General features: G+C 40.4%; 3 protein-coding genes across 15 annotated transcripts; 2 read left to right on the top strand and 1 right to left on the bottom strand.

Annotated features, from left to right (window-relative positions):
* Positions 1–41,438: 41,438 nt before the first annotated feature.
* On the top strand, positions 41,439–130,665 carry AMMECR1 (AMMECR nuclear protein 1). 10 transcript variants are annotated; one of them, XR_013923871.1, is made up of 8 exons: positions 41,459–42,026; positions 77,502–77,612; positions 104,386–104,500; positions 112,811–112,901; positions 114,564–114,660; positions 119,781–119,854; positions 125,010–125,244; positions 126,178–130,665. XR_013923871.1 is itself a non-coding variant. In XM_080365919.1 (7 exons), exons 1-7 carry the CDS (start codon positions 41,566–41,568, stop codon positions 125,039–125,041), a joined length of 978 nt encoding a protein of 325 aa, XP_080222045.1. In that variant the 5' UTR covers positions 41,459–41,565; the 3' UTR covers positions 125,042–130,665. The 10 variants fall into 10 exon arrangements, 6 of the variants coding, with proteins under 6 accessions (XP_080222046.1, XP_080222045.1, XP_080222043.1 ...); XR_013923872.1 differs by having other exon boundaries at positions 125,010–126,062; XM_080365919.1 differs by having other exon boundaries at positions 125,013–130,665.
* TMEM164 (transmembrane protein 164) lies at positions 126,807–173,479 on the bottom strand. Of its 2 annotated transcripts, none has more exons than XM_080365924.1 (7): positions 172,830–173,479; positions 172,042–172,494; positions 155,906–155,955; positions 153,942–154,008; positions 143,449–143,527; positions 133,630–133,730; positions 126,807–133,237 (listed from the first exon to the last, which is right to left on the bottom strand). In XM_080365924.1, the coding sequence occupies exons 2-7, from the start codon at positions 172,408–172,410 to the stop codon at positions 133,031–133,033; spliced, it is 873 nt and encodes a 290-aa protein (XP_080222050.1). In that variant the 5' UTR covers positions 172,411–172,494; positions 172,830–173,479; the 3' UTR covers positions 126,807–133,030. The 2 variants fall into 2 exon arrangements, with proteins under 2 accessions (XP_080222050.1, XP_080222049.1); XM_080365923.1 differs by having other exon boundaries at positions 172,042–172,620; positions 172,830–173,478.
* Positions 173,480–196,479: 23,000 nt separating this feature from the next.
* Positions 196,480–237,272, top strand: ACSL4 (acyl-CoA synthetase long chain family member 4). 3 transcript variants are annotated; one of them, XM_080365906.1, is made up of 17 exons: positions 196,480–196,580; positions 197,810–197,891; positions 216,681–216,727; positions 220,224–220,742; positions 221,048–221,225; positions 222,994–223,103; positions 223,194–223,332; positions 224,753–224,903; positions 226,066–226,189; positions 226,973–227,044; positions 229,834–229,973; positions 230,425–230,597; positions 230,794–230,868; positions 231,096–231,287; positions 231,841–231,955; positions 232,650–232,807; positions 234,852–237,272. In XM_080365906.1, exons 4-17 carry the CDS (start codon positions 220,392–220,394, stop codon positions 235,007–235,009), a joined length of 2,136 nt encoding a protein of 711 aa, XP_080222032.1. In that variant the 5' UTR covers positions 196,480–196,580; positions 197,810–197,891; positions 216,681–216,727; positions 220,224–220,391; the 3' UTR covers positions 235,010–237,272. The 3 variants fall into 3 exon arrangements, with proteins under 3 accessions (XP_080222032.1, XP_080222034.1, XP_080222033.1); XM_080365908.1 differs by having other exon boundaries at positions 196,481–196,580; positions 220,506–220,742; XM_080365907.1 differs by having other exon boundaries at positions 196,481–196,580; positions 220,503–220,742.
* Positions 237,273–246,126: the final 8,854 nt, after the last annotated feature.

Raw genomic sequence — 246,126 nt, 5'->3', positions numbered from 1 at the left:
AAAGCTCATCACTTTTCCCCCATTGAAAAATCATGGTGGGAATTCAACATCGAAAGGACAAGATGCTAGCACAGCTGCAAAATCTTTGGTCTTCCACAGATTTCCATGGTTGAGTATATGAAAGTGCACAGGGTGAATGTACACAAGGACAATCAGTCAAAAAACAGATGCAGGGGGAAATTGTGTGGGATCTACACAATGTCTAGGTAAAACTGCGTTATTTCTAAATCCATATTGGAGTTCATCACTTGGGTAACCCTGGTATACATACACAGAGACAGCATGAGCTTCAGCTGAGAGATGAGAGTAGTCCAGAGTCATGGACCGTGTGAATGTGTGAATGTCACCAGCGACTCACTGCCCTGGTTCAGTGGGGAAGCCACTCTGGCACTGAAGCTGGTAACACAGACGCCAAAGCAACAACATGGGATATGAACTGGAGTGGCAAAAGGGAAAATAACTAGCAATAATGCTAATAGTAGCTTTTTTTTTTCATTTTTCAGCTCTAATCAAGTACCTATATTTACAGGTAGCCACGCTAATGAAGGGCCTGATTCCCAGAACCATTGGGTCTCCAGCAGTTTCTGTGGAAACTGCTATATAAAAATCCAGCCTCTTACAAGGGACCAAATATGCATTGAATAGCTAAAGCTAGGCCACTGTTTTTAACAATGACACCTTGCTATTTTGGTTTACATATCATAACCGCTGGGGATGGTGCAAGGCTGATAAGCAAACTGAAGTGGAATTATAACATAAAGCCAGTATTAACTGTGTAAGTGAAAGCCATGGTTGGTAACCCTTTATGTGGAGATTGTGTAGACTGAATATTGAAGGGGAAAAACTCCAGAAACCTGACAGGTTTTCTGTGCTGCAGTCAGTTGGGGAGGGGGAAGAAGAAAACAGACATTCAAAGACAGAAAAAAAGGGGGGAAGGAAAACAGGAGGTCAAACATTCATTTGATAGGCTGAAATAATTCAGGGGATGACAACATTTTTAATATCCTGACAAACACTTTGGGCCTGCTAGTTTAAGAATTTTGTCCCTTCCCCTTATAACTGACACAAGGTGAAGTGCCCGAGTTATGGGGGTTATTGCCCTAGAAGGCTCTAAGGTATAAACCCCAGGACTGGACACCAAATGGTTCCACTCTCTGACATCTAAAAAACATTTACAAAGATTCTTTACAATGCTTGGAGTGACAGTTTAGCAAAGGAAGATAATGAGACTCCTCCCCCTAATGTTTACATTACGCCATAGAAGCATTATGGATCTATTGTTTTATCACAGCATTCAAGGCAAATTCTATACACAATTATAACAGAGTAAATCTGGAGTATGAGTGTGGATTTCATGGATTTGGAATTCCCAATGATTATTGTTACTGAGATTAACACTGAACAGAAATCAACCTTCAGGCTGAGCAGAAACCAACCCATCGTGAAGGTAGATTAATATGGAAATCCTGATCACCTACAGAGTCCTTAACTGAACCTCTGCTTAATGAAGGTTATGATTCAGCTTTCATTTCATTTGTGAATATGTACCACATCTCCTTCATCCCCCAAATATCTCAGTGATGTCTGTTGGCATTTGTGTGCACAGAAAAGTAACTAGTAAAGCATTTGATATATTGCAGCTTCTTCCATTCAACCTAACAGCAGGAAATAACCATTTTCTGTGTTAGTGCTTCAGGGACCAAGTGCCTGCACCTGATACAGTGCTGGTAGACCTTAGAAGCAGTGCAGGAATTAATAGCATAGAGAGAATAATTTCTGAGAATTGCACTACCTCCAAATGAAATCCTTCTGCCCCAATTTTCAGCTATAAAATAATGTGCTGTGGCCATTTCCTAACATCCATACTATGCTGCAGCTACTTTTTCGTGTACCTTCTTTTGTACAAAGCACATTGAAGTGGGGAGTGATGGGAAGGTCAAATTTGTTTTGGAAAAGTCCGAAAGCTCTTTCTGCAGCACAGTTATTAGGAGCACTGTGAGAAGGCCCAGTGGCAATGATATATAGATAAACATCTGCATTCCTTACATACCAAAATCATTTTTGCTTCAAGTAGAACTTCACACTTTTCAATGCTAAGCAGATTGTGTATGTGTCAATTAGACACCCAAATTCTCTCTCCCCATTTGGTGTCAGGTATCCATTTGATAATTTGCTTTTGCATTATGAAGAGCCATGACTGACTCAGTGATCCTTTCTTTAGATTTGTCAAAGCTCTCCTGCACGCTGAGCAAACATTTAGTCCTTTTACAATACTGTATTAGCTGACTCTTTAGTCAAAAAGTATTCCACTACCTTAGAGCTGCATTGCAAAGATCCCCAACTATTTTATGCACTGCCTACTTAAAAAATAAATAAAGATTGAATTACATTCCTGAGCCCAGGATCCTCTTGCACTATACAAATGTAAGTATTTAATTTGGCTTTCCCTGTTTATGTTAGTTTGTTTTAGTTGCTCTGTGTCTTACTCAACCACAAGAATGCAGTATAATTGGACTTATTCAGTACTGTGTGTCTTTGGCTGCTTTTTGATTCCCAGAAGTAAAAAAAAAAAAAAAAAAAAAGTTTTTAAAGGAAGGTCTAAAAGTGTTTTTTGTTCTTTAGTTGTGAAACTAAAAACTAGACAAACAACCAAAAGAAATTTCATACCAAGAGTCTGCAAATAAAGGCACAGAGTTAAAAAATGAACTGATTGTAGCAGTGGTGAAAGGAAGCAGATTGCCAGCCTTAGAGACTGAAGTCTGCTCACTCCTGCAGAAACATGTTGGAGATTAGAACTGTGCAGTACCCCCTCCTGAACTACCTCGCCAGCATAAATTGGTTTATGGCAGGTACAGGGGAGAAGAGGAAGAAACCACACAATAGACAGCAATGGGGTGACCTTCCCTGGGAAAGTTTATTCTAGCCTGCAAGAACTGGGACGTACAAAAAACCTGTTTCAGCTCCCACTGTAGGAAATGGAAAGACTGCTGCTGGCTGTAGAAGGAGCCGCTGCAGGTCACAGGAGAGGCTCAGGTGACTGTCTCAGCACCAGAGCACCTCACGCCCAAGCAGCAGGACTGACAATACCAGTCCCCATGGCTCCTTCACTGAGACTGCCCACAGTCATTGTCAATAGATTCTAATTCTGGTGGGGTTTGTTAGCCGGTTGCAAAAGGCTAGCATGTGAAAGCCTGAGCTACCACTCCTCTTATTTCACACTGGTGTCCGGTAAGGTCTCATATGCTCAGTCACCTGGAACACCATCCTGAGAGACCAGAGCCTGGAACCTAGTCTGAAGAGTGGTGCCCTCTGGTTTTAGGGGTTTATCTACATGGAGCTTCTTGCAGAGTTAGACCCTAGTGATGTAGGCAGACTGTTCTCAGGGTACTGGGAAATGGTGACCATACGCAAAAGCAGGCCTTTCAACTTAGTAGGTCAAGCAAATACACCGTCAATGGTTCAACACCTACTGAACTACTTCTGATTTTCCATCCATCCTATCATTTCATTAAATACAGATTAATTCCTCAATTAGTATTTTTAAAACAAAGAGTTTTCAAATTGCAGGCTGTATTTTTATTAGCAGACATTACTGGCAAAACACAAGAGGCCAGCAGGAGCATATTTGTTGCCGGTGTAAGCCAGTTCACCCCACAGGTTTCAACAGTACTATGCTACCTCTTTAGAACTACAGCCTTGTTTTTGTAACTTAATTTAAAGTAGTTAAATATTTCTTTTTTATCTGAGTGAAAGAAATTTGCATCAGCATCGATATCTACTATGCCTAGGTAATGACATTCATTCAGTATCTACTATGCCTAAGCAATGATAGTTCCCACATTCAGAGAGGATCTTACGTCTCAGGTCTTCTCTGACAGATTTCTCCTTTCTGCACTCAGGAGTAAGAAGCAGGTTCGGGGGAGGATGAGAGCAACCAGGCAGGATGAGGGACCATCTTTGACTCTGCAGAAAAGAAGTGCTATTTGAATGCCAGGCTCTAATGGAAATGGGGAATCCTGCAGGCCACCAAGCAGCAGAGGAATTAAAAAAACCAACCAACCCTGGCCTCATGAATCTTGAAGAGCATCAGTAGAGCTTAAAAGTCACAGAGACAGCATCTGGAACAATATGGAAGAAACTTTATGAATTATGTTATTTTTGGTATCTTCCCTTAGATTCACTCTGGTTTACAAGTACATAAAGTTTCCCTAAAAAGACGTTGAGGATTCTCCTATGAAACATGTTTTCTCTAGCAAGATATACTCTACATAAACAATCACTCACAACCAGTTCCACACCGAGCATGCCGACAGCTTTTCAGTGCAAAGTGCACGGTCAGGGTCGGGGCTGGAATGTGAAGTGCAGCCCTTCCCAGACACAGGGAGCATGCCTGAGAGTGAGCCTAGCTGAGCAAGTTCAGGGCAGCCCTGTAGATACTTTTGCCTATTTCTACAAAATGTGTTAAAAGAACAACAACCAAAAAAAACTCCACAGGAGGCTGAAAGCAGCAGTACCCAGAGCAACTATAGTCAAATATTCAGAAGTAGCTCCAGTTTGGAGATGTTCTTAGTTTTTAGATACCTGATAAAGAAGTTCCACCCAGAATCCCCAAATCAGTTACCACATTTTAAAAGACTGATTTTCTTAGGCTGATTTCTATGCCACGATGCTCTATCTAGCCTTAAAAAGCTCAATAATTTTACTGAAAGTCCATGAATTTCAAATCTTTATATTTTACAATTGCTTATAATTGAAAATTATGTTGTACAAGTATTTGAATTGAAAATTTATTGTAAGTATTGTTCTAGTCATCAGTTGTTTAAAAGCACTGTGAACAAAACTGATTCTATACTCACTTTTAAAATACATGTACAGCAAGCATTGCATTAGCAAAATAAGGAGTAGCCAAAGAGGAGCAACATAAAGCAGAGGCACACCCTTCTAAGACAGAATGCAAAGCAACACCCATAAGTAAGAAATAAATAATCTGTCACAAATTTTATGCCTTACTGTTCTCTGTTGCAGGGGCCCACACATAGATATTTTGCAGATGCCATCTACTGGGGGAGCAGGAAAATTAATTAATGGTACACAATGTTCATGTAGTAAATAAAATAAATTGGGAAACTATTCCTAAAATCTCACAATTTCTTCACTTATGTTAGCTATTGCAAGAAGAAAAGTGACGAAGGCAACTGTCCCTTAAGCATTTATGATGGGCCAAAAAGAAAGAGGGGAAATGTAGATACACGAATGTTAACATCACCGAGACAGCAACCAAAGTAGAAATAGCTTTTTTAATTAATTAAACCCTGATCATAAAACTGAGACATCACTGGTATCCTCGAGAAGTACCACATTTAAACTAAGAGCGTTTAGATGCTTACAGACCGTAAGATGTCATATTCTCATTGTTTATACAATGCTGCCCTCTAGCACTGAAAAGTAGTGACAGGATTCGTGAAGGTTTTTCTCATGACACAGGTTCTTTGCCTTTCAAAAAGTGTCTGTTGTTTGCCATATCTGTGCTTCAAAGCTCTGCGTTTTAAAGCTCTTATTTGGTAAATTTTCTACACTAGCTGCATTTCTCCTGGCTAAAGAGAAACAGCAAAATTAGCTACTTATTTGCAATTGTGAAAGTTGAACATTTTTGGAGACAGCTCTGATTTATAGAGATAGACATACCTGGCTAATCTTTGCTTACTCAGTGGAAACTGCACTATAAGAAAACCACTCTGGTGCCAGTGAACTCAAGCAGCGGCTCTACGTGCTTCCAAAGACCTAGGTAATACCTTGTCGTTTTTTCTAGTGCTATACATAAAGGGTACATTGCAGTTCAAGGCTGGAACCATAAACCCCAACCACACTAGAACATACTGATGGGGTCTGATACATTCTAACCCATTTTGCATCTCCACACATTCCCCCCATAACCTGTGATCACTTTCTGCTGCTAACGCAATCCACCTGGGAATCAAGATGCCAATAAAATGCATATTAATTGAAATTAAAAACTAAATCAATAATTTTTAAGGGCAGCTATAAAAGAAATTCTTATTTCATTTCTTCTTTGGCCTGGTAAAACATGCTAAAATTCCCAAGCCCTGTGTTGATACTCAGGCCTAGGCTAGCAAAGCATCGACGAGCATGTTCATCTCTAAGATACCCTGACCAGTACCACCGAAGTCAGTATGAGTTAAAGACAGACTTTTTTTCTGAACGCCTGCCCTAAACGGAAGTTAAGATTCTGGTCTCTAATTGAGTTGAAAGCCACTGAAAAAGAGTTTCATTTAGAAAATCTTGTTTGAATTAAAACAAACCCAAACTGGCTCCAGACCAAAACTGGAGAGAAACATAATTAAATATTCTGATTAAATGGCTTCCATGATTACAAAAAATAAATGAACACAAGTTTTCTGTTAAAAAAAAGCCATCTCAGGGAAAGTACCAGAAATACTGACAAAACAACGAAGGTGGGCTGGCAGGCACTGAGCTAAGGGAGGCTCTTCAACTACCTACCTATAAGACCAAATTGTTTTTTGAAATTATGCAAAATTTGAAAGCCATAGCAACATAAAGGTCAGGCATCAATAGAAACGTACTTCAAAAGGCAAAGAAATTTGTATTTTACAGAGTATACTCCCTAAGGACCTAGCAAAAGATCACTGCTGTCATGTGAATTCAGTTGAACTGAGGAAGACATCAATCGCTGACATGCATCTGACTCCCTGTTTCTCTCCCTGCCACTACCCCAAGCTGAATTACACTGCCACAGGATATAGCACCCATAGGTTGGGCAACTCAAGATGTCCATACTGACCTGCATGTCCATCTTCCCCTCTATCTTTCAAAATCTTTTGTAGACAGCCCAAGTGGAGGGGGTATGACTACCAGGAATAGCACATTTGCACTAGAAGATCTCAGCTGGGTATTTGAGGAGGCTTTTGTACTGCCCAAATAGGACAGCAAACTTGGTCATTAAATAACAGACATTAGATAAACACATGAGGTGTGAAGGCATGGTAATGTATCTGCCTTAGGGACTCCAGAGTACTGAAACGTCATTTTACAGTAAACTGCTACTTTGCATCTGCTGAGAATTTCATATTAACTCAAAGCATTTCCACCAACCTTTTCCCCGTAAATTTAAACCTTGGGAGGAGTTTACAAGTGACACTACTGAAAAGCATGGTGCAGTACTGGAAAAATGTTTTACATGGAACAAAATAGTAGATTAAAGCCTCCACCTCTGTTTGTCCAAACAAATACTCTTTTCCGTTAACCATGACACAGGAAACCTGTACCACAGTCTTTGAGGCTGATGATGTGGAACTGCTTTTAAATATTACTTTGGGGTTTGTCTTTTTAACTAACCAATGGGACATTCTTAAAATACCATCAAACTATTTCCCTTGCTTAATATTGATAGCAACACTTTTTGAAATGTTCAGCTTCTTACCCGCAGCCAGTTTGCTGAAAGGTCAGGATTAGATCCACTAAAGAGTCACACTGGATAATTTTTCAGTGTGTTATAACCAATAATTGTCAAATGGTACACTTAAATCTCGGGTAGGATTCTACAGGCCTCAGGCAAAATTCCTACTGTAGTCATGAGAATTTTTCTTGAGAAAAGACCAAGGGATTAAACTGCTGAAGGAAAAGAGTAATTTTATGAAGCCCTGCTGGGCAGTTTACACATCAGATAAACTGGTGTTGAAACTGACAGGCAATAGAAGATAATAGAAGAACCATCATACCCAGTCAGACCTCTGATTCAACTACTACAAAATCTTGTCTCTGGAAATCAAAAGTTTGTATATGTATGGGGAGACGAGAAAGCCCTAGAACTGAAGATACCTCAGAATAGTACCGAAGTACCTCAAATAGGAAAATTACACTTAATCAAAAGAATGGTTAAATATTGTCCTAATATAGTCCTAAATATAGTCATACTGCAATGCAAACTTATCTTCAGGTACATGTTCAGTGCTTTTCTGATTCAAGATACTAATGACACAGTGTTTCCTATGGACAGGACGATCTAAACTGAGAAATACAAAACTTCAAGAGTGCGTGTAGCCACAAATGTCTGACATCTTCACTCACAGCCAAGCACCAGGAGCTGATAAAAAACCACTGCCATGCAGAAAACAGATGAGCAAGAGCTCTAAAGGACAGAAAAGGTTGTGACAAGTCTCTGAGGTGAAGGAAAATTATTGAATGATGGTACACACCATGATAATTTACTGACATTGCTTTTATTCCTCTTTGGTTGTGGTTGGGGTTTTTTTGTAGCTGGGTTTTGACACTTCCAAATTTCCCCAGTTTCAAAATGTACCACAAATCAGCTATAGACTAAAAAAAAGCACATTCTTGGGCTCCAGTCTGTATCCTGACATATTCTTCCTGTGCAGCTCTTGACAAGTCATTTAACTTCTCTACCCTGTTTCTCTTCTTTATTATAAAATCGCAACCCTACCTCAAAGGACTACTGATACTATTTTGCTATGCATACTTTCCCAGGGTATTTAGATAGTCTGACTGCAGGCAGCAGAGCTATAAAAAGTATGTTTAAACAAGAGGAACCTCTAAGCCATCTTAGAACAGAATCACTGCACTGGAGACAGATAGTGATGATAAGAGAAGGGAAAGGCAATGCAGCAACTGCAACAGCAAGTTTTCCCCACAGTCAACATATCAGACAGAATGACACTGATGGGCTTCAGGCTGCAGCTGACTTTTAATGGAACCTTTCCTCATTCGTACACTTCAGAGTAAAATCAAGTCCAACAATAAAGCCCTAACTCTTTTCTGAGAAGCCCGTGCATTTAGAAACTGGACTAATCACAATTATGAGATAAAGTATCTTTACTTTTTGTCACTGTGAAGTTCACCTCAAGAAAGGATAAACCAATTATCTAACTCAACCTCTCCATTGACCTGAAATGTTTAGTTTTGAAAGAATTATTTGGATTTACAGCTGTATGATGGAGCAGAACCAGGACCATTTTGCTCTATTTGCTCTAACTCAGAATAAAACCTTTGGTAACGGAGTTAGCATCCAGGAGTCAGCTGCTTTGGAGTATCCTGGTTTGTACTACTGTATACATGAAACTGAACGAATATAGTAAGGCCAAACTGAATGCTTCATGGCATGGGAATAATTGTGGGTTTGGTGGTTGTTAATAGAAATTTCTTACTGTATTCTCTAACTTTGCTAAAGCAAACCTGCAATGCTTGGGCCAAGCAGATGCAGAATGTATCAAATTAGTACCTTAGGGCAAGGAACACAATAAGATGTTTCATTATAAACTCACGGAAGTAAACTATATCCTTGACATACTCCTTTCCCAGACATTGTGAGGCTATCGGTAATACTTTATGTCTCATGTGAGGATCACCAGAGAAAATCTCTGGAACTAGTCATTAATCAAACAAAGCATAGCACAGAGTTAGAATTTTTGAAATGGTGCCAAAAGCAGTTGTGGAAATTTGCAGTGACAACTGATGAGAAACCAAATACCTAGAGGGAAGGTCGTGGTTTTCCTCTGGTTTTGTTCTATTTTCTTTTTCACTGATTGTTACAGAATCTTTGTAGGGATCTTGTAAAATCTTGCAGTCAGTCCTCTGCAGAGAGAAAATCAATTTTATAAACAGTTTCTATTATACTGGCATCTTTTCTGTAGTTTTACAGTGTGAGATTTACCCAGCCCAACAGTAGGTTTCCAACTAAAAAAAACAAAAATACAGGGCACAGTATGGGCCTAGAATAGAGTAGGGTGGGATGAGCCATGATCAGAATGCACTTGGCAAGGGAGATGAGGATTAAAACCGGGTTTTAAACACAAAGGAGAAAGTCCCAGACACTACTGCAGAAAGGTAAAAAATAGAGAGAACAGAAAAAATGAGTGAAGAGCTGCTGGTGGATAACAGCAAGTGTCTGTGCTTAATTAGCCTTAGCTAGAATGGGAGAGACATATTGCAGCAAGCCTGTGTGAATCAGTTGTCAGGTACAGGAAGGGGGCTTATGTTTCAGGTTCCTGTCATAAAATGAAATATTTTGCACATTTTTGCACACTGCCTAGAGAAACAGTGCTGCTAGCTATGGACCACCATACTGAAACCAGTAAAAAGCTGCAGTAATCAAGGCCATTAACCTCAGGTTGCCCTATCCTATCAAACTCGGACCCTTCCTGTTGAAAAATTCAGCTAGACACAGTGTTCAAGGCACTATCACTTACTTTTATGATATGCCCTGGGACACTAGCAATGCCTTTGAGGACATAACAGATAGCAAAAAATAACCATATCAAAAATAATGTACATGCAGAGAATTTCATCAAATCCTAGAACGGTTTGGGTTGGAAGGGACCTTAAAGACCATCTAGTTCTAACTCCTCGGCCATGGGCAGGGACACCTTCCACTTGACCAGGCTGCTCAAAGCTTCGTCCAACCTGGCCTTGAATGTTTCCAGGGATGGGGAACATCCCCATACAAAGAAGCTTCCCTTGGAAAATAATGTTGCAACTATTGCACCAGGCAGACTCACTGGCATTCCCACCAGAAGTCTATTTATCATATAATACTGAGCAACAGATTGTTCCAAGATCCAGTGGACCTTATGTTAAGGCTTTTAAATTGACATTTTCCAACCTACTGTGTTTGCATTGTCACTTAATATCAAACAAAGCATCTAGGAACATATTACATGAAAGGCATCACAGAAGAAGGTTGATTTGATGCCTGAAATGAAATGGGGAAAACCTTTTAAATGCCCAAACAAACTCAATTGTTTTGATTCAACAGATCCAGTTTAACCTCACATTGTTACACTATGGTAAAAATATTTTGGTGTCGATTCAGTGATAACATAGTAAAACCCATGACAATTGCTCTGAACACTGATATCTTTCAATTCTAAGTTAGGAAAAAGACTAAAATAAAATTTCACCCAATAAACCCTCAAGATTTATTCATTTTGCTTCTTTGTTCCTATCGTGCAACTTTCCACATTATTTCATAAGAAAAAGAAATACATCACATATTAGGCAGTTAAATCCACCTTGTTAGCAAAGAATTTGGATTACGCTTATAACTGTTTCAATAATTTCAGATAATTTATGGTTAAACTACTCACCACCTTAGCTGCTTTAACAAAGGATTTATGGAAACTCCATGTATTCAGCACAACAACTAAAATTTCACAAGGTAACAATCAACAGAAGACAGCTGCCTTTGTGGGTACTGCATACATGTTTGAGCTGAGAATTACATTTCTAGCATTTCGTGAAAGCATAATATATTATTTTATTCTCAAGGCCATTAACAATTTCATCATTAACAGAGAAGTTTACTACTTTAATTAGGACCTCATCTAGCACCCTGAATCAAGAGGAGTTTTCCTACTGATTTCAGTGGGACCAAGATTTGCTCAGTGTTCCCTCCTGTTATTAAAACAAGGATTTCCTCCAACCTACTAGTCAAGATAGTATGTTAATTTAATTATTAGCTTGTTTTGACTTCAGAGAGCTCTCATATGAGGGGTGGGTGTGTGTGTGTGTGTGTTTAACTCCAAGTTACTTCAGGTAGAGTTAATCCTTACAGTTTTTGTACTGTAGTGTAAGGTACTGTGCTTTTTTTCTTCCCATTGATCGTACCGGGGCTGGCATTTGAGGCCTTTTTTTCAAATCTTAGTCACAGTTCTGGACAATGCAAAATGTCCTTTTTATACCAACTCTAGCATTGTCATAAAATGATATCTATCAATTATCATAAAAAATACCTGCCAATTTCATAGAAAGATTATCTGTCAATCCACTGGAAATGTTCTTACTTCAGTGATTTACATGTGCCAGACATAATTTTGAAGTTCAAGCTCCAAAAAGCTTCCTGAACAAAAGGCTGTCTAATAGGAAAAATAATTGGTGACATCCTGCCCAGTGAAATGTTTAAAACATTCACTCGCATTTCCTGGTTTATTTTGCTCAACAAGTTTCTGTAATGGAGTTTTCATTTACAGCCACACTAGTCTGGTGACTTGATTGCACTGGTAGAAACAGGGCTTTGTTTCTCTAGATCGACAAACATCCACAGGTGAGGACTTTCTAACATTACTAGATGCTGAAATTCAAATCCTGAAGTGCATGCAGACACAATGGCAGGCGATTCGTTGATGGCACTAGATGATACAACAGGCTCACAGCTAAGTCAGTTCTGGCTGGATAGCAGTTTGAGGTAGTTCTTCCCTTCTTACCAGGGAAATAAAAAATGAAATCCAGTACTTAGCTTACACTGGATGCTCAGGCAAAACTCAAGTCATATGATATTAAAAAATTACTGAATTGAAGGGAAGAAGAAGAAGAACGGGAGCATTCAAACATTTAGCTTTCAAGAATGTGTTAGATAATTTAGAGGTGTCATGATATAAAGCATCTTGCTTAGTGGAAGAAGTACTTTCTCCATATATCTATTTGATAGTCACCATAACCATTAGTGTTTCACTATAAGAAGGATGAACGTACGCTAACATCTTTGTTTCCATGCCAAACCACCCATCTGTTCCCTGCTCAGAATTGTCGTACTTTTTTTTTCCACTTTTGTCCTATGTTATATTTAAAAAATACAAAAATATGCATTATCTCATATATATAATTTATGATCTAGACTCTCGGTACTAATGAAATTCAACAAAGAGAGAATGGAACAAAGAGAGAATGGTTCAGAATACTACGTTTCCAATTGTTTGAGATGAAGCACTGCTTTATTGTGTTGCATTAGCAACCTCTTCATAACAAGGAGAGACAAAAAGAGTATTTGAATTAATGACCTCACTCGTGGGGAAAAAAAATACTTCATTTTTTAATGCATAGTTCATCTGCTAACAGACACTAGCCTCTGATGATAGTCTTATGCTGATATATCACTAGCAGTGTACCATACATGATGAATTACCCGCTAGCCGTCATTTTTACTGGCTTTGGGTTTTATTAACTTGCAAAAAAGATGCCAACAAAGTCTTTTATACTCAGTTGCTGCTTCAAAGACAGGAGCAGAGGTTTGCTTTAGGAGTTTTTAGGAGATCAGTAATCAGACTTCTTGAGATCACCATTGAAGTTATGAGATAATATATACCAACACTAGATAGGCCTAAGTGCTTACTGCCTTTTGTCTGAGTGAATGTTGCAACATGAGTCATAATTATTTAGGCCATAATTACTAATATTCTATATTTCCTTTTGGTCAGCAAAAGTACTTCAGAAAGTGCCTGCTGGGGTCTAAATACAAATAAAACGACCAGCCTACTTCAGGGATGGTCTACACTTCTAGCTCCTAGAACACTTACCATCAGAACGGTCAGAAGTGTAGATAGACCAAAAGACCTGATAATGGGTCTTTTTTCCAAAGCACCTGCAAAAGGAAAGGTCATAGCTAGGCATTCTCAGCTGCCCTTGTACATGTGCCAGTTAAACACCTATTTTTTTCTGTAAGACTTATGTTTAACTACTTAGCCCCTAGAACATCACTGTGAGTGTGAAACTACAGCAAATAGTGTATATTAAATACATTCCCATACACACAGCATCTTCAAGATAAAATGCTCAGATACTCTCATTGCTTCATCACATAAAGTGTACAGTCCTATTCAACTATGGTTGAAGCACATAAAATATTTTGTTCTCCCTATGATGCCATTATTATTTGGCACATCTTTAAAAACTGCTGTTAAAACAAAAGCACATTCTGAAGTAAGGGCAATATTCAGCTCTTTTCTCAGATGCACAATTGCTTTCCAAAGCAGCAGCTTCTCATAATCCAGTCCCATGTGGCTTGAATCTAACCCAGTTCTAGTACTGAAGCTTTTTCCCTTTTCAGTGTCAGTATAAAGAAAACTGGGGACTAGCTCCTAGTCCCTGCTCTGGCTGCTTTAATACTGTCCTAAATAGGTTACTGAGGATTACTTTTGGCACTGCTTGGGAAACTTAACTGATGTCAAGCCAATGTACCCAGCTTTGTGCCAACTGCTTCTTGTTCTCTTCTAAATCAGGGAAGTAACATAAAAAACTGCCAGGGAGCAAGCTGAGGGCTGGGGCTAAAGTACACTGCGCTCTAGTCATCTGTGTAAGCACAAGGAATCCATAGGGGACACTTCGAGACCAGAACAGCCTGAAGCTTAAACCACTGGAATTTGTTCTGGGCACAGTATAGAGATACCAGTACCTGCCCCAAGGCTGTGCCAAATACTCTGGCAATTCTCGGTGTTTTGTCAATAAGACAATGTTTGCAGAAAATTTCCTAAAATGTTATGTTATCCTTCCACCCTTCTTTGAAACTTTACCTGAAATCCCTTTCACTCTGTGGGACCACAAATGGCTTAAAGGGGGTATTTAGCATATACCCTATACAAGACTGAGCTTTCCAGAAGTTAGAACTGTGCAGTTTCCAAGACCTCTGCAAAACATCAGCTTGCCTGACCGCTTTGAAATTTAGGAAATAGGGCACTGCTAGAAAATAGTCACTACATCACAGATACTACAGTTGCAAAGAACTTTTTATCATATTTCCTCTTCCCTCTGCTATTTCAGAACTTTCTTTCCTGCTGAACTCTTAAGGGTTAACTAGCTTTGGGTGGAGGAGGGGGAAATCAGAGGTCAGCTCTTGTTCTGATACCAGTGAACTCACAAGTTACTCCTTAAGCATGTGGTTTCATCCTAGGTTCTTCCTGCCAGCAATTTCTCACTTTAATCATACACCCACAGCAACCCAGATCTTTAAATTCAGCAATTCTTTCTCAGGTTTCAGCAAGTCATTGGCAGCCTGAGCTATTTTTGGGATATTTTCTCTACTGCAGATGCAGCTCAGGAAAACGCAGGGAGCATGCTAAAGACCTGCAGCTATTTGCCTTGTACAATTTGTTCATTTCTCTTTATTTCTCTGTTTTCCTGCACTGATCACTTAAAGGACAATCTCTCTTGCAAACAAAATCCCCGGAGCCTGATTAGAGGGACTGAAGGCTCCCAGACACGGATTGCCTGCCAGCCACAGCACGGTAAGGACATGGACACTTTTGGCTAGCCTTGCACTGCAGCTTTTTAAGCTTTGCTGAACGTTTATTTGTGTCCATCGCTTCCAAATCAACACTGCTGGCATGGCAGGCAGTCTCCAGCTCCTGGTCTCCATTTTCATTCCCTAAAATCCTCAGCACTTGTAAGTAACACATTTATACTCACCGTCTCTTTGTGTGTGCTAGAAATCAATGACTGACACTAATTTTGATCAGTTCCAGGGGTTGGGTTTTTTCCTTACATTTGAGCATCTTTTGGAGATCTGTAATTCGTAATCCTGATTGAAACTGTGAATATTTCTATTGCCTGATCCTCCCTATTTTAGGTATACTGTTAGTCTTATTATTTAGCTCAGCAAATTATTCAAGTCAGGGAATGGTTTTATGTACAGTAGATGGAAACATTATAAAAAAGATCTGCTACTGCTGATTTGCAGTTATATACATAGCTTTCTTGTCTTCTGTACCGGCTCTGCTATAATACCTTTAAGCTGCCACACAGCAGTGTGCTAACACTACAAAGACATATACAGCATAAAACCAATGCAGCAGACCAAGCTGTACTAAAAATGAGTAGGCTTTATCATGCAGTTCTTTTTATATATGCTCACAGAAATGCACCAAGTAAGCTTTGCAAGAATGGTGAGATTCCAATTTTATGGGACATACTATTTCATTGAAATACTTGTACAAATAGTTTTAACATCCTCAGGGATATTTTACTTACACATACTACTGCAGGAAGAGGAACACAGTTCATGTCTGATGAATGTACAAACCAAATTCTGGCAATCTCTGGTGACAGAAATTGGAAAAGGGGGTCTTTTGGTCCTTTTCTGTACTTCAGGCTTTTTTAAAAAACTGGAATTGCTTTATGCTTTATCCTTTCATGTTCAGTAACCCGATGATTGCAAAGAAGAGAATTCCCCTGAGGGCTTAATGTACATCATCCAAATATTTGACTGCAACTCAGTGTTTGTTGTCCTATTAGGAGAGGTTTTAGACCTTAGCCTGACTTTGCACTAGAGGTAGGGAGGCCTTCAGATAGAATAAGCAATCAAAAGCTGCCTGTGTTTGCTGCCAAAACAGACAAAATCATACTGTACAGTTGTAGCCCCATAATATTTCCTATCAAAATGCTTAGACACTACAGTCCGCAGCAGAAAAAAAAAAAAGTTACCACAGCCTCTGAAACAGTATTTTAGGAACTTACTCAGCCTTCACCCTTCACCTTTTCAATATGGGAGAATTTTTATTCATTTTCTAGCTTGCAAATGTTTCTGGAGTGATTTATAAAACTGATTGGAGGTATGGGAGAAATGCTGTATGCGCACATGAGCACCCTGAAGGTCTTTAAGGCATAACTGTCAGTATGGGAAAAGTTCTGATATTGATATGCAAAGAATTAAAAAAAAAAAAGGGGGGGGGGGCAGGGGGAGAAAAAAAAAAGCCATTCAGGATATAATGACTTACAAGTCAGAAGACCTAGAAGCAAAAAGTTAAAACTTCAACTGGAATCAACAGATTTAGGATCAGTCTCTGAAAGTGATATTTTTTTCTTCTGAAAGCCTCTCATCAATTTTGAGACACAATTTCTATGATACTATGTTGCTTGTGAACATAAGACGCACCTCTGAGCCTGGCTCTCCTCCCACAGGTGAAGCTCTGCCTCAATTTCACTGAAGTCACTGATACTAAATTAGATTAATGAGAAATATGAATCAGTCCTTTAGTCCATAGTTCCAATCCCAAATGTTAGCGCTCAGCTTGCTGGAAATCTTGAGATGCAACACATTTCCCAGAGACCGCAGTAGGAAAGAAATGATTATAGCTAGATGTGTTTTGCTAAGAGTTAGCAAAACATTTGTTTGTTCACTGTTAACAGCGGAACTGACATATCATTAGACAAATTGTGAGGCATGCATGTAAATCTAGACCTCGTGTTTCTCTCTCCCTCAAAAAAAAAGTTACTCTTGCACAAAGAGAAGTTGATTGAAGGAAGTCCTACTGGCAGGACAGGTCTGTGCAGAACTGTTTTGGAAATTCAATGAGATAAAACTCAATACAGAGATAGACCTGTACAGATAACCATTCAAGTGGTGCTTGTTTGGGCTCATTTTAGAAAATGTCACACTAAATTGTGCCATTGATAAAAATTTTATTAGAAAGACAATGCATGTTATTTCACAATATGTGCAGAAAGGAAATTATCTAAATAATGAAAAAGCAGATGCCATCTAGGCTATATTAACCTTTCTATTTTTAAAAAAACCTTGTTGCCTACAGGAACTCTCAGGAAGTTGAAAACCCCATCTTTGTTAGAGGAGAAATAAAGACCACGGGGATTAGCAACTCTCCAGATGTTCCCAACTGAGGGTACACACATGCTACATTAATATACTTTTTTTTTTCTGTGCACATACATTAAATCAGCCACACAAGAAACTAAAGATTAACTGACTCTATAAATGTACTAATTTATAATTCAGCAGCAGCTATGATGCCAGGCACTCCCATAACTCATACTTGATGACCCTTGCCTAGAGACAAGTATATATAAAGGACTAATGGGTATCACTAAGGGCAACAGCTAAAGTTGGAACCCATGCTGACTTACAGTAGAACTTGTTCTAGAGTTAGAACATGAGTCAAAACCACAATTATTCCTTCATTTGAACAATCACAGAAGTGGGTCTCTCCAATTTGAATGGCACCCTCAGATACACACTAAAGTTACAATAGATAAGTTACTGTGCATGAGCACAGCCATGGTAATTGGCCAGTTATATTGTCTTCACCTGACTTTTTAAAAAAGTTTACTCTTTCCAATTTTAGCTTAAAATTCAGTTTAAAAAAGATTTAATTGGTCCTGCACCACTAAGTAAATGACTAGACTAAAAAATGCCTATAGTCTCAATGGCTCCATTGACATGCAGTAACTTACCACAGAGCAACAACCCGATCAGATGGCTGAGCCCTTCATTAAAATTGAAGGAACAGTTTTATTTTTCCTGGCTGTCACTTTGCACCAGACTAATTATATTAAATCCAGTTGAGGGACTGGGTTGAAAGAGGGATCATCAACATGTGAATAGTACAATAATTCTTCAAGGATTGGATCTGAATTTTAATAGTCTCAAAGCAGGGCTCTGCAACAAAAAACTGACAAATTTTGCTGGTGATGTGTTGGGAGACAACATCAGTTTAGAGGAGGAATATCACAAAGTAACAGAAATGAGAGGAAATGTAGTAGAAATGTAAGGCTCATTTGAGGCAGGAATAAGCAAATGAGGGAGCAGCCTAGAGTGGCGAGCTGCAGGCTTGTGCATGAGGAGGTAGGCACTAGCTTGGCTCGTCCAAGTAGCTCAGCTTTGTCTTCTCTGTAGCTGCTGACTCCTGGCAGTGCCTGCAGTCCCAACCTTCTCTCAAGTGGCAGCAGAAGCATGAAGATGCTCTGCAGCCCATTTCTCTCAGATCCTCCCATCTCCATTTCTTCCCACATCATTCCATAGCAGGAGAAGGCCCTGGTCTGCTTCCAGCTCTCACCTCAATCTCAGCCTCTGCCTCTGATAAACAGAGCACAGGGAGGTAGTAAGGGCTACCTGGAAAAGATGAAAGAGGGGCTACAGTGCCTGGTCAGCAGGGTGGAAATGACACAGGAATGGAGATGGAACTGGATATCCTGGGAGGAGGAGTGTGGGAAGAGACAGGTAGACAAGCAAAGTGCAGCTGCTTCCACCCAACACTTCCCAATGTGATACAGCTGAGAATAAGACAAATCCATTCCATAGGACACCACTAAAGATAAAGGCATTTGAGACAGTATAGCTCTGACGGCATCCTATAGGTATGGGTGAGTCCCTATTTGGAATATTACACAGTTCTTGTCACTCACAAAACAGAAAAATCAATACGTATCATAACAATGAGGCAGGAGTATGATTGCTTTTGGTAAAGAAATCATCAGGGAAATTAATCATTTAAGATGTATGACAATGCAGAGCCAAGAACAAACATATAAATCAAACACAGCAAGCAGAATTAGGAGAACACACTGAAGCAGTGAGATGGGAGCAAGAATCCTATCTTTTTTTTTAAGATGGAGTGTGATCAATTACCAAAAGCACTGAATGTTTTTGAAATCTGCTGCAACACTATAATCACTCCAGGAATGTTTTCTATGTCACTGTCATACATGTTAATATAAGTGAGATAAGAACCAGTTCCTGCATATAATACATGGATGAATGGATAGGTGCTATAATTTGCTTTAGCAGATGTTGCTTCTTTTGACATCACCTGTATCTCTGTACAAAGACTAAGATAATATCAATGTGATAACATCAGCCCCTTTAATACACACAAATGAAACTAGACTGAGTTAGAGAAGAATGAATGGAGCAAACTTGGTTCTTGATATTCTGAAGAATCTAGGAAATCTGTTATGAGGCTGCACAGATTAGGGTACGCTGAATGTATTTTAAGTGTAAACAAGTACCAGAAAGTTATTTTCAGGTTAATGTTTTTCCTCTTTTGCTCAAAAATCATGTTGACCAGGAAGTCAACAGGCTGCCCTCACTGGAGAGGAAGGGGAAGACTGAGAGCATGAGACCATTACTTCCTTTTTACCAGAAAGAAAATGAAAGTAAATGCCACATAGGCAAGAGACGGAGACTATGCTGTATATCTGTACTGATTTGTCTGACACTAAAGCAACAGACCTCAAGCACCAAGGCTAAAATTTTTGCCAATAACATGTCAGAGTATCATAACTCCATTTCCATGTAGATTCTACAACTGCCATACAGATTATAGTATGTTTGACTTGTCTCTTTCAGACGTCTTTTCACAGGCTGCAGTATCAATAAAGGGAAGGCTCTAAGTAGCCTTCAACAGAAATCAGCATTTCTGTTGCAATTAATCTTTAGAAATAGATGGCTGTTCTTTTCAAATTAATTTTTGAAAGATATCCTTGCAAAATTTATGATTGAAATTCCATCCCTAAAACTGGAATCAGTCACTGCAAATCACATAATATTCAGGTATTTAGATTATCCTGAGATTGTAAGGCAGTGAGCTCTCACAGCAGCAACGGAGAGTATAATATATCAAAGAGATCAGTTTAAAGATGACATCTCTGAGGCTACATCAAACAGCAGCTACAAGAAACAGTTCAACAGCAGTCACTGGATAATTTTGCCCTAACTGAAAAGAAATAAATCCATTGGATGAAAAGACTAGATTTCTGGTATTTAAGATATCTAATTCATTGCCAAAAATACGTAAAGTTTTTGAGACAGGCAAGATGGATACTTTAAAATGTTACCTATATAAAGACTGACTGAGTTGAATTACTTTATAAATTTCCCAAAAACTGGTTGGGAAAAAACCCCATTGTCACTAATGTTTTATGAATTTTAGTGATAATGCTTTGTAGTCTGCAAGACAGATATAATCCCTGGTACCAACTTTTGACTTTCTAGACATTGGTTCCAGTTAAACGCAGCTGCAATAGACTCCTTAACCTTCCCCATCAAATCTGTTAACCTTTCTTTAGTGAGTATTTCTCTAATCTTGCTTATTCTTGCCTGACTTCAGTTTTACTACATATGATGATCAGGCCAGCAATAATAAGGAAAACCACTAGCAAAGGCATCTAAAAATGGTATTCATTCTTGAAAGTCCAAGCCCAAATCACTAAGGCAAGTCACACAGATAACAATGACATATAGCAGATCCTAACTCCAACTTCTCATTATGCAATATCATTTCCTCTGCCATGTCCTGTTACTAACTAAAGTCACTAACTTTATCTGAAGCTAGATAAAGTATACAAACTCAATGAATATAATATAACAATGCAGTAATGGTCTACTAAATGTAAAAACTACTTTTAACAAGGGTAAAAAATGCAAGCAAAACTCAGCTTTCATTAAGTCTGTCTCACACTTATCCCAAATCATTTATGCTGTGACTATGTCTTTCTTGATGCTAGACAGAGCATTCAGCTGTCAGTCCTCTAAATCTGAAGGTCTAAAAGGGTTGAAACAAATAATCTTTCTGTTTGCAAAGGAAAAACAAAATGCCACAGCTGGGAAAGAGAAAAGAGATTATTGCCACTAAGTATGAGAAGACCTCCAGATAAGACAGTGATCTAGTCATATTTATGTCTAAATTTCACCATTTCAGAGCTGGACAGAAAAAAAATATGTTTCAACCTTGCAGAGCACACTGACATCACACAGCCCCCAAATTTAGTTCTTTCCTGTAGTTTGTCTGTGCTGGTGTTATTAATAGGCACACTAAAATGGGAACTTCACCCTGGCTCAGCTTTGACTCACTGAATGGCCTTGGGCATCACATAACCTCTGTCTCCAGCTCTCTAGCTGCATAATGCATTTGTCTATCTAGTGACTTTACAGAGTCATGAGGCAAATAAACGAGCCACTTCACATAATTTTTAGATTGCAATACACTGGCTTCCCATATAATCCCTGTGCACTTTAATAACATACTTCCTGAATTTTAACATAAACTTACCTTTTTCATGAAGGCAACCAAACTGCTTAAACAGAACTATTAAAACTTCCAAACTAAGCCTCCTAGGATTAGTACCTTGAAGTAAAAGAACAGAACCATAGCCACATAACAAAGCTTGTAGTCTCACAGCCCAGGTGATGTTTTTAAAAAAGCTCTTCACTATCCAGGGGAAAGGGAAGAAAGAAAGAAGCTTCATTTCTCACGATGCAAAGAAATAACAGCTAACGTGATTAGTAAAATCTGCACTGCAAAGTATGGTCTGGGCATACGAGATGGAAGAATCTGTCAACTAATCTCCATTGTTAAACTGGCAGTGAAAAGAGCTATATTATTTTGCAATCTAAACGGGCTCAGTGCAAGACAGTCATATTAATTTGACTGCACCAGAGGACATTAATCTTCAGTGTAGCTGAGATGACTTGCCCAAAGGTAATCCAGTTAGTTACATGCTTAGTTAATTTTTTCCTGTTGTCCATTGAAACTATTCAGATTTGTTAGCCTTCTCTAGATGATAACTTCTGTGCTCCAAGTCTGACCCTTTCTGTCTTAAAGAGAGAAAGACCCCTACCATCAAGGAAGCCCCTGAAGGGACTTTTAATACGTTGACTTGCAATACTCAAATGTTCATTTATTTGTAATGGGAGCCTAAAGTAGATGCAAAAATAAATTATATAGCCATCTGACATCAGTTTAAAATGCAAAGATGGAAAAAGCAAGAGCATTAATTATCAAAAGTAGAGTAGTTCAACAGGGATCATTGCATCAGTGAATGCCAGGAGATAATCTCCATGTTGCAGCTTTATGAAGTATAGACATTAGGCTAACAACTGATGCCTCATGAGATACAAACGATTGAATCTTTCAAGGTGGTATCCTTGGATGCACACTCATCCATCATCTTATTTTTTCTATGACTTGATTTACTCTTTGCTGGAATTAGGGTCTAGATCAAAAATGAAGAGAGAGTAATGTAAAAGAATATTTATAAATATTGGATATGAGACATATGTTGAACGGTTTTGCCTTAACTAACTGAGCTGTTAGTCCCCAAGGTTAGGCCCCCTCAGCTATGCTAACCAGGAGCACAGATCTCCACAAAGTGTAACTCCCTGAGAATAGCAAATACCGTTCTATTTCTAATTATATCATCAGAACAGTGAGAAAAAAAGAATGTTTACCCAAATAAGGCTGCATTAGATATGCATGAATGCAGAACAGATGCCTGGTGTTAGAACTACCTTGTCCACTCCACAAAAAAAAAAAAAGAATCCAGAGCTCCAATCTAACCCACAGCTTATGTCCTCATGGAACTTGGCAAGAGGACAAGGAAAAAAAAAACCCTCTAAAGCTGATCTAATCACTAATAATGACAGAATTATTATGACAGAAATATAAATTTATGATATATCTAGTCTGACAGTGCTATTTTAGGACAATAATTCAAATGAGGATGCAAAAACCCCAAGGTCGAATTCATTCCCAATATAAACTGGCAGTATTCCTGTGGACTTCAATGAGAGATTTACTTGTTCACTCCAGTTCTAATTTTGAGTCAGCATCTTTTCAATACTTAGGATTGAGTTGCACCAGCCTAAAAACTACTCACTCTTAAATCCAAAGCAAGCATCTCCAAGGAGCTGGGGAAAAGGCATATTTTCATGTAAGTATCTGCATTTAGACAGAACATTTAGATTTACTGTTACTGGAGTAACTTACCCATATAAAGAGAAAAGTTCTTTATAAAAAATAAAACCTAAAAAGCCTTAGAGGCAGAGCAGCAAGAGCCAGTCTAAAATATCTGTGTGACTCTCATATCCAGATAACCATAAAGCAAGACTTGAAAGTTGCTTAATGGCTGAGCAAAATAAGGTCGAACATACAATTTCATGGCAATGGCTCTGCATGTCAGATGGGAAAAGGTGCAAATCCTCAGCAAAAAAAAGAATGGAAGATAAGGAAATTTGGATACATAGAGCCTCACCCCCATAATCCTGACTAGTAGACAGATTTACTGTGGAGGAAACCTGTGGTCATGATAAGCTGAGGAAATAATAGGAGTCCCTGAAATAGAGAATAACAAGGAAGAAAGAATAGGCAGAGCCTTAGTTACATGCAATCTGCTTGGGTTGTGTAAGCAACAATAATAAATTCAAACATTAAATCAGAATGACATGTTTCCACTTTTTTGTTTTGCGGGAAATGGGATTTTGTTTTCCTTGTGATGCAACCAAATGAGTTACAAAACAGCAAAATTTCCTGAGGAAGGGAAATTTTGAGTTGTGCTATGCAAACACTTTAGTCGTTTTACTGTGCGAATTGCAGTAAAACACAAAAACATACTCCACCCTACTGTAACCCAAACTGTAACAGCAATGAGGCTAGAGAATCAGTAGCAGCCCAAAGCCAAACCAGAAGTATTGCAACAGAAAGTTTGTGATTCTGGAGAAAACACTTTACCATAGGTTGGGCTATCTTTATAATTGCTGTGATGATAATAAAGCATATATTTAGATACTTTACTGTTTGATCTGAGGGATTTCGCCACAGAGTAGCTCTATGAAGGGAAAAATGAGAGAACTGAGGCAGCCAAGTGGTCCATTATGCCTTCTCAGAAGACAAAACACTCAATCATTTACGATTAGTTCGATAAGCAAGACCACTGGTTTTAGAGCTTAGCTATAAATACAATTTTTTTATGTGGTTATTGATTTACTATTTAAAGATGGTTGGTTAAAAGATGAGGTTGCCCAAGATCTGTATCCACTACCATTAAAGGATAAGTGCCTAGGACTTGTGGATAGGTGCTGTTTATTGACTTTGATATATTGCATAAATACTGTGGCTGTGTCAGTGACTCAGGTCAGGGTGTGTTGCTTGAAACCCTCCACAAATGTTGAACAAATTAAATCCCTGAATCAGTATTTTATATATTAAAACATAAAAAGAAATACAAGTTTTATAAAAGCACAGGACTTGAACCGTAGTTTCTGAACTGCTAGGTTACTTTCAATAACGATCACCTGAATTTTATCCACTCTTAAGTATTGCTTCGCATCGAAAAGAAAAATCGACTGGGCTCCCCTGCGTAAGCGGTACTACAGGTTTCTGCCACTAGAGTGTGTCAAGGCACGTGTGAGGAACAAACCTCTCCGTACTCCGGCTCCCATCCCTGAATTCGAACTACGGCCATAGCATTAGACAAAGACAAGCAGCCTGAATGTGCCATTTTCCTGATTTCCTGCTTGAAAACTAGAACATGTCCTAAAGGTTCTACTCCTGAGAAAAGGTCTCACCTCATTCAGCTTATGCTGGGCACAGGGATTTTCATATGAATACTGAACAACACAGGCATCCAGAAACAGTCCAGCCAATTTTAAGATCCATTACACTGTGACCATCAGTTCAATGTCAATGAAACATCCAGGCTAAGACTCTTACTTTGATGCAATACAATAACCCTGTTATTTTGTACTGAAAACTCAGCACATCCAGTCAATGTATGTAGATCTGTCCCTCCCTGCTTGTCTTTCTGCTGGATGTGTGCAGTTGAACAGTTGCAGTAAAATTTGGGGAAAAACCACACACACTTATACAAAACACGAAAATCTGCTGAGAATGGAGATGCTCTGCTGTGTTTAAGACATCAGTTTGAAGACAAACGATAAAAGCCCCTCTCTTTGATAGTAAAAAAAAATAAATCAGAACAGTTAAAATTAGAAATACGTAGGCATAAAGCATTGCCAGTATCAAACAGAATATGTTGAAATGTACACATTTGAAAATGCTAAAAATCAGGCTCTGCCTCCGGAATTTACTGAATAAAGGCTTGGCCCCTTCTCCATCTGTAAAACCGCACTGACAGCGCTCCCTTCCTCTTTTTGCCCATTTTTGTCTCCTCAGATTGCAAACTCTTATTAGCTGTTTTGATTACAGAGGTTAGCTTTTAGTAATAGTTTTCATAGTCCATAGTGTTACCACCCTCTTGCTGAAGATTTTAGCTACTAACTAGGCCAACCATATTAACTTTTATTTAAAATACAGTCAAAAAAATTCAAATTAAAAAAAAAAAAAAAAAAAAAAAAAAAACCAACACCCAAACAACTACCATATGAGAAATGGGAATCCTACACACAAATTTGTAGTCCCATACATGTTCAGGTGGTGTTCTGAATGGAGACATGTAGCACTTGATTTTATTATCTACTTACTTCCCTTAGGAAAGCTCTGCTAAGCCTTTCTTGGAAACTGGAAGAGCTTTCTGAGCTTCCAGAGGTCCACAGTGTTATAGTGACAATGATGACTGAGCAAAACACCTTCCGAAATCCTTAAGGATCCTTCCAAGTCAGCCACATAGGGTCAATACAAATAATGGGAGAAGAATCCCAGATGTGAAGATTTAGCCTTTGAGTTGCCCAGATCAGCCTGAAAAAAGGAGACAGCCTGACTGGACACCTGGAGTTCTCATCTCCTGTTCTGTAACTTTACATGAAAAATTTTCGATGTCCTATTTATCTGAAATGAACTGGTGGCTGACAAGAGAACAAGAACATGAAAGAGAAGAATAGGAACATGAAGTATAAGGGAAAGACCTGTGACTGGTAAGGTCTCTTTTACTGGGCTAATGATACGTTAGGTAGGTATCCCACAGTCACGTCAGAACTAAGAGATCCTTGTTTTCATGTGTAGCCTGCTGAAATCACAAATCCTTGCACAGCATGTTGTCATCCCAAAGACCAGGAGTACAGCACATGCAGAGCATGCAGCAAGGTCTAACAGTGGTACAGCACATGCGAGGAACTATATCCTTACACACTAACAGAAGTGTAAGCAAACATCTTTTCACAAGTCACCTGAAAACTGTCAGGACAGTGTCTCATGAAGATTTCATAAAAAAGACTAAGCAAGTAAAGTTTTCCCCAGTTCAATAATCAAGCCAAAATGTCAGAAGGAAGCAAGCAGAAGCTTCAGCTCACACAGAGTATTTTTTTTCTTACAAAATAAAAACCTAGTAATTTCAATTTGGGGTAAACCTGAAAGAGTGCATTTAATTAAAAAAAAAAAAGTTCCATGCCATTTAAAAAAAAAATTACTTTTTTAAATTCAGATCAATTTTGAAGTGGAAAATGGTACTTCAGTTTCAAAAGATGAAAAATTTCATTTTAAGCGTGTTAAAATATTGCCTTTAAAAACAGAGAAAAGGTCATATTTTTCCTATTATTTCACTTCAAACTATTTGTCTAGTTCAACTTAATCTCAAAAACAATCCCAGTCATTTCAAAACTCAATTATTCTAGGAATTTAGAAATAATTCAATTTTTTTGTCCAGCTCTATTCATAAATTCAAGCAACATTTTGGCCCTACAATCTTGGGAAAAGAAATATTCAAGAGCCTTTCTAAACTACCTTTCCATTTCCTGCCACTGTGTCCCTAGTTGATACCGCTTGTATCCTTGTGCAGCAGTGGCTCTACCCTCAACACGGCAGAGTCCCTCATTAAACATTTTCTAGAACTACAGTATGAAGGCTAGAAAGTGAACTTGCTGCTTTTATAAAGAAGGAAGAACACCCAGGAGAAGGTATTTAAATTATGTCCTGAGGCAGAATGAAGTTGATTTATGTCAGGGATTATTTTTATCTTCCCAGTCGACTCAAAGCTATGCAGCGAAGACTGCATAGGCACTGACACGTAGCACTGTTTTGTACCAGACTCTTGACAGTGTTTGAAAAGAAAGGAAAGTGAAGAGCAGGTGGAGAGCTGCCCTTCTGCAGCCCATCACGCAGGTCTCCGCAGGAAGGGCTTCCCCGGCCAGCCACCCGTAGGCACCAGATCGACTCGGTTTGCTCGGCTCGGGTAGCACAAGCAGATTGCCAGAGGATGGAGACTGTTGGGTTTGGCTCCTGCATCTACCACTCCACACTTGTCCTGGCATGACAATGGAAAAATGGGATGGTTAATGTAGAATCCCGTGCCCCGTTCTTCACTCACATACTGCCACTGAACATCTCTAATCCGTGCTGAGATCAGGATGGTTGAACCCCAGACACCTGAGATCCTTCTCCCTCCTTCTTGGGCTGGCCCCAGCACAGGAAAGAATATATTTTTCCACCCCTGAGACCTCAATCCAAAGCCCATGACCCTTCCATTGATTTCAGAAATCCTTGGACAAAACCCTAACCAATTACCTCTACAGAATAACAACCAGAAAACAAAACCAAAATGCTGCAACTGTGAAATTACCTCTGGAAAAGGAATGGCAATTTCCTTAGGAGCTTTTTTGCTGAAAAAGGGCAGTGTACATACTGAGTCTTTAATGTGCAGAGGCATGTATTCAGTTGCCTTAAAGAACATGATCTAAAACATTAAACTTCCACGTTTAATTTTCATGGATAGAGAAGGAAAATCAGTGAAGAGCTGCTAGAATAAAAAAAGTAAGAGCAAATGTCTCCAAGCAGCCTACTAAAATAAATAAATTACTTGGATTTAAAAATTTTCTTGCAGTGATCGAAATACAAACATTGCACCACATTTCCAGTGCTTGCAAGCAAGAACAAATTCATTATAAACTGACATGAAACTACATTTTCCTGTACCATTTATGAACAAGCAGTGATGTGCAAGCTCATAATTAAGAAATTTAAATGCATTTGTATGTTAATAAATGTAATGATATATGTAGCTGAATTCTTAATCATCTAGTGAATATAGTTCCTAAAATTACAGAGGGTAAGGAACTAACTGGATTCTCTTCATCTTGTCTGTTGGCTATGAGTAACATATTGTGTGTTCTCTAGAACTGAGAAAGGACAACACTCTGGAAAAGGAAGGAGTTACATCCAGAAGCAATCAAGTAGCTTGATATTTATGATTAGGAGCTTTTTATCTTTTTCTTCTTTTAAATTTTCTAAGTAAAAATACCACTTATTTTAAGAGACCCTCCCATCCCCTGAAAGAAATATAATTGAGAATCAGTGAGATATGTTATAAATAAAAAGATAATTAAGATAATTATTAAAATAGTAGCTAAAAGGAATAGTTCTTCAAGCAACTGCAGCTAGCACTATAACCTCTCTGAAGTTTCAGACAGCACATCTTCACAAGAGCTAAGATGTGATTTTACATTATTAAATACAAGTGTAGAGATGCAGTGGACATATATGTTTTCCTAATAAACCTATCTCTGAGTCCTTGATATTCTGAATCACAGCAGCAAAAAAGCACTGGAACATAAGATGGGGTGATGCAAAAATAAAAAATAATTAAAAGAAAAAAATTCTGTACATGTTTTCTGCTAAATGCATGGTATATACATACTATACTCAAGCTTTATTCCTTTCTTGGCATGGATTTTTATGGCAATATTACTTGGAAGTAGAACAGAAAGATTATAACATATATTACAGACTTAACACATACAAATAGTGTTCTGCTGAAATACAAAGGTTTTTTTGAGTGCTGCATTATATGGCATTATCTTTTTCCTGCTATGAGAGGAATCTCATGTCATTCCTATGAGATAATGACTTCTCATAAGAGCAGATGAAATTTGCACAGCAGTTTGCAAGAAAGAGAACTGGTTTTTAATCTCCATTTTACGTAAACAAAGCTGATAATAGCAAACCTTCCGGTGAATAAATTATTAGCAATTAGCCTTAATTTGGGCAGTGTATACTATTGGAGCATTTCAGTGGTAGACAAATGCGATTTGAGAGAGGTTTGTTCTCTAGCAGTAAAATAACAGGCTGAGGTCACTTTAAACAAATGTTTGAAATGCAGTGTATTATTAGTATTTCAATCACTGCCAATTGCCTTTACTTACTATAATTACTGTTTCATAAGATTTAGAACAAACATGTTTTGCTATCTACTGCAAGACAACATATCACAAATTGAGGTGATTCAGATTGAGACTTGTCTTATTTTAAGCACATTCTGAAGCCAAGACTTGAATCCTAATATAAATTATTCAAATCTCCTCACGACTGTACCTGTTTCCTCTAAAAAATAAAGTAAATATTGTATGCATTTTGCCTTTCCTTCTTAGAGATGGCTGCTCCTCTGGTTCTCTTAGTCAGGACCCACTCGTTTCAAGCACTAATTCCTTTCTTCTCCTTTTCCTTTCCTAATTTTCCAGAAGGAATCTTAGTGACCACAGTTGTCTGATTTTGTCAAGAGTAACTAATTTACAGCGTTCTACAGGCTTCATGGAGTGGGTTCTCTTTTTCCACAGAAGGGTGATGCAACAGGCCACCCTGTTTTACCTAGCAAATTAAAATCAAACATTAGAATAACTTGCTTGCAATCTAATGCATTGGTGATGAACAGAAAACTACCTGGTAATGTTTCTCGTGATAATTTTTTGCACACTGATGTTGGATGATGACTAGCAGGACCCTTGCTGAGGGAGCATATGGTTAGGACACTGATGATATGACATTGACCGTCGTGAATTACCCAACATTTTTAAAGCAGACTGTATTTTGATGTCCTAACTTCTAAGTGGTTATAGTAATATAAAGCCATCAGATTTTCTTAAGTGAAAAGTACATACATTTTCCATTGTCATCAGCTGGGGAGCTATCACAGCATTTCTCTTCTTGTGCACTTGCTTATAATAACAATTACCTCAAATATTGACAATCCTAAATACACTGTAATATGAAATGCCATATAAACAAGTAACTATCTTTACAACAGATGTTAAATGTTTTAAAACAGAAACAGTTAAAAGTTTCATGAGAAATGCATTCATAATATATAAGCTGCACCAAAAAAAAACCCAAACCTCTGAACTTTTAATTAGCTTTCCATGAGGAAAAAAAGGTGTTTGCAGCATAGTTAGCACAAATGACTATTATTATCTCCTTGGTCTTGAAATCTGTGAATCGACAAATACAATGGTTTATACCACTCACTTCATACATCGCAGATAGAACAGGTTTCCTGCATCGTCCTCATGGGGCCCATAAGATTTGAAACTCTGCATTACAGCAATAATTGTAATCAAACCACATACTTCTGCCAGAAATCCACAGGACTCAGGAAGGAGTTAGTTTCCCTCATGCACAATTAGTTTCCCTGATACACAATTAGTTTTTATCTATTGGATTTAGGTTTGGGCATTTTTCACCTCACTCTGAGGCATCAGCTCAGCCCTAATTGTCTGGACATAAATCCAAACTCTACCCACCCAGATCAAGTCAGAAGTTAAATCAGATAGTGGCAACAGACTTTTAAAATTAAAAACAATGTAATTCAGTGGTGTATAAATCATAGTCTTCCACAGGCAGCTATGCAGTTTCTACAGCTCATCTGGTAATTGTTGTTCCAAAGCAAAACCAAATAATTTTATCTTAATTTCACAGTTTCTCAAGTAATTACACAAACTTTGTACAGCACAAATAGGTTTTCTGGTATCTTGATTTACTTTTCCCTAGTAGTTGCAACTATCTAAGTAGGACTAGAAAAGTGTAATGTTACATTACAGAATTCTGTTTTGGTTAATGTATTTCTAGTCTTCATGACCCTTTTCATGACTGTACAGTGTGGCACTCACTCTATACAATCCTGAGACCCTTCCCTCTCTACTCCCTCTCTACGCAGCATTTTTTGCTTTTTACAGCCCTTTTACTCAAGCACACAGCTTAGGTCAGTCATGGAGTCCACCTCATGATGGACTGCAGCTTCAGACCTCTGAGTGAAGTACAAATATGATCACATTTCACACAGCTTCTTTTGCTTCTGATACCAGCATGACAACACAGATGATGGCAACACGGCTGTGTTAGAGCCTGGGCTGCTGCTAAGGTGAAGGGAACTTGGGAAAACATGGTAGCAATGTGACTTTAAAATATCTATGAACACAAGGTCTTTCACACATCTTCTTACCTCTATACTGTGAAGAGGAATACAAAAGTCACATATGGCATTATTTCTCTATTCCTTGGATAAACAAGGAGGGCTACCCATGGGGTCAGAATTCATACAGAAAATGCCAGTCTTCTTCATTCCACCTCCATAAAGGTTATCAAGATCACACGTAAGATTTGGGGAGACAAGAATTCTGCATCTCTAGGTGCCGACAGCACTTAGAACGATCTTAATTTGACCCAATCTTCTTCACTCTACCTCCATAAAGGTTATCAAGATCACATGTAAGATGTGGGGAGACGAGAATTCTGCATCTCTTTAGGTGCTGACAGCACTTAGAACGATCTTAATTTGATCTGCTTCTGATCCCTTTTCTGTTTATGTCCTTGGTGCAAGTAGTTCAAAGAACAGGATTCTCCTTAACTTCTGCTTCTCTGCAGAAGTTCTCTGAACTTTGTTCTCAGCATTTCTTACTTTCCCCTCTGTCTGGCAGACAAGGCAACCTTTGGGACCCTTGTGCTCTTGGTGTCATCACAGGGCAGAGGTTATGATTCATAGAAGAGCTGTCTCCTGCCAGGCTGCGAGCGGTATGCTAATGTGACAGCTTGGCAAGTATTTGAGAATGTCACTTCTAGCAAAATAGCTGTCCTGAATGGTATTTGTCATATATACAAGCAGATATCCATCAACAAGAAAGTCCTGCAAAATTCAGCTCTAATATATATCTCAAATGAGATGCCTACAGGCACTTTAACATGAGTACATGTCAGTAGCCATATGTGCTGTAACCCTCCTCTTTATACATACCCAACATAATTGGTTCATGCACCATAGATCTAATCTGCGTTCTCTGCTTTGGAAGCAAGATTAATCTAAACACTTCAGAATTAGTTCAAATGTATTAAATAGAGTATAAATCTTCATTACTTTGGCTACCAAGCAGTTAAAGAATGTGGCAAATGACCAAATCATCAGTTTGCCATTCAGTTTCAGCTATATGCTGCGCTACCACTTCATTTCAAGTTCTTCAAAGCCCTGCAGCTGAACTACAGCCGGGTATTTAATGCAGAATTGTATCTTTTGGGGAATGTGTTATTTTTAAATGCTTAATAATTATGAATTCATTTGCCATTCTTTTTATAAGCAGGGGATTGTAATGAACTCATCTGTTATTCATGTGAATGTCAAATGTGTTCCCACAGGAGTTTTATTCTAATTCACTATTAGTGGACTCATAAAATAAAATGCTATCCATTTTTTACTCTGAACATGTAATGCTTGATAATTGTTCATCAAAGGGCAAATGTACTATTTTTCTTTGGCAACTTTCAGTTCTGATTTAACCAGGTAAAGAACTAGGTTAAAAGTAAGGGTACCTTTAGAAACAGTTACAAGTCGATTTGATAAACTGTGAGTCTTTCATTTAAAATGCAATGAATGAGATTATAATGAGCTAGTACTAAAAAATACTATAAGCATACATGCTTGAACTACATGCATTTAACATAACAGGACAAAATGTACCCCAATATATAATGCCTAATGATAGTTCAATTAAAGACACATTTTCAGTATTCATGAGGTGATCACAACAGTTTTCATGCAGCTGTCCTATTGCAGTAGAAAATTTAGAGGTGATATACTTACAGGTCACTGCAGGATTTGAATGTGATGACACTGGACAGTGGAACTTTGACCTGTGAAAACAAACACAAACTAAGCAGTAGAAAAACAGAGAATTCAGACTTTGATTTGTTTTGTTTTGTTTTTCCAGAAAGTTAAATATACGAGGGTTTTTATGAAATTATTTCCAAATTTATTCTAAATCCCTAAACTACTGTAAGGACTTACCCTATGAAATGATAGCCCTGAAATATTTCAGCAACAATTCCTTAGATCTGACATGCTGTGCTACACTTCCTCTCAAGTATGTCAAAGTGACTGTTCCAGTCTTGAAATGCTCTTTAGAAATGCTAACCAAAACGAATTAATTATTATAAAGATGCATTTCCAAGGGAAATGGTAACAAATCCAGAATCCCACTTATAATTGGAACCACTAGATTAATATATGTATAGTTTTACTATAAAATACACAAGCAAAGGAATTCTTTTTTTCAGTTGAAGTAACAGAAGGGCATGCTTTTAGTGTTAAGGATTATCTCAGTTACTTTTTTCTGCATGGAAATGGTCATTTCCTCAAATCAAATGTACAGTGTTTAAATCAAAATATATTACCTCTGTGCAATCTCTGGCAGTCAGTAGATTATTAGAATATTAACTATGAATAAACCATTGAGAAAAGCATGCAAACCAAAGCTCAGATGTCAGTCTTGGTGATCACAGATACTTCAATATGTTAAAGATTGTAACTTCATGTTTTGTAACGGTTAGCAGAAAAACATAATAAGCAACAGTGCTTCTTGAACACTATGACTTCTTTTGTAGTTGAAGAAATACTATTTACTTTACATTTTAAAATACTTTTTACTTTATTTTAAGTAATGAGCATGTTAAAAACAAAACATCAGTCTTTAATTGCTGCAGTGTCAGATATGAGGGACGGAGTTACATAATGTGAAAATAGGAATATCAGAAACTGTGAATGAAAGGAAGAGTGCAGAAGAGGGCTAACACTACTATGCCATGAAATGGGTGAAACTTTGTTGAAGCCTGCATGTTTATCAGCTGTTTTTTATTCAAAATGAATGTAAGGTATTTATTTTATACATTACTGTGACAAAAATTATCACCTCCAGCAGGCAGCCTGAAGGCACTTCCCTAGAGTGAGAACACAAATGTGGGAGATAAGAATGAGAAGACATTCAGTTTTGTTTAATGGAATTTGTGTGTGCATGGATGCATATATATAAATACCACTTTCCTTGAAAGCAGAGGATAGCTCAGGAGACCTAGGAACAGACAAATAATTCGTCAATTTACAAGGGAACCTAATGGTTTAAAAGGCCTTGTTTTGAACTCATCATTCTGTAACGGTGAAATTCTATTTGACTTCATGGGACTAATTTGATTTATACATGTCTGAAAGCAGAATTGATGATTTGCAATAGAAAGTACATTAGAAAATATTATGCTGGAGAACATTAATTCTACAGAAGGGAAGCAACACAACTAATGAATAAGTAGCTATGAATAAGCGAGGTACTGAACGCTACCAGTTCCCACACATTCTACTTTATTCAGAAGCTTGCAGGACTTGGGGTTCAGGCTTGCTACTCTCCTCTAAAGCCACGAGGATACAGGAAAGAGTTATGGATGCAGTGTACATGAACTGTTTGGCATTTGCTACCACACTCAAAAGAAAAAAAAACAACAGAAGAATCTGCAGGACCGAATTCATGAAAACAGATGGGGTGAGGGTGAGAGGTGACTCTGAAGTGCCACAAGGATCAGCCGTAGTGAAGCTGCACTCACAAATTGCCAATGATGAAAGTAACAACTGCAATGAGAAAGGTTTTGCTGAAGCCCTGATGGCTTTTTGCCACAAAGGGTAACATCTGCTATTAATTAACATTCTATTTATACCTCTAGCCTCTTTTAAGACAATGTATTTAGTGCTTTTAGCAGTTAAAAGTTGATCGCACTGAAGCACCAGCACCTTTATGGCAAAACACTGGCGTTTGTCAGGGGTTTTTTTGGGCAGAAAAAGATAAGTGCACCAAAGTGACATAAATGGTGATTTTATAAACCTAGTCAGAGGAAGGAGGATCGACATGACATTCAAGGTGACATATACAGATCAGAAACACTAGAAGATACAAGGTTAAGTAATTTGGGCATTGAATATAAAGAATGCTAATACTTACAGGGAAAAAGGAAAAAAATACATGCAAAAATAATGTTACAATACTGAAGAAGCAGAAATACTTAAGACTGACATACATATTTTTATAAGCTGCAATAGTCTACTGGAGCTAATGAACATTGTTTCAAAACAATAGGCAAAATATTTCATGAGACGTGACTAGAGATATCCAATATAAAGTGATCTGATGTTTCCACGTAGAACACTGGAAGCAGTTCTTGGCCATTGTAAGATTAACAGGTTCTTTTGTAGAAGTGAGAATGGTAAAGGGCAAGCAGAAGGATTCACTGATTTTTTGCTGCTCACAAAGATTAAAGAAAAAAAGTTCTTCAGTCTTTGGAGAAAAAGAACAGTATATCTCATTTCTCTGAAAGGTATATAGAGATGACACCTTCAATGCTAAATACCAGAGCAAGGGAGCATGAACCTAAGCTAAGAACTGGCCATTAGAGGAATGGGGGTGGAATTCATTTACACTAAAAGTTAGATAACGGTGCAAAAAGATAGCAAAAGCAATAGCCAGAAGAAATTAAATCATTTCACAAGAAAACTAAATAATATCTAAAAAAGGAAGCTCAATAGAGCCTTACATCAAATGGAAGATCAAAATTTACGCTCATCACCTTCCTTACATGGGAGCATTTCTGTCATCCTAATCAATTAACATTGCTTACATTCCACTCTTTTCTGAAATTTCTGCTCCTTGCATTAACTAAATTTATATGAAAGTTTTGGTTTTGTGTTTTTGGATGAGATACAAAATCAAGTGCTGACCACTTGGGATGGTTAAAGATCTAGTGCAATTCTTAGAAATAAACAGGCATGTGATCTTGGTGTCCTGATCAGATTTTAATTCTCCACAGTTGCATTCTAATTTAATGTTAACTTACTAATAATTTAAAAATTAATGACTACATTTTCCTAATACACCTCAATTGTTGTGTCCTATTAGATTGTTGCTAGGTTTCATTAAGGGTGGCTGCATGATTGCACTGGATAAACCTGTCTACCTATATATTGGTATAAATTTATTAGCTTAAAACTTTTAAAGCTAGTACTTTAGACTCTTCAAGAATGAGAAATGCTGTTAATACATATGGTTGCTCTACACGAGTGGAAAACATTTTGTGAAGGAGACCAACTACAAGCAGCCATGTCAAAAAATATGTCCTAAGGCTTATTATTAATATATCAGCTAGCATAAATCACTGTAGCTCCACTGACCTCAATGAAACCATGGTGAATTTATATTGAGACTATAACTATGTAAGCCACATCTTTTATCACTGTACAATGGGAAAACACATTTTAAAAGGATAAGATATTGCATTAACATAATATTTGAGGAACATTCCAGCTCACAGAATTATGTTAAAAGAATTCCATTAAAAAGTTACTACTAGTCTCACCTTTCATTTATTGCAAATTCTTTGATCCTTAGGTTTTTAACAAAATACCTTTTCTGACTCTGTTGACACATTTAATGTTTTTATATCTAGTTAGAAAAATGTCCAGTCATAGATATTTAGCTTGACAAATGGTATTTTAGAATGCATGGCGGCTTTTTGGTTTTCTTGTTTGTTTGTTTTGAGGGGTTTGTTTGGTGGGGGCTTTTTTTGTTTGTTTTGGGTGTTTTGTTGTGTGTTGTGGGGTTTTTTTTTAACAACTCATTGCCCAGTTTTGCAGTGCAAGCTTCACGCACAGATGGTTTAACAGGACCAAACCCTAAATTTGTGTAAGAGTGAAAAATGTCTGTAAAACAATGTTAATTTTAAAATAACACAGATTGGATTCACAGTATGGTGAAACTATAACATAGCTGAAAATACGAAACAGGGACAGGATTCCAGTAAAACAACATGTGAGGACCTTTTGTCTGCTGGCTGGTATCACATCCTGAGATGACTTTTTCTACAAGATTTTTTAGAAGAGACTTCAATAGGGGCTTGATATATGGAACAATAGCAGGATATGGCCTCTAACTGGTAGGAACAATTACTGTTCTCAGACATGTGCAAGTTTACTTTCATTAACTTTATTGAATTTTGTGCACACTTTCTGGCCTAGATTCAGAGCTGCATCTAATTTCTCCTGGGGACAGCTAAGACAGGGAGCATACTGAAGAACAGTGACTATTCTTTCTAAGCAGAATATACTGAGGAAAATTCACATGAGCCTTAAGAATATGATAGACCAGTTTGGGAATAAAGTGAAAAAAGAATATAGGCAAACCCACTTTCTTCCCAGCTACACCCATAATGCCTTGTAGGCTTCAGGGCAGGGGAAGAGTTGTCTAGACTATCTCCACAATGGGTGGGAACTCCTCAGAGCAAAGGAATTTTCAGCATGTAAACCTTCCAGTTTTATGGCAGGCCCATCTGAAAAAGATCATTATGATGGGAAGATACAAAGACAGAATTTAACCTTTGAATTTTGGGAGATTTAAGTACATACTCTTCTCTAGAATAATAACTAACTAGAATAATAACTAACAACTTCATAGAGATGCTTGTTGTTTACACCACTCAATTTTTGGAGTTTGGTTTTTACAGAATTAACTGTGGTATAATGTTTCCTTTCGTTCTAAGAAAGTGGAAAATGATGTATTTTGAAAATAGGGCTCTCTGTTTCCCTTTCTTCCATTTCCTAGCTCTGACTTTTCTACAGTCTCAAGCATAAACTACTTCCCTTCACTTTCACAGCCCTTTATCTTTCATAACTTCCCTCAACTGGTTTTCTTCACCTATTATTTTAAATTCAAACACTTAGGGGATTTCTGACAGTTTCCCCATAAATGTGTGCAATGCCACTTCAGGCTGCATCTTCTCTTTTTTCACCAGTACTGTTTAAGCTACCCAAGGCTATTAATTCTCAAATTTTTATTACCACCCCAATAGGCCAACACAGCTTTTTGTGCAGCTCTTTGATACACCAGACTGCAGAACTGACTTGGCTGAAAAATAATCGAGGGAAAATAATAATTGTTTTTCAGCTTGATCTTCTGCCTCACATCTGCACAAACAGCTGCATGAACACAACAGAATGGGTGGGACAGGAAAGAGAACAATTAGCTGAGGTAGAGCTGCTTAAACCAACATTACCACTACTGCAGAAATGCACATGGAACCACAGCCTAAACATGCTATTTTAAGCACCCTTTTAAATCCCTCACCTGTCACAGTGCCTATTAAAAGAATTGATACTAATAAGGCAAGGATTATATCACTCCTGCTTACTGATGCAGCCCAGTTTTGGCTCAGTGTTTCCTTGTTCTGGTTGCTCTTGACTTGCAATTAGATTGTAAGATACTGAGAACACAGATCATCTTTTGGCCTACTTGAGACTAACCTGACTTCTACTACAGTCAGTGCAAATTTTACCTTGGATTCAAAAGGAATTGGATCATGCCTTAGGATACCATTTCCCCCAGATACTAGCCATTCTAACGTTTTTGTTTGAGAAGGGCGAGTCTTCAGAGCCGCTTTGGATCACTGAGAAATATCTTTCTGCAAATAATTCTATTTTTCTTATCATCATTTCACTAACAGCTCTTTTCAAGAATCACAGGTTATGATTTTTAATTAAAAAATTAATTTTAATCTCCCACTTGTAACAAGTGACAATTCTAAAATCACTGGGGCTTTGGAACATGAGGTGAGCAATAGTGGTAAACAGCTGGAGTCATAAAGGAGAGCTACATCACACCTAAATTAAAGTGATCTAATTGCACTACCATACTGACTCCATTCGTACTGTGCTAAAAGAGTTTTTTATACTGAGTTCACTCAGTCCATTTGACTGCATATGAGGCACAACATAATCATCAAGCAACAGAACATCTCCTAAAGTTAGCAAATTATAGAACTACTATATACATGAAGGAACTGTACATATTCAGGGTTCCTTGTAATAAGAAGCGTAAAGGTCCTTGAGACTTAACTGAACCAAAGGACCAATGGAACAGATGTTGCAGTTAACAGAAGCTGACTTATTCAAAGAATAAACTCTTCACATATAAATGGAAATTTGCCATTGAGCCATGAAAAATGTTTTGTGAGCCTGCAGTTCTCTCTGCTTTGAGATACTGACAAAAATACAATTGTGTCCTCATGAGTCCACTAAACAGTAATTTCCACAGTTCTGTTCATGTATTTGCTGTTGTCTCTACAAAAGAGAGATTTGGTATACGTTATATCGCACTGAGGTAAAATAGGAGCACAACTATAGGCAAATACAGCAAAGAACATCTGCAGAGGTGGAAAATGTAAGGTGTTTTTAATAAGTAATATATTTAATTTACCCTTTTATTCAGGGACCCTTGCAATACAATATTTAATCCAAAAGCAATCGCTGTGCACTACCGGTAGTCTCAGTACTGCACAAGGATGTCAGTCCTAGCTCTGAGACCTACACTGAACCTTACATTTACCTGTCGCAGTAAAGTGAATGATTCATATTTGTGTCTGTATCAAAAGCCTTTGTAATTACTTGATACTTTTGTAAATGTTGGTGTTAAATAACGTCGGATGGTAAAAAAAAAAATTAGAAAAAGCCAGAATCCAATACCTGGAGAAACTATTTCCCCAAAAGCAACAGAAGGTGTCACTGCTAACTGATTTTAAACAAATGAATCCCTTAAGTGGAAAACACTGTCTTTGTTCTGAAACAAAGTTGTTGGAGAAAGGGGAACTAAGTTCCTTTCTCAAGTATTCTCCAGCTCCAAACATAAACATTACATTTAAAAGTGGAAAAGACCACTTTACACCATCTAATTCTTCTCCTTTCTGTTTGCTGTTACTCCCTGTAGCTGTTTCACCTCAGGCTATGATTCAGTCAAAGCAAGAGAAGTTTAGGGTATCTGGACAGAAACCCTCAAAGGGCTTTTTAACCCATTAGTATTAGAGCTCTAATAACCGGAGATTTTCTCTTCAACTCCACAATAATTTAAGATTCAGACAAAATTAAGAGCATAAGGATACTGGAGAAACCATTTCCAACAACAAATTTAAAACTGCGTCTCTAAGTAGTTTGTGACTAAGTAGTTTTGTGAAAAACTTTCTGTGGACTGCATTTTAGCTTGGCTAATGACTGTCTCTCTCTCTCTAAACTTAAGATATTCTCTTAACTATGTGGCAGTCCTCGCTCCCTTGTCTTCCTTGATATTGTAGTGTTGCTATTCTATGTTAAACAGCTGTTACATCCAATGCCAGACATGGCTGCATAACACTGACAGGCAAGGTGTTATTTTCTATATATACATACACACAGCTTTTGAAGTACTTTACGGCCATTTGCAAGCCTCTCCATAAATTGAGATGTCTATCTATATGTGAGGCTAATATAAAACACATTTCCCCTCCCACCCTGGTAGTTTAGTAAGCTTAATTTTAGATGTCTGGAGCACTGCAGGAACTCACTTTTCCCTCAGGACTCGCCTTGCCAAGGGGTCTGGCCATGAGGAAGCCTGAGCAGCCAGCACTGAGGGCCGTGGTCCCACAGGGTGACAGTTGCTTGCCCTGTAGCTGAGGGCCTGTGATCTGAGCCGCTACTTAGTGGAGGTGAAGTCACTGCCAAAGCTGTAATTTAAAAAAAAACCAACAAAACAACTACTACTAATAAAAAAAAAATAGATGAAGCCCATGGATTTAGCCATCGCAACGGCATGTTTAATAGGTGCATCCAGGCACTCTGCAGGCTCCCAGCCTGCCGACTCCAACACAGCCCCTCGCTTCTCTCCCCCCCTTCTCTTCCCAAGAGAAAGGCATCTCAGGTCACTTGAATTATTTAGCGGGGTGTTTTTAACCATCTCAGGGGCTTTGCTTCTGCCGTGCAGCTCCTGCAGAGCTTGGTTTTGTGGGTTTATTTTTAATTTTTTTTTTTTTTTTTTTATATATATAGCACGCGGGGTGGAGTTGCTCCACTTCCCCGGCAGAAGGAGGAGAAAAGCACGGGGGGAAGGCGAGAGGGGCGGCTCGGCGTGTGGAGGGGAGGGGAAAGGCCGCCAGGCCCCGCCGCGGGCGCCACACCTGCGGGCCGCGCTGCCCCCTCGGCCCCGGCCCCGCCAGCCGGGGCCACTCACCGGGTCGCTCTAACGCAGCTCTCTCTGTGTCTCCCCCCCCTCCATCTTCCTCTCCCTCCTGCTCCTCATTCATTCTTCCCCCTTTCCCGCCGCCTCCCTCCCGCCCCCTCCCCGTTGCAGGCGGAGCGGGCCCGGCAGGAGGCGGAGCGGGCCGCCGCACGTCCCCCGGCCGGCCGGCCGGCCCCCCCGCCATGGGTCGGAAGCGCTGCGTGGGGGGAGACGGCTCCAAGATGGCGGCGGGTTGCTGCGGGGTGAAGAAGCAGAAACTCTCCAGTTCCCCTCCCTCGGGCTCGGCCGGCCCGGGAGGCGGCGGCAGCGGCTCCCACTGCGGCGGGGCGGCGGCGGCGGGGGGCGAGCCGGGGGCGCTGCCCCCGCCAGGGGGCCCCCGCCTCAACGGCCTCGGGGGGCTGGCGGGGGGCGCCGCCGGCTGCGCCCTCTCCCCGCCGCTGCCGCCCAGCTGCGGCGGGGGCCCCGCCGGCCTCTCCCCGCCGGCCGCCTCGCTGCTCTCCTCCCCCGGCGCCGGCTCCGGCGGGCCCGGCTGCAGGAAGATGGTGGTGTCGGCCGAGATGTGCTGCTTCTGCTTCGATGTGCTCTACTGTCACCTGTACGGCTACCAGCCCCCGCGGAGCCCCCGCTTCACCAACGACCCCTAGTGAGTATCGCCGCCCCCGTGCCCCGGCCCGCCGGCCCGGCCCGCCCTCGTGTGCGCCTCGTGTGCGCCCGTCCCGCCCGGCTTCCCCCGGCCGGCCGCCCCGCCGGCGCCCGCCTCCTCGCCCGGCACCTTCCCCGCCGCCCGGCCCCTGTCCTCGCCTGGCCCCGCGCGGCCCGCCTGTCCCGGGGCCTGGCCCGCGGGCGCCCCCGCGCTCCCCGGCGTGCCCCGTGGGCCGCGCAGCCCTCCCGCCCCGGCTCGCCGCGCCTCGCCCGGGCGCGCTGTTAGCCCCTGCCGGCCCCGCTCGGCCCGTCGGGCGCGGGACCGGCCGGTGGCCTCTCCCCGCCCCGCTCCCTCACGCCCCGCGGGACCCGCCTTTGTGCGAGCGCGGCGGGCCGGGCTCGGCTGCCCCGGCGGCGCGGCGGCGCCCGGCCGTCAGTGCCCGCTGCCCGCCGCTGGTTCGGGTTCAGCGGCGCCGGGGGAGACTGCTCCGTGCCCGTTTCGCCCGCAGCCCTTGCCGGGACCCTGCGCTAGGCAGCTGCTCCCTGACGGTGTGTTCTGCACGAGCACGGGCCTCCGCTTCCCCAGCGCGGGGTGGTGAGTTCCCGGTGTGGGACCTTCGTGCCAGCCCCGCATCTGTGAGCGGTGGGGCGCCCGCTCGGGCCCCGAGCCGGGCACTCGTAACGCCACTTGGGTCTCAGACTGCGCAGAGCCCTTGCTTTGTAACGACCGCGAAGATCACCCAGCGCTGGGCATCCCCGAGTAACCCACCACCATCAGACTCCCAGAGTTTCGAACAGGTCACGTCCAAACACCTGTTACTCCCATCCCCCTTTGCCTCCCAAGCCTCTTCGCAAGAGCTTCCACCAAGGGCCTGCTCCTCTCCCATCCCTGGCCACTCTTCAGCGTTTGTCTGGAGCCCCGTGCCCTTCCACCTGCAGCAGTGACCCGCTGTGACAGCACTGCCCGGTGTGCCGGCACCTGCAGCCTGCCTGCACCTTGGAGCGGGCTGCGCTGCTGCAGACGGAGCTCAGGCACTCCAGGGAGTAACTTCTCTCTGAGAGGAAATTCCTTCCTCAGCTGGGATGAGTTACCGAGTCCCTGTGTGCTCCCGGTCTGTTTGAATGCAAAGTGAACGTCAGGAGTTGTTGAAATTAAGTTTCCGCTGTTTTACTTTGCTTTTGAATGGGACGGAGCTCATGTGGTGAGTTTCCAAGCTTCAGCTGACAGTCGAATGTGTTGGTCCACCAAGAACGCATGTCACTTGTTTCCTGTTATGTATAGCATAACTATCAAATCCGTGAGAACCCATACTTTATTGGTACTTACTGAATACAGATATATTTTTTTTTTGGTGTATGTCCCAGTCCCTTGTGCACCCTCACCAATGCAAATGGTTATCATGCAGTCCATGTTTCGTTAATGAAATGTGATGGATGATTCTCAGTGTTTAATGTAATATATTAATGATCTGATCTGGAGTCCTTGCTATTTGAACGCCCAGGATCTATACATCTCTTACATACTTTCAGCTGCTGTCATGACAACCCAGCTCTGTGGATTCCTACTTAACCTGCCACCCCAGCAAGTCCTCCCTATATGCTCTTCATAACTCCTCTGTGATTACATCAGAGTGCCAATAATGAAAGGCGGGCAGGGAGACTCCGCTGTGAGTCTCTTTACCCAGGTCTTTTGCAAATCCACGTCTGTCCATTTGTAGATACCAACCGTTTAGGAGCTGCTGCTCTAAGTAGCCATTTTGCTTTGCATTGTCCTGTATCTGTTCTCCAGCCCTGACCACCATAGGTTACAGCATCAGCTTTGTGCCATTTCACTCTTTCATTGCTGTAAGAAAGCTGAATTCTGTCCGTGCCTCTCGAACAATATTACCTTATTATTATGCTTTTTGATTGTCTCGTAGACTGTTTCGTTGAACAGCTTAGTGCTACTGTCTCTGTTTTATTCGTGGAGGAAACTGAGGCAGGGGTGAAGATCTCACCACTGTAATGTTTTCCAGTAAGTGCTTAGATTCCTCTTAGTAACTGGTAGACGCTTCACCTTTTCTTCTCCCACTTCTTACTTTAACAAGAACACAATAGCAAATTAAGTAAAATGAATTATATTTTTCTAAAATTCATGTGTGCCTAAGTGTTCTTCAGATTTAGTTGCTAGACCTGGTAAAAAGTTGCTGTGTTCTGAAAATGGCACTGCCATTGCAATTAGTGGTATCATTTCTGCTTTTTCCTGTGCTTGGGCCAGCATGCACAGTTGTACAGATTGAGAAATGAGCTAATCATAATTTTATTTTTTTCCCTAGTTAGTTTTCACAGAGATTAGTTCCCTCTAGGTTGCGTGGCTTCACAAACACTTGTGCTGCACAAGTGTGAGGTAGGAATAAGCAGACAGATGGCAGAACTGCTGCTTGCAGCAGCCTTGTGAGATGATTATGTTTGTGCAGTTGGGGAAGCAACTTTGAAAAAGTTGTTCGGTATTACATGTAAAATTCTAGGTCGGTGAATACATTGCTCCTGCTAAGTGTTCAGAGGCAGCATGACTTCTAGCATGTAAAAGATTTGTAAGCAGTCTTATCGATAACTGGGTAGCTCACAAAGATATGATGTGATCTTTGAAGATGAGTTTTATCCTGTACAGCAAAAAAAACTGAATGAGAAGTGGCATTTTTCAGTGAATATACGTTGCAGCTTTCTGCGTGGAATCCTTTCAGAGGTTTTATCCATAGACAGAAATACGTGCACGAAGAGTAGTAGTCTAAAATAACAGTTTGTATGTGAATTCTAGAAATATTTTTTTTTAAATTACATTAATTATAGGGAGGATGAAAGACCTGTAAGCAGGTATCCTCACACAAGCATGACTCATTCCTTGCAGGTCTTTGAACAATGAAATTGGGCATGATCAAAGAAAAGCAGGTGGCTGAATCACTTGGACAAGCGGTTCTGGTGTGTTGTCTTTTGAACAAAACCTGCTTGTGACACCTCCAGATTTTTGTACCTCTTTGATGCCAAGATGAGTACCACGGCAGGACTCATAGGGAAGGAAATTTGAAGCAGTTAGTAAGAATGAGGCAAAATGCCTGTTTTGAAAGGGTGCAGGTTTTGGACTCTAGCACAGCCCATACATGGGTGAAACAGTTGGCATTTTCATCTCTCTGTGCGCAGCGCAGGGTGTGGGGTGTTGCTCAAGGATATTGCTAGGGAGCTGATGGGTTGGAGAGTGAATCGTGGAGTTGAAAGAAGATAGCTGGAAGATACTGAATCTGTCCAGCAGTGGCTTGGTGAGAATAGGCTCAGCAAATGCTTCCAGCCAGAGGCTTCCTCTTGTCTTGTAGGCTTCCATTGATCTGCCAACATTTTATTGTATAGCTTTCTTCTACCTATAATTTCACTTTGCTTTGAGTTGGTCTCTAAGCCACCCCTTCCCTTCTTCGTAGGGCATGTTCTGCAGGGCATGTGCTTTCCCCTTGCTTCTACCAGTGTGGTGGCACTCATGGGAGGAATGTAAAAATTATCCTGGAGCTGTGGAAGGTGATAAAAAGTTTGATAATTGCTGCCCCAGACAAAAATTGTCATTTGTACAAAGTGGCATTCAGACACTGTTCTTGAAACTCAGTTTGATGAGTGAAGTTATGGAAGGCTGCAATTGATTAAAAGCAGTTTTTTTTAGAAGTGGAAATAGAAATAAATAGTAAGGGAATGCAGGAAGAGTTGTAGAATCGTTTTACCCCACTCATTTAGGGAGAAGGAAAACTAAGTAGCCTTTTTTCCTGTGTTTCTTGCCTTTCTGACAAATGACTGTCATCCCTTTATTTCCTTTCTGGTTTGCTTCCGTGCCCCCGTGATTGGTGGAAACAGTATCATGTCCTGCCTTCCATTGTGGAAGTGGAAAAGGGCTGCCCACCAGTGCGAAGGGGCTCAAGGTTCTCGCTGCTCATTACTGTGTTTCTTCTAGTGGAAAAGTGTTTGAGTAGAAGTTACAAGCATGCGCAAGGACGTTGTGACAGGATGGGAAGGGTAAGCGTGCAAAAAGGAGTTCAGCTGAAACTGTTGTGGGAATGAGGACGACTTTTTTTAAGATACTCACGTCGTCTGCTCACTATAAAGATTTCCCTTGGTGCACAGAAATCACCCTTTTGAGTTTTTGATCCTGCACAGTGCCTTGAGCTCTTCAGCTTGCCTACTTGATTTTAATGTCGATGCCTTTGCGGAGAAGACATTGCATGGCAGTTCAGCAGGTTAACTCATTTGCCAGTTGTTTGCTTCTTATAGTCCCTTCCTGAAGGTCATCTGCTAGTGAACAGGATTATTTTAGTGGTGACCACTCACACTTGGCACAATTTGTAAGGGGAATAGTTTGTTCTGCCCCTGTCATCTGGTACGTGGTAACCAAGAACAAGATTTTTCAGCTGGAATCACTAATGTGGCCTGTGCCCTGCTTCCCATCTGGCTGAGGAGCTCTTGGGAAAGATGTTTACCACAAGCTCCTTGCATCAAATGCCTAGATGATGGCTTGCTCATATCCTCATCTGGCAGCAGGGGACGGTGCCAGAGGCATTAAATGGTGTGTGTAGCTGATCTGCATGCCTGTGGTAGATCTGGTGCTTTAGGGAAGTGTCAGACCCGCTGTGCCTGCGCAGGCTGCCAGCCCCGTGCACGCGCGGAGGCTCCAGCCGTCAGACAGAAGCGTTTCTGTCGACCACGTTCTTTGCCACAGGAATAATCTGTATGGCTTGGCCATCTTCTGTGATTGAAGGCCTCTGGATTAAAATATTTTCTAGGTTATATCCAGTCTTGACCTAAAGACTTAGCTTGGGAATGCATCAGTTCCTTTCTTCATTGCTGGCTTGTGGTACTTTGCAGCAACTGTTGCATTTGGCTACAGAACACAGGTACAGATAGGCTGCAGTGTTGATGTGCCTGACCTTTGGATTTCATTGTGGGTTTTTTCAGGTCTAAGATGTGTCAGTTTACATATTCTAGAAGGATGTGGAGTGACAGTACTACGCTACCTTAATTCTTCATTAGTGAAGTTTCGAGATATTTAAATTCTATACAGCTTAAAAATGCGGACCTAGCTGATCTGGTGCCCATTAGTTTTCACACTCTCAAGGGAAGTTGTGATTCTGCTCTGAGTGTAACTTGACCCTGTAGTAAAGAAATGGTTCTAGAGTTTGTTACTGGCCATCTCGTTTTTTGCCTTAGTTATTATCTTGATATTATGTTGGCAGCAGTGGTGATTTGCTAGTAATTTAGATTGAATTCATTTTAAATCTTCCTGTGCAATCACAAAGCTGTTTTTTTCCCCAAAAAAAATGTTAAATTGGTGCCTGATGCATTGAAGAAAGATTAGTTTTGTCAGTAGGTGTGTACATATGCTTACACATACATGTAAATAAAAGTGTTACGGCCTGCAAGTTCACAGGATTAGATGCTTTTCTCAATTTCTTGTTTCCTGGCTGCGGCCCAGCTTCCTGTTTTAGTCTTTACAACTTACTGTAAGGTTTAAAGTTGGAGCCTTGTGCTTGGCTCCTTGCTTGCCTTGGTATATGTTTCTTCACAAACATTTTTGTGAAACTTTGCCTGGAAGCTTACCAAACTATGACTTTTCATATTGTCTTAAAAACCAACATTCTTCCTCCACAATCCCTACTCAGAGTTCACCAGTAGCTGTTGACATTATTATTCTTGATGTCAGAAGTTTCAAATTTATTTTTTTTTCTCTGTGGAACTTAGTTGTATGGCAGTGGAGACTTACACTGTTGTGTGGCAGACTCTGTGCAATAATTTGGATTTATTGTCACGCTCAGTAACATTACACAACAGCTATAATGATTGCTTGGTCATGGCTAAAGATCAACACCAGTAACAAAACAAAAAAACACAGCAATGAAGCACACAGACAGGGAAGTGTCCTCTTATGCCTGTGTGTCTGTCTGACTTCATTCTGGGGTTTGTGTGTTGTGGTTTTGTAGAAGCTTCATCATTTTCTTCTGACCTAATATGGTCTTTAACTGTTGAATATTAAGTGTTGGCATATGAAGTGTGGTTCTTTCAGAGTGGCATTCTGCAGCAGACATTTTTAAAATACAGTGCAGTAGAAAGTGTGTATTTTGGCTGACAATGGCAGTGCTCAGCAGGGAATTCCCAGCATGTTTGAAAGCAGGACTGGTGAATGCATCTTGGTACAGCGGAGGAGGACAAGGGGTAAAGCTGCTTGGCTCCAGAAAGAACTTACCTTTGCCAGTAGGTTAATCTTCTGGTATGATAGTGAAAGCAGAAAACATCACTATGATGAGCTCCAAATTTGGTTAACTGTAATCTGAGGGATTTTTCCTTCACAAACTCATTTTGGTGAGCTGTTCATATGTCCAAGTAGTTTCTATTAGTACAGGAGATCGCGTCATAGACAGTCTTAAGGATGGACCCTGGTTTTGTTTCTTCAGCTAAAAGCAGTCACCAGAAAGTTACAATAAATGTTCTGATTCACCACAATATTAGTTTTGCACAAGTTAATTGTTCTCATACACCCTGTGGAGCGAGGAGGAGTCAGTAGCCACCTATCCCTGTGCCATCGGTCTGGTTATTTGTTTTTATTGCCTGCTTTGTTTTTACATTTGTATCTTCTGTTGTGCATTTTCTTTTACTTTATCTGGTACTGAAGATAACTTCCTGATAAAGATTTCCAGATTTTGACACTATTTTTGACATTATATATTCCTATTTAACCTGTCTGCCTGTGAGGAAAAATAGGGTTTGGGTCTGGATGTGAATTACTGCACCAGTACATCTAACTCTTAATACTCTTTGCTAGAAATTGTTGAGAAGTTAATGGTTTAAGAATGCAAATATTTTACTTGGAGTTACTAAAAGAGTGCAGAGCTCTGCCTCTTCTTCAGTTGAATTAAATGTGGTGTTCCTTGAGACACTTTTGTAACTGTAACGTTGTCTAGCAACGAATGCTAAAACAAGAGAACCTAACATTGGCATTTTTTGGTCATATCTGTTAAACAAGTGGATTGTCATCTAAGTGCATGGGTAGTTTTGTCAGCAAGCCCTAAACATCCTTTTAACTACTCATCTGCAGATAAATAGGGAGTAGTCACTACTAAAGACAACTAAGATAGAACCTGGAAATAAAAGCTTGGAAGACTGGGCTGGGTCAGTTCGCTTAGTGTACAGATCTAGGCTGTGACCAGTCAGTGAATGAAATATGTTTGTCTCGTCCATAGTTTTTGGTTTGCTCAAGACTCAGGCCATAATTAATAGAGCAAGCTCAGTGTGCTGGTCTGTCTATTTTTACATTAAGTACTTGTTTACAGTTAACTGCAGGTTTTCCATAGCATCAAATTATTGTCTTCAGAAGTGCTGGTATGCTAACACAGAAGTTGTTTGAGCCATGCGCTGGTGGTTTCTGTGGTAAGAGTCTCTATGGAAGGCAGGAAAGATGCAAATTCTTTTAAAATAATAGTAGACTGGTCAGAGTTTGGCCAATACAGAAACTGTTGCTAGGCTGGAGGCCAAAACAAGTCCAGTCAGGCCCTGACCCTCATTAGTAAAGCATTACGAAAATGCTTGACCTTTCTTATGATGTTTATACTCCTATGGAGTGGGGTATTATATTGGTACTCAGTCTAGCATTGCAAAATTTGCATTTGAATAACAAAATGGGGCATCTCTACTGCAGTTAGTTCACAAATTCTCAAAAACATCTTTAATAGCAAAGCATGTTAGGGGTAGCTATAAGATGAAATGTAGATATTAAGTTGGTCCTAGTGCTGTATTCAGATAGCATGTAGTTAGTAATTTGAACTTGGACTGATTAAATTAGATTTCCTTACTGTTCATTAGTGCTGTGATACATGCTGACCAACCAAAAGCTGTGGTGTTTTTCAGTCCAGCACTGTAAACAACAGCAGGTATCTTTCCTGGGCTACCTGTATGACCTTTTAAAAAACCCCTTCATTTTCATAACCAGAGTCTTGGCAAAGTGGATCGGTGTAAAGGGCTTCATTTTAATTGGGATGCCCCCCCTGCTCCATTTTCCATAAACATTTACTTGGTGAGTTACTCGTTGCATTTTTCACATCTCTTCACTCGTGTTGTCCCCCTAACAGACTAACATATGTGTTTCTATGCCTTATAGGATATGCCTTAAATTTTTGTGATCTAATTGGGCTTTGATAGCTTCCTGGAAGGCAGTGCTTGTTGTGAGGATGTGGATGTTGCTTTGCCAGACTGAATACTTGCAGCTAGGGTTATTAAAGTGCTAATTTCGTGAGAATGACATCTTATGGAATGCAGAACGGCTCTGCTGAGTTGTGGAAAGGTCGCTGGGGCAGCAGCCATATAGAGAGATGTATCTTCCGTGCCTTTCTGTGTTACAGGGAATGAGTTCTCACAGTACTTAATGCCATAGAAAATCTCATTTTATGCCCTTCTTCCCATTAGCTTGAACTCTGTGGCATTTTTGGGAAGGTCCTGCCTAGGGCTGTGATGTTTGTAATAGATGAGCCATAGACATACTCCTGTAATTTGCCCTTTGCCCCTGTGCCAGAAAAGATGTCTCCTCTCCAGGCTTCACTGGCACGTGGTGGGTTCCAGCATCTGTGACACTGCCTGCTTTACTGGGTGGTGCTTGGAGTCCATGCTTGAAACAGAAGAGAAAGGAGGGAAGGATCCTTGTCATAATCCTCTTCTAATCAGCATCAGAGTTACTTCTGCTTCATCCTTTCCAGAGAGTTAAATCACTTTCCTTGTTTTCCATGTGGCATTTTGCACAGAGATAAGAATTGTGTGGATGAAACTCTGGAGTTCATGAGTTTTAGGTAAATTAAGAAAGGTGGCAAAAAGCATGTTGTCCTCCACTGATGGGCAACAATATGGGTCAACTAAGTAAATCTGGTGGCTTCCAGCCCCTTTTCCAGGTGACACTAAGAATATAAGGATTGGGTGTCACACTATTTTCCTTGCCCGCTGAGTGAGCACAAGGGTAAGTTCAGCTGCCAGTAAATGACAGGTTGCAAGGCAGTTCTTTTCAGTATAAATAATGTGCTAAAAGATTGACTTTTAGGGAAGATGATGTGCTACGTAGAGGTCCCTTATAAGCTTTATAAGGAGAAAAAAATTTTTTTCCTACTCCTCAGCAGTTTGACTGCCACATTAAGCAGGCAATGAATGCCAGTCAGAAAAGCACTGCACTGGCCTTCTCCAAGTAGTCTTTCTGCAGAGAGAGTATTGGAGGCTGAGGAGGTGGTTCGAAAAAACCCAAAACAACAACAAAACAAACCAACCACAGAAAAGGTGTAGTTGTCCTGAGGAAAGAAGCCCTCTTCAAAGACTGGCGCAGTCCCTGAAGGGAGGTGAGTAATTGCAAGTGATGTGTCACTTAAGCATGAGGGGAGCAAAACTTCAGCAAGTCACTGGCCTGGATGAAAAACTGCAGCCAAGCCACAGAAGGCAAAAGTTCTTTTGGTACAGTGTTGTACAAGCAGTTACCCAAACTATGAAGAACCAAGTGAAAATGTAATATTTAAACTAATCCCTATTGACATGCTGATAGAATGTGAAATTCTAGTGATCAGACTCGCTCTTCCTTAAGAAATAAGAGTATAATTCTGCCTCTGGTTCAGTTCAACTGGAACTGAAAAGTAAACAGAGAAGAGGCAGGTGACAAAAATCTCATGTGGGTTACTTGCCACCATAATATCTGAATTCCTGTAAAATGCTGTGTGTAAAAGTTGAAAGAAGGTAAAGATTGGTGCTGTTCATTTGGAAGGAACACTGGATAAAACCAAGCATTAAAAATAAAGGGTTATAAAGATAAATAGATTACAAATTACCTTTCTTTTATTTCACAGAGAAAAGATTCAAGTGAGACAAGTACTCCTGTGTATGCTTACCATTGTGGTCTGTTTTCACCTCAAGGATGAGTTATTGCGGTTTGCTCTGCTTGAACAGCTTGGGCTTTTAATGTAGAAATCTAAACCACTGCAAAAAGTAGCTCCCAGTAGTGCCTCTTTTTTGGGAGAACACGAAATCTGTGCTCCAGGTTATCTGATGCCAGCTGCTTTTTTCTCTTCCCCCCCCTTTTTTTCCTTTCGGAGGATTTCAAGGTGTTGTTTTTTTAACATATGTAAGTGACTTGGAATAACCTACTCAAAGCCTGCCTACTACCCTGTACTGTTCTGCTAACTTAAGTGTGTTTTCTTCCCCTTTCAATGTGTCGGTGGTGCTCAGCAGCAGATGAGTCTTACTTGTCATAAGCTGAAAGTAGTTACACTAGACAGGATAGATGAAGATAGAAGAAGGTGATGAGCATTCTGCTGCTACAGTATGTTTTATGCGAAGTGGTTGGAAATAAACTTTTGTCCCTGCTAAGTAAGTGGGCTGTGCCTGAATGCTTCGTGGTATGGTTTCTGTAAATCTTTGCAGCCTGTTTGAGACTGTCAGAATTCATAGATTGATTTATAAAGTCTATAGGTCTGACTGTTTCTTAAGTTTTCACTGAAATTTTGTCTTAGTTTAAAAAAATTATCGTTCTTTTTATCCCCAAGAAGTGCTAAGCCATTGAGACATGATACGGTTTCATCTTAAAGGCCCATATGCTACGAACTGGAGATGTGAGATATTTACTCTTCCTCTGAGCAGTAGTCATCTAAACGTATGAATCACAGGCATACAACCAAAAGTTAGGCAACATAAGCATAATACACTTTCTTGGTTGTCATTTTATGTAGAATATTTAATGGAAATTGTTCTGGAGGAGAGAATGAGCAATCAAAAGTGATCTCTCACATTTTGACTCTACAGTTTCGGGTTTTGGAGATGCCAGAAATTTCTTGAGGAGGACATTGCAGAGAGATCAATAACCTTCAGATGGTTCCACAGATAAGCCCTGTATTTTTTTAAGTGATTGGATTAGTCTAAAAAGAAAAAAGATAATCTTACGTAAAAACATTGATTGGCCATTGGACCTCTGTGTGTTTCTAGGGTTTTGTGGGTTCTGTCCAACTTGTCTGTACGCAAGTTTATTAGAGGAGGCAAGTGTGGCTGGAAGGATAAACCACTGCAGTGAGTTGGAAGACTTCTGTTTTGTTCCTGGGCATGTGACTGTGGTGGACAAACCTGGATGAGACCCTCAACCTCTCTACTTTGTGGTGTTACTGAAAAAAAAAAGAGGTACCTCAACTGCTTTCCTTTAGGTTAGTAGCAAGAGAAGTTGGCTACTGTTGCAATTGTTCCTTCCCTTGACTGGGTTGCCCTGCCAGGAAGCTCTCCAGACTTGGCTCAGGATGTTTTTGCCTAAATTGGCAACTTGGAGGCATATACTTCTCTTTTTTTTCTTTTTTTTTTCCCTTGTTTTGGTTTTTTTTTAACTATTATTCATTATATCTGAAATGAATCATGGTTGTATTCATATTAGCTTGAATCCTTCAAAGGCTATTGTTGCCTCTCAATTAAGTCTCAGAATTTTCAGTGATTTTTTTTTTTTTTCAGGATTTTTTTTCTCCATTTAGGTACTCTTAGTCACAGTGCCCTTCTTCATATTTTTAGGCTGATCAGTGAATCCTTTCACCGAGAGTAGTGTAAACAGTTTAAAGTCTGCTACCATAAGTTGAAGATAAGACCTTCCAAAAATCATACTGCATAATTGTTTCTGCTCTAGGCATCCTGTTTGTCCCAGTCACATGAACACCATTCTTTTGTGGACATTTTAGAACTGAGAGGGGGGCATGGCTACCCATTTACTGCCCTGTTAGAACCAGTAAACTGTGGTTCTGTAATGAAACAAGATTCCTTGATTTGTTGAATGTTGGAAAATGGAGATAAGCAGAAAGAGAAGTTAGGGTGGCAAGGAAGGTGCAAGCAGTGACCATATAATGATACTTGCCCAAATATTTTTCTGGTCTTCAGCGACTTACAGTTTGGGATGCCTTGAGCTAGAAGTGATGTCTTTTATCAGTAATTCTCTCCGACTGACCCCCCACCAACAGGTAGATTATAATGAAATTTTGATGAGGCAAAGTTGGGAGATAGATCAGAATGCTATACAGAAATGATTGAAATACTTTCAGGGGCTATAATGTTAGGAATGGAATGAAAATCAGTATTTTGTAGAGCAGCTGTATGTCCTTCAGGAGCAAACAAAAACTGATTCTGTAAGTCAGGAGTTTTGTTTCTCTCCTTAGTGGTTTCAGGGTGCTAACAGTTGACTGCTGGTTGTTTCAGCTTTCATTATGCTATAGGTACGTAAAGGGAAAGTGGCTGTTTTAAAGTGAAATTACTATTAAAAATAGAAAAGTATGAAATGCAGTTGTACAAGAGTGTGGCTGAGATCTTGTAAAACTTTATGGTTCTGCTACTCTCAGGAGAAAGAAGTTTTCTGTTTGCATAGCAGGGCAGCCAGGGTGCCTGGAAGGAACATGAGATCAGCTTGCAAGGGAAGATGCGAAGAGTTGGGCTGCTTTAGAGGGTCAGAACAGTAGCTGAGAGGTACAGAATTCAGTTGGGGGGCAGTGTGTATGTATATGTGTGTATACATATTGGTGTATGCATATATATGTTTGTGTGTGCATATGTACATGTATATAGAAAGAGAAAGCCAAATGGACACAAATTAACAGTTTAAACTAGTTGCTAGTACTGCCAGAAGAACAAAGGGATATAAAATGACTGTGAATAAGTTTTAGATTTAAAGTGTAAGATTTCCACTTACTGGAGCAGTATGGCTTTGTAGTAAACTTTAATAGGATCAGTGGGGGCAAGGAATCCAAATAGTTTAGATAGATCTTGATTGCTTTATGATAAGAAATATATGATGCATTGCCTTTGGTAGTGAGTTTAACAGATTTGGTAGTTTAAAAGGTCCCTCATTCTCTCTGAGTTCATAGGAGTGGATTTGGGCTTTAGGCATCAGTGTGGCGTTTTATTTCCTTCTCATGGTCCCCCTGTGGAAGGGGACTGATGGCTGGCAATAATCCTGGTCCCTTAGTGGTTTCTGCTTTGATAATATGTTCTAGATGGAGAAATCTTCTGGTAATTAAGTTTTTCAGGAATGAAAATATTAGTTCTGCCAATGAAAGTCTCCAGTTACCAGGCTGTTGTGACAAAGGATATATTTTTCATATCATATTATTGTCAGCTTAAAAATGCCTCTTTTTCTTTTTCTTTTTTTTTAATAAAAATGACACTTGCAGACATTGGTAAATTGTTCATGTCCTTTTGTACAGCCATAGTAGTAATGATTCATAGTTACTTCTGACACAGAGGTTCAGTGCTGTCACTAATAGCTTCTGTGTCTGAATATGGGGATAGGTGTTTTAACCTGCGACACTGGTGCTTTTTTTCCCCTTTAAAGGAAAGGTTATTATTGGAGAGCAGTGATGATAGATGAAGTTCAGTATCTTATCTCTAAGGACTGTTAGGTGAACTCTCTATAGGCAGCTTCTGACAGAAAGTGGAATAACTTATTTTTGAGCAGATGATTTATTTCAGTGTAAGTTCAGAGATACCCAAGTTGGCACTCTGTGACCTGTTCAGGTCTAGCAGGATTACTAAGTTAGTAAGTGGGGTTTGTTTTCTAATAAATGGTTTTGCTTTGGCAGGTAAGCTTTACTGTTCTCTCTACCCTGCTTTGGGCTTGAGTAAGACTTATGTCTTTTTCGAGGTGGAGATGAATAGAGGCACACATTGGTCAATAACAGAGCTCTGTGGAAGTAATGAATTTGGAGAATGTTATGTATATAATTTTTTTTTCACTGAATTGAAACTGAACCATAACTCAGTAATGGTTCATGTTGAACAGGGAATGGGAATACTGCTTTTCTGAACACAGTGTCTGTACTGTTAATAAGAAGGGTTGCCAAAACTGAAGGAAATGACAGTTCAAATGGCAAACAAAGCATTTGTTAAGCAGTCTTTTTTTTTAACTAGTGATACTGGAGACTTTACTACTTGACTTCAGCCAAGTAGCAGAATAGATCTTGATTTGCACAGCAGTTTATGACAGCTAAGAAACAGAGCAGTTTAGGAGCACAGGTTCTATGAAAGGGAGTAATGAGGAGCTGAAATGACAGGCTCAGCCTGAGGTGTCTGGGAAAGTCAAGGCTTTCATGTTTACTTTGAGACGTCAGAAGACTTCGCATGGATAGGTTTTTAAGTTGTGGTATGTGAACAACTTTTTAAGCAAAGCTGAGTTATGGTGGCTTGTGTATTTTTTTTTTAATTTAAAAAAAAAAAAAAAACAAACCCCAAACAACCACCAACCAAACAAAAAACCCCCAGCACGACCCAAATCAGCGAAGTGAGTTAGTAGGTGATTATTGATTCCAAGCTGATATGTTTATTGTTTATCAGTATTTTTACATGGCTGTTGTTCTGTTTCCCCTGATCTCAGCTGAGGTTCCCCCATCAGCTGAAGGATGGCCACTGCTACCTGTGTTTTGGCCTTGGATGCAGTTTGAGCGAGTGGTGGCCTCTAAGGAGATAAAACTGGAAATGATGTTCAAAGGAAGAGTTTGGGCTTACACCATTAGGTAAACTACTGAGGTGGAACTTGCCACCTCCTGTTCACATGTATGGTCTGATGCAGAGCTGAGTGCTATTGATGTGGTGGATGCTGTACCACTGGCTGTACCTGAGCGAAGTCAGGTATGTAAATCCATGCTTTAGTTTTCAGCAGAACTTGTTGATCACAATGTAGACCCACCTGTCACAGGTTCCTGAAAGAAAAATAGGTACCAACCTCCAGCTGTCACATCTGGTGAATAAGAAATGCAGCCTGGAGTCTGGTCAATGAGTGAGATGCTAGTTGAATACTTCCCTTGGAAGAGGTAAAAATGGGAGGCCTTTGAGGCATTACACTGAGAAATCCAAAAAAGAACAATTTGGACCTCTTTTGTTTTCAAGGAATTGATAGCCTTTTTCATAGTCCTTTAAAATCCATCTACTGCTATAATGTGTTGATTTTAAAAATAAATAGGTAGTAGGATAGTTGAATCTTTAGTCTTTTGGAATAAAGATATATATTCAGTGGTTTGGCCTTTAGAAATTTCATTGACTAACTAATATACAGATTTAATAAGAAAATAATATTGCCCTTTAGGTCAGTGATTTGGTCCACAGCTGTTTTATTTCAGTTAATTCCCAGAACAATGATCGATATATGGTTGTGTGGGATCTTCTCATGGACAGTGAGTTGGGGGCTTGTTGGTAGTATGCCAAATAACTAACTTCAACAATCTAGCAATTCTTTAGTATATATTTTTGTGATAGAGTTGTAGCATACAGTATTTTCAGAGAACTCCTGGTACTGCTTTTGAAGGTACATATGTATATGTTTTGCTGGTGTACAATGTAGTTGTAATTTTGTGTTAGCCTCAGAAATGTTGCGTAATTTTCAAAGCTAATTTGAAGATGGAGTTAGCTTTTTGGTTTCATAAAATGGTATCTAGTGAAGAAAAACGAAATGTGAACACACAGATTTTAATGCATCAAAATGAAAATCCACTGGTTATTTTCCAGTGTTTCCAGGCTGATGAGATGTTTTTTGAAATTCCATTTTGACATTTGAAGGGATCTTACAGAAGGTGTTCTGTACAGTTATGAGAGATTGTATCTCACGTGGTATTTGAGGGAATATTTAATTTTGCAAAGAAACGTTTAAGCTTTGTTGTGGAAATATTGTAGTCTCTGCTTGAGGTGAATTCTAGGTCTTCCAGAATTTTGTTTTCCTTTGGTATTGTTAGTGTTGAATAGCTGACTGTCTTACACAGTGTGTTTGTATCCTGTGAGCCAGCTGAATGACATGACAGAACTGGACTGTGGTTTCAGACTGACTTCACTGACATGCAGAATCTGTTGCAGGCTTAGGTAGTGGTGTGACTACAGTCTGCTGGTTTGGGGAACTAATGCGAGTTAAATGCAACTTTCGGATGAGACTGCACATCCATGGCAAACAAAACGTCCTCCTACGTGCCCCACACCCTCGCTTACATTACTTGCATTGATCAGTGCGTGCTTGCTGTGCTGTTTCTGCTTGATAAGTCAGCAGCAGATACTCTGCTGCTTTTTGTTAGGTTATTTTTTTTGCTGAGTCTTAACATGCTAAATGCCAGAGCTGGCTTAAGGGATTGGGTCTTCTCATGCAGTCTGGGAATAGATGGGACCCTTGCAACCAGCCATTATTAATTTTAGGCTGCCAAGACCTGCAGCTTAAGTTGCTTTAACCTGGATTTGTTTTCTGATCAGAATGTAACTGCTCTCCTGGTTGAAACCATTAGCTTGCTATTGTCTCCAGCAGTGCTCATGATAACAGTGGAGGTAAATACATGAGTTTCAACATGATGATTTTTCATTATTTTTTTTTTTTTTTTGTGGACTCACCTTGGTGACTTTTTCCAGTTTTTGGCACCATCAGCAGATTGATGGGTGCCTGTGAGTACATCCAGAAGCTACAGAAGAAAAAGCAATCATGTATGACAAACTTCCTTTTGTATATGTTAGCAGCATTGCCAGTTGTTTGCCCTACATCCAGTTCCTCAGTCATCAGAACAAAGCATACAGGCTGCAATATAAGGCTAAACAAGGTTATGGGATTTTTTTTTTCCCCTGAACTGCTGAGTTCATCTGGGTGCATCATAGTGCTTGTAAGCACGTAGTTGCGAACATTGCAAACTTTTCCCTGGTGGTTTTAAGATGGTGAAGTTTGCCAGGAGCCTGCAGTATGTAGCAGAGGAATGTGAAGGTTCTCACTGGGTGGCTGAAGATTGAACTTTACAAGCTTTTTCTGAAATAATCCTGATTGATCCTTTCTGTAAGACTATCCCGCGTTCAACCCAGATATTCAGTGGATCCACCAGCTCAGTATCTACAGCTCACTACCCAAATTCAGAGGGATGTGTAAGCTGGCACCAGCTGGCAGAAGAGAGTTCTGTAGTTTTGGTAGGATTGTTTACAGAAGTTGTGCATACTTGTTTCCAACAGGCTAGAGCTGGGCTAGTGATCTGGTCAGCTCTTTTCAGGGGTGGAAATTGCATTTGCTTTTCCATAGTGCCAGTCCCTTTAGGGTCCTGCAGTTCTTCAGTGTCGGGTTTGGAACTGTCCTGTAAATACCTGGTCTAGGTGAACTCTGTCTAACTTCGCTTTTCAGCCTAATGCCTCCTCTGTACCCAGCTCAAATTGATGCAGTCCCTCTGACCTATATACTATGAAGGTAGGTGTGGGAGTTTTCCCAATTGCTTCACCAGTAAAGACTGGGAACAGAGTGTTCAGTGAGCTGCTCTGCATTGGTGCTGACATACCTGTATCCCTTTTTCACCTTGGTCTCCAGGAGATCCCACTGAAACCCAGATCCCTAGTGGTTTGTCTGATTGGTTTCCTGCTTTTGATGTAAAGTGACTTTGCAAGGTGCTACCCAAACATTTTTAGTTCTTTATTTACTGTTTACTTTTGACCTGCCATGTGTTTTATAATCTCTTTGGTTCTCATTAGGTAAGCTTTCTGTTTTTAAAAGCTGACCTCCCTCTGATGCCCTCCTTAACTTTCTTATTCAGTCATGCAGGGTGTAGGCTTTTGTTGCAGGGGCTGAGGTTCTTCAGACTGCTTTTGTTTCCTGTGGGGAGTGGTTTACCTGGTGTTTTAATACAGAATTTCGTCTGCTTTTGGGGTTTCTTTGGAGTGGTGCTGGTTTTGCTTTTATTGGCCTCCTAGCTGTTGCAGTCTTTTTGCTGTTTGGATTGCTCCTTTTAGGATTGTGTGTGTTTATGTTGGTTTGTTTGGGGGTTTGAGAGGGGGAATGGGTTGGGAGGATTACGAATTACTTCAATTTTTTACACTGCTCCCTTATTTGAAATTCATTATCCATGTGCCAAATATTTTTATGGCCTGCTGTATTCAACTACAGTGCTGAAATATGATTGCATCGCAGGCACAGTTACAGAGCGGCTTGCCTATCAGTGTCCTTTAACTAGGTCTTGTGTACCACTCAAAACCAAACCAAAAAATGGCATCTTTACATGTAGGTTCTAGCACTAATTTCCAAGAAAGCAGTCATTACTTGAAGGGGGGGGAACCCAAACGTCATTCCAATGAGGCAGAAGGTCCACTTTATTTCAAGGGATTTCAGTTGCCTGCTGTTACTATAATCTCCCTGAACTGGTAGTGCAGTTGATGATATGTCTTTATTACTTGATTATGTGACGTATAGCGTAAGAAGTTCGTTTGGTTTCTCTTCTGTAATACTTTTATGCCATTGAATGTTGTGGTGCGCATACTGTGCTATTTTAAGACTATAACATACTGTGCTATTCCCCACCTGCCTGTTGTCATTCCTGTTGGAACTGCTGAGTAAGCTGGTAGCCTCTTAGCGTTGTACTGTATTGATCTGTCTGTCCTCCTTCTACCAAGTCCTGGAGATACTTGTTACTTCAAGTGTGTTAGGTGGGGCCAAGCATTTGGGCTTCCCATTTTTATTTTTTCTTTAAGTTCCTAAACTCTTTATTAGCGTACCAGTCTGGCTGGCTCTGGCATGACTAATATGTGTGCCTAACGAGTTCTTCCTGTTTCCATCATGCCTAAATCCTTTCCCTCTGTATCACTGACTTCCTATCTCAGCCTGCCTCGCAGACCTTACATGTGGAACTGGCAGCATTTGAGCACCACGAAAATCCTGAATGCACGTCTTCTGCCCAGTGACCTGAACGTACTCTCCAGACCATCCATCCTGTTGTTTCCACTCGTGTAGCTAGGATGGATCCTGTGCACTACTGTTTTCTTTGCTGAACCACCAAGCAGTCAATGTAGATGCTCTGTGAGGTTGTGCCTTTGCATCTGATGGGCGGTGTTCCAACTGATTGTCAGATGCCACAAATACAGCTAGCTGTGTGTCTGGTGAAGTCCTCTGATACCCCCGCCTGTGTCTCCATAGCCTTGAAGCCTGTCAGCTACAAGGAGGATCCCTAGTTCAACAGAATGCAGTAATAACAACTGGAGGGTGGATTGTTTCTAAGATACTAGCTCTGACCCAACTTAATGATCACGTGAATGCTTGAAATGGCAAAAGACATGATGAAGCGTGGAACAGAAAACAAGTAGACAACATGAGGATGCCTTTTTTAGTGGCGTTGCTAGTTATCAATTATAAAACTGCAGTTTCATAAGGTTCTTGTGAGGCAGTGCTTTGTGGTTTGTTTGGTTTTGGTTGTTTTGGTTTTTTTTTAAAAAAAATAGATTTGTTTCCTTGTAATGAAAGCATAACCCTGAATTTGTCAGGCTGCAAATATAAAAAGTGCATTTTTTGGAAGCAAAATTACTGTACTGTAAGCAGCATGTCTATATCTGTGTAAAGTTGTGTTTCATAAGAGATAGTGAAAGAACTGATGTCCCAAATGAGGATCCGCTCAGCCCTGTATGTTGTCTCCCAGGATGGCCCATGGCAGATACCACTGGAAGAATATAAGGATAGAGGAAACCTGTAAAGCTGCTGCTGTATCCTCCTGTAATTTCGTATACTAGAGCTACTGTCTGTCTTCATTGGTTGTCTAATTGTGTGGCTAGTCACAGCATGTGGTAACCAGTGTACTTGCTCAGAAAATTGTGCTTTGTCTGTTATCTTGATGACTGAGAATAACCAAGGCATGTCTGCTGCGTACTAAAAATTGGGGCCTCAATTAGATACACCGGCTCTATGTATTACTGCACCATTCTGTCACTACCTGCAGCTTACCCCTCTTCCAAAGGGACCAGTGACTGGTTGTCTGGCCTGTTGCTAACACACTTCTCTGTTGCCTAAATGCTAAGAGCTTTTCTTGGGCAAGGTTAGCGTGGTTACATTTACATTATGAGCAGTTTTGTTCTTGGGCTTTGCCTAATCTGTTAAAGCAGCAATGTGTCTGAAAGCTCCTCTGTTTTTTCCAGTGATATAGGCTGGTCTACTAAAAGTAATTATCTTTAAAAATCTTACTGCTGGTCTTTGTTTTAAGCTGTACTGCATGCATTTCTTCTTGTGGGTTGCAGATGTAAGCCATCATCATCCTTGCCCCTTTTTCACTGCCCCTTTTGCCTCTTCCTCTCTTTTTGAGCTGATGTCCCTGCATGTGCTCCATAGTGAAACAGAGCAGAGAAACAAGCTTGGTCTAAGTTAAACTGGCAAAAAGGAGAGATATTTTTAACCAGATAAGTTCCCCAATCACACATGTTTGTTCCAGAACAAGAAAGGAGGCTATCTGTCAGGGGGGGATGGGAAGGTTGGGTGAGGCTGTTTTTATTTAAGCAACAGCTCTGAACTTCACTGTTACTCAACTGTCTACACAGTCATTTGTGATTTAAGGAGTGGAAAGACATTGAGAGATCATCTAGTTCATCTGAAGGCATGGTATCCCTGTATTTCGTACCTATGCTGGCTGACAGATACCTGTCTTAAAAACATCCAGTCTCTATAGCAGACATCGCTTTGAAACCACTGAGAATGCTGTGGGTTTGAATCATCTTTGTCAGTCTTAAAAATGCTGTCTTCACTGTGTCTTTTCTGTGACAAAAATACAAATTCCATTTGGCTCTAATTCCAGTGCTGTATTTAGTCTGCCTTTGAACCATTGTCTCATTGGTTAAATTACATGGCTAAGTTCTATACAAATAGTGCAATCTAGAGTGCATTGATTTAATAGTAATTCTTGTGATCCAAAAAATTAATTTATTCCAGCTGTAGTTAGTGAAGTCTGAATTAGAAGGCAAATTCAGATTCTGCCGAGGCTTCGTTTTTAGCTTGTCTTGCAACATTAGCATGAGCTTCTTTAACCTAGTACCAAAATAATCAAATGTTTATTAAATTTTCAAGCTTACGCATCTTGAAAATACTCAAGTATACGCTAATGTGTGTTGTATTGCATAGTCAAGTCTCTTGCGAGCTACTGCTATGCAGTGGAGCTTTAGAATATGTAGTTTAATGAGAAGAAGGACCAATGATTTTTAAAGGAATGTTTTTGAATTTTTGGCTGAATTGCAGTCTCTCCTGTCAGCTGACATCTTGGCATATAAGTTTTGTAAAATATTACTGCTATAAAAAACCTCCTATGTATTTCCAGTTTTTTCTCAGGTTTCTTCAAATATTCCTCCTTCCTTTGAACTAAATTCCACTTATGTATAAAACTCTCGTGTCTTAATTTCTCCCAGGCTTGGCAAATTCTCAGTTATTGGCATGCATTTTTTGTTCAGCTGTTTTATGTTGTGCCCCTAGGTGCTTATGTCTCAGCATGCATTGTGCATTTGGCAGCTAATTTAAAGGTCCAAATGGGTACCTTTATGACATGTCTAGTGTCTTATATGTATAAAGTGTGTGAATTTAATTAACAAAGTTATTTTTCAGAACAAATTGCATACATTTCTGCCTGCTTCTACTCATTCATCTAATACTTTGAAAGAACAATGTGTCTCACAGTTAGCTGAAATTCATTAAAACCTAAGTTATGATTTGTCTGTAGCAGGAGAATCCCAGTTAGATCTTTAATAAAATTTTGTGTGACTTTTTAATAACTACAACTCTTGGTTTTCACTGATGTCTTGACTAACTGCTTCAGGTAATATTTCAGCAGAAAAAAAAAAGAATTTATGAAAACACAGCATCCCCATTATTAATGATCACAGGCAGTTTGGGTAAAACTGCCAATAATCGGAAGGAAAAATTCAGTATCTTCGTTGGCAATGAGAACAGACTTTCTTTTAAAGTAGTACGTGTAGACTCTAAAGGTATGAGTTGTGTGTTAAGCTGCTGTCTGAAATCTATGCAAAACAATATTCTCTGGCTCTTGGTTTGTAGTTAATATGCAGCAACTACTTGTGAGCACGGAATTGCTTGCTCTCTTTAGAAGAGTGGAAATGGTGCTGTGGTGCTAAACTTACAGACTTTCAGTGCCTGGGGAATGCTTTTTCTCTTTCAACTTTCAAAACTAATTTAATGTCTGAATCATCCTGCTAGTGGTAAAAGGGGGAACATTATACTAACACCTCAAAACTAATGTTTGCTGCATTCTTACTAGTAACTTACTTCTAAGGAAAGAAGAAATCTAGAAGCTGGAGCTATTCTTGTCTGATCTCTTTAGTGTTGACTTCACTATTCTTTTAAGCAGTAGAAGTTCTGGGGACCTTATGCAGCTTTCTAAAACATTTTGGATGTGGCATTCTTAAAACATGGGTTTGGATATATTTTACTTCATTAATCCTTTCAGAGCATTAATTGAAAAAAAAATTACTATTCAAAGGAAAATGCTTTAACTGGAAATACTTTATCTCAATTCCAGTTTGTAAGTAGAACAATCATAAACTGTACATGAGATCTGTGGTGGTACTGAGATTGTTTGACTTGCAAAGCTTCCAATTATATGTTTTTAGGGTGACTGTTTTGCATCCTTTAAAATGTTGACAGTAGTATCTCTGATTGAGGACTACTGATACAGGAGACTGTATGGTGTTGCTGGGGGGAGGGTAAGTAGTGCCAGTCCTTTTAAGTGCTTGTTAATTTGAGCAGTTGTTAATTTGTTACCATGTTTGTTAATCTGACTGCACTTGAGTGTGGGGTGCATGGAGTTTGAGCTCGTTTTTAGATACGGGAGCAGTAGGTGGGTTTAAGTTGCTCACTTTCTTTGAAAATTTGTTGGGGAGGTGACCTTGGCTGGGACCTACCCATTTCAAAACGCTAAAAATGTAGCCAAAGTTACTTGATGCAAACCGTTGGTTGGATTAAGTGCAACATTTTCCTGCTTTTTCTGTCTGCTGCGATGAAAAAGGAACATAAAATCACTTAATGTCTTCTGGGGTATAAGAAAGATATGAATAGCCAGGGAGAAAATACCAGCTTTGCTTCAATAGTTTTTATGAATCATTTTTGTTAACAAACTGATAGTTTCAGTGTATAATCTGAAGTTAGAGTTGATTAAAGGAAGTATGATGTATGACTAATAATAAAAGTATCAGAAAACAAAATCATATTCCTTAGAAACATTTAAATATACCCCATAGAAAGTCATAATCAGGTGACTGCAGACTCTGAAGTAATAACATTAATAATTTGTGTGACACTGAATTGATTTATTAACTTCATAAAGTCTTGATTTTTCTGCTCTGGTTCATAATTGTGCAATTGGGGAAAACCAATTTGCTTAAGTAGGTCAGAGCATAAATGTGAACACTTTTATAATGTAAATATACATATTGTTACGTAACTTTATTAAATGTTACAAATTATGGTGTCTTAATAACCTAGAATACGTTGACACTTGTTCTTGGTTGCTTTTGACATTAGAGCAAAAGTTTATCTGGAGGTACAGGCCTTACTCTGGGTGTGTTTAGTAAGCATGTGTGCCTCTCGAAAGATTAAGCATTATTTTGATAAGAGGAGTTAAGTCTTCATGCTTGTATTCCGAAATTCAAAATCCACTTTCTCAGAACTTTTTACTGAATTTTTGGGAACATGCTGAATTCTCCAGAGGTTTTGATCAAAATGAGGGTTCCAAAATTTCTGAAAGTGAATAGGAACCCGTTAGGGAGAAAGGCCTCAGCCCTCACGGAGTTGCAATGGGCATGTGGAATGCAATAACTTTAGTATTAGTTTATTTCTTCTCCCCCTTACTCAAAAGCTGGTCACAAAGGGAGATAGGAAATGTATGAAAAAGACGGAGGGAGGACAAAGATGGAAGGGGAGGAGGATGGGAAACAAAGGATAGAAATACATGAAATACAGAAATGAGCACAGCGGGCAGAAGAATGAAGTTTGAAGAGTAATGAGTTCAGAGTCTGATGGAGGCAGCACTTAAGCTGTCAGTTTCCAAATAAACAATTGTGTTTCAAATTTGTATATACTAATGATGTTTGGCATTGAGAATAGGTCAGCACCCTACTACTTTGTGTAAGGAGCTGTGTAGAGGTGGGCTTCTGTGGCTTCTCCATCCCTGCCACTTTGATGCTGGGCTGCTGAGGCTGGAATCCCATGGGCAGAGGGGCTCACTGGCTTGGTGAGAGATGGGAGCTAGTGACTCCAAGGTCACACCTGCTTTTCATCACCTTCACCTTGAGGAGTATCAACAGCACCTGTTACTGGTCTATTTCTGCAGTGTTCACTGAATGAATTGTGTTTCTGTAGTGTTTGTTGAATAAATTATGATGATTTTTTTTTTCATTTATTCCCATTCCGTAATACCTTATCACATCTCAAATTGCATGAAGCTGGCAATCAGAAGGCTGTTAGGTGGTTCTGGCACAGTTCAGCAATTCCTGATCTAGTGCTTAATGAGAGCCCGAGTCACCGAGGCTAAGTGCAGAGCCATCCTATCTGCTTTCAGGCGGACGGCGCTGTGCTGCTCAGATAAGGATGCTCGCCTGGAAGTGGCTGAGGGATGTCTGTCTTTGAGCTGCACTGCTCCCTCTGGCCCTGTGCTGAGACTTGTGGGCACCTTTACTGGAAAGAATATATGTTAAACAATAAGCTTTTTAAAAGAAGTAAGGCTGATCGTTTATTGTCTTTAGTGATTTTTGGTGTTGAAATAAAGAGATCTGGTTGGTTTTGAAGAGCATGTTGGTATGTTTACCTTGCAGGTTGGGACGTTGGTATGTTTACCTTGCTGGATAGGATGAGCAGAGGTTTATAAGATAGAAGGCTAAACCCACTACAGGCACATATGGAAGAGCAGGTGATCATGATGTGCATGGTTGCAGAAGGTATTGTGGATAACACCCTGGCGAGGAGCCTTGGCATCACAATTCCTGGTTTTAGGAGGATGGTGACTCCTTGTTGCATTCTGGTAGTTCCTTTTTACATCATTATTTAAGACTAACAGACTTGATCTACTTGGCATTCAGAGGAGATTGAAAGGAACTCTTCTTTCCCCATTCTTCCTTCACTTCCACAGTCTTCTGGAGGAGCTATGAATTGTACTTCTTGCGCTTTTTCCCCTCGTGTCTACTCTCAAATCATGTCCTCCCCTCCCTCTTTTGTGTGGGTGATGGCTTCATGCCACTGTTCTTCATCACTTCAAATTTAAAATACTCTTTGCAGTGACTAATGGTTTCCCTGTTGCATGCATGGTTCTGACAAGAAATAGTAAACACTAAGGCTGTGTTAACACCGCTGTTGCTAAGATCAACAGCCAAGGTGCTGAAAGAACCTTGTGATATTGCATTGACTGATACTTGGGTCATACTTGGAAAGCTGTCTCCACAGCTATATAGGCTAGAAAGATTTTTAAGATTTGATTTCTTTTTCTTAAAAATACTAAAAAAATCTTAATTAAAAAATATCGCTGTGCCTATACCCTTTCTGGCCTAACTGCATAGGATCTGTGTTGGAGCCTTACTTAAACTTGATCTTGGAAACACAAATGGCCTTAGTGGCTAAAGGACAGCCCTAGGGACTGATGATCTCAAGATACTCAATTCCAGATTGACTTCACTTAACTTAATGATTTAGCAGCTATCTAGGTGAATAACCTGATTGAGATACCAAACAGCTTGATGATCTTGGAGTTTATGGTAGGCAAGAGCTGCAGTTGGAGCATTGTTGAAGTGCTGTAATTTGGAGCCGTATGAGCTGATGAACCGCTGTGTCCTCTTGGTTAGTGTGTGCATGCTCGGCTTTGTGTCTGTGCAGGCAGCATGACAAGTCAGGCCCTCATACAAACTCAATTTTTACCCAGTTGAGGTTGTCATTATGGGAATTTGGGGAAGAAACATGCCACGCTGAGGAGTTTCCAGGTGCCCTGTGACCCGTGGTGCTGCAGACCGAATGCTCTAGCGTTGCCACCTGTGCTGCCCTGAGGAGTATCTCTGTGGAGGATGTTACGGTGCTGAAGGTTGATTCTTGAAAGTGCAGCTATGTCATGCTGCAGGTCCTTCTGTTTGGTTTCAAACACGCCTGTGGGCTGGCAACATTTAAAACTGTCATGAGGATAGAGGTGGGTACAACCGGTTTTGTCCTGAGCTGTCATTCTCCGCTTGTGTAGAACATAACAAAAATGTGTCAATTTTGTGTCTCTGAGGAACCGTAAATATTCAGATCTTTTTTTAGCAATGCTAAATAAGCCTACATAACCAACGTGTGTAATTTCAGAGTAGTTCTGGATTTTGTTACATGTAAATATTTATTATAGCAAAGTGAACAGCGAATTTAGGAACATATGTCATAGAAACTCAATTTGTTCCGTGAAGTTGATGGGTTGTCTTGTGAGAGTCAGAGAGAAAAGGTGCAAAAGAACAGCTCTGTAAGTACGAGTAGTGTGTGACACAGTGTCCAATCTGGGCATACCTAAAAGTCATCCTCGTCCCTTTATAAATAGTTACTTTTACCTTTTCTTTTCTGGAATGCTGCCCATATTGCCTCGGCTCATCTAATACAGGATGCAGGAACAGCAGCACTGGTCTTGCAGCTGAATGAACAGCCACATCACCTGGCTGTATTTGTCTTTTTTTTTTTTTTTTTTTTTTAATCTATTTTTAAAATGAATTCTAATATATTGAATGCAACCTTAATTGAGGTGTTGCAGGTTCACTTTAGAAAATGACCTGCCGGTAAGCAGTCCTCTTATTTTTAACCCTGATTATGCTGTTGTTTAAACTAGATTTTCTTAAAATAGTACCTGCTTTCTGACCTTCCTTAAGATTAGCTGCTTAGATAAGCAGAACTTCCTAACAAATTCACACCTAGCAGCTCGGGTTTTGATTGTGAGGCTGATCTTTCTAGGGCATGTAATGATTTCAGGAAAAACCAACAAGTATACTGTCTGTTATATGGGTAAAGAAAGAAATGTCTGAACTCCGTTTCTGGAGTTGGAAGAGCTGTTCATTTGATCGTTAGTCCTGAGAATGACTGAAAGAATATGCTGTGCCCTCAGAAGCATTTAATAACTTCTTCAGTAATTATATAGTATTTAAAAATTGCAGATTCCCCTTCCAGCTTCTGAAGGCAGTAGATTGTGGTGATTGTCTTTGGATCATTGTGTATTGGCAGTAATGAACCTTCTTCATTGACTAAAGCTGTTGAAGGAGTAATGCAATATAGACTGGTTTCAAGACTCTCAACATATTTCCCACAAGGAAGAAGAATGTTACCGCAGAATAAATTTCCTCCTGTGTGGGGAAATCTCTGGGGTTTTTTTGATGTGCTCCAGTCTTTATGAATTTGATAGAGGAGTCATTACCCTAGTGAGTCGGGGTGGGGGTGTGTGTGTAATTGGACGCAGGCAGGGGAATGGATTTCAGACTCCTTACTTGGTAGCTAATTCTTTTTCTGATTGTGTAAAAGTAATCAAGCAAGCAGTGCTTTTTTAACTCATGTCAAAATATGTGTTAAGTGGCACTGTAGTGGAAAAAATAGCTTTTTGTTTGCATCTAGCCCCAAAGGCTCTGTATTGGCTTTTAGAATAGGAAAAATATCATCTGTGGACTTCTCTAAGTTTTCACTTCAGAGCCCACTTTGAACTTTAGGTAAGCTGCTGGAGAAACTGGGTTCTATTCTTGATTCAGAAAGCGCTTTATGCACTCAAGTAAATGTTGAATAGCACCTTGAACCTCACTGAAGCTAGTGTCTTACGTTCTTTGAAGCAATAAATAATGTTTTCTGATCTTTAGAATATGGTTAATGTTACATCTCTTTCTCTCTCCCCTCAGTTCCATAATACTGCTACACAGAACGTAATGTACAGGAGTGTAAGATGGATGTATTTTTTCTCAGATGTTTTTTTCCTCCGTCCTGGAGGTTTGTAATGACAATTGTCTCTGCCACAATTTAACATAGTTTCATGTGTGAATTGTCTCTTTGTTCTCTTACATTGCATCATACAAAATCAGAAAAGGAGTCTGCAGTAAACATCAGGAGGCCATTTGGTCTCCTCTGTTGTTTAGGGGTGGAATCAAATATATTTACAGTATTCCTGATAGTGGCCTGGTTTTGGAGGCCTTTGAGAACACACTGATGATGGCAGCTGTACGTCCTCCCAGGCAGTCAGTCGTAGCATTCATGTTTCTTACCATTAGGATTTTTTAATCTGATCATTTTACAGTTTGAGTTTCTTAACATCTTGTGTTACCAGGTATTCCCCTAAGTCTTTGAGTTAAGTAGCTGGCCAACAATTTCTTTCTCTTTATAAATGATAGTTGTTTTTCCTTAATACTCATTAATATTCATATGTTATGTTGTAAATTGAGTGTCTTCATTGTGCCTCTTTTTTGTGTGCTTTGCTGTTTTTCTGTCAGTCTTTAATAATCTGATTTATCTCCAGTTTCTCCAAATGGACTGTAATTGTTGGGGGTTTTTGCACTTGTGCCCATTTCCTTTCCTGTGAAGAACTAGAAACTTTTTCTTCATTTTCTTGCTTGTCTTGTCTTCCAGAAAATCTTATGTATTAATTGTTTACATTTATCAAATTCTGTCTTTACAAATTTGGGGTTGAGGGGGTGCCATTCTTCCTTACTCACCTTTGGAGGTTTGTGAACCCTTGTCTTGACTTTCTTGTGGTTTATCAGATTTTTCCCAGAATATATCTGGTAAGCTAAAATGACCTCACACCATGTTGTGTGCTTGCATGACTGTGGCAGAAAGGCACTCGGCAGATTTTTATTGTCGTTGACCAGCTCCGTAATTATCATCCATCAAGTTTTCCCCTTTCATTACAGACTAGATACGTTCAACATATGTGCCCCCCTTTTGTGCCTTGGAGCGTTTGTAAAGATGCTCTGGCTAAAGCTATCAGCACAGGGTCCCGCCTCCTGCATTACTAAGCTGTATTCTCTTATATTGAGTAATGTGAATTAGCTCACTGAATTGTGACATCTGGAAATGCCACAGCCTGGAGTATAACAAAGTGTAGAGTGCATCAGTTAGCAGAGAGGCTGCTCTCTGTGATTCTGAATATGGCTGGCATTGCTTCTGCAAGGGATCGCAGGGGACTGTTTTAATGACAAACCTTCATTTCTCTTTCTCCAAATGCTTCTGGTTTGAAACAGTATTACGTGAGGGCTTAACGTTATTTGAAGGTGTAGTAGCATGATCCCAAATAAGGTAGAGTAAGCTTTATGTTAAAAAAATATAAATGTTAAAATTTCTAGAATTTAGGAACAATAGCTTGTTCACTTGTGTAAAACAAAAAGGAAAACACTGCCATTGCAACTTTTGCCAGTTTAGAGTACTTTCTGGGTGTGTCGTCGCTTGGAAATCCTCAGAGCTGAAGTGGAAGCACTCTGGTCTTACAAAGGGATGAGTGTGCTGATTTTTCAGTGTGTGATCCTGCTGCCCTGGGTGTCAAGTAACATGAGGGCTGTAGAGACTTTCTTCCCTTCTCTAGTTATAAAAGATGGTAGGTTAAATAACTATAATTACAATGTCTGTCTAAATACCATTTTACCTCTCAGTTCGTCAAGTTTAATCCTTTTCACTTCAAAGTCCTACAGGTTTTTATTATTACTTGGAAGTCTTCAAGTAAAATAAAAAGAGTTCTCATTCATGTCTTATAAAAAGTAGAGAAATATTCTTGATCTGTTACCCTTCCTTTCCCCTGTTCTTCCCACCTTCCTTCCCTTTCTTTTCTTCCCTGTCGGTAACAAGGAAGAGAAACTTTCCACACTGCTTCTTATGGTGCCAGGAAAAGACCAATGTATTTACGCTTCTTGCCTTTTCCCCCACCCCACAACTTAAAGGATCCCTTCCCTTTTTTATTATATGTATTGGTAAATAAAAGACATCTTGTATCCAGTGCTGCTTTATATTAAAAGAGGATATTTTTAACAGTACTTTCTGCGTGATGTCAGTGTAAGTTATTGGCACACTGATTCTTACTGTGATAGCTAACCGATCACTAAAATAGCTTGCACACTTGTTTTTAGTCTAACTATTTTCAGTAACATATAGCAAGCAGGCCAATAATTAGTTTAGGTGATTTTGATTGAAAAAAACATTAATAAAAAAATCTGCCGAGGGCACTGGTGAGCATGTTGTAGAAGAGGCTATTTTGATACTTTACTTTGGTATTTATATAGGTTTATACCTTGTGACCTTCATTTGAAGTGTTCCAATTCTCCAGAAGGTGTAAGAGATTAATGCTGAAGTAAAGTACAGGGCTGTCCTAGTTTCTCCATTAATGAAAATAGTGTAATAGTAGCTGAAGTGACACATGGGGCAGCACTCTGATCGGGTGACCCATGCTCCTGTGCTTCAGCCACATGTTTTCTGGCTAGCCTTTAAGGTCAGTGTTTAGGATGTCAGGTACATGCATATATTTTGTAGTCTGTCAAGGAGACAGACTATGTATGTGTGCCCCTTTTGATGACAGCACTCATATGTAAAGAAGCAATATTAAATTTCTTACTGTGTTGCAACTGTCTCTTTAATTCAGTTTTGCAACTGAAAGGTAGGGAAAAAACGATATATATGATCAGCTGGTTTTCATGGAGTAGTGCCTGACAACCTCCGTAACAAATAACTAAAAGAGTTGCCTGCTATTTAGATTAGGGCTTGGCAAGACTTTTTAATAAATGGTAAATTAGGCAACAGGTGGATGGAAGGTTTATAGTCTTTAGGTTGCTTGTGAATTTGCTGTGTCACTTGTAAATAGTTTTAAATGGAAATATTTCTTCATTGTCTGGCTCACAAACAAAAAAAAATCACAAACTACCAACCCTTATGAAAGAAAAATGGGTAAGATATTTACAGATGCTTCTAAGGGTCTGGACTTGGTCCCTTCTGCTTCTGTACAGTTTGAAACATCGTACACCAAGTTTCAGCTACTGAATATTTGGGGTGCTCTGCACCCGTTAACACTGCTGTTAACACTGTCAGCAGCGTTTGGCAGAAGTTCCTGGCATCACAGTGAGAAGCTGGATAAACCCATCAGACAAGTAAATTTCTGAGTCCCTTGGTTCCAGAGGACTCACTCCCAAGCTTGGAGCTGTTTTGCTTTTTAATAAGATGCATCACCATGAATTAAGTAAGAGGACTACTTGAAGCTGATTGTTAGAGCCCTCCCAGGGATGCACCACATCTGTTTTGGTGAATGTGTTTGGTTTTGGTTTTGTTTTTTTGAAAAACAACCAACCAACCACAAACCAACCCCCAGCTCTCATACTAGATCAAGAGGGAGCCACAGTCAGAAAGGTGAGTGCAGCCCACCCCAATATGCTCTCCCACTCTTGTGGGTTCAAACTTCTTCAGCCAGAAAGAGGACTTGGATCTCTAGCATGCAATGCATACCCTTGGTGTATGTCATTGGATAAAAGGGAATCCCAGCATCACATCTGCCAATCCTTCTGCTTTTTGCTGAAGATTGTTGTCTTCTGTTGTTCTCCTGTTTTCTTTCAAGTGCCTGGAGGTGCAAGTTCTCATTTTAGATCCAGCGATATGTTGGTCAAAAAAATGCTTCCATTTTAATCTAAAAAACAAATAATAGATGAAAATAAGGAATTCTTTTCAAGTTGAAAATGCATGTACTTACTTGGCTGTTCTTGACATAGATACATATGGAGTTCAGCACTTAACTGCAAACCTGAGATCTGAGGCTGTGTTAGATGACCAGTTTATTTGTGGGTTATTGGCTTTAAAACACAAGAAAAGCATTGTAGGCTTGTAGAGAATAGTCAAGCAGCTGAAACCAAGGATGCCAATAAAACGCAAAAGAACAGCATTAACTAGAAAGAAACAAAATCTTTTATCTGTATAGCTTGTCTAGGTTCTACGAACAGGTTTTTTATTGTCTTTGTTTAGTGTAAGACTAGAAATACTCTACAAAGTTTTGAATGGTAGACCTGGACTTTATATTAGGCTGTAAGAATTAATAAAAAAAATAATGTAGCAGTTCACAGATGGAAGCATTAATGCAGGTGCCAAGACCCTCCTCTGTAATTTTGCCTTCAGTTCTGGACACTGATATTCAAGAAGGCAAATTTAAACTGGAGAAAGGTGTAGAGGAGAGCTGTGATCGTCAGAATGGAAAGATCCCCTTTAAGAGGAAACTGAATGAACACAACCCATTTAGCTTAGCAAAGTGAAGTCTGAAGAGGCATGTGAATTCTTTCTATAAATACTTTGGGGAATAATAACCGGGAAGGGAAAAGAACTATTTAAACTGAAGGACAATGTTGGCACAAGAATAGCTAGGTACGAGCTGACTGGGAAAACATTTTGGCAGGAAATCAGAATGTTTCCAGAGGTTCTGAACTTCAGTGAGGTTTAGAGGCAACCTTGTAATTTTTCATTTGGGGGGTTTTATCCATTAATTTTAGTAATTTTTAAGATGGAGAATGTGTATCATTTATGAACAGAATTATGTAATATCCCTTATAGTAGCAGGAGCCCTGAAGGTCCCTTTCAATCTTATTTCTTGAATCCTAAGAATTAGAATCCTCTTGGGTCACTGACTGCTCTGAACCTTTGGTCTATATTACACTTTGAAGACATCTGCGATGGTAATTAAGAAAAGTAATTCTGTTCAGTAGACTTATATCTTCTGTGTAGACATGCTCATACCTTTAGTGGCTCTTGGGGAACAAGGAGGCAGGTGTAGGGGAATAAAGAAGTTGAAAGGTTGGAAACACATATTTAGTCAGATTTTGTGATGTATAGCATGTATGGCTACCAGTGGTGTTTAATTTATCCAATTGTCGGAGGTTTAAATTTAGTCAAATCGTATGTTTATGCTATTACTACCACTATGTGTATAACCTTTACTTTTTCTGTTGGTGCTCAACAGAAAAAGTAAAGGTTATATACATATATATATATGTATAGTAAAGTACCTTCAAAGCATATGCAAATGTTTCAGTAATGTTTGACCTTCAGAGATGGTCCCTGGATGCTTTCTTCTATTGTCCTTTTAAATCAGCAGTAACAATGCCTCCTGGAAGGAATTCCATTTTGAAAAGAAAGTAAATGCGTGTATGTTTCCCTGAATTACAGCCCTCCACTAAGTGTATTACAGCTAATAAATCTCGTAATCCAAAGATAAAGGTCAAGAGAATAATCCTAAAGTCCAATTTGACTCTTATTGAGGCTTGTTTCTGTGCAAGGGGCGAGAGTGTCTTCAGTGCCATTGTGATCTAATAATCGTGTTGATAGTATTTAGGGGAACTGGGATACCCTTCTTGAAAATGCTAGTAAAATGCCAGTTGTGGATGTGAATAGACATTGTGTAATAACCTCCGTTCTGCTAAGCGTTAGGTAATAGTCCCTTCTGGCTGTATGCTCTTCAGTTTTTATCAAACAACAAAAATGAAAGGGGGTGGGGTGGGGTGGAATAAAAGGAAATCCAAAAGAAAGATATGACTTCAGCTTCCTCTTTTATTCACCATCACTGAAAGAAGGGAACTTGTCCAGTTTAATCAAATAAGGAGGAAGTTGTGCTACCAGCGGGTGGTAACAACAGGCTTTGGGAAGTTATGAGAGGGCTGGATGCTGCTGCGTTGGTGCTGTGGAGACGGAAAGGCGTTATCCTTTTCCGCCATCACATGAAGAGTGTCTTGTGCCACACAGACAGAGCAAATGGGATGGAAGGAGAAAGGGAATATGGGCTATTCCCAGTCCAAAACCGCACACCTACCTATGTATGTACATACAGTTACATCCACCTCTGTGCGGTGGTGATTGATGTGGTTGTGCGGTGGCTGATCTGCTCATACAATAAAGCTCTTAGCCTTTGTATATTCTAAGATCTCAGCATAGATGGAAGGGGAGGTTCTGTTTCACCAAATACAGAGAAACTTGCAGATTATATTTTTACTGATCCTTCAGATGAGGAATCAGACAAGACACAGTTATCAAAGGTTGTCTTGCAGCACAGCGTTGTTAATCTTGCAGCGCATTGTTGTAAATCTGCTCGTTATTTGCAGCTAATAGTAGTAACACAAGAATAATCTTATTTTTTGGCGCAGGCGATTTGACTTTTTGTGAATTTTTTACTGTATCTGTGCTGCTGGATCTGCTCCCCTCCTTAAAGGCACTATTGGTAATTATGTTGCTTTGTGATCTCCTTCTCAGATGCTAGCCTGGGGTAGGTTAACTCATGTTAGGCACTGCTGTGAAGATCAAGAAGTCTATGGACTATATAGTAAGGACACTGCGTAGGAAACAGCTATAAAGAAAAACCAAATGAATTCAGCATGATGGCTTGTACATATGTATCATGCTGAAGAGCAGTGCCTGATCAAATAGCTTTGGAGAGAAACGAGTTGCTCACCCTTAAGCGTGTATGTGGTGGCCACAGGTGCTCTCAATGTCAGAGGCGTGCCTTGCTTTGTCAGCTTTAGTGCAGTGTGGCTGCAGTCATTGTATCGAGAATGATATAAACTTATGCCTGAATGTCCTATGACTTCACACAAAAATTATCCCCAGATTTATGATTTAACTGGGAGGTGCTCCGCAGCTGGGGGGCTGGGATTGCTTGTTCTGCAGAAATGTGAACCTGTTTGCGTTCAAGAATAGTCTGTGTCAAGTTAACTGAAATAATGATTTTTTTTAAAAAAAAAAAAGGTTATTTGTTAAGCCTAGCAGTAAGGGAGAGTTCACTCTTGTTTGTGTAATCCACTTTGATTTATCTCCTTTTTGGAAGAAAAGTAAATTTTATATGCTTTTTTTCTCTGTATGTGCCTGTTCGTCACAGGTGTAGACAACTTTGTTACAGCTGAGAGGACTGGGTATCCAGGAACCATGTGCACTGGATTGAGAAATTCAAGTTTGGGTAGTCTTCTGTTGCTTGCATATTGATGCGATGCTCTAGAGCTGCAAGGAAGGCTTTGGTCGCAAAACATTGTGTGGTTTGTCTGTTTCTTGTCAACTTAGTGTATAGATTGGTACAGAGCTGTTTGATAGTAGTATTTCTTTGTAACCGTCACACTAGTGTAATTGAGATATGTTCAACTTACTAGAGATTTTGCTCAACTCCTGGTAATTTTTGAGATTCTTAAATACTAACTTGGGATTTATGGAGAAAGTATCCTTGCCTCAGGCAGTTTAAGTTTCAGAGTGTTCCTAAATTTTTTCGTGTTCCAAGGATTTCTGGTGGTTTCTTGCCACCAGTGTTAAGGACCAAACTATTTGTGTTCAGGTGAAGGGCTGGTTACCATGACAGGGGTGTTTTTCCCTTCTATGAAGGGTTTCTTATGTAGAGGTGTCTAAGGCAAGGCTTTCTGCATTCACAGGAGAAGGCTAATAGGTAACCGTGAGGGATGCTGAGCATATCAGTTCTGTTACCAAGCAGTATCATTCTGTCCATTAACCATTCCAGTAATCTTATTTTCTATTCTATCACATGAGCAATGTTTCTAGAACAAGCAAAAGAATTGCAAAGGACATTTCTAAATACTAGCACCTACTCAGATACGCTTGTTTTAAGAGATCTGCCCCCCCCCCTTGCCCGAAATGGAAGGGCACTTGCTGAAATTTCACACCGACTGTCAATATTGCTTCTGTGATCATGTCTTTTTTTCTTCCCTAAAACAGCCCACTGTTTGTAACGTGGAAGATCGGTCGAGATAAACGATTGCGTGGATGCATAGGTACTTTTTCTGCCATGAACCTGCATTCAGGACTCAGGGAGTACACACTTACTAGGTAAGATTTTGTTTTCTCTAGCCTTATGTTTTTAGGTAGTCTACTGAGGAGATGATAGGTCTGCTTTGGTTTGTTTTGGGTTTTTTGGCTGTGTCACTGTACTGATCAAAGAAAACTTGTATCTCCTTTTGATGCTAAGTGTATTGCCTGGTTATTTGATTACTGGTGTCATGAGGCAGTGGTTTCAGTTAAAAACCATAACTTGAGCCTTTTTTCTTTTTATTGGTCTGGAAAACTATTCTCCAATAGCTTATTGTAACTGACTATTGTAGTATTTTTTCCAGTGTTCAGACAAGTTTTAATCTTAATAGTTAATGTCAGGGCAGAAGACCAGAAAGTCAGATTTGGGGATTATCCTATTCACGCTTCTAAAACAGCAGGTATTCTCACCTCTTCTCCATCAGGTGCTTCCAATCAGCTGCAGTTAATTTAATGCTACAAATTTCCATTACATGTTACTCTTCAGATACATCCCAGCCCCTGAGTGGGAAGCTTCTGGATGAGGGAGGTAAGTGATGATAATCCTTCACTCCCTGGCAGCATAATCCTTCATTTTTTGATCTACACCTAAATTCATTCACCTTAATATTGTTCCATTTCCTTTGCATAGAGTGAAAACTAATAAGTTTATCACTAGAGCTAGTAGCAAGCTTTCTACTTGTTTTTTCTAAGAGTTTCCCTAAGTTTATTTTCTAAAGAATCAATGGAATTTTGTTACGCTCAGTTACAATAGACTGTTTATAGTGCTTTAAAATAGAAACTACATTCTGGCATGTGTAGACCTCTAAAATTGTCATCACTTAAAATAATTGGTGCCTTCAGATCACTTTAGATTTGAGGCTTTCCTCCATTACAGGATCTTCCTCTTTGCTGTTAAAATGCCTCGTCAATCCCAGTATTAAGTAATATTAAAATGGGACGTGATCTTTCTTACATCTCCCTAGTTTGTTGCAAGCTGAAGTTCATTTCATGCTTCTCTGCTCAGCTTGAAGAAATCAACTGCTCATCTCCTGGAGTACTTACAAACTTCTGAAAGATCTAGTTATCTTTGTTATGTTGGTTTTATTTATTATATGGTCTGGAATGTTTCTGGATGGGCCTTTTTAAAACCTCAGCAATGAAAATGGTCAGTGAGAAGAAGCTTACAATAATTCAAAGAAATTTCTCTGTTGAAGGTTAAAAGCCTTAAAATCTTAACCATTAGTGATCCTGACTAAAAGAAAACCAACTTGCCCCCTGCACTCGAAAGCGTTTCGTTTAAGTGTATGCTTTACAATGCCCAATAGAGAACAATGAGCTTGTACAGAAAATTACCCCTTTAAGACTAGGAAGAAGTTGATATCCAAAAAATAGTCTTTGTTACTCACAGGATTTTCCATTCTCACAAATCAAATAGGGCTGTACTCTTGGATACCTTAAAAAATGCTTATAAGATTCCTGTCACTGTGTTCTAACTCTGAAAGCTGTAGCCAAAATACTTGAAAAGTTGTACAAATTAAAGGGAACTGAAATACTTTCAGTGCAGTATTTAAACGATGTCCACATGCTGTGGAAGTTTATACTAGGCTATTCGGAGGATAGATAATTCAGTAATTTTCAAAATGAGAGAAATGAAACTATACACCAACCTAATTCTCAGAAATTTTTGTGAGATCATCCATTATTTTAAAATAAAATATTATATCTGGTGACATATTGGATTTTGTTACCTTTTATGGGGAACCCTTTTCATGTCTATGGCACCAAAAATGTTTCCTGGTTGTTTTTTTTTAAAAAAAAAACAAACCCAAAACCAAACAAAAAACCCACAAAAAAACCCAAACAACCAAAAAAACCCCAAACTTCAGATATGACCACTGAAAGGTAAAGTTCATATCTGAATGTATGAAGAAGTTGTCCCCTTCTATCAATCATTATTTAAAAAAAGAAAGGGATGGTTACCAGTGATCATTTTCCTTCATGGTGTTAGTCTTTTCAACCCCAGAGCTTCCAGAGGAGGGCATTTGAAGAATAACAGAAGCACCTTTGAAATGTCTCTGAACTTTCAGAGTTTGGAGGTCCACAGGCCTCCCTAAGAGGGATCAGAAACAAGGACATGATAGCTTGATCCAGCACTATGTGGGCAATAGGCTCCTCCAGAAGATATGACGATTCCTGAAAGAGGAAAAAAAAAACAACAACCAAACCAAAACAACTTCTTCAGGGAGGGCAAAAATTAATCAACAGAGCAGCTGGAATGTGAATGGACTCTCCACTTCAGAAAGTGGAACTTGACCAAAATTTTCGGTTGAGGATACAGACAGATATTCTTCTGGATTTATTTTATTTGGCACTGGGAGGCACTTTTCTTCAGTTATTCTGAAGATACGGTGTGGGTAAACAGAACTAGGTTGTTTGTTTAGTTAATTCTTACCTTTTCAGCACCTTCTGTGGAATTGTAGCCCAACTTTCAGTGAGTAAAATGGTATAGAACAGCTGTTCCTAAATGCCCTTGGTGCTTAGTGATCAAAATATCCTCGGTTTCTTTCACACGTGATTTTATTACAAATATGCTGAGTAGTCCTTAGGATCATGATAAATGAAATCTTCCGTAATTCTAGTAGTGATCTCTAGTTGTATATTATATACAATGTGTAGCATATACATATCTACCTGCATACAGTAGTGTAGTTTCTTCATAATGCTCGTTCCTCTAGGAAGCTGAAGATTCCTTCTTTCTTGGGACACCCACATGCCCCCACTTAAAAAACACCTTTTTTTGGATCTATAAAAAAACCAACTGTGATGGTGTGTGACCAAGTGAGTTTCTCTTCCTGATTTTGAACTCTGTAGGTTGCTATGCTGGTATTGCCAGTATGTTCTAAACAGGAAATTTATGTAGAATGATTCATCATTAATTGGATGCATCTGCCTAAGTTGCGAGGAGGGATGAGAATACCCGTAGTTAAAAATGCTAGTACTGTATTCCTAATAAAATCTCCATGTTAGAATTCAGTTTTCTCTGCAGTTATATCAGTGAAACACAGGGAAAGAAAGTGTGTTAGTGAGATCTTCTGCAGAACTTTATGAAAACATAGATTCAGATGTAGTGATTTTTATATAATTTTACTAGGAGGTTAGTTGGAAAAAATCTAACCTTGTCCAAAATGTTTTACAGGATTGGATATTGTGTATTAGGGTGTAAGAAGTTTATCATCGGCAAAATAGTCCTTTAGACTGAATGTATTAACTGAATATCCCACCTGAATGTATAAAAATAAACCCATCCAGATTATGAAACATACCTTGTGTTTTACAGCTCCTTCAAGAAAATACACTGAACTTGGAAGCAGGTTACCACAGAATTTCATAACAGGTTGATAAATTACTTTTTCATGTATTCTGTTCTGCAGTAAGACTTAGGTTGTGGTATTGAAGTTTTAAACTCCTGCCCTCTTACACTTTAGATACTGAATGAAATGGTTTCATTTACTCATTTTAGTTTAGTTTTTCTACCCATTTCATATAATCTGAAGTCATATCTTACGCCTAGTGGATGTAACAAGTATAGATGTATAAATAAAGTTTTAACTCTGCATTGGTTTATCTTGTAAAGGCTGGAATATGTACCTGGGGAAGGAAACAGTAAAGAGGCAGATAAAGGGAGACATTGTATGACAGAGCCATCAGTCATAGAAAAAAGCAGTGAAGAAAAATTGGAGGACTCTTAAGGCTTAAGTGGGTTAGTATAATGGCTGAAAACTGGATTTAAATTTTAAAATAATATGTAACCCACCCTCTTAACTAGCATAGGCCTGTCTCTGCTGACTTTATGATGTCCTCGGTTTCTTTGTTGCGTGTTTTACTCACCACTCCACCTGAGAGAAACATGACTGCAGTGACATTCAGCCTAGGTGTGGTTGATCAAGAAAAGAAAACAGAGGGAAGCTTGGGATGAGATGCAAAAGGCTGAAGGACATGAAACCTGCAATCCAACTTTCTTGTAACTGAATTTGGCTGTAAGTTCCACGTGAGGATCTGGGTACCAGTGGCATCAACTACTGCTCTGTATTTGTCAGCTGTTTCAAGAGTTGGCCCCTGTTGCTGCCATATCACCTGCCTGTCCTCTGTAGAAATACATCGGCCCTTTCCTCCTGTTCCACACAGTAAAGTTAACTGTCCAACTGCAAGACTACAGTATTAACTACTTATTTAAGGGGTAAAACTGAAAAAATATTGAATGACTGATCACATAGATATTGATGTTGGCCTTGTTTACTAAAGACTAGAGGCAAGTGTTTGTGCAGATGGGGCAGCTTCCCTCTTGCATTTCGGTGAGGTTACTACTCTGCTGAACTCCTGTTTCTTTTTACTAATGATAGACTTGTTCAACCTTCTCTGTAATCAGCCCCTACAACTCAGTGCTGACTTCCCAAAGCTGTTACCATCAGACAGTGTTGCTATGGATGTGGATAGTCATTGCCATTGATCCAGGGCAAAGCATACCCATGTACCTGACTGCAATTTGTGAACTGCAGAGTTGGGGGAATTGTATATGGTTTTGACATTTATTGTAACCTTGACCTTCACTGTTTGCAGAAGTCAGTCTGAATTAATTCCTGCAAATAGCATTTCACGTAATGCTTCAGAGTACATTGTTGCTTCTGGGTTGCCCACTGATAATACTTTGCAGACTGTCTTATTTTGTGGCTTTGATTTATGGTAGACCACTGTTGAAAGTCAGCTTTTTTTATTCTGTTACTGCTCTGCATCTGGTGACCACCAATGAAAAATGCCTGACAACTTTGAGGTGAAGCTTACATTATCACTTTCAAAATTAAACTCCAGAGAGCAGTGTAGACTCTTGACAGCCTGAACTCACCAGTGTTAGCTATTCGTGTATGTTTAGCATATCTATAAAGGCAGGAGGTACGATGTTACTTCCTTTTCGTTTGTACATTTCTGTGAAAAGCAGGCGTCTGCTGGTTGCCTCTGAGTTTCCAATCTTTCATCTTATGGAAGCCGAGGGCAGATTTTGCCCCTACTAAAGGATGACCAGTGACAGAGGGAGGATCTCAAGGGCAAGAACAGGTGCTTAGGGAGATCTGTGGCAGCGTGGTTCTGTGTTTAGTTGAGTGGACAGACAGCAGTGTGTCCCACTGAGCATGTGAGAAGCCAGTGGCAGTAGCCATCTGGAATGTGTAACTCCTAACTCCCACTTACCCCTTAATGACCCTGGTTAGTTAAGTTTTTAGTGGGGGTTCAACTTATAAAATCCACTAAGCTTTAATAACAAAAGTGCCATACATGCTGTCAAAGCTTTTTGAGCCAGTAAGACAGCAGGCAGCTGGGACTCCTCAGGCACTCACAGCATGTGCCTTTCACTTACAATCATAAAATCATTTAGGTTGGGAGGGACCCTTAAGATCATCAAGTCCGACCATTAACCCTGCACTGCCAAGGCCATCACTAAACCGTGTCTCTAAGCACCACATCCACACATCTTTTAAGAACCTGCAGGGAACATGACTCCGCCACTTCCCTGGGCAGCCTGTTCCAGCGCTGGACAACCCTTTCAGTGAAGAGATTTTTTTCCCAGTACCCATTCTACACCTCTCCTGGCGCAATTTGAGGCTGTTTCCTCTTGTTCTGTCGCTTGTTCCTTGGGAGAAGAGATCACCCTCCACCTTGCTGCACCCCCCTTTCAGGTCGTTGTAAAGACTGAGGAGGTCTCCCCTGAGCCTCCTTTTCTCCAGGCTAAATACCCCCAGACTGAACAACCCCCACTTAGACCATTGTATCCCTTTGTGGAGTGACAAAGTTCTCCTAGAGAGTCTACAGTTAGGATCAATCTCAGAGCATCCTATGCTCCCGGGGAGGTAGGTAGTGGGGTACCAAACTGACAAAGTGGTGTACTGAGTGTTTTTCCCTCAGCCCAGTGTGAGATCTCTCTGGCCCTAAGGAAGGTTCAAGGATGCTGAAAAAGCTGCAGGACTGCTTCTCTGCCGATTGTACCGTGGGCCCCATTGAAAGAGTCATAGTTGAGAATGTTGCTGTGACATAGACATCTTCCAGCGACCAGTAAAAGGCAGATCCTGCCTGTCATGTAGTCAGCAGCAGAGAGAACGGTTTAAGTGATGCTCATCATTTTGTAGCCATCTCCGGTTGCTAAAAACCCTTAGCAAAAGAAAGAGGCATCTGAGCCAAAGCTGTGTTTGAAAGAGATTTGGAAATACATAAGTGCAGTAAGCGTGCGGTGTCACTGCTCCGCAGGGAGGCGGGAGAGCTGTGTCAGAGGTGGGAATGGACCCAAGGGAACAACAGGCCATATCCAGGCAATAGATGAATTTAAACTAATTCTTATGAGACTTATTTTTAAAACTTATTCTGTCATGACTTGGAGTTAAAGTGCAAGAGCTAAACTAATGACGTCTTTAAGGGGTTTTGTTTTGTGGCCACAGGATTTGTAAGCTGCCTTAGCTACCAAAATGCAGAACAGTCGAGATGCCCCTATTCCATTAAGTACTTTTGCTCTTCTGTAAATTCTAGATCTGCTCGTCCTGTCTGCTAGCCTGTGCTGCACTTGATTTACCTTTGTGTATAAATCATTTGCATAGGTAGCTGTGGTTTTTGCTTCTGCTAATAGGCTTAAATGAGTTCTGTTTTTTAGTCCTCAGCAGTTGTCATATCTGTGCCGTGTGCTGTTTCTCTTGCCCCGAACAAAGTGCTGTGCAGGAAAGGGGTGTGTGTGTGTGAATTCTATTGCAAATGAGTGCATTTCAATTAAAATCAGTAATGGGGGCAGTAGTATTGAAAGCAATTTCTGGCAAGCACAGTTAGACCTCATGTCTGTAAGAAAATGCATCCTTTAAGTTTCTCCAGTTGGTGAATAAAAGCTATTTAATCAGGTTGTTCTAGTTTATAAATGAGGTGGTATATGTAGAGAGATGTAATCTCTTTTGTTGGGCTGCTGCAGTTGCATAAAATGAGATAAGCTTTTAGTGTACAAGCCTCTCTGTAAGTTGTTAGGAAAACCTGTTTTAAGAAGGCAAGTTAATCTTAAGTGCAATAGAAACTTGTTTAAGTTTTGATTTTTCTCCAAATTATTTTTATTTTGGTTTGTTCTTTAATTTACATTTCTGATCCCTTCTCCTCATTGTCTTTTGAAGTTACAACTTTGCATGTGAGATGTACAGAGTTTCCATTGATGTTCTGGACATTTAATTTAGTAAAGGTACACTGTGTTAATGTTTTACTATAATCTTTATAGGGATTGCAGCAGACTTGATAGAATTGTCTCAAACTCTTAAGACTTCTGACTGTGCCAAAGTATATTAAGACAGTTCAGCAGGAAACTTTGCTTTACAATTTAGAAGATATATATAGATCTATAGATACGTATATATTTATGGTTGTGTTTGATCTTCAGAGGTATTTATTAATAATCTTAGAACCCCCTTTTTGTTTTCCAAAACGCTTCTGGTAAAATATAAAATTAAGGTACTAGCACCTTAATTTTTAAATGTTGACTGATTACCTTGAAGGAAACTGAGGCAATATTATTTTAATGTATAGTTACTTTGTACAGGCTGATGTGTTTTGCCTGCTGTGTTATCTGTATAGAGATGAAACTTAACTGAAACTTGGAGCAGTTCATATTTCTAAATTTCATCCAAGCCAAAAAGAAGCTTGTTGCTGAACTATTGTAGACATTAATTTTAGAAATAACACCACTTTAATTTGGATTGAGCCTCAAATCTGTTATAGTGGAATATGGTTGTTCAGTGGTAAAATGGATTGTGATGTAAACTCGCAATACCAGGAACTCTAAATGAAGTATACAAATTTGGATTTATTGAGCCAGGCTTAGTTACCCCGTGTGAGTCAATTCAGTAAGTAGGTCTGTAATGATTTTGTGCACACAGTGGCAGGTTGTTATTCCAGGGAACTGTTGCTTAACAGAGTTGTCTCCTGCCTTTTCTCAAAGAGTAAAGCTAAATACCACACTGGCTCTAGAAGTGGAAAAAAGCCAAACTTTTGCTTTAATGATGGGTTAAAAGCTTCTCCTAAATTCATTATGAAATTAATGTTGTTTAGGAGGGAGAAGGAGCATGCACCAGTGAATGTATGTTTCTTGCATGTTATGTGTGTTGGGGATGTAGTAATTCTGTCTTAAAGTTGTTTTTTTTCTTTATTAAAAAAAACCCAAAACAAACAGACAAACAACCAACAAGCTGGTTTTGTAATTGTTGGTCTATTTTTTCCTGAGAAAAACCTTGCTAGACCCTTGGACCTAATGGTAGGTGATAGTCTGTTTCCTTAGCAACACTTCCTGAAAGAAAGCGAAGGAAGACACCACAAATGGAAGGACAGTCCTCAAGTTATCATCCTCATGAAAGGAGGAGCGCATAACGATGGCTGCCAAAGCTTTTTAAATAGATCCGGGGTTATCAAATATTGATACCTGTTTTACTGTTTATTGATACCCATTTTACATGTTCACTGCTGGGAAGACTGCATTAGAGAATATGAAATCTTTGGTGCAGGGGAACGCGTTACTGTGTGTGGTATAATAAACTTACTCTGTGAATTGACTCTTTGTGGAAGGTAACTGGAAATCTAGGAAAAACAGGATCTTAGAATTGAAAATGATTACAAAATTGCTAGATCTGTATAAAGTGGCTCAGTGACATTTGGAGGGGGTTTTGCTGAGATTGTCGGAAGTCTGAGGTCTCAGCAGTAGAATTTGGTATAACTGAGGAAACTGTCCAGAATTAAAATACTTATTTCATCATCTTATTTTTAAAAAACATGCATTAAAAATTGGAAATTTCAAAAATACCCTTCTCCATGAAATGCATGCTTTGAAAAAGCCATCATCGAGCAAAATAACTTGCATTAGCTGATGTAATTTGTGGTATCCTGAATAAATCAGATATTCTTGAAATTTGAATATGAATGAGTAACTGGGGACATCGGGCAGTTACTTGGACTTCCCAGATGCGTTTCAGGGAGGAACAATGTCATTTGTGACTCTGGTCTTTCCCACGATGCTTTTGCATTTCATGTTCTTCCCACACAGTCTCCCTCTGTTATGCTGAGAAAATGGTGCACACCCTGTAGGTTCAAAGACGGAGCTGTAGCAGAGTTGAAACACTAGTCTGGTTGAAAGTCAGATTTGTATTTGTCTTTGAATATTACTTGACATAAGTATTTGGGAGGGAGAGTGGAGTCAAGGGAACTGGCTGCCCTGGTTTTCTGAGCAAAGCTCTACATCGCCCTAACTCTTACTTTTCTGTTACAAGTGGGGGTAGTTGTTGGTACTCCATGACTTGTGGTCAACTTTTTCGGTTTTTTGGTGTGATACTCTTAAAGGGAACGTCTTCAAAACATTTCCTAGAATTCTTTTAGAATGAAGTCTGCTTTCATTTGAGACTTTTGGTGACTTGTTGGCACCTGAAGCACTACAAAGATAACACGGGGTTGTGGGCCAATGCTGGAGAATCCCAGGCAGGACTGTGTGGTGGCACAGCAGAGAGGTGTGGATGACGTGTGTCTTGGAGCACTGGTGTTTTAAAGAAGGTTTGCCTATTTGGAAACTCTTAGCTAGGACAGGATGGAAGAAGTTGGCATAGAAGTTACCTGCTTCTGGGGAAGTTTCTCTCTCTGGCTGTTCCCAGTGTAGCAGTAGTAGATGTTTGGTTTTAATATGGAATAAGGGAAGTTTCCCACAACTTTATTGCTGAGGTGGGGCAGATGGAGAAAACTTCCCAGTGCACATACTGGCCAGTGCTGACATGTGCTGAATGCGAGAAGGGTGTTAACATTGTTTGCCCCTCACTTCCTAAGGCACTGGAAATTGAGGTGCAGCAGGATTATACTAGATGCATTGCCCAGTAGAAGTTAAAACTTAAAGGCTTTAGGTGGCTCAAGGAGCTAATTTTTGGTGAGATCTACTGTTTTAATACAAGTTATCAGGGATTAAACGAGGTCAAAGGAAAAAGAATTGCCTCTTATGCTTATAAGCTGTTAAAATCTTTAAACTCTGCAGCTTTGTGTGGGAGGCACTGTGGGAAAGGAGTCTCAATTAAAGTTTTCAGTCTGTCAGCACCTCCTCCATTTAGGTGTTTTCAGATGCTTCCTTTTAAGATTGTATAAAGAAGAAATAGCACGAACTGGGTGTGGGGGACCAGGCTCCAAAAGCCCTTGTTATCTCTGTTCACTTTAACACAAAGATGTTGAAGCTTTTGAAATCGAACGTGCCATTTTCCACAGACCAGAGTAATGAGAATTAAAATGCTTTTGTAAACTGTAGCAGAATTTTCTGGTATTTTTAAATAGTACCCAAAGATACCTGGTTCTAAAAATCATCCCTGTTGACACCAGGAAGAGAGAAGTTGTGTCCTTTACAGAGCTGTACAGTCGAGAAAAGCTCTTGGAAGAAGAAGCAGTGTAGTCACCCCTGGTGGGACATAAGCAACCATCTGACGTGCTGACGAATGTCTGAAGACATCTAAGCCTAAACATACTTCAGCTTCTGAGGTAGCCTGAAAGTCTTACAAGCCCCAGCACTGTGCTGTTTCAGCTCACATCGTAGATGTATTTGTGGGCATGTGATCTTGCAGGGGGGATGTGGAGACAGGGGAAAGTTGACCTGTTTTGCATTTCATCATTTAAAAACAACCAGTTTTACTGTTCATTTGATGCATTGTAGGATTGAATGTATACTTACCTGAAAATAACCATATTTTTTTTCTAACATGATCTAAAAATTAGTATTTGGGACAAAAGCACTCCAGATTTGTTTCTTCCCTTTGAATTGTTGATGTATTTTGCAAATTCTACCATTTTTAGCTGTACTCCGTAAAAGTGTAGGAAATGATATATACACACCATACAAGTGTATATTGGTGATAGCCTTTATTTTTGAAACAGAAGTTGGACATCCTTTGATTTCTTAGCTCTGCAAATGACAATGCAGTGATAGTTTACATAGCATCTAGTGCTGTGAAAGTATGCAAATAAACAGCGCCTTAGAAATACTTGATGTAGATCCAAAAAAAATTTCTAACCTCACAAATTCCTACTTTATGTGAATTTTCAGAACTTTAATGAAAACTTCTCTAAATATAGTTGTAATTAACACACAGAGAATAGCTTTTTGACCATGGTGGAGAATAGCTTTTTTTGACCATCAATACCAATTTCAATAGGACTGGTAACACTTGATTCTTAAAGCAAGAATATTGGGGTGGTGGGGGTGGGAAATGGTGACATGTGCCTGTGTTTAAAACATATTAAACATGGTTAGCACACATGCTTACATTTAGGTTTGCTTTTCCAATGCAATAGTAGAATTTTTGGGGGTTGGTTGTTTTTTTTTAGTGCAGATTAATAAAGGGTTAATAGGCAAGCAGTCTCTCAGGCTGGAGAACTCCAGTATATAACTAGCTCCAGTATATAACTAACTCCCACCAGAACTTGGGGGACTTGTACAGATGTTAAGGAGCGCTCTGATCAGCCTGAGCACAGCTCTTGGGAACTTCCCCATCTGGCAGAAGCTGCAACCCCCAGCTTCATTCAAAAGGGCCCTTGTGACAGTGGCGAGTGCTAATGGTTGGGTAAGGCAGTACAAGAAATCAGGTATATCAGGGTTTTACCAGCAAGGAAATGTAACTTTAATTGAATAATGTTACGCCTTTTTATATTTTTTTTACTGAAATTTTCAGTTGAGTAAATTTTACTTTGTTTTCGTTTGGTTTGATTTGACAGGGGAAAAGACAAGCTCGTGGTTATTTGAACAGTACAACTTTTTGATACTTCCAGTTCAAGTAATTCTAATGACTTATACTTCTATAATACCACAAACTGAAATAGGTCCCAAGCTACCTGTAACATAAAATTAAGTTGGCACTTTAGATACCAGCCTAATTGCCAGTAATGTTTTCAGTGTTTTATTCATAAACAAATGCCAGATTAGAAATACATTTCACACTGGTACATTCAAACAGTATTTCTCAATTTAGAAGACTACTCATTTTTCCTCTATGAGTAAAGTTGCTAAAGCAAATGATGTAGAATATAAATATATTATGTAATAAAATGTTGCAAGTAATTATTTTTCTTCAAACATTGGCTTATATCCCATTCAACTGACATGTCAACGTAAAGCCAGAAATGTTTAAAGCCAAAATATAATTTGACTCAACTGTATGAAAGCTGAGATTTGAATGTCCTGCAGTTAGAAATAGTTCTGTGCATAAGTACATTTTCAACAGCTTCAATTCTTATGAAGGACATTTAAAAGAGCTTCTTCAGATAACTCCGGGCCAGTTACTTTCAGGTGCTGTTGTTAAAGCTCCACAGATAGCCTGTTGGTTTTGCCATGAAGAAAAAGTGCTTGTTATATATATAAACACAAAGAAGGGAAAGGGGAAATGTAATTTTAAAATAACTGAAAGGTCATTGCAACCTCAGTCCTCCAACAGGGCATCGCTGCTTTTCACCAGAAATATTTTTACATGTTCTGTCAAGAAATTGAGGCTGGTTTTGTTTCTGTTCCCAGAAGCTTCTACACAATTTGCAAGCTGGTTAGATGGCCCTTTCTCATCTGTGCTGAGGATGCATTCTGCAGTTTGCTCGCTTAGCTACAGAGAGGCTTTTTTTCCTTTGACCTAGACTGCTAATCCCTCATTGCAAAGAGCAGCAGCTGTGCTTTGTCTGTGGAGGTCTCTGCACCCTATGCAGCCTTGTTGGTTAGAGCAACCCCGGCTCTGTGTGTTCTGCTTTTTCAATTACTGAAAGGATGACTTTTCTGTTTTCTTGATCAGACAGCCCTCTTCAGGTTTGTGGAAGTCTACAGCGCATGAAATTCTGCTCCCCACTCCCTGCTTCCCCCTCTCAAAAAAAAAAAAAAAAAAACAAAACAGCAAGGGGAGGGAGGGGGGAGAGTAGGTTTCCAAGAATATGTACAATTTCGTAAAACTGTTCGACTAAAGCGTTCCTGACATTCAGGAGGTGAGACGTTTCTGAGTTGCTTTTTAGAAAAGTGATGAAACCTATTTCTGTTTACATATTAAACACTTTAGAAACGTATATTGAAGTGTAGGTCTAATGGTTATAGTTACGATTTTTTGTGTGTCCATGTTATGTCCTCATTTAACACTGAATAATCAGGCTTGGGTTGCTCTTGGTGTCCTTTCCTCAGTTAAGCATACGTAGCAGTGCAAGATGCTGGTGGCAGTGAAAAGCACAGTTAACGCAAGGACGGAACAGTCGTTGCTGGTTTGGGCTGCAGTGCGGTGAATGGCAGAACTGCCGCCTTCAGAGGGGGAAGGAGTCGAGCTATAGTTTCCCTAAGAGGAGGTGATGTACAGTCTCTAATTAGTAAGCACAAATTTCACATTTCAGTTCATCTCCTAGCCAAATATTCATGTTTATACTTTCATGTTTTGTAATAATTGTTGTTCTGTAGCTGAGCGGGATTTTCAAATACATGTAGTACTGTTGAGGTAAATGCGTTCCATGAATACTTGAGCTGTAGGTTTTGAGGCTATAGACAGATGTAGCCTAACCAGAACCTTTTGCCTCTTCTTAATTTCACAGTTTCATTTTCATTCTACTTCGGCTGGGTTTATTTGCTACTTAAAACCTGGTTTAGAGTGGAAAACGTACAGAACGACAGCTGGCAGACTTGGAACTGAGGGTGCTGTTTAGCTGAGCCTGCGAAGGTTCTGCTGCTCGGGCACGGTGACCTTGGGCACGGTGACTTGGGAGTGCCGCATCCAGTCACTCCTGCAAGCTGAGGAAGTTGCAGGTGGCACTGAATGTGCCACCTCAAGTAGACAGAATTGTGATGGAAAACTAGAAGGAATAAAGGGCTGAAATGGTGACCTGCTCTCATGAGAGAAAGTAGCAGTGTTACTAAAAGGAGAATAAGAAGGTGGCTTACAGGCAACTTTTTTGTGTGTGGAAGAAGATCAAGGGAAGGAAATGCAGGAAGCAAAGCTCCCGGTGGTATAGAATGTGTTTATATATCTAAAACACTCAATTTTTTTTAATGAGTGATTTGTAGAGGTATTGAACAATCACAGCTTAATCTGTTAATGAGATTCATGTATGAAATAAAAACCTACACATGCACAAAATTAATGGGAAAAAAATGTTGAGAAGCCTTATTTGTTGCTGTAAGTAAGGAATTAAGTTTTGTCCTGATGCAGCAATTCTCATGTCTGCATGCTGGGATGGCTTCATGATAGCAGGATTGTCTGGAAACTGAAATTGTCATGAAATAAGGAGTGGCTATTTCTTTCCCTGAGGTCTTGTTATCTACACACAAGGGCATTCATCTTGTGCCTGTCTTTTTTAATATATTTAGAAAAACACGGAGAATTAGTAAGATGCCATGAGCTCATACACCAGCCTTTACACTCAGCACTCAGATTTGCATCTCTTTGCAGATATACTCGCAGTATGTGTAAGAGATTGCACTTAGATAAAAACCAGCTGGTTTAAGCATAATCCAAGTTGAGTTGCAATATTGATGAAACGCGTATCTTGGGAAACAAGCCAGGATGTTATTCAGTGCCCTGTATCATGAGTGGTCATATTCCAGTCTGTAAGGCAGCATGGACCTTGGGTTATTCTCAGCTTAGGCACTTGCTCAAGAATTTTAAGACTGCATTCCGTCCCGTTTCATTTCATTTATCAGGCTACATTCATCAATACCTTCATATTTCAGAATATTTTATTGTCTTAATCTCGTTCTATGAAACATTTAATGTAACGCCTCAAGTAAGTGAATATGTTCTTTTTCCTTCTCAATGCAGTTATTGCATATTCTACCATGCCTTTTGCTTTCCTTATTGTGGTTTCAAATGATCATAAGCCGATCATAAAACAGCTTCTGTATTTGTGACAAACAATGTCAAAACTGAGCTTAATTGTAAAATGCCATCCCCAGTATTCACTGTCTTGGTTGTTTTTAAAGTGAATCATATTGGTAACTAATAAAAATTCAACGAAGTTGTATTTTTATCTAAAAATACAGTTTATAGTATTTCTGCTGACAAAAGAAGTATTGAGAAAATGCAGTACTTTTTTTTATATTTTTTTTCCCCTCCAGACTTCCAACAGTATAATAAAACTAAACCCTTTTTACAAGCTGCAGGAAATCGAACATATAAATGTTCAAATTCTGTTCATGTATTTATATATTACTGCATTGCTGAGACGTTTAGGCACATATGTTTCCATATGTGTTTAAAATGAGGCTTTTAAAAGTTCGTAAAGAATTAAAAATATTTCATGTTAACTTGTTTATTTTAAAATTATGGCTTGAATGCACCTTTAGAGGGGAGTAACACTTTGTGAATTGATTAAATGAGGGTTGAGAATTCAGCAATGAAGTTACCTTTAAGATTTTTGTCTCGACTTCACTATCTGTTTTGGGGCCAAACAGTGATCTTGGGTCAATACTGAGAAACTTGCTGGAGATCTAAAGAATTCTAGAGACTTCTTTTTATGCTCGTAGGGATTTGAGTGGTTAGCCTTGCTCAAGCTGTACAGTTCTAAATGTAATTGAGCAGTTCATTTTTGTTAATTATCTAAACTTTGCCATCTGCTGGAGAGCCTTTTAGTGACATTATAATTTAGTCCAGTTGGAGCTCAGTTAGAGTTTTCTGACTAGTCTGTTATCATGTGTTCACCAAACAAAAACCTACACACCAAACCCTGGTCAGTTTTGTCATTCAGTTTTTAAATAAGCATCTGGCATGACTTGACTGTGACAAACTTACTGTGTTATGTTGGGAGATTGTTTTAAGCTCAGTGGGTTTGCTTTTTATGTATCAAACCAGGATATTTCCATGGCAATTGACACCTTTCAGCTCCCTGAATGTTTGCATGAGTATGACACAAAAATTGTCACGCCTTTTTGAATTCCATTGTCCTCATTTATCCCAGCATGATGATAGATGCGGGGAGGGGTGGGGGACAATACCAGGAGAAGACAGAAAAGAAGCTGCCACCTACAAAGAAACTAGTGCATGCAGCAGGCAGCTGCTTTACCTTATGTTCCCCTGGAGTCAGAAAATACCGTTGGAGGTCTGTGCTGAGCAAGGCACGGTGCAGGCAACTGTTGTGCATGGGTATTCCAGGCTGACTTTGTTCAGTTCTGGAAGTACGAAGTGTATGGAAGGTGGTGGTTATTAGCTCTTCTGCTACACCTGGGAAATGCGCAGGGATTGCACGCTTTGTGTTGTGATTTGCTATAAGCCATACCCCTCGCTGGCCCGTGATGTGAACACTTTGGATTCAGCACACCTTTGGGAAGGCATACCTCTGAACTGTTACTGAAGCTCTACTACATCTTAAAGTTAGATTAATTTGACATTTATTTCCCCCACCCCCCACCCCCCAGTGCCATAGGGCATATTGGATAGTAATGCAAAATGATCCCCCCCCACCCTGCAGGATTAAACCATATGACAAAAATGCAGTCTTTAACTTGTTTGCTCTTTCTTCACATGCAAGGAGAAAAGCAAGCCCTTTAGAACCACAAAAGCAATATAGTGTGAGATTTCTGGCTTCAGGAAACAGTAAGGAAGTTGAAGCCATAGAAACTTGACTCTTATTAATGTAATCAGGAACCTACAGTATTACTGTGTGGATGTTTTTAGTTCTGACTGCGCTATATTTTCTGGTGGGAGCAGATTGCAGGAGATGCAACTTCTGTAATCATACTTTTCCATTTGAAGGCCGTAACAGCACATACACAAATTCTCCTAAACTTTAAGGACCTCTCCATACAAGCCTTAGTTATTTCCTTGATACGTTATAGCAGTAAGGAAGAGAAATGAATGTCAGGCATTATAGCCACACACCGAAACACTGTGGTGGTATAATGATCAACTGGGTTTAGTTGGAAGAATGCAGAGTGTGATGGAATATTTCTCTGGGTAATTGTCAGAGCAGTATAAAACCCATCTTTTTTCTGCTAAAAAGCTCTGTTTAAATTTATGGAAGCCTTAGCTTTTACAGCTTCCATGGTTATGAGTTTTGGTTTTTTTCCCTCACGAGAAATTTCATAATGGTAAGTGAGGAGTTTGATCATTTTTATCTGGTGTGTGCATAAGACTGACGGACCCGGCTGAAGAACTAGCAGAAGTTTCAGACAGTGGTCATGCAGGTCACATCAGCTCTGTGTCTTAACGGATCCTCAACATTGACGGCAGCAGGTTCCCCGAGAAGCATCCCAGACCGTGTCAGTCATTCCATGAGTGCTGTGGAGTTGAACTCTGTGTGTACCTGAGTCAGGATAGCCAGAGTAAGAAGTCAAGGTTAAAATACGGATTTGTCTGGAAATGTTAAGTATCCCAAGAAATATTCTCTAAATACTTCTTTTGTTGATTTAAACAACTGGTGAACTTGTTTGCGGAAAAACAACAAGGTCCCAGAACCTTATCAGCAGTACCAGTACGGTTTGCTGTTTAATTGTGTGTATGGGTGGCACAGTCCATGCACGCACGCACACAAAATCACTATTAAGAATATAACTGAAGCCATTAAATAATTTTCCACTTATGACTGCAGTCAGTATCAATCTTGATATGTATTAAAGATATTTTTTTTAACATTTCCATAACCTTTTGCCTTTGCACTGTGCTTGTGCTGCCCTAACTGGCAGTGATCAGGAAGCAGTTGAATCAGTATATCCTAATTGTCTCTGTTCAGGTTTCAGGAGTACTCCAAACAAAATACCCAAGTTATGGTTTTTCCCCTCATGTATTTGTCTAATATTTAAGTTAAATTTTTTTTAAATACATCTTTCAAGAATTTGCAGATCGACAATGAAGTGTTGACAAAAATCTAATTCACAACCATAAACATGTACCAGTTTTAGCACAGTTTTTGTGAACTTTAAAATGACTTTTTTTTTTTTTTCCCCACCCCCCCCAGCATTCTTCTTGACAGTAGTCCCATTAATCAGGACTGTTAAGGTTTTGCTGGGTTCTGTCATCACCAGCAACAGCCACTTTGTTTCGTTCCAGACCATGAACCATCCTGGCGTGATTTGCGCAGCACCAGTATTAGCGCACAGCACAGCTGGGCATCTGCCGTGGGATACAGAGGTGGTGGCATCCCGAGCTGGGAGCTGGGAATTACCCTGCATTGTCCTGCAGGAGGCTGCAGCGCTGGTTCGGAGCCTTGCTATTTTATTTTTTTATACTTTTTTAGTATTTCTAAGACATAGATGAATAATTTTAACAATGAAGAAGTTTAGGTGTCTTGGCTGTAGCAAACTCCCTCAAGATGAAGGTTTTAGATCTTTTGACACCTGAATCAAAAAAAAGAAAGGCTTGGAAATGTCCTTGTCCCTGTTGCCACTGTTACTGACTGGGAGAGGAGCTCAGGAACGTTGAAGTGAGCGAACAATGGTTTCTCTCTCCTTCGTAGATAGTTTGCCTTTTGCCCAGAGGTGGTTTTTTCTTGTTACTCAGCAATTTGAAAATGGTAATAAAAACTCGGTGTATTGGTTTGTCCTTCAGGGTATTGTAACAACCTGAAGTGTTCTCTCAGGAAAATGTTTGAAATGGAACACTGTAAACTTTTTGTTATCTTTCCGTTTCTTCCTTTGCTCTGAATAGATGCTATGTATTTTTTTAATCAATGCATTATATTGTTACACCATCTGCAAGAAGTCTGACAATATCCACTACTGCAGTGTTGTTTAAATTTGTTGGTGGTTTTTTTTTTGCTTAAAAGCTGAATGATTCTTGGTAAATTCAAACCAGCCAGATATGTTTGCTGGCTTAGTGTATTGTGTCCTGTAACTGCAGCCTTGCCAATATTAACCAGTTAACAATTTCCATACTGCTAGCGGTTTCCACACTTGCTAGAGAGTTAAGGCATTATGGAGGACATATAGACAGCTTATTTTAGGCACCTCTGCCTTGAAAGAGAGACCTAATTGTCTTACGTAGTCAATGAATGGAGGTGGCCTTTTCTGATGAGCCTTTCTAAACAATTTATGTACGTGTTCAGAGTTGTCTTCTAGAGGCATGGCAGTCAGCATCAGAATATTCCTTCTTCGTATTAAAGGTCTGAATCCAGACAGAGATTGGGAGAGAGGGTTTCTGGCATACTTCAGTTTTGTGGTGTTAAAAAAAAATTGATTGAAGAGCCAAAATGCCAGATCAAGACTTTTATTTCTCCCACATGAAATGCTGTTGCCGTTACCTGCTGCACTGCGCTAGCAGAATAGGCTAAGAACTTCAGAGAAGTATTTCTGTGCCAAATGTCAACAAGTCTGTCTTTTTTTACCCTGTGACTGCCACTTAGCAACATAATGTGCAGGAAGCATAAATGTTGTTCTTTCCCTTTCTGTCTCCCAAATGTAAGGGAGGGTTCAGGAAAAACACGTCATTCACAGTTGTTTTGTTTCCTGGAAATTTTTCCAGTCTGACCAAAATGAAAAGAAAAAGACAATATAAATACATTCTTTTTCCTTGCATTCAAGTGATTTGATGATGCATGTAAATCATGCCTTGAAATCGCCATTTCAGTTGGCAAAACTGCTGGTCGTAAATAAAAGTTGTTAGAAGGCTGTCATGTGGGTTGTGTTAGGCTGGCTGATCTCCTATGCTGAAAGCTAGGAGAGGTTTTTTCATCGTAATTTCACTTTCTGAAGAAGAGCATACTCTGCCCTGTTACTCTGGCTTAAAAATTAATTGCATATCGTGACTTGGAAGCTCCTAGTTCTTTCTGGTCTCTGCCAAACCGAGCTATGATAGCTGATTTTCATTCGGAAAATACTGGTGATCTGCTGAAGTGTTCCTTAATTTCTTCCTATTGAAATTACTGAATGAAAAAGTAAAACTCTTTAACTAACTTCACTGATCAGTAACCCGGCAATGGAAATATTGACTTTTTTTTTTTTTTTTTTTTTCTGAAACCCTGGCACAAAGTATCTCCTGTTGCTCTCACCCCTCTTTGCTGTTATCTAAAATCCAGTGAGTTTGCCTCTCACTAACTTCAGGATGTTTTTAATTAATTGAAGAAGACTAGCGAGGCCCTTTGGGCTCAGTTTATTGACACAGAGCCACTTCGTTGAGCACATTTGCTGGGGTAATGCTGCTAAAGCAGATTTCACTCCATGAAAGAATCAATCTCGGAGTTACCTTTAGTGAGCTAACTGGAGAAGGCTGTTCAGAGCAGACAGGGTTTAGGTAACAGTAGTGCCGAGGTACTGTTTATCAGAAGAGGGTAATAGTTTGCAAAACGAGCTCTTTAGCCTATTTTTTCATAATTGTACTGATGATATCTGAAGAATTGTTTAGGTGCCAGAAAATTCTGGTTTGGTTTTGCTGTGTTCAGTATCGGAAAATGGTTATGAGAAAATTGCCTATAGCAGAGCAAACTGGAAAAGTAATGGGAATTTTATTTTTTTCCAATTTGATTAATTTGCTTAAGTTTATCAGTTCTATTTTGATTAATCCTCTGGGAGCTGTGTTTCTACATGGTAGGCTGAGCAGATTGTGAAAGAGGCTGTCACAAAAAGTAGATTTCAGGAGTCGGGGATCTTGGATTCTATTCTTGATTCTGTCACTGACTCACTGTGCAAGCCTCCTAAATGGCGTGAGTCATTTAATGTCTCTGCCTCATTTACACTTCCTATAAAAGTGAGTATTACTGATACCATGCCCCGTGTTTGACAGCATCCTTTGCATCTCCTTCCCCTGTGTTTAAGCCCCCGAAGTAATTTACAGTAATGTAAAAAATGGTATCCAAATTTGCCTAAACTCTTAATCTAGTTTGGGGATCTGTAGATGTGACTGTCCCCAAAAAAGAGGCTTAGTGAGAAATTTCATTATTAATAATTTGTTACTAAATAGCAAACAACAAAATTTTAAGAACACAATTTGTTTAGTACCTTCATTCATCTATACCTAAATCCTTCTTTACTATTTTTGATGCTTATATGCTCTCAGACTTTTTTAAAGGATCCTTTAAACTCAATCACAAAGATTTTCAGTCACTTCTAAAGTGAGTAATGTAGCTCGGTTACTACTTCTTTATTTCCCCAATTTGTGTCCTACTGTTTGCTACCCATCTGCTGCATTGCATATAAGAGCCACAGGTTTTTAAAGACTGAAGCTGACTTTTTTTTGGTTTTTAAAACATTTTTATAGCCTACAGAAATTACAAATGAACAACCCAATGATGTATTGCATTTTGGTTCACCTGCTAATATTATTATTTCAGATGATTCAGAGAGCTTCTCTGGTGGTATTTTCCAAAACCAAGATGTAGTCGTAAGGAATATAAATTTTAATTTTATTTTTTTGCTAAACTTCATGCTGTTTGTTATGATAACTCAAAATACTTCAAACAATTTCCTTTTCTTTAAATATTTTCAGTGTCTTTAAAGTGTTTGCAAGCTTCTCTATATCCCAACTACAAGGAGGAATAGTACGTGGAAAATTTAATTATAGAAAACCATTTCTGGAGAGCTTATGGCCAAATAAACTTCATTTGAGGAGAAGCTGAGATTTGTATAGCATGGCTTAGCTGAAGAAAAACTGATAATTGAGTAACACTTTGTTTTGTTTTTTTGTTGACTGGCAATTACTTGATCTTAGTAGGACACCCAAGACTGCATAAATATTTAACTAGAAAGGCTGTGCGTGTGTGTGCATGCATTTTGTGTCTAAAAATAGCTTTCTTTGAACAGGATTCAATTTTGACTTTGCCTGCTTCGCTTGTAACATGGAGCAGAACTCCATGTGGAAAAACTAATGTCCTTTTATTGGCCAGCTAGAATTCCCCTTGCTTGGCACTGCTTCTTTTCAACTCCTTACTACCATGTACTTCCATTTAGTCAGCAGCGATATATGTAAATTAGTTCTGGGCATTAAGGAATGAAGAACAGATGGCTTAGAAAATGCTTTTAAAATTAGTATTTTTTTCTTTAAAAGATAGTTTTGAGCTCTGTCTAATTTTTCCAGCTTATTTTACTAATCATTTCCAGTTACCCTTCTGTAATTCTAAGTTTTAACAGAAAAATTGTGGAATTAGTATTTTTTTAAACCTGGTATCTAATATGCTATGTTTTGTTCCGTAAGAACCCTGTTGTCTTTCTAATGGAAGAACTAACAGAAGAATCTGTCATTGAGTAAGACTGTAAAATCACATTCTAATACTACAAAAAGTAATACTTCTATCAGATAAACAGAACAGTCTCCTCTCTTAATCAGAAATGCCGACACTTAGTTACACAGTGAATTTTCATTCTGAACAGCTCAGACCAGTAGCAAGCTTTTGAGGAAAACCAGCGTGTTACCTTGTCAGTATTTTATGATTGCTTTGAATTGGTCACCACGAGGCACATCAACATGACAAGTGAGGCAAAAGTCGGAGTTTCCATCCCTACGTCCTTGTAGAGCGTATGGAGCGTGTGATCGGTGCCAGGCTGCTGCCTCTAGAAACTCTTCTTTCTTCCCAGAACAGGGACAACAAAAGTAAAAGCTCCTGCAAGCTTTTGTGCCCTCGGTAAGTGTTGGTATCTGCTGACGCTTCTGAGGGTGATGCCAGTCCGTTAACCATGGAGAGCTTAGGGTTTGTACAATGTGGACAACTGCCAGTGAGGAATCTGCTGGATTCCATCCGCGTGTGCTACTGACAGCATCAGAACAGCCAGTGCATGGTGACCTACTCACTACCCACGGAGAGAAAGTTTAGGCTCGAAGATAACGGCAGAATTGTGAAGAGAAGCATCTAATGACACAGGTCTCCTGCTAACTGAGCATTAAAAACTGCAAAAATGGAAACATTAACCTGTGAAGAGCTGATAGGGAGCTGGGCTGCTCTTAGGTCTGCCAGCGGTATCTGGAACTCACTTTAGAGTTTCAGCCGCGGTAGCAATAAGAGAATGTTTGAGGTGACCGATACTCTGAAGTGTCGCATACAGCACTTAAAAGGTGGATGTTTCCCAATTTTATAGTAGTATGTGATGCACTGAGATCAAACTTGTTAGGGCTGGGTTATGCAGTTTTAAGCTAGTTCTTCTAAAACTGGCATCAGGTATAATTGCTGGACTATGCATTAGCAGACAGAATGTTTCACATGCAGCTCACCAGCACAAACAGATGCTTTCTTGTTGGCATCTCCCTTCAGTGTGGCTTCTTCCAACTGCTGATTGATTGTCAACTCGGATTTTCTCCAGGTAAATTTTTGGTTTACGTCTGTAACAACAGAGGCAAAGCTGTTTTAAAAGATGAAAACCAAATTGTAATACAGGGGTCTGGAGACGGGGAAGGGAGGAATAGAATGGCAGCAATGTTCCGTACTGACCGCTAACGGTGGTGTCAGAGACTGATCCTCGATCTCTGATCTTGTTCTGCCCGATGCCCCTCACCGTCAGCAGCAGGAGCCTTAACGCAGGATACACACACACGCAGTGTGCACAGTCACGGAGGTGCTGAGGGACAGTTTTGCAGCAGACTGGGAAGGTAACACAGCACCTAACAGTTCTGAAGGGACTAGGTATAGCTGAAATGGCACTGTCAGTGGATAAACAATATTTTAGTTATCATGAGGTGGTTATGTAAAAGAAGCTATTTGTGCCAGTGTCATGTTATTGAATAATGGAATTAGCCAGCTAAGCTTGCTAATAAGTGTGCGGTGTTGACTGCATTGCTCTGCTTTCCCTAAAACTGAAGTACTTTGCTGTATCTGCCTGAGGCTGTTGTGCCCTTGCGTGCCTTTCTGCTTCCACTCTGTTCATGTGGAGGTTTCGTATCTCACCTTTTTATTGATATTCAAATTTGCCATGATTCACCCACCCTGTTTCACATTGTTATCTCAGCATTTGGGCAGGCCAGCTGAGATAGGGCTTACGCATGCATTGGACGAGGTTTGTTTCTGAACAACTTAAAGTATGTTAAACTAAGGATGGTTTCTCATTTAGCAGCGCCGGTGCAGGAGATCTGAAGTGAGTGGGAATTTCCCTGAGACTTTTGCTGCTAACGTTACTGGGGTCAGGCTTAAACCCATAGTAGACAACCTTGGCCTCAAACAATTGAAATTCCCAACTGCATTTTGGCAGCTTCAGGGAGGGGAACTGAAAGTTAGATAAAAAACTAGTATCAGGTTGTCCAAAAAGAAATAATCTTTTTTTTGAAAGCTGTAAGTTCTTAAAATATGGGAAATGTTTTGCGTGGTAAGATTGTTGCAGAAATTATGAAAAAATGGGTTTAAACAAATATTGGCAATATCCATGCATACAGTTGTTTCCTGAGGTAACTGAATTTGTTGTTTGTTAATGAAATAGTGCTTGTCTCTCTGGGTGCTTTTCCGTAGTGTATTCAAATAGATCGGTTATATGATAGAAGTACAGCATACCTCAGGGAAATGAGAAATTTGCATATACACAAACTTGTAGTAGTAATGGATTCTAAGAGGATTGGGGTTTCTGAACATAATTTTTTATTTTTTACTAAAAGATGGGGTGAAACGTCAAAAGTGCATATGCATGCACTTATTAAATAAACCCATGAAGAGGTTTTAAGTGCAGAGATACCATCTCTGGCTCAAAATACCTAAGCTATAAACAATTGGATGCCTGGAGAGTGTTCCAGGGAAGTACCCCTGGATGTTTACAATGTTCTTATACCCATTTGTTCTGCTAGCTGCTCTTGGTTATTACTTAATACTAGGCTAGATGGACTTTGGTTTGAGCTGTCCCTGTCTTCAGAGTATCCTCCCATTACAGATATATCTATCTAACGATACATTATTTTTTTCCTGCCATGTGGAGGGGTATGAGGGCTAATTAGCTGTCTGTATTTTTCTGTGTTGATGCTGTTCTGTGGCTGTGTGAGTTGATCCCTGACGTTGCTCTGAAATGCTCGGCAGTAGAGGATGGTAACTTTGCCTGGTCCCCAGCAGTTCCAAAGCTAGCTTTGCAAATCCCATCCACAAAACCTTGGAGAATACCATCTTTTGATACATCTTCAGCAAAAGTCATTAGTTAAATATCACAGGCATTATGCTTTAAATCTCAGTAGTGTTCCTAGTTCTTCACTAGTCTACACAGGCCTGTCTATACTACATAAATGATAAAAAGATTTATCTTGGCTAGTTACTGTCCCACATCCTTTGTCACATCTATGGCAACTTTACCTGGGGTTGCCTAGAATTACTCCTCAAAAATGGGAAGCATAGGCCTGCTAATTGTTACTTTATTATATAATGAATTTGTCTTCATAAATCTAAATTTCTGACCTATTTTGTAATATAAAAATACCAGAGCTTGGAGAAGGGCTTCTAGTCTATAAATTCCAATACTATGTTCTTTTTTGCAATTGTAGCATATCTGGGAAAACTCCTGCCTTCCCCCCCACCCCAGAAAAATAAAGGTTCTATTTCAGCTCTTCAGTGTGTGGTATTAATTCATGATGGGAAGCTATTTCTGGTTATACATACGATGATTTCCTTAAGATAAACTTTACATTTTTTTGCTTATGCATCTTTATTTGGTCTGCTTTATTGAAGTTACACGACTTGATATATAAAACGGTGGTATTCGATGCAGAGACTTCAGCCATATTGTAAGCACATGGCCACGGCTGTAATTTTGTCAGCTAATGGCAACCACTGGCCGAATGCCAAGTAAAATGAGTAAGAATGATCTAATTGTTAGATGAAACAAGGAGCCACATGAAGAACTTGGTAGTACTTTAGTAAGTTTCTTAATCTTAAATTCTCTTTACTCATCAAAAGGCTCGGTTAGCAGATCACTGATTTTTTTGGTTGTTGTTGTTGGAGATGAGCATGTTTGTATTCATACATGTCATATTTCAAACCTTAAGAGAATAAAAAACTATGAGATACCATACTCACTTTAACCTTCCCTTTTCCAATTTAACTGGTTCTTAACCACACTTGTGCAAGTAGGATCAATTTAAAGATGTTTTCACTCGTGGTACTGCTTGCTGTCTGTTAACTGCTTCGTTTTTCAAAGCGTGCTGGAATGTGCACAGATAGCTCCTCGCTGTATTGAATTTTACCCCATTAGGTGTATGTTTGTCTATAGAATGACGCGTTAGCCTGAGGATTAGCTTAGCTGTTTGCAAGCTTCCCTGTTACTAATCATTCCATCTGCTTTGCAGAACATCTTCAAGTCCTGTAGGTTTGCAGGTCTGTAGAGCCCTTGGTTTTTACCTTTTTATATTCACCTATGCTAGTAAGCATGTATGTTACTCTTTTTTGGAGAATGTTCTGATTGTTTGCATTTTTTTTTCACTGAACAATTAAGTTCTACAGTTTGATTACTGTATTACGTGTTTGATTATTGCAGGCTATAGAATTTCCCTCTCTACTTCATGTTGTATAGTTTAATCCTTTTTGAAAGGGATTTACTAAATTGTAAGTGAAAGAGCTAGAGCTTTTGTAACTTTTTCCAAAAAAAATTCTGCCGCTTCATTAGTAAGATTGTCACAGTAGCAAAGTCAGCTCAGGAAGGAATGACCCTCAGAACACCTCCTGACTGGCCAGCCAAGAACTGAAACAAATGTCTAAGGAAAAAAGTTGGGAATGTTGGTCAGTGTGTTGCACTGGCAGCTGGGTTATCAAACTGGTCATCATTTCATCAGGATTTTTTTTGTCCTTTATACTTTTTAGTTGATTCATTAGATCCTTGAACTTAAAAAACAACAACCACAAACCAAAAAAACACCACCACGCAGACAAAAAAATCCTTTGAAATTCTTGTTTTGTCTTCTGTCTTCAACAGTGCCCTTAAAGATAGTCGTTTCCCCCCAATGACGAGGGATGAGCTGCCACGGCTTTTCTGCTCAGTGTCTCTACTCACTAACTTTGAAGATGTATGTGACTACATGGACTGGGAGGTAAGGATGTCAGATGTCTTTTAAGGAAATTACTTCGATATCATGAACATCTATGGCAGAAGCCACACCGTTTAAATTGTCTGCATAAATGTTGTGTAGTTGACACTGTTCTGCACTCTACACACCTTGTTTTGTGCATAGAATCAAAAGCCTCTTTGTGATAGAACTGTCATCTCCTTAAAAATCTGAGCCATGAAAATGGAATAAAGTTGTGTTCTTGCCCACTTTGGCACTCTGTGTGGTCTGCACAGCTGTGTTTATGCCTAAGACTCCATCAAGCAAGGTATTGTCTGAGTGACGGTGTCCTGAGACCTCTTTTGCAGCACAGCCAACTACAGAAACACAGTAGATCAATCCATCGATTCTGGAAAAGAGGGTGCTCTGGTGTGAAAGTCTGGTGTGTGCTTCTGGAAGCACTGCAAAAAATGGCAACCCCAAACCAAGCTGCCTAATTTAGCAGGAGTGAGCTATTTATTGTTCCCAGCACCTTCTCTGCTTTCAGAGCAAGTGGCCTGCACAGACCCCACAAAGCCCTTCTATAATGAGGCCAAGTAAATCATCGCCCTTGGTTTTCTTTGCCACTTACACATGGAGCTGAATCTAAATTGTTAGGTTCTAGGAAACCTGCATGCGTTCTCTTGGAACAGCAGCGTAAAAGAAATTAGGAAGCAAATGCTGCTTTTAGAATTATTTCTGGGAAGCTCTACTGAAGGAAGTGTTATTCTGTATTCTGCTTTTTCCCAATTATTTGGTATTAGGCGCTTGCAAAAAAACAAGTTACTGGACTGGAGATGAACTTCTTATCTCGGTCAGTGTGACTGTTGTGTTGCTTTTTGAGTCTGTATCTGAGTGGACATAAAAATTTGAAATGGTCAGATATATGACGACAGGCATATTATAATGCCAGAGACACCACACAAGTTACAGTATTTCCCTTTAATAATGACTTAGCCCTACTAAATATTTATGATTTCTTAAGAGAAAAAGAGGCTTTCTATTGTATTCACACATAACAAATGTATATTGAACAGAAATTTCAGTTGTTGTTACAATGGTATGAGGCCCCACTGTGTCAGAACGGTGGTATCCAGCAGTAACCTCGGCATTATGAGTTTTTTCAGTAGCTGAAAATCTAATAAAAATGCATTTCCACTTCAACTCGTAATGACAAGGGCTTCTTACCTTCTGATATGCAATTCTGAATGGGATGAATGAAAGTTTCCTTGGGAGTTTATCAGCATTTTCACCATAATCGGAATTATTCGGTTTTTTAATGTAATGTCAGACCAGAAATAAATCTCAGCTGAAACTCTGCATGCATTCTCGATTAGAGCCATTTTTCAGAGAAGTAGTTTGTCTTGTCACTGAGCCATTAGAGTACTTTAAACAATGTTCTCAAGTAATCAAAACTACAGTGACTTTTAACACTAAACCAAGCTAAGGAGTCAAAATTAAAACTGGTAGAATTGTTTTGCTTTACTAGGTTGACTTCTGGTCATAATCAATGTGATGTTTTCAGTTTAATTTCATTTCTTACAGTTTATTAAAAATCAGACTACGAAGACATTCAGAAAATGTATCTTGAAAAGTGTGATGTGCATAATGAAATAGCATTTAGCGCTCTTCATGTGGTAGTCTATATATATTAGAAGCTGTTTTAATCTCTCAATAATAAACTTCTAAGATTTTTACATCTTAAAGAAAAGCTGAAACTAAAGCCTGAGTTCAAAAAAGCACTCTCCCTTGGAAAGGCTGGCTTTACTTTTGTTCCTTGGGAGGCTTCGGATTCATAACTCTAATTCTTGTTTGACACAAAGGAGGCTTTTACTTTCTGTGTCCTTTCTCTGTCTTGTGGCAGCATCCTTGAGGCTTTCACAGCAGTGTAAGCAAGCTGAATGCAGAACTGTAGTCCTGCTCGGTTCTGATTGATTTTATGGATTCTCATGATCCCTATTGGAAAGCCCTGACTTACGAGGGAAGAATGGAGCAGTCAAAAATACAATAACCTTTATGATATCCATTTGCTTAGTTGCTCTCCCCAGTTACATTTAAGGTGTTTTTAATGATAGGTTTTTAAAAACTTTAGAAAATTCCTAGGATTTCTAAGGAACGGTCACACAATAGGTTCCATGATTTGTTTGGGTTCTTTTCTTCTTTTTTTCCTGTAAGCTAAATGTGCTTCTCAAGTGATTGAATCATACATAGTCGTGGATGATCCACAAGCTTTCCATGCAGAAAGAGGAGGGGTGTATAAATATGAGAAAGATAAAATTTGTATTTGTTAGTCCTTAAAAGAATGATTCATCACTGATTGTGCCCCTGTGAGTGAGATGCTTATGTCATCCACATTTCTTTTAAGGGAGCTGTAGTTATGGGTATTAATGGCAAAAGGATGTTTCAGGTTGTCTAGAGAATGATGTAAAGAGAGATTCTGCGTCTTTCATCTCGTGTGATGCTAGAGTCACCCTGAAAAATACCAGCCTGGTTAGGAGACCTTACTTCTGTAGGTACGCTACTGATGATCCCGTGGGAGCCAAATCAGCAGTTCGCTGCCACGGTATTTCAAAATTGCCGATTTAGACAGCTCGCAGTGCTCTGGTGGCTTAGAGAGAAAGAAGATCTCTGAAGGCATGGCTCAGGAGCGGCTCCTGTGTCCTGAAGCAGAGTGATAGATCTTCTTTTCTCTGATTAATGAATTAACTTCCCAAACTAAATAAATCAATTTTTCAGTTGTAAAAAGCAACTCCTTGTTGTAAAAAGAAATCCTTTTGCAGCACAATCCTCAGCCAGGTAAAGAGGAGACAGGAGTGAATTGACTGCTATTAGCTCCCATGTGTTTTCAAATTGCTGCCATTTTTACCTTTTATAAAAGTAACTAGGAGAAATTACACACCTTAAAAGGACAACTTCAATGCCATGGTTCATGAGAATGCTTCCCAAAACACAATTTAGCATCCTTGGTGTATGTGACTTTATATGAATTGCAGTTCACTTTAGTAGCTGAACAGATGCAGAGCTCTGAAGTGAACACTGAGGTGTATGAACGGTTTCTTTGTTTCTGCTAGACAGAACCCACCAAATATTGCAGTGGTCCAGGTGCTGCTGGGGTGGTTTCACAGCCTTTCTGTCTCAAAGAACCGGGCAACGTGAGAAACTCTTTAAGATATGTTTCGGGGTTTTTTTTAATAGTACTGCTCTGTTATTAAAGATCAGGTACCAAAGAACTACCTGGGAGACAAGTCATAAAGACCAATTGCTTTTAAACACATTAGATATTATTAGCAGTCATGCCTTTCCTGCATAAACTCAGCTTTATCTATGCTTCCATTCTCTTGAGCTTATCTTTTTGATATGTCCTTCTACCAGGTCCTTTTTTTTCCTGCCTCAGAATGCCTCCAGTTTTGCTGTTGATTCTTAATGCAGATATTTTTGCATCTCATGTTGCACTGAGAACTGTGTTTGTCGTTGGCAGCACCCTGAAAGAAGGAACGTAGGAGAGTTTGAATAGATCTCTGTGAAGTATTGTGGCTTTCGGTCCTTTAGAGGCAACTTCTGTTTGGTTTGTGAAGCTTGTAAGTCTGTGATTTGGGCAACTAAGCCTGTGCTCAGCAGGTGCTGCGAGTGGATTCAGATCCCAGAACGGCATATCTAAGGGGTGATCATGTCGTAGGTCTTGCAGTTCCAGCTTTGGTGCTACAGGCTCTGCCTGCTTGACAGGCTGTGGCTGCCAGGTACATTAATAATTTGCCATTTTAAGTGTATCCCCTGCTTGCTTTTTTTCCTAGAAATACAGAAGAGTGAAGTGCCTCTACTCATTTACACTGTATTTCACGTTACAGCAAATGAGCAGTTTTAATTTATCTTCTCGTTAATTAAGAGTCTGTGGGGTTTTTTTCTAGAAGGTAAAGCCTGTCGTGCTAATTCAGACCCTCTCCTCATTTTTTTTATTAAACATCGTAGGACGTTACGATTGTAATTATAGTAAGAAACTTTTTGGAAGACATTATTGTAATTCCAGCAGGGTAATAAATAACTGGGATTGACCAGCAGCTTTTCCTTGAAATACTTTGAAAGAGACCTTTGTCCTGGAGTTGCTGTTCTTCAGTAAAGTAAAACCTGCAGAATTGTACATGCTTGATATGTTGATACAAAAGGCCTTCAGCCTGTGTGCACTGGTTTAAATATTAGCTTAAATAGTTGTAGCCAATAATGTTGACTGAAAGGTGGCTTTTCATTGTTGACAAAGTTAGTACATTTAAGAGGCGTGGGAATTCTTTCCTTCCTGCAAGTGCAGCAGCACCAGCAGCTCTTGCAACTTATGTTCCTTAGAATGGGGAAGAAAGAGTCTTGAGCTCAAGATTTTATTCTCTTTGGACAATATTCAGTGATTCCGTGTATATAAATAAATGATTCATTAAAAAAAGAATGCTTGTCATGGAGAGAAGACCTCCTGAGTAGTCTTTTGCCGCCGTTGTTAAATCAAAATGTAATATTTAAGCTCTGCTAAAGATGATCAGAAACAAGCCAACATATTTGTGGCTAAAAGGCTGTAGAATTCAGCTAGGAAAAAGTGGGGTCAGCATCCATGTGACACGTTCTCCATTTCCAGACAAGGTTACACAGCTCTTGCCATAGCTCTGCTTAGGTAAATAAAGGGGAAGGTCACTGCACTGCGTGGTGTCAAAAAGCTGTACAAGTTACAGACCGGCTTTTCTGTCTGAAAATGTTTATCACTCGCTGCTGTTCAAAGATGAAGCAGCCAAACCGTAAGGCAGCAGCAGGAGAAGCCATAACCAGAACAGCCCGTGTGGTTCACCAGGTGGTTGTGTGCCCGCTTGTACTGGGAGAACTGGGAGGCAGCCGGCGGGGTTTGCCACGGTTGGACCAGCTGTACTGGTGGCAAGGGGTGCTCAGCAAGGGGTGCTCAGCGATCGAGCTGCTCTGGAGGAGAACAGCAAGCAGGGAGCATAAGGAGTGGGCAGGTGCGTGGAGGTGTGCTGCTCCAGCTCGGTGGATTCTTCCTCACAGATCCTTTGTTGTCTGCTTTAATGTGTTTCTGAAAAAAAATGTTTACAATGATTTTATCTTAAATTAATTAGTGATAATTGCATGCAAACCTCTTACAGATTGCAGTGCTGTAGATAAACCTGAACAGAATGATTATTTGCTGATAATTTACTCCACAGTGGACTAGAAGCTTAAATTTTAGCAAGGCTTGATGTTGCGGATGCTTCTCTGAATTCCATGTGGATAGTCCTATAGCCTGACGTTGTTGCACTGTGGTTGGAGAGTCAGGACCAGAGGACCAGGTTTGTGAACTGTGTTTGGAACTTTGAATCAGAACAGTTGGACGTGAGGTTGCTTGAATGTTGGTTTTGGAACAATTTTTTCTTAGCCCAACTGAGATAGATATAGAGAGGTATTACGAGTAATAATCTAGCAAGTGCCAGAAGCACTTGGCAAAACAATAAATGTGGCATGTGCGTGTTTTGCCCCATACTGAGGTGTTCATAAATAAATGATTCATTAATGATTCATTAAAAGATGCACGTTTAAATGAATGTGAATGTGTATAAATACCCAACAAAGTTTGCAGTTCTGTCAAGGGGACTTCAGAAGTAAAACAAAAACGTAGTTTAATGTAGCCCTTAGATTTAGTGAAAGGTCTGTGGTTTTTCATTAATACTGTCACTGGACCTAGTTTTAGGTAGCCTCTGGCCAGTTATACAGTGGGCCAAAAGGCTGATATCCACAAGTATTGGACATACGGTATACAGTATTTCATGCTCTAAAGCCTTATGGAAATATTTCTGTTGGAGGAGGTTGGTTTGTTGCCTTGTGAAGTCTCCTTATCTCGCTTTCCTCTCCCAACAGCAACAGTTTAAATAGATTCCTATCCGTTGGGAGGCCGATACAGCAGTTGCGCTGCCTTTTTGCAGCCGAGTGCCGTACCTGTGTAATCATTTCCCCAAGAAATGGTGACGGGCGAGACAGAAACTCCGTCTGCAGAAGAAGATGGTTTGTTTTGTTTCTCTGAACTGCACAGGCAGATGTTGTTGTTCTCCCAAACCATGCCTGTAGCGTGTCAAGTGTGTTTAGTTTGAGCAGCATGCCGTAAGCTTTGGGTGAAGTGCTGTGCTGGTAGGGGAGCCAGCTCCAGCCCAGGTGATGCCTTCCAAATGTGCCCCCATCCCTTACCTCTGCTCCGTGAGAGGAATACTTGGGGACATTTCACAGGTTTCCCTCAATGCAGGCACGTTGATCTCCTGAGGAAGTCAAAACAAATTCCTAACTACGCCCGTGCCGGTTTTAGCATGGTTCGTTCTTACTTTGCTGGGCCGGGTGGCTTGGGTTGGGTTGAGGGAGCTGCAGTCCAGGCCATCTGCGCGGGGCTGCGGTGCTGCTCAGCGACGCAGCTGAAATTCACGCTGCGCAGAATGCTAGGGAATGTTCCCAGCCAGAGGAATCATGGGTGCAGTCGCGTTGCCTTATTAATTTTGCCGTACATCTTTTTCTTCTGCAGACGTGGGCCTAAAAGTCCATTAAAAAGGTTAATGGGAAACATCCAGTGCAGTGCAGTTACCTACAGCCCGAATGTTGCGTCACACTTAATACATCACTCGTGCTTCTGGTTAGTGTCTCAGGAATACTACAGGATCGCTATTATGCAAACCAGCTGTGTGGAATTTGAAATCTAATATTCTGCAGGATTTGAAGGTGTGCAAAACCTGGAAATACTTGATCTGAGTGCTTAGGCAATTAAATATAGACAGTTACAAAATCACCAGCTGCAAAAACTTACTCTGTTCTTGGAATGAACTTGGTGGGCTCATTTCAGCTTCTGTCACTGGTTTGTTTTACTGTCAGGCCTTTTGGGTTCCTGATTACATCATCTGAGTATACAGATCTCTCTGGTGATTATATATCGATGTTATGAATGTGAGGTTTAGAAGTGTTTGGTAATGAAATACCATATTAGAAATTGCAGTCAATTAAATTAATTAGTCTCAAAACAATTTTTCCTATGTACTTTTTTCTAATTAAGAGTATTAGGTTCATGGGGAAAAATTCTTGAGGCCACAGTCAGCCACAAGAGACTTCCTCCTGTTTCCCCATGCTTATATCATATATATAAAATACTATAAAGATTAAAAAATGAAGTCTTTATATAAGCAAATATGTTAATTGAACAAGTGGTAGAGCTTTGTAATTATTCCTTATTTGGTTTTTGACTGTCATGCAGTTACAGTACAGTGGGCTGTCAGTGGAAAAACTATTACAGCAATTTTGATGAATTTTGTGTCAAAAAAGAAATGCCATACGAAACACCACGATACCCTTTTACACGTAAATTATTCATTTCCACATACAAAATTGGGAACTTTGGATTTAAATGGAAGTAACATCCTAGTTATGTGGCCGTGACAATAAAAATGGCCATCTACTAATGCTTTGTGTTTATGCACAGAACTCAAAAGCAACTGAAAACTTACTGGCAATGGAGTATCTCCTGCAGCACGGCTGATCCGAGTGCAGGTACTCTCGGGATTACTGCTCCTGAAACAGGGGCGCTGAAACGGTGCCCTGGAAGGGTGTCCAGCCTCTCTTTCTTTTTTTTCTTTTTCTTTTTTTTTCTTTTTTTTTTTTTTTTTCTTTTTTTTCTTTTTTTTCTTTTTCTTTTTTGGCGGTGCAACTTTATCTGTGTCTAACTCCTTGGTGTTAGTAATTCTGGTTTCCATGCTGGCATTTTGTCAGAGGACTGGTAGTATGGAAGTAGGAGTTTGCAGGTGAATACTTTGGGATATCTCTCTTTCCTTGGCATACGCTAGCAGAAATTTTGAAGGCTCCGGGCTCCAGTTCATAGTGCGACAAGTCTTTCATTGTCTCAGTTGTTCCTTTCAACAAAATTAATGCTCTTAATGGATGCGTCATTAGATTTGCCAGCTGTTTGGTTGTCTGGCAGATTGTATCTGGTGACCAGGTGATTTTATCAGCAGCATCACTGCTGACAGTGTCACAGGGAGACGGCGGACTCAGAGTGATGCTTGCATCTCAGCTGGCTTTCCCTCAGCCCAGAAATGAAGCTCTGCTGTCGGCAGCCGAGCAGCACATTTGTGCTGCTACTGACCTTACAAGGCTTAGAAGGCGAACACCTTTCAGAAAGATTTCATTCGCTTCAGTACCGCCTCTTGAAACTTTGCAACATGGTATTAACCGCTACGAGGGTCACGTTTTGGGTTTGATCATGTGAGAAATCTCTTGTGTCTTTTTCTCTTTTAATGTACTAATAAAGCTGCCGATTTCTTGCAGGTGGGTGTACATGGCATTAGAATAGAATTCATCAATGAAAAAGGATCAAAACGCACCGCCACCTACTTACCGGAGGTTGCAAAGGAGCAAGGTCATTGTTGCACTTTATTTCATATGATCTGGTGAAGAATTTAAACGTACATATAAATCTAAAATGCAATATTTGACCTTGCACTGATGTCAGATGATGGAGCAATATTTAATTGTAAGAAGACTCTTATATAAAATGCCAATTACATGCCTGTATCAGTCCCCTTATACAAGTCATAAATGCAGTGTGGCTGTAGGAAAACAAAATCTGGAGGGTGGTACAGTGCTGTCACCCAGCTTTACAGTTGTTAAAAGCTGCCAATTTTCATGTAGTTGTTACACTGTGATATTAGTGACATGCAAAAACAGTTAAGTGGTGGGATGTCTGGTCAATTATCTTAACAGCAGATTTACTCCTAAATTTGCAATGTTTGAGGTTTTTTTCAATTTAGTACTTTCTGCTAGTACTTAATTCCTTTTACAAACACTGGCTTCCTGGGGTTTTTTTGATGGATGGAAGGCAATTACTTTTAATATGAAAATCCAAAATAGTGTTGTTAAAGTCCCTTTTAGTAGAGGCACACACTTAAATTTGTGAATTAAAACAACTACAGTAGCTTTTGTTGAATACTAATCTTTTGGACTAAGCAGCTGACTATGACTACTTGCTATGTTTTGGGTTTTTCCTTCCAAGCTTGACAGTGTGTCTCAATCTTTTTACATTTTGCATTGCTGCTTTTATTTTTTTGCCCTTTTTTTTCCGTTTTGTATTTGAGTTGGGCTTCTGAGGAACAGGGTAAGCCTTTACTGAAGATCATCTTTAATTGATAATTCTGTTTTCAAATAGCCACTTACAAGTTTAGAGGTTTCCCAAGCTTTTTTTTAAATTTAGGAGTTGGGGGAGTAGAGGGTGTGTTTAAATTTCTAAATAGTTTTAATAGACCATGCCTTGCAATCTGGCTCTTTAAATTACCCAAAACTACCCATTTGTATTTTTTTTATGTAGTCAAAACTGCCTCTTTTTTTTAATTTTATTTATTTAATGTAACAATGTGATTGATATAATTGCATTTTTCGGACATAATGTGTCTAACAGCTAGTTAAAATATTAGGGTTTTTTAAATCAATAAACAGGAGTTTTGAAGTATGAAGATTTTATTGAGAACAGTGAAGAATCTGTATTTTTAATCCATCACTTTTTATTACACAGACATCTGTAATATAATGTAGTTGTTCTGAAATTAGACATATTACTGTAAAGTTGTGATATTTATGAAGAAGTAATCTCTGAAGCTCTCTGCACATGTTCAAGTAAAAGTTCTTTTAAATGTTATGCGATACAGAAATTTAATTTTTGATACTGTCATAGCCATTTATCATTTATAAAGTGATTGTGATACAGGATCATAGCTGAATGTTTCAGAAAAAATTAATTTTGTATCTCGCCCCCAGTCTACGACACCTGGATATAGTGGGTCCACTTTTAAAATATTTCAACTACGAGAAAAATATGATGTCTGTAGAGCAAACTGTGTGTGTGAAGAAATCCTATACATTGTATTTCCTTCACTTGTTCTTAAGTAGGGAGGAATGTTCTATGTTTTACAGAACTTGAGCAGAGCACTTTCATTATCACTAACACTAGATACTGTACCGTATTTTTGCAACATCTCTGCTTATTGCTGTATTTCTCACTAATTTTTACTACTGTACAATTCCACAGGATGGGACCACATTCAAACCATAGATTCCTTATTGAGGAAAGGAGGCTACAAAGCTCCGATTACAAATGAATTCAGGAAAACAATAAAGCTAACCAGGTATGCATCGTGGGCTGTTACAGATAAATCCTGTTTTTGTAATACTGTGATGCGTTTGTTCCTGGTAAGTGCTGATTTCAGCTGTTAATAGTAAGCTTTCCTGTAGATACTATTAATGATTTTTTTTTCTTTTCACAATAGCAGTACGGACTTCTGAGAATATCTGTGCCTTGCATAGGGGTTAGTGGTGCTCAGCAAGAAAGAAAAGGCTGTTAAATATCAGGCTACTTATATAGCAGGGCACCTGCACGTTTTGTTTGCTAACTGAAAATTCTTAGTGTATTGGTCCCTTACTGCGAGGGATGCTGGGGGCTGCAGTTAACGAGGGTTTCTTGCCATTATCAACTTGGATTTGAGCAGATGGGGCAATATGGGGCTGCTGCTGGGTACCAATAACCTGCTCAGTCCTCAGAAAGCATTTGGGTCCTGCGGAGTAGAGGTTTCCCTTGCCTTACCAGCCGTTAGCTGTGCAAATGAGGTAGCTGCTTTGGCAGTCAGCGTACTGGTTGAACTGTGTGAGGGTATTCTCAGGAGTGAAGACATGAATTTAGTAGTTTATTTCATACTCTTGTCACTCTTGCACACTTAGTGTATTTTGATTTTGCTAATTTAAGAAAATGTGTTCTGGAGGGCTTCTGAGTGGGTGGGAGTCAAAATATTTTTGAATCTGCAGCACATATTCTGCCCATAATATTGTAGTTATATGGTGAAGGGTGGAGGAGTAAATGCCTGTAAGAACGCCTCTAAAACTGTATTTTTATAAGCTTGCAGTGTAACATGACTGCTAAATTCTAGTTATCTATTCCATGCTTAGAGAAATAAGAATTTTTTAAATCTTAGGTCATAAGAAAATATTGACTGCTCATACTTTTCAGGGTGACCGCACTTGAAATTATTAATAATGCAAACAACAAAGTTAGAATCCTTTGTCCAAAACTGGTATCCTTCCTATCTTCTATCAACTTTTAGGGTCTCACAGGGTCACGAGATTAGTTCTAAAAATGTTGTATTCTAAAAATGCTCTTGTTTCTGTGTCCTGATCTCTTTGGAAATTCTTTCCTTAGTACAGCTAGGTGTAAACCAGACTTGACTTCCTTGTCCATAAGTAAAACTCAATCCTTTCATTACAGAAAATAATTGGATTCTCCTGATTTGTTTATGATGCACTGTTATAGGACAGAGACCTGAGATTTTGGTTCTTTTCAGCTTCCACATCTGTCATTTTCATCTACCAATCTTGCTATTACTCAGCAGAGGTTTACGTTTAGACCAGATAAAGGGGAGGCATTTCTTAGAAAAATGGATCTGTTCGTATTAGAGGAATTATTTGTTAGTGATCTTGTGGATGAAGAATAAAGACTTTGCGTCTCAGTGACTGTTCAGAATTCTGGATTCTCGCGGGAACCTGATTACTGTGGAGTAGCTGTGACCAAGGAAAGCATGCTGTTCTGAAAGTTAAATTGGGGAGAAAGGATCTACAGAATCCAGCTAAATTTTCAAATGCAGAACTCCAATCTTCTTTTAATTTATTTCAGATGTACACCTTGTTACCTTCTGTTCAAAAAGAGATAGAGTAACGGTGCTATAGTTCTGAAATGACCATTTCTGTATACTGCGGTAAATAAGGAATATTTTTCCAAGAAACAAAAATTCTACGTAGCGCATGTTTTCTTCCAGCTACCTGGTTTTGTTGGGAGCAATGGCATATGACCAAATAAGAACAAAATAAACCCCCAAAACCTACCCAGGCCCCAAAAAAACATCACCAACCCTCCCCCCTGTGTTTAGTGCATTTGAAGTTCATAACATCCAAACTGCTAGCAAAATCACTGGCCTGATAAGTGGAATAAACAAAGCATGATTTTTAATGTTGAGAAGAATTTTTTTTTCTTTGGCGGTCTGTTTTGTTTGCTTAAAAACTCAGTTTCTGCTGACATAAACAGTAGTATTAAAATAGTAACCATTTCCCAGCATCAGACAACCTTTTTTAGAGCCTCATTTTAATAACTTCTTGTCACACAGTAAAACATACATTGGAAAAGTAGAATAAGCGCTTTTAACTTCTTTTTCAAGTCTCTAATTCAAAGTAAATGTCCTGTGTGTGAATAAAGCTTTAAGCTGATCAAAACTAGTCCGTTGCTAACTATCTTCGCTGCAAGTTAATACCCAGTAGTTCTGGCCGTGTTTTCAAGAGAACTAAAATACAGTGGAGCTGAAAGAAGTGTACCAGTTCTAGGGGTCTAGAATGCGGTAACTGCATTTTCACTTCCATCTGCTTAAATGAGCAGATGCGATTCCCATCAGGCTGCCTTTGGCCTGCTTTGACCCACTTACAACCAACTTCATTAACTGACAGGCTTATGGTTTAGTTTCATATTGGCAGGGGATTTCATTCACAGACCAGCTTACTCGTCAAGGGCAGCGTGCCGCATGCCATTCACATCAATTCAAGAAGAGCTGCAACTAATCTCGCGGCCAGGACCAGCGGCCCTTTGTTAAATTAGTACATCATTAACAAGCACTCTTGTATCAAGTCAGTGTGGGCAGCTTTGGTGCTCTGAAACGCGTCCACTGAAGCAAAAAGCTGCAAGTGTAAGGTGGTGTGCTCGGTCCCTCTGGCAAAGAGGCACCAGAAGCAAATGTGTTCGCCCCCGTAATTGCTGCAGTTGGGAACTCCACAGTAGTTTAAACTTTTGTGTCGGGTTGTGAGTGCAAGTGGTTGAGCCATCTGTTGTGTTTTTTTCAGACCTAAAAGAGGAGAGAACAACCAGAGCAACTCCAGAAGAAAAATATGATAGAAAGGAGAGGTGGCAGTATTTTAAATCGCTGTAGCTGGATTCACCAAACCTCATCTGTCAGATCTCTTATGCAAGGTCTTTCTAAGTGAAATTTGTGGAAATGTGGAATAGTGTTGGTTTTGTGTAGATTTTACACTTCTACAGATAAGTGTAAATGTGGCAATATGTTCCCTGTTGTCAAACAGTACTGATGCAAGTATATCCAAAGTATTTGTTGTCGGGGCCTGGATTCTGCTTTGAATTATATATAGCTGGCTGTTGGTGTTGGGGGGCCTCTCTTCGTCATTTTTGAATGGTCTTGGAAGTCTGGAGAGGTCCCAGTCAACTGGAAGCTGGCAAATGTCCCATTTGTCAAGAAGGATAAGAAGGAAGACCCTGGTAATCACAGGCCTGTCCGTCTGGCTTCAGTGCCTGGTAAAATTATGGAGAAGGTTGTTCTGGCAGTTACTGAAAACCATTTGAGAGCCAGCACCGTCACGGGGCATAGCTAGCGTGGGTTCACGAGGGAAAGGTCCTGCTTAGCCAACATGATTGCCATGGCAAGGTCACCCGTCTAAGTAACCAAGGGAAGGCAGCAGATGTGGGGGTTTTTATTTTAGTGAAGCTGCCGATACTGGCTCTGGCAGTGTCCTTCTAGACCAAATGTCCAGCACAGAGCTAGGCAAGTCCGTGGTACGCTGTGTGAGCAGCTGGCTGATGGGTCAGGCTGAAAGAGTTTTAATAAATGGGGTTACATCAGGCTGGCGGCCAGTCACCAGTGGGGTTCCCTAGGGCTCAGGGCCGGTGCTCTTTAATGTTTTTTATAAGTGAGCTGTATGCAGGAGTCAAATGTACATTAAGTTTGCCAGTGGTAGTAAACTAGGAGGAGCTGCGGACCCCCTCGAGGGTAGAGGGGCCTTACGGGGAGATCTGGATAGACCAGAGAGCTGTGCAATCACCAACCGTATGGAATTTAACAAGAGCAAGTGCCGGATTCTCCACCTGGGATGGGCTGATCCTGGGTATATGGACAAACTGGGGGACGAGAGGCTGGAGAACAGCCCCGCAGAAAGAGGCCTGGGGGTCTGGGCTGGCGGCAAGCTGGCCCGGGGTCAGGCGTGCCCTGGCAGCCCAAAGGGCTGCGGTGCCCTGGGCTGCGCCAGGTGCCGCACAGTAGCCGGCCGGGGGGCGACTGTCCCGCTGCTCCGTGCTGGCGCGGCCCCGCGGCTCTGTGGGCAGCTTTGGGCGCCTCGGTGCGGGGGAGCATCCAGCTCCGGGAGTGTGTCCGGAGGGGGCGGCCAGGAGGGTGGACGGTCCTGGGGGCGAGGGGCAGCTGGCTTGTGCAGCTTGGAGAAAAGGCCCAGGGGCACCCCCATGGCCCAGCTTCCCCCTCACGGCCCAGGGGCTCCCTCACGGCCCAGGCCCCCCACCATGGCCCAGGGGCTCCCTCATGGCCCAAGGGTGCCCTTATGGCCCAGGGCCCCCCCAAATGGCCCGGGGATGCCCTCACGGCCCAGAGGCTCCCTCACGGCCCAGGGGCACCCGCATCACAGCCTACACCTTCCTCACAGGAGGCAGCGGGGCGGGAGGTGCTGCTGTCTGGTGACCAGCGATAGGACACGAGGAAATGGAGTGAAGCTGCGCCAGGGAAGTTCAGAGTGGCCATTAGGAAAAGGTTCTTCACTGAGAGGGCAGTTGGTCACTGGAACAGGCTTCCCAGGGAAGTGGTCACAGCACCAAACCTGTCAGAGTTCAAGGAGCATCTGGACGATGCTTAGTCATGTGGTTTAGTTTTAGGTAGTCCTGCGAGGAGCAGGGAGTTGGATTCGATGGTCCTTACGGGTCCTTTCCAACGAGGTATGCTATGATTCTAGTCTGAAAAGAATGCAGTTCCCTTTAATGTAGTTGGGATTATTTTAAAAGCAGAATTTGGCAGACAATTGATATTGATTGTTTAAAAACAGCCCAAAAAATCTGTAGTGCTTGTTTACATTTTTCTCCTAGGTTTGACGTAGAGCGCTGGCTGAGGATACAGGCATTCTCAATAAATGAGTTTTTATTCCCTCTACTTCGAGCAACATTATAGGCAACAATTTTTGACAGTTCTGTTTGCTTAAAGTATTTATCGTAAGCACTTATGGTGTGATTTGTCACGTGATTCAAGAATGCCCCTGACAGCCATGATGGTTCTCTCCCTGCCTTTGTGCAACCGAAGTTAGTTTTACTCCTAACATCAGAAGTACAGAGCTGTAATCATCAAACATACCACTAGTGCAGTATTTTTAGAGCTACTTGGAGCTTTCTGGTAACAGTTCTTGAGTTTGCTGCTTTGCTTTTTTCTAGGTACCGTAGTGAGAAGATGACGATGAGCTACACAGAGTACCTTGCCCATCGTCAGCATCATCACTTCCAAAATGGTATTGGGCACCCCCTTCCACCATACAACCATTATTCCTGACACTGAGCCGCATGACCAGTCACTGGACCTCTCTGCAGACCTCTTCCCAGGAGACCCTGCCCCTTCTTGGTCTAGCTATCTCTATTACTGTACCATTTTATGATGATAGTTTCCGTTGCCATGTTGAGGCTGCTTAGTTGGTTAAGCTCATCATGGCAACGGGAGGGAAAACTACATTATTACAAAGATCCCATACTTTTTTTATTATTGAGTCACTGCAGATTTTTTTGCAGCATATATAGCCCTTGGGTTTTTTATGAAATTTTAAATTTCTACTTCATTAACATTGAATTATATCAATCAAGGCTTTCTGTGACTGTGGATGGAAGGAAGAGTTTAAGGATTACAGTTAGGGATGCTTTGCTTAGTAAAAAGGCATTCATGGCTTTTGCATTAATAGGTGTGACAGGGAATGAAACATATCAGATTCAGGTATTCTACTAGACAATGAATTGCATTTTCATAACGTTCTTGATAACGTTGTGTGTACAATATCTCAACCCCACCGTCAAGGTTTCATGTAGCTATTGTACATGATCTCCAGATCCAGCACATACAGCCACCATGTCAAGGCTGACAGACAAAATGCTTTTTTGGATGAAGAGAAGCGATTAACGTGTACAGTGAGAGGTGATGTTAACATAGCAGCATGTTCAGAATCAAGTGGCCTAATTGATAGGGCATGACATAATCCAGTAGGCTACCAGGTGCCTCTGCCTCCGGTTCCATGCTGGGAATCAAGGGCAATCCAGCCCTGTCGAGAGTACTCATAGTAATGCATTTGTAATGAGACGATGCCTTTCTGATGATCTCAAATTAGGAGTGACATTTGTTTTTAAGAACAGGTTGGTGCGTAGCAGATGTCATATTAGGAAGAAAATGGATTTAGATTTAGTGCCTTTTGACTATGACATAACTATATACTTCTATATAAAATTCACAGGAAAAATATAGCAAATACACTGGACATTCTAGCAAACTATTGAGTCTGCTCTGGTGTCAGGTTTTGGGGGATTTTTTTTTTTAAGTGAGAAATTTTTTTTTTTATATATATCAATCCTGTTTTGGGAAAGAAAAATCCCTGTTTTGTTTTCTTCTGCTTTTGAACTTATTGAGTTTTATCAAGTCGTGAATAGGTAGATATTTCACTATTGTTTAAAAAAAGACTGTTGTGAAAGAGCACAGGACAAGTATGCCGTAATTTTACATGTTTTCATCTATTACAGGAATAATACTTGAGAGCTGTAAAGTACTGTGTAATAATTCTGATGCCCCTCCACATGGTAGAAGAAAGAGAACTGATTGGAACTTTTTCCTGCTGTAAAAATAGGATTTAGCAAAAGGTATGCGTGGTATATTTGCAAGCCCGGTATGTGGTAGGAGCAAGCTCCTTGCTCGTGTGCCTGCAGAACTCCCACTAATACCAGTTGTAGTTCAGTGCATCTTCTAGGGGACGATATACGCCATCTATTACAGAAAAGACCTTCCTAATATGCGTGAGTAAACCACAGTAAGCATAAATTCCAGTTATTTTGAATAATGAATGTTTGTAAATATATAGATACGTAAAATTAAAATAGTTAATTAAAATTCAGTTTTAAAAAAACAGATTAATTATAAAAATGTTTCAGTAGGGCTCCAAAAACAGATATGGATAAATTATGCTCATCCCTTATGTGAGGTTAGCTTTGCCACTTCTTGTAGAAGGTCTTTGGTTTTCCTTCATCCACAGCATTTGATGTCCAAATATTAACATTTTCAGTTGTGATGCCTTAATTTATAAGCAGAGGGCCTGAAATTTCAGGAGCCAAGAGATGCCAGCCAGAAGCTGCAAAAATTAATAGATGTTTATACAGAGGCTATTTTGGATGATACTGTTGTCTTGTTTCTACTTGGGGAACACTTTTAAATGGATTAGTCTTCAAGTGGAAATTGTGAACAAGTGGCTACCTGATAGAGTTGTGTTGCGATTTTTTTTTTTTCTTGCCCTTATAGGGAAACTGAGCACAAACTGAATTGTTCTGCAAAAAAAAAAAAAAAAAAAAGTCATCCAACCCCATCTTTATCTGTCATCTCGTTACAGCATGCTCATGCTTCTGTATGAGCTCATTGTTATAAGTTTTTTAAAAAGATCTATTATAGATAAAAATATATATGTATTGAAAGGTGCTAATCAACCTCAAGCAGGTCACGTGACTGGTCATGCGGATCTAAAATCATATCAGATTTTTTAAAAAATCTTCGATATATGCAGATGTTATACAGAATTTCTTACCAGTGTAATAATGATATACTGATGAATAAACAATCCTGCAGGTTTTTAAGGACAAGGTCAGCAATACTTCCCACCATGGCTTGGGGGAGAAAAGGATAGTTTTGTCTCCTTTTTGTATACAGCATAATGCACACTGCATTTTTGTCTATCTCTTAGTAGCTGTTGCTTAAAAATATAGTTAAAAGGGTGTTATACAAACTGTAAAGGTGTGCTTTTGAAATGAGTTAATGCCAGACCCTTCTGGACCAGAGTTTTGTATCACTAATTAAAAAAAACTGTTACAGAGTCTGTGGTCAATCAGATTGTATGATATTTTTTTAAAAAAGATTGGAATACTCAATCTACAGTGTTTCTAGGGCACCTACCTCCTCAGCATGCAAGTGCTGAAATTGCTATGGATTGTTTCTGTGTAATTGTGGGTTTGTTTGTACAAAACGTGCAGTTCACTGTGGCATGCACTGGGACAGAATAGGTCTGTTTGCGTAAAGCTGATCAACAATTGCTCTCGCAAATGTCATTCCCTCATAGTTATGTTTAGTACCCTTTTAGATATATTGCTGGGTTTAGATACAGATTTTTCAATCTGTTTCTTTTTGTAATTTGGGGTACTCTATAAGAAGTTAAGGTACAACCAAGCAGCGTATTTCTGTTTTTTAAGTTGGAATGCTGATTTTTTACGAGCATTACTCAGTTTGCCTTATTCCATTAAAGAGATTGTTGGGGTTTTTTTGAATTCTTTTGCTTAATGTTCCTAAAAACCCTCTTCTGTAAACTGAGTTAGACAACGAAACCGTAGACTTGACATGAAACTATTACTCAGTCGTGCTTCAAGTGGCCTTCCTTCTGCCCAGCCTGCTGTAGCACGGACTCCTCACCATCTCAACCCCAGCGCTGATCGTAGCAGGGGGAGGGCACACTAGAGTTCTGACCTCAGATACACTATGAAATCAAGGCCGTCAAATCCATTTGCACACCCTGGCGTTTGTATACGGACCTCTTTACTTGTCTTCAAACGTGCGGGTTTTTAAAATTGTTGTCTGGAGTAGGTTACATCTCTTATGTGTGTTAGATCGAACCAAAGAAGCCTCCAGCCATGCCCAAATGCTGCTCCTAAAGCCTGCCTTCCAGTCCTTACAAAATCCCTGCAGGATTAAATGTGTTAACTTTTTTATTTTTGTACAGTTTCTAACTGATTTTTGCTAGTGATGTTAATTGAATTAAGTTTATTTGGGGAGTCTGAATATCTCCTCCATTTAAATAAACTGGTGACTTTCCTTTTATGTTAAAAAAAAAAAAAGGTTTAAAAAAAAAAAAAAAAAAAAAAAAGAGAAACCCAAAGTGTGCCTCTCAGATTTAAGGGTTTCTGGTTACATTTATTCTTAAGACCAGCAATGATTCTTTATAGACAAAGATATGTTTTCCTCGTTTTTTATTACTGTTAAAGAAAAAATAAAAAAGAAAAACCTCTTTCTTTGCTCTGGACCCAGTAATTGTGCTGGTACATAAACGCACTGAGAAAACAAACTTTTGTTTGGAACTTTTGTAACAACTTATGACTGTTTTTGTATATCAAAGTTGATTCTTTTCAAGATATTTGGATCTAGTTTCTAAGTTATTTTAGTGTTTTATATGTTACAAAAAAAAAAAAAAATTCTTTAAATTGTTCACCAGCATCTTGAGTTATCTTTAATGCAATGGTGACACACGATGGGCTCAGAGCTACCTGGAGTAGCTTGGAAGGCCTCCGTCTTTTCCTTCCTTCCTTAGTAACTTGATTGATTACAATAATATCACAGATTACCTGAACCCCCTTCCTTTATAACTAGATCCTCCTTCCTTCCACATTTAATTGCTATTAGTGTGAAGAAACTGTTGAAATGGGTATTTTAATATAAGTACGGCTTAAAAAAAGAAAAATGAGGAAAAAGAAAAAAAAAAAGATTATAGAAGGTTATCTGTGGGTCTGTGAGATATGGCTGTGGAAAGATATTGTAGTAGTTTTAACACTATTGTTATTACCTTTTAAATCATTTACCCAATAAAATAAGGAAGAAGAATCACCATTTCTTTTTATGTTTCTCTGCTGAATTGTGCGGCTTGGTCAGTTTTTTTCTTTAAGCGTTTGCACTTAGTGTTACTGGTAAAGGTTAATGATGTGTTAGAAATATTTTCCTGTGATTAACTGTCTTTCCATTTTGCCTGCTGTAGGAACAGATTGTGGACAGGTGCATGCAGCTTTCGGTGTAATTTGTGAGTCAGTACACACTCCAAGTTAAATCAGCATTTATAGCAGTTGTATCACTTGTATCAGTATTTATATCAGTATTTGGAATCAGTTCAGTTTTGTACTTTTTATATCTTAACGTTAAACAGGGAATTTTGTCCAGGCTTGGGCTCCTTGCCCTCTGAGAGGGGGAAATGCTTTCAGCCTTTTGAAGCAAGACGTTGCTGCAGAACCAGTTATACTGGTGTAACCAACACATCACCTACGCTACTTGTAGCAACGTTATGATGTGTTACAAGAATGTGGCAAGGTGTGTACTGAAGAATATCTTGAAATATCACCTAAAATAATTTCAATGCACTTTCTTCCTATTACTGTTACAGTAGTAGGTGTGACTTTTAAAGAGTATCTAGGCTTGCTGTGCCACGAGGGATTTTTTTATACCTAAGGTGTCGACTGTGCAGTTGACCAAATTTTATGGAAATGAGTGTAGAGCTTGTGCCGACTTAGGGCAATCCTGCAAAGTACGGTGGGCCAGGGAAGAAGTCTTTCCCCCTTCCTCAGAAGCTTTTAGCCTTAACACAGTGGTGCTATTTTTAAATTGTTTTACTTCAGCAGATCACGAGAACGGCACACCAGAACCGTGAGTTCATTAACAGCTTTAACTGTCCACAGCAGCTTTCAGCGTCCCTGCGGTAGCTCTGCCTTGGGAGCAGCGCTGCCCCTCCGTGCTGGCACGGGTGGTTGTGCTGATACCCAAGAGATGTTTTATTTGAGAAGGGAAGGCGTGTGGTCCTGCGAAGCAACGAAGCCACAGTCCAGCTGATGACAGAGCAAAGTACCCAGACAGGTAAAACTGACTCGGAGAACTTCATTCCCTGAGCCAAATTCTAGTGATCGGAGAGATGTTTTCTACTGAGTCTGAGTTAAAGATATGTCCTTTTTAGGATAATTTCTGTGACAAAACAAGAAACTTCTAACATCTCCCTGGAATTCAGATCTGAGTTTAGAAGTGGTTTTGTTTGTCTTTGACTAACTCCTGTCTGTAGTTGCAAAGTCTTTGAAAACAAACCAATGTAACCTTTGGATGTTGGTGCAGCCATTACTCCACTTGCTTTGAAGCCTTGGTTTAGAAGATTTAAAAGAAAAAAAACTCTGAAAGGAAAACTTGCTTAAGTAAATAGTTTCCATTGTTGTTTTAGTATCTCACAGATGGGGTATCATTAGTCTGAATTAGGTAAAACCTTCCTAAAACTGACCTCCACTGAGATGTGTAGCTAGTTAAAACTTCCTGCCCGAAGTTTCCCACTCTTCTTGCTACTTTAGCCAGCTGTCTAGTTATCACACTATAAAAACCAAACTACCAAAACAGTGCTGGGTATTAAGGATGTTTCAGAGGTGGAAACTTGCTTATTCTTACACAGATGTTGGTACTAAACAATGAAAGCCTGACTTACAATCAGAGTTGTAGAGAGATAAAGGGGATAATTAGCAGTGCCTAAAAAAGGAAATGGCTGGTTTAGTTCACCTTGGGTTTCCATAAGGCACTTCATACTCAATTTCTACTTTAGCTGTTGTATTAGTCTTTCTGTTATTCAAAAGAAATTACGGTGGAGAATTGGTTCTGTTCCTCAGCTCTGTGAAAACTTCTACAACGCAATAATACAGGTGAGCATGTCCAGTATGTTGTTTTTCATTGTGTACAGATCCTGGAAGTACCTGCTTGTCTGAGATGTCCTGGGTAACATCATTGCAGTCTGTCTAAATGTATTTTTAATTACAGCCAGGAACACTTCTGAAGCACATCAAAACTACCTTGCCTTCCCCTGTGGTGTGAGACCGAGTAAGTTACAGTAGCTTTCTGAACAAAGTTTTAAGCTGAAAACCGTACGTGTTCTTCCATCTCCTACTAAAGAGACATAGATGAGGAAGTAACAGACACTGCCACAATCGGGGCAGGAACAGTGGAAGCACAGAGAAAGCATCATAATACTGTAATACCGTTTCCTGAGCTCTTCACCTGAAAGACATGGACAGGGACTATTTAAACAGTGATTAAAGGATTTATGTCCTACAGCAAGATCTGCCGGTAATCAGGCTTGGCTTGTGTCAATTGACAGGTAACAGGCACAGGTCATAGCTAAATGCTTAAAACATCCAGAAATCCCAGTAAGTGTCGTTGTCGCTTACAGAAACTGCTACGTGCGAGGCAGGCTACCCCTAGCAGGGCGGGCTGCTTAAGACAGGACAATCCATATTCTTACCAGATTTGATGATGGGCAATCTGATACTGAAGTCCCTCTCTTTAATATTACAAATTGAACTGGAAAGTCAATCTGGGTTCTCTTACTAGTTCTAAAAAGTTAAGCAAGACAGACAGTGCCTGGCACTACTAGAATGATAACAAAACTGTACAGTAGCCATTAAAATGAATTTATTTGTTTTAATTCAAAGGTTTAACAACTATTAGCCCAGTGGTCTGGACTCAGGGCACAACCACAAAGAAGAAACATCAGACCAAAATACAAAAAACAAGTACACAAATTACCCCTTATTTGTAAATGTAACCTCATAACCAAGTTTTAGCACATTAAAAAGTTTACAAAGTTTGTAACACTCTTAAAAATTATTCAGAACTGACAGCATATGTGGCAGTTGAGCCTCTCCACTCCATCCTTGCCCATACCGTTCTGTGCCTGGATAATGCCACACTTGAACTGGCAGGTTGGGTCACTGGAACTGCAGGTTTCCAAAGACACTTTGGTGCTTCTGACCAGTGCCCGAGCAACTCCAGCTCCCTACCCCCGTTGGGTTAGCAGGAGGCGTGCGGGTGCGCTCGCTGTTCTGCCTGCTGTGTCCTCTGCAGCATTGAGATAATGACTCAGTAAATGCAGAAATAATTTAAAAAAAGTACAAAATTGACCCTGAAGAAAAATAAAATCATTTAAAAAACAGCCTGGCTTTAACCAAGTTACACTAAAAGCTGCAAGACAGATTTACAGCAATATCACTTTGAGTACGAGATCACAAAAGATAAGTCTTGTCACTGTAAAAATGAAAACATCAAAGTTGACCTGTCTGCCTGTAGAAACCTCAAGCTTCCTAACAGGGCTGGCATATGCCCTCTTCCTGGTTTCTGGCCTTTTCAGAGCTTTGTTAACTATTAGGACTAATTTAATTCCTAAGAATCTGCCTGTAGTGAAACAACTGCAACACTGAGAAAAAACAGCACGTCTCTATTTCCATTAGCTATAGCTACTTAGAAAATTAATGTCTCTGGTTTAGATGCAAGACTTAGGACATTAAAGTACAGTAATTTAACAGTTGCAAATAGCCATTTCTGAAAGAAAAATACAGTTGGGCTTTACAAAATGATATCAAATATACAGAAATATCAAAACCCTGATTGTGGCCAGAAACAGATGGATAAAACTACACTGAGGTACTCTATAATCTTAAGGTATGCAAATGGGGTGACTTCCCATGGCTCCCAACTTCAGCACCTGATTAAGCACAAGTAGGCGTTGCTTATAAGCAGCATTTGTCGATCCCCAACAAGCTGAACCGAAACCAAGTACAAGAGCTGTCAGGTTTCATCCTTCCAAAGAAACAAGATGCAAATTCTTCTTTGGTGCTTAAATAGAAGGAAGTTAGAACAAACAGATACAGCTCAAACACCGCATCCTTGAAAAATAGCACTGCACGTATCCTGGACAGCTAAATCCTTGGCACAATAATCTCAATACACACAGGCTGTGTTGCCAGATGTTACGGTGGGTGCAGGAATTTTACTAGCTCACTTTTCTGCTTTGGAGGGCTACTTACTCTAAAGCTGCATAAACAAACTGATGAGGAAACAAGTTTATTGTGGTTACTAATGCTTCATTTATGCGTACATTTGCAGGCAAATTTAGACAGTCATTCACTGGCAGAAAGAGTAATCAATGTCATTCTCCTTGGTTCTTTTGTTTGAAACACCTACAATATTAAAAATTAGGAGAGCGGAGTGCTCTGCTCAGACCCCTTACTACATACCAGTGTCTGTGAAGTCTGGGCATTGGCGCTGCACAAGAATTTTTTTTGGTATTGTGCCTGACTCGCTGGTGGGCAGCACATCACTCCCCATCAGGGCGAGAGTTTACAGTCAGCTTAAGCCACTGCTGAAAGGAACAGCCTGTCCGCTCTCTGGCCCACCCCCTGCTCTGCCCCGTAGCTGCTGCTCCCATTACTGTTAGCACTGTGACAAAAGATGTAGGACCATTTGCCCAGGGGAGGCCAGGACTACCCTTTCAATGGTGCACTGCACTGCTGCAATGTCAAATCTCATCACCAGGTGCTGGGCAACAGATTCAAGCTCTCTTGACCTAGATTGTGTGCATAATACCACAGGGGAGAATGCCTGTTAGGATTCAAGAATAGCAGTATAGTTTTGCTCTTTAATTTCCAGCATAAATAAGCATAAAAGCAACCAAAGAAGTCATCTGGATAGCATAACTGCCTATAAAATAAACCATTCAGGGAAAAGAAAATCAGCCTCTGCCAGGGAAGAGAATAAATAACCCCAATGGAGATTAAGTATTCTGCTTTCCCATTCAAACCAATATCCTGCATGCTGAACAAAGTCGGTGTATCTGATGCACATTCTGAACAGATACCAGAGACAGCTGAGGAATAAAAGATGCAAAGTTCCATGACACCACCTTCAGAAGTTCGTTCCCTTTCTGCTCCCATCCTGACCTTCACCTCCTGTGAAGCCTGTCTCTCAGCTATGCTCTTAGTTTCTTGTGGCGCCACACCATAAACCAAAATGAAATACTAAGTTTAAAGAGTCTTCAAAAACAGGCAAGGGGAGAGGGAATAATTTAACTTTTGGGCCCCTCACTACAGGAAAGACACCAAGGTGGCCAGAGTGCATCCAGAGAACAGCGGAGCTGGGGCAGGGGCTGGAGCACAAGGCTTATGAGGAGTGACTGAGCGAATTGGGGGTGTTCAGCCTGGAGAAAAGGATGCTCAGGGGAGACCCTCTTGCTCTCTACAACTACCTGAAAGGGGGGTGGGGTATAGGGTGGGGGGTGGTCTCTTCTCCCAAGGAACAACCAACAGGACAAGAAGAAACAACCTCAAGTTGCACCAGGGGAGGTTTAGGTTGGGTATTAGGAAAAAATTCTTCACCAAAAGGGTTTTCCAGCACTGGAACAGAATGCCTAGGGAAGTGGTGGAGTCACGTTCCCTGGAGGTGTTTAAAAGCCATGTAGGTGTGGCACTTAGTGACAGGGTTTAGTGGTGGCCTTGGCAGTGCTGGGCTAATGGTTGGACTTGATCTTAAGGGTCTTTTCCAACCTAAATGATTCTGTTCTAATTCAGCCAGCTTCACTGATACTGTACAACAAGCAAAGAAGCAACAGCTTACTGTCAAAAAAAGAGGCGAAGGTCCTACTGCCTTCCCTCCCACCTGACCCCAGTTGTACCAGTCGACTCTTTACAGCAGCTCCAATACTTCCAAAATCCTTATTGAGTGTGGTAGTTGGTTTACCTCTCTCCTGCTTTGCTGAATTACCTTGTTCAGTTAGCCATTTTAGTGACTTAAATTGGTACAGAGGAGTTCAACAACCTCCAGAACCCGCCCAGGTGAGGTCTGGAAGGGAACCGTGCGTGTCCTGTTGGCTTTCGTGAGCAGTTCTGTCAGCATGTTCCACGTTGGGAAATTATGCCTGAATTCATGGCATGACTTAAAACAACTGGACCAGCATAACAGAGAAAAGCACGAGTCACAGCACCATGACAGAAACAGACATCTATGATTCAGGGTGGGAGGGGAGGCAAGAGCAATCACTTACAGCGGCTCTGCTACCGAAGTCAATGGTACAAGTGGTGCAGCTCCACCAAGAATCCTTTCATCCAAACTGCCCCAGGGATTTCCCTCCTGTTAGCTATATTTAACATCACCATTCCTGCTACTGAGTTTGAAGTCAGGTCAGAAGAGCTCACAAATTTTGCATTCCAAGCAAAGAGCCTGCACTGAGTGAGACACCTGGGCTTATTTAAATGCTTCTGCAGTCTTAATTGACCGGAGACAGTCAATGGTGGTAGACAGCAGCTGTTTTATACTCATTTAGAATGCCCCAAAGCAGGTGACTATAGATAGGAAATGCTGTAGTTAAACAAAAAAACCCAAAAAACCTGCTAATTTCATGTAACACAGAAATTCTTCCAGTAGCTACGATATTCTGAAGGAAAAATAAACAGGAAAGATTCTTAAAAACATAAAAAACCCACAACCAAAACCCCCATAAGTAAAGTTAAGCACATAACAATGCTAAATAACACTTGCCAAATTTGGCTAAAGTTATTCTATTGCAATAGCAAACATTCCACCTAAACAGGACTGAATCCACCATAAGGCATTTTGCCAAATTCTCAAGTAAATAAACCATGATACACTTGACAGTAACTATGGGGAAGGAAGAATCACCGTATATTTGATTCAGCTATTTATAGGAGGTGAAGTCTATTAACAGGGGGCACGCTCTAACATCCAGCACCATGCATCTTAGCATCTCCCAGCAACATCCTCCCTTTCATCATGAAATACTGAATCTGCTGAAATGAATCGCAAGAACTTTGATCACTTCAGCAGCTAATTAAGTGATATTTCACAGACTGATTCAGGCCTTCAATACCAAAAGACTCTTTCTTTAGGCCCCACTCCATAAATACTGAAGTAACATACGCCTGGCTTTACTGAGGCAGCAGTGAAACTACTCAATGAAATTCATTATATACTTAGACATTTGCAGGATCAACAATTGACAATTAACTCTGTATGCTGGTAGTACTTATTATCAGGTGCTTAGCTTCCTCAAGTTGAACTTGATTAAAAAACAAATGGAGACATCTAGTCTGTCTAACTAAGACTAGCTATATGCATTTGATGGATAGTTTAGGTATATGTTGCATGTTAACGAGTTGCAAGAGTACAGTGTATTTATTATGTATATATATATATACACAGCAAGGAATGGTAGAAAGCCAGAAACCAGTTTGTAAATTAAAGATTGGGACAATATATTTCCTACTGAGTTGTACTTTTTTTTTTTTAATCTTACGGAGTAAAAGTATTTGAAGTAGCCATTTATTCCCTCTCGAATGAAAATTTTTCTTTTTTAAGGAGAAACCACTTCTCACTCTTACTTTTCCTTCTTGAGGTATAAATGACTGTACCTTAACTTCAGGATGTATCTTCAGGTGATCCAGCTGGAGGAGGTATGATCGTTTTTGGTTTATCTTACAAGTCACAGCTTTGACAACACAATGAATCTATAAATTGCAACAAACTTCTGTACAACAAAATTCCTGCAGCCCTGAAACACAACAGTCTGCGTAACAGATTCACAATTAACTATCTGGAGCAACATACTCAAGGTTTCCCATCTTTCTGTCCAACAGCTGCTCCTCTAGCCTTGGAAAATTTGAAGAGGTACACACAGTTTACTCTTTATCATTCTGCCTACCTACATCCTGTTTTCCAAAAGATATGTTGACAGGAAGATTTAGTCATACTAGTAAACTGGAACACTTGCTTTTCAGTAGAGGCCTGCACTGATTTCATGTTCCTTTTTATATCTGTATTTTAAAATCAGTATCCAGAATGTATTAACAGCTGCAGCGAGAGAACATAGTTTCATGGTGGTTTTCTTCACTAACCACTCTAGTGAGTGAGGATCAGTGTAGAACACAGAGAAGGAATGTTTCAAAAGCTAGGAAGTCAAAATAAGAAAACTCATGTTTACTTTGGACTTTGTATTTCCACTCCCTCTCCAACCTAAGCTAAAGGAAAAAAAGTTTTGTTCAAAGTCTGGTCAGAACAGCGGATGAAATATAGCTTACACATAATATGGTTTTTTGAAATTATTTCAACATGGTGTTTTTCCACTCACTCAAATAAAAGCATCTCCAAAGCATCAAGATCTGATGAGACTTAGCCAGATAGATAATTCATCCACAGCAGCTTAGAAATTAAGTAGTCGATGGAAGAAAAAACAAACAAAAAATTTTTTTGAATGAGAGATTGTTCCCCAACATTTTCAACCAGCTTAAAGAAAATACAGTAGAACCTCACTGTTTTGCACTTAGAACTGGGAGATGAAGCGTACATCGTTTCACTGTGACCATTTTGCAACATTCCAGTGCTAAGAGTTAAGCCAGGATGATGCACTTCAACACGTGTTCCGCTCACATCAATGGAGAGTTGTAATTCAGCTTTATTTCCTGTCCTATGATGTAAGTGCCCTTATATCTAATGAAAAATCAGTCAAAACGAGGTAGCACTGCCACTCTCTTTGCTGGAATGTGGACAGATCCTGGCCTAATTTTAAACGGTGGCTTAGCAAGATTCTACTGTAATCTACACAAAATGTATAAAACACGAACCTTTTCCAGAATAAGGCCACTAATTTTGCCATTGGCAATAGGCAGTGAGAAACAGCAGTTAAAAAAACCCTCGCTTCATTACAGAGGTGTTTTTGAGGCAATAAACCATGGGGAGAAGTATAAACACAACTGTCCTCTCATCCCTCCTCTTTGTTTTCCAGTATAAGTATCTGCTCCCTGTATGCACTGCTCCATGGGGAGAGATTTCAGTCTATTTTCTTAGTTGGGAGCCTAAGAAAGTCCACGCTACATTTAAAGATGGGGACAGCACTGTAAAACAGCAGGATTACAAGCTTCCCGTGAGTCATGGTCATGACAGTCTGATGTCCAGATGCCCAGATTCGATACCAGGGCCCATAAAAAGGATCTGAGACGGCTGGGCACAACATGTTGTTCAAATTCACTTCTGTAACCTGAGAAAGTGACAACATTTATAAATTAACAGTATTTTTGTGCTGCACTGATTCAGTCACCTAAAATGGTAATTTTGAAATTACCATAATAATCAAAAATGTTTAGGTGACACTCCTTTGTTCAACACAAGTAGGGCAGCTTTCAGATGAAAAGGAGATTCAAATTCAGTTGTACATTTAATAGATAGACTTATGCAGGTACATAGCCAATTTATGAAATATTTTACCGATACTTATGAGATCTGAGATAAAAATGTTCTTTAGAACATTAATTAAAAGTTTGCATGCAAGGAGTCTTACCCACATATATTTGGACACTTTGTAAAACTAGTCAGGGTTTTTACTCTGAATGTACTTGCAAACTATCCATTTATTAACCTGTATTTACTTACCAATCCGAGAATCTGCAAGATGCTAAAATGATACACAAACATAAACCCTGTGGATAAAAGAGCCCACCAGAAATTGCAGAGTGGTTCTGGGGTGTAGATACCTTGAAAAGAAAGGAATACATTAGGATTCAGCTGAATTGCGGTGTCCATCACACACTCACGAATAATCCTCTCTGCTCTGCTCTGTGGATGTTAGGGCATCTGGCTTTAGCTGATAACCTACTCATTACCATTATAGTAATTAATATTTGAGAGCCTTATTTCTTACCTGGAGCATCCTGATCAGTTTCTTCCCTCCTTCTAGTCCAGCAGTAAAACATACAATATGTTACCCTCATTAAGCTTGCCTGTTTTTCACCAACATCAATGATTTTTACCTCATTCTTCCTTCTACTGCAGAAGTACTAAATGATTTTAAAATACACTAACGGTATACAGTGAGTCTTCAAAAATCAGGTTATTTATACTTAAACACCTGCTTCTTACGAGTGCTATGGGCTTCAGCATAGCCCAATTGACATTGCCTAACTTTATGGTTGTTTAACAGTTAAAAAGTAACTTGCACCAATAATGCCTAGGAACAGGAAAGCTGTATAAAGTAGTCAATCTGTTAATGACAGACTGTGCTTTTAAATGAAAACTGCTGTGGAGATATCTTCAGATACACACTACCAACAATTTTATAATAAGTAGGTATTACAGATACTGTAAAATATTTTTCCCCCTTCAAAGGAAGGGGCAGATGCCACATTCCTGTGTTCACCTTTCTCTCTCCGCCTGAAACTAGGTTTTGTCAATTTACTGACAAAACACAATGCCACATAATGTAGAATGTACCAAGGAAATCAGATCTAATGAAAGTACCCTTAGATACAAGACTATTTTTGGAATTAAATATTCAAGCGTCATATGGCGAGAACAAAACCAGTTTACAGAGTTTTCAAGACCTACTAGCAGATGTGAAAATCTCAGTGGAGGATACAAGGAATACTATTATTTTCCTTACGACTTCAATAACTTAACCTAGGGGTGCAAAAGAAAAAGATGCACAATGTCATGCTGCTCAGCTGCTATAAGAAGTTGTAGAATTTCAGATGATTATAAAAATACACTGGCATTTTTTTTATCTGCCTTTGTCTGTTCTCTGATCCCTTAGATATTATTACATATTGGAACGTGTATCCAGTACTCAAAGGACCTTACAGCACGGCGTACAATATTCCTATCAGCCTTTGCTAGCTAGCACATTCAGTAATTACCATGAAGTAATTACAGACTTCAGCATATAATGTACAAGGCTACTTGGAACTCAAATAACGACACACGCCTAGCTAGCTCTGACAGAACTCACCGGGCTGCAGCTGGTGTGAGTGTGCCCATGGATGTTATCGTATGTAGCGGCAAGTAACTGCTGTTACTGGCTTCACCACATCACCATATAACGGTGCGTCCTGTCTCAGGTTGAAAACCCCTACAGGACTGCTTTCCCAACCCCTGTTGCCCTTTAAAAAAAGTCTTTTCTGCAGTTTTCTCCTGTAGTTTGTACCCATTGTGCCAGTTCAGATTGATTCTGCAGTAGCTCCCTGAAATAACCTAATTAAAATACCATTTTGTGACTGTTACAAATTCAAAATTACCTGCACTTCAATTGTCTGAAACTGTACATCTATTCACTGTCCACTCGAAATAACAGCTTCTCTGTTGCTAGCCAGCAGAGTAAGGAGCTGACTGTATGCCTGAATGACAGCAGCATACATGTGCCCCATGTATCACTCACTGACTTCTAACGAGCAACAACAGCAGTGTAATTACCAAAGATACAACCACACACCATGTTTTAGTAAGCAAGCTGTGACCTGGTGCAACCACCATAAGTAACGAGCAGAGACGCTACTTTGAAAGCTTAAAGCAGCTTGTAAGATTTCTTACCCAGCGGGTAGGTGAAGGTCAGAAGAAGAGTCCGAACTATAAGCAGAGCCCAACGGTAGCAGTGAACTCTGCCTGAATTAAGTTGGGTGCTCTACAGGTAAAGGGGAAAAATTCACAGCAGCCTAATGCCTCAAACCTACCCAGCAAGCATGATCTAAGAGCTGGCACCCTGTTTAGAAAACAGCACAGGAGACTTGATTTAAATAGCAATGATATTCATTAAACTCCACTGCCAAAAAACATCAGATACACGATACCACCTTGAATATGGTTTTTGATTAGAAAGAGCAAGAGAAGAAGCGACCAGCCTTGGTGTCGGAGTTCAGGAGACCATGACTATTTTTGGCTGCACAAACTTTAGGCGACCTGGTCAAGCTACACAAAACCTCTTAGTGCTCCCTCATTAGCTGTAAAGAAAACATAGTTTGACTTGCAAAGTTTTTTTGTATTATCTTTGCAGTTTCAGGTGCATGTTTAACCTGGATGCAAAACACAAAATAACATTTAAATAAGGTGTCTAAAACAGCTCCCAGGAGCAGGCAGAGTAACGCTATACCAAACTGGTTTCATGTGAACTCGCCTGGTTGGCAGTTGCCTGTGTTATTTCAAAAATATCTGATAAAGCCTGAGAATAGATGGTAGTATTCTAAAGAGGAAAACACGCAGAAAAGCTAGAATCCAAAGACCTTGATATTTGGGGGACCTACAATGCAGGTAGTATAGAAACACTAAAACAGACAAGTGAACCCAGCTACAAAACAAGACTGGAGAGGGAAAACAGTCATTAAAAGGCTACAGAAATTGGCCAACGTGACAGAACTGATCAGTGGCACAATTTGGCTTTGAACCCAGGCTTCAACCCAGTCAGGGAATTGTGTTTTAGAAGTCACTTAGGAGAGCTGTTCAGGTGCCTCCAGCGAAGCATTTCACAGTGCTACATCCTCTGTCTGTTGCAAAACTTAAAAAAATACATTAGCAGCTCTCGCCCTCTACAGAATTTTGACCTCGCTTTATAATAGAAACCCCCCCCCCCTTACTAGACTTTACCATCCTGAAAATAATAGTGTGATTTTCACCAGTATTGTTATGTGGACATCAAGGGACAAAAAGGAAACGATGACCTCCCACATGAACATTTCAGAGCGCTCTGGATTCCCAAGCATGCTTTGGGAAACTAACCTTAAACTCATACCTGGGATCCTTTCTGTGCATTTCTCATTAGGTAAATAGTCACTACAGATATTATTTCTCTATGGTCCCGCTATTCAACAGATGAGTGTTTAACAGAGCAGACTATTTTCTGTAGTACACAGCCTGTTAACAGAAACATACGACCAGGAAAAGCAAGCCCCAGCTGAGTGGCTGGTTGAACGGCCTGCGTTGGCTCTGGCAAAAGCTACTTGCTGCTTACAGAGGAAATCCATTTCAACAGGTAGCAGCGAGTTTCACGCTATTCACTGAGGATCACAGGCAATTCTTACATGTTAAGTGCTTTCAGAATTTTCATCTAACTGCCAGTCTGGCACTAATCTCATTCTCAGAAACGCTCACACCCCAGATAGTTGAGACCATTCCAAATCGGGGTCATCCAGCTAGGCTATGTATTTGCTCTCGTGTTGAAATAGCATGGTGGTGGGTATTTCAGTTTAGTGTAAACTTCATTATTTCAATAGCATTGATAGGAAGGATTTCATATAGACTGAAGAGTCTGGTGTTCATCATCTGCTTCGGCAACAAGAATTTCTTGACCTTAAACATGCCAACTTGTTAATTTTGGGGTCTAGAAAATGGAAACATGGCTTTAAAAATCTCAAGATCAACAAAGAGACTGAGTTTCTTTCATACTGTCGTCCCCCATCGTCCGTCCGTCCTGTTCCCCCCCCCAAATCTTGTGCTAGGTTCTAGTGTTCTTATGAACTATTATTTTTATTTAAAGTTCTCAGAACGTAGGCTTGTAAAAATTCAAACGCAACATAATAGCAAGCAATGTTCCTTTTGTATTTCTGTGAAAACACAATGTAGGAGAAAATTACTCCTCTGTTTGAATTAGAACCTAAATATAGTATGATTTTTTAATTTAGTAGGGTATTAAAATAATCTCTTTCTTAATTAGGTCTTGCTTTCATTCCCACTACATCTGGTAAGAGCTTTACCAGATATCCAGCCCAGCGCACTCTCCCTCATTAGTCTCACAATTACAGGTAGACCTGCTTAATCCAAGACTCAGAGCAACTATTACAATTCCTTCATTTTCAAGCTTATAAAAACATGAGGGCAAATTTATTTCCATTTTATTTCCCTTGATCAAAGGGTTAATTCTAGTAGTGTGGCCTATTGAGCTAGCCTAAAGACCAAACTTCCTTTCCAGGGGAAAACAGGAAAAACGTTCTCAAGAGGATGAGCCTGAAATCCAGTTTCCCCCTACAGCGGTTCTGAATCTGTGTACATTTCAAAATACTACCTTATGCCACGAGAGTTCTGCTTCCCTCAGTTCCAGCTGCTCATCAGAATCAGCTCAGACGGGTTTTATGTTACCTGCTTCTCTCAGGAACAGTTTTTTATATTCCACACAGAAGCAGCAACAGTTCTTCCTCTTCCTTCAGAGAGTAGGATTTCTTCCATATACTGGTGCACACCTGGCTAAACTTCCCCGTCTCCTAGGGAGAAACAGACCTTGGCCCCACTCCAAGATGCCACATCAACCTCCTTACGTAGCTTTGTTTTCGTAATAGGCCACCACAGTTTCAAAGGAACTGTAACTGCCCGTTGCATAAAGCTCAGAGGGCCACACGACAGAGACATCTCCTCTCCTCTTCCTCACCAGCTCTCTTAAATCAAATTATCCTGAAACGATCAAGCTACAAGAGCGCCACAGCCCCCACCCCCAGCTGCTGCACGGTGCCCTGGCTACCCTGCTGCTCAAGGTGCCATGGTACGGGCACAGCGCGACAGTGAACCAGGCATCTGCATCTCATACACGGGATCCAAGAGGCAGGAGAAAAGCCGGAATAGGAACATGGAAGTTGCCAGCAGGAGAGTAGGAGAATAATACACAGGAGTTGACAGGTCTCCAAGTAATTAAGAGTTTCAGTGAAAGAGCTGTACCGCTTGTTATCAAGGATTTCAATGAGGATGGAGATAAACTAGGTTTATGACTGCCTAACTATATTCAAACATAAGAGTGATATTTTTCTGGATTACTACTAAGGTATATAATAAAGTCTGCTTTATAACTCCATTTAAAAGCTAAGGAAAGAGACAGCTAAATACAGGTAAGTGTCACAAAGTGGGGAAGTGGCCAAGAAAGGGTACAACAGCTAAAAACGTCTTAAAATACTCTTGCAGAAAGTCCTAACAGCCAATGGAAAGCGCAAGTTTAGATCCCTAGTTGCTTTAATTGCACTTTCCTAGTTTAGAGCCGCAGGAAAAATGATCCTTTCCTCTGTACTTGTATCTGTGTTCTACATCTTACAACCCAGCCCAGCTTCTCATTAGGTAAGAAACACTGCACTGACCTCGAGAAAGCTGACTGTACAGAGCTGCTGCTGGCCACCTGCTGAAGTGCAGCAGAGGCATTCTCCAGGAGGGGGGCAAGAATTAAAAATAAAATATCAAGTTCTACTGGCTTTCTGACAATGCCATAGAACTTCATCTCTTCTGATGCCACTTTTGAAGACATTTGGATCAAAAAAGAACGGGGCTTTGACTTGAGTCAGAGAGACAGTTTCTTTATTGCTTATAAAGATACAGCACTTGCCTTACAAGCTGAAAATTCTGACTCGACTCCCAGCCAGCAAATCACCTACTTAATTATGTAGGGTGTGTATGTCTGTCCACTCCGGCACAGCTGTACAACAGTGAATCAGCTCTTAAAATACATGGGGGCCAGACCACAGGACTGTCCAGTATTTGCAGGGCTGTTACTGCCAGTTTGAGCTCCAAAAGAAGATTATTCCCTGCCCACCCCTCCCCAAAACCAACCAAATCAATTTACTCTCTCCACAGCGTGGACAAGCTGCATTTGAGTTGTGAATTTTGAGAATTTGCAGAGCCATTCTGACAGCCTGGATGCTGGCAAGTATCCCCCCCTGCAGGCTAGAGTGCCAGAACCACGCAACCAGTGACACCAATGCAAAGGCCTCTGATTAAGCATACTCGATACCCTAGAAACAGGTACAGCCGTTCATACATCAGATTGCTCCTTAAAGGGACAAAATCCTAAAAACCCCTCAACACTAACATCCTTTTCTACTTCATTATGTTATTAAATCAACTAAATAATGCTGGAGATCTCAAACCACAAGGCAGACAAGTCTCCAGAACTCCACTGCTAGGGAGCTGCTATAAATTAACCCTTATTTCAAACTGTTGCATAATGATATCATTTGCTCACAGCACTCAGGAAATAAAAAAATCACTTTGATTAAATTTCAGTATGATTTGAAGCTCTAAAATGTGCACGCACATCTAATCCCATCAACTCCATCCAAAAATCTGACCAAACTAGCTTAAGGACCAAGACAGTCAGGAACTGTGAATCAATTAAGGCTGATGCAGTGCAAACTAGGGTTTTTTCATTATGTTAAGAGTTAGAAAAACTAAGTTGTCCTGAACACCACTGAAGGTATCTAATACCTTGATCTTAAAAGGTCAGGTTAATGCACTGTTGCAATATTTGTGGCAGTTTGAGACTATGTGTCCTCAACTGAAATCTCACTAAGCCTTGTACCAGCAATCTGTACCCCAGTAGCATAACGTACAATTATCTGAGCACTCACACGCTTCAGAAGGCCAGCTTAGTTGTAGATGAAAGTGGCTTGAGGAGTTTTTAAGTGGTTGGTTCCACAGTCTAAATCTGTACTGCTGTGGTTCCTGTCTTCTTCCTCCCACCTTGACAACTCCTTCCTTGCACCTCCCTTTTGCTGATCCTAGCACTCATCTGATGCAATAGTAGATCAATCCAGAAGCTACAAAAGCATTCATACTTTTTTGACAGGGAAGCAAAGGTCTCACCTCCTAAGGACAAAATAAAACGGGGACCTACAGCTCTGGTTCAGCCTACCTAGCTATTTCAGGAAAGCTGTAATTTTTGACAGGGTTCACAGGTGATACAAGGTGAGATTCATTCAGAAAAAAAGTTGCCAGCTGCAGATAAACTGCATGTAAGAATAGTCTTCAGTTAGAAATCTTCTGTGCTGGCCTGTTTTATCTGCACTACGTCTATTTTGCATGAGAGCTTCTTTACTGCAGCCAAGAAAGGTCAGAGCCACAGTGCATAAGCATTTATTTTGTCTAGCCTGGCACACATGTACATATACATGCATATATGCACTTGGGGGAAAAAAAAAAACAAACCACACGTTAGAAAAGGAAGTATGGAAATTTATATTCAACTCAGTACAGAGGGGAGAGAGAGGGAAGAGACAGAGGTCTTAATCCCCAAAAGGGAATACATCCTTGAGCTTCAGTGAGTTCACTGTGCAACACTGAAGCCTGAGCCCTGAACATCTTGCATCAAGTTAATCCTAAGCATGGTAAAGCCCCCACACTTACATGGGGGGAGACATGAAGGGGATGCTGCCAGCGCAACACGACCTGTCTTCACCACTGTAATGAACAGCAGGGAGAGAAAGAAAATAATTACAGCCCTTGCTTACTATCACCCTATTTCCTTTCCAAAAGGAAACACTTCAACAGGTAATTGAATATGTGTGCATGACTGGTATGATACCTGCTTAGCACATGTTAACAAACTTGGATGTGCCATTCTATATAAAATGAGCCTCAAATCAGCTCTGTTTCAGGTGTTCTGCTCAACCTTCCTTTGAGAAATGTTTTGAGATCCTATAAGGCTATCGGTAATACTGGCGGATTCCCAATAAGACTGAAGTAGTGTATTTTTCCATATATAATCCATTCCTTTGCATTTTTCCATTTTGCTGCCCTGATTCATTTACTTCTCCCAATCACAATCCATAGATTCACTGATGGAAACTTCTATTTAAAACAGAGAAATAAAGCTGTCAGCTAATCAACATCAGTGACAAAAAAGCAATTTTCACAAGATATAGTTAGGATAAAGGGTGTGATCTACTCAAAGTACTTTAAGCAAAGGTGCTAGTGAAATGACAAAATATTAACAAATGTTTTTAAGCTGAGCAATTTTTCCACCAAAACTCATACATTTAGTCCCCCGTGAAAGTAGCCACAACTACTAGAGAAGTCCAGGGACGTTTTACCAACGAGGTATGTCAGCCAGTCAGGTGCTCAGGAGCCAATGCGTAAGAAATTGAACAGTTACTATTCACACAGCCCAGGGCAATCTCGATGGATATAGCCAACCAAGTTCTATAGAAATGTCACTGCCATCACATCAACATTAGGTGGCAGCAAATACCTGCAAATTAATAAAGGGCAAAAATTTAGAAAACTGCACTAGGATGACAACTGTAGACACAAAGCCCTTTGAACTGCAGGTGATGTCCCATCAGTCCCAGAAAACAGATGCTAAAGAACCCAGACAACCTTTAGTTCAAAACAAACAAACCTCAAACGAACAAACAAACGAAAAAAAATAAAATCAAAAGAACACATCAAGTGACATCCAAGGCCAAACCTTAAAGCGAAAGAAATACATGTCTTAAAATGATGTCATATGGGAACTTCAAGGCCATCAAAGGAAGTGATTTATTGACATCACAAGAGGTTGGTCTGTCATTGCCTACAGTGTACTACAGGGCTGTTTACACCTCCTCCCTCCCGCTCCCCATCCCCTTCTGCAATGATCAGGAGTGTGCGTGACTTCTGCAACTATACTGCACCTTACCATTATTTGCCAGAATTTTAAGATATTAAAGATGAATTAAAATTAAATGTGGCTGGCATAGAAGAGAAAGAAATAGAATGATCTTTTGAAGTATGATACTTCACTTTTTCCTTTAGTGGTTTTTTTTTTTATTTAGTTTCTCTCAGCGGTGGGAAAAAAAAAAAAAAAAGGTTACAAACCACCAGTGAAACAAGAGTGAAGGATTTTAAGTGACTGCTGATATAAAATACAAAAGATCCACCAGAATGGAAAAGGGTGACTCTGCTTGTTCTAAGCATTTCCGAAATAGTATCCCATTGCTGACATCACATCCTAGGGGTTTTCATTAAAGGCTACTGAGCGTCAATTATCATCTTTTATTTCCTGGATGAAACAGTTTAGCTCTGCCAGAAAATGCAGCAGGAAGCATGTCAACGCTAGAGGGGGGCAGAGCATCACGCCAGATGAATACAGCCTGCATTTCCTCCTCAGGAGCACCAATTAGAAAAATCACTGGCCAGTGGAACAATTTGGGATTCCCAGATTTAATGAACTATTATGGTATAAGTGAATGCAAGATAGTAATCTTGTTAGAAGAGATAACAAGCAAGCTACTCCACTGATCTGTGTCACTACATTTCATTAGAGCTTCAGAATGTCAGGAATTTATCTAACTAAATATTTCCGTGAGGATATAATACTAATTATTTTTCCAGCTCATTTTAAGTTGTATTACTTCTCAAGAGACATCCAAGAAGGCAAAAATCTTTAAAATACATCCCAACCACAACTAAGAATGTTGCAAGATGGCAGAGATAGTACTCAAGAAGACAGCGCACATTATGCCAAAACATTCTTGATACCCCTTTGGGCAAAAGACCATTTTCTTATTACCATTTCAGTGCCTGACACAAGCCTTTGTTATCCAGGTTACAATGCCAACATAACATCAGAAACTATTAAGTAAAAACACAGAGAAAAATGGTAATAAAAGAGCAAGAGTAAAGCTCATGGTAACCACCAAGCACAACTTTTCCATTGCATGGGAGCAATACAATACTCAAGAGAGTAAACTGCCAACCTACCTCCTTTCCGCAGCAGATAGATGGGCACAACGTAAAGCATCACATGCTGGATGTAATAAATTTCCATTTCAAATGGAAGCTGTGGAATAAGAAAAATATTTGTAAATGTTTTTCATCACCAAGAACTGAGTTACAAGGAACCGTTCTCCTCCTGACCCATGACAATCCTTTCAGTTATTGTATCACCTATGCCTAGTAACAGACTTGGCATTGTCAATGCTTTTAAAGTGCAGCTAGCTGTACCCGTTCCATTCCATTGCCACAAATGCAATGCAGCACTCCAAGCAGACAATTCTCAAAATTAAACAGAAGCACAACAAAGGAGGAATAAAGATGACTCTTTTCCCTTCATATATTTTCCCTTCATATAAATTACCAATAACAATACAAAACCCTCAAGTAATCAAACCAGAAACTATACACACCCTGTATGACAGTAGCCTATTTAGAAAGAAATTATAATTGCCACATTGCGAGTGATAGAACTCTACAAATGAGGTCTTTTTTATATATAAAAGTAATTACTGAGGAGGCCTGTGCAAAAATCAAAAGACATGACTTATAGCAGTCTGCGTGCATGTGTAAAACTGCTAAGTTTCACCAAATATAAAATAAAATATAAAATAACCAATATTTGAAAGAGAAGCTGCAGAAGAATATATGTAAACAGGTTACCAGTTAGTATTAAATCAGGTATTTCTCACCTGCTGGCAACTTTCAGGAAATTACAATTAGTCATTTGTGTGTTTGGTTGAATTCATGTTTCTAGTTACTACTTAGAGAAGGCAGACAGACTGCTAAAATAACACTGTGCTAAGAATATCTTGAACCATAACTCTTGAGTTTAATTTGAGCCCCTCAATCCAGATGTAACTAATTCTAGCTCTTCATCAGTTAGAAAAGGTAATGCACTTTATTTGAAAGTTATTCCCATCCGTAAATGCCTTTCACTGTAGCTATTTGTTAAACTGAAGCAACACGTTTAAAACCAAACAAGAGGAGAAAAGATTCCAACTGAAAATTCAGAATTCAACTTCTTGCTGCAGCTCACTTGCAAAGCTGAAGACATACTTTTCCATTATTTTTCCAAAATGCAGACTGGACAATACCATACACGGGTACAAAGTCTCACAGGAACGACACAAAGCCATTAGCTTTGGTTTAAATGCAGCCTCATTCTATCATTCTACAGGCTGAAGTGAATCCAGACCTAAGTCCTACCATCGTGGCTTGCCTGTTAGGAGTTGGGGGGAGGGGGAAGCAAGCATCTTCCTTTTCTGCTACTATTCCAAAACACTGAAGTCATAGCATTGAAACAGAAACATTACAAAAATTTCTACATCAACACAAGTAAAGAGAGGTTGGAACAATTTGGTTTTCCTCCTAAACAGCAGTCAGTACACAGCTGGTAATTAATACAGTGATCTTTTAAATTCAACAACAACTCTTACATCCTATTCTGAATGCAAAAGATGCTAAACCCAACAGCTGGATTCTGCTAGTCCTGGCATCCCCTAGCTGAACACGATGAGTGTCCTGATTGCAACCTCCAAGATGTTCAGCCAACTCTTGGGAGACTAAGCTAAAAAAATCTTCCATACAATCTGTCGGGTTATTTTATTCCAAGTATTCTGTATCAAAACACAAAACCAAGCAAGATAATAGTATGCAAAAGCAAGAACTTCATGGAGGTTGTGAGGATTCCTGAATCTGAATCTTTTCGCCTCCTGTCCCTTGTTGAAAGACAGAGAGGGCAAAATGAGGAAATCAAAATTATTTGGAAAGAGGCTAAAGCAGTTTTCCTTACTGGAGAAAAAGCTGTACCTCTCCCAGCTGGAACAGGCACACTTCAGAAACAATCGCTCCTGATACAAACACCACAACATGAGGCACTCATGCCTGCCAAGGAGCATTCTCTATTTAGTATCTGTGATTTCATAAGGGCTTCTACACTCGCCGAGTTGTGAGGGTAAGTTACACAAACACTACACTCAGGACACTTCTGAGAACAGAGTAACAGTTGTTCTGCTGCAGTAGCGTTGTTTTCCGTGTAAAATAAAACATCTTTTTTTCCACTATAAAAGATTTCTTGTTCTGAAGCCTGGCTAATTATGCAAGTGCATTTCCTGATATAGAGCTGCAAGAGCACAATTTCTGTACAACCGAGCACTCAAGTTGTACAGCCAGGGTACAACAAACAGAAAATGAGCAAACACAAAACCATAAAGTTGAACTGAGCAAAAAACTGACTCACCTAGCTCTAAAAGTCTTGTCTAGAAATTGTTTTAGCAATAAAAGACACACAGATAGCAGGTACCTTTTCTATGCAAAGAGAAACTGCAAGTGAAGACAAGGTAGGAGAGATCACCCATCAGTCTAGGATGTAAAGCATGTCTTAGGGAAAACAAGCACTTCAGCAAGTGGTAAAGTTTGAGATACTGAAAAAAGCAAAGCAACACTTACAGAACAAAGTAAGTCAAAGTACTGAGTCGGTCCCTCTAATAATATCTGACCATAGGCACCCACGAAGGCCACGTGTATTTGAACTCAGACTCCAATCATCTCTGAAGTGGACCCTCTTCACAGGCTCCATGAGACTTGTCCTCTCCTGTCAGATGCCACTGTGGAAACCCAGCAGCCACTCTAGAGCAGGATCTCCCTAGTAAGGAACCAGTGATGTCCATGGTAACGTTCCTCAACCACAACTGTCCCCTGAGAGATTCAGAATGTCTGGGTAGTTGCTACCAAGACCAGCTGAACTCTGTGTTGTTAATTTATTTGCTGGGGGTTTTTGTACTACACTGCTGTCTCCCTTACCAGCTGCCAGCATCACTCTTCCTGCATTTCATCACTTCCCTTACTCAATCTTAAAACAACTGATGGTATAAGACAAAAGGACAAATTACCTATTTCTTCTACAAACGTATGTTCTAGGCACCTGTAACAGTGTAAAAGAATACAGAGGACAGATACTCTGCTACTCAAGAAAATCCATCAGTTTTTTCTCCTTTAAAGGTTCTTACTTGTGGCAAAGCAAATCTGCTTCATCCATTCATAGGTTTAACACTGGTGTAATATCATGTATGTTCCAAAATACACCGAACTAATACTGACATACAAAATACCTCTAACATACAAGATCAAAATGTGATAACAAAGTACTCTGGAAATAAATATTCAATTTTACATTTTGTAATTAAGTTTCTGTTAGAAAATAAATGGTGTTTTGCTTCTCCAGGAAGAGTTTGGTTCAAAGCAGCCACGTGTGCTGCCAGCCTCCGCATCAGCCTGGCACGATGCAGATTCAGAAGGGCCACGTTTCCTGGACACATGCTAAAGGCCCTCTAGAAAGTACCCAGAACAGCAAGCAGGCAGTGGACCTCCACCCCAGGAACATACATACCTAAGTTACATACAGTTCTACTAGTCTAGCTGAACTCCTAGCAGCTGACCACATTGCTTGCAAGACTGTGGAAAGGAGAAACTGTATCGTGAAAAATGAGAGCTCACCCCTGCGTCTCTGAGAACAGAGTCACAGCCGCCAACACCAGTTCTCTGAGCATGTACTTGATGGCCTAACTCAAGCCAGCTACTGCTCTAAGGAAGGAACTAGGATTTTCCATTGACTGCACTAAGCTTTAGAAAAATCTCTTGGAGACAGCAGTAGAGTTGAGCCCAAGAGTCAGATATTCAGGTAAGAGTTCCCCCCCAAAGAGTACAGCACACAATACTAGTTCAAACCCACTTTGACACAGCAGTGGTTTTCAGTGGGCTAAGAGGTTACCACCTTGCTCTGTTTTCTGAAAGTAGTACTCCTTCCACTGTTAATTATTTATACCTTGGCCTCATATTTGCAACAACAGCTCAAGCACTGTACTGTGCAAGAGCTACAAAGGCTGCAGAGTATGGCAGAAGAAGGAATAGCAGGAATTCAACTCCCAGTCTTGGCTTTTCTGTAGCACATCTAGCATGAAGTCTAGTAAATATCAAATGTCATTATGTACCAGCCACCTTCTTACACATAATCAGTAACTCAGACTTAACCTATAATCAGTAACTAGTTTCCTTTCCTCAACTGATCAGTAATCAAATACATCAACCAGAAACATAAGGTTTTCTTTTTATTTGCAAAGCAGGTCACAGAAGAGATTAAAAAGCAAAGAGAAGTAACCTATATAGAGCTATGCAATACAACAATCATGGGGCAAAGAGCTACTAGGCCCATGTAATACACTGGTTACCTCTCAGCATATTTGTGATTTTGATAGCAAATTACTTCTTCAGCAGAGAAGAAACAGCTGCCAGAGAAGCTTAGAAGAATGGTCTAAAAACAGACATGAAAACTTAAGAAAACAATGCAAGTCAAAATCCAAACACAAGTGGCATTTGGAAAACTGTCTACTTCCAGTCTTACCAGGACTCATTTTTCCAGCACACATCCATGCTGGCACACAGACAAGCAGCGGACCCATGCCCAGGTTACTGTTAAACTATTCAGGCAGTCCTACAGCTCGGGAACCAGCTTATGCATCTGGCATAGGGCTGAAAAGACATTCCCATATATTTGAATAATGGGAACGAATAGACTGAGAAAAAATATTTACATTAATATTGGCATTAATGCCAACAGCAAAGCCCCATGAAATGAAGGAGTAGCAGGGCTGTCACCCATCTGGATGACGGTCTAAAGCAGCATCACAGATTTTATTTGCAGCAATTCCTTTTCATTGTATTTTAGGGGCAGTGTTTCATTCAGATTTCCTGCCATACACCTGCTGCTTGTCTGTAGTTGGTAAGAATGCATGTTGATGAGTCCCAATAAACCATGTGTTTCAAGTAGGTATCTCAGCCAGTATCCCCCCTCTTAGCTGTCCTACACAATCCAGTTAGTGCAGGGAATTAATTCCCTTGAAGTATCATTAATTCATCAGTTTTATTGATGAATTTTATCTAGTTCTCATTCGCAACTAATCCTGTTAGGGTGAGGCATATACACAGAGGGAAAGAATCAGAATCTGCACCTACTACCAAGGCAGCGCCAGCGTGCATGATACACAACTCCAGAGCGTTTATAAAGCAGCACCTCTGTACGGACAGTCCGTAGCGTGAAGGCTTAGAACATGGGACTAGAAATAATATCCTGCTACAAGGGTTGAGGGGACCAGAAACATAACAAAACAAGAAACTTGACTGTATTTTCACTAGTATATGAATTCGACAAAATCCAGCTAGGGCAAGACCCCAGGATTCCAACTCATGACATACCCAAATTTTGATAAATTTTAAGAGAATTTTTTACTTGGCAATTTGGTTTTGGCTGGGATAGAATTAATTTCCTTCACAGCAGCTGGTGCGGGGCTGCGGGTTGGATCGGTGCTGGGAACAGCACTGCTCACCCAGGGATGTCTCCTTATGGCTGAGCAGGGCTTGCGGGCACCACGGCCTCTGCTGCTCCTCACCCCTCCACCCGCGAGTGGGCTGGGGGGGCACGAGGAGCTGGGAGGGGGCACAGCCGGGACAGCCGAGCCCACTGGCCCAGGGGATGTCCCACACCATATGGACCCTGCTCAGCAATAAACCTGGGGGAAGGAGGAGGAAGGGGGATGTTCAGAGCGATGGCGTTTGTCTTCCCAAGTAACTGACACGTGCGATGGAGCCCCGCTGTCCTGGGGATGGGCGAACACCTGCCTGCCCCTGGGAAGCAGGGAATGAACGCCTTGCTTGGCTTTGCTTGTGAACTGTCCTTATCTCAACCCGTGAGTTTTCTCACTTTTACCCTTCTGTTCTGTCCCTCACCCCACCAGCGGGGAGAAGGGAGCGAGCAGTTGCGTGGGGCTGTTACCAGCTGGGGTTAAACTACAACGCTTGGCCTGTCACTACAGGATGATGCTCTCCGAGAAAAATCAGGAAAAGGCATTGCTCTCGACTGAATGCATTTGTTTTGACTTTTACGAGTGTTCTGACTATCTGACTAGTATTATATTTGATATTTACTGTGTCTCATAAAAAAAAGGCACCACTGTCTTCTGGTCACTCAATTTGATTACACAAACCAGCTCACATTAATGACACAATGGACACAACCCGGCATTTGTAAAGTCAAGTCAAAGACAAGAATTATATGAAGTAAATAACACCAATTTCAGAAATGGTATTTTTCCAGTTGCTCTAGAGATAATATTAGGACCATGTACCACCAGCAGCAGAAAACAGCTTTACATTACCAAATAAAAGTGTGATTGTAGACTCCACTCACTCACCCATACCATTTTAATGCACATAGCATTGCTAATTGTCAGAAGATGCAGAAACCTCAGCCTTAGCATCTACCAGCAACCAAAGCACAATCTCTCAACAGCCTGTGGTGTGCAACTGCTCTGTTATTTTTCCTTGTACCAGTTAGATTAAGCCAGTTTAGAAGTGAGATAATGTGCTAGCATAACCTATTCCATTTTGCTGTGTAGGCACACGCATTTCAGGCAAATTATTTAATATAGTGAATTACTACCTTAACAGTCAACAGAAATACAGTAAGCAATGATCAGAGGCGCTACACAGAATGGTGCACTGTAAGCACTGCTCAGAGTATGATTCTGTTCCTAAAACAGATTTAGAATGCGTACCTCTCAAGCCAAATAGTTCTAATAATAGAATACAGCAGCTTCTGGAAATGTTAAAACTACACAATCTCAGCTGTGTGAGCAGGGACAGCAAGCCCAACACCTCTGGGACGTGTCCTGTTTTTTTTTTTACTTTATCTATATCAACATTTTCAGGACATCAGCTTGCAAAAAAAAATAGTTTAAAGCAGTGGAAAGAGTTTCCTTCAAAAATTTATTAATACAATAGAAAAGTTCAAACAAAACCAGTTAGTCTGCAAACACTTAGAGTCTTTGTGCCAGTTAAATGAGTCGACTTACATAGGCAGGTTTTGGGGACCTACACTGCATCCCATATAATATAAATAGAGAGTAAAAAAAAAAGAAAAAAATCTTTCTACTCAATTTATATCCTCTTACACACTTCCAAGCTCCCACATGTGTACCTAACAACCCAGTTCACTTAGCATCTTCTTCTCTATTTACTTAAGGGTCATAAAAGATTACCCTATTTTCCATGTGAATTGTTAATGCTGATCAAGAATTATTTCCATCATAAGAAGGGAACGAGATTATGAGAGAAAACTAAAATACTCTTTCTAAAATGGTAATAAGAACTCACAAAAACATTAACTGAATAAGAAACAACCTTTTTTGTCTTTATACAATGACTATTCAAATACATGAAATTTAACTTCATCAGCACGTCATAAATAATGTAGCAAAATAACCAGAATATTTAGTTGCCAGATAAATACAAGTGGGTGCATTTGTTGCACAAGACTGTTAATTGTTGGCACCTCAACATTACGCCAAGGCAGGAAAATATTTTCTGAAACTCTGAACAGAATAGACTGACCTAATCTTTCAGGCTTTTTTTTAACATTATCCCAGGTGCCCATTACAGTCCAACAAGATTTTTAATGAGTATAGTGTCACTGAAAGGTTAAAACAATGGAAGGTAGAAACTTTCTCCTGTAGTTTCAACGACCATCTTAACTCTCCATTTCCACTGGCAACAGACTAACATTTAAGAATAGTTTTGAAATGACTGAGGTTCTAAAAATAATTAACAGATACATTACAAGAAAATGGAAAGTCAAATTACACTGGAAGCTTCCAAAAAATACTTTTTCAGGTCAATTATCTTTGAATCATATATACAAAAGAATGCTTACAATGAATTAAGTAACATAACTGGCTGCAGAAATACGTGACCCTAACAGACTGTGCCACAAAACGTTCTAAGAGGTGTTCTGGAAATTACTTTGAACAGGTTAACACTTAGAACCAAAATCGTGACACCCAGTAGCTCCTAAACAAACATTCATCAGCTGGCGAAGTTATGATTATCTTTCATTCTGTATCTTTTGCCTCTTGCCCCTTTCAGATTATTGATATATACAAATAAAACTGCACATCTAATGTTTTCTCCTGCATCTTACTGCTTCCATCTCTGTAATACACAATTTTCTAGCTAGCACGTACGTGCCTAGTGCTGAACTTGCTAAATTAGCAGGCTTCTCCAAAAAGAGACTACAGCTCAACAGTGATCGTCTGCTGCCTGTAAGACAACAGGCAATCCACCTGGAAGAGAGAGGTTTAGGAGAATGTCAGCTGAAGACAATTTAAAGTGCCTACAACAAGACAACAACCAGCTGTTTAACAAATAACTTATAAGGATAAAACACATTTTACACTAGAAAAGGTGACCACAAGGGATTTAGGTGCTTACAGCAGCACATCAATTGGGTACAATCTCACAAAGTGATAGGAGGCAACAGCCTCCTGCTTTCCAGTTCCCACTGAACTCAGAACTCACTCTGCCCTGGAAAACACCTTCTGGCTCACTTCTAAATTAACATAGATGCCCAATTTTTCACACTCTTTGTGCTGCACACTACGTATGACAACTGTTTACAGATATAAATAAGTATACAATTTTTTTGTATTAAACATGCACACACTAAAATGTCTTAAAATATCATAAAACTGAAATTTAAAAGTTGAGGCATAGAGACTCAACAGTTCCTTACTGAATCAAAAGGTTTTCACTTAGATACTACAAACTAGAGCAGACAGCATGAGCAAAATTATTGCAATTTTTTTAACTTCCTACAAAATTTTAAGACATTCATTGCTTTCAGGACAATGCCAGTGTAACAACTACAACAACAGTTGCAGGGCAGAATGTGTGTCTACCATGAGAGAATCTGGGTCAAAGCAGCAGTGCTATAAAACATCACCCATATTATCTTGTGCCAGGAGAAACACCAAAAAAAGAACAGCCTAGCAAGCAGCTGTTAGGCCAAAAATATCTTAAGTTGTATTTATTCCAAAAATACTTGCTCTTGGACGTTATCCTTTGGCTCTTCTATCCCTAATTAAGGACAGAATTTTATAAGTAGCCTGTGTTTTTTCTGTTTAATCACTGCTGCCCTAATATGAATGAGATCTATGACAGTGGCAGAGAAAATACAAGTTAATGATTTATTAAATATTTCAACATTTTATCCTCAAGAGCTTACCCAGAAAAACCATTTCATTCGCCAAAGTTTATTTACTTAAAAACCAGATCATTTGAAATACAGAAATAAAAAGACTTATTATCCAGAAAAACACTTGTTTTACTCGTTTGATGCCCCTTCAGCAGTATCAAGTTTAATCAAAACATAATTACAAACTGCACATAAACTGTTACAGTATAGAAAAGAATACATGTAGTTACCAGATTAGGAAGGGCAACATAAATCTTGGAAGAACTCTAGGATTATTACAGCACTAAATCCACTGACATTTGAAAAACATGATCCAACCTCCCATGCATGTATGTGTCATGCATTATGGAAAAATCTTTTTAACATGTAAAAGCCTACAGATGTATTTGCCTAGGAACTAAACTGTATCTTGATGCAAAATGTTATGGTCTTAAAGACGACAAGAAAGGAAACCATTTATAAACCGACAACAAAATTGTCAGTTTTCAGGTCTCCTAGCTACCAGCGTGGCCAATCAACGGAGCATATTATCCACACAATTCAATACAGATGCAGATTTTTATACTTAATCTTATTAAGACAGTCAAGATTTGCAAACCAGCAGCCACTACTGCTATTTGTAATGGAGTCTGAAGTCCACAACAATTTTGTTAATAATACCATTAATCCACATGGTATACGGAAATAGATAGAGGTACTTCATTTAGACACCATAAACACATAGGCAGATAAATTTAAGTGAACCCTATCACAAACAGACGTTTAAATAACTGCAACAACAGATTGCTGCAAATGAGTCAAGTGACAAAAAATGAACAAGCACGTAGGCATATATGCATATGCACACCCTACATATGCATGCGTAACAGCTCTTAAAAATAATCCTTGGAAATATTTCATATGGCTCAGATTCAGGGTGACTTTTCTTACCATTAACTCTAAATAGGTTTCAGAATCTTACTAGGGACACTAACAGGCTAATTTTTCATCCAGGGGACAGGAGTTCCATAGCAGATTTGAAAACTTGGATAGCAAAAAGAAACTCTGCTGTGCCTAATCTTGGGGAGAGGGGCTGACAGCCACCAACATTTGGCCTCTGTCAAAGCCATTGAGTTTTTCCTCCATTTAAAGGCTAGAATGGAATTGACACCAAGAATACAGCAGTGCTAGCTTTCCACATGGATTTATAAACACACACACCCCAAAACAAACAAAACAAAAAAAACAAAAGAAAGAAAAAAATATCCAAGATTGGTATTTTGGTTCCATTGCAATGATCTGTACTAAGAATCACAGCCTGGTAAAATGAACCTTAAAAGGCCAAACAAAGCAAAGGTCTATTTTCAAATACAATCTTTTAGAAATAAATAAAAAAGGAGAAGTACCATACACTCACCAGGCGTGTGTTAACAACAGGAAATAGCAATGCCAAGAGGGCCCCATTCAGCATATGCATCTGCAACCTTAGAAAAGAGATGTGACATTATTTTCACAGAAGGAAACAAAATGCAATATTTTCACATATTTTATGTAATATCTCTTTAATAAAGGATAGCAAGAGATTTAAGAAAACTCTTTTGGCTTGAATTTGAATAAAGCCACTGTTAAATGCAATAACCAGATACTCTTAAATGCAATAACCAGGACAAAAACCTCCCATTAAATACACACTTAAATGATTTCCTAAAGTAGGACTGCTTTCTATAACGAGCTTTGGATTCCTAGAAAGCCTGGACTGCCTGTTTGTGTTAATCCTGTTCATGATGCAAGCAGCTTAATAGTTAGAATTTTGCTGTTCATTTGCCTTTCTGAGCTTAAAATAGTGTATTTGATAAAGGTTTTTACCCCTGTCTAACTCTATAAATGCACAGCTTTGAAGTAAAGCTTCAGGAATTTGGAGAAATTCCCTTAAATACAGCAGTGTTACCTTTCCACATTGATTTATAAACACAAAAAAATCCAAGATTGGTATTTTGACTCCACTGCAGTGACCTGTACCAGGAATCTATAGCCTGGTAAAATGATCTTTAAAAGGCCAAGCACTGCAAAGTCTAACATCTTTCCAAAGAAAAACTTGTAGAAATAAACAAACAATAAAATAAATGAATAAAAAGAAGAATTACATTTGCCAAAATGCAACAGCAAGTCCTAAGCAAAGAATAAGGCAGGAAAGTAGCATTGTAATATTGCGTTTTGTATAGCTTTCAGCCACCTTTTTCTAAACCACTGTTGCATCCCAAGAACACAAAAATAGTATCAAGTACTGTTTCAGTCTACTTTCCATAAGACACAAAGTAAGGAATAAACTGTCTACAACGACTGCCTGTCATAAACAGTTAGGAATTTAAAAGTAACTCGAGGGGGAAAAAGGTACTACAATTTGAAAAGTTTTTCAAACATAATTTATATGCTGTCAGGGTGTTAGAAAACGGGAAGGCTCATTAACACCAAATATTGTGGCCTCCATGCTGCAACCAGTCTTTTGCAAATGCATAGTAAATTCAGGATTTCCTGGACATCAGACACATTTCTCACTCTCCGAGATGGAGACCCTAACACAGTATCTGCGTTCAGCCTAATCCCTGCCCAAATGAGAACAGCAGGAAAAAGCTGCAAACAGCCAGACAGTAGCAGTTCCAAAATAATTCACGAGGCATGCCCCCGGCATAATTTTTCCAGTCACTGCCTAGACTAAGACAAGAAAAAGCTGGAGTGAACTCTCGTGGTGGCAACTACAGCCATTCCCAATTCTCCTGGGAAGCCCCATCTCTCTTCCCACAACACGAGTAGTTACTAGTAGCTGCTTACTGGACTCTACCACAGCAGTCCATTACAGTTTCCTGCACATGAGAGACTCCTGTGGTTCCTGAAGTTAGTAACAATACACAGTATTTCAGAAAAGGTTGCATAGATCTGAGAAATACCCAAGTCAGCAAAAATCCACTTTCACTATTTCATTTATATCCACCGCTTTAAAACTAGACCCATATTGTATGCATGGCCTTCAGTAAAGCCCGGTTACTAATATTCAGCGAGGAAAATAAAAAGGTACAAGGCCCATGACATAAACAACACAAGCCCATAAATTAATCTGTAGAAAGATGCCTGCCTGCACGCTCATCCCTTACAGAGCTAATTCACGTTCCTAAGCAAGGCCAACACCACCAGTAACAGAATCATGGACAAGTGGCTCCACACCCACAATTTAAGCCCTAACCCTTTCCAAGGTGTCATTTTCCAATCCAACCAATATGCCTTTCCAACTGGATATATATCTTAATATTTTACGACTTAAGCTGTGATTAACTTCTCAAATACCATATTTCTGTCTTCTTGCATAATACAAGGAAAAGGCATTACCTGAAGAGAATCATTGCAATCCGACATGGAGGACAAGCGAGAAGAAAAATCTGAAACATTAGAAACAAAATTAAATTAATGCTATGATCTCTTTTAGACTCCATTTTCTATATTTTTTCCCATTTCTGTATGTCATAAATTTCTAACCAGAAGAACTGTTTTAAAGAGTTAGAAAAGACTAAAAATCTTGAACAAATTAGAAGTCTCACATCACCTATATATAAAAGGATTTAAGCTGTATGAGCAGCATCTAGGGTACGGCTCCTGCTAGTGCCTAAGAAACATGTCAAATTCTAGCCTGTTTGATATCGTCATTATAAAAGGTTTCTCATAAAGCAGATGACTGTATTTACTACGGCAGCTCCCTTAACCCTCAGCCATGACAATGTCCCTGCTGTGCTAAAGACCAAGCATTTACAGTGACAATACCTCACTTCAGCAGTGAAGGTCCCAGCTCTTGCAGAGCTCATGCGTGATGGGTATCTATAAAAGCCTCTTCATACTTCCCAAAATAAGGCTAACACAGTATTTGCTCTATGCATAAGCTTAGTAGTCATCTTTAAATATGTCCATTGCCACACTCAAAGTATTTTTACAGTACTGTAAAAGTGTCACTAATAATTAGCTAGAAGTTTCACAAGACCGAAGGTAACTGAATACAATTGCAGCAGCATGTTTGTTTTTCTTTACAGGCTACCTTTACTCCTACCATAAATTGGACCCAATTGAAAATTTTATGTAATACAGTATTGTTTATCTGCAACAGTGCCCCATTTAAATCTAGAGGATAACCATCATCTTTTGATACTGCTGTCCAAAACCTCTCACCACAACTTAAAAAACTTCCTATCAGCAAGTCTTAATCTCTAGATATGAAGAGATCACTACATAAGTGTTCAGGGATAAAACCCTGTATTTTATATTGCCTGCTGCTGCAAAGAAGAGACTTTGGCTCACTGTCCAATAAGTATTAAAAAAAAAAAAAAAACACACAAAACGGATCACACTTCTTACTGCTGTTGCTAAAATAAATTCACAATAGATTATATCACTGCCAACCTACAACACAAATTATCAATAAATCACTTCAAGTGAGAACTTTTAGAGAAGGTGTTTGCTTTGTGGACAAGTCAGACTGGACAATCCACCAAACACGTTTCTTTGAAATGTTGTAGGGCTAGGAAGAAGCCTCCGATGTATTTTCAGATTAATTACTACTAGATCATGTACTTGCTGCAGCAACAGTAGAAATGTTGAAGCCTGGATTACACTACCGAGCCCTTGTGTATGAAGGGGGCTGGCTGTCATTACCATACAGATAAATGTACAGATACCAAATATTTTATTTCCAGTGCAAACTCTTAATATACAGCCATTTATTTCTCTAATTCACTCACTTGTACATTTAATTCAAGTCAGTCTCAATAACAGTTTAGAACATGCACACACAAATTGTTTTTCCTAAGTCATGCAGAACTCTAATGCACAGCAAGAAAAAGGCTACAATTAAATTTAACTGAATGTACCTCAAGACATTTTCTTAGTAAATACTGTCAAAATCCAGAGTTTCTCTTACGTCTTGTATTTAAAAAGCTAGTAATTTCAACTCATCAAGGCAGGTTAAAGCGAAAGAGACTATAACAAATGCATGGTGACAATCCACTAATGGATGCTTTTTTGTGCTAAGAAAAAAAAAACCTGAAAATTGTACCAGAAAAATCTTATGAGAAGTCTATATATCACCTTGCACATAAGACCCATATGGCTTCTACGAAAAGTGTTTAACACTTATTACGCTTCACTAGTCCATCAGCACATAGTAAGCAAAGTTTATTGCAAAAATAACTAAACTAAAGTTCCTTGAATTGTGGACTACATTCTCCCCCCCTTTGGAGACCATAACTATCTTCTACAGGTCTCTTACAATAACTGTTTTTTCCCATTCTACTTGCATGCATTAGTGAAACTTTTTAAGCACTCTATGTTGCATGTTAGCAAAAGGAGACATGATATTTAGAGTCTCACTAGTTCATCTAGAATTTTAAATTCAAATCATTTTATGATTTCCTTAAATTCAGAAATCTCACGGAAGAGACATGTTACTTTTGAAGCATAGTTCACACCTTCATGGAAGAAACTCAATTCAAAATTCAAATATAGAAATGTTTTTCATTTCCTACATCTTAAAGAAAACAAAACCAGATTGACTTTTTTCCTCTACACACAAAATAATCAAACCAGAAAGATGTCTTAATCACACCCATCATTTCTTTTTCTGACAGGCCACAGAGTGCTCCAACTACCACACCGTAGCACAAAAACTACAATGCTAGTCTGTATCTTGTTTGAATCTCACCACTAAGGATAAAAAAAAAGCTAGTATTAAAAAAGGATGGCATTGTTACAAAGATCGCAATGGACATACCAATTTAAAATACTTCATTACCATGGAGACAGGCAAAGAAAAGAACAAGAGTCACAGCTGCTTATTTTTATACCAACTCTACTGCAAGAAATGCAGTTTCAGGAACTGACAAGGGAAAAATAAATATTTAACATTTTTAAGCATGCAAATCCCTCTGTTACAAGGCACCTTTCAGAAGACAAGCCTGACTTCCATTTTTTATGACAGGAGAGTAACTGTTAAGTAGAATGTTTATGTTAAAACTTCAGGATAATGGCAGAGATTGTCAAATGTTTCAGCTTTAGCAGTTTAGCATCGAGCACCTTCCCTCTAAATATGTACGTACTTTCCATGATAAACCTCAGCTTCTTAAAATGGATGTTTTGTACCCTTGTATCTGATTTTCAAAGAACTGTATCACTGAGTAGATTCAAACATTATAAAAAGCATCATCATTCAGCTCAGAGTAATTGGCAGTCTTAAAATACCTAGTTCACAGCAGACAAGCTCACAAGCTCCAACACAAGTGTTCACACATTCACCCATAACCATACTACATTACTGTCATACTGGAAATAAAATCCTTTGCCTTGCAGGAGGAAACCGCTAGGTTTTATAAAGCGAGCAATGTCATATTAAATTAGCAGCATGGCTGTGAAGTTCCCACCCCTTTGCTGGCACACTGCAGAGTTCCACTGTAAACAAGCAGCATATATTTTAAAGCATGCTGAGACAGGCAGAATAACTAAACTTCCAATTTAAAAGAACACTAAGAAACAATTTCAATGGCCCTTCTTATTGTCAGATCTGTTACCTGTTATATTTTCACATTACAAATGAAAAGGAGGACAAAAGAATTAATCAGAACTCCAAAACATACAGAAGTAACTACTTCAGGAGGGAAAAATAAGCTATAAAATAGACATTGCCTGATAGGCTGAATCTTGGGCACAGCTCTAGTCATTCCCTTTCCCTTTAACCTCTCTCTCTCTCTCTCAAAAAAAAAAAAAAAAAAAAAAAAAAAAAAAAAAAGGCAGATTTAGAAAAGAGTCACAGAGGTCAACAAGAACAGTCAAAAAGTATAGAACATCTTCCATACGTGGATTGATTTAACACATTAAGACTCTTCAGCTTGTAAAAGACCATAAGAGCGAGAGAAAGTGAGCATAAAACCACCATGAGTGGCTTTGAGGAAATGTATAAATGCATAACAAGTCCTAGGTGGGGACAACATTGTGAGTCAGGACATCCCAGTCTTTTTCACCAGCACAGAACCAGAAGCTTCTACAGTTGTTCTCAGGCAATAAATTGCAAAGAAACCCGTAACATTGGTCAATCCACAAACTGAAGTTCACTTCAACCTTGAGGACCCAAGATGAAAACATAAGTCAGAAATTCTGTCAATATACTTCCTAACTGCTCTGCAAGACCATAAATATCATTGTCCACTCCCCTGGGAAGTATTTCTGGCATGAAGAACTGCATGGCCACCACTCCCCCGCATAAGCTCAAATACAAAGGTCACACCACAACATATAATGGATCAGCAGGGCTGTTGTTACTTGGAGGCTGCAATGTACAGGATTGCATCGCTTAACTATTCCTTCACTGAGACAAGATCAAAGAGGCTGAACTCATGGTTGCTCTGACTAAACCAGGACTAGGCTGCAAATCACTCTCTTCCACACTCCCCTCCCTTCTTCTAACCATGCACTGAGAAAGTTCCAAGTGGTATCTCCAGGTCTGGGACAGACTGGAAAGCAGAAAGCAAAGTGTGGTATTTTTCCACCAGCAGCAATATGTTTTGAAAAATTTTCTAAAAGAAACGTGTGTAATCCTGTCTCATTCAGTATTTGGAGTTCCCAAGAAACACCTTTTGAGTTCAGTAAACTTTAGAGATCATTATTTCCTTAAATCTGATTGTACTACTCATTTATAACAGTGTAGAAGGTAGAAGAGCCTGTATGTAAAAGGACTATTCTGAAGACAATAAGGAGGTAACATTGCATTAGTTTATGCAGAAAACTTCTTTGATAGATAGTAATCGGTAGATATTGAAGTATTACATTGGCCCTCCACAAATCCCTGCTAAGTTGCCTCCCCTTTTTAATCACTAAGAGAAATCATAGCCAAACAAGGGAAATGTTACTGTTAAAATGGAACAGGGTAACTGAGAAAAAACAGCTCATTTTTCGTAAATTGGTTTTTAGAAGCCAAAAATTACCCCCAAAAATTACTTCTTGACACTGCAATATTGTCTGTAGGTAAAAGTCAAGCTCACACGCATGGGGAAAAAAAAGGCTAAGTATCAACAAAAATAAGATGGTATTCTGCAGCAAGTTAGGGGTTTTTTTTTATTGATTATATCTGGTTTTCTAGTGCCAAAATGTGACAGGGATACAGGTACCCAAATTTCAGAAGTGTGGAAAAAATCCAATACTGAAACAACACGCCCCCAAATCCACAAAAGACTACAAGATCACCAAACCAAAAAGAACTACATTAACTTTAATCTGACCTCCCTCTAATACAAACCCATTTCCTAATCTCTATGCACTGTGTTAACCACTAATAATAACATTTTCACTTCTTGCACTTCAAGCATTACACGTGCTACAATTCTCACATTAATTTGGAGATATCTGAGGTTTCTTTTATTTGATTTTTTAAGTTCATATGGAATTTTATTCAAACAACCTCTTTTGCAGTTTGCACATCTAGACTTCAGCAATGGGCAAGAGGTGGAAAAAATAAAGAACACAAACCATCAGACGTATCTGGTTTCCTATTTTTCATTTAACTGTATTACTAGATTAAAGAAAAGAAAAGGTTCTGTTGTTGTATAATTGTGGGGGTTTTCATCCAGCAGAGCCTCTATAGTACACTTGTTATGGATTACTTTTTTGGAGGTGGAAAAAAACCATAGAGGTCATGAGGTGAGCAGATCTTATTAAATCTGCCTTAATACAACCCCAACATGCCCAGATACTGAGAAACTCCAACCTCAACATACAGTTCCAAATATATTAGTGAGCTACTACTTACAGTAGCTAAAAATCCATTACACTAGAGTGCCTGCAAGCATTTTACCCAGCCTGTCATTATGAGCCATGACTTGCCTAAAACAGAGATCTTAGAAACAGTTGATTAAAACCTTAAAATGAGCAGCTGTGGTACACGCTAGAGTTATGTCTAGGAAAATTCTCAGATACTGGCAAGGTTGTATATATATTTATGTTATGTTGCAGGTTCCACAAGCTTTGAGACCACTGCCAGAAAATAATTCAATGTCAGCTGCAATTTTTTTTCATTTGTCCAGCATTTCCTAGTTTCTTTGACATCTAAGCATGCCACATTCCACCACTAGTTGTAGTAGTCAACATTTCAAAAATCAAGACTAGTAAAAACCTCCAGAGCTATTTTCAAGAGATATGCACAATATTTTATTCAAAAAGGATGCAACTGAAGAGTGTAACAGCAATACCATCTCTGAACTTAAGTAAACTATCTCTTCAAATATCTAAGCCTGGATACCATTCTATTCGGTGAATGTTTTGCCTCACTCCATGAGCACTCTAAATAGGGACAGTTCACTGAATTTTTTATTCTTTTTTTCCTATGACAGATCTCCAGGTTTTTCTAATTCCACAACATTCCAAACCTCTACAAAATATTACACCTAAGAGCTCCCTTCAGAAGTATTTTAATGACGATATTTTCTGTTAGTACACCAAGGCAGAGTGTGCAGTCAAAGTTTGTCTTCAAAGGCTCTTGAAAGGCTTTTCTTCTACCAGCCCTGTCCTGCTGAGACAGAAACATGCATAACACAAAGGTCATCTTGTCTGATCAGAAACAAACTAAAAAGACAAAAGAAGACAATTCAAAAGGAAGCAGGAAGAACAAATCACACAACTCTAGCCATTCCAGATTAAACACCACACAAAGCCGCCCTTAAAATATCAAGGGGAACGCACACAGATGTCTGAGTCGAGTTGTTTCTGGCAGAAGACAGCTAAGCACGCTGCAAGTTAAAACCACTATCTCACATTTGCGGCACAGATTACATTTATGTTTCAAAAGAGCAGCTTGTGTGTCCCTGAGCTGGCTGTTTGATTTAGTACCCCGCTGCAGCAGGCTGGAAACATACCTTTCTTTTCACACCAGGCACAATTACTGAACCAGATCAGAAATTGATTGGTTTCGTATGTCATTCCAAAATGGAAACTCAAAAATTAGATTTTAATTCTATTCAGAGCAATGTGAAAAATTCATGAAAACTGGATTCATCCAAAACTGGAATGAATTAAACAAAACAAACAAAAAAAAAAGGGGGGAGGGGGGGGATAAAGAGATAGACACAGGCTTTGGTCAATCTGCACCGAAATAACAATTTTCAGCCTTTCTGAGATCTATCAACAGGCTTTCCAGAGGAGAACAGACTAAGTGGTATGTTTAAAAGACTAAGATACAGGAGGAAGGTTAAGTGTATTTTACTGTACAGGTGAAAACCATCCCCTTTTCCCTCACAATTGTAAAATGTAAGGCAAGGCACATTCCAGCAGCTGGATAATTTAAAAGATGTAGGTTTTATTAATTAACTCTAACATTAATTTAAGTAAATTCAAAACAACCACCTTATTTATCAGAAAGCAATGGTTAAACTCCATCATAAAGCTTTGATAGAGCATCTGGTTTTGTATAAACTCAATTCAGCACAGAACAGCCATATAACTTAAAAGCCATCTGCTTGCCTTCTAAAAGGTAACTTTTTTTGGTTTTAAATAAAAACATGGTAACTATGGTTCGACAAGTCCAGACTGCCAAATCTGAAAAGAGAACAGAGTCAAAAGATACTATATTCTCATTGCTAAATAGCAGCAAGTTGAGTATATTTAATATTTTAGCATGAAAATCACAGCTGCCTTACTACAGCTGTCAGACAGGTTCAGGGATTAATTAACATGTCCTGTGGAATTGTTAGTCTAGGTTACGAATACTCATGATTCAAAGCAACACTGCTGGCAGAGCATTGAGTAATACTACAGCAAAAGTACTTTCTGTGTCATATAAACCAGACTCTGGGAACCTAAGAAGCTGCCTGTCTCTCCTCCCAGCCTCCCTGTTTCCCACTTTTACCCAGGGATGCAAGAACTATAGCAAATCGAACAATTTCCATCCTCTACAATTTAATGTCTTTTAAATTATATATATGTTCATTGGGACATTCTAGGTTAGTCTCCCCTTCCAAAGGCTTAGTTTGTTTACTTGACAAATCAGTACTCACCTTCTCATCTTTTATGCTCTTAGGTGAAAGCTTTCTAGACTTCTCATAGTTTAGGATTAATAATTAAATAAAGACTCAGGTCTTTCCGTGTATGCAGTGGCATTAGTTATCACACCTAAGGAATTAGTATTTCAGAGAAAAAGTGTCACTGACATTTTTCTTCCTCTTTCTCTACCCACTATCTGCACCAGCCCTTCACTAGTAGTGGGTTACTTCATTCCCCATTCCTACCTTGACGCTTCAGCAAAACCTGACAATCAAAAATTTACCTGGGGTTAAAAGAACAAAAGTCTGATTTTAAAAAAAAAAAAAATTCAAAGGCCAATTTCTTAAGGAAATTCAGTTTGCAATGAATTCAGATTAATTTGCATTTACATCTGTCAGCAACACTGGGGAAGCTTGCATGAGTTCACAATAAAATTCTCATGCGCATATTCATCTACATTCACTTTTGTGACTTCTTTCCCCAAGCATGATGTTTCGCATCAGTTTCTATGGAAGCAAAACCATCATGAAAAAGTCCTGCTCTACTCTGCTTCGAGTCACCTATACCTTGTGATTCTCAGTTCAAAATTCCTCAAATTGTAGGATTTTACAACAGAAATTTGTCATCTTTAAAAACAGCAGGATAATAAATATCTAACAGCTTTATTATTACAGGTAACTTGCTGAAGAAACAGTAACACAAGCCATAAAAGGTAAGGCACATAACATCATATTCCAGATAATTTCAGTGGGCATTTCACTAACTACCAAAGCATTAAAATATAAACAATTAAATTCACTCGGCACCAATTACTTGACAATCTGAATACATGTAAACCTTTAACACATCTATCTAAAGCCCTGAGGAAGTGTCACAAGAAACACGAGCCGCATGACACTCTTCACAGGTTTCAAATCCATGCTGCAGCACTTGTTCGGGTGAACAACACAGTTTAAATTGCTGCAGTGACGGTGGCTGATGTACAACCACCGCAGCAAAACTCACCGTTTGTGCCCAGGAGTGTAAACACCAACAGCAGTGCAAGGCAGGCAGCAAAGGAGGGGGGTTTAGGATGGCAGTCATCAGCTGAAAGTCATCCCAATGATCCCCGATTCCTAAGGAGCCCAGTGCTGTTACTGGTGCTATTTGATTCACTCTGCCACTCCACTGAAGTTCCTAAAGGCCTCCAGCAGTTATTCCTCAAACATCAGTTTAAGCTGGTAGCAAACCACCTATGTGGAAAAGTGTGTGAAACTGCTACATGGGTTAAAACATCCATGCTAAAAATATATTACAGCCAACAGTGATATATTAACAACACTGGACAGTACATTGAAACTGTTAATAGCTCCATTCTCAAAAAAAAAAGAGGGGGGAGGGAAGAAATTAAATAGGAGAGGAAAAAAGAAACAAAAAAAAGGCCTTTCTTGGCCTGTCTGTCCATAATGTGTTGCTCAAACTACAGACATTACACTTTGATTGATATTTGACTTAAATCTACGATGATCTCATCAAAACAAACCAATATCCGATTACCTGATTATTCATCTAATGGCCTTTGGATAATTACCTTCAGTGTAAATATTTGGGGTAAGAGAAAGTTAAACATTTCCATCTAGAATTTCCAGTCCTGTAATTCCTACTCCTTTTTAGAGAGTAAGCTTACTTCTTGTCAGTTCCTCATTTTTTTATATTCTTTTCTCCTAAGAATATACAGAATAAAGGGGAGAATTACCAAAGTATGCATTCTATCCTCAAGCACAGCGGTTATTCCAAAATTCTAGCAACTTCAAAACAAAGGCTTAACCTTGAGCTTTAAACTCCAATTCCTCAACTAGGACATTCGTCAGTAGCATGACGTTCTTACCATGCTCCCTAGCCTCCTGCCTGAAGCACACACATTTTTCAGCTCAAAATAAAGCATGTACTGGCCCAATCTTGTCTAAATTGAAACGGCTGAGCTGTAATCTCTTCAAAGAAAACTGTGAATCAGAGCGTTAAGACACATCTGCTATTCTTTTTATACTAAATTAGAAATTACTATTATTTCAGAGTAAGAATCTTTGCTTTGCCTCACACCAATACTTCTCAATTTCCCTACTATACGCTGGGATTTACTAAAATAAGCACAATGGTGAAACAAGCTCTATACAGTGTTAAAATTTTCACAGAAAAGCTTTTCCTCAACTCAATAAATAATCCTTACATGAATTATGGTATCAGTTAAACCCTCTAAGCTTCAGTTGACAGTGTTTTTTTAAACAGAACCATATAACTGCTTAAAAATAAATGGTAACAATTAAGAAAAAATTGACAGTTATTGGAACCAAGAGCAGATTAAACTATACAAGCAAGCCATAGTGTGGGATTTTTTTGGAAGCCAAACTAATAGTTCTGGAGCATCCCAGACGCAGTATAAAGGAACTGGTGATCTGTCTCATGACCTGTCGCTACCCACCTATGCCCCTTGAACCGCTATCACCTTTCTAGCAGTAAAATGCACCCTTCTGCAAGAAATAAGGCTTGCCACCAAGAAATACTGGTGCTTTCAGTGCTTTAGTTGTTCAGTTGTTCATCTGCCCTTTTTTACCACACACTACATCAATTTCCTCTCTAGCAATCAGCTTTAAGAGGAAGTTTCACAAATTAATTTGCAGTTGTAAAAAGAAAGACTTGTGTATTACACAGATCTAAAAATCAAGCTGCATACTTCATAATACTTCATATTTGTGAGCTGAGATTAGGCACATCTTCCACTTAAGTGAATTTTATGCCTACCAGATAGCATTTCAGAGCGCTGAAAGGATTGTTGGCCTTGCTACAATAGTCTCACACACCTCCTAAATGGACTGATTTCGGAATAAATGATACTATACTCCAAATATATAGCCTTGCTTTTCTCAATTTTTTTTTTACCATCCTTAACATATCAAGTTCTACTAAATTTCAGTTTTATCACATTTCCTGAAACTGAGTCCTGTCTTCCGAGTTGCTTTAAAAATTACAAGTTCTGCAGGTTTTGGAATGCAGGAGATATACACAAAAAATAATGCAGACAAGGGAAATATGCACACGTACAAAAAGGGAGATTTAGAAACTTACAGTTAGAGACTTACATTTTGAATAATGTGTATATATTCATAGGAAACTGCCTTCGCTGCTCTACATCTTGCCCACCAATCTTAATACATCAAGCAGTGAATGGAACGCTTGAAACATCTTCAATTTTGAATACTGCTACCCTTTAAAAATTGAATAACTCTAAACTTTTACTTGCAGGCTGTTGCTTGTGTAATCCAATAACATTATTCAGTGTAATTTCTAAAAAAAGATTAAGGAATTTCTGTAATCAAAGGTTCTTCATACTCACTCCCAAATAACAGGATATGAATGTCCCTTTAATTTCAATTCAAGGTTTTGAAGAGACAGGATGTAGAAAACCATACACAATTTAATGGGATCCTTCCAAATATTTCCAAACATCCTAAATTTGAAAGCATTTAGGAGCAGCGTACACAAATTAAATCCAGATTCACACTTGAAAAATCACATCTGACCACATAACCAGTTTTTTTTCTATGGTTTAAAAACCAAAAAAGGAGGAGGAAGGAGGAGAGAGAGAGGGAAATAACCAATCAGTTATACTCCCAAATGATGCCGAATTCAGTCAAACCATGTTTATTATCTAAGTTCTGAAAACAGCCCATTGTTTCCAAAAACACAGTGGCCTCTTTTGCAGAGGACTGAAAGTATCCAGGTCTCTAAAGAAGCTAAAACTGGAAATAATGAACAGAGGATTTGGTATTTACTGAACTGCACAGGCACTTAGCACTGTTTTTAGTTACGCAAACATCACATTGAGATCACTGAACAAAACCGGGACTCGCCTACACTTCTTTCCCCTACCTTTTTTTCCACCTATCCCTTCCCCTTTAGTTTACTTCTCTTTGCCTAAGAAGATCACTGAAGTAATCATCCAGCAACACATGTGTTTTCTACAAAAACATTTTCTTTATTCCAGACAAATGTCAGCCCCTAACTGTTTTAAGTGCAATAATTCAGTGTAGAATTGGAAGAGAATTATGACAATTTACAGAAACATTTCTCACTGGTAAATCCTCAGCTGGCAGAAAGAACACTTGCAAACCTCTTCCCAAAACAGCAAACAAATAAAACCCTTAAATTTTTCATTTTACAGGTTTGGTACTGAGGCACCGTTCCGGAAGAAAGCATTGGCATATTAAAATCAAGGATGCTGAAAATGTACAACAGTTTAAGAGAAGGACTAGCTGTATGTATCATTTTAAGATTAGATTGCAGTTTCTGCCACTTCCCTAAACAAGGTTTCAAGACACTTACACACAAGCTTTTAACTTCTACAACCTGGTCAGTCATAGCCTTCAATGTTCAGAGCTAAAGTCTTAGCAAAGCTTCAAGAAACAAAATTAAAACTACCAGCTGCAAGATCCAACACACAAACCTCAAATTCAAAAAAAAAAAAAGACAAAAAAACCCAACCGCGTAATCATTAAGGCTGGACAGGACCTTTCATGACCATTTCACCGTACCACTGTCAGCCACAAACTCTTACCTTGATGGCTTCATGTAAAAGCTTTTCTTACATTTTGTTTTCCAAATTTCTCTTTTGCAATGCAGACTAGTTTTATCTCTGGGTCCTGGTTTGTATTTGTCTACAGTTGATATTAGTTGCCTGTTAACTGTAGCGTGATGTCTTACAGGACATCAAGAGACACCTGTGTTTATGCATTTTCACTAAGTTACAAGTGATTGTGAGTAACACCTTGCAAAATACATGTGTCAGAAATTGCAAAATACATGTGTCAGAATTTACAAACTGGGGGTACAAGAACAAATTACAAAGAACACTGGGGGTTTGATGGAAATTCTAACTAACTTCACTGAAACTGAAGAACTGCTATGCAAACACAAGTGTTTTGATTGAAAGGTTTAAAAATGTGTACATTTTGGAGGTAGAACAGATAAACAAATTGGGTTTGGCTAACTTGGTTTTGACACTGCAAGGCATGAAATTTTCCTTCCAGCTCACTAAAGCAATTACTCCAAGTGTCTTGATGCTCATACAGAGGGAGACACCACCTATGTATACACTTCTCAACAATGATGCCCTGGATGCTGCTAAAAGTCTCCTTTGCCAAACTTTTAAAGAAATCAACAGTGTTTAATTGGCTGTTGGCTGAATCCTCCCTCTTACACTGCTGAATCAGACACCTGAAAGATTTCCTTCACATCTTCAATTTCAATACCAGAATTATGGATCCTAAAATACTCAAAAAGACTAATGTCTTGAAAATGTAACACTTGGTCCCCTAAACATATGCTGATTTTTTTCCTGCTGTGCAAATAGGTTTGCAACATCCTAGTGGACTTGATGTTCCTCTTTTAGGATACTTTTTTATGCCAGGTTTACAGCAGGATCATTGGTCCAAACATATCCTCAGTCCTAAAAAGACAGTGGTTTGGTGTTTTGGTTGTGCTTTTTTTTTCTTTAATAAGAGGTATCCAAGTAATTCTCAATAAGACCACTCTTACAAAGAGCTTAGTGTGAATTCCTTCACAGACTTCCCCCCACCACACCACACACTAACCAAATACTATACTGCACAAAACCACCCCCATCCCCATCAGAAAGCTGTCAAAGAAACCACCAAAGTTTCCATTCACCTCTGGTTTCAAATTATGTATCAATTTTAAAAATTTTAAGTATTTCTCTCTCAGTGCTGCTGCACTTACATCCCTGGTGCAGTTACATCCCTTCTTCCTCCAAAAGCTCTGCAAGAAGCCAAAACCAAGACTAGGACTGGAAACCAGCAGTAATGTTCCTAGATAATTCAACTAGGTGTCAGGACAGCAACAAATTCTCTGAATCTGATTAACCACGAGAACTGTTTAGGCAGTTAAAATAGGTTCACTTGATTGACACTTCATCCTCGCAATGACACATCTAAACTACTTGTTCCCACTTATGAAAAAGATTTGATTTGAACACAGGTTGGCGTGAAAGTCAGAAATTAAGACATCTGATCAAAACAGATTCATCTGTAGAACTCAGTATCCATAATGTTATGCAGCTTTGTCTGCCCAAGTGCACCACGGATGTAATTCCCATTTTATTCTGTGATTTCATGTCAGTCTTAGGTCTTTTAAAAGCAGGACTTTTGCTTTTACTTTTATGCAGAGAAAATTTGAAGGATAATTTCTTTCCAGTTCCAAATATTTTTGGCTCACAGCCCAGAGCATTTGTGGCTCTGAGGTAAAACAGTCTCAGCTGAAGAAAAGGAAAACAGAAATTGAGTGAAAGAAGAGACCTTTACCAACAGCTACTGTTGGCTTCCCTTTGAAGTGATCTTGATTGTTGTAGCATGTTTCATCTCTTCACCGCCTACTTTGTTCATCCTAATGTTTAGGCGCAGCAGCAGGTTTATGTGCAAACTACCGTAAGAACAGAAGTGAAGGATAAACTATATTTTCCTATCTTCCATCTTGCCAACCTGTTGCCCTCAGCAAATTCTGGCCAGAAAAAAAATGCTGGCAAGATTCCAACTTCTATGTATGACTTTTTTGCTGATGGGGGTCATTAACTACCTTCGTATCTAACCTGCTTCCTCTGCTGAAAGGTGCTGATTTTGCAGCTGCTTTCATTCTGTACGTTAAGCCCAGGCCTATCTCTAATACATCTGTTTGAGGATGAAGAGGCATGACTTCGGAATTTTGCTGACATACCCACCTTCTCAATTTCACAAATCCTGGAACACCATTTCTAATGAGTAATTAGCATAAGATTATTTTAAAAAGCTTCAGAATTGGTCAAAACGAGATTAAGAACTGCCCATGCCGGACTACAGAGGTTAAGTCTCTTTCTTCCTGGGGAAAAGCACTAGTGAATGAGGCAAACAATACTAGCTCCCCCATTTATTTACACACACTAGCTTTTGCTGAATACTTATCGTAAGATTATAATACCATATCAAGACAACTAAACTTTCAAGTCATAATGGTAACATATCCTCACCTTCTTCCCAGAGAATTAAAAGGCAAGTTTTCCTGTAAACATTGAGTATTGCCAAGAAATGGAAGGTAGCTATATTATTTTGTTTCTACAGCTCTTGCATACCTTCTGCTTTTCCCTTCATTACCAATACTGACTAGTTGATTGCACAACAATTGCTAGCACTTCACGGGAAGCAAGTGTCCTATGGTGTAAAACTCTGAGCTAACACTGAATCACTGCTTAGGAATTTACATAACCCACTAATTAAGTTTTGGAACTGTAAGTTAATTGCTGTAGAGGTCTTGAATATTGCTCTAAGAGCTTGTTTCTCCCCCTCTTGAAATATTACCTATCTCCCTCAAACCTCTGGCACAACCAGAAAAGATGTTTCCATGCCTGTTTGAAAATCCTCTCCAGGAGTGAAACTAATGACTGGCTTGATCTGATACAGCCCAGATCACTCGGCATTCTGCAAAGGGAGACCAAGAACGGTCGGATTTTCATCTGGTTACTGATCTTAGACAGATGTTCTTACCACAGCAGCTTTTATGAAAGCCTTTTTGATGTTCTTCTATTCATCCACAAGCTTAAATTGTGCAAATTGTCCAGTGTTGAGGGTACATATCAGCAAAATTAAACAAAATAATAGTAATTTTTGACAGCTCCCACACTCCTTACCAAGCTCACTGAAACTTAACAGTTAAGTATTTGCACAGGACTATTGACAAATACAGCTTGTGAGCTTTAATATCGCAGTTTAGTAAATGCTTCCATTGTTTTGGAAGCTATACAAATCACACATGATCATGCATCAACAACCAAGCCACAAGTCATTAAAGCACGTAGTTTATCCACAGGTATTAAGGCAGATCCATTTGTTCACTCCATGTGAGAGACTTGTATGTAACACTTGTTCTCTTACTATTTGGCTTCTAAAATTAGAAAGCTAAACCAACATTATCTGCACAAAATAAGGAGTAATTTGTTTCTTCCATACCTTCACAAACCACATTCACACCCTGAGAAGTCGCTTGCTTGAAGCTGCATGTAAATTACATAGCTGCTTTAGCGATATTCTTGTTTTCATTAAATTTGGTGTGAATTTTACCACTGTCAGTGGAAGCAGTATTTTCTACTCTTGAAACAAGGATCAGCTGAAAGTAAGTGGTGAGACAGCCTTAATTTTTTAGCATTCACAACTGGAGATTTGGACATTAGTCACAGCTGCACTTTCACCTTTTCATTTGATTTGGTTTATTTACACATTTTTCAATCCAGCTGATCAAAAACTAAGTTTTAAAACGTTTATGCTAATGCTTGGCATTTGTGCTGTTGCTACATGCTTCTAGTCCACAAACCAACTGTATGACAAACCCTGCTTTGCAAGTGTGATGCTCCAGCAAACATCACGGCAAGCAAACGCAAACCTTACCTGCATCATGGTGACCACGTGGCAAGGATTCAGGAGGTAAATGACCGTCCTGGTGGCGAACTTGAAGCCCACCTCCAGCCCAAAGATGAGGCAGAGCACTACCAGCAGCACGTTCTTGCCCCAGCTCTCCTCCTTGGCCTGGCACTGCTGCAGCAGGTGGCCCTCCAGCTCCCTGGAATGCAGCTGCCGCAGCTTCCACAGGGACAGCAGGATCTCCGCGACGCCCAGGCTGAGGAAGACCAAACTCTCCACAAAGCGTTGCTGCCCGGAGAGGAAGGCCGCGCACTCCGGCCCCCCGTTGCCAGCAAAACTGGGGTCCACCCCCCCGTACATCCAGTCCAGGAGGTTATGGAGGCTGTAGCGAGACATGGTGGGACGGTGCCTCCCCTCCTCCCCGCCGCCGTCCAGGAACAGGTAGGAGCAAGACGGAATCAACGCCAAAATGCCGTCGGGCTGAGGAAACATGAAACGCAAGGCCGGCCCCTGCGCGCCCCTTCCTCCCCGGCGAAGCGGCACCTCAGCACGGGGCGCGGCCGGGCCCGCGCTTCCTTCCGAGGCCGGGCCGAGACCCCCGGGCAGCTGCGGGGAGGGAGGGGCGGCAGATGAACAGAGCCCGCCCGCGGCGCCCACCGCCCCGGCCCGCTCCCCTTCCCGCCCGGCACCCGCCGCCGGCACCCCGCGCCCTGCCCTCCCGCCCGCCCCCTCAGGGCAACCCGGCGCCTTCCCGCCCCCCGCGCCCCCTCAGAGCAACCCGGCGCCTTCCCGCCCGCCCGCCCTGGGCCCGCTACCTCGGCCGGCGGGGGCGGGCTCCGCGCCGTCCGTCAGGGAGCGCGGCGCGGCGGGGCGTAGGCAGGCCCGGCGCCCCCAGCCATGGCGCCGGCCTCGGCCGCGCAGGGAAGGAGGAAGCAGCGCTGCGCTCAGCGGCGGCGCGGCCGAGGCTGCGAGCACCAGCCCCCGCGGGCGGGCGGCGTCGCGCCGCCTCCCGCCGCTCCGCCGGCCCCTGGGCCGCGCCGCAGCATCACCCCACCGACGTGCCTGACTCACGCCGAAACACGGACGAGCCCCCCCGAACTGGCCGCGCCCGGCCGCCCGCTCCTCCCTCAGCCCCGGCTGCGCCCGCCTCCCGGGCTTCTCGTACCCCACCGCCTCCCTGCGCCTCCGCCCGCCGCCTCCTGCCTGTTGCCTGCGCTCTTGCCCGGCCGCCCCCCTTCCTCCCCCTCCGTGCGCCGGGAGGGAGCCAAGGGCCCGGTGCAGCGAGCGCCGCCCCCTCCGTGGTGGAGCGTCCCCGGCGCGGCTGCAGCGGCCGGGCCCGAGCGGGGCTTCGGCTGGGCCCCAGCGCGGGCGGGGGGTCGGTGTGTGCCGCCAGCTGTGCCCGCCGCACGTGTGCGCAACCCCCAGCCCTGCGCGGCGGAGGCCGCCGGTGGCTTCCCGGTCCGCGGGGCGGCCGCGCTGCCGGCCGGTGCCAGGGAAAGGCGGGGGGCGGCGGGGGGCCCGGCGGGGATCGCGGTGGGGAGCCCGTCGAGTCCGGCAGCGCCACCGACGCGCGTACCCGAGCGCCGGCTGGCACCGCGGGTTTGATTCGGTGTCGCTGTCCCCGGCCGTCGCAGGGCTGCCTGGCTCCGCGGGACGAGCGCTGTTGCCGGCCAAAACGTTGAGCCCGCTTAATGGAAAATAAAGGCTTAATTCTCCAAATAAGTTTGGAAAGACCAGGCAGTTACCTCTGCTGGCTGAGGCCCACGTGATGGCGGTGCAGAGAGGCAGCAGCCCCTGGTCCGTGAGGGTGGAGGCACTATGTGCGTGGATTCCAGTAAGAAAGAAATACTCCTTTTTGGGGAAAGAAGGGGGACCCACCAGCCTTTTCCAAGGGCTCCTTTCTACAACTGGAGCTCAGTAAGAATCCTTCTACGAAATGCTGTTGTCTCAGTTGTTGCTGATTCATCAGAACACCTGTTGTTAATCTAATGCTGCAGAAAGTGAACGTGCAGAAACCAGAGGTGCCACCTGAACAGGCACAAACCTCCAGTGCTGCCCTGCTAACCGGCCATGCACACCTGCAACACAAACCTGCTGCACGGGCCATCAAAACCAGCAGCTCAGCACTAATGCCAATATGTTGGCAGTTCTTTTCTTCCTGTATCTCTAAAATACAGAAATACTGCTGTATTGTATATCTATAAAGAACCGAGCATTTTCTCTCAAGGGGTCTATACCAACGGCCATGCACAACATGGAACAGACCTGTCCCTTCCCACTCCCTCAGTCATGCACAAGAGGACAGCTGCTGCTGCTAAAAGCGATCTTGGTACCTTGCCTCTGCATTCCATTCAGTCTCACCTTTTGCAGTGGCTGTGGGCTGCTGCTTGCGCTTCTCCTTTCCTAAGCTTTTCTCTGGTGAAGTGAGAAAGAGCTGTAATAAGAACGGCAACACATTGTCGCGTGGTGGTATCTCGGATGTAATGATTTCTTTAGAATACAGACTAGCCACAGGAATATGAGAGCTTGGTTGGGTGGTTGGTGGTGGTTTGTTTGGGGGTTTGGCGTTTTTTTTGAGGATGCCAGTGAAGAATAACTGGCTGAGAATGGGCAGTATTTTGCCCACAAAAATAAGCATTTGCAAAATGATGGTTTGTTGTCTATAGAAGAGGAAGGAAAGAGAACAGCTAAATAAAAACAGACATCATGAAAGCTAAAGACTTAAGCAATGTCATTAAGACTTCATAGGAAGGAAGTCTAAAAAAAGGAGCTAAAGAAAAGAATGGTGCTTTAGAAAAATAATTCAAAGGGCACATTTATGCCAATTATGAGCAGAATAGAAGGAATAATGTTAGCTCAACCACATCATGAAGTCTCAGCTGGCCTTAAGCACATGAAGAAAATATAAAGGCAGACAGGTCAGATTACTAAGAATGTGAAAGACAGACTTTTTAAAAACGGTATGCTGTGACACAATTGCACTACCAAGAGCTATCAGATAAAACTGCTCTGTAAGTATATACATACTAAGAGGAAGACAGAGAAAAAGATGAATTCCCCACTCAACAGTGAAGAAAATCTGTCAACAAATGATAAAGCCAGCTAAAGTGATTGGTGCCTTTGTTGTGTCACACTTCCAAAGAAGATCACCTGCAAGCAGATGATTAGGGCTGGTGATGCCAAGACCAAAATCATCTCAGCCCAGAGTAGGTAAAGAACAGATCAGGAGCACTCAGATAAACCAAGTGTTTTCAGCTTGTTTGAGTGTAGTGAACATGGCTGAGAGACAGTTAAAGAACTGACTGAATTAAGAAGGCAAATGAGATGCTGAAAAAACAGAAGAGGCAACTGTACGTTGCTGTTATCAAAAGGGGATGGAGCCAGAGAAATACAGCTTGATCAGTGTAATTAACTTAAATCCCTGGAAAAATCCTGGGACAAATAATCTCACAAACTATTATTAGCACCTAGATGATAACCAGGGAATGATAGCAGTCAACATGGATCTGTCAAGAAGAAATCATGCCAGATAACTTGATTTTCTCCTCCAGTAAGCAACAGGCCTTGTGGGTAGGACGGAGCCTGTTGTCAGTTTGATTAGGGTTTTGACACTTAGATGGCATTTTCATTAAAAAGTTAGAGAAATAGGGTGTAGATAAATGTGTTATAAGGTCTTTACAAAACAGACTGGGTAGCAAGCAGTAGTTCACTGTCAAAAGGAAAGGTTCCTAGAGCCTGTCTTCAGTCTGGATCTTTTTGTTACAGAACAGAAAATGTACTAATTTTGCAGGTGATGCAAAGCTGCATAGCCTTGACCATTCCGAAACATGCTTTTTTAAAAAAATAAAGCAGCTATTCAGTAAGATCAAGTTGCATCATAGTTCAGCACATTATACCAGTATAAGCCACCAGATAGAAATCATCGCTGCCTTTCTTCTTCCCCTTGCTACGCATTTTTTCTCACACAGTCTTACGCCAGCATAAGCTTTTCTGGGGCTATGTGGTTGACTGTGTGGGGAACCTGATTAACATTACAATGATAATTCCAGAGGCAGCTGTAACCTGGAGCACTATGTGATCCTACTTTGGGTCATGGTGATAGATGAGGTGACCTGCTGATTTCTTGATTTGCTGTGATTTTCCACTCATTAGAAAGAATGAACATGGTTGGTACAGAACTGGACATTCTGGCACAACTGATATTTCTTTGCAACAGCACAATATCATTAATTCATGTTCAGATTGTGATCCACTATAGATCCAAAAGATCAGGTTCTCTGATCTTGATCTGTGGGATGGCTTAGGTACAATTCCTTCATTCTCTCTGCTTCAGCTTCTTTGAAAAGCACTTTGCAATCTGTGAGGAAGAATTTAGTATTATTGACCGAACGCTAAGCCGTTGCTCTTTTCTGTTTGTTAACCATTTCTTCTCATCCTTTCACTAAGTAAATTAGGCTCTGCTAAGATCCATCATAAACATATGTATCTTCTATGTCAACAGAAGTGGTTCTCTAAAAGCAGTAAATTTCTGTAACTAAAATATTTGCACAAGAGCTTTTTTTTTTATCTAACATGAAATTTATTTTTCTGTCTGTGGCTCCTTGAAATACAAGAATGGTGAAATCTAATGTTAATCCATGAAGACGTGCCAGGGCCCTGCGTGTACCAGTAGCCCTTAACCACCCAGAGCAGCTTTGCGTGGGGCTCCTGCTTACTGGTGACCTGCCTCGGGGCTCCATGTCAGCTCTGGCCCAGGCTCCAGTCCTTGCCCAAGCCATGCAGTAGGGCAGACCTCTGTCACGGAGTCATTTAGGTTGGAAAATACCTTTAAATCACCGAGTCCAGCCGTTAACCTAGCACTCCCAAGTCCACTGTCTGTCCTTTGCTGTTCCCAACTTGGCTGGGCTTCCTGGACTGGCCTTGGACCTGACTTGTCACCCCTCATTTCCCTAACGATTGATGGACTCTCAATAGAACCTGTCACCGTCCCCAGCCCCGCTCTGCTGGCCTGTCTCGGTGCTGTGGGGTTGTGCCCCTGTTGGCACGGTGGCAGCCCCTACCCCTGTGCAGTCGCCCCCCACTCCTGGATTGCCTGCCTTGCTGGAGCAGCCCCGCTCCCCTGCTCCCTGGCAATGCATGCAGTTCAACATCAGCTCAGGTACCCTTGCTCCCTCTCTGTAAAGCAAAACTCTACACCTCCCCAACGTATCATTTGCAAATTCCATCTTAAGTAAGCCTGGAAGTAAACTTTTATGTGGTAGATCTTATCAGTAAGCATCAGAAATCGATCTTCAAAGCAGAGGGACTAAAATACCTTAATTCTTATTCAAAAAAGCATTTCAGCACATGCTTAGCTTAAGCCTGTCCTAAAATACTTTGAACTTAAGTATATAAATTGAGACCTTTCCTCAACATCAAGCTATATTGCTGTACTTTAGAAATGTGATTTTACACATCAGTATGTATAGAAATGTGATTTTACACATCAGTATGTAGTTACACCTGTAGATTTCCTAGAAACTGTGTCCTTGTTGTACAGGAGTTGTTTAGAAAGAAAAAAAAAGAAAAAGAAAATAAAACCCCCACAAACAAAACAAGTAACCAAGAAAAATAATATTTGAAGTCTTGAAATTTTTCTGGTGAATAACAGTATTCACAGGTATAGCTGAAGACATCAGCAGAATTACTTTAATGGTGAAGCTGTGATTTATGCACTTTTATGCACAAAGTAATAAAACATTCTAATCATTAGGAGTTTATTAGAGTTTCTAGCTGATGGAAAACAAGCTGATAGATTGTTTGAAGTGTCAGGATGAATGAGTAATCCTTGATTTATAACTCATAAGGTATTGTGCAAAAACAGATGACCACCGCTTTAAGAAAAAAATCACTATGTATAAGATGGATCTTGTATGTGTATGGTTAATGCTGCTGTGCCAGGAATAAATCTGAACAACAGTGACTTAATCTGTAATACAACAACAGAGGTTTCCTACTACTCTGCTGATACCTATCTTCCAAAACTATGGTTTCTACTACGTGGGCTCCAGGCCGGTAATTATGTTCCCCAATGTAGATCTGCACACACTTGGCAGACTCGCAGACTCACAGTCTCTCTGCTAAAAAGAAAAACCTCACCCAAACACAGCGCAAAAAGAAGCAGAAGGAGCCGATCTCAGGCCCTACAGCAAATTGTGACTCAAAATCTGCCAAGCGAGAGGGGGGCAGCAGCATTAAGCACCTCATCGGTGGTGGTCCCTTAGCACTAGGTGCCAACCTCCAGTGGTGGGAAAAACTCCAAATGCCACCTCCGCTTCGATTCCCTTTGCTACAGGGGCACACCATGCAAACAGGGGAGCAATCTCAGAAAAGGGAGCAGCTATACATTACCTGCGGCTTAGGGCCGACCCCGAGCGTGAAGGTTTCGAAGGACACCGCTGTTTAAATCTCACAGATAACAATAAACCAGTAGAAGTCCAACTGAAAAACTTCAAAACTTTAGTACAAAACGTTAAGACAGGATCTGGAAGGAATAGCATGGTAGAACTGGTTGCCACGTCTGTTTCCTGTTGTTAGCGCAATACTGAAACAATTTATCAGTTTGGTATTAACAACATGAGGAGTTTTACTTGTTTTAGGGATCACATTCCGCTGTTTTCCTCAGCTGTGCTCAGCTTGTCTTGCTGAAGTCTGTGGGTACAAATACTGCTCTGCACCACTCTGAAGTGTGCAAGTATGCACCAAACCAGAGGAAGGGATGTTTCCCAAGAAGCAGCTGCGACATAAAGATGGCTTTGATCCCATGAGCAAGATGACTTGACCAACAGTGACCTTGCCTGTACATGAGGGGCTGCTCTTAGGGCAAACTAGACCAAGCTGGCTGAAAGCAACAAAATTGTAACAAACTGGTGCAAACTCGGCTAATAAATATGCATTAAGCGTGCTGACACAGGAGGTTTGCATGAACAAATACTCAAAAGTGAATGGTAACAAGTGATGTGGTGGCCAAAGCCAATAGGTTACGTAAATTGTAAAAACAGGTATGTGGGTAGTCTTACAGTTGTATATAAAGCAGCGGGCTCCCCGCCGAGAGGCAGGCACCCTGTCGTCGGCAATACAAGGAGCTTCAGCTCAGGGGCACTTTGCACCCTTCTGCCCAGCAGCCGTGCACGAGCTAGAAGAAAAGAAGAAAATACGAGTCATCAAAAAATGCCTGATGACAGCCCACTGCGTGAGTGCAGATTGTTGTCCTTTACTGATCATTAACACGGGGAACAGACCCATCGGTTTTGATTTCCCTTTTTAAACAATTTTGTTGTACTTCAGTGATAGGGCAAGGAGATGCTTACAGATATACTTTTTCATGTTGAATTACCTACAGTTCACGTTTTGAAAACTACATTTGCAACCAGAAGTGCCTATAGGACAACCACCTAAAAGTTCAGCCTGGTCAGCCACTCAGTATAGGGTGGCTTTTTTTGTTGTTATTTTGCTGTTTGTTTGGGTTTTAACTTGCAACAAATCTAGGTGCATAGAGATTCTTCCATCAGTTACTCTCACTCCTTTCCATTTAGTCAGTTGCTCCCATGTATTTTTAATGAATTTAAGGAAAGGCTTGTAGTGTAAGTGCTGATTTCCTCTCAAGGAATTCGCTTGAGAAAAAGATGAAAGACGGTTGCATTTATCATATCTCTCCCTGGCAGCTAATTTAGCTAGAACATATGCTAGACAATACCAAAAAAAAGTAAATGTCAACTTGAAACATTCAAAACAGAAGCTTAAAAAGCATAACTCATTTTCCTGTTTTTTAATCTGATGGACTGAAACTAATTATATAAAGCACCACAGAAACTTGTTAGATGACAAGTGTGTGAACCAGCTTCTCCTTGAATCACATTTCTGTCATATTTTCAGTATTTGGCTTATTTTTTCCCTCACATAAAAAGCTGCAATATTAATAGACACAAAAACAGTTGGATGTAAAAGCAGGGAGAGAGAAAGAAATATCATTAATGTGTGAGGTTTGCTTTGAGATAAAGAAAATAGTAGTTAACGGTTCATCTGCATATTAATTACCAGTGTTAAAAGTCAAACGGTACTGTCAGTAACTGTAGTACATGTTGAGGATGCATCTGAGAAATGGTGATACGTTCCTTTGTAGGTTCATATGTGAAATGAGTAAAGGTGTTCTCTGAAGTTGTTTGGAGCTTGGGGAAGAATATTTTTGTTAAGATGACTGTGAAAAAAAATGGATCTGCTATAAAACATATAAAATGTGTTCTTAAGAAAATTAAAGTTTCCATCCAGATGTTCTTTATTGTATCTTGTATTGTTATTTAAAGTATCTTGAGAACTAACAGAAAGATGACTGCTCTTTTCACACATCAGTAAGTAAACACTTTATGCCTTAAAGTGCTCAATGACATTCACTCACTTTTGTGTCTGTATCCTATATTGTGTAGCCATGTTTCAGTTTCCAAGGCAATTGCTATGTTTCATGTCCATAATATTGCTAAGTATAATCCAAGACGTTTCACAAAGACCACCCAAACCCTTGGAAGCTCTGCCTTAACAGCATTTTTCTCACTGTTGCCTTCCAAGTCAAAATATTATATTAATATGATGCACACTTATAGATGCTTATATCCACAGTTCAATAGATTGCCTAACAATGTTTAGCTAATCTTTCCGTGACCCACACCCAAATGGAAGGTGGTCTTTGAAACATCTCTAGGTAGGCTGCAAGATACTTTTCATGCTGATGTCTCAGAAGTGAAGTCAGTGAATGAAATCATGGATGAATTTGATTGTCTTACCATTTTTACAATAATGGTTAGTCTGTTTCATGTTTGTTAGAGCTGATTTTAGCCATGACTGGTATACATAGGAGGGATGTGATTCTATAAATCTGCATAGATATGCAGGGAGAAGAATCTGTGCTTTCTACTTTTGTTCTATTTTGCTATAGTTTACCGGGCGCATTGACACCCAGGAAGACTTACTCAAACCCCTTTTAGTTAAGACTGTATTCAGTCTTAAAAACTGAAATCTAACTTCTGAGGCAATCTGTCACTACTTACGAATCTCAGCCTGACAGATTCTGAACACTTGTATCTTCTCTAAACTTCTGTGTATAATTTGCCGTTATTAGTAGTACCGCAGTGAAATTTGGTATTCAAAATCAGGGAACTGCTATATTTAACATAATGTAAACCAAATGTTATTATAGTCTCAGAAACAAAACAAGAGGTAGAAAGGAGAACTATTACATGATGTAATCTCTGGTTAATTTAGTTGTACAAGATTTGTACCATTTCATTCTGTGGTGGAATAGTATGTGATGAGGTCTGTTACAGCATATTGTTGTGTTACCACTGTGTGGGTTTATGTCTTGTGATATTTCGGGAAGGAGGTGTCCAGTACCTCAGCCTTTACAGTGGTGTGGCAGTCAGTGCAGATTTTTCACAAAGATTTCTGAGCCAGACGTGGGTTCTGTTAGATCCTTCTACCATCCGTTAGCACATGCAGAGAGCACTCACACGGTTTAACATCACCGTGGAATATAACCCATGAAAATAGATGCTGTAAAATAAAAAAATTCTTATGTTATTATACCTTTGTATTGGGTTTGCGTAGCAAGGTTTTGGTAGTGGGGGGGCTACAGGGGGGCTTCTGTGAGAAGGTGCTTCCCCCATGTCGGACAGAGCCAGTGCCAGCCGGCTCTGAGAGGGACCCACCGCTGGCCGAGGCTGAGCCAAACAGTGGCAGTAGGAGCACATCTGGGATAATGTATTAAAGAAGTGGGGAAAGACTGCGCAACACCAGCAGCAGTCAGAAAAGAGGAGTGACAATACCTGAGAGAAACAACTCTGCAGACACCAGGGTCAGTGGAGAAGGAAGGGAGATGCTCCAGAGGTGGAGCGGAGATGCTCCGGCAGCCCGTGGTGAAGACCATGGTGAAACGTGTCTTTAGAGTTTGTTTTAATAAGTTATTGAGGAAAAATGGCATGCTCACATGTTTTCTCTGCAAGTTTATGCATTTCGTAAAGCGTAGGAGCCTCACACAAGACAGAGGTCAGGTTTAAGTTCTTTTGTTATTGAAAGGTTTATTTAACCATTTTGTTAAAAAGACTATATGGAATAACGAGCCCTCTAGTGGTTGTGCCCCCTCTTAAATTCTCATTTTAATGCTCTATTAATTAATACACTAAAAAGCTCCCACCCTTTCTTTTTCAGTAGCAGCACAATTTTTGTTGTTTTATCTCCCGAGGATGTTGTTGTCACTACTTTTCTACACAGAGAAATGAAGTAGAAAGAGTTGGACCAGTTCTGCTCTAATGACATATGACACACGTGCTGATTGTCCTTGTTCCAGCTGGGACAGAGTTAATTTGCTCCCTAGTAGCTGGTGCAGTGCCGAGGCTGGGGCTGATTCCTGCGTTGAGATCTTAGTGCCTTCCCAAAATTCCTTCATGTCTTTTGCTAGCTGGCACGTCTGCTCTGGCTCCCATTAAAAGAGGAAGCAAAAATGCCACTGTGACTTGCATCAGTCACCTGAAACACATAGCCCTGTTTGAGCTTTTAAAACCTTCACTGGAAGAAGACTCCGAAAACAGGCTCTGGGTTAGGCGATGCTATACGCACGTTATCTCAGGAGCTAAGTGGGAAAAAGTTTTAAGGGGGGTATATATACCCTGCATTTCATGGCACTGTATCTGTAAATGCAACGTGTACAATTAATATAGAGCTTATTAAGAACAATGCTCAACATTACGGTTCTAAATTTTCTCATAATGTGCACTCTTGCACAAATGTTTGTTTTCCTGTAAAAGAGTTCTACACAAGCCTAGAGAAGTCATCTGGAACTAGAAAACTCCCTTTGTGAGAAGATCTAGGACAAGCGTGACCATTTTGCAAGACAGAGGACTTGAAAAGGCATCTAGGTAGAGCTACAATCGTGGCCCTGAGGTATAAAACAAATATCAAAGTTTGGACTCACTAGGATGCTCATGCAGAAACTATGGGGTTCAGAACTCTGGAAGAAAAGAATGGAAGAAGAATTGAGATATGACACTCAGCAGTAGTGTTAAGCATGAAAAAGCTTTTCTTTTAGACTTGCTTTTTCTGCTTTGAAATACTGTGAGCAAGTGGGTTCACTCCAAGGATCTAGCTAAACCTGTCCTGGGTAGGGAGGTGAGTTCTGAAAAGGGCTTCACGCCTTTCAGTGACATTATTGGCTAAACAGCAAAGCAGAGGCATTGTCACCAACAAAATATCTTCTGCAAAAGTCTACTATTATAAAAATGGTGGTATTTTTTTTCTGTTTGAAAGATATTGCAAATATTATCCAAGTACTCACTCTGTATGTTTAGTTAGCATTTGTCAATATTTTAGTCTCACCATCTTTTCTGCAAGTTTTCATAATAACTGTAGAGAGCACAGGGGCAGTAGTGATCCAGTTGAGAGAATTGCTCCATCTATGTAATGATGCAATGTGGGGTTGTTTTACTAGTCAGCTTTATTTCCAGCAGTTTCTGCCTGCCTCCACTCCAAGATGGGATTTAACTTTAATATATTGCACCTATCCGGAATAATTCTCATGAGGAATTAAAAAAGCTTTTCAAAGTGATGCAGAGCTAATCTAGGACTCCTCTTGTTCATTAGATATCTTTGTATTTCAGTAACGGATGGGAGGAAAAGTTCTGAGCGAGGCAAATGTTCTTTTTCTTAGTGGGCTACTCATCTCGTAGCTGAGAACAGCCTAGTGGGAAGCTGTACGCAGCTGATGGGAAAATCTCTCCGAGGCAACTCTTCTGTTCTGTGAATAAGGAAAACCCACAAATCCGCTGTTCTTTCAAAACAAAACCAAACCCTCTGTCACGCAGGTGAGTGCAATTTAGTACAATGAAAAGCCAAAAGTTTGCATTATCTATAGGGTTAAAGATAGTTCTTACACGTTCACTCACGTTGCAAAACAGTATAAATGTCACCAGTAGTTGCTATTTTGAGACTCTTTTGTAGAGACTGAAGTATAGCGGGTTGTAAACACTCAGACAGTACACATGCAAACTAACGTCACAGAGCAGATGTGTGTGACCGTCCCAGCACGCTAGCACGCTAAGCGCACAGCAGCACACCCCCCCTATGCTTCAGGATATGCTTTTCTGCATTCCCACATGTGTCTAACTCCTCCCCTCCAGAGGCTTTTTTGGGAGAGAAATTAGGCTAGACATCTGCATGCTGCAGTAGAATCTGTCGTTGCAAAAATTGCTGGTGTTTTAATCGGGAAGAAATGGAACAGCACAGGAGGTGGCAGCACGGGTCCTGCTTGAGTTCAGCCTGCTTTGTCCCTCCCAGGAAAACAGGCTTCCAGGCTGGCAGCGGGCACTGCCATGGAACACGTGTCCCTTCCTTTCTTCGAAGCAGGTGAATTTTAGCAGAGAAATGGAACTTGCTGGTGCCGCTGGTCACTGCCGTGCTGCCAAGGCAGTGCTTCTGGGGCAGATCCTTTGAAAAAAATACTCAGTAAAGGATGCAAGCGAGCAATGTGGGGTAGAGCTTGCTGCGGAGTTACCAGTTGGGTCAATAGAATGTTGGAATAAATCGAACTCTTGCTAATCCTGCCAGAGCACCGCTCCGCAGACACCTAGGCACACCTCCCGTCAGCAGAGGAGAGGCTTCCACAGTGTACTCCTCACCTTGGATGGCCGGAATAATCTGAAATATTTTGGCTAAACTGAGGAGCAGAGCGTAGTAGCCTAAACCTTGTAGAAGCGAGGATTTTAAAATGCTCAGTCAGATTCTGGAATTTAATTCCCAGGTGCTTCTTCCCTCTCCTGTCTCCTCCGATCCTTAAGGGGAGGGGGGGGGGCTGTTAGGAAAGCGGGGAGGAAAGGGCTCATATCTTCTTTGCAAATGGAGTAGTTTGCTTTGAAATGACCTTGAGTGAGAATTCTCAGGAAGTTCACCCTTGGCTCCAGCACTGGCACCCATGCTGAATCCAGACATGCCTAAAAACCCTGATGTTATCATTGAGCATTGCACAGAGCTGTTCCAGCCCTCACCTAGCCTGCGGGGACAAAAGCAGGAATCCTTCTGGGAATACGCTGATCATTAGATAAAAGCTTGACAGCATTTATTTCTGATTATTTTGGGTTAATGGCAGGCATTTTAATCTTGCTCTGATAAAACTATTTATTTTTTTATTTGCCTGAATCGTGCATTTCCGTATTTGGCTAAAGTATCACCAAACACCCAGGGGAATGTCTTACAGCTATAGACTTATGAGATTATTAGGCTTAATTGGGGTATTATTACTGTAGAGCTCCCATGGTATTGAATATGGCTTGCTTATTTTAAACTTTTTAATCCGGTATTAAGAGGAATTGCCTTTAAGTTACACCACAGAAAAATAATTAGTCTGAAGTTAAATCTTGGGTGGTTGGTTTAAAACTGTTTAAGCCTCCTGTTCATCACAAATCCTCTACCATTCTTGCTGAACTGCCTCACATTCGTGCCCGCGCTTCCTATAGCCAAATTCCTATTCCTATGGGCCAAACTTGTGCCCAGTGTAGCACCAGAGAAGTCAGTGGGGTCATACTGGAGATTAATTTGGCAATATTTGATACTATTTCAGCCATGGAAGCTGCTAGCCTCTTGGGAAGGACGGAGCCCTGTGCTGCTAAGTCAATGGAAGCTCATTAAGTGCCTGACCCAGTTCTTACAGCATCTTTTTTATTTTGTGGAAGTATTTGTCCTTGTTCCTTTGCTTTGTGTGATAACTTCCCCAGGTTTAATGACATGTATTTATAAGACGAATTCTGAAAGGTCCTGAATTTTGTGCATGGGGTGTAAAGTAATAGGAATTGCACCGAGGTAGCATTTGCTGGGTTTACTGCATAACAAAGAGAAAATTGGATAGAAGTCTCAGAAATTAATCAGTTGGTATATTTACCATTACATGAGTAGCAGAAATAAAAGGAGATGTTTGGAAATTAGACTGCCATTTCTGTTTGTAGTGCTTCGCCTATACTGCAAGTACTCTGTGCATTTCAAGTCTGTTGTAGCATGTTGGAGAGGACTGTAAAAGTATTTAACATTTGAAATTATTAATACAGGGAAAAGGAGGAAACAGCAGCATTGATTATAAACCAAATTTTGTGAGCAAATTTCAACAAGGAGACTGGTGCTGGAGTGTTTTCTCATTTGAAGTCCCTGCCTGAGGTTTTGGACAGGGCTTCCTTCACGAGATAACTGGGACTGACCCCAGACTTCACTAGAAAAGCTCTGTGCGGAGAAGGTGTCCCACCTTGGAAGGGTGTTAGTGTCTGTGACCCTCTGCCTGGGCTGAACGTCACCAGATAAGTTCTGTACAACCATCTGAACTACATACGGCGTAGCTAGTTCAAGGCCCGAAAGCATTTTTAAACTTGAAATCAATTTGGTTTTTTTGAAAAGAATTTGATGTTGGGTCAAAATGGCAGATATACAGGATTTTTCACGCGCAGAGTCACGCGGCAGCCTCATTTATCACGGAAATACTGAATAACGCTGAATGATCTTTCATATTAACAGCACAAGTTGTGCAATCAGAGGTCAGCCCTTATTCAACAAGGAATCCAGGGAAGAAAAAGAGCTAGGGATTTAAATCAAAAAGAAACAGGTAGGCTTCATTAGGTTTGCTGTTCGTAGGATTTTTTTTTTGTTCGTTCTTCACAGCAGTATTTCAGTCCGTAGGCTTTCTGTCCTGTGGTCAGCCATTTCAGGGAAAGGAAGCAACCGTCGGTGTAACACTGAATAAGGATGTGGCTCTTCATTCTCCGCTCCTCAGCAGCGTTGTGGCAGATGCTCAAGCTGGACTTTCAGACTTGCTAAACCCAGAGATGTTTCAATATTTCTACGTTCTCCGTACTTCATGGGCTAATACTAAGAAGCATTTCAATAAAAGGCGGTACCCGGAATTGCAAGCTGTTGCAGGCACCGTTGTGAAAACATATCGTTAAATGTTTGGCTACCATCGTTTGGGTAGACTGAAGGAAGACGTTAAGAGAAGGGCAAAACTCAGTAGCATAGTATCATGTGGACTGGCACTGGAATGGCACTTAACTACCCTCAAATGAGATAAAAACAAACAGAGAACAGAATTGATAGCTGCTGCAGTTTTGCAGTGTTCAGCCCTGTCAGCAACGTCACGCCTTTCCGGGCATCAAACATATTTCACATTTACCCTTCAAAGTATTAGAAGTGAAGTACAATGGGAGGATTCTGACAACCCAAGTTATCTTGTTGCTTTTGTTGGTTTGTATTTACATCACACTCAGCACGATGGTATCTGCATACTTGCCTTTCCCAGTGTCGAAGGAGGAGGGCTGCCTGGCCAGCGGTGGAAGCAATTCACAACGGGGGGTCTCCTCCCCCCTCCGCGTTGTAGTCACCACTTTATGCATCTTTAACTTGTATTGTCAACACGAGCGACTTGAGTTTCACAGCATCTTTGATCTACCCCTGAATTGAAAGGACAAGCAGGTTATTTCAGTGGCAGAACGTAGGAGGTTACTGATGCAAATCCCTGCACTCTGAGTTCATCGAAGCGCAGTGGTGTTGCTGGCCGCATTCCTTCTCTCCCCCTTGATGGGGAGCAGCACGGGGATCAGAATCTGAAAGCCATTGATATTCGTCCTCTGTGACAAGAGGAAGCTGAACTCAGGATGATCCCTGCTCTTCCATTTCTTTCATACTTCTTCCCAAGGGAATATGAATTACGTGATGTAATTTTCGGGAATAACCCCCCGCCTTGGCTAGATGAGCAGGTAACTTTGAAAGCAAGCCAGCCCATCCAACACCATGTGCTGTGTCCCAAAGAATGAATCACTGAGTCAAAGTTTCTTAGGAGTCAAACGTGATGCCGAATTTCCAGATGAACAGAGATTGGTTTATACTATGGAAAGATAAATGTACGTTGCAAGGCTTACCCAACATATGTACGTACTTCCTAAAACCTATGTCTGTATCTTACAGATACTCCAGGTACTCTGGGTACTTTTGTAACATTTAAAATCAACTGTTGGCTTTCCAGCTAAATAAAAAATAGTCGTAGTGCTGTTTGTAGCCTGGATAGCCAGGAGACAAGCAAGGTGAAGTTTGTGAAGAGTAACATCTCTTCTTAGGCCCGGTAATAGAGTCAGAAGGAGTCATGAAAATAATATTCTACAACTTGGTAAGAGATCAAATTGCTCAGGCTGTTTGTCTGGTGAATATAATGTACCCTTTGTTGCCCTGCCTGTTTTTGCACTACCTTCTGATTTTCTCAAGCTGCTACAAGTCTTTTATTTGAAGATGCTTCTATTGTATATTAATGAAGAAGTTACATTCTCTAGGCAACATAGGCTGAAGCTGAAACTCCCCAGCATCATCTTTCATAACTATCATTGTCCAGTAGGAAATGAGGTCTGTAAGCGATACTATTCAGCTGAGCAAAAAGAAAGTGTTATCATGGTACTTGTCAGCTGCGTGTAACGCTAATACCGGAGCTGCCCTTTGGAGCCAGATACCGTTGCAGATAATGTGCCGGTGTCTCCTTCCAGGCAGTTCTGAATTCTGAGTACAAGCCCAGCAGGAGCAGAGAACACCTCGGGGTGCAGCCACCCCCCCACCCCAACCGCAGGCTCTGCGAACCTTCGGGACTGGGTTTCATGCATAAGCATTTGCCTCTGTTGTAAATACTACAACAATAACAATTAATTGGGCAAGCATTTTGCATCTATAGTGTCATGTGAATAAAATAAATAATTGATTCCAGAAATCAACTTGTCATAGAACTACTGGCAGAAATGAAAGCACAGTCATGAGAAGTAGTGTGTAAATGAAGCATATTCTATTAGTATTTCTTGCACCTATGACGTTGATTGTAAACCGGAGGAACAACACGTGCAAGTAGGTAGCAGCTACTTTGATATGACAAACTGATGTAGTCGGTAAAATTCTCTTCTGGTTTAACGGCAAAAGGGAAGTCAATGTCACAGTGCAAGCATTTAAAACACAGTGGTGTTAACTTTACCCCAGCTTTAAAGACTGAAATTCACCTGGAGTCTTGATTAAAAGTGTTTTTACTTTACAGATCTGAGTGCTGAGCCAAACCCTTGATATCATGGGAAGTACTTCTTCAGGTAAGAATTCAAGTATCTTTTCAAAAGACACTGCTTTAGGGTGTACTTCTCATCTTTGTACGCTGTTTCTAATTTCTTAGGGACAGACATTTTGTGTCCCACAAATTTATGAATGGAAACAGGTCAATTTAGACCCGAAGATTTTGACAATGAAGTTACTATGCAAAGGAAATTTGACTTGACTGAAAAATGTTGCATCAATGTAGGAACTTGTTACTCTGGCATCTTTGTCTACGTATGCAAGAGCCTGTACAGACACATATGTGGATAGGAGAGAGAAACGTGTATATGGGGAATGTTTTGTGAGTGACTTCTAAAGGGTCCGGAAAAGGTGACCAAGAAAAAGAGTCATACATATTTATTACACTGTTCAGTGTAATAGTGAAATTGCTGAGAGGGTCTGTACCGCTACTGCAAACTGTCCATAAACAGCATTTTAAAGGGTTCTTCTGCAATTCGTGTTCTTTTTTCAGTGGCCTGCAGTGCTATGGGGGCAGTTCTGTTGGACTGGTGGGAAACAATGCAGTGACCAGTCCATCAGCCTCAGAAGAAAGAGGCTGTGCTAGAAAAAACAAGATACAACTGAAAGTTTTTGCTGCAAAGACAGAATTAAAATAATCTAATTTGAATTCCAGCAAAATCCTGACCCTGTGACAAGCTGGGTAAATGAGGTTTGTATAGGTAGTCCACCTTGTAAATCATGACAGAAAGGATGGAAGTGGCAGGACTGCCTTGCAGGGACTCCCTTGCAAGCTCAGGAACAAGCCGAAGCAGAGCTGCCGGAGCATGTCACGGCAGATGGGCAGCTTGCTGTAATTTAGTCAGCGTGTGCAGAATATTTTAAGACTGGAAGGCTTCCGACTTGCTTTAAAGCATATATAATACATCTCTCCTTGGGCTAGAGTTTTGCGTTGCCGCTCCATAATTTTACCTTCTGGGCACAGCGATCTCTGAAACACAAAGAATGTCTATCTGATGAAAGCAGGATCAGTTTGTACTGATTCTTAAGAGGATATATAATTATAGAAACAGATGTTCCAAGGCTCATTTACAGTTTGTTTAAAAAAAAAAAGTCACGCAAGGGAATTAACGATAACAAGAAGACTTGTAAGACTTGCATTAAGTAGATTGCCAATTTATCACCAAATAATTTTCAGAAATTTCTCTTAGATGTGATTTTACATTAACAAGTATAGAAAAGAGCTCGAAGTCTGTTGGTGTTAAGAACTATGGGCTGATTCATGTTTTTTGCTTTAAGAAATGAAACATCAAACCACAAACATACCATTTAATCTTTGTGTAATAGTTAAATTACGAAGCCAGTTATTCTGAAATGAGTAAGCATTCCTCCACGCACCAAAACATATTTTGGACACAAGATTATGTCTGTCCTTCATGCAAATCTACTGACGTGTATTTGCCCCCAAAACTTACAGGAATGACTACAAATAGATAAGCAGTAAGTTGCGGCATTCTAATTACCAACACTAATTTTCACATTACAAATTCGGAGGAATACACATGCACATGCAGCTGCTCCCTGTGAGAATGATTTGTACAGGAGTACAGCAGAGGGTATTGTTTGTACTTGCCGATTACGTACTCCCCATAAAGGTACCTGAAGTGGCAGCCAGTCCACAGACATACATGGTTAGGACTTGCGTTATTTTTTTAATTGAGTATCATATTTTTCAAAAAATTGAGGTCAGATGACAAACTGGAACAAAGTTAAGGTGAACAAGTGAATTTTTTGCTATCTAGATTCTAAAAAATAAATAAATTAATTAACTGTGAATAAAATTATCGACTAGGAGGCTGACCTTGCTGTTTCTGCCAAGACAAACCTCTGTTGTGGCATGCGTAAATAGCGAACTACAGAGGTCAAGGTCCTCACTGAATTTTAGTCTTTGCTCTAATGAATTCCCCAAATGGTTTCATAGTAAATTAGGGCACCATAGTGTTTAAAATGTTGTGATTGCCATAAAGGAAACTGTAAGGCTCGTAAAGGAAACTGTAAGGCTCAAGAGATCCCGATGAGAAGAGTGTGGCATAGGAGATGACAATTATTTAGCCATATTTTTAGGCATAATCTATCCTAATCTAATGGGCTCTTTATAGTAAGCCTGGCCTGTTATGGCTATTGCAAACTATGGTTGTGCACTTTAGATGGGATCTTGTGAAAAATTAAGAAAGCATTTAATTTTTATAGCATTTCTTTTTCTTTATTTTGAACACCTCTAGGCAGCACTAGAACATACCCCACTATGTGAGAACTACTCAAGGTCTTCCTTCTAACGACTGTTCAAAGTTCCCTCCATACAAAAAGGTATTTTGTTTTCTACAGCAATCTAATGATTGTACAGTTGCATATGTTGTGCTAGTAAGCATGTAACTGTTTGCACCAAGAGAATTAATTTCAGAGTGCCAAGCCTTTCCCTAGATTTATTGTGGTACAGATCAGAAATGTCTCTGTCAATACTGCTTTTCTTTCTCCAAATGTATATTCTTCAGGCCGGAATTCCATGTCCATACAGCATCCTATTTAGCATCTAATACGCTAAAGCTCTGCTCCTGATGGGGCTTTTCAGTTTTTTCATAAACTGTACAGTAAGACATCACTGGAAGTGCATTCTCCTTTGGCTCTATGTAGTGTGCAAACCCACCAGTCTGCGTGGAACTGTCAGTGAAGTGCTGATTTGACCCAAGATCAGTGAATAACTCGGTGCCCACTTGGATGAAAGAACCAAAATCCAAGCACACAAACGTGAATATGCGTGCTCTCATCGCTATGGTATGTTGAAGCCTACTGGGCTCTACATATCTATATGTAGTGCGGCCCCTATATCTGATGGGCTAATTGAGTCTATCACAGTCTCTGAAATGCTGCAGGTATTTCATTGTTGTGGGGCATAATAGGTATCTGGGTAATATTGCAATAAATTGTCTCTCTCACTGCCTAAGTGTCAGGCATTACCTGTGGAAAAGAGAGTAGCTCTAAACTCCGCACAGATCTGTGCAGGTAAGGAATGTGACGTTTTCACAGAATACAAATGTTATGCCTGCAAGCAGGTATATGTTTCTGTTTGGTGCACGGAATATGTCTTAAAGATTTAATTAGGTAATCAGGCATATGTTTAATGCCTGCAAGTTGCTGTACATCTTTCTACATGCAAAGTCATATTTGTGCAGATCCAGGTAACAAAATTGATTAAAGGATTTTAGTTCGGAAGACCTATCGAACTTTGTCTCTACTTTCCTTCTGCTCCTTCCCCAAAAAGCCCAGCGTGTTGGCTGTAGGTGCTAGATGTGATGAAGTTTTTTTTTTATATTTTTTATGTACAATACAGAAATTCGTTATTTCATGACAACCATTACAAACAGATTTGCAGATAATTTTCCAACCTGGTTTCATACATGAGTAAGAAGGGAATGGAACTAGCTTGAAAAAGCATCAGACAAAACAATTCAGACATTTGGCAGGAGGCCCCTTCTCATGAAACACTGCCCCTCATTCAATAGGCCACCCCTCAATTCCCCCTGCTCGAAATGCCTCCTTGAAATGCACTTCTTTGGAGAGATCAATAATCCTTTGTGTCGCCAAACTGCTGTCTGTGTTGTTGTGTTTTCTTTTAAAACCCCAGACTCAGTTTAAAAAGATTGAGAATGAACAAAAGCATGTTACTCCTGATGAGCAGTTATTGTGGAAGTCTAAGGTGCTTCAGCTTTTTTTTTATCACAATGTGCTCTGAGTTTATTGAGAAGTAGCAGAAATACAATTTTAAAAAATAAACAAACAAACAAAAAACAAACCAAAAGGAAAAAGGATTACATTAAATCTTCACCAGCCTGAAATGAAACGGAGACCTTGTTTTTGGAGAGTGCTTGCTACAAGGTGGCAAAGTTTGTGTAAAAACTTTGGTTTCTGTTGTTTTGATTCTAACAGTACACCCGGTAAAGGAACAGGATGGCATCAAAGAAAAAGCTGATTTCACCAGTGTTTGCTCCTAATATAAACAACCCACAAGGCTCCAAATATCGATTTACTACTCAGATTAAAAGCACAACCATTATGCAATCCCTTTACTGTTATCAGCAATGAGGTGAGAAGCTGTTGACCATTTCCAGGCTTGCCCTGAATGATGGGTGAAAAACAGAGGCCTGGGTTGGCTTCAGCCTGTCCTCAGCACGCCTTCCCTTTACTTCTTTGTGACCTCTCTGGTAAGGATGAAACCAGTGCTAGAAGAGAGCGACTGCACTGTCCGGGAAGTTCTCTTACACCCACCACATTCCACAGAGATCATTTCTTACTGTCAAGATACAAAGCAGCTGCAATCTGGGAGAAAACAGAAATCCTTTCAGCCTGATGCGGTTTTAAAGACAGTGTGACCTACTGTTAAATAAACACAGTTTTGAGTTTTGTTTGGGGACGCCCGAAATGTTTCCAAAGGCGTTTCAGACAGCTTGTAGCAAATGTAAGCTTCCTGACAATAGGCTTGCTTTTCTTAGCTACCTGTTCTGAAGCCTTTGGAAGTATTCCACTTATCCTCAGGGTATTGCTAGTTGGCTTGTAGTGAGCAAATAGATCTGTTTCTCCTTTGCTTTCAAAACAGGTTTGAAAGCTTTCAAAGATCTAGTTTAAGCATAACTATTTCTCTAGATGACTACATGACAACGAAAAAAGCAACTGCTACATCAGTAAATCCTGCGTAATTCTGTAGGCGGTTGCATACCTGTACCTGCAAGAAAGGTTTCCCATAGTGCTGTTTCTAAAACCTCCACAGAACAAGGTATATTTGATTCTTCACTTGGATACCCTGTCTGTAGTTAAATTTAATTTTAAGACTCATTATTCTAACTATAACCTGACAGGTTATATTTTTTCCTTAGACTCTAATTAGCCAAAATTTGATTCCAACTTTGCTGAAATCATTACTTTGACTTAGATGTTCATCCTTCTGAAACAAACAAAGCATTTCACTGAGCACCCCTGACAATGCCACTGAGCCTGGATGTCATTCAGTGGTGCCTGGTGTGGGGACATGAATGGACCCAAGTGCAGGGTCCTGCACGTGGGTTGGGGCAATCCCAAGCACAGGTACAGGCTGGGCAATGGATCGAGTGGATTGAGAGCTGTCCTGAGGAGAAGGACTTGGGGGTATTAGTGGGTGAAAAACTGACTATGAGCTGTCGATGTGCGCTCTCAGCCCAGCCAGCCAACGGTATCCTGGGCTGCACCAAAAGCAGCGTGGCCAGCAGGTGAGGCAGGTGATTGTGCCTCTCTGCTCTCCTGAGCCCCCCCCGCAGTGCTGCGTGCAGCTCTGGGCCCAGCACACGAAGGACACAGACCTGTCGGAGGGAGGCCGGAGGGGCCATGAAGATGCTCAGAGGCTGGAGCAGCTCTGCTGTGAAGACAGGCTGGGAGAGTCGGGGTGGTTCAGCCTGGAGAGGAGAAGGCTCCAGGGAGACCCTGCGCAGCCTGCCAGTGCCTGACGGGGGCTGCAGGAAAGCTGGAGGGAGCTTTCACAAGGGCATGTAGTGATAGGACAAGGGGCAACGGCTTTAAACTGAAAGAGGGGAGATTTAGATGAGATAGAAGAAAGAAATTCCTCAGGCACTGGCCCAGGCTGCCCAGAGCAGCTGTGGGTGCCCCATCCCTGGCAGTGCCCAAGGCCAGGCTGGACGGGGCTCTGGGCAACCTGGTCTGGTGGAAGGTGTCCCTGCCTGTGGCAGGGACTGGAACCAGATTGTCTTTAAGGTCCCTTCCAACCCAAACCAGTCTGTGATTCTGCGATTCTAAGCCCCACAGGCACCAGGATTCTCCATTGAACTTCTTGCTATGGCATGCAAGGGCAGCTTGTCCATTGCAAGGGCCAAGAAGAGGTTGATGAGGTGGTCCCACAGCTTGGTGAGGTCTCCAGCAGGGGGGGCATAAAGGAATGAGGGAAGAGCTGCACTCAGCAGAAGTGCACAGCCTGGAGCACTGGAAATCCATGTGGGAGCAAGAACATGCAGTTTGAGGTAGAGAGATGGAAGCTCCAACTTAAATTTGTTGGCGGTGCTATGAAACTGCACCTGCAAAACATGAGACCTGTCAGCCTAGAAGAGAGATGAATGAAGCAGTAGTGCAAGGAACCTGTGATAACAGGCTGCATATAGCTGCTGGATTCGTTACCTTCCCAGGAGATGAGCAGCCACCGTTGGGAACGGCATCGTCCTGCACCAATGCAGCCACTGTCCTGACCCATGGTGGCTACTGCCGCGCCGGGCACACTTCCTTGGCCGCTGGTAGGTGCATCGCCGTAAACCCAAGCTAATGGACAACTCAAGCCTATAGGAAGTCTTAAACAGCTGGAACAAATTACAAATGTATTTTCTTACCCGTTTATTGTTTATGAGAAAGATTTAGAAAATAGGCTAATGGATTAGTGGTTTAGTTGGGGAAAAAAATTGTAGAAGTTTGCCTCACCTTTCCTACATGCAGGGAGGTTTGATCAAAAAAATACTTAAGTCTGCACAGAACAGATCTGCCTTTGGGCACCTTGCACAATCCGGGCCCTCTCATTAGCTATGATGTGACGTTAAGCAACGGGGTTTGAAACAAATTAGAACAGAGCGGTAACTGGCTGCCCCGAGCATCCCATGGCCCCCGCACCGCCGTGCCCCAGCCCGGCCTCCCCGCGGCCCCGATCCGCGCTTGGCATCTCCAGGAACCAGAACCATTACATGCAGCACGCGCACGGCGCAGGCCGCTGTTGCCAGAATGTTCCATCCCCCCTGTTGCCAGAATGTTCCATCCCCCCGCGCGGCGCCGGCCTTTGCCGAGCTCCTGCCGTGCCTGGGCCCGTGGCGGTGCTGCCCCACCGGCTGCGGGCGGGGGCCGGGCCGCAGCGGCAGGGATGCCCCCCCGCCCTGCCCCGCCGCCAGGCGCTGGGCCCGAAGCCCCCGTGCGGTGCCAGCCGCCTTCCCGAGCAGCCCCCCAGCTCCACACCGGGAGCCGCGCCCGCACGGATGACAGCGGGATGGCGGCTCCGGGTCCGCGCACCGCGCCGCCGCCCGCCCCCCGCGCCAGGGCCTGCGGCCGTGCTGCGGGCTGAGCCGCCTGCCGCCCCCGCGCCGCCCGGCCCGGCCCGCCGGTCCCCCTGCGCTGGCACCGCGCTCGGCCGCCCGGCCCGGCCCGGCCCCGGCGCTGCCCGCCGCCCCCCGGCCGCCGCCTCGCTGCGGGCCCGCGCCCCTGCCCGCCCCTTCCCCGCGGCGGCGCGGCGGGATTGGGCGGCGGGGCCGGCAGATCGGGGGCTCGCCCCGCCCCCGCCCCTCCCTCCCCCCTTCCTCCCCGCCGCCCTCAGCCATTTTAGCAGCCGGTGCGGGCCCGCCGGCAGCACCGGGACGAGGTGGTCAGGCGAGGTGAGTGCGCGGTGGCTGGGCCGGGGTCGGTCCCGGTCCCTTCGCTGCCTCCCGGCGCGGCAGCGGGGCCGGCTGCTCCCCTCCGCCCCCGCCGGGGATGGGCCGGCGGCTGCCGCCCGCCCGGGCGGAGGCAGCGGGGTCAGCTGAGGGAAGGAGCGGGGTCGGCCCCGCGGGGCCGGGGCGCTGTGCCGCGGGCGGGAGCTGCCGGCGGGCACGGGGGGAAGGGGGCGCCGGGAAGCGCGGAGCGGGGCCGGCTGCCAGCGCATCGCCCCGCCGCGTTAGGCGCACCCCTGGGGCAGCCCCCCCCCCCCCCCCCCAGCCCTTCGGCCCGGCCCTGGTCCCCGGGGGCTGCGGGGCCCTGGCGGGCGGGGGCTGGGCGCGGGGCACGGCTGCAGCGGGAGCAGAGCCCGCGCGGCCCGGCAGCCGGGTGAGGGCCGGAGCCGGCCGGGTGGCCTGTCCCTGTCCGCCCCCGAGCCCCGACACGGCCCTGCCGGCGGGGATGTGCGGGCCGGGCCGCGGGGGACGCCGCTCGCCGCCCCCACCACCACCCGCAGCGGGCTGTGAGCTCACCGCGCCCCTGTCCCTGACGCGGCTGTACCGTCACCGTGCGTTCGGCGGGGATGCTCGGGGGCGCGGCGGGGGGAGGGGGAGGCACCGCCGCAGCCCTGGCGGCTGTGGGAGGTGGCTGTCAGGGAAGGGCAATACCTGCCCCGGCGGGCCGGCTCTGTCCTGCTCGGGCTGCTGGAGTGTGAAAATACAGATCCAACGTGCTTTGCTACAGGCAAGGTTGTATTTATAGCCTTACCAATTTGACGTGCAAAAATCAGTAAGTAAAGCTATAAATAGGAATCGGATACATAGGATCTTTCTTTTCTTAATTGAGCTCTACTTTTTGAATATTTGGGATTTGTCATCTCTGGCTAACTGCAGTGATTAAAGACATCTTTTTTCTCTAAGATGTGAAAATATTATAGTTAAAAAAATTAATCCCCAATCCAAGCATTTCTCCCAAACAAGAGACAGAATTGAGTCTCTTGTCTGTAATGCTCCAACAGCTTCAGGAAGATTGGTTTCTTGTTTTTTTTCTGCTCTTCATGCATGAATACAAAGTTTGTTTTAATACAGTTGTACAAAAGCCTTAAATGTTTCCACATAAAAGTTTTCAACATAAAAACATGCTTCCACACAGAAAAATTTTAACTTGCCTTTCACTTCTTTGTATTTGCCAGCTCCCCTTCATTGTTGTCCTAAGCTACAGAACTGTATAAACTGGAAAGGGAGAGCTTCCCCCCCACCGAGAACCCTGCTGTGGTAAGGTTTTCATGTGTTAATTACCTGAGTATTTGCATCTCATGCAAACTTTACTCGTGTGTGTGCGTGTATTGCCTTTAATGCTATCTGTAACGGAGGCTGTGCAAGCAAATGACAGTGTTGACCATTGTCTGCTGATGGAATAATCTAATGTTTATCAGCTGCTATAAATTTTCTGTATAATAAATTACCAGGATGACACCTCCTTCTAACGTGAGGCTTATGCTTTTTATAAAACTGAGAAACCATGAACAGATCACAAAGGCAAGGTGTTAGACAAATATATTCCAAGTGCTGTTAAGATACGTATCTAGGAAAATAGATGCAGCCTATTACACTGTTTTAAATGAAGGTAATACCCAAATGAAATGTTAAGCAGTAGCCTGGGCCAAATATACATGCAAAATCTATTGAAGTTAATGATTACATACAGTTAGGTAGTTAACATGACAAATGAATGAGCGCTTGTTTATAAGAAAACTTGAATAAGGAATCACTTATGCTAAAGAAGAATTGGAGTTAATTATTAAGGGAAATCCTTAATGTATATGCAACCAAGCATGTGGTCACTGTGCTTTAGGACATTTATTTTCTCAGGACAGAAGGAAGCTTCATAGGAGGGAAGCAATTTCCTGAGAAACAAAACTTAAATTTTTGTTCCATTTGTCCATATTTCGGATCATTATTTAGATGGTACAGTGTCCTCCACCATTTTTGTGGAAGGCATGTCTGAAAAGTTGGTCATGCTGTTTAATTTTCCTGCATTCTACAGCAATTAGTGACTACTTTGGTGCTCATCTTCATTTCAAAGTTACCTCCTCCCTGTGACTGGGATTGACCCTCTGTCACTCCTCCATCTAGAAGGTGCTTAGTGGAATGGGCTGGCTGTACAGAAGGGCCCAAGGGAAAGCTTAAAGTATTTCTCCTCTGCTAGTAGAGCTGTGCTTTACAGTGGAGAGGAATTATTAATACTTTGCTATTGCTTTTATTTCCTTGGGGTGGTTTTTTTTTTTGGCTGGGGTAAGGGAGGGAAATTAAGACTGCCCATAAGTCTGCTGACACTCTTAGTAACTGTGTGTTTCCTCAGAACGTTGAACTCTGGATGGGCATGTAAAAAATGAAAGCTGAATGCAGCACTGGTTATTTCTTCTGTGGCTACTCGCTCAGAGTAATTTGTATCACACCAGAAGTAAAACACACACTGGAAGTGGTGTGACAGGTTTCTGTAATGACCTGTGGTGGACACAAAGCTTGCCAGCGCCAAGGCCCTTTCTCACAAATTGCTGTTTGTGGTCCGACCGGTGGACAGGGAGGGCTCTGCTTTAATCCTGGATGCTGGAGCTGTAGTAAGTCTTCACTTGTTTTATTCAGACATGAACTAAAAAACACTGTACGGAATAAGACTTGTGCTTGCCAAGAGGAAGACTTCTGACCAGTTGCCAGAACTGCCTGGGACATGTGGTTTCAGTTTTCTTTTCTGCAGTAGGTATCTAGTGTGATCTGCATTGAGCTGCTCTGCAGAGATCAACAAAAATAATTGGACAGAGCTTAAATAAGCAACAACAGATCTGCTTTCCCTGCCCCACTTCTTAGGGCTATCAGTTCCTACCTAATACTTCATATGAAGTGTACATGTAATCGAGATACGGCTTTAATCATGTGCCAGATAGGCATAACAATATTTACCTGACCGAGTGCATGATACAGAGGTTAGGAATGAGTGGTGGGGGTGGAAATTCTTTGCGGTGTTGCTGTTGCCCTAGATAGGAAGCCTTTCTACTATTTAGGCTGCTGTGCTGCTTGTGACCTGTGCTGCCATAGCTCATAGTAGCTTTTGAGTCGGGACTAAACTTGGTGCTGGCTTAAACCTGATCTTCTGCAGAGGTTAGATACAAGGAGTGTGTGTGAGTGAGGAGTGTTGGTACAATTGGCTGGAGAGTTATATTACATTTTAAGATGACCCCAAATATAGCAGAAAACTCAGAAGGCACATTGAACCATTTTTCAGTAGGAAATAAATAGCACCGGCAGTCTGGGGAAATGGAGGAGCAGAACAAGTAAGGAAAGGTGATTGTGGGCATGGGACTGGGAGGGGTGAGAAATGCTTTCCTTTAGCCAGCGTGTTGTTAGAATGTCAATTTATATAATGGATGATTTTTAAAGTCCGTGTATATGAGCTGCTTACAATGGAAGTGAGGTTGGAGCTAATGCTACCACATCAAAAAGCCAGTGCGCATTTTACTCGCTGTGCTTTTGGATTAATAGCTGTGTAATGTGAAGGATGTAAAGAATTGTTTTCCTGTTTCTTTGCTTCAGATAGAGCTAAGCACTTGGACTTTGCATTGAAATCAAAGAGTACTTTTCAGCTCGGTAAAGTGTTTTGTAAGGAATCCTAGATATTGAGAAAATACATTCCCCTCCCCATTTAAATTTTGTGTGGTTTTGGTGGTATGATTAATGCCAAATCAATGGATATTGTGCAGCTGAGAGTTCACAAGCTTCAAGGTGAGGTATCTTTGTCTTCAAGGTAGAGATAAAGCGATCCATCAATTATCACAGATTTAAGAGTCTCTATTTAAAGTGATCCAAGGTGCATTCTTGGTTATCACTTTAAATCCGAGACTCTTAAATCTGTGATACTTGAACACCACTGTTGTTCAGTGAGGACAAAACAAAGGAACTAGGATTTCTTTCAATGTATAATGATGTGACTGTGGATTCCCCAGAGTATGTTACTGCTCCATCAGTTCAGAATCTTTTTCTAAAAGCATGCTTGTGACTTGCCTATTAGGCAATAGATTCATATTTCTTTTTTTAATTTTTTGGTCTGTCAATAGCAGCTGTTATGTGTCAAAACAGAGCAGAATACCACCTGTATGCACATCTGTGTTACTGTGTGATGGTGCTGCAGCTTCTCTCGTGACTTTTGTTAGTGCACAGGGAAAATGCTTGTATTCCCACACACTGGTAATCGGGAATGTTTTATAGCATAGGTGTATAACGGCAGTTAGAATATTAATGTATAGATATATTAAAAAAATAATCTAGGTATGCTTGAAAGCCTGTGAAATTAGAAGCCAGTTGATACGACAAGGTCAGACTTAAAATAGCACATCACATCCCAGTACTTGTACTAACTTTGTACTAATCAAAGAGACTTTAAAATTATTATTTTAATAATTCTGAAGTGTTCTGTTTTAACTCTCATTACTTTAGAAAGTAAGATTGAGTAATACCAAGTCAGGTACAGAAATGCTTGTGTTTAGAGGTTTTCTTTAAAAAAAATACTTAAATTCATTATAATGTATAATCTACTTTTAAAATATGATATTGACATGTTTTGCCTACCCCATTGTGCTTTTGTTGTAGTATAAGCATGGCCAACATGTAAAAAATTTTTCTTAATGTCTAGCTAATAGTTATGTTTTGCAAAACTACTTGTTAATTTGCACAGTAGACCTGTTTCTTGTGGGGTTTGTTAAGCTATCCTAGGATACTGTGCAACCCATTTAAAAGTGAAAATAGTACAGTGTCTTCTACTGAGCTAGGTGCTTTACCTAACTGTGTAGCACTTTAAATTTCATGTTTAATAAATGTGACTTACATGCTAGGAGATGCAACAGTAGAGTCAAGTGATGTGAAAGGGTGGTTATTGTGGTTCTTTTCTAAACCACTGTTCTGTACCTTATAAAAGACGTGCATTCTGAATCGCACCATAACTGAGGGTTTCCTCTGTACGTGCGTTTAGGTTCAGCTGTAGTTACCGCAGGTAGATGTCTGGTTTATAAAACTGCTTGTCTGTGGGGTTGCTGTGAAACTTTAGAAAAGTAACTTGAGTAGTAATAGTCCCTTGAGCGAAGATTCTTACTGAATATCATTCTGCTGTGGCAGTGCACAAGCATACGTTGTGTGCAAGGCTGGGCTCCCTGTGAGCATCTGCACACCAGTGTGCATTTTGACATCGCTGGGGTTACTGGGGACCGGGCGCTCCGAAACACCTTCATGTCATCCTGAAATTTTTGACCCTTAAACAATGCAACTCGAAACAAATGTCAAGTATGCATGTGCTGCTGCTGCATGCTTAACACATTTCCTCCCATTCCCAAATAGTTGCGTTTTTAGCCATGGCTCCACCCACCAGGCCCTGCATGCTGCTGTAACCATTATGTTCCTTGTACACCATCAACTCTGTTCCGGTGTCAGAAATAGAGAGTGGCCTGTAAAATAATTGAATAACTTCTCCTTGGTACGTGACCCTTCAGTCTTTTTAAGGGCCTTGTTTGCTCAAATCCTGCTCACAGGAGTAGAAAAATATTAGCATAGACAGGAACTAAATAAATTATAATATTAAAGTATGTGATACCACAAAGAAATTGTTTGGTGTCAGTAATTATTATAAGCGTGCATGTGTCTTCTATTTCCTGGTTAAGTTTCTTGGAAAATGAATATAAAACAAATAAATGGTTACTGCAGAGCACACGTATGCCCTAAGGCACTTTTCATGGCTGCCAGAAAAATCTTTGCTACGTATCACAGTAGGAACAGACTTAATGCTTGCGTTTGGTTTTCTTTAGCAGTCTGCTAGTGCAAGTGAATTTTTCTCACTATCCCTCTGTTGCACAAATACTTTTACAGGCAAAAACACTGCCATACTGAGCTACCTGGTAGCTTTTCCTGTGGCTATTTTTCCAGCATGCCTATTTCTGGCTGTGGAACCCAAAGGTCGCCAGCTATAGGCAGCTAGGGGGGCTGATGCTGCCTAGTGCAGGCAACTCCTAACCAGAGCCTGTGCAGGCAGCGGAGAGAGCCCGCTGGTCTTCATCTGTCATCCTCTGCTCTCCACAGCATCAAGTGGACATACCTGTTGATTGTTGTCCTTGAATTTTTTACACTGACCACTCTGCTATAACATATGAACTGCCTGCCTTGGTTCAGGTACTGGGAAGTCTGAAGCTAAAGCCAACCTCTTGCTGGTCTTTTAAAGAGAAAGCTAAAGGTATCCTGTGTTTCTGGAAACAGAGCAACTGAGTTGCTCATTCTAAATCCACGTTACTTGGGTTAATTCCAAGCTTCATAAACAACAGTATTTACTAAAAGAAGAACTTTCCCCAAATAAAAAGTTTATTTTTGTGTTCATGTAATGATTGTTTACCTGGCTATGAGTGTCATTTGATATTTTAAAGAAGCTGCTGTTTTGTGAATTTCATTGTGTGTTCCTGTACACTAGGAGCGACCTGTGCAACTTAAACCAGACTGTCTACTAAGAAAGTTGTGCTCGGAGAAACATTATTAGGCTGCAAATACTGAGTGTTCACCCAATGCCCTGCCCTGTCCATTTCTCACACTTGGTGAAAGGTGAAGAGTGCCCACAGTCTGTCAAGTTAGGCTACAGATGAGCAGGTGCTACAAGAGGTTTGATCGAGCTTCACACAATGTTGCCGTTCACAGTCCTGCAGGTATTTGTGGTGGCAGCACATACAGCGGAATGAGTTTCCACGTTTAAATGAGCGCTGCCCTCTGCGTCCTGTGGAGTTTGTAGGGTTGAGCGAGGCTAGTGGTAAGGTTACAAGGAGCCTTGTGTTGCAATACTGCTGATAAGAGGATGCAAGTATCTTGGGGGGTGGGGGGGGTAAGCAAATAAATGTAACTGGTCAGATTTACTGAAACACTTCACATTGCCTAAGCAATCTGTCAGGTGCTTTGTTGTTTCCTCTCTTGTAGTTATACACACAATAGTTTTTGAAAAGATCTTATTACATTCAGTTAACCTGAAGTACATAAGTAGAATACACAGTGAGTCATTCTCAACAAATATTTTTGTCTTGGAAGCTAGAGGAGTGGAGCAGCCTATGAAATGTCACTACTTGAAAAACACTAAGTTTGAGGAGCTGGAAGCTGCATATGACTGCACCCTGAATGTTGGCTCATAGCAAAACCCCAAAAATTTATGAATGAGGGTATTTGTTTCATAGCTTGAATGGTCAACTCAGTGGTAAGCTGCTGTTTCCTGTACCATACAGCCACTTTGGATTAGGAAAAGTACTAACTCCTGACCTTCAGTAAGTAACAAATTATGCATATTTAATTTTATATACTCTGAAATACTTTATCTGTAATAAAATTTTAATAATACACTTGAGTGTTTGGGGTGGGTTATTTTGGCTTTCAATAAAGATAAAAGTAGGTAAGTTACCATGCTGCAGCTTCTGGTTGCTTACACACACACCCCTGATACTGCACTTCCACGAGCATACAAAGCTTGCAAAAGCTGCTGCCGGCACTCACTGGACTTCTGGCAAAAGGGATGGGACAGCCTGGGATGGCAAAAAATGGGTGGAGGCTACTTTCAGCAGGAGCTCTGTTTTATTGCTTGTAGCTCAGTTTTATGCTTGTTTTAAAGTTCTTACAAAGCTACAGTGTAAAGGTGCAAGTAATTCTGTCAGCTGAACTAAAACCAAGGTTACCGCTTCCTCCCCTGCACTGGTGCTGGTGAGAGTGAGTAGGGAGCTACTGGCTCGACTTAAGGGTTAAGTGTAGTTGGCTGCCTGCAAAATTTGCAACTCAAGGGAACACTCAAAGTGGCATCGATGCAGTCCAGACTTGGATTGAGTTAGCTGCCATGAACCTGAAGGCTCTGATAGAGAGCCAGCAGGCTTGTTGCGCTGTTTTCACTTTGCTGTTGGAGTCTCCATTACACTAAGGTCACATTTATTTCAACTCAATAAAGTAATTTGCTCAAGTTGTGTGGTATCTTAAAATTTGATTTAGGTACTAACCTCTCTAACCTCTTTTCTGTTCTTGGTATGGCATGTTTTGGGTTTTCTGCACAACGAAAACATGCCTAATAAGAATATTGTATAAGTAAGATGTAGACTTACAGCAGTATTTTTCATTTGTTTTGAATGTTATATAGAAGAATTGAGACAATGAATCTGCAGCTACTGGTAATGGTCAACTAACAGCAAAGTGCTGCAGCAATAGAAAGGAAAAATGAAAAAAGAAGTAAGAGCTCCAGGTTTGTGGTGCCCGTGGTCTTTTTTCAGCAGACACAGAAGTAGGAAGAAGATAGAATCATTTCTGTCTGTCTGTAGTTTATTTTGCACATTATTTTCCATGAAGGCAGCTGTATGTACAGCTGATTCATACTGTGTATTTACACAGTATAATTTAGTACTGAATTTGTTAGCCTTGTATTTGTGCTTTTCTTAGATAGGTGTGTTTAATTTTCATTATGAAAATGGATTCTCTGTTGATTTCATAAGCATGCAAATAGTTTTGCATTTTTATGAGCTCTTCTGTTCAAACAACTTGGTCAAAAGTGCTTTCATTATGAAATGTATCCCTGCAGGGAAGAGAAACAACTGGAAGGTGAAACTGGGCTTGCTGTTCTTCAATAAAAAGCAGGGTGAGAAAGTGGGAGCTGGAACAGGGAGCGGAGCAAGATTATGCCTTAGAAAACCATGGAGAGCATCCTGCTTGTCCGTACTTAGTCTGGCTTGCTTGTTCATGGATTACCCCTTATCATTGCTCTTCCAGTTCATAGAAGAGAAGCTGTACATGTATTTCAGTGTTTCACTGAGGCTCGGTGTTTCAGGCATGTTTTTTCTTGCATGCCTTTAAATAACAATACCTATGCAGTATGCATTACAGTTCCATAAAACTCAACTGAAAAAAGAGAGCATGCTAAACAGTCTGGCAATTTTAGTCTAACATAACTGAAGATAAAAACTTGTTCTAGCCATGAGCTGAGTTCAAGTTATTTGAATGCTCAGAGGTGGTTTGAGGAAAGATAATAACATACACAGAACAGTCAGAAATAAGTGTAAGACTTTCCAGATCACATTACCTAATGAAAAACATCAGATGGTGCCCAGCCTGTAGTCTTTCTCCCCTCCTTCCCCAACGTAAAGAATACGTTACTCGGTTAAAACTTCCACCCACCTAAAATGTTACTCTTGTTGGGAAATAATCCTCATTTAACCTGGACCCAATCAGTCTGAACAGCAGTGTGAAGAAAGAGATGAGCAAGCAGTGGCAGTTGGCAGAGGCAGCAGGGTTCATGTAAAGAGGAACAGGACTTTGGGGAAACCATCTGTCTGTTACCTGAATACCCACGTCACTGCGGGTGGATTATCATTTCTGGAATATATGCCTGAAAATAAGATACAAACATCACTTGTGTGTATGCTAATACTACTTTATACCTAAAGTATGAGATTTGAGGACCACACTGACTGCTTTAGCCCTTGTTTTCCTACCTCTCTTGAGTGGTGGTCCATGGATGCAAATAGCGGACATTGGATGCAAATGTATAGGGGGTGTGATCTTATTCTCTGAAAGGCCATAGCGGGGTAAGGTTTCTGTTGGCTGTTTCTCTAAGGTAATTCATCGGTGTTCCTCAGACAGACAAAACAGTTTAATAAATTTGTTACCTATTACCTCTTGGTTTCTAAGTTTACCTTTCCTTAAAAAGCTGAAAATGAAAAATATTTTCATAACTTGGGATAGCATTAAGTAGATTTATCTTTAAGAAAGGTAAGCTCTGAATACTGGATTGCTGAAGCTTTAGACTCGAGGCTATTAAAAGCAGTCCGGTGTCATAATGCTGGTTTTAACCAAGAGTAAATTTAAAAACTTTTTGTCAGGCACAGTGGTAGCATGTTACATTATTCAAACATCTGCAGGCACTCAGAACACAGAATTTAGGTGAAAATTGAGAATGTTAATGAGCTTCTAGTGGTATCCCCTGACCTCAAGTACACGATCAGCCTGTTCCGTGTTCTCAAGTCGCAGGTAATGTTTTGCAATTGTACAGACAGTTCTGACAACAAACAGCTGACAAAGCTCATATTACCAATCCAGGAAAATGTTGGATTGAATGGGCTGTTTGGCTATGTTTATAACCTAAGAGATGTCTGGAATTTTCACTATTTAATGTTTTCCTTTTTAGATTTTTCATTAATTTATTGATGTGTTTACCTAGAAACATTTGAATTGCAGTTGTATTAAAGGTGAAGAATGACTTGGTTTTTTGTGTGTTAGTGAGCAGTAAGACTGACAATAACTAGGGAGTGGGCACTTAAATAACCCTTACTAAGACCTTCCAACAGGGAACTTTGTCCTAACATCACTATAATGGTAATTATAGTGCAGATAGATTTGGAGTAGGGACTGTGTATTTTTAAGTTGAAAATGGAAACATTTTCTGTCAATGTTAGCTTTTTGACTTTATCACTGCATTTGTTAAAAAATTAAATCATATCTTTCTTCATTACTAACCCTAAATTGCTGTTGTGATACACAGTGTCATACTGAGGATTTTTTTTGTCCCTTTTTCAGAGAAAAAAGTTCCTAAAAATAAGTTGAAAGAATTGGCAACAGCGTCAGTTTCCTCTTCGTGCTTCCTTCAAAATTTAAGTCTAAGACCACTTCATGGTCTGTTTAGTCTAGTGCTGTACACTTTCTTTTTCTGCAATTCCTACCGTGACTCCTGCTTCATTTATAGTAAAGGTGATCTAGTTACCTAAATAGCAAGTTGTGCCATCAAGCCGCTTGAGTTTCAGCTGTATGGTTTGCTGCAGAGAGTCACACATGCTTTTTTTTAATGTCTTCTGAGCTGGCAGGGCTCGAACAAATGCCCTTCAGGAAGCTCTGTGGCTGCGCTAGTGCATAGTGTCCTGCACTAGTATGTTTTGCTGAGGGGTAGGATGGATTAGCGCAGGCACAGCTGTGGTTATATGGTTATGCACCTCCCTGGCCAGAGCCAACTGGCTCTGTGCTGTCTCCGCTTCCAGCTCCGGCTTTGGGCATGTGATGCTGTGATGCAGTGCTCTGAGTATGGCCTCTGCTGCTTTGCAAAAAGCTACCTGGATGTTCTGGACTAAGAACATCAAAAGCTGCCTGTCTCTGAAATTGTACACCTGAAACAAGCATGTTGCTGTCTGTGAGTAAGAAGTGTGATAAATGTGCATACACATGTATTGGGGGGTGGTAAAGTTCAAAATCACGCTGTTTAAAAATGTCTCAGAGGTCTTTTTTTCTTCCCCTTTTTTGTTTTAACTTCTCTAGGAATTGTGCTAGTTTCTACCCTGTTCTCCTGTCTTAGTATTTAGGTTCGGACTGCCTTTGTGTTATTTTTCTGTTTTGGCGGTGTTACACTGCTGAGAAGACTGTACAAATCGTGTTTAGAGCTGTTAAATCTAAAAGCCTGAATATCCACAGTGCCTTGGAGAAAGCGTACTGAAATTTGCTTGGTCATCTCACTGCCTCTATGAAGCGCAGATAAAATCAAAAAACTGTTAGGATACAGTAAATCAGTAAGATTGCCTTCCATGGTACAAAGTGCCATCACCGGTGTTACCTCCCTTGCTGACAGGTGAAATCCCCAGCTTCTCTGAGTGAATTGGTATAGGCTGCATTGTTTTATTATTCATGTACAACTCATCCCCAGCCTGTACCTCCAGATCTTCCTTGTAAAAATTAGTACTTGAGTTGCCAAATAATGTTATTAAAAGAAATGTACCCTAGAGATATCTCAGTCTATCGTAAAGCACGTGAAAGTAGCAGAAAGCAAGTTCACTCACAGAAAGTTCGAAGTGAGCGGAAAGTTGCAGTATGAAGTTCTGTCTTAGGAAAATGTTTATCTGGGAATTGCAGGTGTGGATCTAGAGATGACTGATACCTGAAACTGATCCCGGTATGTTTGGCTAGAAGGTGATAGGATAGGTTCACCATGAGCCAAGTAATAGACTATGCTAAAATTTTGCATTAGAACCACAATGAAATTCAGTCCCTTAAACTGACAAAAGGCATCATCACTTTTTTACTGGAAAAAAACCTGTGATTGTGCAAAAGATTAAAATGTTTGCTCCTAATGCTTTTAACTTTTACTGACTCTCAAACCGTTTTCCTCTGCAGCTTAACTAGTTACACAATGGAAATGAAAAACAGAGATGACTCATGCTTGAAATCTCAAGGGCTGCTGTCTCAGATGACCATGGGTGGGAACTTGAACTTGTATTTTTTTTAAGTGCCCACTCAGTCATCTGTATGTCAGGACATCTGCAAGGACGGAGTTTCTTCCAATTGCAAATAAGAAAGCCTAATTCTTTTTGCTTAGTCACAAAAAAGGGAGGAATTTGCATTTGCGCATGAGCTCCTAAGAGAAGAGGGAAAGTGTGTTTCGGGACTCCGGTGTTACCCTTGTTGACTGTCCCCACAGAATTTTGAAAAACCTGTAAGAACTTTAGAAAAATCCCTCCCCAGCCTGCAGTGCACTTCTTGATAGGTAATGCAGTCCTTTAATGAGGAGGAACACGGACTTCTGTCTTCCCCCTGCTCCTCCCCCCCCCCCTTTTTTTAAAGTATGTAATTAATTTCACTACCTAAATTATTACCAGTGTCTGAGTAGAAATCAACCTAATGCCACCAATGAGAGACAACAGAGTTTTTGAAAAGCAATAAAGGTAAATACAAAATTGTGGCAGAATTTCTTTTTAAAACGGAAGTTGAAGAGACAATCAGGTTTTCTGAATTAATACAGAATTACATGTAGAACTTCAGTCTGCTGAATTACTCAACAGTTGCTGTTGGCAAGACCTTTGAAAAGAAGTTTATAATCTGTCAGGGTAACTACAGTAAAAGGGAGAAGCTGTTGTAGTCCATTATTGTGTCTGGATTTCAATCGAATGCAGAAGGTTAATGTTCCTGGACTGTCTCAATAGAGCATTAAGAAGGATTATGATGATCTCTGTCATTACACTGCGTGTTTGCCTGCCAGACTGGACTTGTGTTCATGCACTTTTAACATTTTACTGTTTGAGTTGCTCCTTTCTCAAAAAGGTTATTACAGAGCAACGCTGATAGATGTCAGGAAATTTATAAAGGAAGTAGCTTTTAATGACTAGCTCTTCTGTGTTCATGTTGCTAAGCTTTGGTCAGATGAATCTATTAGCTGAATCCTATTAAAAAAGAATGGTTTGGTGTTTACTTTCTCTTAACTTTTGTTCTTATGTAGTAACAGATTCATGTTACTATTTTATTTTATATTGGGCAATGCAGTTTTGCTTTTAAGTAATTCTAATGCATCATCACAAGAGTACATACAATTCCTCCTAGGTCGTGCTGTACAGCTGTTTGGTAATGCACCAGATTTAAGGCCAGGAAATAAGTGTTAGTATTTAATCTATGCAGCTAGGGTAACGTCATGAATGAATTTTCTGCCTTGTTCAGTAAAACATCATTAACGTTTGTCCAGCCCTAATTCTGTGATTTGACCAGAGTCTGAACTTGAATGCCTGCGCTCCAAGAACTGATGAAGCAGTTGCATCTAACAGGCATAAGCATAAATACATTCTCTCTGGATAAATTCTGAAAAAAATTTATCTAGGGAGATTATTTCCTGTACTTCTTCATCTTTACTTGCAAAACAAAAAGCACTCGATATCCTAATTTCCTTATGTTGGGAAAGGATGTTGTTGAAATGATTATCGTAAGCATAGGATAATAACGTGAGGGGAGATGAGCAGCTAATTCTTAAACAACCGTATGTTGTGCATATGTTCCTAATACTGATGATAACTTGCAAACAGATAAAAATGAATGCTCAGTAGGCTCAGGGAAGCACCTAGCAATTAGAAGCAAAATGTTAGTTAGAAAGTACGAGTGTAACCTCTGTATCTGCAGTACCCACATCACACAGTCATGAACATTACAGGCACAGAAATATTACATCTAACTTTGAAGACTGTAAAACATTGTACATCAGTTATTTACTTTTCTTGTGCCCTGAAAATGCAGGGAAAACAGAGGTTTTAATTTTTGTGTTAAGAAACCCATCTTCAGGTAAAGTCCTGCCTTATGTCAGCTGTGTTCCAGTTAAGACAGAAGCAGCATCTAAACTGTCTGCTCGTTGCTGAGATGAAATGGTGGCGTAGCTTAAGAAATTACCTGAAAGAACTAAATTCTGTGGGTGTTACTAGTCCCTTTCAATGCAAAGGAATTTTTTTTTTAATTTAGAAACACCACAGAACATTATGCCAATTTTCAGATGCTTGTATTCCACACACACACACAGAAAAAAAAAATGATGGAGGGAATGTCGTAAAGTTCTGTGTGGTCTCACTTTTGCTTTTGCATTGTTTTACTTTCCCCTTTCCTAGCTGAACTGCCTTCCCCCCCTTCCTCCCCCCTGTAACTGGTATCTTCAATCATATTTCCAAGTTAGAATCACCCTTATAAATGAAAATTGTAAACATAATCTGGTTATAAAAATTAGGTTTAAATGCTTTCTTGTATTTATGTATTATTCTAGAAGGCTGCACAAACAGTACGTGATGCAGACCTACACAGAATAGTCTGGAAGTTCAGTATTATTTTTTTTTTAACCTGTTTCATTTTTAATGCCTAAAAATAAAACAGAAGAAGAGGGGAACTGATCTCCAGACTGTAGTTTCAAACCGATACAGGGTAGGTGAAAGCAGAGCTCTTCTGTTGTTAGTACACTCCAAAAGAGCAGGTGTAATAACAGGCTTTGGAATTATCTGCAGTTGCCTAAAATGAGAGAACATTTTCAAAAAGCTTGAACTTACCAAGCCTGTACTCAAAGGAGGCATGATTTTCATGTGGGGAAGCAGAAGAGAAACCTGTTTTTGTAATTTATGAAACTGGTTTTAGTATCAATTGTATGTATTAGAGGATTATTTGACTCGAGGTATCACATTTGTCAAGGCCAATGCTTGCAGGCAAGAAAAACCTTATGGGAGATGCAGCAAATAGGGCTTTTTATTTGTAGGTCTCAAATGGATTTGATCTTTTAGACTGTACAATTCAACAGTCTTAGGCGAGGCCACTAGTTTAGTAAACTGCTTTGCAAAAATACAGCAGAGAAGGAGGCAAAAAATTAAAAGATGATAACTTAAACCTCACTCGTTGGATCATCAGAGCCACGTCAGTCACAACCTTTCCATTGCAGAATGGTTGTGTAGCTGAACACAGAACTAAGTAGTTTATCCGTTTTGTATTACACGTGGGAAGAAAGACATTCATACTTGGCTGTTTACGTAGCTTTTGCTGGAGAACTTCCACGGCCACGCATCCGCCACAGTTTGTCCTTGAGCACGCTGCTTCCCTTTCCATGTGCTGGTGTGAAAAGGCTGGGTGGAAACGGCACAGTTGCTATCTCTGCCCTTGAAACATCGGAGTGAGTAACATTTGCCATAATGCCTGATGAAATTGGGGCACATGCTGAGGAGATCAGGCTGAAATACTTCTTTATTAATACAGAAACATCTTTCTTTTTAATTTTTGTGCCCCTTTGTCCAAGTATATTTTGTAGATGTTGGAGGAGTTTTGAGGCAGTACCAGTATTTTTCAGTTGCAGATTTTCTCCTTTTCCATCCTTTTCTGAACTACGGGCTGTCCAAGCCACCAGTCTTGACCACATTCATTAACCAAAGTGCCAAGGACACAAAAGGATGCCTCTCACTTACTTCCTTTACCACAAACGTGTTGGAACAGCTGAGTTTGCCACTAGTTGCAGTGACTGCTAGCATTACAGCTTGGATCGACTTGAAACCTTGCGTGTCCTGCGTTTTTGATCAGAGCAGCACACAACCAGTACGGATTGCGTTGTGGTTGGGCTTGGGAGGGAGGCAGGTTGGGATGAATGAGCCTCGGGTACTTGCAGTGCAGAGGCTGGAGGAGCAGGTCCAGAGGAAATCCTCCCCCAGTTCAGTGTATGCTCCGTGGGTGGTTTTCAGTTGTGGAATCTTGTCTTGGCCTTTTCTATTTTCTGCCTTTAGGGCACACAAACAACTCTTACCCTCTCACCAAACATCTGCTTGCCCTTACCTTACAAGATTAGGAGAGAGTTTCACACCAGTCTGTTAGATAGTGGAGAAATACTGGGTAAGTGTGGCTGGTCTGGTTTCCATTACAGTAGTTGTTGCAACAATATATGTATGACACTTGCAACTTACAAATTGATTTTTTTCTTTTATTTTTTTGCTTAAGTGCATCTATGTTCTGAGGTAGTAAAACAGAAGTAGTGGTGAATATAAAAGACAACAATAAGATTTTTCTTGAAACCAAAAATAAATCTGATCTTTGTTTAGTAGCTAAGTAAAACATTGTATTGACTACTTTTTTCTTTTTAGGCAGCAGTAAGAGAAACAACATTTCCTAATACTACTTGTGGTTTTGCTATTTCAGATATAATGTATATATTTAAACAGAGACCCTCAACTTATATCAGGATCTACTGTAACCGACTGTCCCCTCTCCTTGTTTGCTGGGACATAGGTACTAGTATTTACACTGCTCATACTAAGCTCTCAAACACTCAGGCTTTGGGCTACTACTGTTGCATTGATAGAGCATGGAAGTACTTCCGAAACCTGCTGGTGTTTCATCAGTTACCTCTGGAGTTCTCGTTGTCCTCAGACATACAAAAGGAAAATATGTAGAAATCTGCCTGTGAGAAAGGAACAAAAATTGGACTTCATGTACTTTTTTTTTCTACCATGAGTAACTTGCATTAATATGGGCAGAGTTTGTTTTCATAAAAACACTGACATGATGTAAAAACTGAATCATTTCCCTTAGTTTTTATTCTTTCAGCCTTTCTAACCCAGAAGAGTTGTCATTAGCCACAAGATTCTTCTGACTTGTATTGCTATTTAATCACAATCTTCTCATCTGTAGAAATGTTCTTTTGTTATTGTGTGTGACAGGTATAAATCTGGAAATGAAAATGTGTAGACAGCCTGATAGTATGCACTCAGTTGTTTATTGTGTGTAAACTTGCTGCATCTTCCTGGAAATCTGATATTTCTCAGGTTTTCTGTAATTTCTTTGCAAAATCCTAGCCTCCTTCAGTTGTAGCACTGGAACAAATTCAAGGCTACTAAATACTGATTAAATTCCTTTCCAAAAACTGACTGTAATTAATAACCTATGTAACTAATAACCACATTATTCAGGTCAACTCACATCTTTCACTGCGTAGAACCACCTTTCCACTTACAGATGATGAGTGCTTACTGTGGTCTGCAAAACGTTTAGATCTGCCTGAATGCTAGAGAAGTTGCAGAAATAGTTGTTACTTATTCATACTGGATTGTTTTGAAGATTTCAGGGCTTCCTGAAAGGAACCCTGAGTACTTACACTAAAGCCAGAACTGTGTCTCCGTGTGAAGTTGGTGAGAGTTTGGTTGCAGGGGAATCAGGACTTCCTCTGGTGGGTTTTTTTTTTTAAGTAAACAGCTTCTTGCTTTGGAGATTCCAGGTTTTCTTCGTAAACTAGAATACTACCCTTTTTCCTGTCTAACGTCATCTTTGTTACTGGAAGACTTTCCTAACACAATGAAACGATGCTTTACAAGTTGCATTTAATGTTTGAAGTAGATAAAGAAGTATGTTTTCTTCTAATCGTGCTATTGCATAGTACACTGGGTCCCTGGCAAGCTTTTTAACACAAGAGGAAGGATAATAAACACTGTTATTCATGTACTTTCAGTATTAAACATTTACAGTGCTTTGGGCTTGGGCTAATTAAAGCCTTTCTTAGCAAAGAAAATAATTTGTTGCCTTATTAAAATTAAACTGCATATGATAAAATGTCTATGTACAGGTAATTTAGGCTTTGAGTTACACTAAGAAATTCTAATAGTGTGTGCAAATGCTGGATAAGTTGATTCTGTTCTGTTTGAGTAGTTAAATGGAGAGAAGATTAGGGCATTTCCCCCTCTGTGAATAGTTGCTTCCAGAGGCATAAAACTTTTCCCTGTTCCCCACACATGCTTTTGCCCTTACGTAGTCCAGGAAGCTTTTGTGACTACTTAAAAGCTATTTTCTTACATTAAAAAAAAAAATAGTTGCCAGTTGTTTCTTAAATTTTCAGTGAAATAAATGAAAAATTATGAAGAGAGGAGTGTCTCTCCTGTTCTAGAACCTGTGCTCTGATTTCAGCCTGTGTTGTGTGGCCCTGGCTGCAGGATGAGAGTAGAACGTTGCATATTACCTGTGTCTGAAGCTTTTAATTGAGGATATCAAAGTCAGATTATACTCAGAGAGCATCTCTCCCATCTGTGGCAGTCAGTAAAGTACAGTCTCAGCGCTTGTATCAGCATTCACGTTGGTTATTTGTGTTCTGCAGTAAGCTTGGACTGTAGAATTTTTGTAAACTCCCAGCATATAACATAGTAATAAGGAAAATATTTACCTCGTGAATGAGTTTGTAATACAAACGCTGTAACAGATCGTTGCAAACGATAAAGAAATTCTAGTCTGAAGAGTTACCATTTCAAAATTGCTGGAAGCTTATTCCCCTGAGGAAAATCCTTTGGAGATGCTGAAGACAGTTACCTAGGGGAGAAACTACATCTAGTTTGGTTTGGTTTGGTTTGGTTTTTTCTAGACTGTAGCCATGCCTGACGCACAGTGATGGCTGCTGCTGGGACCGTGCATTTCCTACACTAAGAACTGGAAGCTCACTATTTCCAAAATAGAGAGATAAGCATCTAAATAGGCTAGTTACATTGCACAATTAAGAGAGGTAACATATTATATAACAGGTTTATTTTGATACAGTGACATTTCTCATGAGTGCTACGTTTTCTTTTATTTGTGAGGAAAGAGGAAGTTTACTGAGAATGTAAATGTTGTACTTTTAGTAATATATACTTGGCTTGCCTTGAAGATTTCCTTGATGGTACATCAATGTGAACACTGCATCTCATTGTTTCTCTCAAAGTCTTAATTAATTAAGAGATTGAAGGGATAAGGTATAGTCTAAGTAGCTAAGTTTGGCTTCTGCCCAAGTGGAATTGATATGAAGGTACGTTTGCAAGTTCAGTATGTCAGTCTGGTACGCATTATATTTAAAATATGGTATTATTTGGCATGAGTTTGGGATGGTCCTGTTGTGGATGAAGACCTTCTACAGCTGCATTCAAGTGCCAGTAACACTAAAAACATTATGGGGCCTCTTATTTATTTCATATTTCAAGAGAAAATATTTGTAGGGGAATTTCATAAGGGATGTTTAACACTGCTTCTGTCTGTGAAAACTGGTATCTTGATTGAAATCTTAGACTTATGGGGAAGGCTAATAAAATATAACTAGTTAAACATCATTTAAAAGCTTTCTGTCTATAAAGCCAAGTGGTCAAGAGAACGATCATGCACTAGACGTTTTGAAGCCATATCTGTATAGTTACATATAGGCGTCTTTTTTTTTTCACTTGTCATGGGACCAGTGAAGCCTTGCAGCCTACATAACCATGCTTTTGTTCTGTAAACGCTCCTCTTCCCTCAACACCCAAACGATGCTTCATGTTCCTTATGACTCTTTGGGCAGTGTGTGCTACAGATAGCCTCGAGTTAAAGTTTCTTCTGGTAACTCATCCGTCCAAGAATGATAAAGGTCTTGTTGCTTCTGCCCCGAGACAGAAGAACAGACCAACGGATCATAGGGAATCTTGAAAGTCTTTTATCTTGGCTTTTTTTTTTTTTAATTACAGTAAGCTTCTGTTCATAGCTTTACATGTTTAAACAGGGGAGGGATGCTGGGCTTCATCTTTATACACTGTAATTTGCAAGCTTCACCTTTTCCAATAATATCATTGCACTCCTCCTGTATTGATAGTTTGTGCCTCCTTTGTCTAAATTCATAGGCTGCTCTTCTTTAGGAGCATTAAGGTAGAAATTCTAAAGATTCCTCCTTTCTGCAAGGCAAAAAAAAAATTCCCAACTTCTAATACTTGTCTTTTTTTTCCTATTTTAATATAGATCTAAACAACACTGAAAAAAACTCAGTCATACCCATCAGATACCTTGTGAGTATACTTCTCTGTGTGTGTGTGCATGTGTCAGTTTTTATATGAACATGTTCAAAGGAAAAAGTCAAGTTTGTCTTTTTGGGACCTACTGTAATGTCTGTTAAGAACTGCAGCTGATTTTTGTCAAGATAGCTAATTTGTACACATTTGTGGTAATTTAAAATGTTTCGAGGTTACCTGTTTTTTTAAACACTTCTTAAAGTATTTCAAACAAATCTGAAATTTCAAAATACAGGAAATGCAACCTTTTAACTTTTGCTAATGTGAACATTAGCATAACTTGGCTGCAAATTTACAAAGTGGGTTTATGCACATATTTGAAATTCAAATGTTAAAAGTGATTTCAACAGGGTGCCAGTTTTAGGACAAAACATGCTTTCCCAAAAAGACCTTTTTATCATTACTTTGTTACTTCAGGTAGTATTTTGAACATTCTGATGAGGTTTGTTAGCATGTTAGAAAGTTGTTCCAATAAACTGTAAAAGTTCTTAAGTTAGTGTTCAACATAGAATTGAAGTTTGTTGCTTAGTCAGTTGCTCTCAGGTATAAAAGCACACATTTCATCACACAGAAATGATTACTAGATAACATCAGTAGGATGTAATTTTTCAAACACAGTCCTCTTCACACACAGTCTTGCAATCCATTCTGCAACCTAGTTCCGTTTTAAAGACTCAGTATTGATAATCAGTAATAAAATACGAATTTGATATCGTGAAATAATTCTTTAAATCATGACAGTACTGCTATAATTTATTGTGTTATTTGCATCTTATTGGGGCTTAGATGACAAGAGGAGCAGGTCCCGATCCTTTTAGATACGGTAAAAAAAAAAAAAGGGACAGCTCTTACCCCAGAGACTTCAGTTCACTACTGCCTGGGTGCAATAAGCAAAAGTGGAAAATACCAGTGGAAAAATGAGATAATTGCAATAAGTATATATTTATAGATACCATTAGTCAATACAGATTTCATTAGAAAGTAGTAAGGAATTCAGTATATGAAAATACGATTTTCAGTTCTTTGTTGTACTAACATGTACACAGAAAATACTCTGAAAATTTTATGGTTTTTCAGTGTTATACAGTGTTATAAGTCCTAAACTGCTTAAATATGTTATAAAATTAATGTGCAGGAGATTAAATTAAATGAAGAAGTTAATTTCTTTTTATAGTATGGGTCAGCCCAGAACACTGGCTAAAAAATTCAAGTAAATACGAGTCCATTACTCTCCTCCCCTTCTAAATTAGATCTCTGTTATTAGCGAGTATTTTTTTTTACCAGCAGGACTACTGAAAAAGGTACTACTCAGCCTGAATAAAAGCTGTAGTAACTGTCTCATTATATTAGATTGTTTGCATTAGTCCAACAAAGCCTGCTTTTTATTTATCCAAGTCATCGTGCCTGGTCATATGTTTTTTGTTGGGAAGTGAGTAGCGGGGTGAGTTCTCTGTGGGTTTATTTTAACATGTAGCATCATGGCTCATCGGCATGCACCGAGGTTTTCTTACTGTAATCTTAGCACTATGGCTGGCTTTTGTTTTAAATACAGCTTAACTTCTGCTTTTGGAGCACTGAATTAACTGGAAAGAAAATACCATATAAATTTGTAATATAAAGCAGTAAACCTTCATTTTAGAGAACTGGAGCTTAGGGAAGTGAAATGATTGTTCTTCTGCTGAGGTTTGTCTGTTTGCTGAACCCTTGATGATGATGAGGTTAACTAGAGCAGAATCACAGAATCATTTAGGTTGCAAAAGACTTCTGAGATCATCAAGTCCAACCGTTAACCCAGGGCTGCCAAGTCTATCACTATACCGTGTCCCTAAGCACCGTGCATCCATGTGTATTTTAAACACTTCCAGGGATGGTGATTCCACCACCTCCCTGGGCAGCCTGTCCCAGTGCGTGACCACCCTTTCAGTGAGGACATTTTTCCTAAAATTAATAAAATGATAGAATAAGCATATACATTTTGAAAAGAACATAACACTCACTTTTTATTAAAAAGAATATGCAGAATACTCTTTTTTTTTTTCCCCTGAACAAGTCTGAGCTTAGTTTAGTGTATTATTCTGTCATTCAATGGTAATTTTACTCTACAGAATTAATTAAAAAAAATAATGTGGTGATCATGTTATTTCAAGTATCTGCAGATCTTTTAATCTTACATTACAATAAATGTTGATACTGGCTACATCACAACTGCAGATGTTGGAATTCTTACTTAAAAACCCAACAGCCTATTAATAAATTTCTGTTAATGCTGTGAGTAGCAGTTGTCTTACTTAACCTGAACTGTTAATTGTAGCCCCTCTTAGCACCTGAGGGTGCCAAATATGTGCACAGAAGTACATTTTGAGGTATACCCACTTTCTTTTAATTCCCGATAGAGCCGTGAACATTCTCTGGCTCTCTTGGGTTCTGCTTGTCAGATTCTGTCCATGAAAGACTGGGCTTTGCCATAAGCTAGTCGGTGCTACTCACTCCCCTACGTGTCTGAGGTGCTGCTCCTTTGTTAGTGCACCTGTGCTTTTACTGTTCCTGCTGTGTGCATTGCTCATGATGTGTTTGCATGCCATCAGGATGAAGATAGGAACCAGTATTTTTCAGGTGCCGTTGCAGAGCAGTGGGCTAGCCACAGCTGTGGCTTGCTGTGATGCTTTTGCTTTTTTCCCCACTCAGCTTCGGTCTTTATTCAGGCCCAGTTCTTAATGAGGAAAGATTTCTGACATGGAGACAAAATTTTGCCAAATTGTGCTTCGTTTTGAGTTGGATTAAATTGGTCAAATTGGATTTCAGTTTCCATACCTGGAGTTTTGAAATGCATATATCAAATTAGTTGTTGGAGGGGAAAAGCAAAGCTGTGTAATCCCTTTCCGAGTGTCTGATATTCATAGTTGAAAAGTAATAGATTAGAAATTCAGTTAATAAGAGGCAAAGTTAATAAATCAGGTTTTGAATATTATATAGTTTTTTGATTACAACATGTAGACTCAGTATCAAGATACATTTTAATCTGAGTATAAATCGATGTAATATTCTGAAAAGCAGTAATCTACTGTATCTTTTCTCTGTAGTACAAATATTTAGGGGGAAAACAACTGTTGACCTTTCCCATAATTAAGCAATTGTAGCATTACTCAAGTAGCTTAAACACAATATTATGATGTGAAGGACAGACTTCGTCTCAACAGCCCTGAACTATTCAAACAGAGATAGGGGAGAAGAGTCTCTGAAAAGTAAATATTTGTGGATGCAACAAACAAGTACGGAAAAGATGCATCCTCTTTTGTCTTCAGAGCAGTACGCTGCTGCACCGTGCAGTGTACGTGCCTCAAATCAGTTACTTCAGTCTCCTTTGTCTTGATGCATTTGAAGTGAACTCTTAGAAGGACTAAAACTAATGGATTGACTGCAATAGTACTAATTTAATTCTTTTTTCTTTTTTTTTTTTCCCTGCTCCCTGCTTGGCTCTGGTCTTCACCCACAGGTGTCCACTGTTGGCTCTCAAAGGTTACTAAAATTTTAGCAGCTGCTCTGAAAAAGAACAACCTAAGCTTCACTTACTGTCGTTTCTTCCTACACCATACTGCACTGCTGCTTTGCTCTTGCCTGCTTCAGAACACAATAAGAGATTGTCTTTTTTTAAATACCTGCAATGAAACTTAGGCTAGAAGTATGTGCCATTCTCTTGCTGCCTGTGTACTTGTTAATATCTGTGTACAGTATGCTTGTATTTATTCCATGGTATTTTCTTACCAATGCTAAGAAGAAAAAGGCTATGGCAAAACGTTTAAAAGCTAAACCCATCTCGGACAAACCTGGGAGCCCCTACCGTTCTGTCACTCATCTTGACTCACTAGCAAACATAAACATTCCTGGAGCAGACACGTTGGACAAGTTGTTTGACCATGCTTTAGCAAAATTTGGGAAGAAGGACTGTCTCGGGACCAGAGAAATACTGAGTGAAGAAAATGAAATGCAACCAAATGGAAAAGTGTTCAAAAAGGTAAAACTTAATTCTTACTTGGTTTTGAGCTGCTTTGCATCAGCCTCAACAATGGAAGACTCCTTAGAGGTCTTCCTTAATTATCACCTTATGATATAAAACATCCTTTTAATGCTCGTTAAAGAATAACAGAGTAAAGGACACACTATTTATTTTACTTCAAGCAAAATGAAAGCAATTTTTTTTTTCTTTTAATGAACAGCTTATGTGTGTGTGCTTGTGGGGTTATGACCCCAACGCACATAAGCCTGTAGAGTTGTACCAGCAGCTTCTTGTCATCACAATGTGGTTTTTTTCCTCACCAGTTAATTTTAGGAGCGTACAGATGGTTATCCTATGAGGAAGTAAATGAGAAAATGAATCGCTTGGGGAGTGGCCTGACTGCCATGGGACTGACCCCAAAGAGCACTGTTGTCATTTTCTGTGAGACCCGAGCAGAATGGATGATTGTAGCTCTAACCTGCTTCAAGTACAACTTTCCACGTGAGTGCTGAACTTTACTTCTCGTGTGTTTTAGAACCCTTTCTCACTACTGGTTTGGTGGTTAAGCATTTTGAATCTGCCAGTCCTGTCACTGATGGTATAAGAATTCCATAAACTTACTTTGCCTGTGGTCTGATTCTTAGAAGTGTCCAGTCTACTCTGTGCGTTGTGGAGATCCCTAAAATTAACTTGCTTGTACTTTGAGACTATTTTTTCTGATTTTTATTGTAGTAACATGCTAGATGTTAGAATGACAGAACAGTACCATTACTATTAAGATTATTTTAAAAATACTTTGAAGGTGTCAGTAGTTGCATTTCTCCCGCCAAAATGGGGAATGTTTTTATAGTATTTTCTGTCTGTATCCTGACTTAGGCGTCCAAAACATGAAATGGTTATTAGAAGAGAGAAGAATGGTAAAGTAATCAAAATCATACGCTAGTCTGAGGGGTTCTGGTGACATTATTAAGCTGCTAAAGTTGATTGCAATTATGTATATGGGGTTTTCTTTTTTTGAAATGTTATTTAAGCTGAAAGAAATCTGTGATCGGACTTAATGCACACAAACTTCTCCAAGAAGTGGCAAAGGTTACTGTGCACTCACATGCCCAGTCCACATACAACACACTAGGACCCGTAGCTTATTTTTGTTGCTGCCTTATGTTTTCGCTTGCACTAGGCTGCCCTCTTCTTCCAGTAGTACTAGTAGCAGCTGACCGTGTGAGAAGGTCATACAGTAGAGTATGCAGACAGGCTGCTAAAGGGCAACAAAGGAAGAGCCGACATTGCTGCTGAAGAGGAGAGGATGGTTAATTTGGTCTCGATCCTCATGTTTTGAGAAGCAGGAAGAATCAGCTATATAACATTACTCTCTTTTTGTCCCTTCCACATGAACGTTAAATTCCTTTAATGATTAATGATCTTTGGAGGTTAGACTTTGAGACAGCAGACAATACTAAAGTAAGATATTTTTTTTTCAAGAGAGATGATGGGAAGAGGTGAACCCCTTAGTGCCTGTGAGGCACTTAACAGCATCACTGTAGCTAGGCAGGGTTAAAAATAATCTAGCAACATGAAGAACGTTCTGATTCGCTGCCTTGCCCCCATCAGTAATTTCATGGGAGCAAGCAGAGTAGCTGACACTGCTGAAAGAACTTCTTGTAGAAGTGCATAGCTTTAAGCCGTGACTGGTGCCCTGAGACGTTTAGTGTCACCTCTCCCCCGAGTTCTGGCTGCAAAGAGAGCTCAGGGCAGAACGCATTCTCAGTTGCTTCCTCTGTGATTGCTTAGTGCATTACTGTTGGGTTTTGGTGGATGTCTTTGTTCTGATGATTTCTTCTATACACTAGAATATTTGTTGGAAGGGACCTACAGTGATCATCTAGTCCAACTGCCTGACTAGTTCAGGGCTGACCAAAAGTTAAAGCACGTTGTTAAGAGCATTGTCCGTTTATGCCTGTTTACACAGTGACAGGCTTGGGGAATTGACCGAAGGAAACCTGTCACAGCGTCTGACCACCTGATCTGTAAAGAAATGCTTCCTATACAGCCATCTACCTCGTTCCAGAGGTCTCTTGTGGCATAAAATTCTGATAGGGAAAAATTAAAAAGCTGTTTTGTTTCCAAATTAGAAAATTCCCCATGGAGCAGATTTTTTCCCCCTCTCCTCCTGCAGTGCTTTCCAGTAAGCTAAAGCAAGAGCTTTTGCATTTAATATTACTTTAACCTTCTTTTTTCATGTTCTCTCTCCCTCCCCTTACTGTAACAGTTGTTACACTGTATGCCACCCTGGGTGAAGAGGCAGTAACCTATGGTCTCAATGAGTGTGGAGCATCATATCTGGTCACTAGCACAGAACTTCTTGAGAGCAAACTTAAGGTAATTTGTTACCAACCTCACCTGCTACAAGCAATCCTATAATAATTTTACAGTGCATTCGGTGCTGAAAATTTCATTTCTCTCCTACAGACTGCACTGTCACAAGTCTCCTGTCTTAAACATATCATTTATGTGGACAAGAAGACTATCAATAAATTGGAATACCCTGATAATGTGGAGATTCATAGTATGCAGACAGTAGAAGAGCTGGGAGCCAAACCAGAAAACTGTAAGTGAATCACTTCTCAGAGAACGAATCAAGCAACATTAACAGTGAAATGAGACTTAGGTTAAGAGGGATGCGTAGAGAAAAAAAACACACCCCATGCAGGTCTCTAACACAAAGGCAGTGGCAGATTGCCAGTTCACCCTCTGGCTTCTTGTAAACAAATGGAAAATTTATTTGATCTCTATTTATTGTCCTGCACCTTCGTTAAAGTGTCAGCTGTTTCAGGATAAAACTGTATTTTTAATTTCATAACCAGAATGAATTTTAAGACTCCAACTTTGTTTTAAGAAGTGAACTAGAATGTAGCGCAGCGTTCCATTTTCTGCTACTCTTACCTTTTATTCATCCTGTTTTCACTGGTTTTCCTAAGAAAAGAGGAGAAAGCACATGAGACTTTTTTTTTTTGCTTATTGGCTTGGAAATGTCTTTTTTTCCTAACCAATCTGTAGCTAAAAAGCACCTCGGGCTAGAGGAATAACCATTGCATCCCTTTTGACAATGGGCAGCCAGGAGCGACTATAAACATTTGCTTTAAAGAAGGAAAAAAGAACCCTGATCACCTCTTTTCCTTAAATCAGCAGTGTGTGCTCAGCCAGATCTCCTTTCTTGTGAGTAAGAGGAGATAAACTGGCAAAATAGCTTTTTGCAGGGAAGCACACATTTGTTACAACTATTTTTGATCAGCTTAAGGTAGGCATAGGAACCAGCAGTTACCCTGAGGGCTGCTGGTTTATTCTGGTGGTTTTTCCCTAAAAAAACTGCTTCCCTTGCAGGCACTTCTGCTGCCTCTCTAGCTGTGAAAGCCATGAAAGCAAATTATTTTCATCCTAAGAATAAATGCCAAGGGATTAAAACAAAAGTCAAAAGTCAAGTGTTGTAAGCTTGCTGCTTTTCCACTAATTAGCAGCTTAGCTGAGGGAAAGTTCTTTTTTTTAAAAAAAAAAAGAAAAATCCTAGCTCTACAGCCTTGATTTTGGAAGAGTAATTGACAGAAAAGCTGATTTGCAGCTTTCTGGGGCATTGGGTTTTTGGTTTTTTTCTCAACCTGTTGTTTCTCTCCAGTACTGTATTTCTCCCCTTCACTGCCCTTGACAGGTTTACTTGGCCTTCAGAAGGCTGCTTCTGCAAAACTTTCAGTCAGCTGTAAGATGTAAGGGCAAAAGAATCACCCAGGTTGTGTAGATGCCCAAATATTGGTCATTCTTTTCAAAATCTGCCTTCCCCTTAAAAACAAGACCACTCCGCTCTTCATCACTGACTTCTGCATCCACCACTGACCACTTAGCAGCACATTGTGTTTGGCCTTGCTGAGGCACCTGTTTCACACTGGTTGATTACATTGTCACATTGATTAATTACAGAAATAACAATTTAGAAAGTATATAAGGATCAATAACCATTTTCCTCCTGCGTTTTGTAGCAAGCATTCTGCCAAGCAGACCTGTTCCTACAGACTTGGCTTTAGTAATGTACACCAGTGGCTCTACTGGGAGACCTAAAGGAGTGATGATGATGCATAAAAACTTAATAGCTGGAATGACAGGACAGTGCGAGAGAATACCTGGACTGGGGTAAGAAACACTTAGTTGTCATGTGTACAGGGAGATAAAACAGAACCTCTGAAAGATGGAAGTTAATAGAAGGCCTGTTGCTGGCATTGGGCGTTACCAATTTCTTGTGAGCCTACTACTTTTAATTTATAAGAAATGTATCTTGTGTTTGTGAATTTACCCTGTGGTTTGAAAAGTATGCCCTTTAGCTCATCTCACGTGCTGTTTCTACATATATTTTTTAAAATTATTATTATTACCCTTAGCTTTTAGGTCTGTGATGGATGTTTGCACTCTTGTGCATCAGAAGGTACCGCCAGATAAGGAGGTTCCTCATCTTGTCAAACTTGGGAATTTTTTTTTAATATGTTTTCAGGCAGCTAGAAGCACTTCAGGAAGTATGTCAGAGCCTACCGCTTCCACTGGTCTAGAGACACCACTGTTGGATGGATAGTGCACATGCTGCAGAATCTGCTCAAGTACACTTCACTAAGTGAGCAGAAAAGTAATAAATTGCACCTTAATGGTAGTAAAACCAACTGCAAATTCCCTCATGTTAACATTTTGAGGAAATTTTTCATGAATGTGGATATGTGTCACTGCATTCACGAAGGGTTTAATAGCTGGAATAAGCTATGTTGCTAAACTCCTTTTGTGATAGGATATAAACCCAGTTCTGACCTGATGCTGAAAGCTTCTGTTAAGTGACAGCTCTGAGTTTCTTGCTGAGAAATCTCTTGAGAAATTATCTCCTGAAATAAGCCTCAGTACTTCAGTAATCAGCTCTCTTTCTACTAATATATTTTAGAAGGAGATACTGTGATGACTGTCAAGGATTTGTAAACCATTGGTGATTATTTTAAAATAGTAATTTCATCCTTAATTTTGTACGTGGGATGAAATTTCCCACAAGGAGAGGAAAGTGGAACATTAAGAAATCATTGAACTTCCTAGAAAACAAGGCAAATCCTGTAATTTATACCAATTTCCGTAAGGTAGGATTTTCCCCACTTTGTTTATAAACTGTGATTTGAAATCACACCCTTCTCGTGTGCAAAATAAGAAGCCTCACTTGTGATCCATCTCTTGCAAACAGTAGCAACTAAGCACACAATAAAACTGTTAGTATTTTCCATCCGCTTGTGCATCATTGTTAATTATAGACAATCCTTTCCTTTCCTAGACCCAAGGATACTTACATTGGTTATTTGCCTTTGGCCCATGTATTAGAATTGACAGCAGAAATTTCTTGCATCACTTACGGCTGCAGGATTGGCTATTCCTCTCCGCTCACACTATCAGATCAGGTGAGGGGCGGGAGGGAAACAAAAGCAAACTTCAGCTTTTGCAGTCTGCGTCCTCCTTGCTTAGCTATCCTCTTTCGCTAAAGAAACGCTGGCGTATACGACACGCTACAGAAACGGTAGTTTTCTTTTCAGAAACATTCCAGATGAACTACAGCAGCAGGTCATACCATAGAATTTTTATTAAAACCTTTACTTTTATGATACTTAGGAAATCTGAAAGAAAACCTAATAAATGTATGTTGCGTTATCCACTGAATATCAGTGTAAAAACAGCTATTGATAGATTAGCTGAACATAAGAGTTTTTGAAGTGATTTTAAGGGTTTGGTCTCACTTTATCAGTTTTTCATCCAGTTACTGTAGATCTTCTATTTAGCCCTTTTTCCATTTAACAATCAAGATACATAAGAGCAAGTTAAGCTGGAAAAGAATGTTCTGTATGTTTTGCTGGTATAGAGGTGGCGTCAGGCAAAAATAAAAACCTCCCAGAGGAAGATGGAGGAAAGCAAGTATTAGAGGGAGGAAGCGAGAGAAAGACATAAAAAGTGGACTTAACCAGGTTGGGCTCGTAAAACATCTAGTATTTTGGTTGAATTTGTTGTTAATCTTACCTACTTTTTCCATCACAATGGGGGAAAAAAGAATTTACACGGGAAATATTTTTTTGAGGGATGGGAAAGAGATTTAAACAAATTACAAGCTGATACAGGTCCCTCTTGTAAGTCCTCTTCTAAAGAGCTGCTTGGTGTTCAGCTTCATAAATGGATATTTTTCCTTGTTACAGTCAAGTAAAATCAAGAAGGGAAGCAAAGGAGACTGCACTGTACTTAAGCCTACACTGATGGCAGCTGTGCCTGTAAGTATGCAGAAGCAGATATGTTTAGAAAAAAATGATGCTTCCTATCTTGCTAGAAAAATCTATTTAATGACACTTTTTTTTTCCCTCTTCACATGTAACTATCACTAATAGGGAAAAAGCAGAATATAGAAATTCTGGTTGTCACTAGTTGAACTGAGTACTGGTGCTGCAGATAAGCACAAGAATAAACGTGTGCTAAAGCCAAGACCCTTTTTGATCCAAAACTGTAAATACGTTTTACTAGTTACAAGTTTTACCGGGCTACCGATACAACAACAGGATGCAGAAAGTCTTTGATATTCACAGTGTGAAACTTCTTTTTGCACAGGGAGAAAGCCGGGTGGCTTTGGCTAAGATGGTCACCGTAAGGATATCAGCCGAGTTACAGAACTCAGCAAGTGAGGCTGCGCTGCCATAGCTGTCGGCGTGCTCAGTCTCAGCTGCTTGTCTCCAAAGTCATTCTTGCTGTTCTTAGGGTGAGCAGGCCATGCTTGGGCTCCTCATGCAAGAAAAAATGATCTGGTGACTATAACTCCTATTGCTTTTGTAACTTAGGATGGGCTTTGGGTGACCAGGCTTCTGCATTCCACAAGGTCTTAGTGCTGTCTGAAAAATACACAAGACTTTGCGTCTTTCTAATGCAAAAACCTTCCTTCTATGTCCTGGGATCACATGGGCTGCTTTTATGATTGTATCACACCTGTGGCTCACTGCACTGGTAGCACCAGCTTCTGCCGCATGGTGAGGGGGGGTGTGAGCAGGAGGATCTTACCTGGTTCAAGAACAGTGAGCTTTCCTTGGGTTTGGTTGCTTGCAGCACCTTTTATGAATAGCCAAGAGTTTTCAATTGCTCGCATTTTTTTGTTTTATAAAATAATAGTCATGTATATAGGCTTGTTCTTTTTCTTGATAATTGAGTAAAAATTATGATGTCTGAGAACTCCAGCTTTTTGGAAAATACAAATTTAAATTGATTTCCTGGGGGAAATTCAAATGCTAGACTACTGACAAAACACATGTAAATTTTAAATACAATCATAATCCCTCTTGGAAGGATTTTTTTGGTATGTTTTTTTTTTGGCACATGCAGACAGCTTCGTATGAACTGCAGAACAGTGATAATGCTGAACCCACCTAAATGTCTCGATTCTACGGACTTACTATCACAAAGAAGTTGGAGAAAAAACAAAACTGAAACTGATGATCCGTTTTCAATTGACAGCGTATAGGATCTAGAGTTCAACAAGCTACAGCAAAGAGGAAAAACCTTCAGAAAGCCCCAGCAGGAACAACACTTCCATAATGTCATCTAATAAATATTTCTCTCTCTAGAACTATTTTTTTTATTGTCAAAATATTGTAACATCACCAGTGATTAGAATGTATAAGGAATGAAATGGAAAATAATTCTAACAGAATCCAGAGACACAAGTATTTCTAAATACTTGATACAATCGGAACACTGTAATAAGGGCTAATAGTCCCTTCTAGCCTTTGTAATTATGAATACCTTGTCATGCCTCTGTATTCTTTCAAAAAAGGTACAATTAATTCTGCTTTAAGATATCTGTCTGGCTTTTGGGAATATTAGATGATACTCTGCAGGTAAACTGTGCTGAAAATTGCGCATGGTCTTTTTGAAATTTTAGTTTGTCTAAATCCCAGTCACGGATACTTGAAGGAACTAATCAAAAACAGTAATGAGAGTTGTTTCTACTAAGACTTTAGTATTTTGGTCTCTGATATTTCATCATTTTCATAGCTTTCTTCTCAATTTTAATTTGACTGTTGTTAGAAAGCACATAAATATTTCAAAGCATTGTGCTCTGTAACAAACTCAGAGCCAATCCTTAAACTTCTGTTAAGTACTTCACCAGTCTGAACACTATTTATTTTAAGTTCTGTGTATTTTAGTGATCATAAGCTTATTATTTTAATGGAAATTAATTTCTTGTCGATGACAGAATTGTGGTTTTTTTTGTCAAGTAACTAACTACTAGAGCCATGTTGCTTTGAAAGTTGAAAAACCTCTCGGAAAAGGCAGTGGTGAAATGAAATCCTTTAGTTCATTCCCTAGGGCTTACCAATTGCCATGGATAAAGTACAGCATCGAGACCAAGCACGATAGGTCTTGCATGGTGTGTACCCACCGTTAGCAAAGGGATTTAGCTAAGCTTGAATTCAAAATTTTCTAGATCAGTTTGTCACGTTTTAAGTACAGATTAAGGTGTTAATAAAGCTATGGTATGTTACCCAAGATTTGTAGCTGTGGTTGATAGAGAAGACGTCTTCAGAACGCGGGGTGGAAAGTATTTTAACACCAAATCTAAGGTTCAGACAGCCATTTGAGAAATGCAAGGGGTACCAGGAATTACTGCAGAATGCCTTAAGACCCACAATGGTTACTCCGTTACTTGCCCTTGACTTAACCTGTCTGCCTAATTGAAGGCAAGTTTTCTAATATAAGGCGTGTACTACAGCACGAGGGTTCTTCCTTCTAGTGATACTGCTGTGAGAAGAGAAAAGTAAGGCTAAGTCACTAGTTTTCTGCTGCATTTTTGATATTTCATTCCACCCATTTCAAATAGCTCCAAGCTGTGATGGTCTATAAATTGAGTAATTGATCACACATTAAAAACATTACAGTTAAGCATTGCCTAACCAACAATGCAGACATTTTAAAGGAAGACTATTTTTAAAGAACTTTATTTTTAACAAGGAATTTAATTTATACATGCTAGCCTATTCTGTGTGGTAATTTTTCTTGCTTTTTTAACACTTTGTAGGAAATAATGGACAGAATTTATAAAAATGTAATGAGTAAAGTTCAAGAGATGAACTATATTCAGAGAACTCTGTTCAAGATAGGCTATGACTACAAACTGGAACAAATCAAGAGGGGATACGATGCGCCTCTGTGTAACTTGTAAGTATAATTCTCAGTCCAAGTGTACCTTTTTCCTTGTGACTTGACAGTCTAAAAGAATAATCGTCTAAGCGATCTGACATCAGACAGTTCTCATCCAACATGCGAATATAATCTAATGACTAACTGAAATAATCCAAGTTCTTACTGGAAATGGATAAGATATTTAACGGTAGAAATGACTAATCTTCAGGACAGATGACTAGTTGGTTTCCATTGCTCTTTATTTAGTAATAAAATTGGAATGTTTGTTCAGTTAAGTTACAGGAATTCTGCCATCTTCAAGTGTTCCACAAGAGGTAACATTTTTTATTATCCCTGCTGTCCACTAAAATCTGTGAATAATGACCGAGTTAATTTTTAAGGTGTTCCAAATAGGAAGGTTTGTGTCTTTTCATTTTCATAAAAGTGAACAGAGTGAAAAATTTAATGCTTTTTTCCTTCTTTCAAGACTGTTATTTAAAAAAGTAAAGGCACTACTGGGAGGGAACGTCCGTATGATGCTTTCTGGAGGAGCACCACTCTCGCCTCAAACACAAAGATTCATGAACATCTGTTTTTGCTGTCCTGTTGGTCAAGGCTATGGACTAACAGAAACATGCGGAGCTGGAACAATTACAGAAGGTAGTTAAAACACTTCTGGAAATAGACAGTTTAAGGTATAGATAGATATGAGGGTTTGTGGGGTTTTTTAAGGTCAAAATAGCTGTAGTTTTTAATTGCAATAAAGTAACCCGAGATAAGCTACTGCCTTATATGTGGTTTGAGTTTATACTTCAAACAACAAAATCTTTGTATTCTTCCTTTTTCTCTCCCTAAGTGGCTGATTACAGCACAGGCAGAGTTGGAGCTCCTCTTATTTGTTGCGAAATAAAATTGAGAGACTGGCAAGAAGGTGAGAGGATTAAGTGTTTTTATTTCAGAGTAACTAATTTAACCACAGCTTAGCTGGTTTCTTTGCCTACCTGCTTAGCTTGTGTAGCATACAAAGTAATTGTGTATCTTTGATAATAGTCATCAATTTGTGTGCATTAACTTCCAAGACTGAAGTTTCAAAATATGTTCTTGGCAGCAGAATATACAAGTTAAAAAATAACTGTGTGGGGATTTTCTTGTTTTCAGGGGGCTATACTAATAAAGACAAGCCTAATCCTAGAGGAGAAATTGTAATTGGCGGACCTAATGTCTCAATGGGATATTTTAAAAATGAAGAGAAGACAACAGAAGAATTCTCCATTGACGAGAACGGTCAGAGATGGTTCTGTACAGGAGATATAGGGGAATTTCATCCAGATGGGTGTCTGCAGATCATAGGTGGGTCTCAATTTTTGATCTCATCACTTATTACAAGATCTTGACTAAACATCATTATAAGCATGCTGTTAACCCTGCTGCTTTGCAAGGGCTAATCTACTTAAGGTTACCTGCTTGCAGAATCCCAGTGTAAAAACCACATTCCCAAAAGTCCTCACAGCTGTAGGAAAATTTTGGAAGTGGTGCCATTACCTGTGACATTATCACTATCTAAATTTAGCACATGGACTTTAAAGAATAAATGTAAGATTAATTTTTGGTACCAATTACAAAGCTTTAAAATCGGAGTCCCTATCACTTCCGTACAGGTTGTGTGACAAGAAGTATAGTGCTATATAAACCTTATAGAAGCCTTTATAAAGTTGGCAGAATACGTACATGCTATCAGCTGCTTAAAATTTTTAATAAGGTGCTTTAATTCATGTTTATTAATAATCTTGCATAGCATTGCACAAAATACGTATCTAGTGGCTTTGCAAACGAGTCTGTAGAAATGCGAAAGTTTAAATGGATCAAGTTTGGGTTTTTCTCCCCCTTTCCCCCCAACTCCTAGATCGCAAGAAAGACTTGGTAAAGCTACAAGCAGGAGAATATGTATCTCTCGGCAAAGTAGAGGCAGCCCTGAAGAACTGTCCATTGATTGACAATATCTGTGCTTATGCCAAAAGGTAAGAGTGGTATTAATTTAGAAACTCCATTTAGGGTAAACATGGAATATAGGCTCTGACCCACTTCTCTGATGATATACTATAGTTTTCCATGGTTTCCACTGAACAACCCCCCCCTTACCAGAGCACAGGTTATAAACATCATCCCTGAAGTAGCACAGGTACCAAAATTTCCCAAAACCCGAAGAAATTACCAATGTTTTTCTGTTAGCGTTTCTCCTATCCACTCCAGTTCCATCCCATCCCCAAACAGTATCATTATATTTAGCATCTATTACGGCTTTCTGTCAGAATACCAGAGAAAAGTTTATCTGGACACTTTGTACCTGATCCAGAGCTCTCCATTGAGTCTGGGAAACTGTCCCAGTCCCTCCTCTCCCTCCCCTCAACTTAAACACACTACATGAAGAGACCTAGCTAAACAGTAGCTGTAGCTGGGAGGTGCACTTGTAAAATTACAGCAAAGCATGATACTGATAAAACCTAACGCTGCAAACCAACTTAGAGTATCTTTGGTAAGTCATCGGTTGTTAAGACAGAATATACAAGAAGGATGCTGTATGGGGAAACAATGACAGTTCAAAAAGCACTCTGGATCTGCGTATCTAACATCAAGTAAGGATTTCATGTTCTGAAATGGAAGCCTCAACTGTTTGGGTTTTTCTTCCTTCTTTCTCTTGCCATCCTGTGGTAGCGACCAGTCTTACGTGATCAGTTTTGTGGTCCCTAATCAGAAGAAGCTGACTGCATTAGCTGAGCAGAAAGGCATCAGCGGAACCTGGGTAGATATTTGTAACAATCCTACAATGGAAGCTGAAATACTGCGAGAGATTAAAGAAGTGGCAAACAAGAGTAAGTAAAGCGGTGTATTGCGCTAGCCAATCTCACAGTGCTTATCCAGCAAAAATCTTACCCTCTGAAGTTATCCTAACTGCTCTTCCTTCTTCCTGTTGCCTCTGTATCTGCCACAACTTCATATCACAGGCAAAGACCCACATCAAGTTGTTGCCTGTTATCCAAGGAATTGACATACTTTCTAGTCATTTTTTAAAAAAATCATATTTTTTCAATTAAATTCTAGAGAGAGGTTGCTTGTCTAATATAGTTAAAATAAGATCCAAAAGAGCTGTCAGTTTGGAAGGAAAGTCACAAGACACTTGCTAGTAAGAAAACTAGTTAAGCAAGAGATTTCAAAGATATTTTTTTTCCCCACGCAACTTCATCCCTGACAGTTTCGAACAGCCACGATCCTTGTGGTTGTAATGGCTTAAAAGCCTGCTACTCCTTGCTGTAGTACTGAGTGATCGAAAGCCCCATCAATCCTTTACAGGGCCAAAAAGTTAACAAACTAGCTGGGGAAAAAGTCTCTAAGCACTTAACACTGTATCTGAGGGAAATAGGCACACAGTAAGCACTGCCTCTTGAACTTTAGAGAATCTGCCTTTTGAAACAAAAAAAAACAAAACCAGGAATGAAAGACACTATTAAGTCTTGCCTTAAAAAAAAAAAAATAAATCAATCCATAGGTCTCAGACTTGGGTTTAAACATTTCAGTGTTTTTCTATCATGAACTAGGCAAATTACTATGCATACACATTCCTTGTACCTTCTAGGTAGTAATATACCACAGAGATAATGAATTTGAAACTTTTTTAAAAACTATTATAAAGAGATTGTTCTCATTTTTAGCAGATCACGCATCCTCATCATAAGCAGGCATATAGCTAAATAACAGTACCTTGCCAGTTTGAAGTCAGAGAGACAGGAGAGCTCCTGGGGACAGACTTACAGCCAGAGATCCTATGTTTGGCCAAGAAGCCAAGCGATAGGACAAGAGGAAACAGCCTGAAGTTGCACCCAGGGGAGGTTTAGGTTGGACATTAGGAAAAAAATCTTCACCAAAAGGGTGGTCAGGCACTGGCACAGGCTGCCCAGGGAAGCGGTGCAGTCACCATCCCTGGAGGTGTTTAAAAGACGTGCAGGTGTGGCGCTTAGGGACACGGTTTGGTGGTGGCCTTGGCAGTGTTGGGTTAATGGTTGGACTTGATCTTGAAGGTCTTTTCCAGCCTAAAGGATCCTGTGATCCTGGAGGCTGTGCTGCCACAGGTGTCCTACAAATTGAGCTGCACGTCTGTGCGTGTGGGATCCCCTTACAGGCCGACATGCAGGAGCTGGCAGCAAAGTCCATCACATCTGGCACACACACGGCAGCTCCCTGCCCTGTTCCCGATGTCCCTGCCCTTCTCCCTGAAGCAGTTACCTACCTCCTCCATCTCTTAACCCTCCTTGGCCCCTTGCCTGGGCCGGAGATAGAAGCAGCTTTGGTTGCGGTGGGGCTGGTGAACGTGCCAAGCCACTGCTTCTCGCTGAAGGGCGAGCAGGTGACTAATGTAAGAAATCCAGGGAAGTCCCTTTATTTTGAACTCTAAACAAACTCCTAGGAAGGAAAAATTAGGGGTGGGGGAATCATTCAACCACGGAAAGTACAGAAGTACTTCATTATAATTTAAATATGAAGCACATACAGCTTAGTCTGAGTCAATAGAGTTATTACTATGTTCCTACAGTAAAGATACAACTCTACGTATATCCTGTTGTGACAGTAGTCTCAGATCTTCAGGCTACAAACTCCTTTGTTGCAAGCTTTAATTTTTTACACTGTCCCATCCAATACAGCTCTTAAGTGTTGTTAGAATATTTGCACACTAAACCCAGCACTCAGCAGCGGTACAAGATTAAATTTGCTTGTGGCCCTTCTGTAAAGTTACTTCATGAAGTAGGACACCCTATTATACAAGCTACAGGGTGCTCACCTTAGATTTTTAGGTAGCATGAATTAGTATTTCATTTAGCTGTGCAATCATACTCATGCTTTTGTTTCTTCTTGTCCCTGCAGTGAAATTAGAAAGGTTTGAAATACCCATCAAAGTACGGTTAAGCCCTGAACCATGGACCCCGGAGACCGGGTTAGTAACAGATGCTTTCAAGCTGAAAAGGAAAGAACTGAAAAACCATTACCTCAACGACATCGAAAGAATGTACGGAGGCAAATAAACAAGCCGTGCTGACCAGAAAGTTGTGCAGCTGGTTCCTTCTCATGCCTTTGGATGTCTGTGTATACTGTAGATACCACATGTGCAGAAAATACACCAAATGATGGATGTTTCTGTACTCTCTATGGAGTATAACAGAGAATATCTTAGACTCCAAATTCCTGATTATTAGCAGATTAGATGCTATGGTCCTCATAAAGTTTCACGTGATCATCTCCAGTTTTGAGACAGACATCATTATGTGAAGCAGTATGACCAGGTAATTTTATTATTATTGTTTCTCTAGCATATTCAGACTGCTTGCAATTTCTCTTTAATTCATTCTGAAATCTGGCCTGTATTTCAAAGAGAAAGATTAATGTAATTGTGATGATTCTTCTGTCATAGTAAGATACTCACTGAGGGAAGGAAAAAAGTATTTGGAGTCTACCCTTCTCCATTTAAAAACAAAACCAAGATGACAACATTAGTCAAGAACTTGCTAGAGATCACTAATAACACACAGCTTGAGAACGGAGGGGCTCTTCTGCACATCAGTTAGTTTCCTGAATATTTACAGTGCCTAAAAAGGAATATAAAGTACACTTACTGAAATAAAGGTGAACTGAAAAGCTTTCTAAACAAAGTTATTTGAAATTTCATTCAAGAGCATTGAATTAACTGTATTTTAATTGAAGCCGAGCTTTCCACTAGGACACAGCATAACAGAAAACAAAGACCTGCACTGCTACAGGAGGTGCTGATGAGAAATCATCACCTGAATGCAGAATGCAAAACTTGCCTCTCTACTGGCAAACAGTTGTCTAAGCAGATTTGAAGCTCAAAGGAGTTGTGGCGGTTTTTCGTTTGGATTTTGTTGAGGGTTGATTGGTGGTTTTATTTTTAAGGCACTGATCCTCTAGACCTTCGCATACATGTGAGTAACGGTACAGGTTACCTGTATGTAATTTAGAGGATCAGGTTCTGAACGCCAGTGTTCACTTTATGGAAAGGTATTTCCGTTCACCTTTTAAATATGGTAAGCATAACAAGGCAACCAAAACCCAACGGTAGTTTCCCCATGTAGCCTTGTTTTACTTAAAGAAAAGTAGTCTGTGACTAGGGGATCTTCGTTTTATGGAACTTGTAAAAAAGGGACAAATCACTCTTTACAGAAATGCATTATAAAAACATTCTCTTATTAACTGGAAGTCACAGGTGTGAAGAAAGGGGAAGATACAATTTAATGGTCCATCATTTTGTGTGCAGAATCCTGTACTGTGTCTTCTTTTGACTTGTAACTGAGCTCCCGCATCCCTGCTAGCTCTTCACACTTGAACCATAAGTGCTGTAAAAAAGTGGAGGCTCTTGATACTGTTCTACTTTGCACTTTCTTAATCGTTTTATATATGTTGCTTACATTTTGTACAGCTGTGGCCCTCAACTGCTATATATTACAAATTCATTTTAAAGTATTTATAGATTTCTATTCATAATATTTGTGTTGTGTATATGATGGTTGAAGAGAAAAATTATTTGGTATTGTCACTGTACAGAAAGTAAAAGATTTTGTACGATGCTTCTCTGAAACACTAGCTTGCAATTTCAGGGCAAGTTTTTCCTTTATTGCATGTATGTGTATTTTTCCTTTTTCCAGTTCAAACTGATTTTGGCAAAAATAAATCATGGCTATATACTCATTAACTAAACCATCCCTTCTTGGGACCAACTTCAAACTTCCCCATGCATAACTTTCTCTGGCCAGTCCAGAGCACTGCCAGCTCATCTTCCAAGAGCCTTGGGGAAGGAAAGGGAAAAAGAAAATGTGATTATGAAGCTGACTGTCTTAGTTGTGAATGGAACTACAGCAGCCACTAAAAAGACGGAGGAAGTAGCTTTTCTAAAAAGTAATTATTTTTTTTTAAGACACATATAGCTGGTTTACGACAACAGGAAATACTTCTGTACCAGCAGCAGCTTTTTAAATGACTGTCCTGGAGCTACGTTACCAATTTTTCAGTGTTCAAAATTGGTCACTATTAAATAGCCTTTAGTCAGCCTGTTAGCATCACAAAGTTAAATACATGTAAGAAAGTTACTTGCACTCAAGTCGGTGAGCAGGTTGTACTTTTTTTTTTAAACCATAAATGTATTTATATGAAATGTATTTTATCTAGACTGCAGGTATCTTCTGTGTCTTGGTTGACTGAGGATTGCTATTTTCAATATATACATACACCATGTTAACATTTCAAAAGTGGAATACAATTTAAATGGTTCAACAACTTTGTGAGTCTTGTTTTCTGAAAGATCTTGCGTATTGCACAGATCGCCTCTCGTTACTGCCGAGTGCCTCATGTTCTCCCTGACACCGAGCGAACTTAGAAGAACTGCTCAAAAGAAACAATAAGTACACGCGCAGACATTGAGAACAAAACTAGGCCCACCCTAGGCTTTTCTTTTAAGAAATAAAGTAAACATGGATGTGTCACAAAAGACAACTTGATACACATCAGCTTTTGGGGCATTTTTGGAGAAGGGGAAGGATTACATCAGGCTGCCTTCAAATACGGGGGTTATTTGCAAATCTAACACTTGCAGTTTGGTAAGAATTTTATCCTTATTTTTAATGAATTCTAAATTATTTTGTGACAGAGCTTGTGGAGAGGAACGAAACAATGAGCAGGGATGTCCTTCTCACCATTAAAAATAGGGAACTAGGATGCAGATGAAGTGATAGACTGTGGCCTCAAAACTATTGTGTCGTGTTTACAGATGATACCCTGGGCTCGACTGAAAAGGACATCCACTGCGGGACTGAAGTGTGAGGGAGAGGTTCATTTACTAAATGTCAGCGTTCCAGAAAGCTCAGAGTAGCTGCAACTTCTTCAGAAAGCAGGTTCAGAATTCAAAATAATCCTCCCAAGTCTGAGAAAAAAGTTCAAAGAGAAACAAAATCCCGTTTGGGCACGTCTGATACAAGATTATATTTGGGTCAAAAAACATGGGATATCTAGAGAAAGCCAGAGTATAACCAGTAACTGGGACTAGTCGGCTTAACGTATGAAGGAAGATTATTGACGAGTGTAGCTGGCCTGAAGGAGAATGGCACGCGGCAAAAGATTATTAACCTTGACCTACACCCAGCGCTACCCTAACAAAGGCACAAAAGAGCTGTCACCAGTGGAAGAGGAGGTAGTTTTAAGTGGCATTTACAATCAGACATTTGAAAAGAAACACAGAGCTTGAACACAGTTCCTGCCTAACTACGGAACTAGTGGCTCAAGATTTCTGCCACTGAAAGGCTTCAGAGCCTCAGTCAACGAAGGTTAAACAAACATCTTTTGGGGACAGCTTTGACACAGAACCTTGGGTGGGGGCTGGAAGAGGAGACCTGGTTCCTGTACGTAATGCAACAGTAATGTGGCACGTAACAGGTGTCATTAATTGGTTTGAAAGGAAAAAAAACCAACCCCCCAAACCGAGAAAGCAGTAAGTTACTCCCTTAAGAGCAGGTGAGGTGGTGTTTAACCAACCTGATACAATTTTAGCGCCCTTTATAACTTCTGAGAACTTTGAGCATAAGGTGATACTGTGAGTGCCTGCCAGGTAAGAGTTGAGAACATGGGTCACTAATTTTCAGTCATGAAACCCAAAAACAACCAAACAGACCCAAAACCTAATTCTATCACATCCCAGAATGGCAGTTTCAAATAATGACATCGCATTCTAATGATAAATTAGTGGTGTGCTGCACTTACAGGCAACAGAAAAATAAATTCTCGTTATGTATTTGGTATTGGTGGGGGTATTTGGGGGGGGGTGGGGGTGGTTTTTTATGGGTTTTGTTTTGTGCTTATTTTTTTACTGAGCCTTTCCTAATGGCTAAGCTTGATTTACTCTCATGTACATAGATTTCCCCTTTGCAGGCTAAAATTTAAACATTAGAAGCTCAAAAATAACAAATCTTGTGCTTCTTTTGCGTAAGATACCACAAAGATGATTTATAAAGTACAATCAGTAAAACTTGCAGTCACTGCTTAGATGGAATTGAGCACATAAAGTAAAAAAAAGCGTGAACTTACCTGGATTAATAAACAAAATGCATTTCCAGTTAACTCAGCACTGCTACAAAGTAGATCATTGATGGCTTTTTTTTTTTTTTTTTTAACATGACAGGATTGCATCAGCCATGGAGGAATAGGGCTGCCTGTATTAAATACACTTCTTGTTGGCCTGTCACTTTTACATAATTTCAATTGAATGAGTTTCAACAGAAACGGGGTGTTGTCTGCACTGTTGCTTTGCTACTGGGAGCTGTAGTATCTAGAATCTTGCTACACCGTCACTGGTAAGAGACATGTTTTTGAAGAAAATCAGTTCTATATTGACCAAGTGTTTTAGTGAAGCTGGTTATCACAGGTAATGTGTCCTAAACTCTAGTTGCAAGTATATAGTTGTGACATTAGGACAGTGCTAATTAAATGAGACAAACAGAGCTCTGGGCACAGTGTCTGATCCTTAAGAGTCCTCACCTACACTTTTAAAGCCAAAAAAAGCCCCTGAAGGCCAACCCCCAAACCACCTATTGCATTTTTCACTTGTTCTCCCATTTTGAAATACTGATAACCTGGTTAATGATGAGTATTAACAGAAATGCCAGAAGTCACTCTGTTACACACATTTATTTCTGCGTTTACCCTCACGTGTTTTCTATTACAGAAGCACGACCACCACATCCACACTATCCCCATTATTTCTGGAAATGCAGACCCTGAACATGAGTACCTATCCCTGTAAGACATGACCTCATATCATTAAAATGCTACGGCAAAAAAATACAAGTTTTACTTTTTTAACACACAGATAAGGTGGGGGAAGTAATGTAGCACTTCATAATCTGAAACGGCGTTTGGACTCCTCCCAACGGGCCTATTGCACTGTTGAGCCGGCTTAAGAAGAAAAGTAGCCCTAGCATGAGAACTTCCAACTGTTTGCATTGCCTGGCACCATCACCCCCTCCAACTGTGACTTCGGGTACCGAGTCCACACAGCGTTCCAGCACTTACAAAGTCCCAGCCCTGGGAAGCGTTGCTTGGGCTTTTATTTGTTCTAAACAACATCGTATCTAACCTAAACTTTTCCTGTTGGATACCGATCAGCTTATTACTTATGGCGCTCCCCCAGGGAGCGAACACGAAGAATGGCTCACTGTTCTCTACAGCCGCCTGCCCTACTTTACTTTGTCTTTCGAGTCTAAGCAAACACAATCTTTCCCGATGAGCCTGTTTTTATGAAATTTAATCGGTGTCATTTAACTAGGGCCGCTCTGTCCCTGTGTTCAAAACATGATACTGTCATGGTTTAACCCCAGCCAGCGACTAAGCCCCCCCACAGCCGCTCAGTCACTACACCCCCCCAGATGGGGGAAGGGAATCAGAAGGTTGAAAGTGAGGAAACTCACGGGTTGAGATAAGGACAGTTCAACAGGTAAAGCCAAGGCCACGTGCACAAGCAAGGCGTTCATTCCCTGCTTCCCAGGGGCAGGCAGGTGTTCGCCCATCCCCAGGACAGCGGGGCTCCGTCACACGTGTCAGTTACTTGGGAAGACAAACGCCATCGCTCCAAACATCATCTTCCTCCCAGACTTGTATTGCTGAGCACAATGTCATCTGGTGTCCTACTCCCTTCCTACTTCTCGTGCCCCTCCTCACTGGCAGAGCATGGGAAACTTGAAAAGGCCTCGATTTAGAATAAACATTACTTAGCAACAACTAAAACATCAGTGTGCAATCAACATCATTATCACACTAAATCCCAACCACAGCACTGTACTAGCTACTAAGGAGAAAATTAACTATCCCAGCCCAAAGCAGGACAGATACCCGCCCCATGTGTCCTGCAGAGCGGAGGGTAACCACTTCCTCTAACTTCACTGCCTTCCAGAACATACCTGCCTCTTACATAACGGTGTAACTCTCACCTTGTGACTTTTTTTCCTTGTTATTTTTAAAACCTGGATTTCTGCTCTGAACACTTGCAGCAGCATAATGATATTGCTGTGAGAAGTGGAAATGCACAGGTGGTGATGGTGACACTTAAGGAGCTCTGCAATCAAATGCTACACCCCAACCCAAGCTGAATTTGTAACGAGCCAGTCTGACTCAGTTTTAACCTACATACAGCCCACTCTAAGCATTCATTGACAAGCAGAATCCTTACTTTCAGAGGAAAGATGCCAAGAAAATTGTTCACACCAACAAAAAACATACTGTAGAAAAGCAAATTAAAACCTGGCACTGGGTGAAGAAAATGCCATTAGACCATTTCTTGGCTCTCTGGAGATACTAAATGGATATTCAGCCCTTCTGACTAGTAAAAACTATGACCTACTGTAGTTTCTGTTTTATTTCCATTGTCTAGCCACCAATACACTTTCAATAGGTCACCTGTAGATCGTGAAAAAGCAAGACACCTGCAACATTTCCGAGCCAAAAACTTGGCTTAAGAGGGAGGAATTTGTGGAAGGACTCAAAAGAGAAAAATCCCTACCTATATGCACGGCAGAAAGATGTCTTACTGACTAGGGAGCAATTTCTCATTCGTACCCTGTAGTCTGTAAGTTCCACTGAGGGTGGAGGAGGGCAGCAGAGATTCTATCCTTAAACCAGAGGGTTTCTCAGTTGTATTTTGCTGATGTTGAAACAAGAAATAATGAATTGTGTCACTTTTGGGGGGGGCCAGAACAAAAAAGAGGGAGAATATCTTGTTGCAGAAACATCCCATTTCACTAGCATTTCTTCTAGAGCAACTTAAAGACTAGAAGACAAGCGTTAAGGAAGGTTTTCCAGCTGCTATTTTTTCAAAACTCAACCCAGCAGGGTGGACTCCTGCCTAATGCTGTTTAAGCAGAAAAGCCCAAGTCAATACCACACCATTGCCTTTCCAGCTGCCCTTACAGACAGGCACTCGCTCTGGTCTGTTAAAATACATCCTTTTTACCTGTAAGCAATGAGAGGAAAATGGGACAGAACACAAAAATGGGACTAGCCACCTCCTGGAAACAGGCAAAGGAATCACACTATTAAAATGACTCTACATGCTGGAGAGATTGTGAATCTATAACACATACAACTGCCACATTCACCTATAAACACAATGACAACGGAATTTAAAAAGTTACCAGATAACCTGAGAACAGGGAAAATCTGAGGCCCTCAGAGCATTCATAGAGTTTTAAAAAAACACCATAAAAAACCACCACAAAGCACAGAGCTTTGTAAGGAGGAAAAAAAAATAATGAATAATACTTGCCTGTCTGCTGCAGCCTCAAGACCCTCTCCAGCACAGCCACACTGGGGACAGCCCAGAAGCCAGCCTGCTAACATACAGCCCCCTCCAAGCCTTTCTGCTCAAGGAACAGACCCTCCGCTACTTACCAATTGTTTTAATTACTTCAATTAATTCCGCCCCTGGGTATCTGACCACCACAGCTGCTGCTGCTCAAGCTCCTACCCCACCACCTTTCCTTGCTTTTCCCTGTTACACGCCCCTCACCAGCCCCCGGCTCCGTGAGCCCAGGGCCTGGGCAGCTGTGCCAGGGGTGCTGGGTGTCAGCTCCCGCACGGGTCCCACGCAGCTCCCCGGGCAGGGCTCCGGTGCCCGCGGGCTTTGCTGCAAAGAGCCCCGCAGCAGGGCCGGTAAGATGCCAAAGCTCAAGGAACAAGGATCAGCTCCTTCCTCGCTTTATTTTGGGGGACCTGCATTTTCCCAAGCATTTATTTTCACGCTAGAGCCCGTAAAAGGATCTCCGTTTGCACCGTGCTCCGGCTGAAACGGAGATTTCCCTCTGCTCTCTGCCTGCTCCCTCCCAGAGGGCGCGGGAGCCCCGCGGGTGCTCAGCAGGGCTCAGCACCCCCACCTGCGCAGGACCTGCTCCCAGGGGCACAGGCCTGAAGACTGCTCAGCTGTTTTCCACATGACTGCTTTCCTCCAGCTGCGCTTTTCAAAGAGAATTCAGATTATTTTACCCCTTCTAGCGTGGCAGCGCGCGTTCGAACGACGTTTGGCACTGTGAGGATGCGGCATTAGCCGCTCCCGCCACCTGGAAGGCAGCAACGTGGGCTGGATTTCATGCAGGTAAGGGGAAAGCCCAGCCCTGCCCCCGGCCGGTGTGGCTGCGGCTGCCACCCCTCAGGCAGAGGGTCAGCCCTTGGATTTGTTGCCCAAATCGCTTTAGCTGAACTCAATCCTTGCAGGGCTCCGGCGCCTGCGCTCCCAGCACTGACAGCGCCAGGCTGCCCCGGGCGCTCCAGCTCGGGCTCCGGCGGCGGCGGGGCGGCGGCAGAGCCCCCGGGGCGGCGGCAGAGCCCCCGGGGGTCCCGAGGGGCAGCGCGGCCATGAACTGCAGCGAGCCGCGGCGGCTGCCGGCGCTGCTCAGCGCGCTGCTGCGGGACCTGCGCGGCTCCGGCCGCAACGCCAGCGCGGGGGCGGGGGGCGACGCCTCGCTCTACATCCTGCTCATCATGGTCTTCTACGGCTGCCTGGCCGGGGGGCTCATCCTGGCCTACACCCGCTCCCGCAAGCTGGAGTCCAAGCACGACCCCTACCACCTTTACATCCAGCGCGACTGGGGCCGCGGCGGCCCGGGCCAGCCGGCCGAGGGGGGCGGCCCCGCCGCGGGGCAGCGGCTGGTCTGAGCGCGGGGGGCGGCGGGCGGGATGGATCCGGGCCGCTTTGTATTGCTCTTCTGCAATAAACACCGCGCTCCTCGGTCACCTTTAGGTCTTGGTTTGACATCTTCGTCTTTAACACCGGGTTGTCCCCCACCCCGCGGCGCTGCGGCTGCGTTTCACGCCATGAAAAGCAGCTCTACCGCTGGGTTGCGTGCCCTTCTGTCGCTGCGCAGCACTGACAGGCACGCCAGGTACGATCGGCAGGAAGGGTCAGGTCTCATTCTGTTGAAGCAAGATTGTTTCGCTTTACGTGAAAGTATTTATCAAAACGAAAAGAGCTTCGAAACCGAAGTTGTTCCCATCAGGAAAGCAACAGCTCCGCATCTTAGCGCTGAGGCTTTACCGATGCACGGTAACTTTTAAAGCCATCAGTAACATCCTCATGCCCACGAGAGATGTGTAATTCAAGAATGTCCCTGTACAAGTTAAATCTTAAGATTAAAACAACATACAGCATATGCTTTCTACAAAAAAAAAAAAACGGCAGGCAAAGGTGGTTTCAGATGTTCTAGCCATGTTAATAGTCTATCATTTCTTGGTTTGGGCTTTGGGTGGGGTTTTTCTCCGATATAGATTAATGAACAGTTCCAAGGAACAAGCACCTTCACTAGAAATGCTGTGCTACACAATCCAAATGACTGTCTGGATTTTATCCAAACCACACTGCAGGAAAACAAAGCTTTGACCTTAACTTCGAAGGAGGTGAGATTTTTTATGTTCTAGACTTAGATTTCTTAATGCTTATGCATGTTCTTTCCAGCAAAACTATCATCTTATATTTGGCAACTACTGCATCTTGCGCTCTCTACTGTTTTTTGTGGGGAATCATTGCAAACTGAATACCTGAAGTGATGAGCTTAAAAAAAAAATAATCCTTGAGAGGACTAGCAGTTACCGAGTCAGCTTTGTCAACTGTAGAAAAATACTGCAATATCCACAGAGCAAATGGCAAAGTATCATTAGATATCAAACAGTACCTTGTGAGTACATTTTAATAATCAAAAAGTATGGGGAGGGGAAAAAAAATTCAAGCTCCTGAAACGATTTCAATGGAAGTGTATGAACAGTACTATGTGCCAGCACTATGTCAGTAGATGTATGTGAAATCTTTAGTTCAGCAAAGAAAATGTAGTAGTTAGCACCGTGTGGAAAAAGGATGTCAGAGAAACCAGCAAACAGCCAATATTCTTAAAATTCCCTATCAAGTAGTGAGACCACAGTAAAAGTTCCAGTCAGCTACCTCCATCTGCAAGGATTCAGACAGTGTCTCTGCAAAATGCAAGTGCTCACTTCAACCTGCACTTTTTGAAGAGCCATAAGCAATATATATATATATATACACACACAGAGAGAGATACGTATTTTAAGCTGCAGAAGCTGACCATCCAAGGAACTTTCACACTGAGATAACCAAAAAGCTGTATCAGCCCGCCTGGAAGATTTCCTGTGAATGTTTCCTTCAGCACAATCAGAATTAAGCTGACCACAACCAAAGTTTCCACCTATAAGAAAGAGGGAATCATTATGCATGCCCAAAACTTTTTATTTAACCTGTCTCAGTGATTAACTTCTCTTTTTCTGCCCAACCACTGCCCATGAACAGGACTCTGGCCTCTTAAGAGGCATTACACACTAACAGCTTAGTTAACTAGAAAGCATTCAGGAACTGCAGTACTAACTGCTCCCACTGAACTCAGCTACATGAGACAAGAACAGGGGAATGACTGTTACAGTTTTCTGAGTATGAGATTTGCAGACATTAAAGCTTCAATGACTGGACACTAAAATGTGTGCTTAATGCTTTATTTCATGTCAGCTGGTTGCTAACTGCTTTCTATTGCTTCATCCTATAGACAACTCTGAAAGAAGGTTCTGGCAGTCCCTCTGAGTCAACGTCTAGCTAATACCACAGATTAGTTATCTTAATAACATGTTTCTCTTCTACGTCCAAAATGCAAAGCATTTGCAACATACTGTATTTAGGCCCTACTGAAAAAAAGGGGCTGCCCTTGCAAAAAAGTTTACCCTTCCTTACACAGTTCACAACTACAGAAAGCACAAGACCTCCTGCCAACTAACTAACAAAACATCCAATTCTAATTATCTGCTGTTCTATCTGTACCTTTCCATACCTGAAAGAACCACAAGGTCTCGGTGAACTGTAGTAATTTGTGATTTACATCAGTCCATCTATTCTTACAGTTACAGTTCAACCAGATGCTTAAATAAGATAACACCATCGTGCATTAACTGTGGCTCAGGCTGGAACAAGATACACACCATATATGCAGACAGGCTTAGATACGATATGCATCTACAAATACTTAAATACACAAATACAATTGGCTATATGATTTAAAAATAAAGCTGATTTAAAATAAAGTGTGTTTATTCGCTTCACACA

The sequence above is a fragment of the Falco punctatus genome (assembly GCF_963210335.1).
Source record: "Falco punctatus genome assembly, chromosome: 15".
Taxonomy (NCBI): Eukaryota; Metazoa; Chordata; class Aves; order Falconiformes; family Falconidae; genus Falco; species Falco punctatus.
The sequence above is the reverse complement of the archived record's forward strand: the minus strand, read 5'-3'. Positions and strand labels throughout refer to the sequence as shown.

Bases quoted from the DNA above. Each gene is read 5' to 3' on its own strand.
- ACSL4 (XM_080365906.1), top strand. From the start codon at position 220,392: ATGAAACTTAGGCTAGAAGTATGTGCCATTCTCTTGCTGCCTGTGTAC. The intron at 223,333-224,752 runs GTAAGTGAATCA...TGCGTTTTGTAG, and splicing joins GGGAGCCAAACCAGAAAACT to CAAGCATTCTGCCAAGCAGA. The intron at 230,869-231,095 runs GTGAGAGGATTA...TCTTGTTTTCAG, and splicing joins ATTGAGAGACTGGCAAGAAG to GGGGCTATACTAATAAAGAC.
- TMEM164 (XM_080365923.1), bottom strand. From the start codon at position 172,506: ATGTTTCCTCAGCCCGACGGCATTTTGGCGTTGATTCCGTCTTGCTCC. The intron at 133,731-143,448 runs GTAGGTTGGCAG...TTTCTTTTCAAG, and splicing joins CTATCTGCTGCGGAAAGGAG to GTATCTACACCCCAGAACCA. The intron at 133,238-133,629 runs GTAAGTAAATAC...TCACTTTCTCAG, and splicing joins TCTTGCAGATTCTCGGATTG to GTTACAGAAGTGAATTTGAA.
- AMMECR1 (XM_080365918.1), top strand. From the start codon at position 41,566: ATGGGTCGGAAGCGCTGCGTGGGGGGAGACGGCTCCAAGATGGCGGCG. The intron at 77,613-104,385 runs GTAAGATTTTGT...TGTCTTCAACAG, and splicing joins AGGGAGTACACACTTACTAG to TGCCCTTAAAGATAGTCGTT. The intron at 119,855-121,121 runs GTATTGGGCACC...CATCTATTACAG, and splicing joins GCATCATCACTTCCAAAATG to GAATAATACTTGAGAGCTGT.